We start from the raw sequence: 288,358 nt of genomic DNA, 5'->3' as shown, positions 1-288,358 counted from the left end.
TCTACGAGTATTGAATATATACATATTGCTTAATGAGATCCCTACCATTGCCATTCGTCTTTACAGTCAGTCAATCCTACTATGTTTTAGGCAGGAGGTGAGCAATCAATCAATCAATCAATCAATGTTTATTTATATAGCCCGAAATCACAAGTGTCTCAAAGGGCTGCACAAGCCACAACGACATCCTCGGTACAGAGCCCACATATAACCAATAGCCTGCACATGTCACCATAGGTAATACGGACCTTCTAAAGAAATATTTAATTCAAGATGGGGAAAGCATGACATCTCCACAAGCCATCTGTACCACAGCTATCAAACACCCAGCCTGAAAACAGCACTTATGCACTATTATAGGAGGTATGAACCTTTCTCAGGAGACAGTCATACCTATTTGAATATTAACACTAAGGGTGGAAATAAAGCCTTTCACACCACGCTGACCTCCGTTCACACATTTCGAGAGCTGCTGTTGTATTGCCTCGCCATCTGCTGCAGCCATCGACTGATCCAAGTCAGCATGTTGATTGGCATAACTAAATTTTATTCAGTTGGCATTCATCTGCTAGAGTCACTGTACTGTTAATGCGGAAAAACAACAAGTAATAAATCACCATTCAAAAGTGTGCCCACTGCCTACTACATTAAAATGAACTGATAATGAATGAATTACCTCGTCAGGTGCTGCGGCGTCATACAATGTTGAACTTTTTAAAAACACGCTTCAAACGGCCCGGTCCAAATGTGCTTGCCTCTTTGTTTGGGTTCAGGGTTACAGACGGATGAGCGTCACACTCGCACAGAAAACAAGTTTCAATATGAGGAATGGAGCACCAGATGGCAAAAAAGGCTAGGCAGTTTTTGTGGCAGTGATTTGGATAGATACAAACAAAAAGGCGAGAAAGAGTGGGCATGCAACTTGGAAAACAGGTGGGAGTGCTGTAAGCCCAGAAGAACACTTCACAACAATGACATCACACCAATGTTAAGGACTCATGAAAGTTGTTTTCCATTGTGTGTTAGTTTGCAGTGGTGGTCAAAGGTTTAAATACACTCATCATGGTACCGTTGAACTGTTCTTTTATTAAAGTACCAATGATTTTCACACACACATTAGGTGTGGTGAGATTATCCTCTGCATTTGACCATCACCCTCACCCCCTGGGAGGTGAGGGGAGCAGTGAGCAGTAGCGGTGGGCGCGCCCGGGAATCATTTTGGTGATTTAACCCCAAATTCCTACCCTTGATGCTGAGTGCCAAGCAGGGAGGTAATGGGTCCCATTTTTATAGTCTTTGGTATGACTCAGCCGGGGTTTCAACTCACGACCTACCAATCTCAGGGCGGACACTCTAACCCCTAGGCCACTGAGCAGGTATTAGAGCGAATGATTATACACTGTACATCTTCAATTGTTTATTACTTGAAATGATCTAGCCAAGTCCCATTTGCAGACCAGAGCTCAAACCAGTAGTTTACAATAATACATTTTTTGACCATTTTTCAAATGTTATGAAATACTGTACTGATGTTTTGTATTTTTATCAGCTATAAGCTATTGTCAAAGTTACATGACAATTACATTCTTGAAATATTTCTCTCTCTGTGTAGATGTTCTATTGTGGCATCCTGATCTCGAGTTTCTGGTCTATATTTGTAATCTTGCAAAAGCAAGGTACTGATGGTCAGATGTGGGGTGTTATCTTGGTATCAAAATATCAAAATATGGGCATCACAAGGAGGAGTACTGTTAAGTGCTAATTTTGATTTATATGCCGAGGTCATGGATTCCATACCCTTGTGAGTTTTGAGGTTTGGCTCCTTGTAGGAGAGCGTTGTGCGGGAGATGCTGGGAAATTGGCATTAAAACATGTGCATTCAGGAGTTTGGGGAAGGTTGGGTTTGCCTGCTGAGATGGAGGTGCGTTTTTCTGCCTCATTCTAGGGTCTCACCTGGGGGCCCGACATCCTCAACTCATATGAGTTGTGTGCATGAGACCCAGGAATCACCAATAAATAAATGTATTGGTGATTGTTGTGATATGTAGAAAGAGTAGAAAATAGGTTCTGCTTCTTCCGACTCTGTTTCGGACATGTTTGTGTAACTGGGAACATGAAATCCAGAACATGAGAACATGGGAACATGAGATCCAGTGGAACTTATATGCATGTTTGAAATAAACGCAAATACAAAAACAAATCTATAACATTTCACTTTTTGATTTAAAGAAGTCATATAGGTCCATCCATCCATTTTCTTCCGCTTATCCGAAGTCGGGTCGCGGGAGCAGCAGCCTCAGCAGAGAAGCCCAGACTTCCCTCTCCACAGCTACTTTGTCCAGCTCTTCCCTGGGGATTCTGATGCGTTCCCAGGTCAGCTGGGAGACATAGTCTCTCCACCGTGTCCTGGGTCTTCCCAGTGGTCTCCTACCGGTCGAATGCGCCCTAAACACCTCCCCAGGGAGGTGTTTGGGGGCCATTCTGATCAGATGACCGAACCACCTCATCTGGCTTCTCTCTATGTGGAGGAGCAGCGGCTTTACTTTGAGCTCCTCACGAATGACAGAGCTTCTTACCCTATCTCTAAGGGAGAACCCCGCCACCCGACGGAGGGAACTCATTTCGGCCGCTTTTCCTCGTGATATTGTCCTTTCGGTCATTACCCAGAGCTCATGACCATAGGTGAGGATAGGTAAGTAGAGCGACCGGTAAATTGAGAGCTTTGCCTTCCGGCTCAGCTCCTTCTTCACCACAACGGATCGATACATGGTCCACATCACTGCAGACGCCGCACCAATCCGCCTGTCGATCTCACGATCTACTCATCCCTCACTCGTGAACAAGACCCAGAGGTACTTGAACTCCTCCACTTGGGCCAGGATTTCCCCCCCAACCTGGTGATGGCACTACATCCTTTTCCGGGAGAGAACCATGGACTTGGACTTGGAAGGGCTGATTTTCATTCCAGTCACTTCACACTCAGCTGTGAACCGATCCGGTGAGAGCTGAAGATCCTGGCCAGATAAAGCCAGCATGACCACATCATCCGTAAAAAGCAGAGACCTAATCCTGCAGCCACCAAACCGGATCCCCTCAACGTCCTGACTGCGCCTAGGCCCTAGGAATTCTGTCTATAAAAGTTGTCATATAGATGAAATTAAAAAAATATTTTCAAATTTATTGAGACGTACCTCTACATAAAGTCACCTAAATCAACTAAAAGGTGGTACCGAATGTTTTGGAATGTCTTTTAACTAATAGCAAGATATATTAACTTCTTGTTAATCATAATCGTGATCATGATTAACAGTAGCTGGTAGTGTTTCTTTGCCAGCGAAAAAACATGATTTGTTTGACCACATTCATTGTATTGACCAATACTTGGAACAACAGCTCAGTGGCCTTATGGTTAGAGTGTCCGCCCTGAGACTGGAACATTGTGAGTTCAATACCCGGCTGAGTCATACCAAAGACTATAAGAAAATGGGACCCATTGCCTCCCTGCTTGGCACTCAGCATCAAGGGTTGGAATTGGGGGTTATATCACCAAACGATTCCACACACTGCTGCTCACTGCTCCCCTCACCTCTCAAGGGGTGAACATGGGGATGGGTGAAATGTGTCCTCTGCATTTGACTTTAACTTTAACAATGGGAAAGTCACAAGAGCAAAGAAGTCTCTTTAGAAAGTCTGCCAAAATCATCAGTATAATCACTCTATCCTGGGAAAAGCACTATTCAAATTATACCATTATGGGGACCAAATAATATATTCAAGCCAGTGATGAGTGAAAACATCAGATCAAAACTGTATGTAAGACTCAACAATCCAAGGTCTTTTGTCATTTTTTATTTATAAAGGGACAAATATTCTAATGGGCCACTTAACCAGGTGCAAACTTTTAACATGAAGCCCAATGGGTATCATGTGATGTACAATGACTAAATGTACACAGGTACAATTATTTTTTCAGAATTTTGCCCATGATTGAGAACTTTTCCAGTAAATATAGACTGCAACAAATCAGCCCAAACCCGGTCAGTGACACAGACATCCATATTAATATCCATGAAAAGAAAACAACTTTCTATAGCTGGAAAAACACACATTGAAATGATTCACTTCTTCCAGGTGTGAGAATGACTCAAATTTGCTTGTTCTTTGAGTAGAAGGGCATCCCCAGTGTGAGGGGGAGGAGAGCGGGAGATACCGTATATGGTCACCTAACACTCCAGGTACAACTGTACACAAAGTGTGTAAAAAAAGTTCACTTTCGACCCAGAATGTCACATTCAGTGTGGAGTAGCTCTAATTTGAAGGGCAAACAAGTGGCAACCACTTGAAATAATCTAAGGAGGTTTGTTGTAGCGAAATATACTGTATATGTGTTCCATATAGTGTAATAAAGCTACTCACTAAAAAATAAGAAAAAGTTCAATTATTGGGCACATCCCAAATTGACATGTGCTTGTCAGGAATGTGGGCAGACAGGATGATGCGAAACCCTTCCTCACGAGGAGAGCATGGCTGCCAGTGCGTGATGTGAGCAATTCTAAATAAGGCACACGGAAGCTGACGTTATTAAACAGTGTGACAACTTCACACCTTAACTGGCGGGACCAAGCATCCTCTTGACACCACTTATGGAGTGGGCGGCTTGTCTTCTTGAGTCATTTATTAATGAATACAACATGTGCTATTTTATTTTGCCTGTCTGCATTCACCAAAGTACCTTTTCGGCAGAAGAGATAACCTTACTAACTGGTCGGAAGTGGCCCAGTCCAACACCCAAAAAATGTTCTGCCAATGAAGGGCATTGGTGGAGATGTTCACAAATGAATCCACTTAATCTGTAGGACCTATTTGATCCCTCCCAATGCTACAACCATTAACTGTACTTGGAGCCAGATCTGCCTCCATCTTTGAACACACTTTGTGTAGGCAGGTGTCTTTCCTGCACGAGCTCATGGAACGTTCCGCAGATGGTGATGGCTCTACGTCAGAAGGCTTCCACAATTGCCCACCATATGGGTTCGATGTCCGATGATTAACACATCACATGACGTGAACTGATGCTTGTACCGTTAAAATATATTCCTACCACCGGAACACATGATCTAGTCTGGGTGTCGCCAACCTTTTTTCCACCAGGGACCGGTTTAATGAATGCATTATTTTCACGGACCGGCTTTCCACGTGTGGCAGGAAAAAAAATGAACATGAAAAATCAACTCACCATAACGCTGAAGTAGTGGGAGCCCTGGACATGTTTCTTTGGAAAGAGATGGTCCCCGGCACGTTGATATTATATACCAGTGTTTCTTAACCATAGGGCCAAGGCCCAGTGTTGGCATGCGAGCGCCCCCTAGAATGTAATATACACTGTATGTGTTTTTCAGCTGTGGTCCATATAGGCAGCAGCGGTACTCAGTTGTAATAAACATTGCCACCAATTGTGGCAGTAACGACAATATAAAACAAACAGAAGTCTGGCGTTAATGTCATAGAGAAAATTCTTAAGCGCAAAAATAATGACTCAATTTGTGAAGCTGTATTTTCATTTGCTCTTTATTTTTATTGACAATTTAGTTAAGAAACATGTGTATTATTAATTTAGTTAATTTATTTTAGCACAACATAATGCATATTGTATGTACATGCATTGTTTAATTGGTTAGTACTTATTTTTCAAATCAGCCCGACCTAATCCTAAGGTTTATTTGTTAAATTGATTATATAATCTTTGTGATTAACACATGCTTTTATATCATTTGACAAAGTAGTAAACTGTAAGTAGGTTAGATATAATTATTGTATATGATCAAAATCAAGAGTAAGATTATTAATTCAGTGTTAATATTGGAGTGGTCCCCGGGCTCTTCCGTAGTGGAGAAGTTGGGTGCCAAAGTAAAAAAGGATAAGAATCCCTGCTATATACAATGACCCAGCAGGGCACTGCAGATGGAAATTAACCTTTGGCTACAAACTGGCACACTAACATTTTAATGTGCCAGATGGACCGGTGGATGGGGGCCACTGATCTAGTCAACACACCAAAAAAATATATGCAATGTCATAATTTGAGGTAAAGCTGTAAAAGGCACACAAAGTCAAGAGATAAATAAGTATATTCAGGGGTGTAACTGTATACTTCTGGAAAAGTGGACAAGATAATGAAGAATCCACAAATAAGCACAACAAATTAAAAAAGGTATTTAATGAGGACATACTCTCTGTAAGGACATATGGCAATGAGACATGGTCTTCCACGTCAAGCCAAACTGAACTCATGGTAGTAGCACAGAGAAAGCAGAATCATGCTACTCTAAACGACAGAAGAACTAAAATCTGGATCTGACAGAAAACAGGACTCACTGATATAAATGTTGCCATCAAAACATCCAAACAATATCTAAACGGCGGACATTTATCCACTAAAATATGGAAAGGCTGCTGATGGTTTGTTTGACAGAGAAGCAGCTCGAAGGAAATACAGTAAGTCCACTTTCTAAGGTAAATGCTTTTATTACATTACCTCATAAAACTGTTGTAGTTGTTAGTAGTTCATTGTATTTTATTCATACAAAATTAAAGAATATATATATTTTAAAAGGCATGTAATACACGTAAACATATTGCTGTTTTGAGGGTGAGCGGTGCAAGATTGATTTAAACTAATTTCAAAGGGCGATGTTGAGTTGAGATACAAGTGTTTTCAGTTAAGAGCTCCATCACAGAAGCAATTAAGCTCATGAGTTGAGGTACTACTGGATAAAGAAGACTAGATATGCCAGTGCGTTGCTGCACCCATGCTAAGCGACGTGTCTACATAGCAACTGCCTTGATAGGGCCAAGTTCCCATTAAAGGCAATGCATCTATTCCATCCATCCCTTTTCTGCCACTTGTCCCTCTCTGGGTCCATGGGTGGCTAGAGCCTATCCCAGCTGCATTCGGGCGGAAGGTAGGGTATACCCTGGACAAGTCGCCACCTGATTGCAGGGCCAACACAGATAGACAACATTCACACTCAGGCCAATTTAGTGTTGCCAATCAACCTATCCCTTTGGAGGTGGGAAGAAACTAAGGCTGAAACGACGCGTCGACGTAGTCGACGTCATCGGTTACGTAAATACGTCGACGCCGTTTTTGTGCGTCGACGCGTCGCATAATGACGTCACACTACCGTCATGGCGAAGCGCAAAGCAGACGATCAAAGAAGACGATGCGAGCGGTGCGAGCGAGGGGGGAAAAGCATGCCAAAAGTGGTCAAAAGTGTGGAAGTATTTCAATAAACGGCCTAATAATGTTGTTGTATGCACACTGTGTCGAGCGGAAATGGCCTATCATAGCAGCACAACGGCTATGAACGAACATTTGAAAAGAAAACCATCAACTAGTCAATCGTCCGCGCGAGCATACGTTGTCATCATTACACAAAAACATGAATGTGTCATTTGTATCTGCTAGGGGTGTAACGGTACGTGTTTTGTATTGAACCGTTTCGGTACGGGGTTTTCGGTTCGGTACAGGGGTGTACCGAACGAGTTTCTAAGCTAAAGCTAAAGTCTTAACAAGCTGCTTTGCTCCGTCTGCCTCTGTCTCCGCACGCAGCATTGTCCCACCCACACAACCATCTGATTGGTACACACGAAGCATTATCAGCCAATCAGCAGTGCGTATTCAGAGCGCATGTAGTCAGCGCTTCAGCGTGGAGCAGATAGGTGTTTAGCAGGTGAGCATCAGGCAGCGGACTCTCCCCAAATGATAATAAACACCTCCCAGTCAACTACTAGTAACATCACTATGAGCCCGTTGACCTTCTAGAAACTTAAACTGCAGCTCAGCTCACTCGCGATCCTGGCTTGAGGTGAAGGCTAATTAGCTCTCAGTTCCAGCCACATCGACCCCTTCTGAGCGCCTATTTTCAGCTGCTGGGAATATTGTAAACAAGAAAAGAACCAAAGCATGTAGACATGCTAACCTTTCTTCATTACAACTGTTAGACACTCACTGGAATGAGTAGAATTGGTTATTGTGTACTGTGTTGGACTGGATATTTATTTTGCACATTTTAAAAGCAATACTTAATGTTTACAGTGCTCCAGAATATTTCGTTTTGCACTTTTTTGTATTGGATGTTTATCTTTATTTTTGCACATTTTAAAGCAAAATAAGCAATACTTTTACTTTTGAAATGCTTATACTATTGCAGAATATTAAGATTTGCACTGGATGTTGACTTTTATATTTGCACATTAAAAAGCAAATAAGCTACTTTTAATTTTGTTAAATGTAAAAGTTTTAAATGTTTACATTGTTACAGAATATTTAGTCATGTTGTTGTCAATGTTGACTGAGTGGCCATACTTCTTTTTTTTTGTAAATAAAAGCCATGCGTTTTGAAAAAACAGGCCTACATTTATTTTTTCATCTTCATTTTGAATAAAAAAATAATCGGTAAAAGGAAAAATAATCTATAGATTAATCGGAAAAATCTATAGATTAACCGATTAATCGAAAAAAATAATCTATAGATTAATCGATAGAAAAATAATCGTTAGCTGCAGCCTTAGAAGAAACCGGAGTACTCGGAGGGAACCCACGCAGTAGTGGGGAGAACATGCAAACTCTATATCGAACCCACAACCTTCTTATTGTGATGCACGAGCACTAACCCCCTGCTGCGCCCAATGCATGTATTTTGAAGATAAATAATTTGCTAATTTCTCAACTGATTTTCATGTGGTTTACCTTTTTTGTCAAGGTCAAAACATGTGCTAATAGTAAACTCTTTAATTAAGGTTATTGCCAGTGTCACTTGTTTCTACTGTTCGGATTTGTGTGTGACTGTATGCAACACAATGTGCAGGCATTATTTCAGTTGTGTTCTGTCTACAACTATGAAATGCCCTGGCACTTTGACCCCCCCTAGGCTCGCGTGTCTCATCTACCTTTTCATGTCATGTATTCATTCAAGGTGGTAACTCGGTTGTTGGTACACATCTGTACCATAACTTATGTTCCGTACCAAAAAATGTGGTGACAAATACATGTATTGTTAATCTACTATAATTCCAATGTCTTTTTATTACCATCATTTTTTGCATGCCAACCTTTCTCGAGAAACGGGGCAATCTTTTTTTTTTTTTTGCGTGATCCTGCAAACAGACTAACAATTACAAAGACATCTCTTAAGAAAAGCCAAAAAAGCTGGGCAGAATCAGTGTAATGCTTTCAATAATTCAGGGAAAAACAGTATGAGGTAACAATTTATCTCTTTTGCATAGCCAGAGAAGCTGGACCGAATTAGTATTGCTCTTTCAATAATTACAGGAAAATGGTATGATGTAACTATTACAATTATATTTGTTACCCATGTGTAAGTGATATTGACAGCTAAGTACCAATAAAAAACATTTAAGGATCCTTCTACCTCAAAATTTGCAACGCTACAATTTGTGTCACAATATACAGTATTTATAGTACATCATATATGTATCCCAATTTTTTACTTATTCAAATTATATATTCACTCCTATTTACTCTTTCCTTTTATTTTATTTTCCATTAACATTGCTCAGGTGCTTTTCTTAAAACCAACTTAATATAAAAAACAATTTTAATCACTGAATAAGCCATCCATCCATTGCTGCATATTGTTCATTCTTTTCTCTTTATTTAGAAAATGGTGATTCTTAAACACAGGATATGAACACAATTCAGTGTAATACCGTATAGTGTCAACATGTACAAGATTTGGTGTTTAACAAATATTAGGAATATGTGAAAAAGGATAGGATTAAAATAAGATCTGCTTTTTTTCAGTCATGTTGAATAGCAAAAATGTCAGCACAAGATGTTAATGTTACAGTATTTGTGAAGCATTTAAAAACAAAACAAAAACAAACAATACTAAGATAAGTGGAAACTGCATATTAAGAGCATTCTAATATTTAGCATTTCAAATTAAACGGTGTTGACAAATCCCCTTAGGTGTCTTGATAAATTAGTGTGAAATTAAATGTAAGTAGTGGAGCAGATTCTGCTACAAGCTAAGTACCCCATGTGCAATTAGTGAAAGAGAATGGGGATGATTGCATGAGTGTGATAAAATCTAAATCTCAGTCGTAACAACAGGAGTGACTCCATGAACGAGCATCGTCGGCCCTAAGTTTCGACTCAGCAGGTCCACCTGGTGCAAGTAGGCCTGGTAGCGGCTTGTATCCGCGGGCGGGTGTGGCAAATACAGGAAGCGCACAGCAGGCTGGGGTGCTCCTTGTAGTCGAATAAAATTGTTGACGGCGTGGATGTACTCATCAGTCAGCTGAGCGGCATTGTTGGGGTATGCTTCAGTCCAATCTCCGTTCTCATCTGCCACCTTGCCCTCCCTTTTTCGGCTCAGCCAGTGCAGCGCCACCACCTTGTCCCAGGCCACCATCTGCACCTGTGCCGATATCCTGAGCTCCTTCAGCATCTTTTGAAGCTTCGCCTCTTCATCCTGCAGACTGATGCCTTCTTCTACACAGAGGAAGAGGCGAAGCCTGGCTTGGCTCCACGCACGGGTTTCATGCAGCACACAGGCCAGCTGCAGCAGAAATAGAGAGCAGATATCCACGTAGCTGCGGCTGTCAGGTCGGAGCAGATTTAAGGGCCAAACGTCGACAAATGGCCCCGCCATGCCTTGGTGAGGGCCAGCCTTTCTTGTTGAGCCTAAAACTTCTTCCCGGTTGAACTGGCTGAAATATCGAGCCAGTGTCACATTTTTGCCCATTTTGACAGCATCTGCAATCACAGACACATACTCCTCTTCCTCCAAGTCTTTGGGTCCATCAACATCACGTATATTAGGGAATAAAGGGGACTGTTTGTTTGGGCACACTGCATCCAAGCTACTGCCAGGAGACAGAATCATTTTGCCATGGAGGTGGTCTTGAGGAGAGCAGTTGTCATAGAAACCTAAGACAAGAGTATTCGGCCTCATTCCGCCTAGGGACCATTATGGAAAATTATTTTTGTAAATTTTAAATCAAGTTAATGAAATGAACAATAAAGAGACTGTACCTACCAAAGCCTGTGATGAACAGCAGATTCTGGACTCCACGTCGAACAGTCTCGGCTAGGGTGAGGTTAACAAATGCCTTAATGTTCAGATTGTCTACTAAGGTCAACCATGAATTGTACCGGCTCTGTAAAGGATCAGACGGCAACTCATCTGTCGAACCACACAAAGTCAAATGTTTGATTAAAGCTTTTTTGTCACAATGTGTTAAAACGTGCAGGTTTGAATCCAAATATTTTAACGTGCATATGTAGAGGAGCCACCTGTGCCCTGACTAGCAGAAAGGCGTGATGTCCCGTAAACAGGGTTGGTGCAAGGCAGGCATATATGAGGGGGCAGTCAGAAATGTGAAGGGGGCATCACGTGAACACACTGCTCCACCATGCTCCAGCACTTTTTTCTGTGCTTATACAATAGTAACATTACCTACTTCATAGAATTTGGTTGTTAGCTTCAGTAGGGGCCTGATTTACTAAGATCCAAATACCACGCACTAAACAAAGTGTGCAATTTTTATAAAATAGAGTGTACTATGAGTGTTGATAAATCACATTATCAATAATTATATTTGTATATTGTATATTATATTGTATTTTCGGGTGCGCTGCCAAGTGGATGGCGGTGAAAGTGGAGGCTCCGGACGGACCAATTCGGGGCAGCAGAGGCTGACTTTCGGGACGTGGAACGTCTCTACGCTGGTGGGGAAGGAGCCTGAGCTGGTGCGAGAGGTGGAGCGCTACCGGTTGGATCTGGTGGGGCTTACCTCTACGCATAGCAAGGGCTCTGAAACCACACTCTTGGACAAGGGATGGACCTTGTTCACTTCTGGAGTTGCTCAGGGTGTGAGGGCACAGGCGGGTGTGGGGATACTCACGAGTCCCCGGCTGAGTGCCTGTACGTTGGAGTTCACCCCAGTAGACAAGAGGGTCGCCTCCCTTCGCCTTAGGGTTGGAGGGGGGAAAACTCTGACTGTTGTTTGTGCATACGCACCAAACAGGAGTTCAGAGTATTCAGCCTTCTTGGATACCTTGCATGGGGTCCTGTATGGGGCGCCGGCAGGGGATTCCATAGTCTTGCTGGGGGACTTCAACGCGCACGTGGGCAATGACAGTGATACTTGGACTGGCGTGATTGGGAGGAACGGTCTCCCTGATCTGAACCTGAGTGGTGGATTGTTATTGGACTTCTGTGCTAGTCACGGACTTGCGATAACAAACACCATGTTCAAGCATAAGGATGCTCATAGGTGTACCTGGTACCAGAGCACCCTAGGCCAAAGATCAATGATCGATTTTGTAATCGTATCAGCTGATCTGAGGCCGTATGTTTTGGACACTCGGGTGAAGAGAGGGGCTGAACTGTCAACTGATCACCATCTGGTGGTGAGTTGGGTTAGATGGCGGGGGAACATCTGGACAGACCTGGCAAACCCAAGCGTGTAGTGCGGGTGAACTGGGAACGTTTGGAGGAGTCCTCTGTCCGGAAGGACTTCAACTCCCACCTCCGGCGGGACTTCTCTGCCATCCCTGTGGAGGTTGGGGACATTGAACAGGAATGGGCAATGTTCAAAGCCTCTATTGCTAAAGCTGCAGATGCGAGCTGTGGCCAGAAGGTCTTAGGTGCCTCAAGGGGCGGTAACCCTCGAACACCCTGGTGGACAGTGGTGGTCAGGGAAGCCGTCCGACTGAAGAAGGAGTCCTACCGGGGTATGTTATCCCAGGGGACTCCGGAGGCAGTTGCAAGGTACCGACGGGCCCGAAGGGCAGCGGCCGTGGCTGTGGACGAGGCTAAGCAGAGGGTGTGGGAGCAGTTCGGGGAATCCATGGAGAAGGACTATCGGGCGGCACCAAAGCTGTTCTGGAAGACCATACGGCACCTCAGGAGGGGGAAGCAGGGAACCATCCAAGCTGTGTACGGCAAGGATGGGACTTTGCTGACTTCAAGTGAGGAAGTCGTGGGGCGTTGGAAAGAGCACTTTGAGGAACTCCTGAACCCAAATACATCAGACACACCCTCCCTGATAGGAGCAGGGCCTGAGGATGATGGGGGATCGACGTCGATCTCTCGGAGTGAAGTCACTGAGGTAGTTAGACAACTCCACAGTGGCAAAGCTCCGGGGGTTGACGAGATCCGTCCATAAATGCTGAAGGCTCTGGGTGTTGATGGGCTGTCTTGGTTGATACGCCTTTTCAACATTGCGTGGAAGTCTGGGACAGTGCCGAGGGAGTGGCAGACTGGGGTGGTGGTTCCCCTTTTCAAAAAGGGGGACCAGAGGGTGTGTGCTAATTACAGGGGTATCACACTACTCAGCCTCCCTGGGAAAGTTTACGCCAAGGTACTGGAAAGGAGGGTCCGGCCGATAGTCGAACCTCAGATTCAAGAGGAGCAATGTGGATTCCGTCCTGGTCGTGGAACAACTGACCAACTCTTTACGCTTGCGGGAATCCTGGAGAGGGCCTGGGAGTATGCCTATCCAGTCTACATGTGTTTTGTGGATTTGGAGAAGGCGTATGACCGCGTCCCTCGGGAGTTCTTGTGGGAGGTGCTGAGGGAGTACGGAGTGAGGGGAACCCTGTTGAGGGCCATCCAATCTCTGTACAACCAAAGCGAGAGTTGTGTCCGGGTGCTTGGATGTAAGTCGGATCCGTTTCCAGTGGGGGTTGGTCTCCGCCAGGGCTGCGCTCTGTCACCTATCCTGTTTGTGATTTTCATGGACAGGATTTCTAGGCGGAGTCGTGGCCATGGCGGAGAGGGTATACGTCTCGGGGGGCTAAAGGTTGCGTCACTGCTGTTTGCAGATGATGTGGTCCTGATGGCACCTTCGGTTCGTGACCTTCAGCTCTCACTGGATCGGTTCGCAGCCGAGTGTTCAGCGGCTGGAATGAGGATCAGCATCTCCAAATCTGAGGCCATGGTTCTCAGCAGGAAACCGATGGTTTGTACAGTCCGGGTAGGGGACAGGACTCTGTCCCAGGTGGAGGAGTTTAAGTATCTCGGGGTCTTGTTCACGAGTGAGGGAAAGATGGAGAAGGAAATCAGCCGGAGAATCGGAGCAGCTGGGGCAGTATTGCAGTCTCTCTGCCGCACTGTTGTGACGAAACGGGAGCTGAGCCAGAAGGCAAAGCTCTCGGTCTACCGAGCTATCTACATTCCTACTCTCACCTATGGTCATGAAGTGTGGGTAATGACCGAAAGAATAAGATCGCGGATACAAGCGGCCGAAATGAGTTTCCTCAGAAGGGTGGCTGGCATCTCCCTTAGAGATAGGGTGAGAAGTGCAGTCACCCGAGAGAGACTCGGAGTAGAGCCGCTGCTCCTTCGCTTGGAAAGGAGCCAGCTTAGGTGGTTCGGGCATCTCGTGCGGATGCCTCACGAGCGTCTCCCTAGGGAGGTCCTCGTTGCACGTCCCACTGGGAGGAGGCCCCGCGGCAGGCCAAGGACCAGATGGGGGGATTACATCTCCTCTCTGGCCTGGGAACGCTTCGGGATTCCCCAGGAGGAAGTCGCAAATGTTGCTCTGGAGAGGGAAGTCTGGGGGTCTCTGCTGGAGCTGCTGTCCCCGCGACCCGATTCCGGATAAGCGGTTGAAGATGGATGGATGGATGGATATTTGTATTTTCTCCTCCGAGTATTGTGGGCATTTTACATCTGTATATATTTTGCATTTTAATGACGACAGATGCAAAATAGATTGCATGCCTTATTCTGTTCACTTAAGAGACCCAATCCACTTTGCACACGTGTAGATCATCAGCTTGGCACGTGTTTTAGTAAACGCAAACCTTTAGTAAATCAGGACCTGTGTGCCCAACTCCAACCTGGAGAAGAGGATTGCACTTTGTCAGGCCTCTACCTTCACACCTGTACAACTTTGGTGTCCCAGCTGAAGACTAAGCTCCTGCTGGTAGCTCTTAACCACAAGTAGGTGGCAATTTATCAAAACTAAAGAAACAAAAGTAAAATAAATGAAATAAAGTATCCTTCATCCACATGTTATCAATCATCACAACATTTAACTTGATGGCCTAATTCTTAAACTGAATTTAACTTTATTAGGACGTCACACAGTCAATATTTACAAAACTGTAAAGTACAGTAGTATTATGAATACTACAAAAACATTCATCTCAAACTAGTTTATCATCAGGTCAGCTGCATCATGCCTCAAAGGCTCTGCATTCCCCACTCATTCCCTTAGACAGAAACTTTACAATGTCTAGAGCAGGGGTGGGCAATTAATTTTTACCGGGGGCCGCATGAGCAACCCGAGCACTGCTGGAGGGCCACACCGACAATATTTCAATTAAATTTTGCTCAAATTATTTTTGATATACCGTAAGATGGATAATAATAATAATAATAATATTTTCATTTAACCTAACTTATCTTTATACAAAAGCAGATGGCTTTTGATGGTTTTATTTTTAACACTTTCTTACACAACACTTCCTGATGTATATTACAATACAAAAATTTTAATTTCTGTCACTTTATCCTGCATCCTCTTTGTTGTGAACGTAGCACGCCTGTAAGGTGATTGGCGAAGAAGGAAGAAGCGTTGCTGTTGCGGAAATGAGGAGTGAGGATTGGTTTTCCTTTTGGAAAGAACGAGATAAGTTGAGCTGTGTTAGTATAGCTTGCTCAATAAAAGTTTAAAAAGAGCATCAGACTTGGTGTGCACTTCTTCTGGACGCTACGATTGATGTCAGAAGTGGGATGAAATGCCTCCCAGTTCGCCTTGCCATCAAACCTGGGAGTCTTCATTGAGAGCGGAATTCCCCCCGTGGCAAGCAGCGTGGCTGCACCTGTAAACCTGTCTCTCTCTCTCTCTCTCTCTGTCTCTCTCTCTCTGTCTCTCTCTCTCTTTGCGGCGAGCTCCTCACGTGGCACGTACCTCCCGATGACGTAGCACACAAACAGTGCAGTATGCACAAAGTTTTACTTCTGACACCAATTGTAGCGTCCAGAAGAAGTGCACACTAAGTCTGACGCTCTTTTTAAACTTTTATTGAGCAAGCTATACTAACACAGCTCAACTTATCTCGTTCCTTCCACACGCACGTCTCCTCACTCATTTAAGCAACTCAAGAAGACAACATCAACTTCAGCAGGTCGGTACACTATATTCTTTAAACAGAGCAACATGTGTACCACAAATAAGCACACGGCTTTACCTTTACTTGGCAGTCCATGTCTTGTTGAAAACACGCCATTAGTCATCAACTTTTCTCTTTTTAGCGTCTCGGGGATAACCGGGCATCACTTGTCGCTGTGCGCCTTCCCTCACAGGACATACGCACATATAACACTTTTCAAAATAAAAGCAGCACAGTTGTATTGCACGCACGACAAAGACGTTTTTTAAAATTTATTTTGTAATTTGTGATTGCAGCTGCGCGCACGAGCATACGTCCACACGGAAGTAATACAAATAACGCTTTTCAAAACAAAAGCAGCACCGTTGTATTGCACACTCGAAATAGATACTTTTTTAAATGTATTTTGTAATTTATAATTGGCCTCACGCGGGCCGGACAGGGACGTACAAAGGGCCGGATGCGGCCCGCGGGCCGCAGAATGCCCAGGTCTGGTCTAGAGTGTAGGCAGTGCGGTTATGTTTTTTTTACCTAGTTGTGTTTTACTGTACCAAGTAACAGGGAGTCAACAGTTCCTCCTGTTCTTTTAAACTAATTATTTCATTGTGTACTCTGACCTGTAAGCATGGAGATGTTCACATTGACACAAATAATTGTAGCCTACATATTCGTTTTCATCACCGTTTAAACAGGAATAGCAACTGATAGCTCTTTTCGATGAAACGGCTCGTTTCTACAGAACACCAAGCAGCAAATACACACAGCTTTAACTTACAGTCTAGATGTGCTGATTGATGGCTCGCCTGCTAAAATAGGTCAGGTTCTTCACTTTTCCCTGGGTGTTCACATATTACGATGTAGAAAGTGTTAAATCATCACCTTTTTGTTTTGGCGCCGCCGTTGAGAAATTCAACTTCCTCATTTCACAATGAAAAGCATCTGATTGGCTCACCCGGAGTAATCCCCACCCACTCTCATATTGTACACGATTAAAGAACTCTGATTGGATATATTCCAAAATTTGTCACACCCATTTACAAGACAAAATTAAATATGAATAGATTTTGTTTGACAACTTTTTGTTTAAATTTCAATTCGTCGACACTGCTTAACGGAGGTCTGAGTAGAGGGCTGTACGTGTCTGTGTGCGCGCGGACTCGCGTAGCCTGACACAGGTGATTGACAGAAAAGAGGGGAGATGACATACTAGTGTTGTAGCGTGTCCCTTTTTCAGCAGATTTTTCCACTACCGCGGATAATTTTGTTAATTTGTAATATATACATTTGTGGATACATTATAATGTACAAACCCCGTTTCCATATGAGTTGGGAAATTGTGTTAGATGTAAATATAAACGGAATACAATGATTTGCAAATAATTTTCAACCCATATTCAGTTGAATATGCTACAAAGACAACATATTTGATGTTCAAACTGATAAACTTTTTTTTTGTTGCAAATAATCATTAACTTTAGAATGTGATGCCAGCAACACGTGACAAAGAAGTTGGGAAAGGTGGCAATAAATACTGATAAAGTTGAGGAATGCTCATCAAACACTTATTTGGAACATCCTACAGGTGAACAGGCAAACTGGGAACAGGTGGGTGCCATGATTGGGTATAAAAGTAGATTATATGAAATGCTCAGTCATTCACAAACAAGGATGGGGTGAGGGTCACCACTTTGTCAACAAATGTGAGCAAATTGTTGAACAGTTTAAGAAAAACCTATCTCAACCAGTTATTGCAAGGAATTTAGGGATTTCACCATCTACGGTCCGTAATATAATCAAAGGGTTCAGAGAATGTGGAGAAATCACTGCACGTAAGCAGCTAAGCCAGTGACTTTCGATCCCTCAGGCTGTACTGCATCAACAAGCGACAGTGTGTAAAGGATATCACCACATGGCCTCAGGAACACTTCAAAAACCCACTGTCAGTAACTACAGTTGGTCGCTACATCTGTAAGTGCAAGTTAAAACTCTACTATGCAAGGCGAAAACCGTTTATCAACAACACCCAGAAACGCTGTCGGCTTCGCTGGGCCTGAGCTCATCTAAGATGGACTGATACAAAATGGAAAAGTGTTCTGTGGTCTGACGAGTCTCCATTTCAAATTGTTTTTGGAAACTGTGGACGTTGTGTCCTCCGGACCAAAGAGGAAAAGAACCATCCAGATTTTTATAGGCGCTAAGTTGAAAAGCCAGCATCTGTGATGGTAAGGGGGTTTATTAGTGCCCAAGACATGGGTAACTTACACATCTGTGAAGGCGCCATTAATGCTGAAAGGTACATACAGGTTTTGGAGCAATATATGTTGCCATCCAAGCAACGTTACCATGGACACCCCTGCTTATTTCAGCAAGACAATGCCAAGCCACGTGTTACATCAACGTGGCTTCATAGTAAAAGAGTGCGGGTACTAGACTGGCCTGCCTGTAGTCCAGACCTGTCTCCCATTGAAAATGTGTGGCGCATTATGAAGCCTAAAATACCACAACGGAGACCCCCGGACTGTTGAACAACTTAAGCTGTACAACAAGCAAGAATGGGAAATAATTCCACCTGGGAAGCTTAAAAAATGTGTCTCCTCAGTTCCCAAACGTTTACTGAGTGTTGTTAAAAGGAAAGGCCATGTAACACAGTGGTGAACATGCCCTTTCCCAACTACTTTGGCACGTGTTGCAGCCATGAAATTCTAAGTTAATTATTATTTGCAAAAAAAAAAAAAAGTTTATGAGTTTGAACATCAAATATCTTGTCTTTGTAGTGCATTCAATTGAATATGGGTTGAAAAGGATTTGCAAATCATTGTATTCCGTTTATATTTACATCTAACACAATTTCCCAACTCATATGGAAACGGGGTTTGTACCTTCTCAACTTCAAACAGTTTGTTTTGAGGGGGCAAGACATTTAAGGGGGCTCTGCCCCCTCTTGCCCCTAGTGTAAATACTTACCAAGTAATCCTAGCTTCACATGACCCAGGACGTAGAGCCCACTCTTCTTTAAGTCATTTATGAATGTTAGCAGGCCAACACAGCTGCGAGGGTTTGCCACCATTAGAAGCACCTGAGGCCTCCAGAACTTAACATGGTCCTTACGCACATCCAACATTAAGAGGTACTTGCGGACCTGAGAAAACACAAGTAGGGGGTGGAATCCTGCATAATGTTATTTCATTACGAATTGAGGTTGTGTGTGTGTGTGTGTGTGTACCTGGTGGAAGATGAGTGCTTGACTAATGTAGCCCCAGTTGCTGGTGGGGCCCAAGTAATGAATCACCATTAGGAGCAGCAGCATAAATGCTATGCTGGCGAAAGCATAAATGGCACTGATCAGGAACATCATGACCAAGCAGCCAAGAATGCCCAGCGTGCAGGTGTGCCACGTGAAACATCGAAATGAGGGTCTTAATTCGAGAAAAACAAAAGGAAAGCATGTAAATTACATTTTCTAGAGCAAAATCATAGGAGGGGATAAACTCCTTTATCCCACAATGGGTACATTACAGAATGTGGTTTAAGCGCAGATTTAAAGAGTCCACAACAAATTATTAAAAGTAGCGCTAAAATCATGAAAGTGCTACCCCTCCCTCGTTGCGCAGTCCCGAATGGGGTTTAAACCAAAAAGGTATAAAGCAAAAAAACAAGAGAGAAACATTGAAGAACACAAGAGCAGCTGCAACCAGTTGCCACAAGCGCTGTTTTTTCAAACAGCAACAAAAGTAAAATGCAATAAAAAAAAAATTAAAACATTTTTGATAATACTCTACATACTTATTGCATACATACGATTGCACCATGCATAGATAAAGGATAAAACAAAATCATTCAATATTCTTGAGTGTTCACTAGTGTTCCCAAGTTTGAATTATTGTGTGGCAATATGGGGAAAAAAATCATAAACAAATCTAATTTCACTCACTAATTATACTGCTAACAAGGGCAGTTTGGATAATATACTGTATATTGCTGGTTATAAGGCACATGGAGGAAGAGGAATGCTCATAAGCAAGGTTGCCAATATAATTGATCCTGAATTCACTTTTTCTTTTTTTTTAATGAATTTATTAATCAATTCAACAAAACAATACACAACAATACCATAACAATGCAATCCAATTCCAAAACCAAACCCGACCCAGCAACATTCAGAATAGCAATAAACAGAGCAACTGAGGACACACAAACACGACACGGAACAATCTAAAAGTAGTGAAACTAAAATGAATTCACTTTTTGTAAAAAGAGGCATTATCTATAATGCATTTATTTTTTCATTACAATGTTTCTGTCAGTTGTAACTCCAGTACCTATTTATTATTTGAATTATTTATATAATATATTTTGTTATCATATGTTACTTATTACAATACAAAGTTTCTGTAAATGTGTGCTCCTTCATTTTGTATGAGTAGGCTTTCTACAAAATGTATGAACTTTACTATTACACATTATCTGTGCCATACAAAGTTCACTTTGATTAGTGTACCCCTTATAAGAAAATAGGAACATGTTAACCTTGAGATGTGAAAAAACTATCAGTCACTGCAAAGACATGGACTATGAGTAGGCTTTAAAAAAATTCTGCTTCTTCTTACTCCTTTTCGGGCAAGTTGAACTGTGCAGGTATAAACATGTGATGTACTTCCGTGAAACTTTGAGGCATGTTCAAAATAAACCATTACAAAAAACAGCTACATTATGTCATGTGCCAGTTGAAATAATGGCTAGATTCTTTACCATACCTAAAGTTTGGCGCTGATGCCCACTCCAAAGCCAAACAAGCCAGGTTCACAGCAGCATACACCAACAAGAAGAAGATGGTCACAATGCCAGCAATGGTGTTCAATTTCCCAGCAAACAGCACCATCTAGCGGCAAACAATTAATCATTTTCTTGCATAGTTTATAAGTAGATTTATATAGCATTATTCTTAGCAGGCACACAGAAACAGTGGACAACTACTTATAACACTAAATTAAGTATGTTATATTATATATCATTACAGTTTTAAGTATTTTGTTTGGAGCTATGCTATGATGAACGAGTAGTGCAACCTTCTACCTGTACAAGCAACCAGGAGACAAGCACCGAGGCCCAGGGGTTACCACTGGGGGATGTCTTCCTTGTGAGAGCCAGGACACCACCTGCAGCATTTAATAAAAAAACAAAAAACAGTTAAACACAAAGTTGCTTTTCCTGGTTCTTAATCAGATAAACAACTGAGTCATCGGGCACTGGTGCTTAAACAAAACACACGCTGATAGGGTTTGTGTCTCTGCAGAGAAAGTCAACACTGCAGGCCATCTGTTTTGAAATGCCGCTATTCAAATGAACATGCCTCACTCAGGAAAACTAAGACAAAATTAATAAGAGTTAATTTTCTTGCACTTCTCACATATTCAGACGTTCAGATGTCTGGCTGATAAATTGCTGACTCAGCAAGGGTAGACATTGTAGCTATGAACCTAGCTGGAGGACAAAATACATAATTTAATAGTGAGCATGACCTTAGCTATTTCCATGAGTCATTTCATCCTTTCACGTTAAAGAAAACTGCCAGGAGATTAATCAACTACAGTAATATCATTAGCTGATATTTAGTATGGCGAACTAAAGCATGAAGTTGATGAACAAATACAAACAGGTTGTCTCACCAAACAGGTCATCTTTGGAGAGGGCGTACAGGATCCTGGAGGCTCCTATGAGATTACTCATGGCAGCGGACATGGCCGAGGAGTAAATACCGACTGTGACAAGAGGCGGCCAAATGTTGATGACACCCATGAAGCTGTAGTCTCTTTGAAGAAGGCGACTAAAGATAAAGGATAAAATTCCCAAGATGAAATTAATACTGGGTCTTTTTTTTGTTGTTTAGGCGCACTCCCAATATGTAAAATATTTTAAATTCAGTCTGAATGGCATTTTTTCTAATGAAGATATTTTTGGGGGAATTTAGGATTAATTTTATTTTGGTATATAGAATATCCTATTCACAAGTCAAATTCATTGTTTGCTAAAACATACTTGGCAGATAATTCTGATTCTGATATCTGGGTAGCAGTGGCAACCATCTCAGCTGTTGCCCCCTTCCAACTCCACTGGGGGGACCCAGAGGCATTCCCAGGTCTGCTTTGAGTCCCAAATGGAGAAACATGTATGGGTGGGTGGGTGATTTTGAAGTTGCATTAATGTACACAGGCACACAAAGGATGCCGGCACTTTAACAAACATGCCCTCTGAAATAACGGAGGCTTTATGAATGTGATGAATTAAAATGTCAAACACTTCTGACTCAATCTTCTTAACACTCCTGCGCTCTCCTGGGGAGGAGCTGAGTATCATTCTGAAAGGTTAAATTATCTTCAATCAGGGACATGTTTTACCTTCCAGTCATTGACACTGATGACATAACCCTCAGGCAATATCATTCCTTATAAGGACTTAGGGAATTTTGCGTCTTAATACTAAAATACAACAACGTTGTCACCACAGTGATTGTGTATATGTGTGTCTAACCGTTCACAAGAGGATGCAGCCAGCAGACCTAGCAGGTTGTATGTGATGAAAGTTGTTAAAACAGCGGCTAAGGTTCCTCTGGGGATGGAATAGCCAGGGTTTTTCAAGTCACCTGGGGACAACATAATAGGAGGCATCACTATCAAACCTCTTCTATTGACACATTGTCACACACAGACAGCTCCTCAGATCTCACTCAGGATACGGTGAATGCTCTAATTATAGCCGGGTTGTTTATTTACCTGCACTACAAAAAAGGTCTGTACCTTAATTAGAGGCAGGCTATAATTGGACATAGGCTCATATACAGTACAGGCCAAAAGTTTGGACACCTTCTCATTCAATGTGTTTTCTTTATTTTCATGACTATTTACAGTGTAGATTGTCACTGAAGGTGTAAAAACTATGAATGAACACACGTGGAGTTATGTAGTTAAAAAAAGGTAAAATAACTGAAAACATGTTTAATATTCTAGTTTCTTCAAAATAGCCACCCTTTGCCCTGATTACTGCTTTGTACCCTCTTGGCATTCTCTCGATGAGCTTCAAGGGGTAGTCACCTGAAATGGTTTTCACTTCACAGGTGTGCCTTATCAGGGTTGATTAGTGGAATTTCTTGCTTTATCAATGGGGTTGGGAACATCAGTTGTGTTGTGAAAGAGAAGGTGTGTCCAAACTTCAGGCCTGTACTCTATATAATAAGTTAATTTTTTAACTTTAGTAACGTGTATTTCTAACATAGTGGCAATCTATTTGTGGTGGCGGAGGCGTGGCTGAGGTGGTGTCAATAGGTAGTATTCACTGGACGTCACGTCCAGCTCATTAACTATGCGAAACTTGAAGTGGTGGGCTCGCGAGTGTCTGTTGTCAAAGCGTTCTAGGCGGCATTTTGCTTTTCTCAAAGAAAAATGTCCTATGCTTGCGTTGTTTCAGCATGTTGGAACCATTCAAAACGCGAAAAGGATAAAAGTTTATTTTGAGTTCTTCTATAGGGTAATCAAGCAGGGTGAAAAATGTCAAGATTTTAAGAAAAACTACGAAAAAAGTGGCACACACTCACGTCCAAGAGAGCAAATTGAGTCGAAAAACGCACAAGTTTGCAGTGATCCCTTTGTTAAAAATTGATTTGATTTCCTTTAACATTTACTACTTCCCATTTAGGTATTCTCTTGATAACATTTGTCTTTTGTCTTGTTTCAGAGTTTTTAAAAACTGATTTTTGCTACGAGTGTTTCATAAAGCACCAACTGGGGGAGTTTATATAATAAAGTAAATGTGAGCTTTTACCAAAGGCAGCAATCATAAATGAAGCTTTCAGCACTTACGATGTTGACTTCTATAGTTATATTTTGATAAAGACGGGAAAAAAACACTCTCACTCAAACGGCGCGTGCAACAAAAATGGCTGTAGACAAAGTTAAATTATAAATGCAACCTCACCCGAGCAGAAATTATGCATGATTTAACCGGGAGAGTCTTGATACCAATTTCCTTGAACCAGCCACACACAAAGAAAGCGTAGATGTCCATGTTTTTCCAAGTTTTCATATGTTTTGTCACGTACAATGATGTCTGGAGAACCAGATAGTTCGACAAGTCTGCGAACGCGACAGACAGATAATCCTTGAGATCGCTCGACAAATCTTTTTTTGATAACGTACAATAAAAGGATAGATTATATTGCATAGTTTCATGTTATAATCTTATCTGCTTTTAATGCTAAGAGCTAGGCCCCTTGCATACTCAGTTTGCACTGTTTGCTACACAGTAGCAATGTTGGTTTGGTGGCCCACCACTTTGTTTACTTCCGTTCAAAAGTCACGTGATGGAATACAATCCATGTCATATATAATTTACATAATTGGGTAAGACATGCCTTTAAAAAAAAATGTTTACATTCATTTCAGGACAAATGTGTTATTAGTTCCAACATATCTATTTTGTTACATTATATCGTTTCGCTGTATTTTTCCAAAGATGCCAAATTAACTACTACAATGTAAAAACTGTCTGCCTTTTGTACACTTTGTTTTTTTACAAATATTCTTCCCTACCTGAATGTTGGAATTTAGTTTGACAGATAAGTAAACAGTCCTTTAAATTAGAGATGAAAAAAAACTTCCAACTTGAGGTTGTTTGATATTTTTACAGTAACTCCATTGTGGAGACTAAGCACAAAAGAGAAAGAACAGAGTAAATATTTCTTTCTTTAGTTTATTTAGAACATGAACACACCAATGATACATTTGTCTAAACCGGAAAAAACCCCAATGCAACCATACAGAAAAAAGGTTGGCTCGAGACCCAACGGTTGAGCCAGTTGACAGCCTAGCATCAGCAGGCATTGTGATCGGTTTAAACTTGCACAAACGCTTAACAAATTATATTTTAACTTGTGTAGAGGACTATCTTACCAGACATGTTGGATCCTGCCATGATTCCTGTGCAACCGTTGAACATGACTGCAAACACTGTGGCAAAACTCATCATTGTCCCAGTGGTGTAGTCAACGGTGTAACTGGCTACAAGGAAACAAAAAAGAAGACTTATACAGGTGTTGTGGAGCTAGAAACTAAAAAAAAAAGTATTGTACTTTATCGTATTTTGTTTGTACAGATTTACTTAATGGAAACCTAGGCCATTCAACATCACAACAATGCAAAGACGTACACCGTAGGTTGCCATCCAAGGTATGGAGTCGGAGGCCAGTATAGTTGGCGGTGGCGTGGGTGGAGTCGTTTATAGCAGAGGTTTCTGGAAGTGTGATTATTCTGGGCCCCACGATGCAAAAACTGCTAAAGATGGATGCCAAGACTGTTGTGACGATAAGAAAGATGATAAAAGCGGCTTTGGCGTAAATATGGGCGCCTACCTGTAAAAAACAACAGTGTAGCTATAAAAAAAAAAACAGGCTCTAAAACATGATTAATAACAGCGCAAGGTATCAATAACATGTTTAGGGCTTTTTTATGGTTGCATTCATTATATGCAGTTTGACATTTTTGACATTTTTTCATGGGCCTTGGAACATCACCCCCATTGTATTTTGATTTCACTTAATTTCTATGGGAAGGGGGTGCTTTGAATAGTGTTCTTTAAGTTTACAATAAAATGACAATGAGTGACAAATCAATTGACAAGCCATTCTCACCAAGCAGACAATGAAACAAATGAAGAGCAGGATTGTGCCATAGAGCAAAGACCACCAGTATCCGGAAGGCAATACCCGATAAGAGCCTCCAACAACTGCTACACTCTCTGAAACAAACCAAAAAATGAGTTAGACACAATCGTACGTGCATCAAGACGTGACTAGAATTTGCTCGGTCCACCAACCCTCTGGGACGCCAAAAGCAGAAATGATGGCTTCAACCAGACCCAAAACATAAAGAGCACTGCCGCACACATTGGCTAAGAAGAACATGATTCCAATGCTCCCGCCAAACTCTGGACCCAGTGCTCGACTGATCATGTCTGGAGGTTCTTCTTAAGGAACCTTTTTCATGCAAACCACATTAAACACCATAGTACTGAGTAAAGCGACTCATAACAATTTGTAGTAAGGATGACCAAAGAAAGATACAGTAGGCACCTCCTGCATCTAAAGCACCATTAGTTGAGATGGCACAGACAGAAAGGACAGTCATTGTGATGATGATGTAGGCCACTAAGAACATGGCGATGGACTGATAGAGTCCTGCTTGACCCACAACAAATCCTGTAACAAGAGAGAACAAGTTTGGCTGTTAAATTGATTTATTTTGGCGCAATATAAAACAAAATCCTGTAGAATTAACATGTTTTTCTGAAACATTCATTGATTATACTAATCTTTTTATATAAAAAGTCCTGGATGTAGCCTACAAAAGTATCAGTCGCTTAAAAATGACTATGTACCCAAATGTAATCCAAAAAACCCCTCTTTCTACCTTTAAAAACACAATACATGGATACAAAGTACAAAGAACCATGATGAACATTCTGAATTTATTCCATCCATCCATTCATTTTCTAGATAATCTTATTTATCTCACCATGTGAAATATAACTTAATTCAGTAATTATTATTTATTTATTTTTAATGTTATTAGTTATGGAGTATATTGAGAATAAATTGAGAACAGAAATTGAACAAAAGTTTTTGCAACTGCTATGTAAAGGAAAAGGGGTAGGATTAAATAAGCTCTGCTTCTTCCTACTCCTTTTCGAACATGTTGAACAGAGAAACTGGAAATTGTGATGTATCATGTTGTATGCATGCATGTTCCAAATAAACACAAACTCAATCATTACTCTTGCCCACAAAACATGCCACATGGTTACTATTTTGGGAAAAACTGTTCTATTTAAGCTAGGGGTATCAAACGTATGGCCCGAGGGCCGGATCAGGCCCGCAACAGGTTTTATCCGGCCCGCGGGATGAGTTTGCTAAGTATAAAAATTAACATGAAAATTTTGAATGGAAGAAACAGCTGTTCTAAATGTGTCCACTGGATATCGCAACAGCAATTCTTTGTATATTTGTAGATGATGCTACATATGTACAAAATAAACCACATGATGTACATCAGTTGAGGAAAATGGTCAAACTACATAAACAACATCCTGTAATTTGATTTTGATATATTTTTTTATCTTGATAGACACCAATGAGTTGGCTGATGAACATTATCACTTAATTTATTCAGAAAATATAAATAACGACAAATAAATGATTAACCGCAACATGTAAGTGTAAAAAAACAACAACTAACATTATGATTTGTGCTTGTTCTATTTTTAAACAAAGAACAATCTGAAATTGTCTTCATTTTTAAGTTATTCACCAGTCCCGCCCACTTGGGAGTAGATTTTTCTCCATGTGGCCCCCGACCTAAAATGAGTTTGACACACCTGATTTAAACAGATAAACCCCTAAAAAAAATTACATCACTCAAAAGCCTATTTGAAATACAACCGATTTTATTTTTGTTGTATTTTCACATTTTAAACATAGTCGTAGTAATGCTTGTCCCTTCCAGAGGACAACAATACATTACTGGGTCTCAGGAAGAAATACATTTGTAAACTAAGTAACACATTTTTCACGTGGCATAAATGAACAATAAATAATGAGGGTGGCATGATTGTAAAATGGATAACATATTTAGACAACTTTTGGGGTTAAATCACCAAAAATGATTCCCGGGCGCGGCCACCGCTGCTGCCCACTGCTCCCCTCACCTCCCAGGGGGTGTTTAAGGGTGATGGGTCAAATGCAGAGAATAATTTCGCCACACCTAGTGTGTGTGTGACAATTTTGGTACTTTAACTATAACTTAAGTTAAGACAATAATTAACCATATGGATGAGTCCCCTGACCATCTTGCTACCATTAGTCCCCTGGCCATGTGGTTACCATTAGTCCCCTGACCATCTTGCTACCATGAGTCCCCTGACCATCTTGCTACCATGAGTCCCCTGACCATCTTGCTACCATGAGTCCCCTGACCATCTTGCTACCATGAGTCCCCTGACCATCTTGCTACCATGAGTCCCCTGGCCATGTGGTTAGCATCTACCATTTGTTTGCCAATGAATGATGAACCGGTAGAAGACACATGTTCCTCTTACTTACCAATTCGCAGGAACACGACAACGCTAAACATAGACAGCAAAGTTGGAATAACAACCCCGAGAAGTACACCAAGTTTTCGGGTGGTTTTGATGATGGCGGTGGGGGTAGACCGAGGAACGTGGTGCTCCCCGGCCCACTTGGCTTTCCTGTTTGCGGCTACATTATTCACCTCCGGGCTGGTGGTGAGTCGGTAGTTTAGAAGTGGAGCCTTTTCAGACATTGGTCGAATAATTTCCTGTCCTGTCCCAAAGTTACTAAAAAACAGAGTGAATGCTAATCGAGCTGCTCTGGTGGGACTGTTAAGTTTCTCATTTGCATTTAGCTAATTGATCTCACCTCGAGAGGTGGGCGCATCGATCCAATTGTCGATGTCGTCGACACCAGGGCAGTATTGGCATTGGATCGATACTATTGGGATAATAGCGATATTTTTCAGTTATTTGGTATGACTTGTTTTACAAATGTGTTTTTTGTTTCGGTGTTAAAAAATCTAAATATAATTATTATTTCCTTTTTTTCCTGTATTGTTTAAAAAATGCTCTTGAGCTACAAAAATGTTTTCGGTTATTAAAAATTCAAAATAATGATGTCAAAGCATAGGGATATGACACCACCTTATGGAATGTTTACAATAAAAACACACAAATAAAATGACAGTCAATATTTCAGAATAATTTAAATACCACATCTTAACTTATAACTGCTTCCAGCGATTGTTTCTTTGATTAAAAAACAGTTAAAAAATGAACTATATTAACGAGCAGGGACGTGCACATGATTATAGAGGGGCAGGGGCTCAAAGTCAGAAAAGGGCAGGAATTGTTTTTTTGGTCCTTTACACAATATGGAAATGAATGTCAAATTAAATTTGATAATAGGAAGCTAACTACTTAGATGTGTGTCCTTTGTAGGTAAAAGTGATTGCCATTTCTTTTGTGTCAACAAATGATGGTCATAATGAGTTAATTCACATTATCATAGGCTTGGAAGACATGAAAAGCAACAAAACACTGGTTTATTATTAGGCTATTTATTGTTAAAGATAAGCACGTTAATATTGAACATTGAACAGTGCAACATGAACTTTGAAAAAAAATACAAAAATAAATACCCAAATGGAAAAAACTTCAATGTGAAAATCTGTCCTTCTTCCCTTAACTTGATGAAAACTCCATCAAGTTGTAACTTATGGTCTTTCTCACTTAATGCTCAGACTAAACAACTGAAACGCAATACAGGGCCAAAAATATGGACCAGGGGCCAGTAGAGGGCTGTATCCTTTCTTTTTTTGGCATTGTGCTGCAGGCATAATCAACATGAATCAAGTTTAAACACAGATGGTAATATTCCTAACAGATAACCTACATCTTATATCCCCAGAATGCTGAAATTATTATTATTAATAATAATAATAATAATAATAATAATAATTATTATTATTATTATTGTTATTATTATCATTATTATTATTATTATTTTGTCAACCCACACAGTAATAGCAAAGTCACAATAAACTTTATATCTAAAACTTTACTGTGAGAAAAATGTGATCCGCCGTAAACACAGTGCATTATATTTTGAAAATTAACCCGGTGTTTTATTTTGTATTTTGTACACTATTCCTGACCCGCACGATCCGCTCTACTCTGTGCGGAATTGATGTGCCGTGCTCAATTGATGCGCTGTGCTCCGACGTCCGGCAAAAACAGAAGCTGACACATTGAATAATAGAATAATACAGCGTTTTTCTGAAATATTACCCATATTAGATGCTGAATAAGTGGACGGCGACTAGACCATAACTCACAGGTTCAAGTTGCTCCACCGTCACGTCTCAGGGGCTCTCTCTCCTCTCACTTACTCACTCACTCACTCACTCACTCGCCCTCTCTCTCTCTCTCTGGCGAAAGCGGCAGGCTCAAACAACCCGGTATTACAAGAAAACGTGGAGTTTTTGTACCGCTGTTTTTTTTTGTTTTTTGTTTTTTACATCCCTGACAGGAATTTTATTAATGTTGTTTAAAGAAGAAAAAAAAACCCAAAAAACACACACACAGGCAGAGGGCGCTTTTTAAGACGAGGCAAAAAAGGTCAGGGGCTCAAGCACCCATAGGGCCCTATGTGTGCACGTGCCTGTTAACGAGCCTGTCTTTTCAACGGCTCTTTGAAAGGTACGGCTCCCTCCAAAGAGCCATAAATCCCATCTTTAGTCTTTAAAGTCTTTCAGAGGGATTTTTCTATACTCAGAGGAATATTGATGCGTTCCATTTACCTTGAAAGTTGGAACTGTAGCCCAAACATTGAAAGCTTAGCCATTAAAACAGGTTAAATACTAATACTAAAACACTATCAGCAAACAACGTTCCAGTTACGAGGTCGGAAATCAAGATGGCCACATTATTATGCTAGATCCACTCAACGTCCATTGCACCGGTCGCCCAAAGGGAGGTCCCCACATCTGCGGTCCCCTCCAAGGTTTCTCATTGTCATCCCATTGGGTTGAGTTTTTTCTTGCCCTGATGTGGGATCTGAGCCGAGGATGTTGTTGTGGCTTGTGCAGCCCTTTGAGACACTCGTGATTTATAGGGCTATATAAGTCAACTTTGAATGAATTGAGTTGAATCTACGAAAGCTATTCTTGCGCTTGCCTTGTCTGAATATAAACAACTTATGGGAAAATATGCACTCTTTGTACAACTTTCAAACACGGCAGTGGAAGAGGATACAAAGACGCTATTGCTAGTGATGTAGAACGTATAAACCACATGAAAACATTTAATTTACAATACAGTAACGTTACCATATTAAAACGTCCATTCATCATGATTTAGTGAAAAACATTTTTGGAACTCGGAAATTCCGACTTCCCAGTACAAACGGGAGGAGATCGAGGTATTTTTAAGATTAAAGATTAAAGTACCAATGATTGTCACACACACACTAGATGTGGTGAAATTTGTCCTCTGCATTTGACCCATCCCCTTGGGGAGCAGTGGGCAGCAGCGGCGCCGCGCCAGGGAATCATTTTGGTGATTTAACCCCCAACTCCAACCCTTGATGCTGAGTGCCAAGCAGGGAGGAAACGGGTCCCATTTTTATACGGTGCGATCAAGGACTGCTGAACAGAGTAGGACAACACAACGCTTGCCAGAAATAACAATTACTACTAATAATAGATTTTATTTGTTACGCACTTTTAATTTAAATACATCTCAAAGGGCTACAGTACAAACCAATATTTAAAACAATAATAGCTTAGCCATTAAACAGATAAAATACTAAGACTGAAACACTATCAGTCAAGCAAAAGAAACACAAAACATCCAAAATTGTGTGTTTTCCAACAGTGTGTCTATTCATTTTAGTCATTCAGAGAAAAATACTTGACATTTCAGTGTGTGTATAAGTACTTTGAGCACATTCAAGAATACGGCGATAATAATAACTGTGATTATTTTGGTGACATTAATATTTTCCTATTGCTACATCCCTAATGCTGTATTGTTATGTTGTTTACAAACTTAAGAAATGCATTTTTGGACGTAGCTGTCTGCTACAAACAAAATAGGTGCTTTATTGATGATTGATGTTGATATTTTCAAATGTCCATGTGTATTTGATTTTTAAAAAACCCAAAATGCATAAGAAAATATTTCAAATCCTGCACTTACATTATATAACAGTAAACTTTTCAAAAATAAATGAGAAGTACAAACAGAATACTGTACAGAAACTGCCCATAGTTTTTCTAATGCACCGTGTACAAATTTAAAAAAGGTTGTATTTGATTAAACGGTCTGAAATATCAGTGCTGGTGTAAAATGAATAAATCGTGCATGGAAACAATGGTCTGGCCAACCAAGTGGGCTTTTCAGCTGTGTAACAACAATAAGGATTTATTAAGACATATTATCCTTCCGAGGCGCAAAATGAAAATTGCAGTAAAAAATTGTTTTAAAAGCTTAGGTAAAAACAATGTCACAATATTTTTTTCGTGAAACTTTTTTTTTCACGCAACATCTTTTGCAGTGTATTATGAGTCTAATACCAGTGGAAAACCTCTTCCATCTTTTCTACTATTGTGAGGAAAAAGTTATACGTACTGTATACTGTATATTAGGGATGTCAAACAAATGTTAACAATAGATTTTACATCAATTTCTGTACACAAAAGTTCATATTTTAGCAGTAACTTAGTTGTCATAAGTATTTTGTACTCAAATAAGTTATCAGTAATGACACAGCAGCCAAAAGGGGGGCTCCCTTAGAGATAGGGTGACTGTGAGAAGCGCTGTGATTCTGGAGGAGTCAAGGGTAAGTGAAGTGAAGTAAATTATATTTTAAATAGCGCTTTTCTTAAGTGACTCAAAGCGCTTTACATAGTGAAAAGCTGCTGCTTCTCCGAGCCAGATGAGGTGGTTGAGGCATCTGATCAGGATACCCCGCGGATGCCTCAGTGGGGAGGTACTTACCGTATTTTTCGGACTATAAGGCGCACTTAAAATCCTTTCATTTTCTCAAAACTCGAGAGTGCGCCTTATAACCCGGTGCGCCTAATGTACGGAATAATTTTGGTTGTGCTTACCGACCTCGAAGGTACATGGTGAAATGATAAGTGTGACCAGTAGATTGCAGTCACACATAAGAGATACGTGTAGACTGCAATATGACTCAAGTAAACAACACCAAATTGTACTGTATTCAAACTGTGGTACTTCTATCCATCTAGTACAGGCCAAATATTTGAGTCATTATTTAAGTACTGTGCTTATTTTCCTATATTCAAACACAGTGTTACTGTACAAACTGTGAGTAATGTTACAGTATTTAAAATATTAAATATACTTGTTAAATAAAACCTCTGCCTTGTTTTAATGAATACTTAGGACTACTACGCTTCTGTATTTTAATGTTGGTGGATCCGGTGGTCCTTGGAGAGCCAGGTGTTTTCTGAGGTGGTACTTGCGGAAAAAAGTTTGAGAACCACTGTACCGCGGACTATAAGGCGCACTTAAAATCCTTTCATTTTCTCAAAACTCGACAGTGCGCCTTATAACCCGGTGCGCCTAATGTACGGAATAATTTTGGTTGAGCTTACCGACCTTTAAGCTATTTTATTTGGTACATAGTGAAATGATAAGTGTGACCAGTAGATGCCAGTCACACATAAGGGATATGTGTGGACTGCAATATGACTCAAGTAAACAACACCAAAATGTTATATATTCCATTGAAAATATAGAACATTACACACAGCGCTCAAAAATCTCTCAAAATGTTTTAGTACGACTTTGGTAAGCTATGAAGCCGCACCGCTTGATGGATTGTACTGTGCTTTAACATACGAGTATTATTATGGTGTGTGTATAAGGTAAGACATATTATCTGGTGTTTTGTTTCACAATATTATGCAAAAGCGACTTTTCTTACCTTCTGGTACCTGCTGATCTGTATTTCGGGATCTGCATAAATCCTGAAAGTTTGCGTGCGTCCGCCTTTGTAGTCTGTGCCAACACCTTAGTCGATAAGCTTCTTCTTTTTCTCTATCTTCTTGTTATGGGACATTCATCTTCCCCTGTTGCCATTTTTAATATAAAGTAGTGTAAAGTTTTTACTTATCTGTCAGTAAACTCGCCATGAAAGCGCTAAAACATACCGGTGTAGTGAGTTACATTATTCACCCAAGGAACTTTAGTTATTAGAGAGTTCCGGTTGGATGGTTTTTCACGCAACGTATTTCCGGCGTTGTTGTTGCACTAGCGAGACACGGATGAGGAGATGCTGCTCCGTTATCGATTGAAGTAAAGTCTGAATGTCATTAAAACAGTTAGCTCCATGACACTTCTTCCACTCCCGTCCTTCCACACTACACCGCTACAACAAAGATGACGGGGAGAAGACGCTGTCGAAGGTGAGCCACGTAAATAAGACCGCTCACAAAACTGTGCATCCTGAAGCGACTTTTAGAAAGCGGCTCGAAGATGGTCTGTAAAACATAATCTATGCAGCATTTTGACCAAAGAACCACCATTTCATGTTATTTAGACCACAAGGAAGTGTTTTCAATTAAAAATAAAAATAAAAATATGACCCCTTTAATGCGCCCCATAATCCGGTGCGCCTTTTGTATGAAAATAGACCTGACTAGACCCGCTCATCGGCAGTGCACTTTATAATCCGGTGCGCCCTATGCGGTATATAGAAGTATTATAGAGGCCCTGGGGAAGACCATGGGTCTCACAGTCACCATATCTCCAAGGAGGCCCCACCCGCTGTGTCATTACTGATAACCTATTTGAGTACAAAATGCTTCTGACGACTAAGTTACTGCTAAAATATGAACTTTTATTTCCAGAAAGTGATGGAAAGTCTATTGGTCTTACGCGCACACACATCTTTCACAGTAGAAGTGTCGCAAAAGTACATGTAAATAGACAGCTTATCGATAGTTCTTGCTTTACACAATACTGATTACATTTATTTTACACAACACAGATTAAAATACAGACAGACAGATTTGTTTTGCACCCACAGTCAAATCATAATACGGACACAAATTAAAACACAGACACGCAGGAGGGAACTCTAAGCCAGGACATGGAGACTTTAGTGGCTTACCTCCATAACTGGAGATTGAAGCTCAGCGAATCCAAGACGGTGACACAAGCTTTCCACCTATACAATCGGGAAGCGGATCGTGAGATCAGGTTCGAGGTGCGGAAGCCGGATGGGGCTTCCCTTACCCTATGCCGGCCTCGTCCTACACCTGAAGACCCTCGTCCTGACCCTAAATACCTTGGGGTCACCCTGGACAGGTCGCTCACTTTCCGTAAACACCTCTTGGCAACACGCAAGAAACTCAACACCCGCGTCTCACTGCTGAGACGGTTGGTCGGGTCCGGTTGGGGTGCCGGGGCAAGAACTCTGCGAACAGCAGCACTTGCCCTGGTCTACTCAACTGCTGAGTACTGCGCACCTGTCTGGGCGCGCAGTGCTCACTCTAAACAACTTGATGTCCCGATCAACGAAGCCTTGCGTGTTATCACTGGATGCCTGCGCCCCACCCCTGTGGAGCTACTGCCCATCTTAGCAGGCATCCAACCCGCTGAGCTTCGTCGCCAAGGTGCTGTAGCAACTCTGGCGGGCCGGGCAAACATGGATGAGAACCACCTGCTCCATGAAAGGCTCACACTCTCCTCAGAGCCAACGCCCCGCCTCCCCTCCAGAGACCCACTGGTACCAGCCGCCCTGAAGCTCCTGCAGCAATGCAGTGACAACAACATCAGGGCGGCTCACTGGGCGAATCACAAATGGAGCACGGACCTGGAGCATACCATCTCCTCCAGACTCCGTGACTTCATACCTGACACCGGCTCAATACCAGGCCTCTCACTACCACGAGTGGCCTGGGTGAGGCTTAACCGCCTCCGAACTGGTGTCGGTCGCTTTCGCTCAAACATGTTCCAGTGGGGCTTAGCACCTAACGCGACGTGTGAGTGTGGCGCGGAGGAGCAGACTGCCGACCACGTGATCCTGCGTTGCCCGATTTATCGTGCTCCTAATGGTTTGCGTGGCCTGGCGGACCTGGATGACTGCTCGGTGACCTGGCTCACTTCTGTGTGTCCTGACATATGAACGGGAGGGCCCCCCGGGCCTGGGGTGGTAAAAGGCATAGACCCTCGGCCTCAGGTCCGGGTGCCGGAAAACAGCTGCCCATACGATGAAGAAGAAGACAGACACGCAGATCTCATAACACACAAAGATTGAGATCCCGACACACAAATGAAAACACAGACACGTGAAATGGATTACAGACGCAGAGCTTGAGATACACATTTGCACATCACTTTGCTACAACAATTCTTATATACAACTGGCTCTATAGAAGACTTTTATTAAAAAAACAAAAACAATAATGGAACAGTCGAACAAAAAGTGATTTGCAGGAACAGTTTCAGTTACACCAAAAGTGTTAAGTACCACGCCAATGCTGTGTGCCATGGTGCACTCTACAAACGCGTGGCCTTGCCACAGAATCAATGCGATGACATCTTTGCAGGTGCAGTCAAAAAGAGTTTTCGCTCCACTACCTGTGTATTAAAATGAAACTATATAAAAATACGAAAATACAGGCAGGCTGGGAAGCACAGCGGCCCCTCGTAGAAACTCGCCAAAGGAATGTGCAAAGTATGTGTAAAGTAAGAAAAAACTTATGAGGAAGCAAAAGGTAGAGTCTAAACAATCCAGAAAGGCAACGAGGTCCGTAACACACAGCTCAGCTCATCTTAAACAGTGTTGATTATTAATTCCACACATCTGCACCACCAATGCAAAGCTGCTGCCAATGGCCAAACCAGAAGATGGAAAATACAAAATAAGAGTGTGACAGGAAATAATACACAACAATGAAAAACAAGGCTATAAATCCATGAGTGGTATGTTTCATTTAGAGCATTTAATATGCATACAATACAGTGTTACAATTGTGTCCTGTCATCTATTTTCTGTTAGTATGATACAGTGAAAATAGGCATATTTCACACCTAACCATGATTAATTAAGTTGAAAACTGATAAATCTGATGAAATTGTTATACAACCCCAATATATATATGCAGTATACTGTATAACAAAAATAAGTTATTTACAATGTATAGCAGCTATAACTCAACTTACCTACATTTCTTTACAGCTATATTAACATTGGGCATGAAAAAAATAACATCAACAATCGTTTGCAGTAACATGACTGATACTGCAAGAAGCAGGTTGCTCTGGTGTACTGTATAGTATACTGTATAGTTTTGATGGATGCATTCACAGTGGGCATGGAGCCTAAAGGCTGTACAGAAGCAAATGTATTTGTCCATAGGCTTATTAATCAAGTCAAATTATGTATTTTATCAAAACCCCACATGTCCATTAAATGCGACATCAATCATTGCAAAACTAAACCTAATAAGACTACATTTTTTAAGAATTCTGTTGATTGGGTGAAATGGATTGTTGATTCATCGCATCTTGCAGCAATTGATGCAGAATGGAGTGCACTACTTGTCTGCAACCAGCAGAGGCGCTGTTGCTTTACGGTCTAAAGAAGTAAAGTACTGTAGAAGTTGAGCTCGATCCACACTATCGCAACTCCTTCGGGCAGCATTTTTCCGCCCAACATATTGAAACAGGACAGAACATTCAAAAAGCGATTTTTCAAATCCCATTTAAAACAGCATTGCCCCGCTGCTGGATCAATTGTTACTAATGTGGGATTTGAGGCGAGGATGTCGTTGTGGCTTGTGCAGCCCTTTGAGACACTTGTTGTTAAGGGCACTATAAATAAACTTTGATTGATTGATTGATTGAACATAACTAACATAGAGTGGTGTTTCCTGAAGATGTTCATCTTGTCATTGAGGGGTGCATCTGCTTTCCAGGCTAATCATCAACCGCTCCAGTTTGCCTGTGATCAGGCGGTTGTAGTTCAGCAGGACTGTGTTTAAACTGAGGGTGCTTCCAGGAACACAAGACAAGTCTGCGCTCTCCACTGACCCCTGTTGGTCCTAAGGGAAAACAGAATAGCCATCTTCATGTCATCACAATGCATTTACACCTTTATGAAAAGGGAACGATAAACAGATACCAAGGCTAGGGACACAACGATTGCCCGGTTCTACAAACCCCAAAACCAGTGAAGTTGGCACATTGTGTAAATCGTAAATAAAAACAGAATACATGGATTTGCAAATCCTTTTCAACCTATATTCAATTAAATAGACTGCAAAGACAAGATACTTAACGTTCAAACTTTGTTATTTTTTGCAAATATGCAGCTGAGATAGGCTCCAGCACCCCCCGCGACCCCAAAAGGGACAAGCGGTAGAAAATGGATGGATGCATGGATTAGCTCATATTGAATTTGATGCCTGCAACATGTTTCAAAAAAGCTGGCACAAGTGGCAAAAAAGACAGATAAAGTTGAGGAATGCTCATCTAACACTGATTTGGAAAATCCCACAGGTGAACAGGCTAATTGGGAACAGGTGGGTGCCATGGTTGGGTATAAACGGCGTGGCGAAGTTGGGAGAGTGGCCGTGCCAGCAATCTGAGGGTTGCTGGTTCAATCCCCACCTTCTACCATCCTAGTCACGTCCGTTGTGTCCTTGAGCAAGACACTTCACCCTTGCTCCTGATGGGACTGGTTAGCGCCATGCATGGCAGCTCCCGCCATCAGTGTGTGAATGTGTGAATGTGTGTGCGTGAATGGGTGAATGTGGAAAATAGTGTCAAAGCGCTTTGAGTTCCTTAAAAAAAAAAAAAAGGGTAGAAAAGTGCTAAACAAGTACGACCCATTTACCATTTACCATAAAAGCAGTTTCCATGAAATGCTCGGTCATTCACAAAAAGGACTGGGCGAGGGTCACCACTTTGTGGACAAATGCGTGAGCAAATTGTCGAACAGTTTAAGAACAACATTTCTCAACGAGCTATTGCAAGGAATTTTGGGGTTTCACCATCTAAGGTCTGTAATAGCATCAAAAGGTTAAGAGATTCTGGAGAAATCACTGCACGTAACATTGAATGCCTGTGACCTTGGATCCCTCAGGCGGTACTGCATCAAAAAGCAACATTAGTGTGTAAAGGATATCACCACATGGGCTCAGGAACACTTCAGAAAACCATTGTCAGTAACTACAGTTCATCGCTACATCTGTAAGTGCAAGTTAAAACTCTACAATGCAAAGCGAAAGCCATTTATCAACAACACCCAGAAACGTTAAATATCTTGTCTTTGCAGTCTATTCAATTGAATATAAGTTCAAAAGGATTTGCAAATCATTGTATTCTGTTTTTATTAACAAACTACACAACGTGCCAACTTCACTGGTTTTGGGTTTGTACCAATTAACTGTGATTAAAAGCATCACAGTTCAGTCCTCCTCACTCACTATAAACGGACATTATGCTGGTACGTTATTTTCGGCACAACCAGCATGGAAGGAAAACAAAGTTTTAACACACTTATATGCACCTATCAGGAGACCAGCTAGAATGCTACATTAGCTGAAAAATGGCAGCAGGACTAAGCAGAAAACATTTTCCACCCAAAAAAAAGCTAAAGTCAGCAATGTGGGAACATTTATGGTGCTTTAAAAATGTCTAGGAAGTCATTGAAAACTATATCTAATACTAATATTAATACTTCCATTATGGTGCAGCATTTGCGTGATCACCACCAAACTTTACACCCAAGTCATAATAACCAGTGTTAGGAAAATTACTTAAAACATTACAGTTAGTCGTTACTTTCCCCAAAAAGTAAGTGAATTACTTACGGAATTTAATAGATGTAATCCATTACTTGGGAAAGTAATTAATGCATTACTTAATTTTTTTAAACTTTCACATATATTGTGTATGCAGTTGACATGTTTCATGAGAGAAGAGTGTCTGAGTGTGTGCTTTTAAAAGGCGGGGCCTGTCGCCAAGACAATCGTGACATCAGCAAGGGCTCGCTTATTGGCTGTTTTAGCTCAGCATTGTTAGTCCGCGGACTGGAAGGAGATTGTTAAAGGCAGCGCCTGTGGATTGTTTTCACTGATAGTTAATGTAGCGATTGAACGTGCGTCACTCACTACGTTTCCATGCACTAAATTAGTCTCATTTCTCAAATACTTCGTTTTTTTATATTTTCACATGTACGTGTAAAGTTCAAGTGTCCATGCACTTTCTCTAATGCAACTATTGCTCATACCAGTGGCGTGCCGTCACTAGAGGCAGGGGAGGCACGGCCTCACCTGCCATCATGGAAAGAAAAAAAAAGTAAAAAGAAAAAAAAAAAAATTAAATTGTTATATGTATCCAGTGATTATACTAAAGTTATTTTTCCATTTAACTTCACCAGTTTTAGATTATTTTTATTTTTATTTTCACATTTTCCGTTCAAATACTGAGAAGAGACTGTGCGGTGATCAGCAGCCAGTTGAGGCATGTCACTGCGTTGTGCCTCAACATGGATTGTGCGCAATGACTCGGCTAACTGCTAGCCTGCTGTGCAGTGAGACCGTGTTGCTATATGAATTATATTATACATTTCCATAGTTTAGTTAGCTGAGGTATATAATGTACAGTGTATTTTGTCAACAACTGTATGTGTGTAACGTATTTTTAGTGCTGAGCATTCATAAAACTCTGCTGCGAAGACACTCTGTGTGAGGCTCGTCTCATAACCCCGCCTCCTGGTGCCAAGCACCTCCGCCGCAGAATGCACCGCCCGACGGGAGCGCCGCGGCCACACCAACCAAATCCCACACCCAAACCCTCCACGTGCAAGACCGAATCCACCCAAAAAAAGTCACTTAACAAGAAGCCAAAAAGTGCAAAAACAACAATGCTCGCGCTGCAGGAGCCGCGAACGACCGCAGGGACACAACATTAGGTACACCTGCACTGCAGGTTCATATGTTTGTAAATCTGACTGTGATGATGCAGTCGTGCCTCACCAGACATTAACCTCACCGCACGCCACTGGCTCATACGCCATGTGCCTCCTGTACACTGGGTCAGAAGTATTGGAGTATTGGTGATTTTTCTGCTAGCCCGGTATGGCTGAAGCGCAACACATCCAGCTTCCTGCTAAATTGCAACTTGTGAATGCATACTCACTTTGGAATTACAACTGAGTATCCAATCACAGTTTCGTTAACATCAGGCTACTTAGATAGGCAACTGTCGACAACTTGTGATCTGATTCTATCGCAACAGTTTATCAACTGTATGTGTTCTCAAATTCATCTGCTAACGGTCCTGGTGAGTATCTAATCACAGAAAATGTCATGTTCAACGTATGGCCAGCTAGAAGGCCTAACTGACAACAATTCGTGATCTGATTGGCTATCGCAAGTATCTATCAACTGTATGTGCCCGTTTTCTTACAGTGGACGGACACCCACATTGTTGATTCTGAAGGCCCCAGGCAGATTTCGTACAGCATGGCAAAATAAGCTAGCTGAATTCTGATTGGATAAAAACTCTGACCTAAAAGCAACAGCTCTGGAAGGAGCATAATATGACATGAAGAGAATATGAATACTTTTAGATATTTAGGGAAAGTAAATTAAATACTTTTATCTTTAATTATGATCATGATTTCTGGTTATGTTAGGCTAGCAGAGGAGGCTGTTATATGGTGCGGTGCATTATAAAGATGACAAGAGTCCTGTTGTGTCTCAGTACCGTGTATTCAGGCTGCATGCAGGAAGTACAACGGAGGTAAACACAAGTGACGCAGGGATATGTTATAGGTGAGGTCACCGTGGCTGCCACAGGGTGGCGCAGTATGTCAATACAATCACCCTGTAACATCTCCCTTCCTTTAGTAAAGTATCCACACTGGAACAATGCTGCCTGTAAATCAACTGTAGACCCTCAACATACTAGTAACACCAGATTCAACCTCAGATAGCAATACCTGGTTCAACATCCAATATCAGATATCAAATATATAGCAATAGAACGTAACACTACATAGTAGCAGGATAAGAACACACCTGTCATCAAATCACCATCAATCAGAACATCACTTTTTTTTTGGATTGTTACAACACTCACTTCCTTTTTTTTTATTTTTTATTTTTATTTTCCAACAAAATTCACAGCCCATGTGTGTTTGAAAGTGCAAACAGTCCATGCATGTTTTATTCGAGTGTATGTCAGTGTGTGTGTGTGTGTATGTGTGTGTATGTGTGTATGTGTGTGTGTGTGTGTGTGTGTGTGTGTGTTTGCGTGTGTGCGCGGCACAGTCCATGTGTGACCTAGAGGTCAAGTCTGTCAGGAGGCTTAATCAGCCTCCCACTCCGGGAGAAAGTCCGGCCCTGTAGCACACGGCGCGGTGTGTCTCTGGCCTGCGGAGAAGACGGCGGTGACCTTGGGGCTGGTGAAGACCTTGGAGACCCCCCAGCACCGCCAACACTGTCTCTGTTGCCACCTCCACTCGCAGGCTGGGGTCAATTCTGGTCGAGCCAGCGGTTGGGCAGGGGTTGCCTCGGCCGGTCGAAGATCAATTCTGTTGCGTCGATATGTGGTCCCCTCTACGTCGACCAGATAGGACCGGAGTCCCAACTGCTGCAGGCACACCCCTCTCCTCCATCTGCCCGTCCTGTCTCCCGGGAGCGGCTTCATTCTGACGGGCTGGCCGACGTTCAGCTCCGGCAGATCCCTCGCCGATTTGTCATACACTAACTTCGCCGCCTGATGCTTCCCCCTCAGCTTGTCGGAAACCCCTGTGATGACCTGAGGTGCAAGGAGCTGGTCGGCCACCGGAAGAAGTGTTTTTAGCTTTCGTGACATGAGTCGCTGTGCTGGGCTGCAATTTATGCCCTCAGTGGGTGTTTCGCCAATGCAGAAATGCCTTCCAGGGGTCCTCTTTGGCACGGTCCGCCTTTTTGCACAAGCCTTTCACAATCTTTACTGCTGACTCTGCTTTGCCGTTAGCTTTTGGGTGCCGCGGTGAGGACATGACATGTTCGAAGCCCCACTCCCTTGCAAATGCCCGGAATTCACTACACGCAAACTGGCTTCCCCCATCTGAAATGGCTCTGTCCGGGACGCCATAACGTGCAAACTGTGCCTTGATTCGTCGGATTGTGGTGTCGGCCGACAAGTCAGGGAGCAGGTCGATCTCCCAGAAGTCAGAGTAGTGGTCCACCACGAGCAAGAAGTTCTGTGCTGCGTAGCTGTACAAGTCCATGCTTACCAGCTGCCATGGACGTGTAGGGAGCGGGTGTGACATCATGGTCTCTTTTTGTTGTTCGTGCGCATACTCGTTACACACAGAGCACTGCTGTACATAGTCTTTGACTTCCCCTTGCATGCCGGGCCAGTACAATGTATCGCGGGCATGTCTGTAGCATGCTTCACCACCCACATGATTGTAGTGGATCCTCGTCAGCATTTCCGGACGTATGGCTTTTGGAATGATGACGCGCTGGCTCCTGAAAAGCACGCCATCCTGTGCGCTTATTTCATCTCTGATGGCCCAGTAGTCCCTGATGAGTACGGGGGCCTCCTCTTTGTGTTCTGGCCATCCCTGCAGTACGACTGCCTTGAGCGTTTGGAGACACACATCCTCCTCTGTGTGTGCTCGAATCTGTGCCAAGCGTTGGCTACTGACATTGAGGTAGTCTGCCTGCTGAATGGCCGCTGCGTCACACTGCTCCTGTTGCATGCTGCAGACCATTTCTCGTCGGTACAGTGTGTCTGTTTTCCGTGGCGGGGTGGTGGCTCTACTAAGCGTGTCACTTATGTACATTTCAGGGCCTGGCTTGTACACCACCGTAAGGCAGTAATTCTGAAGTGTCAGGAGCATGCTCTGTAGGCGCTTGGGCGCGCTGAGGAGGGGCTTACTGAAGATGGACACTAAAGGGCGGTGGTCGGTCTCTGCTGTCACATCACCCCGTCCATATAGGTAGTAGTGGAAGCGTTGACAGGCGAACACGATGCTCAGGCACTCCTTTTCTATCTGTGCGTAGTTTTGTTCCGTCTGGGTCAGGGCGCGGGAGGAAAAAGTGACAGGCTGCCCTTCCTGTAGCAGACAGCAGCCCAGGCCTGTCTGACTGGAGTCGCTCTGTATGGTGACTGGCTTGATGGCGTCATAATAACGTAGGACCGGTACTGTTGTGACCAGTGTCTTCATTTCCTTCATGGCAGCATCATGTTTTGGCAGCCAGTGCCACGTCACGTCTTTGTCTAGCAGCCTCCTCAATGGTTCACATACCTCTGACAGGCGGGGCATAAATCTGGAAAGATAGTTCACAAAGCCAACACACCGCTGGACCCCTTTAGCGTCTGTGGGGTTCGGCATGTCCAGAACCGCCCTGACCTTGTCAGGGTCAGCCTTGAGGCCCTCGGCAGACAGTATGTGGCCGTGGAAACGGACCTCCTTCACTCGGAACTGCAACTTTTTCAGGCTCAGCCTGAGCTTAACTTCTCTAATCTGTCCATTAGGGAAATTAGGTTTGTGTCGTGGTCGCGGTTGGCCTCATCGTCCGTATCCCCGCAGCCAACTATGAGGATATCATCGGCTATGGGCTCAATCCCAGTTAATCCAGCTAGGAGCTCATGTTGCTTTCTCTGGTACAGTTCCGGAGCCACTGACACACCAAAAGGGAGCTTCAGCCACCGTTTTCTGCCCCATGGTGTCCAGAACGTTGTCATCAGGCTACTCTCCTCATCCAGTCGGCACTGCAGGAATGCATCACGCGCATCCACCAGCGTGAATATACGCGCCTTTGGCAGCTTGTACAACACGTCATCTAAAGTGGGCATGAGGTAGTGGGACCGTTTCAGGGCTCGGTTGAGTGGCTTTGGGTCAATGCATAGTCTCAATTTATCCGTTTTTTTCACTATGACCAGATTGCTGATCCAGTCTGTGGGCTGTGTGACTGTGGTTAAATGTCCATCCTTTTCGTATTGATCGAGCTGTGCTTTAACAGCTGCCTTGAGGGCCACTGGAACATTCCTGGGGGCACACTGCACAGGCGCCACACTGCTGTCCAGCTCAAAGTGAACATCACCAGGCAGGGACTCAACTGGGCTGGTGAACACGTCGTGGTATGTGTTGATGAGACGCTCTTTGGTCAGGTCTCCCATCCTGCAGTGTTCCACTTTATTTAGCTCCTCAGGAATGGTGAATCGTATCAGACCCAGTCTCTCACATGTCTCCCCTGAAAGCAAGGGCCTCTGGCCTGTACGCACAACCTCAAAGTCCAGCTTGTGTGTTCTGCCCCTAATGACACACTGTGTGCTGTACAACCCCAGCGAGTTCATCCACTCACTGCTGTACAGCTTCAATCTGGTGAGACTCTTCTGAAGAGGCGTTCTGGGCACCAGTCTCATCGTGTCCTTCATGCTAATCACATTGCAGGTGGCTCCAGAGTCGAGCTGGCACCTCTGGACCCCCTGTTGCAGTGGCAGATTGACAAACCACTTCTTCCCTTGCGTGTTCACAGCTCCCACGCTCTCTGCTGTGTACACATCTCTCTCATCTCCATCAATGTCCTCCTGTTCCCCTGTCGACGGGTGATCCACAGTGTTCAACTGGCGTGCGTGCTGACCCCTCTTCATGCATACTTTGGCAAAATGGTTGGCAGTGCCACAAGAGCGGCAGGATTTACCAAATGCAGGGCACTGGTCTCGCCCACGTTTGTGCCTTGTGCCACAGTACTTGCATTCCACTGTGTCTCTCATGCCCTGGAGCTGTGGACTGATGTTGGTGGGCTCAGATGGCCTACCGGCAGACCTGCGTCCATATCTTTGTCCCCCCTGCGTGGCATTGATGCTCTCTCCAGGCCCAGAGTTGCCCAGTGACATAGTCTTTAATTTATTGTCCATGACCTCGGCTGCACGGCAGATCATGATTGCCTGATCCAATTTGAGATCATTTTCTCTTAGCAAACGACGTCTGGCGCCCTCATCAGCAATGCCAAGGACCAGCTTGTCCTTTATGAGTTCATCTTTTGTAGCTCCGTATTCACAAGAGGCAGCCTTTTCTCTCAGCCTTGTAACAAAAGCATCTATGAGTTCTCCTTCCTCTTGCTTTAAGTTTCCAAAAACGTACCTCTCGAATGTGACGTTCTTCGCGGGGGTAAAGTATCCCTCCAGTGCCTCCAGAATAGCACCGGCATCTTTCTGTTGGTCGGCAGTGAGTCCCAGGTTGTATTTGTAAACATGGAGGCAGTCGTTCCCCATTAGCCGTCTCAGCGCCGCTGCTTGGACGGGCTTCTCCTTCTCGTTGAGTCCGGTCGCCAGCAGATAATCCTCAAACTCTGCTCGGAAGTTTTTCCAGTTGTCGTGAGTGTCCCCAGCCATCTTCATGGGCTCCGGAGGCGGGATGTTGGAAGCCATTATACCAACGCGGTGCTAAAGCTAACAGGCTAACTGAAACTGCTAAAACTCACCAAAACAAATAAACGCACACTGTCTCAGCAACGGACAGAATGTGGGGCATAATCGGGTCCTGCTCGGACTTCCATGTTATATGGTGCGGTGCATTATAAAGATGACAAGAGTCCTGTTGTATCTCAGTACCGTGTATTCAGGCTGCATGCAGGAAGTACAACGGAGGTAAACACACGTAACGCAGGGATATGTTATAGGTGAGGTCACCGTGGCTGCCACAGGGTGGCGCAGTATGTCAATACAATCACCCTGTAACAGAGGCCTTGTTGGCCCTGACGGCCCACCACTGATTATTCCGGTATTATTTATTTACTGTTCTTTTTGACAGTAATAACACATCAAAATGTCTAAGGAATGTCTATGTGATTTTATAATTTTTGTGTGAAATTAATCAATGCATACTCATCATGATAATTGTGAAACCGTGATTTGTACTCGGAGTATATAATCGTACGGTAAAAATCTATAGAGGTTGTAACCCCAATCAAGACTGCACACTACAGTGCAGAGTAGTACAGTACATCGCTTTTAAGAGGTCTAATGTGGAAAATATGCGCTCCTATCTTCGCCTTGTCCTGAGGAAGGAAGCATTGTGGGGGGATTGGGGGGTGAACACACAACATTCCCATCATCACACTCAGAACACTAATCATTCAGATAGCCTGGATTTTACGAGAAACGCGGATATCCCAACACCTTATGACGCTGATATTGTCAGAGGAAAACACATTAACAGGTCTTCCCTCACTCACTGTTTTCTCTAATTCAACACGCTGATTAATTGTTTGTTGACATGTGTTCTTTGTGAGTTTAAAGTACAGTAGAGCATTAGGATTACCTTAGCGAATCAATATTTTTTATACTTTTGAAAAATTAATAGAGTTTAGGTCTGTACAATCTCAAACTTGCTGTTTGTGCCCCCCATTGTTTGATGTCTCATTGACAGCCTCTTACACTCAGTTGAAGATGTGTGAGGATGAGGAGGTAACTGTTGATGTTGTGCTCCAACCTCTGCAAAAGCACCAAGCCGCATTCAGCCTGGCCGAGGGGCCTCGCCAGTGTCACAGTCTCCACAAGAAGCCTCAAGGATGCAGCGATGTCTTCTCTCCTCTCCTGGTGCTGCGGTACAGGAGATATAAAACAATATTCAATTTGGTTGCTGGAAGGATTATTGATTTCAAATGAAACATTTTGGACTTGTGGGTGCACTAACATACTGATTTTCTTTCCCAAGATGCTACGTGGAGCTCGGTGCAGGGGAGATGAACTGGCGTGGACAGTGGGGTAGAACTGTTGCAGTTATTCTGTCGGGATGGAGTTTTAATGGTATGAATACGGTAGAAAGTGCGAAATAAACATGTCAATGATTGTAGAATAACAAAGTGATTACGAGCAGGATACATGAGAAGGAATTTATTAAAATAAATAAAAAGCTGACTGCTCAAAAGAAAACTACAAAACCCAAAACCCGTGAAGTTTGCACGTTCTGTAATTCGTAAATAAAAACAGAATACAATGATTTGCAAATTATTTTCAACTCATATTTAATTGAATATACTGCAAAGACAAGATACTTGATGTTCAAACTGAGAAACTAAATTTTTTTGGCAAATAATCAATAACTTAGAATTTAACGTTGCAAAAAAGTTGGCACAGGGGCATTTTTACCACTGTGTTTCATATGTTGCTCCAATTCTTGTATGTACCTTCCAGCATTAATAGTGCCTTCACATATGTGAAGTTACCCATGCCTTAGGCACTATTACACCCCAATACCATCACAGATGCTAGCTTTTGAACTTTGCGCCTATAACAGTCCGGATGGTTCTTTTCCTCCTTGGTCCGGAGGACACAAGGTCCAAAGTTTTCAAAAACAAGTTCAAATGTGGACTCATAAGACCACAGAACACTTTTCCACTTTGCATCAGTCCATCTTAGATGAGCTAGGGCCTGGCGTTTCTGGGTGTTGTTGATAAATGGCTTTCGCTTTGCATAACTTGCACTTACAGATGTAGCGACGAACTGTAGTTATTGACAGTTTTTTTTTTAAGTGTGCCTGAGTTTTGATTGATTGTGACTTTTATTAGTAGATTGCACAGAACAGTACATATTCCGTACAATTGACCACAAAATGGTAACACCCGAATAAGTTTTTCAACTTGTTTAAGTCGGGGTCCACGTTAATCAATTCATGGTAAAGCATGGTAAATTCATGGTGAGCCCATGTGGTGGTATCTTTTACGCACTGATGTCGGTTTTTGATACAGTACAGCTGAGGGATCAAAGGTCACGGGCATTCAATGTTGTTTTTCGGCCTTGCAGTGATTTCTCCAGATTCTCTGAATCTTTTGATGATATTACGGACCGTAGATGGTGAAATCCCTAAAAATTTCTTGCAATATCTCATTGAGAAATGTTGTTCTTAAACTGTTGGACAATTTGCTCACGCATTTGTTCACAAAGTGGTGACCCTCGCCCCATCCTTGTTTGTGAATGACTGAGCATTTAATGGTAGCTGCTTTTATACACAATCATGGCACCCACCTGTTCCCAATTAGCCTGTTCACCTGTTGGATGCTCCAAATAAGTGTTTGATGAGCATTCCTCAACTTTCTCAGTCTTTTTTGCCACTTGTGCCAGCTTTTTTGAAACATGTTGCAGGCATCAAATTCCAAATGAGCTAATATTGGCAAAAAATAACAAAGTTTACCAGTTGGAACGTTAAGTATCTTGTCTATGCAGTCTATTCAATTGAATATAAGTTAAAAAGGATTTGCAAATCATTGCATTCTGTTTTTGCCAACTTCACTGATTTTGAGTTTTTTACAATTCTAAAAAATATTTAGCTTGGAAGGAAACTTTCATGATGCTTTGTTTTTCATACTTTATATATTAGTCGACTAAATTTACTGTCATTTTAGTTGACTGTTGTGAAGTTCCGTCATTTCGATTACTAAAGCTTGACTATAACTAAAATACCTTTTTGTCAAAAGACTGACTATAACTAAATTAAAAACTTTCGTCAAAATGAACACTGAGAGTGTTAACATGTTTCATCACAGCGAGTCCTCGAAAATACGTTGTGCTTACTCGGGGTGCAACAATACGCCAGCTAAATCCTCACCATTGCAGCTTGCATCTCTGCCACAATATTCATTGCCCTTCTGGCCGATCTGCTGCACACAAAGTCAATGGGCTTGGTCTCCGCATCCCGCACTTCAGAGACTAACATACATAGCAGCAGGAGCCCTGGATGAACACATGAATACATTGAAGTCGAGTCACTGCAAGCCTCATGGCACATTTAGCCCACAAAGTAACAAACTACTCACTGCTTAAAGCCATGCCCTGCTTTGCCACGCTCGATAAGTCCACATTTGTTCCATTAAAGAGGCAAGCCAGGTGAAAAATGCCCCGTGTCCGTGGTGAGATCTTCCACAGAGGAGCTGTGTTTCCTTTTTGTCTTCTCCCCTCTTGATTTCCAGCCTTGTTATTCAGCAGGGGGACGAGCTATCTAGCCAGAGAGCAGGCTGCGCTCCAACTTTCCGGCATAGCGAAAACATTATAGACCAAAAATGGCATGTCATTGATACGGTGCTTAGTTTTTGCCACCCACTGACTGTGGACATTCGTGGCACTGGTTCCGTCGCCTACGGAAAGGTTAATGATTTATGATTGTGAAAGACTCCATTTGCACAGCAGACATCAAATTGTCACTCCTGGAGGCCGTTTACCTTTTGTCAAAGTGGCCACAAGAGGTAGCAGTTCAGGTTCATATATGTAGTAGCACATTGGCAAAATTTAGGAATACAGTCTGTGACCAAAAAGTCTCAGGTTCAATTTCCTTAGTCCGGGGGTCGGCAATGTTAGCGCCCTCGTGGTTCCCTGGAGCTTTTTCAAAAATGTATGAAAATGGAAAAAGATGAGGAAAATAATATATATGTTATCTGTAGGAGGACAAACATGACACACTGATGACAATATTTGGCGTGTGCCATTTTGTCCTGATTTTGGAAGTCCTTGAATGCACCGTAGTTTGTTTACATGTACAACTTTCCTTTATGCTGTCACAGAAAGACATGTTTTATGTCACGCCTTCTTTGTCTCTATTTGTCCAACAAAGGTTTTATGCTGTGTGTGAATCCACACAGGTGAGCTTTGTTGATGTTATTGACGTGTAGAGTGCTAATCGGACATATTTGGTCACTGCATAACTGCAAGCTAATCGATGCTAACATCAATCAATCAATCAATGTTTATTTATATAGCCCTACATCACAAGGGTCTCAAAGGGCTGCACAAGCCACAACGACATCCGCGGTACAGAGCCCACATAAGGGCAAGGAAAAACTCACCCCAGTGGTAAACATGCTATTTATGCTAGCTGTATGTACATAATGCATCATTATGCCTAGTATTTTAGGTATATTTGAGGTCATTTTATTTGTAGTTTCCGTTTCCTTCAACTTGAATGCACAGATCTTTACCTTTGGCCATTCTATGCCAGTAATGTCCAGGAGTTATCACACCCTCTGAAAAGCCTCCGTTTTAGTAATGTTTTCCAATGTTGTAAAATGTGTAGAATAAATATTACATTTCAACATTTCTGTCAACGAAGATTTGCATCAGCCTGCGACACATAGTAATTTTAACAGTAGTCTAATAAAGCTAATATAGACACATCACGTGTTGTCTTCATTATAACACTTATATAAGGCTTTAAATATTTTGCGCCTCCAGACAGATTTTTTAAATTTATTTTTGGTCCAATATGGCTCTTTCAACATTTTGGGTTGCCGACCCTTGCCTTAGTCGAGTGTTCATAGCTGCACACAGATGAAATGTACCTTCTTGCATAAGGGTGCCCTGTGTTTGTATTGAGTCACTTTGGCTTTCTTTATCCTCCTCCCAAAACATGTACTGTAAAATGAAACTTCTAAGGTGAACCCACCCATGCAAAGGTCAACAGAGGACGCTGGTTCTTAGAAGGATAAGCTGACCACAAGTACTATTTGTTTATATACACTGTAAAAAAAAAAATCCTATTTTTATGGTTAATTTACTCTAAATTTCTACTGTAATTTTTCTATTTTTTTTAAAAATAGTTTATAAAACTGTAGAATTGAAGACATTATCTGTAAATAAACAATCCGCCTGTTATTTCAAATAATATGCCAGTAATGACAAACTATGTATATTTCTATTTTTTTTTACAGAAAAATACCAAATTAATTATACATAGCATTTTCTGTTTTCTTAAATTACTTTAAAATTCATGTAAAATTACAGTAATTATCTTTCATTAAATATGTAGCTTGTTATATAAAAGTCTATGTCCATACTAACAATCTAACACAGGGGTGTCAAACTCAAATACAGAGTGGGCCAAAATTTAAAACTAAATAAAGCCACGGACCAAGGTTGAACAAATTAACCTTTAACGTACTCTACGAGCTATCGTCACGTTCCGCTTTTCATCCATTCTAACATCGTTCAGGCCCAGTCACAAGATATGTGCGGCTTCTGACATAGTGAATTTGCAAACAGCTAAAATTATACACAAAGCAAACTATAACCTGCTACCCAAGAATATACAACAATTCTTCTCAAAAAAAGAGGAGAATATAATCTTAAAGAAAAATGTAATTTAAAACATTTGTATGCACGTACAACACTTAATACCTTCAGTATATCTGTATGTGTAATTAAATTATGGAATGGATTAAGCAAAGCAATCAAACAATGTACTAATATGATCCACTTCAAGAAACTCTTCAAACTTAAAGTGTTTACAAAGTACAAATAAGAAGAACCACGATAAACATTCTGAATGTATTTCATCCATCCATTATTTCATTCTCAAAATAATCTTACTTATCTCATCATATGAAATATAACTTACTTCACCAATTATTATTTATTTATTCATTTTTATTGTGTAGGCAGCACGGTGGGAGAGGGGTTAGTGCATCTGCCTCACAATACGAAGGTCCTGAGTAGTCGTGAGTTCAATCCCGGCCTCGGGATCTTTCTGTGTGGAGTTTGCATGTTCTCCCCGTGACTGCGTGGGTTCCCTCCGGGTACTCCGGCTTCCTCCCACCTCCAAAAACATGCACCTGGGGATAGGCTGATTGGCAACACTAAATTGGCCCTAGTGTGTGAATGTGAGTGTGAATGTTGTCTGTCTATCTGTGTTGGCCCTGCGATGAGGTGGCGACTTGTCCAGGGTGTACCTCGCCTTCCGCCCGATTGTAGCTCAGATAGGCTCCAGCGCCCCCCGCGACCCCGTAGGGAATAAGCGGTAGAAAATGGATGGATGGATTTTTATTGTGATTACTTATGGAGTATATTGTGAATAAATTGAGAACAGGAAGTGAACAAAAGTTTTAGCAACTGTTATGTAAAAGAAAAGGGGTAGGATTAAATAAGCTCTGCTTCTGGAATGTATGTGTCAATAAAATACCTTATATTTTCTTTCTTTGCTTTCTTATTTTCTTACTAAAGGTATTAGGTTTTTTTTCTCTAGTTTGACAGGTAAAAAAATAGTGTCCAATATTGCAACAAATATTATATTATCTAACTTTGTTGGTCAAAATCCGAATAAATACTTAAATATCTGCTTAACTTATGATTTCAAAGCAAGTTATCCATCAACTTGTACACTGTAAAAATTACCAATAGATTTTACTGTAAAATGTATGTAGTTTTTTACAGCATGTTTATAAGTTGAAAAAAAAAACGACCAATGTTTGTTTTTTTGCAGTAAAATTCTGTCGACTGAGCTGTCATTTTTTTTTACTGTAAAATCCACAGTTGATGATTTTATGGTACCACATTTTATTAAGGTAAAAAACTGGCAGATAAGTTGCCAAAACAGTGGTACTGTATTTCTATTTACAATAATATGTTGTAAAAATAATAATAATACAAAAAGCACCATATATTTTACAGTAAGAGTCTGGCAACTTTTTTTGTGTGTAAAAAACAGTGGTAAAATCCGCCAATTTGTTTTACTCTTTACGTAAGATTTTTTAAAAAATATATTTAAATTCATAGGCAAATTCATTAATTATTTTAGTGTTACAAGCAGCCCTCTAATGGCAGCCATGACTGCGGTGTGGCCCTCAATGAAAACAAGTTTGACACCCCTGGTCTAGTTGGACAGGTCAAAGTTTAATTGGAGAAAATGCAGTCCTTTATGAATTATTTAATGTTTCTCTGCGGCCCGGTAGCAAATGCGTCACGGACCGGTACCGGTCCCCGGACCTGTGGTTGGGGACCAATTATGTATATTACTGTAATAACTCCTATAATTGTTGTGTTTGCTGTTGTTGTTTTTGTCTCTCTGTCTTATCCCCCTCTTGTCCCCACAATTTCCCCCTCTGTCTTCCTTTTTTTCTCTTTCTATCACCTCCTGCTCCGGCCCGGCTGCACCAAATGATAATATAAATCCATTTAATAAAGTCAAATACAAATAAGGCAGCAAGAGAAGTATCCTACACTTCTCTTTTGTAAAGTAAATCTGAACAGACGATATAGGCATCTACATCAACTATATGATTTGCCTGAGAAGCTGGACAGGACATAAAAAATAAAAAAAAATAAAAAAAAATAAAAAAATCCTATAACACCCAAAAGCGCAGATTTCAACCATTGAAATACTTTGTATAGTTCAGGGGTCGGCAACCCGCGGCTCCGGAGCCGCATGCGGCTCCTTGACCACTCTGATGCGGCTCAGCTACATACATGCCGATCCCCCCGATTTTCCCAGGAGATTTATGGATGTCAGTGTCTCTCATAAATTACTCCCAGGGAAAAAATAATCCTATTTACACTCTAATTACTAAATAAAGGGCGTGCCCTAATTGCACTGCAGTAATTGTCCTCTATAGCATTTACATACAGCGTGCCAGTCCAGCCACATGTTGCATGTTGTTATTACTTGCACACACAGGAGACAGCAAAGCATACTTACTCATCAGCCACACAGCTTACACTGACGGTAGCCGTATCAAACAACTTTAACATTGTTACGTTACAAATATGCGCCACACTGTGAACCCACACCAAAAAAGAATGAAAAACACATTTCTGGAGAACATCCCACCGTAACACAACATAAACACAACACAACCATTACCCAGAATCCCATGCAGCCCTAACTCTTCCGGTCTACATTATACATCCCCGCTACCACCAAATCCCCCCACACATCAACCCCCCCCCCCCCCCCCTCTCCGTGCGTTGGTTGAGCGGAAGAGTTAGGGCTGCATGGGATTCTGGGTATTGGTACCGTCAGTGTAAGATGTGTGGCTGCTGAGTTAGTACGCCTTGCTGTCACTTACGTGAGCAAGCCGAAATTGCATTCTACGTGTGGTCGAGCAGGTACACTGTTAGGGCAGACTGTAGACGGCGCCAAATGCAGTGTCATCACACTCTGATATTCGGGAGTCTCCCGGGAAAAGTGAGAGGGTTGGCAAGTATGACACTATCAAGCGCCATTCATTCAAAACTCGCGGGCTGCACTAACATCAAATTTCCACATTAAAGTGCGTGTGTCGGAGACCCCTGGTTAACATAGCACAAAGCATTTAAGCTTTGTATGCAGTGTTTTTCATTTTAAATTTAAAATTTTTTTTTTGTGGCTCCCATCACTTTCTTTCATTTGTGAAACTTGCCAAAATGGCTCTTTGAGTGGTAAAGGTTGCCGACCCCTGGTATAGTTCAAGACTTACGTTCATTTAAAAACAGCACTGCACATAATAATGGCGGCGACAGTTTTGATTTTAAAGGTCTAAAAAATTATGTAGAATGTCCGGCGGACCGGAATGAAAATCATAATGGGCCACATGTGGCCCGAGGGTCGTATTTTGCCTAGTTCTGATTTACAGATACAGAATGTGATAGTCAGGTTGATGAGGTATAACAGCTGTCAAAATGTTGAGGCAGGAGTCAAGTTAGGGAGAATGCACCATCCATCTTCACATGTTTGTTTAGACGCTGACGGAGCTCTCTGCGCCCGCAAAGCTGTTTGTGGAGGTCATTATTTAGACGCATAACGCCTAAATATAGACCTTATATATGTGCATGCATGCATGCGTAGAGGAGGTGGAGGAGAGGGGAGACGGAGGAATGAATTGAGCATTCGCACACTTTCCCTCCCCCTTATTTCTGCAGACAATGCAGAAATTAAGACGAATGCTCACCGCAGCTCCCCAGATAATGACCGAGGCGACGGCGTGTCTCTCCGCATGGAGAGCGCTGCAGGACGCGGCACCGGCGCTACCCGCATTGCATCACGGACACGACTCCCGGCGCCCCGCTGTCCTCCTCCCACACCAGGCGGCGTTATAGGGAGACTTTATTTCAGGTCCAGTGTGGCACGAAGACGTTAAATCCGCTAATTACAACTTTGAGCGCAGCTGAATGGATCGCGCTTCTGCAAGAGGCCGGTCCGTGGCATCCGCCGATACCTCCCACGCGTGTTGTTTGAAGCCGGACCACGTTGGGGCTTAAAGAGGGCGCCGCAACCTGTGGCTGTGCGCGCCCTTGGCGCAACTTGTTCCATCCCGAGAGGAGAGATGGAGCCGCGCAGCTGACGACTTGGGATCCGCAGCGCTGGGGAGGCGAGGAAAGAAGTCATCCCAGTGGAAACGTGAGTACGCTGCGTCGTCATAGGATGGCTTGTTTGCTCCCCTTCAACTCTTTGTCCACATTTTTGCTCAAGGGCAAATGCTAGAAGGTGTGATTGCGGTACTGTATTGGCTTTATTGGGTTGGATGTCTTACATTGGATAACTTGCAATCATAACACGCGCAGGTGGTTGTATACTTTGCACGACATCCATCACATCCATCCATTTTTTTACAGCTGATCCCTACAATGACCAGGAATTCTTTAAAGTATGCACTTTTTTTTAGATGTATTCCTTATATGGGAGAAAAAAGGGCTCAAAATGTAAATAATGTCATTAAACACTCCATTCTGTAAGAGGTCACCTTCATATAGTGTTGTCCCGATACCAATATTTTGGTACGGGTAACGGTACACAAAATGTATTTCGATACTTTTCGGTAATGTGCAGCACTTTGTAAACTGTTTGTTTGCCAATAGTGCTATGTTACGGAGCTCCTAAAGGTTTTTTTTCCTATGTCAGTGAACCGGACGTAAAACAGACCCAGCGATGGTGAACCGGAAGTGAAACAGACCAAGCGAAGGAGGAGCCTACCCATCATCCGTGGGAGAAGTTTATTGATTTCTCTTTTAGTATTGGCCTACATATAAAAACATCAAATCGTATTATGGTCCCACAACAGAGCACAGATGATGGGTAGGCTCCCGCATGCTCCCGCTCCTCCATTGCTGTGTTTGTTTCACTTCCGGTTCACTGACATAGGAAAAAAACCTTTTGTGAGATCTCGCAAAAAGTATTGCGAGATCTCGCAAAAGTATTACGAGATCTCGCAAAAGTATTGCGAGATCCCGCAAAGTATTGCGAGATCTCGCAAAACATCCATGTCCCTTTAGGGCAGTGGTTCTTTATTGATTTCTCTTTTAGTATTGGCCTACATATAAAGACATCAAATCGTATTATGGTCCCACAACAGAGCACAGATGATGGGTAGGCTCCCGCATGCTCCCGCTCCTCCATTGCTGTGTTTGTTTCACTTCCGGTTCACTGACATAGGAAAAAAACCTTTTGTGAGATCTCGCAAAAAGTGTTGCGAGATCCCGCAAAGTATTGCGAGATCTATCGGCGTATTACGGATACGGCAACAGCAGAAGTCACACTGATTTGCAGGTGTGTAATTTGTTGTGAGTTTATGCACTGTGTTGGTTTTGTTCTTTGAAATATAAGATAGTATTCTTCCATCTGCTCCTTTCTGATCATGGAAATGTATAAGAAACAAAAAAACAATAAAAGTGTCAACTGTATATGGCTTGTATATATGCATTTTCATGAAAGGAATAAAAAGAAATAGTGAAAATGATGAAGGTGATGTTCATGCACGGTTCATTTTGTGCACCAGTAAAAAAACATGGTAACACTTTAGTATGGGAAACATATTCACCATTAATGAGTTGCTTATTAAAGTGCAAATCAGTAACATATTGGCTCTTAACTAGTCATTATTAAGTACTTATTAATGCCTTATTCGACATGGCCTTATTATAAGCCTAACCCTCTAACCCTGGCCCTAACCCTCTAACCCTAACCCTAACCCTAACCAAATAACTCTAAATTAAGTCTTTGTTACTTAGAATATGATCCCCATACTAAAGTGTTACCAAAAACATATAACTTTGTCTTGAATTTGAAAAAAACCCACAATTTTATTTTTTACTAAAGAAGAATTCGGTGAATGCGCATATGAAACTGGTGGGGTTCTGTACCTCCAACAAGGTTAAGAACCACTGCTTTAGGGGCTTCGTAAATAAAGTGAATTTTTGTTGTGTAATATATACGCATCACTCTGTCAATACTGCTCCATGTGGTGGGAAAGTGTATTACAACTGAGTACCGCTGTGACCGAAACAGATATTTTTTTTGCTTAAGGAACACTGTTCTATATAAAAGCGCTCTAATGTAGTGTTGTCACGATACCAATATTTTGGTACCGGTACCAAAATGTATTTCGATACTTTTCGGTACTTTTCGATACTTTTCTAAATAAAGAGGACCACAAAAAATAGCATTATTGGCTTTATTTTAACAAAACAATCTCATGGTCCATTAAACATATGTTTCTTATTGCAAGATTGTCCTTAAATAAAATAGTAAACATACTCAACTTGTCTTTTAGTAGTAAGTACGCAAAAGAAAGTCTCCTAATTTAGTCTGCTGAGGTATGCAGTAACATATTGTGTCATTTATCATTCTATTATTTTGTCAATCTTTTTAAGGACAAGTGGTAGAAAATGAATTATTAATCTACTTGTTCATTTACTGCTAATATCTGCTTACTTTCTCTTTTAACAAGATCTATCTACACTTCTGTTAAAATGTAATTATCACTTATTCTTCTGTTGTTTGGATGCTTTACATTAGTTTTGGATGATACCACAAATTTAGGTATCAATCCGATACCAATGTCAGGAAGTGTTGTTGACGAACCCCAAGATGCAGAGATGGCAGGCTTAATGCAGGAAAACATGATTTTAATGTCCAAAGAAAATGCAGGAAAACAGGAACCAGGAACCAGGCAAACCGAAAACAGCAAACAGGGAACAAAATAGGAGGAACAGCTAGCAGGTAACAATACTCCAGCACTGACTGGAGGGCGAGGCAGGTATAAATAGTAGCCCGATTGGCAATTGCCACCAGGTGTGCCAAACTGCCAATCAGGGACAGGTGAGGGAAACAAATCCTCAGGGAGAGATGCAGGAAAAGGAACCAAAATAGGAGCGATGACAGGAAATAAAACACAAACACAGAGGAAAAACTAAAACATAACCAAACTGTCAGTGACAAGCCTGACAACCAAGTAGTTGCAGGATCATACATTGGTCATATTCAAAGTCCTCATGTGTCCAAGGACGTATTTACTAAGTTTATAAACAAAATGTAAACTTTATAAAAAACAAAGAAGAGGTTGTGATGCCAAAAAATATTGATGTAATCATAGTAGTATCGACTATATATGCTCTTGTACTTGGTATCATTACAGTGGATGTCAGGTGTAGATCCACCAATCGCGTTTGTTTACATTATGGTGTGTAGTGAAGCATGTTTAGCTATTCCTCGTCCTGCAGGGATGATACATGTAAGAAACGTACTTTATTTGTCACAATGGAGGCGAGGCTTAGTGATTTAGAAGTAGCTAAAACACTGCCGACTGCAGATGGACGCTAGCTGCTAGCTAGCTAGCCATATCTTAAAGCACCTCTTCCAGAGGGCATTTCAGTGTTATAACTTCACCTTTATCGTTAGTTTTTAAGCCAAAATGCGTCCGTTCTCCCTTTTCTGTCTACACACTGTGTCTATTTGTAAGTACTCCGTGATTGTGCGCAACCGAACATGCTCCTCTGCTCGTAAACCAGCAATGACACAACGTGACGACAACGAGAGGCGCGGGGGTGGGGGACCGGTACTTTTTAGAGGCGGTATAGTGCCGAATATGATTCATTAGTATCGCAGTACTATACTAATACCGGTACACCGTACAACCCTACCTTTATATCATTTTAACATGTGGGTATTGTCCTTACTTATAATAGAAAACTATTGTTTTTCATAAGTAGACATGGCAAAGTGTCATGCTCAGACTATACCTGCATGAGCACATATGGATGGTACATTTGTTCAGAACCCTGTGGAGATGTTTAGATGTGGGTCAGTGTGCTGGCGCTCCAGGCTGCAGAGCACCCAGTTCCTTTTGCTGTCGGGGCCACAGTTTGTGGCTAACGAGAAATCACTCCTTGCAAAGAGATGACGTTAAGGCCGACCATGGATAAATAATAGATCACATTTACATTGTGACTCGTGATTTGTGGTCCCAGAGGACACGCTTCGTTCGTTCTGGATGGTACCATACCTTTTGAACTCTTAATCTGTCAGCTTGGCATGTGCTGTGTGAAAAGTTCATGCTGTGAAGGCCCGGAAGCAGGTAAATTGTTTAATGTGATGCCATCTTTTTTTTTTTAGCTTGTGTTCTATAGTGTCCCGCTACTCTATGTTAATGTATATCATTATTCAAATATAGTCCTCAGAATGTGTCCATTATCATTACGTTGCTTTGGGGGATGTTCCCATTAACATTTTTTGCCCAACACAGGGCATGAAGGACCTCTGAAGTACAGATAGTATTTTTTGTGTGCAATGCATTGAACAAAGTGTAAAAAAAAGACCACTATAGTCTTAGTACTGTACTATATTTGTTCATCCTATAATCACATGGTTGTCGTACGTCAGCACCGGAAGTAGTAAAATCAGCTTTCCACCTGGCGGGTTTTTCCTGTGTGATAAAAGAGGGGGTAAACGGGGAAGTCGCCCTGTTTTATCATGTCTTATTGTCTTTGCACAGGTCAATGTTTACTTTTGTATTTACAATAAATCAACAAAAAATCCCAGTGGCGGGCAGTGCGTTTCCCACCTAGGCCTTCAGTGATGTCCTGTGTCCAATGATTACATCTCAAAATACAATAATTTATGTCACCACATGACCATTGCTGGAGAAATACTATACAGAAACACATTTACACACTACTTGGCATTGATCACCACCAAAAGTGTACAAAAACGGGTTATTTTCTGGCGCATTTAAAAATCAACAAACCCGCATCAGCAATTAAAACATATCTTATGTGGTACTGTCAAAATTAAAATGGCAAAAAACATATGAAACGTGAAAAAGTAAAGAAGTAAAATATCTGAATTCACAATTTGTAGAACCCATTCGAGCCTCCGTGGTTGGCCGACATCGTCTCACAAGATGTAGTTTCTGTTTAAATATCCTTCTTGAAAATGGCCTTGCAAACAGACAGTGTGTGTGTGGAGAGGCGGGGCCGGCGAGCGAGCAGCGAGGCAGGGAACGCCGGAGCCTGGCCCAAGATGGCGGCGAGGAGGCGTGGCCGGCAAGCGAGCAGCAAAGCAGGGAACGCCGGAGCCTGGCCCAAGATGGCGGCGAGGAGGCGTGGCCGGCAATCGAGCAGCAAAGCAGGGCACGCTAGAGCCTGGCCCAAGATGGCGGCGTGGAGGCGTGGACGGCAGCTAGCGGCGAGGCGGGGCGCGCCGGCAGCGACGCCACAATCGTGCCCAGGTGCGCGATCCGCACACCTGGGCACGATCATCCAATCTCCTCTCGCGGAAGAAAAGGGGCGCAGCAGAGAGAGACGAGGGGGAGACTGGAAGGAGCAAAAGGGAAGCTGACACGGAGCGAGAGAGGAAAAGAGCCAGAGACTGACTGAAAAGCAAGGGAAGAGTGGGTGAGCAGGACTTTCTGAAAGAGAAAGGACTTTGTGAGTGAGAAAGGAATTTGTGTGTGAAGGAAGGAGAATTACTTCCGGAAGGAGGAAAGACATTTGTGACAAATAAAAGAGTGTAAACCTGAAAAAGCCGTCTGGCATTCAGTCTGTCGGTCCTGAGAGAACCCCACGGCACCAGACGTGCCACAGTGTGTTGTCTTGTCTAATCATAAAAGATGCAGACGAGGCTGAGTTCTTAAAGTTTACTCCACAGCGTGCTCATCAAAAACATCGCTGTAGGGGCTATATTCGCATCATGTGATGTTATACTGACACCTAGTGACAGGTCAGTGTACACTACTATCCTTACAAGCTGTTTATTCCTCTTCTAAAAAAACAACACCATAGATTCAACTGATAGTCGACTACAGGCAAAATCTAAAGTATCAGATTCGACTATGAAAATCCTTAGTCGAAGACAGCCGTAGATATTTTTGTCATTTAAAGTATTTAAAAAATATTATTTTCCGCTTTTTTTTTGCTGTATTCATTTATATAATAAATTGAGCTGTGTGGGCTAACTTTGGACACCCTTGTTATAGGGGATGTTTGTGGTGCTTGTGAGCAAGGTACTCTTGTAAAATGTCCCTCGAGTGTGTGTTTGGCAAGCTTAAGTATTTATGTCATAAAGTCTGCTCAGTCTAGTACCCACAGTGAACCTATATTTATTATTTTTCTTGTTGTCAATTGATGTCTTAGGTAATAGTATAGGACTCACCCAATGATTCATTGACCCATAAAAACCATTAAGATTCACTGCAAATTGCTCTGCTCAGGATGCTAACAACTGAGCTGGGACAGATGAATGTTGATACCCGTAGCCAAAGGTGCAATGTTTCCCATACATTTGGGGAGAGTTGGCTTTGAGCTCACAGTAGTTGTTTATGGACTTTGCTTTGTGCACTGAGAACAGAAAAGGGCCTGTCCCAAACTGTTAAGTAACATTCAGCAGAGACTAAGGTGCCTTGCCAAACCCCAAGTAGAAAATCAATGGACTAATTGATTGAGAGGTGTACTTCTTTACATAAATTTTGTATTTCCCAGAGGCTTCCTTTTCTGTGACTTCTTTTGATTGCCACTTTCTTGGTTTGTTACCAAAGTCCGACGTGTGAATGGAGAGGATGTGTTACATTATTAATTTAAAATTGGCGGCAAGACTGATTAAAAATGCAGATGAGCAGAACAATAAAGTTGCTGCAACCCATGCCTGCCATTCTTCACTCTGGCAACCCTCTTCAAATCCCTCCTTAAAAGCCACTGATTGCCTTTTTGGCTTCAAAAATAATATTTGACTATTATTCAACAGCTGCTGTTTATTCTTTTGTTAGGCTCGCATCAATTTGAGAGTGTTTACAAATGGATTCAACACTGCTTTAGTCATGAGGCCTCAGATGATTCATCAGGAGGAGTACTTTGCTAGTGAAAACAGTCGTACGCCGTTCGACAGTATGAGATAGATGAATTTTGATGAATGTGCAGGGCTTCTAAAAGGCAGCCAAAATCTTATCCTCCATTGCATCAGTTGTGATATTTCGCATGTGAAACTGTCATACACTATATTGCCAAAGTTTAAACATGTGGAATGTCCTGTTTTAATACATGTTTTTCTGTCAAAATGGTAACAATGAAAACATTTTTATTTTTTATTTTTTATTTTTATTAAATCAACATAAAAACACAAAATACAGTTACAGTTTGTGCACCAACCCAAATACCCTCCCTCCTCCCTCCCTCCACCCCCATTTACACTCATTCTCACTCATTCACACTCATTCACACAAAAGGGTTGTTTCCTTCTGTTATTAGTATTCTGGTTCGTACAATATATATCAATACAGTCTGCAAGGTATACAGTCCGTGAAGTACACAGACAATGAAAACATTTCGTAAGAACGATGAAGTATGCACATTATTTCCAGGCTTGCTCTTGCGTTTGACACATATGGTCTAGAGCAGTGGTCCCCAACCACCGGTACCGGTCCGCGGACCGATTGGTACCGGGCCGCACAAGAAATAATTTTTATTAAATCAACATAAAAAACACAATATATACATTATATATCAATATAGATCAATACAGTCTGCAGGGATACAGTCCGTAAGCACACATGATTGTATTTCTTTATGAAAGAAAAAAAAAAAAAGAAAAAAAAAAAAAATTCCCCCCGGTCCGTGGGACTAATTTTCAAGCGTTGACCGGTCCGCAGCTACAAAAAGGTTGGGGACCACTGGTCTAGAACAGCGGTCGGCAACCCAACATGTAGAAAGAGCCATATTGGACCAAAAATACAAAAAACAAATCTGTCTGGAGCTGCAAAAAGTTAAAAGCCTTATGTAAGTGTTATAATAAAGGCAACACAGTGTCTTAGAGGGTTGGATAACTCCTCGAAATTACTGGCTTAAAACTGCCAAAGGTATAGATGTGTGTGCCCAAGTTAAAGGAAAAGACAGGTTGTCTTCTTCTAATGTATTTATTACAATCTTTGCAAGCTGGGTAACGTTTGCTGTGGTCTGGAACAACATGGCACAATCAAAAATGCAGCCAATATTACATACAGATAATATGTCATGAGACATTCAAGTATAAATTGAATACACAGAGAACATAAGTAAAGGAAATTAAATGAACTCAAATGTACCTACAAACGAGGCATAATGATGCAATATGTACACACAGCTAGCCTGAATAGCATGTTAGCATGGATTATTGGCACTCCACGCAAGTTAATAACATCAACAAAGCTCACCATTGTGCATATATGCACAGCATAAAACGTTTGGTGGACAAAATGAGACAAAGAAGGAGTGGCATAAAACATGTCTTCTGTGGCAGAGACGGAGAAAGTTGTACATGTAAACCAAACCAGACTGCCAAAATTAGTAGGACAAAATGGCGCTGGCCAAATACTGTCATCAGTGAAGCATAAACACAAACATATTAAACGGTTAGCTTTCTAACAATTAGAAAGGTTTGTGTCATGTTTGTCCTCCTACAGAAGCATTAAAACAACAAATATATTTTCCCCCCATCTTTTTCCATTTTTGAAAAAGCTCCAGGGAGCCACTAGTGCGGTGCTAAAGAGCCGCATGCGGCTCGAGAGCTGACCCCTGGTCTAGAGGTTTATACAGAAAAGCCATTCAGAGCTTTTCTTCCTGTCACTCACACACACCATTGAGCGAGATGCACCCCGGAAACAGAGACCCACTGGGGAAAATAAGGTTGTTAGCAAAGTAGCAAACAACTACTGATGATGAGACTCCCGATAGTTAGTATTGCCGGTCATTTAATGATTTTTTAAAAACATTTTAAACACTTCCTAGTGGTCTACATAACATGTAAATTTTGCATGGATTATGTTTTACAGACCGTTTTCAAGCTGCTTTCTGACCGTCTCTTTAGGATCTGCCGTTTTGTGGGTCTTATTTACGTGGCTCCACTTCAACAGTAGTTTTTACCGCTTCCATATAAGTTTGAACTATATGCTAAAATGTTTTAGAAATGGCAAGAACGCAGGACTTATGTGCATGTACAAGCCAGTCTGCTCCACAAGAGGATGACATACCCCAATTTACTCTTATATAAACACAGTGCTGTCTAAGCAACTAGGATATTCACTTGTCTGCTCTCTTAGGACAGTGATCACTCTATAGTCAGAGGAATACGATACGGAGGTAGGACTGAAGCAATAAGAAATAAGAAATAACCAATAATAATAGTACATTTTATTGAATACGCACTTTTCTTTTAAATACATCTTTAAGTGCTACCATCGGGGAACATGCTTTATCAATCAAAGTTTATTTACATAGCCCCATATTATCAGTATTATGCAAAAGCTCTGCCCTATAAAACATGCTCATAGTAGCATAAATCATTACTTCCTCATTTTGATTAAAAAAAACAATCTGCACAAATGTTTTTGATTAATATTTGTTTTGTAGGTTAAGGCAGTGGTCCCCAACCACCGGGCCGTGGACCGATTGGTACCGGGCCGTACAAGAAATTAAAAAATTTTTATTTTTATTTTTTTAATGTATTAAATCAACATAAAAAACACAATATATACATAATATATCAATATAGATCAATACAGTCTGCAGGGATACAATCCGTAAGCACACATGATTGTATTTCTTTATGACAAAAAAATAAATACATTTAAAAAAAATACCATAAATGCTTCACTTGAAATCTTTTTTGTTATAGACTAAAAAACAATGTTAATAATGTTATTCCTTGTTCTAAGTTGATCTAAATTAGTTAATGTATTCTTTAAGTTTAATAAGGATACATTGTATATACAGTAGGTAAGGTTGTATTTTTGCCTCATACTTCACTTTAAGCGTGAGTGAAGAACGCATGAAGAATGCCCCCCCGACCTGATAAATCCAAAAGAGAAAGAGATGCATACTTGCCAACCCTCCCGTTTTTAGCGGGAGAATCCCGATATTCAGCGCCTCTCCCGACAACCTCCCGACAACCTCCCGACAGAGATTTTCTCCCGACAAACTCCCGGTATTCAGCCGGAGCTGGAGGCCACGCCCCCCCCCCCCAAAAAAAGTCTGCCGCAGCTGCGATTGGACCTGACCAGCCTCCGGGTACAAGTACTGGAGTACCAATTGCTTGCCAGGGAAGATCTTCCCCAGGAAGCAAGGACTGACCGGTTTTGGGCCATGCTAGGGAGAGATGGAAGATTCCACACTCTCGTGCATTTGATGAAAGCACTTTTGTGTGTGCCACACAGCAATGCATCATCAGAGAGGGTGTTCAGCATGGTTAGAAAAATAGTGACAGAGAATAGAAAGAGGATGGACAATTCAACCCTTAACAAAGCATTGTACTTTCAAGTACAACAATGAGTAGATGAGTGTTGTGTGTGTGTGTGTGTGTAAATAAATTAACACTAAAATTCAAGTATTTCTTATATATATAATAAAATAAATATATATGTATATATATATATATATATATATGTAACGGTGTAGAAACAGACGTTCATTATGCTTGATTAAATTATGAATGAAGTGTTGCAACAGCGCCTGTTGCTGGCGAGAAGTGGTATGTACTTTACCTGCGGGAAGTGCTCAGAACTGTGACGCCTTCCAATTGATAATCCCGTGACCCAAGTGGACTCACAGTCTCACAATTTGCACTGTTTTGCAGGACACTGTAATATATATATATATATATATATATATATATATATATATATATATATATATATATATATATATATATATATATATATATATATATATATATATATATATATATATATGAAATACTTGAGTTGGTGAATTCTAGCTGTAAATATACTCTCCTCTTAACCACGCCCCCGCCCCAACCACGCCCCCCACCCCCGACCAAGCCCCCCCCACCCCCCCACACCTCCCGATATTGGAGGTCTCAAGGTTGGCAAGTATGTTACAGTATCCTCTGCTCACAGATGCTAGTTCCACTCCTTAATGCTTCAGTCACACGCAGGATTCTCACAGGAATGAAGCAGAAATACAATCTTACCTACTGTATGTATACTATGCGATAAATACAAATTTCATGGATAAATGGTACTATTTATAGCTCTTCTTCTTCCTCTGGGGGTATGGTGTTATACAAAACCCAAAACCAGTGAAGTTGCCACGTTGTGTAAATCGTAAATAAAAACAGAAAACAATGATTTGCAAATCCTTTTCAACCTATGTTCAATTGAATAGACTGCAAAGACAAGATACTTAATGTTCAAACTTTGTTACTTTTTCAAATATCATCTCATTTGGAATTTGATGCCTGCAACTTGTTTCAAAAAAGCTGGCACAAGTGGCAAAAAAAACTGAGAAAGTTGAGGAATGCTCATCAAACACTTATTTGGAACATCCCACAAGTGAACAGGCTAATTGGGAACAGGTGGGTGCCATGATTGGGTATAAAAGCAGCTTCCATGAAATTCTCAGTCATTCACAAACAAGGATGGGGCAAGGGTCACCACTGTGTGAACTAACACGTGAGCAAATTGTCCAACAATTTAAGAACAACATTTCTCAACGAGCTATTGCAAGGAATTTAGGGATTTCACCATCTATGGTCCGTAATATCATCAAAAGGTTCAGAGACTCTGGAGAAATCACTGCACGTAAACGATGATACTACGGACCTTCGATCCCTCAGGCGGTACTGCATCAAAAAGCGACATCAGTGTGTAGAGGATATCACCACAGGGGGTCAGGAACACTTGAGAAAACTACTGTCAGTAACTACAGTTTGTCGCTACATCTGTAAGTGCAAGTTAAAACTCTACTATGCAAAGCGAAAGCCATTTATCAACAACACCCAGAAACGCCGCCCACTTCCCTGGGCCTGAGCTCATCTAAAATGGACTGATGCAAAGTGGAAAAGTGTTCTGTGGTCTGACGAGTCCACATTTCAAATTGTTTTTGGAAACTGTGGACGTCGTGGCCTCCGGAACAAAGAGGAAAAGAACCATCCGGATTGTTATAGGCCCAAAGTTCAAAAGCCAGCATCTGTGATGGTATGGGGGTGTATTAGTGCCCAAGACATGGGTACCTTACACATCTGTGAAGGCACCATTATGTTATTCATGTGACCTCGGGAAAGATGCTTATTTTGCCATGCCAGAACATGTTGAAGTGTATGTAGCACTTGGCTTCACTGTAACCACGGTGGAAGAGGAGGAAAGACCGGTGTGTTGTTTCCTTTATTGTTAATAAACATTACTATGAGATGCAGAGGTATAGTTATAGCAATTTTATAGACAAATTATACTATTTGTAGTCATAGTGGAGAGTGGAAGGGGGGGGCGCAAAGTATTTTCTTCTTCCTAGGGGGGGTCGTAACAGAAAATAATCGAGAAGCACTGCTTTATACAGCCTCATGTGTATTTTTGGAAAAATAGTTGAAACGTTCTGCTTGCCATAAGCTGTTTTTTTTTCGAATAAATGCACATCATCAACATTGAAATGGTATTTTTAACCTGTGTGCATTAATATAAAAAAAAATAACTGCTGCGACAACCATGCATAAACTATGTCCTTGCACTTGAAGTTCCGGCCACTCCGCGCGGTCCGAATATTATTATTGTTATACTCATTAAAAGATTAATAAAAGCAACAGAATTGTGAGAAAGAATGGTTAAAAACATGGGTAAACAGGCCAAAGGTTTGGACACACCTTCTCATTCAATGTGTTTTCTTTATTTTCATGACTATTTACAATCATTGTAGATTGTCACTGAAGGCGTCAAAACTATGAATGAACACATGTGGAGTTATGTACTTAACAGAAAAAGGTGAAATAACTGAAAACATGTTTTATATTCTAGTTTCTTCAAAATAGCCACCCTTTGCTCGGATTACTGCTTTGCACACTCTTGGCATTCTCTCAATGAGCTTCAAGAGGTAGTCACCTGACATTTTTTTTCAAATGAAATGGTTGATTAGTGGAATTTCTTGCTTTATCAATGGGGTTGGGACCATCAGTTGTGTGGTGAATGAAAAGGTGTGTCCAAACCTTTGGCCTGTACTGTATATGCGGGTGTTTGGATAGTTACAATCCATCCAGTTATTTCAAGGCGGCTCTAATATGATCAATGTTTGGATTTTTTTCCTCCAATTCATAGGAAATTATATCTGTAAAAATCCAGTTTAGGCCAACTAAGTAAACCCACACTGGTGAACAGTAAGCCCTACAAATCGCCACTCGTGCAGCACAGCACTGTGGATGAGTGTCAGGGGTGGAGGGAGGCGGTGTTAGGCAGTGGGAGCTGCAGGACCTGCAGGAGTCTGCAGCCTCACACACGGGCTGCGGCGGGCTTGGCGTCTCCTGGCGTCATGATCCGCGGAAAGGAGCCTCTCTGACGTAACGCTGTGCACGTACCATGGCAACCGACAGCGTGCGTCCTCCAACGGGCATTCATTAATTAACTCCTCACTATCAGGAGGGACTCGGGTGTGTTGGTCCTAATGAGGACACCGCGGCCATGGTGAAGGACAAGACCGAGAACCGGACGCTTCAATACCAGCAAACTTTGGTGAGTTTGACGATGAGGTCATTGATGGTGTTTTCAGTCGAGCGCAGCTTTTTTGTCTGTCAGCTTGTTGATCTTTAAGTGTGTGCTGCTTTTGAATCAAACACAGCGCAGATGTTCTGACCTGTTGGTTCGATTCCCTGCCATTACCAATTCACCTTGAGCCACAGGTGTTGCATCCCTGTGCCACTCTACCGACGTGATTAATTCCTGTTGATTAGAATGCCAGCCTACCATGTCAAATGAGTTTTCAGGTCTTAAATAAAAAGCAGTTGGAGTAGGCTGATTACTTTGCCTAATGACCATTAATTGAAATCGCTCTGAAGAGCAGAGCCATTAAAGGTTACACAGTAATGTCTTTCTAACATCCTTTGTCTTGTGTGGGCCTTGGACCTCGTCCCCTCTATTCCTCTACCATCCTGCCGACCAGACCGACTCCCTTTTTAACCAAAAGAGGAGTGTTTGTGAATATGAATTGCCTCATGCACCAGTTTCCCCCACTCGTGTAATAGCAGGACTGACAGCCATGCCCCGGAGCACCGCACGGGGGGATAGAACCTATATCCAGGCACAGGCCGACTGTCAATCAATAGTGGATTCTATTCAATCTGATTTGTGACAGCACTTGCCTTTTTTTCCTCCATTTGCTCCTATTTTTGTGTGTGCATGCACTCGTGCTTTAAATTGCAGACGTGTTTGGCCAGTTAAGGTGCTCCTTCTGCTTTTATTGGTGCCAAGATCGATAGCGTGCAAATCAATAAGAATGTAACATGTGGATTGGAACATGCTGTCTGTGCCATCCGCCTTCCTCCTCTGTCCCCAACACTCCAATCAAGGACCGTATCATTCGCTCCCAGCATCCAAGTCTATTAAGCATGTGTTTGTATGTGGAAGCTATTGTCCTGGGTTCCAGCAAGCTGTCTTGACGAATCTTTAGATCTTTAGAGCGCGTCATTCATCCATTAAAATATTTGCTACAAGAAGCATTTATAAATCTCGTAATAATCGAACACTGAACACAAAATGGCAGACTAGGGTTGTACGGTATACCGGTACTAGTATAGTATAGTACTAATGAATTAGAAACGGTACTATACTCTGTTTGAAAAGTATTGTTTGCCAAATTTTTTATTTTTACCGGCATGACGGCGCGTCGTCACGTCGTGACATTGCTGGTTTTACGAGCAGAGGAGCATGTTCGGCAGCGCACAATCACGGAGTACTTACAAGCAGACACAGTGTGTAGACAGAAAAGGGAGAACAGACGCATTTTGGCTTAAAAACTAATGATAAAGGTGAAGCTATAACACTGAAACGCCCTCAGGAAGAGGTGCTTTAAGACATGGTTAGCTAGCTAGCGACTAATGTCCATCCGCAATCGTCAGTTTAGCTACTTCTAAATCACTAATCCTCGTCTCCTTGGCGACAAATAAAATAAGTTTCTCACAAGTATCATCCCTGCAGGACGAGGAATAGCTAAACATGCTTCACTACACACTATAGCTCACCGGCGTCACAATGTAAACAAACGCCATAGGTGGATCTACACCTGACATCCACTGTAATGATACCAAGTACAAGAGCGTATCTAGTTCATACTAGTATGATTACATCTATACTTTTTATCGTCACAAAATCTTTTTTCTTGTTAAAAAAAAATCATATCATATTATAAGCTCAGGAAAATACGGGCCTGGATACATGAGAACTTAAATTATGACCAATGTATGATCCTGTAACTACTTGGTATTGCATCATTACCCAAATTTGTGGTATCATCCAAAACTAATGTAAAGTATCCAAAGAACAGAAGAATAAGTGATTATTACATTTTAACAGAAGTGTAGATAGAACATGTTAAAACGCAAAATAAGCAGATATTAACAGTAAATGAACAAGTAGATTAATAATCAATTTTTACAGCTTGTCCTTTATAATTTTGACAAAATCATAGAATGAAAAATGACACAATATGTTACTGCATACGTCAGCAGACTCATTAGGAGCCTTTGTTTGTTTACTTACTAATAAAAGACAAGTTGTCTAGTATGTTCACTATTTTGTTTAAGGAAAAACTTGTTCTTAGAATTGCAATAAGAAACATATGTTTAAAGATTTTTTGTTAAAATAAAGCCAATAATGCAATTTTTGTGAGATCCCCTTCATTTAGAAAAGTATCGAAATACATTTTGGTACTAAAATATTGGTATCGAGACAACCCTATAGCAGACCGGGACTGAGCTAAACATTTTCACATGTAAAATGACCAAAGTGACTAATGAAAAATAATCCCGGTTTGAGTTCTGGTTCTGGTTGATAACATGGGAAAGTAGCCCAGCGACAAAATAAGACACTTCCAGGTTCGCTAGCTAAATGCTAACGTTGCCAGCTTGCGGAACCTCACTCAATTCTCTTGGCATGACTGTGTTGAAACACAAGTACAGCATTCAACCATCTTTTATCCCCATCTCTTCTGCTGACATGTTATTGTTACGAGCATAAGGAACCTTGCTCCATTCACTTTTCACTAATCTATGTTTGAACAAAAAAATCAATCAACTACTACAAATATGCCTGTCCCAGTTGCTGGTACACTAACTCGACCTCACCCCATTCACTTTTAACGAGTCTATATTAAAAGAAAAAAAATCTATGAAATACTACTAAGGATTTTTAGTCTCATTCCATGTGTTGATAGTACGCTAAAACTTCTAACATAAGGAACCGTGCTCCATTTACTTTCCACAAGTCTATGTTTAAACAAGACAGCAATCAACTAATCAATTTTTATGCCCATTTCTTGTTCAACACTCCACTCTCTATGAATCTGTGTTGGAACAAGAAATAAATCAACTACTAACGATGATTTGTATTCCCATCCCTTGAGTTGACACATAAACCTGACAACCTAATGGAACCTCATTCCATTCATGTTCTACAATGTTTAAACAGGAAATCAATCAACTCCTAATACGGATTTGAAGCCTAGCCCTTGTGTTGACAAGTTAACTCTACTAGCATAAGGAACCTTACTCCATTTACTTTCCAGGAGCCTATGTTAAAAAAGAACAGCATCTACAAAACCCAAAACCAGTGAAGTTGGCACGTTGTGTAATTTGTAAATGAAAACAGAATACAATGATTTGCAAAACCCTTTTCAACTTATATTCAATTGAATAGACTGCAAAGACAAGATATTTAATGTTCGAACTGAGAAGGTTGATTACGTATAGGTTGATAGGTTATAGGTTATAGGTTGATTGGCAACACTAAATTGGCCCTAGTGTGTGAATGTGAGTGTGAATGTTGTTTGTCTATCTGTGTTGGCCCTGTGATGAGGTGGCGACTTGTCCAGGGTGTACCCCGCCTACCGCCTGAATGCAGCTGAGATAGGCCCCTGCGACCCCCCGCGACCCAAAAAGGGACAAGCGGTAGAAAATGGATGGATGGATGGAACTGAGAAAATCGTAATTTTTTTTTGCAAATAATCATTAACTTAGAATTTAAGGGCAGCAACAAGTTGCAAAAAAGTTGGCACAGGGGCATTTTTACCACTGTGTTACATGGCCTTTCCTTTTAACAACACTCAGTAAACGTTTGGAAAACTGAGGAGACCAATTTTTGAAGATTTTCAGGTGGAATTCTTTCCTATTCTTGCTTGATGTACAGCTTAAGTTGTTCAACGGTCCGGGGTCTCCGTTGTGGTATTTTAGGCTTCATATTGCGCCACACATTTTCAATGGGAGACAGGTCTGGACTACAGGCAGGCCAGTCTAGTACCCGCACTCTTTTACTATGAAGACACGCTGTTGTAACACGTGGCTTGGCATTCTCTTGCTGAAAAAAGCAGGGGCGTCCATGATAACGTTGCTTGGATGGCAACATATGTTGCTCCAAAACTTTTATGTACCTTTCAGCATTAATGGCGCCTTCACAGATGTGTAAGTTACCCATGCCTTGGGCACTAATACACTCCCATACCATCACAGATGCTGGCTTTTGAACTTTGCGCCTACAACAATCCGGATGGTTCTTTTCCTCTTTGGTCCTGAGGACACGACGTCCACAGTTTCCAAAAACAATTTGAAATGTGGACTCGTCAGACCACAGAACACTTTTACACTTTTACACTTTGCATCAGTCCATCTTAGATGAGCTCGGGCCCAGCGAAGCCGACGGCGTTTCTGGGTGTTTTTGATAAATGGCTTTAGCTTTGCATAGTAGAGTTTTAACTTGCACTTACAGATGTACCGACAAACTGTAGTTACTGACAATGGTTTTCTGAAGTGTTTCTGAGCCCATGTGGTGATATCCTTTACACACTGATGTCGCTTTTTGATGCAGTACCGCCTGAGGGATCGAAGGTCCGTAATATCATCACTTACGTGCAGTGATTTCTCCAGATTCTCTGAACCTTTTGATGATATTACGGACCATAGATGATGAAATAGCTTGTTGAGAAATGTTGTTCTTAAACTGTTTGAAAATTTGCTCACACATTTTTTCACAAAGTGGTGACCCTCGCCCCATCCTTGTTTGTGAATGACTGAGCATTTCATTGAAGCTGCTTTTATACCCAAAAGTGGCACCCACCTGTTACAAATGAGCCTGTTCACCTGTGGGATGTTCCAGATAAGTGTTTGATGAGCATTCTTCAACTTTCTCAGTCTTTTTTGCCACTTGTGCCAGCTTTTTTGAAACATGCTGCAGGCATCAAATTCCAAACGAGCTAATATTTGCTAAAAATAACAACGTTTTCCAGTTCGAACGTTAAGTATCTTGTCTTTGCAGTCTATTCAATTGAATATAAGTTGAAAAGGATTTGCAAATCATTGTATTCTGTTTTTATTTACAATTTACACTATGTGCCAACTTCACTGGTTTTGGGGTTTGTAATAGATTTTAGTACCCAACCAGTCTGCTAAAGCATTAACTCTACCAGCATCTGGAACCTCGCCCCATTCACTTCTCATTAAAGGCCTACTGAAAGCCACTACTACCGACCACGCAGTCTGATAGTTTGTATATCAATGATGAAATCTTAACATTGCAACACATGCCAATACGGCCGGGTTAACTTATAAAGTGCAATTTTAAATTTCCCGCTAAACTTCCGGTTCGAAACGCCTCTGAGGGTTGACGTATGCGCGTGACGTCAATCATTGAAACGGAAGTATTCGGACACCATTGAAGTCAATACGAAATAGCTCTGTTTTCATCTCATTATTCCACAGTATTCTGGACATCTGTGTTGGTGAATCTGTTGCAATTTGTTCATTGCATTATGGAGAAAGAAGCTGAGCAAGCAAAGAAGAAAGTTGTCGGTGCGAAGTGTCTATTTTGCGAGGGAAGTCAGCAACAACACGTACACAGCCGGCGCTTCTTTGTTTACATTCCCGAAAGATGCAGTCAAGATGGAAGAACTCGGACAACAGAGACTCTTACCAGGAGGACTTTGATTTGGATACACAGTTGCGATAACGTGAGTACACAGCTGCGCTTCCAAACATTTGATCGCTTGCTATAACTAGCTCGAGCTAGTAGCTAGGAGCTAGGAGCTAGGAGCTAGCATTAGGATTAATTTGTGGCATATTAAATATAAGCCTGGTTGTGTTGTGGCTAATAGAGTATATATATGTCTTGTGTTTATTTACTGTTGTAGTCATTCCCAGCTGAATATCAGGTCCCACCCGCGCGCTTCCAAACATTTGATTGCTTGCCAGTACGTGCGTGTCATGTACGTAACTTTGATTAAATATATAAGCTTTATGAACCTTGGGTTAGGTGAACGATTGTTTGGGCTGAGTGAGTGTGTGTGTTGTGCAGGTGTTTGAATTGTATTGGCGGGTTATATATACAGGATCCCGTCCATATTACCCGCTCGAGCTATAACTAGCTCGAACTAGTAGCTAGGAGCTAGCATAACAAACACCTAGGTGTTTTTATGCGGGATTAATTTGTGGCATATTAAATATAAGCCTGGTTGTGTTGTGGCTAATAGAGTATATATATGTCTTGTGTTTATTTACTGTTGTAGTCATTTCCAGCTGAATATCAGGTCACCCCCGGCTCTCACAGCATCTTCCACTCCCCACTAGTCCTTCACTTGCACTTTCCTCATTTAAAAATATTTCATGCTCGCTCAAATTAATGGGGAAATCGTTGCTTTCTCGGTCCGAATCTCTCTCACTTCATGCGGCCATCATTGTAAACAATAGGGAACTTTGCGTATATGTTCAATTGACTACGTCACGCTACTTCCGGTAGGGGCAAGCCTTTTTTTATCAGATACCAAAAGTTGCGATCTTTATCGTCGTTGTTCTATACTAAATCCTTTCAGCAAAAATATGGCAATATCGCGAAATGATCAAGTATGACACATAGAATAGATCTGCTATCCCCGTTTAAATAAAAAAATTTCATTTCAGTAGGCCTTTAATCTGTGTCTAAGATGTATACCATGTTGCAGTATAATATTATTGCATACACTTTCCTTTGGCATTAGCATAGAAGTGCGATTGAATTATTGTTTTAGTTTTCTCCTGCAGCCTGCTTAGGCTTGGATGCTGCCAATTAGTGGGCCACATTGCTTAAAGTCAAAACAACCTTGTTAATGTGAGCGCTAGATCGATTAACGCCCTTGTGATTGATTAGAATCTTAACTATTTCAAAATCAATACATTGATGTGTACACCCCCATCCCCATTCATCAAATGCCCTCCCATGGGCAAAACCAAGCATCTGTGTTTTTCTCTGGGAAAACGGGACGGAATGTACGGACAGAGAACACATTTAAATCTGATAAGCGGGAGCCGGCGGCTGCACGTTTCTTGCCGGTCTAAAATTGGATTCCTGTGTTGACAAAGCCTCCTCCGACTTTTTACTTGTTTGCCATCAAGATTCAGAGCACTTCAGAGAGGGATGGAACACTGTCAGTGCAACAGGACAGATACAGGAAAAAGAAATGCATTATGATCATTTATCCGGGAGATAAAGGCACCTAAATGGCATCTCCTCGAGTGCGGCTATTGTAAAACAGCAGGCCTCCTTTTCCTCCAGTACTGTATTTAGGAATGTCTTTTTATAGACGCAACATCTGTTGGACAGGAGGGTTTTTAGCAAATGCAGCTAGTCAATTATAGCAAAGTTTTTCAACCTTTTTTGAGCCAAGGCACATTTTTTTCATTAAAAAAATACGGAGGCACACCACCAGCAAAAAAGGTTAAAAAATGAAACTCAACACTAGGTTGCCGTGCCTTATTTTGAGTTTTTTGTTGTTTCCTGTGTGTAGTGCTTGAGTTCCTGTCTTGCGCTGTTATTTTGGTGATCCTTGCTGTTTTGTTGGTGTTCTCCTGTAGCAGAAACTCTTCCTTTGAGTGCTGTTGTAAGCACCTGCTTTGTGTTCGCAATCAAGACTATTTAAGTTGTGCGTACGCTATCCTTCTTTGCGGGGACATTGTTGATTGTCATGTATGGATGTACTTTGTGGACGCCGTTTCTGCTCCACACGCTGTAAGTTTTTGCTGTCGTCCAGCATTCTGTTTTTGTTGACTTTGTAGCCAGTTCAGTTTTACTTTTGTTTTGCATAGCCATCCCTATGCTTCAGTGCCTTTTGTTCATTTTTGGTTTAAGCGTTACGTACCTTTTTACCTGCACGCTGTCTCCCGCTGGGCTCTGCATATTGGGATCACGACAAACCATCCTCGACGTGTTCCGACTTCTACAAACCTGTTGCCACCTTCTGATATGGAGTATTACATGGTTACCCTGCCAAGCTCTACACAGCACAGGCACTAGACAACGGCATATTATAATTGTTGATTTGCAAAAAATAATTTTTGGACCAATTAGGTGAAGTTGCATAATTTCCCACGGCACACCAGACAATATGTCACGCTGCACAGTGGTTGAAAAACACTGAATTATAGCACTAATTTGTGCAGTGATAAACACAGAGCCATCTAAATTTCTATGTTACATATTGTAGCGTCCCGGAAGAGTTAGTGTTGCAAAGGATTCTGGGTATCTGTTCATTTGAGCAGGAAAACGCTGAACACCAGCCCGGCATCTTTGTTTTCTACCTGTCAACTGTCAGTTTAGTAATGTTCATTTATTTATGTTTTTCATATGTACGCACACATAAACACACATACAGTATGAGATGAGATCAATGAGATAAGGTAAGAACAGAATAGAAACTGCTGTGGAACTAGTTACAATGCAATATGCCATGGAAATACAATGTTAACACTTTAGTACAAATAAGTACAGTTGCACTTGTTTTTGCAAATGTGTTTATTCTGTAAAGGAATTAGTTAAATGTTTAAAATTGTTTAAACTATTAAAATGACTGTTTAATAGTGCTATTATGAATTGCACTGTCAGTACTATTTTTTTTCCTGCTATTTCAAATGCACTTGTTTTAATAAATACAGCGGTTTAAAAGCATACACAATCTGTGTAAAAATATTAGTCTGTGGTTAAAAGGACTTGAAAGGACTCGAAACTCAAAATGCAGGACTTGTGACTTGACTTGAGACTTTCCAGTCTTGACTTTGGACTTGACTCGGGACTTGCCTGTCTTGACTCGGGACTTGACTCGAGACTTGAGGGCAAAGACTTGAGACTTACTTGTGACTTGCAAAGCAATGACTTGGTCCCACCTCTGGCCTAGGGCCACGCTTCATCTTGGTGAGAAAACAGTTGCCCTCCAGGGTAATGATGAGCCAGGCGCCTGCAGAGTGACAGCCCCCACAGAGCCATCCCCGGCTACGGCCTTCATGGTGGACCAGGAGAAGTCTCAACCTAACCCTTCTACTAATAGACTGCCTACTATAGAGACCCAGCAGGCTATTGCAGAACTGTTAGAGCGAAGCAGTCAAGGCCTGGATACCACCCAGCAGGAGCGACTGAAAAGCTTACTGAATGCCTTCCAAGACATTTTTGCAGCGAAAGATGAAGACTGCATGCACACCAGTCTCGTACTCCACGACATTGACACAGGAGACGCACGACCAATCCGGCTACACCCACGCCGTCTGCCCCTTGCCAAACGAGTGGCTGCCCAGGAGAAAATCGAGGAGATGCGCCAGGCGGGCGTCATCGAGCCCTCCAGCAGTCCATGGGCAGCACCCGCAGTTCTGGTCAAGAAGAAGGACGGCTCGTGGCGGTTCTGCGTCGACTACAGACGGCTCAACGATGTAACCCGCAAGGACTCCTACCCGTTGCCGCGCATAGATGATGCGCTGGACTACATCACTGGCTCCTCCTGGTTCAGCTCCCTGGATCTCCGAAGTGGCTATTGGCAGGTGGGGTTGGCCGCCGAAGCTCGACCAAAGACAGCGTTCACAATAGGTCAAGGACTCTGGCAGTTCAAGGTGATGCCGTTCGGGCTTTGCAACGCACCTGCCACGTTTGAACGGTTGATGGAGAGAGTGCTGGCATCCATCCCCCGTGATCGCTGTATGGTGTACCTGGATGACCTCCTGGTGCATGCTGCAGGATTTAAAGGGGCTCTACAGAACCTCCAGCATGTGTTCCAGGCCATTCGTCAGGCTGGGCTGCGATTGAACCCCAAAAACTGCCATTTGCTCCGGCGTGAAGTTTCCTTCCTGGGGCATGTCGTCAGTGGGCAAGGTGTTGCTACTGATCCAGCCAAAGTTGCCACTGTCCGTGACTGGCCGGCGCCAAGAGATGTTAAAGAGTTGCGGAGTTTCCTGGGACTGGCATCCTATTACCGGATATTTATCAAGGACTTTGCAACGATTGCTGGCCCCTTGCACCAGCTCACACACAAGGGACAGTTATTTGAATGGACTGACAGCTGCAATGAGGCTATAGCACAGCTGCGAGAGGCCTTGGTCCGAGCCCCAGTGTTGGCCTACCCAGACCCCAGCCGACCTTTCGTGGTCGATACAGATGCCAGTGATGTCGGTGTGGGGGTTGTGCTGTCACAGGAAGGGAATCACGGCGAGCTGGTCGTGGCCTTTTACAGTCGGGGGCTGAGCAAGCCAGAGCGGAACTACTGCGTCACCCGTCGGGAATTGTTGGCCATTGTCCTGGGCCTTCGTCATTTCCAACCCTACCTTTATGGTCAACGGTTTGTGTTGCGGACAGATCACGCCTCCCTCACCTGGTTGCTGAACTTCAAGGAACCCAAGGGGCAGCTGGCCAGGTGGGTCAAGATCTTGCAGGAATATGACTTCACGATTTCTCATCGACCAGGCCGCCTGCACGGCAACGCTGATGCACTGTCCAGACGGCCCTGTGAGGAGGCGTGTCGTTTCTGCCAGCGGGCGGAAGAGCGGTGCATGCCAGACCCATCAGTAGCTGCAGTCAGGCAACATGACATCACAGTCGACCTGGACAGCTTCACCCCCCAACAATTTATCGACCATCAAAGACAAGACCCAGTGCTTGAGAGAGCTCGCAGCTGGGTGGGGGCACAACAGCGGCCGGAATGGACCACAGTGGTGCACTTGGATACTGAGACCAAAGCACTGTACTCCCAGTGGGACAGCCTCCTGTTGTCTCGCGACCTGCTGTATCGTCGCTGGGAAGCTCCGACAGGACAACATGCTGCCCTCCAACTCGTGGTGCCCCGTGTGCTGCGGCCTCAGGTCCTCGAAGTGATGCATGGCTTCCCAGGGACTGGCCATTTTGGAGTGACCAAGACCTTGCTCCGACTGAGGCAGCGTTTTTACTGGCCGGGCTGTCGCCGTGACGTGGAGATGCACGTCCACCGCTGTGATGCATGCACAGCAAAGAAAGGCCCCACACGCCGCTCCCATGCTCCCCTACAGCAGTTCCAGGTGGGGGCCCCCATGGAACGAGTGGGTGTGGACATTCTAGGCCCATTTCCGGTCACTGATAGCGGAAACCGTTACATCTTGGTGGCCATGGATTACTTCACGAAGTGGCCAGAACCGTATGCGGTACCCGACCAGAGCGCTGCAACAACGGCAGAGAGATTGGTTTCGGAGATGTTCTGCCGATTCGGAGCTCCAGAGGAGTTGCACAGCGACCAGGGACGGAACTTCGAGTCCCAGGTATTCCAGGAGGTGTGCCGTCGCCTGGGTGTGAAAAAGACTCGCACCACGCCGCTGCATCCTCAGAGCGACGGGTTGGTGGAGCGTTTTAATAGAACCTTGGCCACACAACTTGCCATTCTCACCGACAAGCGGCAGAGAGACTGGGATTTACACCTCCCACTCATTCTTTGGGCCTACAGGACAGCGGTGCAGGAGTCAACACGCTGCACCCCTGCATCATTGATGTTTGGTCACGAACTACGCACGCCTGTTGATTTGGTTTTTGGCCCAGCCCCAGAACCAGAAGTGAGAGGAGCGCCGGGCCTGGACTACTACTACAACCTTGTGGAGCGGCAGCGGGAGGCCCACGATTTTGCCCGCACCAGCCTGACGGAGGCTGGGGCCCAACAGAAGCGGGCATATGACCTCCGCAGTCGAGGCCAGGACTTTGAACCAGGCGCGCATGTCTGGGTCTACAACCCGGTGAGAAAGAAAGGACTCTCCCCAAAGCTCACTAGCCACTGGGGGGGACCCTGCAAGGTCCTCCAGAAGTTGTCCGACGTGGTCTATCGGATACGACTGGCACCTCGGAACCGGCTGGTGGTGCTGCACCGAGACCGCTTGGCCCCATACCAGCCATTGGACCAGAGCCGGGGGCACTTGGAGTCAAGCACCCTGCCAGAGAGGGAGATACCCCCAGGGAGCAACGAGGATGCTGAGGTAATACCCCCTTCCGACCTACCTGCAGACAGTGGTAGCAGTCAGCCGCCATTAGAGGGGCGTCGACGACGCCGGTTGCCTCAGCACTTGCGGGACTTTGTGATGAACGCATGGGCTGTTGGGGACAACGAACCCAGCTAGGTGGGGGCTGCGTAGCGTCCCGGAAGAGTTAGTGTTGCAAAGGATTCTGGGTATCTGTTCTGTTGTGTTTATGTTGTGTTGCGGTGTGGATGTTCTCCCGAAATGTGTTTGTCTACTTGTTTGGTGTGTGTTCACAGTGTGGTGCATGTTTGTGACTGTGTTAATGTTGTTTTTATACGGCCACCCTGACTGTGACATGTGTGGCTGTTGACTAAGTATGCTGTGCTTTCACTTGTGCGCGTGTGTTTAAAATTGGCTTGATCATTAAAAGTTGAACCGATCGTTCATTGGGTCAGCATTTCTTGACATCTTCAAGCAAAGACATTTGTCAAACCCGTTCAACGCTACAATATGAAAATTTTTTTTTAAAAAAATGGCTATTTATAAAACCATTGCCCGGCTCCATTGTGGTGGTTTGAGGTTCTGTGCGGGACAGATCTTGTCTGTGAGTGACAGCGGCGAGGCCACCAAGGTTTTCTTCGTGGGTCACTGCGGCTTCTGCAGCCGCTGTCAGGTGAGGTGCATGCTGGGACTGCAGGCAGCAGGATTCCACGTGGGATGGGACAGGTGGGCAGAGATTGTGACTTGGTGTCAAAGCGTTGCTGCCTTACATCTGCGAACTTGGCGTGGGAAGCCTGGATATGTCCTATTTTGTTACATTTCTGACAGAAGTGTGTGGGAACGTTTGCGCTCGTTGCTGTTGCTTGTGGACTTGAGCCCGTGTGACCAGCCACAACATTAGGTACACAATGTTAAGAGACCCAATACAACTGTGATAATGCTCAGGTTTGACACTCTTAAGGTAACAATATGTTTATGATTGTAACGGCACGGCATCATTACCGAGTTGAGTAGGGTTCTTCTATATTACTTAGTATTAGAAATGTCTCAGTGTTTGTGCCAGGCAGTTTTGATCCAAATGTACTCCCCTGCAGGAAGGCCATTTTAGATCATTTTGCACTAGCAACTACAAAACCCAAAACCAGTGAATTTGGCACCTTGTGTAAATGGTAAATAAAAGCAGAATACAATGATTTGCAAATCCCTTTCAACCTATATTCAATTGAATAGACTGCAAAGACAAGATACTTAATGTTCAAACTGATAAACTTTGTTATTTTTTGCAAATATTAGCTCATTTGGAATTTAATGCCTGCAACATGTTTCAAAAAAAGCTGGCACAAGTGGCAAAAAAGACTGAGAAAGTTGAGGAATGCTCATCAAACACTTACTTGGAACAGACTAATTGGGAACAGGTGGGTGCCATTAATGGGTATAAAAGTAGCTTCCATGAAATGCTCAGTCATTCACAAACAAGGATGGAGCGAGGGTCATCACTTTGTGAACAAATGAATGAGCAAATTGTTTGAGAACAACATTTCTTAACCAGCTATTGCAAGGAATTTAGGAATTTCACCGTCAACGATCCGTAATATCATCATAACGTTCAGAGAATCTAGAGATGTCACTGCACGTAAGCGATGATATTACAGACCTTCGATCCCTCAAGCGGTACTGCATCAAAAAGCGACATCAGCGAGTAAAGGATATCACCACATGGGCTCAGGAACACTTCAGAAAACCACTGTCAATAACTAAAGTTGGGCACTACATCTGTAAGTGCAAGAAAAAACTCTACTATGCAAAGCGAAAGCCATTTATCAACAACACCCAGAAACGCAGCCGACTTCGCTGGGCCCGAGCTCAATTACACAACGTGCCAACTTCACAGGTTTTGTAATTGAATCTCAATGTTAATTGATTCCTAAGGATCCCATATCAAATTATTTGTCAACATTTAATTAGGCACCTTAGGTGGCTATATCTAAAAGAACAATGTAACATTAAAGGGGAATTGCACTCTTTTGGAGTTTTGCCAATCAATCACAATCCTTATCTGAGACAGGAACACATATCTTTCTTTTTTCTGTGCGCACTAAATCAGGAAAAATTGCTAAAAATGCAGGTAATGTGGATGTATCTATTTTGTCTTTAAAGCCCTCGAAAATGGCTCCAACAATGCTCTATTTACATGCCGTGACCTGCATATTAACCAAACTATAGCGACATTGTTATTACAAGAGATAACAAAGAGGTATCGATCCAATACCAAGTAGTTACAGGATCATACATTGGTCATATTCAAAGTCCTCATGTGTCCAGGGACGTATTTCCTGAGTTTATAAACACAATATACATTTTTTAAAAAGGAAAAAAGATTTTGTGACGATAAAAGATATCGATGTAATCATAATACTATTGACTAGATACGCTATTGTACTTGGTATCATTACAGTGGCTGTCAGGTGTAGATCCACCCATGGCATTTGTTTACATTGTTACGCCGGTGAGCTACGGTGTGTAGTGAAGCATGTTTAGCTATTCCTCGTCCTGCAGGGATGATACTTGTAAGAAACTCACTTTATTTGTCGCCAAGGAGACGAGGATTAGTGATTTAGAAGTAGCTAAACTGCCGATTGCGGATGGACATTAGTCGCTAGCTAGCTAGCCATGTCTTAAAGCACCTCTTCCTGAGGGCGTTTTCAGTGTTATAGCTTCACCTTTATCGTTAGGTTTTAAGCCAAAATGCGTCCGTTCTCCCTTTTCTGTCTGCACACTGTGTCTGCTCGTAAGTACTCCGTGATTGTGCGCTGCCGGACGTGCTCCTCTGCTCGTAAAACCAGCAATGTCATGACGTGATGACGTGCCGTCAAGCCTGGTAAACCGGTACTTTTCAAACAGAGCATAGTACCGCGATACTATACTAGTACCGGTATACCGTACAGCCCTACGAGATTGCGATTCAGAAAAGGTGTTACAGATGATAAATGTGTGCTGCTGGTTCATCACATCGCACACAGGTGATAACATGAGTGTGAAGAAAATAATCTTCTCCGTGGTAAAAGCCCCGTATGCATGCAAAATCCTCATTTAAATAAGGCGGTCTGCACCACTTTTCAATTGCACACTCATTGTTAGTAGATCACACGCAACACGCCAATACGACGTTTTATTTTTTGCACACGCTGTCTAGTGCGTGGTATTCGGATCTTAGTAAATCAGGCCCGAAGTCTGCCATGATTAGTGATAGTTGTTTTTGTTGACGATCGTTGTAATGCGCTCTGATAAATAAATGCGCCCAGGAAAGGAGTTTTGCTACTGCTTAAAATGATCAAAATACTACAAAATATTACACGTTATCAAGAATGTGCCTGTTACTACATCACATACATACTTACAGCATGTATATACACGTTGTTGTAGGTTTTTTCGAGGGATTTATAGGCGGAGTAGATCTTGTCCCCATTACCTGTATTGTTAGCCACCTTTTGCTGGCAGTTTTTTACTATTTAGAATGCACAGAAAAGAGTAAGACATGTGTTCTTATTTCACATAAGGATGGTGGATAGTAGGCGACATTCCAGAAAAGTGCAGTTCCCCTTCAAGGAACAGGACAGGAGGACACAGTAACATTAGCAATGTGAGCTACAATGCTAATATTAAATTATTTTTTTTACCATCAATATTATGCTACAGTAGGTATTTGTTGAGAAAAAAACTAAATGATCAAACCTACAGCTCTCTGACTGTTGCTGACTGACAGATCATTCAGATTGTATTTTATGGTTATGGTTGTGATTTGTTTTACACGTGCAGGAACAACACACAGTTATCTTTGCGCAATTCAGCATATCTGAAAAGGAGTAGGAAGAAGCAAAGCTTATATTTAATGGTGAGATAGGATAGACGTTTATTTATTCCCCAGTGGTGAAATTATGTGGTTGCCGTGCAGATTTTTACAGATAGTAGCAAAAGTAAAACATAATTAAAAACTAAAAATGAGTAATAACGAGGGATGTCCGATAATATCGGACTGCCGATATTATCGGCTGATAAATGCTTTAAAATGTAATATGGGAAATTATCGGTATCGGTTTAAAAATGATTGGTATCGGTTTCAAAAAGTAAAATTTATGACTTTTTAAAACGCCCACAACAAACAAGAACGACAAACACATTTCGGGAGAACATTCGCACCGTAACACAACATAAACACAACAGAACAAATACCCAGAACCCCTTGCAGCACTAACTCTTCCGGGACGCCACAATATACACCCCCCGCTGCCCCCTACACCCAGCCCCCCAACTCAACCCTGCCCACCTCAACCTCCTCATGCTCTCTCGGGGAGAGCATGTCCCAAATTCCAAGCTGCTGTTTTGAGGCATGTTAAAAAAAATAATGCACTTTGTGACTTCAATAATAAATATGGCAGTGCCATGTTGGCATTTTTTTCCATAACTTGAGTTGATTTATTTTGGTAAACCTTGTTACATTGTTTAATGCATCCAGCGGGGCATCACAACAAAATTAGGCATAATAATGTGTTAATTCCACGACTGTATATATCGGTATCGGTTGATATCGGAATCGGTAATTAAGAGTTGGACAATATCGGAATATGGGATATCGGCAAAAAAGCCATTATCGGACATCTCTAGTAATAACTAATAAGTATTGTGCAATGTATAGACAAGTATACATTGCGCTAGGCTTGTATGGTATACCGGTACTAGTATAGTAACGCGATACTAATTAATCATATTCGGTACTCAAATGTCCCCCGCCACCTTATTTATTTTTAATGGGCATGACGGTGCGTCAATGTCATGTCGTGACATTGCTGGTTTTACGAGCAGAGGAGCATGTTCGGCAGCGCACAATCACAGAGTACTTACAAGCAGACACAGTGTGTAGACAGAAAAGGGAGAATGGACGCATTTTGGCTTAAAAACTGACGATTAAGGTGAAGCTATAACACTGAAATGCCCTCAGGAAGAGGTGCTTTAGGACATGGCTAGCTAGCTAGCGGCTAACATCCAGCCGCACTCGGCAGTGTTTTAGCTTCTTCTAAATCACTAATCCTCACCTCCATTGTGACAAATAAAGTAAGTTTCTTACAAGTATCATCCCTGCAGGACGAGGAATAGCTGAACATGCTTCACTACACACCATAGGAGGATACAATAGCTCACCGGCGTCACAATGTAAACAAATGCCATGGGTGGATCTACACCTGACATCCACTTTAATGATACCAAGTACAGGAGCGTATCTAGTCGATACCACAGTGATTACAATGTTATATTTTAGCATCACAAAATCTTTAAATTTTTTTATTTTTATTTATATTATGTTTACAAACTCAGGAAATACGTCTATGGACACATGAGGACTTAAATTATGACCAATGTATGATCCTGTAACTACTTGGTATTGGTCGATACCCAAATTTGTGGTCTCATCCAAAACTAATGTAAAGCATCCAAACAACAGAAGAATAAGTGATTATTACATTTTAACAGAAGTGTAGATAGAACATGTTAAAAGAGAAAATAAGCAGATATTAACAGTAAATGAACCAGTAGATTAATAATTCATTTTCTACCACTTGTCCTTAATAATTTTGACAAAATAATAGAATGGAAAATGCCACAATATGTTAATGAATACGTCAGCAGCTAAATTTGGAGCCTTTGTTTGTTTACTTACTAATAAAAGAAAAGTTCTGTCGTATGTTCACTGTTTTATTCAAGTACATAATTGCAATAAGAAACATATGTTTAATGTACCGTAAGATTTTTAGTTAAAATAAAGACAATAATGCCATTTTTTGTGGTCCCCTTTATTTAGAAAAGTATCAAAAAGTATCGAAATAAGTTTTGGTATCAGGACAACCCTACATTGTGCTCTTCTCCATGTCTATTACTACTTTAGGGTGTGTAGCGAAGCCTGCTTTTTACCCAAATGTGTCTGCTGTCAAGCATTAAAACGTTCATTGTGCCCTTTTAATTATTGAGCATGTATCCTTCCATTTGATTCAGCAGGTGTACCTAATGAAGTGTCTGGTCTGTACTTACACCAGGGCGCGAGCGAGCATATGTTTTCACCTTCGTATACATGCGGCGGTTCGGTGAGTCTCGCTCGGAGCAGATGTTTGAAGCGAAGTGCTCCGTGTCCTCCTGACAGCAGGAAGCTGGGGATATTGGCAGCTGCAGAGATCAAAGTTATGATACAGCAAACACACGCGCACGACACTGCAGCACCGCTGTAACGCCGCGGTCCACAGGTTGGAGTCGTTTTAAATCTATGCATGTATGTGCATAAATTTACAATGTAGACAGTTCAGTACAGCCTGATCTTCTCAGTATGGCTAAGGCTGATGAATATTTAAAGCCACCCTGCTGCAACATCTTTATGTAAAATACAGTGGTGCAGTGGGACACAAAATCCCACATAACAGTCCACTATCTACCCTGGACCACCAGAAATGATCCACGCTGGGGAAAAAATACTGAATGTGGAGTTTTGAGAATGGACAGAATTGCCAATGTGCAAATCCCTGTCCACAAAAAATGGACTCACCAGTGTGAGATCTGCTGCTTTTGTTTTGTTTGTGGCAAAATGTCCCCAAGCAGTCGGGCGGCTAAACACAAGCATGCTTTTTGCTGTTTACTTCCGTCATTTAAAGGATTAGTGCAGTGGTGTCAAACTCATTTTAGCTCAAGGGCCGCATGAAGGAAAATCTGTGCCGGACTGGTAAAATCATGGCATAATAACTTAAAAATAAAGACAACTTCAGATTATTTTCTTTGTCTTACTTTGGCCAAAAATAGAACAAGTACATTCTGAAAATGTACATACTACAAATTATCCTCTTGTCAAAACACTTGACGTAAGTTGAAAACTCTGAGGGTAAAAAGCAGGCTTTGCTACACCCCCTAAAGTAGTAATACACATGGAGACAACTGCAATGTAGGGTTGTCCCGATACCAATATTGTGGTACTGGTACCAAAATGTATTTCAATACTTTTCTACTTTTGTTTCAGTGTTTTTACAAAGCCATTAAACTTTAAGCACTTCCTATTTAGCATTCTAACGTTGGGAGTTTATGAACATTTTTTGGAAAAGCAACCGATTGTTTCCACAAACCGCCGCATTGGCGAAATCCGCATACTGCCACAACACATTCATTTATCATCATTCAAATATTGCAATTATAATTAAACATGGTGCCAGTTATCCAAACGACACCATAGCTTTGTGATGTGGCTTTAGTGAACAGAGCCTGCCGGGACCCAAGACTTTGTTTTAATTCTTCCACCTTCTGTAGCCTTTGTTCCGTGTTCATATTCTTGTCTTTGTGTTTCTTAGACGTTTCATAGTGCCTTCTTAGATTGCAACCCTTGATGCTGAGTGCCAAGCAGGGAGGTAATGGGCAGAGGTGTGGACTCGAGTCACATGACTTGGACTCGAGTCATACTCGAGTCATGAATTTGATGACTTTGGACTCGACTTGACAAAATGTAAAGAGACTTGTAACTCGACTTGGACTTTAACATCAATGACTTGCGACTTCACTTGGACTTGAGCCTTTTGACTTGACATGACTTGCTACTTTCCCCAAAACCCAAAGATTAAAAAGTTATTTGGGAGCGCGCCGGTCCGTATTTTTCCTTTTCTTCGTCTGTGTCTATCAGCGTGTTGTTCCTGTCAGCTGGTGTGCTCTCAGTACAACAGCTAATCAAATTAGATCTACGCTGTTTTCATCCCACAGCTCTCATCCAATCAAATTGCAGGACAACCAATGAAGAAGAATTGTCAAACAATGCGGCAGTGAGAAACAATTATGCCAAAGTTAATTTCGTTCGGGTATTAAAACTACGACTCGGTCAACAAAAAACGAATAGCCCTATGCAAATCATGCAGTTCGAATATTATAGACGGAGACGTAACAACTTCCAACTTCGTTCGACATTTGAAGATGCACAAAGAAGGGTAAGTTTTGAATGTAAGCTAACGTTTATTGGCTAAGTAACGTGACTTTTATTTGCTGTGTAGTTAAATCAGTGAGGCTGTAAACTCACTGCTAACGTTATAACCATAGACATCTTATAAGGGTACGCAGCATGGAGCGCTACTGCCTACAGGCGCAGACGAGACGCGGGGCCGCCATCTTGGAGTGGTGATCCGCTCCACTAGTGCAATTCATTTGGCAGGAGCAATGAACTGTCAGCGCATTTAATTCATCTTACCTCACTGAATACCACTGATTTTCACATGCTTTTTTGTCATACGTGTAGCTATGATAAAGGACACATGTTTTGGCGTGTTTTATTATTCATAGTTTGCTTAACAGTAATATAATATTCTTATACGCTATAAGTGACCAGACGTCCGAGATCAAAACTGGGAATATAATCCCAGAGAAAGGGGAAAAAAACGGTCAGCGATTTTTAAATTGAAGAAACAATATGATTAGGTTATATATACATGCGTATATCCTACATAAACAATGTATGAATACATTAGATATCTATATATCTTATAGACTGTATCTCTTTTGCTGCAGCAGCAGAGAGTTTATTCTGTCTTGACACTTTGTATTGATATTTTGTATTACATTCTTCCCTTAAATGATCATGTTTACAGTCATTGTTTTATATGTATTTTTTATGTACACTACCGTTCAAAAGTTTGGGGTCACCCAAACAATTTTATGGAATAGCCTTCATTTCTAAGAACAAATATAGACTGTCGAGTTTCAGATGAAAGTTCTCTTTTTCTGGCCATTTTGAGCGTTTAATTGACCCCACAAATGTGATGCTCCAGAAACTCAATCTGCTCAAAGGAAGGTCAGTTTTGTAGCTTCTGTAACGAGCTAAACTGTTTTCAGATGTGTGAACATGATTGCACAAGGGTTTTCTAATCATCAATTAGCCTTCTGAGCCAATGAGCAAACACATTGTACCATTAGAACACTGGAGTGATAGTTTCTGGAAATGGGCCTCTATACACCTATGTAGATATTGCACCAAAAACCAGACATTTGCAGCTAGAATAGTCATTTACCACATTAGCAATGTATAGAGTGTATTTCTTTAAAGTTAAGACTAGTTTAAAGTTATCTTCATTGAAAAGTACAGTGCTTTTCCTTCAAAAATAAGGACATTTCAATGTGACCCCAAACTTTTGAACGGTAGTGTATGTCGCTTTGGATAAAAGCGTCTGCCAAATACTTCAACATAAACATATATATAAACACCTGGAAGTCTTTATATCAGCTAAAACCACCAATCTGTTTCACTGGATTCAGAATAAAACCAAATTCTGTCTTACCCAACAATGTTAGTATTTGAATATTGTTACTTGAAGACTTATTCCTGGTTACAATTATACTGTTAAGAAAGTATTGTCTTATATTTTGCCTAAAATGAGAATGCATCATAATCAGTGGTGGCTGGTGAATTTTGTTTTAGGTGGCGCTGAAAGTTTGTAAACCAAACCCCTTTAAGGGGGTCATCCTCCCCCAGAAGATTTCTTTGTGATTTTCACATACAAATATTAAAGATCTTTGCTCCTTCTCAACTCTGTGGTAATATTATTTTCATAAAATACAACCAGTAGTACATTAATGTTAAATCTTTCTTGTGAAAAGTAATCACCCGATTCCTATTTTCAACAGTCCGCTCATTTGAGTAGGAAAACGCTGAACACCGTCTTTGTTTTCTACCTGTCAACTGTCAGTTTAGGCTGCTCGCCGGCTCCTCATCACCACTTCAAGATGGCGGCCAAATTGCTCGTGTCACAGCAGCCAATGCTGCGTCTACTTATAAGATGTCTATGGTTATAACGTCATTGCAAACACGGCAATATGTTGCGTCCACTGCAGTTCGCTACCTTATTCATACTTTTTGTCAAGTGATTTTTTTTAAGCAGGGCTGCATGAGGTACCTACACATAACGTTACGTTAGTCAATGTATCATACACAGTAACGTTACGTTAGTCAATGTATCACACACAGTAACGTAACGTTAGACGGCGATCAGCAGCACCGCATATTTTAGCCACCTACAAAAACATAAACATAGTCAAATAAAGGTCAGTAAAATGTATACTATCTTAAGAATATGTGTACATATTGCATAGGGCCCTGACATCTAAAAAGTACAACTCTGTTCATTGTTTTGTTCATGTTTTTGTTATGTTTTTCATGTGTACGCACACATCAACACACATACAGTATGAGATGAGATCAATGAGATAAGGTAAGAACAGGATAGAAACTGATGTGGGACTAGTTACAATGCAATATGCCATGGAAATACAATGTTAACACTTTTGTACAAATAACTACAGTTGCACTTGTTTTTCAAATGTGTTTATTCTGTAAAGGAATGAGTTAAATGTTTAAAATAACTGGTTAATAGTGCTATTATGAAGTGCAATGTCAGCACTATTTTTTTCCCTGCAATTTCAAATGCACTTGTTTTAATAAATAAATACAGCGTTTTAAAGCATACACAATCTGTGTAAATATATTAGTCTGTGGTTAAAAGGACTTGCAAGGACTCGAAATTCAAAATGCAGGACTTGGGACTTGACTTGAGACTTTCCAGTCTTGACTTTGGACTTGACTCGGGACTTGCCTGTCTTGACTCGGGACTTGACTCGAGACTTGAGGGCAAAGACTTGAGACTTACTTGTGACTTGCAAAGCAATGACTTGGTCCCACTTCTGGTAATGGGTCCCCGTTTTATTGTCTTTGGTATGACTCGGCCGGGGTTTGAACTCACGATCTCAAAGTCACTGAGCAGGGGCTTAAAGCATGAAAATGATTCCCGAGCGCAGCCACCGCTGCTGCTCACTGCTCCCCTCACCTTCCAGGGGGTGGAACAAGGGGATGGGTCAAATGCAGAGGTTAATTTCACCACACCTAGTGGTACTTTAACTTTAACTTTATATTCTTTCTCTACAGCCACACTTTCTCCACACAGAAGACACACCGGTTTGCCTTTTACCTCCGTGAACATGTACTCTGCCTCCCACCTGGCATGAAACCCCCTGTTCTCATCGTCCACCTTCCTTTTAGCCATTATTGGGGAGCTGAAAGTTGACATCTGCCCTGAATGCTGATGAATAATGAAGCCGAGGCCCACTTGCGGTGCTGTAGTGAGTGTGCGGGCTACTGTTGCATTGTGGGGAATGGAGTATTGGTGTGTGCAAAACAGCAGCAGGCGGCTGTGGTCTGCGGGCCGGTTCGAATACTAATCAAATATCATCCCGGGGGCCATAGATAATTTATTCTATGGCCAGACCCGGCCCGCGGGCCTTGACTTTGACACCTAGAGATTATTGGCTTAAAGTGTTTTGCGCCATTTCTCATTGTGTTGTTCAATTGTGACAATAGAGAACTTTTACAGTGTGTTCGTGTGGTGACAGTGTTCCAGACCCGTGTCCTTTCTATCTTCAAGGTAAAAAGTGCTCTCGCCTCACATTCCCTCCCAGTCAGCACTCTTATCCCCTCTCCCCACATCGAAGATGGCTCGGGTCCATTTCAGGTGCTGTCACTGCCAAATTGAACCGTTACCTGCTGCAGAATGACACAGCCTGCAGAAGGGGAAAGGAAGAAAATCTCAATTAATTTAACAGGCGAATACAGATGATTGCGCTTTGTGGGAGTTTCACTCGAAAATCAGGATAAAAACTCATACAGCAGGGGTGTCAAACTCATTTTAGCTCAGGGGCTGCATGGAGGAAAATCTGTGCAAACGCGGGCCGGACTATTCAAATCATGGCATTAAAACTAAAAAATAAAGACAACTTCAGATTGTTTTCTTTGTCTTACTTCGGCCAAAAATAGAACAAACACATTCTGAAAATATTACAATAAAAATATAGAAAAAAATACTGGCAGCGGTAAAGTGAAGTGAATTATATTTCTATAGCGCTTTTCTCTAGTGACTCAAAGCGCTTTTACATAGTGAAACCCAATATCTAAGTTACATTTAAACCAGTGTGGGTGGCACTGGGAGCAGGTGGGTAAAGTGTTTTTGCCCAAGGACACAACGGCAGTGACTAGGATGGCGGAAGCGGGGATCGAACCTGGAACCCTCAAGTTGCTGGCACGGCCACTCTACCAACCGAGCTATACCGCCCCATTGTGAGGCATACTAACTAACCCCTGTGCCACCGTGATGCCCTATATGCCAAATAATATATTGTGATACATATTGATATTGCAAGAGGCTGTAATATATTTCACAATATAACTTTTAGGCCACATGGGTCATCCCTAGTTTGGAGAAGATCTATTGCAGCATTAATGGACTCGATCAGCACTAACAGACCTCGTTCAGTAAATGCTCAAAAATGACCTCCAGCAGTTTCAAAAACTCAAAACGAAAAAACTGAGTTTTATCCAAACTAACTTTCTGTAGGTGTTTGTGTATGTCGGAAGAAAGTGAATGAATGTTCATAACTGAATACATGCATAAAAATGTGTTGTCTTTTGTATTTTTTTTTTTTTAAATGAATTAAGTAACGTTAATAACAACCTTTTTCCAAAACACGATATAGAATGTGAGATATAACAGGATAATGCATACATTTATCATTTGTTTTCAAAATGCTTACAAAAAAGTGGCACCCCAAAAATGAACTGTGGGACCTCATTTTTATGACTTGATGGGGTCCCTGGGATCCCATTTTGAAAATTCCTAGCGCCAACACTGATAGAGTAGTGGTGCGTGCAAAACAGCAGCAGGCGGCTGTGGCCTGCGGGCCGGACTAATACTAATCAAATATCATAGATATTTCATTTGCGGGCCGGATCTGGCCCGCGGGCCTTGACTTTGACACATACAGCATATTTTCTCACATAAAATGAAGAACATTGAATTTCAGGGTAGAACTGTCACCATCAAACAGTCTTTAGACACTTTACACCAGTGATATTGAACTTAATTGTTTTGTGGGTCTAGGACTGGGGACTGGACTTCTCCCTTCACTAATAGTCACTTTTTTATATTCCTGAGAGTCAGGGTGGTCTACGGTAGACATTTTGGTCTATTTGCTTCCGTCAGTTACAGGAGCATTCTGCTGTTTTTAAGGACCTTCTACAAAAAAGTTTCACTATGACACCACTGTTGTGTTTTTAGGAATCTGCTTAAAAGATGTGAGTCTCTTCCAAGTTATTGAAACAGAGAGGACCTAAAATGGTAGCTTGAGGATCATTACAGTACTAGTATAACTAAAGACGTGGAACAAATGACTATATGGTTATGCAGGTTATGATATTAGTTTATTTCAAACATGCGTGCAGTTACAATACGATACATCCCATATTTCCAGTTTCTCATTAAAGCATGTCTGAAAAGGAGCACGAAAGAAACAGATCTTATTGAATCCCTTAGCAAAGTCTAACACATTTTGTTGGTACTCAATCTGTAACACAAACTGTGGATGGATAAATGTATATATAAATAAATGAGCGAATAAGTAAAAAAAAAAATAAATAAAAATAAAAGTATAAGGGAAGTAGTGAGTAAGTTGTGATTTACATGATAAAATGAATAAGATTATCTCATTTTTCAATCAAATTCAGGATGTTTATCAGAGTTCTACTTCCTTGTACTGATTAAACATGTTTAGTTTCAACTCTTTCTTAAAGAGGAATTGCACTTTTTTTTAGGATTTTTTGCCAATCGTTCACAATCATTATGAAAGACTTGACACTGGGTGGATATTTTTTTTAATGCATTCTAAATATTAAATAAAGGTAAAAAAAATGTCTGCTTACAGCGGATGTCCTATATTCCGTCCATAAAATCTGATAAAGAATCAATCAAAACGCGCCAACAATACTTAATTTACATTTTGTGACTTGATTATTTACCAAGTATTAGTGATATTGTTTTTATAAGTGGTAACGCAGACAAACTATAGCGGCGACGTTATCACTTCCGTGTTTGCCTATGTTTACGTCATCGAGTGGTCTGCTGCTTCCTTGCTGCCCTGCTCCCTATAAGTTTATTGTATATCATAAAACATGCATCTCACTTGGAAAGTAGATGGCTGAGAATATAAGTCTGACGCGTTTAAAAAATGTTATGACACGATTACCGATAAAATGATAAACGGCAGTAAAATTTCTGATGGTTAGTGTTACCGTTTTTAAATTGTAATGATAAAACCCTGGTTGATTACCGCGTTTTGAAAAACTCATATATATGTGATACTGTTAATATCCTGTAACGGCAGCTAGCGCGCCAATCACTAGCTACAACATGGATACAAGACAATGGCTTTCACTCTTACTTTTTTTTTAAATACAGAAAGAGTTTTACATTGTTTTGTTCCATCATCAGGTTTTATCCAAAAACTAGATTTTTCAAAATATCTCAGTTCCTTATAGATTATAATTGCTTTCTCTTTTTACTAATCTGTTTTAAATGTTGTTTGGTAAATTATTTCAATGTGCTTTATACATGATTTTAGAATATTGTATTCGAGTTTAACTTTTTGGATATCATGTTTCTGGGTTCACTGTATGCTGTTCCACTAACTACTCTTACTGTTAGTTTCTGTCGGTCTTGAACCTCAAGAGGCAGAGATGGCAGGCGTAGCGCAGGTAAACATGACTTTGATGTCAAAAGGAAACCGTACAACTGGGAAGTACACATGCATGGAACAGAACGCAATGATCAAGCCCTGTGTGCAGGGCAGGCTGGTTTATAAAGAAGTCTGATTGGCAACCTGGAACAGGTATGCTCAGATTGCCACACCTGTTCCACAACCTGGAACAGGTGTGCTCAGATTGCCAATCAGGGACAGGTGTGGGAGACAGCGCTGGGGCCAAAGTAATGAGGCAAACAGGAAGTACCACTGAAAATAAGAGCAGTGGAAAGGAAAAAATACCAAAAACTGTGAGGAAAATAAACAACGTCCAAACGTGACACTTACAACTCTCTTCTGTTGATAGAAGATTGGATTTAAATATGTTTTACAGGCACTACTCCACACTTCAGTACAGTATGTCAGATGAATGTCAGAAACAATCAGTAAATTATACAAAATATACACTGCTTTTTGATTGAGCAATTTTTTCACCTTGTGTAATATAGCTATTGTTTTAGATATTCTAACCTTTGTAACAATGTCTTTTGTTTTTAGGATCTCATCTCCTTCGATATACAGTACACGCCAAAAGTTTGGACCCACCTTCTCATTCAATGCGTTTTGTTTATTTTCATTATTTTATTTACATTGTAGATTGTCACTGAAGGCATCAAAACTATGAATGAACACATGGGGAGTTACGTACTTAACAAAAAAGGTGAAATAACTGAAAACAGGTTTGATATTCCATTTTCTTCAAAATAGCCACCCTTTGCTCTGATTACTGCTTTGCACACTCTTGACATTCTCTCGATGAGCTTCAAGCACACCTGTGAAGTGACAACCATTTCAGATGACTACCTCTTGAAGTTCATCGAGAAAATGCCAAGAGTGTGCAAAGCAGTAATCAGAGCAAAGGGTGGCAATTTTGAAGAAATTAGAATATAAAACATGTTTTCAGTTATTTCACTTTTTTTGTTAAGTAAATAACTCCACATGTGTTCATTCATAGTTTTGATGCCTTCAGTGACAATCTACAATGTCATGAAAATAAAGAAAACACATTGAATGAGAAGGTGTGTCCAAACTTTTGGCCTGTACTGTATATAGTTATCAATTTATTTATATTATTGAAGTATTTAAAGACTAGTCTGTCCAACTTAAATGTCACACATTTCCATAAAAATATAAAACCATTGTTTTTTAATGCAAATTTGTACTGTATATTTTCAATTTTTTTAAATGCTAGTATCGATTTAAATGGAAAAAATACATTTAAATCGATTTAAACGCAAACAATACTAAAGCCGCAGCTGTTAATCAACTGTTAATCCATTAAACCTAAAGCTTTGGTTTATATTCTGTTGCCTTGATTGATTGTTTAATGAGTATAGATAATAAAAATGTATCAAATCCAGACCACATAGAGTGCCCAGAACTTTAAATACATGAACATAGTTCTGCATTAGAGCGCACATGACAGCGGTGGTGTGTGGGTGCAGTGATATGTGTGGTGGCGAAATATAAAAAAATAAATACATCTTATTAATGTACACAAGCAGAATTATTTTTGTTTATTTCAACTAGGGTTGTACACCGGTACTAGTATAGTGACGCGATACTAATGAATCTATAGTAATGTAATGGTACTATACTGCCTCTAAAAAGTACCGGCCCCTGCCCTCCTTTTTTTTTTACGGGCATGACAGCGAGTCGTCGTCATGTCGTGACATTGCTGGTTTTACGAGCAGAGGAGCATATTCGGCAGCGCACAATCACGGAGTACTTACAAGCAGACACTGTGTGTAGACAGAAAAAGGTGAACGGACGAATTTTGGCCTAAAAACTAATGATAACTAGTGGTTATCCACTGTAATGCTACCAAATCGGTAGGTTGTGAGTTCAAACCCCGGCCGAGTCATACCAAAGACTATAAAAATGGGACCCATTACCTCCCTGCTTGGCACTCAGCATCAAGGGTTGGAATTGGGGGTTAAATCACCAAAAATGATTCCCGGGCGCGGCACCGCTGCTGCCCACTGCTCCCCTCACCTCCCAGGGGGTGAACAAGGGGATGGGTCAAATGCAGAGGACAAATTTCACCACACCTAGTGTGTGTGTGACAATCATTGGTACTTTAACATTTAACTTTAATAAAGGTGAAGTTAAAACACTGAAACGCCCTCAGAAAGAGGTGCTTTACGACTGCAGTGTTTTAGCTACTTCTAAATCACTAATCCTCGCCTCTATGGCGACAAATAAAGTGAGTTTCTTACAAGTATCATCCCTGCAGGACGTGGAATAGCTAAACATGCTTCACTACACACCGTAGCTCACCGGTGTCACAATGTAAACAAACGCCATGGGTGGATCTACACCTGACATCCACTGTAATGCTACCAAATACAGGAGTGTATTTAGTTGATATTACTATGATTACATCGATATTTTTTTAGTATCACAAAATCTCTTTTCGTTTTTTAAAAATGTATATTATGTTTATGAACTCTGTAAATACGTCCCTGGACACATGAGGACTTAAATTATGACCAATGTTTGATCCTGTAACTACTTGGTATCGCATCGATACCTAAATGTGTGTTATCATCCAAAACTAATGTAAAGTTTCATTCAACAGAAGAATAAGTGATTATTAAATTTGAACAGAAGTGTAGATAGAACATGTTGAAACGAAAAATAAGCAGATATTAACAGTAAATTAACAAGTAGATTAATAATTCATTTCCACTGCTTGTCTCTCATAATTTTGACAAAATAATAGAATGAGAAATGACACAATATGTTACTGCATATGTCAGAGCCTTTGTTTGCTTACTTACTACTAAAAGAAATGTTGGCTCGTATGTTCACTATTTTATTTAAGGACAAAATTGCAATAAGAAACATATGTTTATTGTACTATAAGTTTTTTTGTTAAAATAAAGCCAAAAATGCAATTTTTGGTGGTCCTCTTTATCTAGAAAAGTATAGAAAAGTATCGGTACCGGTACCAAAATATTGGTATCGTGAAACCGCTATTTTCAACTATTGTCCCTAAAATATGCATTGTGGCTATAAAGTGTGCTCTATCTGATTAATCGTTTATTCAAGGAAACTAATCGTTCCATTACTCGATTACTATTATAATTGAAAGCTGCAGCCCTAAACGGTACTTATAATTGATTAAATCTTAATTATTGTCGTTTCGCTGTCCTCCTACTTAGTTTTCAAAGTGTGTGGCAGGCCAACAGATCAGGAGAGGCACCGCAGCTGAGAGAAACGTAAGAAAAGACCGATATTTTTTACTACCTATAGCAAGTGAAGTAAAGTATATTTATATAGCGCTTTTTCTCTAGAGCAGGAGTGTCAAAGTCAAGGCCCGCGGGTCGGACTTCTGAATTATCAATGGCCCCCAGGATAATAATTGATTAGTATTAGAAGCGGCCCGCCTGCTGCTGTTTTGCACGCACCAATACTCCATCAGTGTTGGTGCTAGGAATTTTCAAAATGGGATCCCAGGGACCCCATCAAGTCATAAAAATGGGGTACCACAGTACATTTTTGGGGTCTCACTTTTTTGTAAGCGTTTTGAAAACAAATGATAAATGTATGCATTATCCTGTTATATCTCACATTTTATATTGTGTTTTGGAAAAAGGTTGTCATGAACGTTAATTCCATCCATCCATCCATTTTCTACCGCTTATTCCCTCCGGGGTCGCGGGGGGCGCTGGAGCCTATCTCAGCTACAATCGGGCGGAAGGCGGGGTACACCTTGGACAAGTCGCCATCTCATCGCAGGGCCAACACAGATAGACAGACAACATTCACACTCACACACTAGGGCCAATTTAGTGTTGCCAATCAACCTATCCCCAGGTGCATGTCTTTGGAAGTGGGAGGAAGCCGGAGTACCCGGAGGGAACCCACGCAGTCACGGGGAGAACATGCAAAAACTCCACACAGAAAGATCCCGAGCCCGGGATTGAACCCAAGACTACTCAGACCTTCGTATTGTGAGGCAGACGCACTAACCCCTCTTCCACCGTGATGCCCTAAACGTTAATTCATTAAAAAAATAATACAAAATAATACATTTTTATGCATATGTAAATTTATTCAGTTATAAACATTCATTGACTTTCTTCTTTCCTTCATGGATCTAAACTTTACCACTGCCGGTATTTTTTTCTATATTTTTATTGTAATATTTTCAGAATGTGTTTGATCTACTTTTGGCCATAGTAAGACAAAGAAAACAATCTGAAGTTGTCTTTATGTTTTAGTTTTAATGCCATGATTTTAATAGTCCGGCCCGCGTGTGCACAGATTTTCCTCCATGCGGCCCCGGAGCTAAAATGAGTTTGACACCCCCGCTCTAGAGACTCAAAGCGCGTGTATACTGTGAAACCCATCGTCAACATATTTTTCACTGGCACTGGGAGCAGGGTGAGTAAAGTGTCTTACCCAAGGACACAACAGCAGTGACTCGGATGGCAAGAGGCTGCAATCGAACATGGAACCCCTCCAGGTACTGGCACAGCTCTGAGGCTGACTCTGCCACACTTTGGAAATTTTACAAGCAAAATGTAAGACACTCACTTGTCGTGGACATGGAGTCTCAGCTGGTTAAGCACCTTTAGGGGCCAACAATTTTTGGTCCGAATTTCACAATTCTTTACTTTGATATTACGTTTTTTTTTTCTTTTTTCAAGATGGCGCCGCTATAGTGGCTGCTGTTGGCAGGAGCTCTGTGCTCTTGTGTCATCCTTTTGTGTTCCTGATGTTTCCCTCTTGTTTTCATGTGAGTTTTGTTTTTTTTTGCCTTTTGGTTCGGGACCCTTTGGGACTGTGTGACAAGGGGTGGCACTTTCGTGACTTGTGCGGTGCTTTTTTGTGAACTTCTGGATCTGCCTCCCTTGAACTTTTTGGCCATGGAGACCAGCTGCTGGGTCTCTGCCACACCATAGTCCGTTTGGAGAGACTGGAGGAGATGCGCATGAAGAGACAGGGCTGTGGAGCTGGCGCTGAGCGCCGGGACGGACAAGCTTCACAGTGTCTTGGCTGAATGAGCAGGTATCAAACACCTCTGTCTCCTTAGACGCATCCTCGCTCATCCATGCGGACTGGACACTGGCCGAGAGTTTGTGGGCGGCCGAGGCTCTCCTGGTTGCTTTGTTGGGTCTGCTCCTGTCTCTGGCCATGCTCCCCCCACCCCAGCAGATGATGGCGTGGAACACCGCAGAGGCCACCACAGTGTATATGTTGTTGTTTTTACTTTTGTAGCTGTATGTAGAAATGGCTGGTTGCATCAGCTCTGCTTTTTTAATGTCTTTAATGTCCTTTGTGTTCTTTGATGTTTCCCTCTTATATTCTCTGCAGAGACTTCTAGTCTCTGCAGAGAGTGCTAAGGACGGCGGAAAAGATCATCAGGACTCCTCTTCCTACTATCCAGGAAATCGCAAAAAGCCGCTGCCTGACCAAGGCTCAGAAAATCTGCAGAGACTCCTCCCACCCCCACCAAGGACTGTTTTCACTGCTGCACTCTAGAAAGAGGTTCCGCAGCCTCCGTAGCAGAACCTCCAGGTTCTGTAACAGCTTCTTCCCTCAGGCCATAAGACTATTGAACGCATCATAATAATCCCCTCGCTGGAATATAAAGACAATATAACATACATCCATAAACATGGATGCATATGTAAAAGTGCAATATATTTATCTGTACAGTAATCTATTTATTCATATCTGCACCTTATTGCTTTTTTATCCTGCACTACAACGAGCCAATGCATCGAAATTTCGTTCTTATCTGTACTGTAAAGTTCAAATTTGAATGACAATAAAAGGAAGTCTAGTCTAGTCTAGTCTTACACACATGCTTATGTGTGCTATGGCTAGGAGTTTTTTCTTTCCTTGGCCTCAGTCTCGACCCTCTCTCCAGGGGCCCAGGCTTAGACTGAATATTTTTCTTTCTCACCCCCCCGCCCCCAGCGTTTACCTGTTTCTCACCTTTTTTGTACGGGAAGTTGGATCCTGTGCTGATCTTGAACGGGATTGTGTTGAAAATCTGAATCTCCCCTCGGGTATTAATAAATAACTTCTGATTTTGATTCTGATTCTGACACTTAATCAAGTGTTGTATTACAGTAGATGTTGTATAAGTGCACCTATATAACTGCTGTTCTACAGAAAATATGCAAATGTCAGTGTTGTCTGGTTTTGTGTGCACTCAGCTGCGGCTTCAGGCGTGGAGGTGTCTAGGAGTAACGGCCACTTTTCAACCTGTTGCAAACGTTAGCGGCGCCTTGAGAGCAAAACAAGCAGCTCTGCCCCTTTCAGTCTTGTTCTGACAGCTAATCATTCTCCCGGCCTGATCCCTCAGCTTCCACATCACTCTCCCAGCCCTGCTTTCTCTACCCCCTCGTGCTAACAAGATTGTGCGCTGGTGTGCTTTCTTCTTTGTGTCACGTCGGTCTGCTCGACAACAGTGATGTTTTCCATCCTTCGCCCTCCCTCCCATCGGCCGTGACACATGGGTAACTAATCTCGGAGTAGCTACCTGGAATAAAAGCAAATGTTCAATTTTCATTCTCATCCCTGGAATTTAAAGGGCCCAAATATTCTCTTATTTCCTTACACTGACACCGTGATGGACAGCGGGTCTGTCGTGATGAAGAGGTTCTGTAAGGCCTGGTCATTAGAATGTCAAACATTTGTCCTTGCCGCTCTCCTCACAGCGAATACATTACACTGCAGCGCCTCGGGAATTGCTGAATAATGAAGAACCTTAATCTCATCTGTTGTGTGATGCTTACTCATGGTCAGGATTCAAAATGTTCCAGAGAGAGAGAGAGAGAGAGAGAGAGAGAGAGAGAGAGAGAGAGAGAGGCGGCGGTAAAAATGGAGAGGCCAGTTCACTGTAGAAAAGTTGTCTTTTTGCTTTGTTTTTAGTGTTCTCTGGTAGGGTTAGGGTTGTACGGTACACCAGTGCTAGTATAGTAGCGCGATACTAATGAATCATATTCGGTACTATACCGCCTCTAAAAAGTACTGGGTTTTTTTTAACGGGCATGACGCTGCGTCATCCTCACGTCGTGACGTGGCTGGTTTTACGAGCAGAGGAGCATGTTCGGCAGCGCACAATCCCGGAGTACTTACAAGTAGAGATGTCCGTTAATATCGGGCTGCCGATATTATCGGCCAATAAATGCTTTAAAATGTAATATCGGAAGTTATCGGTATCGGTTTCAAAAAGTCAAATTTATGACTTTTTAAAACGCCGCTGTGTACACGGATGTAGGGAGAAGTACAGAGCGCCAATAAACCTTAGAGGCACTGCCTTTGCATGCCGGCCCAATCACATAACATACGGCACGCACGCGCACACGCGCACGCGCACGCACGCACGCGCACGCACGCACACACGCACGCACACACACACACACACACACACACACACACACACACACGAGCGAATGCAAGCATACTTAATCATAGCCATACAGGTCACACTGAGGGTGTCCGTATAAACAACTTTAACACTGTTACAAATATGCGCCACACTGTGAACCCACACCAAACAAGAATGACAAACATATTTTGGGAGAACATCCACACTGTAACACAACATAAACACAACAGAACAAATACCCAGAACCCCTTGCAGCACTAACTCTTCCAGGACACTACAATATACACCCCCGCTAACCCCCCACCTCAACCCCGCCCCCACCCCACCCCAAACCCCGCCCACCTCAACCTCCTCATGCTCTCTCAGCGAGAGCATGTCCCAAATTCCAAGCTGCTGTTTTGAGGCAGGTTAAAAAAAATAATGCACTTGAGTTGATTTATTTTGGAAAACCTTGTTACATTGTTTAATGCATCCAGCGGGGCATCACAACAAAATAAGGCATAATAATGTGTTAATTCCACGACTGTATATATCGGTATCGGTTGATATCGGAATCGGTAATTAAGAGTTGGACAGTATCGGAATATCGGATATCGCCAAAAAAGCCATTATCGGACATCTCTACTTACAAGCAGACACAGTGTGGAGACAGAAAAGGGACGCATTTTGGCTTAAAAACTAACGATAAAGGTGAAGCTATAACACTGAGGAAGAGGTGCTTTAAAGACATGGCTGGCTAGCTAGTGGCTAACGTCCAGCCGCAGTCTGCAGTGTTTTAGCTACTTCTAAATCACTAATCCTCGCCTCCATGGCGACAAATAAAGTACGTTTCTTACAAGTATCATCCCTGCAGGACGAGGAATAGCTAAACATGCTTCACTACACACCGTAGCTCACAATGTAAACAAACGCCCTGGGTGGATCTACACCTGACAACCACTGTAATGATACCAAGTACGAGGGTATGTAGTCGATACTACTATGAGTACATAAATATTTTTTTAGCATCACATTTTTTATTTTTTTTAAAAATTTATATTATGTTTATAAACTCAGGAAATATGTCCCTGGACACATGAGGACTTAAATTATGACCCAAGTATAATCATGTAACTACTTGGTATCGGATCGATACCCAAATTTGTGGTATCATCCAAAACTAATGTAAAGTATCCAAACAACAGAAGAATAAGTGTTTAAACGTCGATGTGCTCGAGTGTCTAATTGTCTCAACACACAATGCACACTTACACGTTTGGAGCTAAAATTAAAAAAATATATATACAACTTTATTGGCATTATTAAGCATTAAGCATCTGTCATGTTTCCTTCTTCCGCAGTAAGAAAAGTGTAGGAGAGTCTGCAGATCGGTAGGTTGTGAGTTCAAACCCCGGCCGAATCATACCAAAGACTATAAAAATGGGACCCATTACCTCCCTGCTTGGCACTCAGCATCAAGGGTTGGAATTGGGGGTTAAATCATCAAAAATGATTCCCGGGCGTGGCCACCACTGCTGCCCACTTCTCCCCTCACCTCCCAAGGGGTGATCAAGGGTGATGGGTCAAATGCAGAGAATAATTTCACCACACCTAGCGTGTGTGTGACAATCATTGGTACTTGAACTTTAACTTAACTGAGAGGCAGAGATGTGGGCGAGGCTTTGCAGCTGAGAAACGCCGGATTGGTGGAATATTGACATCCTATTAATATGAATCTTTACACTTGGCGAGAGATTTAGCGCTCACATTTAGATTTAGATTTAGATTTTTGATTTAGGTTTAGATTTAACTTTTAGGTTTAGATTCAACATTTATCGCTCACATTTAGATTTTTGATTTAGGTTTAGATTTAACTTTTAGATTTAGATTTAACATTTAGCACTCACATTTAGATTTAGATTTAAGATATTAGGTTTAGAATTAAGTTTAGATTTAACATATGGATATAACGGCTTGTCACACCATGCCGTGCCTTATTTTGAGTTTCTTGGTGAATTTCTGGGTGTAGTTTTAGTTCCTGTTCCTGTTTATTCACTTCCTGTTTTCCCCTTTCCTGCAGCAGCTTTACACCTGCCTTCGAGCACTTTTCCCCTCACCTGTTTTCTGTTTTTAATTAGCACTATTTAAGTTGAGCTTGCGACACCATTGGTTTGTCGGGACATTATTCTCTATTTACTGGTGATTATAGACGATCCTTTCGATGCTGAACTTTGGTACGCACGTACTTTGTGGACGCCGTCTGCTCCACATTGTAAGTGTTTTGCTGGGTTCCAGCATTTTGTTTTGTTTTCTTCATAGTCTGTCCGGGCAGAGCACTTCCCTGTTGCTCTCGCTTTTTGTTTGTGGAATCGATAAATACCCCTTTTTTACTGCACTCTGCCTCCTTGTTCGTCTGCATTTTTAAAATCACTACAAATTCCGTCTTTTTCCATGTCGCACCGTTTGACAATAGATTTATAATTGTGTGAATGCTCCAAAGCATTCACACTTTTGGTTTTCTACACCAAAATTCATCTATTTATTATTATTATTATTATTCAGCAGATTTTGGCGCGCTCTACCGTCCACATTTTTCATCCGATTGAAACCGTTCCAACTTCAAACTGTTCAGCCTATTCGGGAATTGCAGGCTTTCTCTTGACAAATTCAAAACATTTCCAGATTTCCCAGAATTCCAGGTTTTCCGGGACATTTCTCCCATTCAAAATAAATTGGACATTTTTCAAACTTCCGCCAATTCCACATTTTTTTACCGATTCAAACCATTCCACCTTCAACATATTCCACTTATCTTGGACATTCAAACTATAATTTTTCCAAGTTCTAAAACATTTTTCAAACCCTTTTTTCACTCTTTTTTCTGTCGACTACTCCTTCCATATTTTTCAACCCACTTCAACCTTTCCACCAAATCATTCCTGTTAATCAGGACAAAAAACAAAGTTGTTTTCTGAACTGGAAAAATTCCCGGTTTTCCTAAAATTCCAGGAATTCCTTAATACCATTTCTCAATTAAAAATGTTACTACTTCAACATTTTTTGACCGATTTGAAAAATTCCATCACCAACCATTCATTCAAAACATTCAAATGTTTAAGCATTTTCAAAAAAATTCCCACTTTTCCTGAAATTCCTAAATTTCCATGAAATTCTCATTGAAAAGAATGGGACATTTTTCAAAGTTCTACAATTTCCCCATTTTTTATCCGATTCAAATTGTTCCAACTTCAAAATATTCAGCCTGTTCAGGAATGTTGTGCTCCTTTTCAACAATTATCTAAAAAAATCCCGGATTTCCAAGAATTCCCAGTTTTTAGGGACATTTTCCCCATTCAAAATGAATTCCCACATTTTTTAACCGATTCAAACCCTTACACCATCAACATACTAAATTCATCCTGTAAATTAAACAACCATTTTTCCACACTCAACAAATTACCAGGAATTCCTGTATTTTTCTAACCTTATTTCCAACCTTTTTCAGTGTGATGACTCCTTTCCCATTTTTCAACCCATTTCAACCGTTGCACTGTCAAAACATTCCTCTTAGTCAGGACAAAAAAACAAGTTGGTTTAAGAACTTAAAAAATTCCCTGTTTTCCCTAAATTCCGTAATACCATTTCTCAATTTGAAAAAACTTTACTACTTCAACATTTCTTGACCAGATTAAACAATTCCAACACTAACCAATTCAGCTCATTCAAGACATTCATGCCAATAATCATTTTCAAAAATAAATCCGGCTTTTTCCAAAATTCCCACATTTCTAGGAAGTTCCCATTGAATAGAATGGGACATTTTTCCAAGTTGCACAATTCCCACATTTTTCAACCTATTCAAACCATTTCAACATCAACACATTCCACTCATCCTAGAGATTCAAACGAACACTTTTCCAAGTTCCAAACCAAATTCCAGTTTTCCTGGAAATTCAAACTCCTCAACATTCAAACCATTCTTACATTCATTCTACCAGCATTTCAGTTCAACTTCAGCATTGGAGCATCCACATGCAATTCCTGAAGGAATTGCCTCATCTAGTTACATATAGATTTATATTTAAGATTTAGGTTTCAATTTAACATTTCGATATAATATTTAAAGTCAACATTTATTTTAAATGTGATGAAAATTAGTTCAATCTGAGAAATCTATGTGCTAGAAAAGTGTTTACATTTGGCACCCTATGTCGGCCCCAGACTATATCTCCCTGCTGTATAGTCACAAAGCATCCAACAGCAACCAGATGGGAGGCGCGGGAGCTAAACTAGTACTGAGGGTTCAGTGTGGGAGTTAAACTGACTAATGTTGATTCTGAAGTTGGTCATGTGGGAGGTGGAGCGGTTTGAGATCACAGCTCTGGTAACCCACCTGCTGCGCTTGTAGGGCGCCGTCGACCAGATGGCCAGGTAGTCCTGAAAGAACCACTAACAGGCCCCAATTAAACACTTTGTGTGGACGTCTGGTGCTGCAAGTTGTCATTATCACATCTTTAGACGACACAAACCAATAAGAGCCAATAGAGGAGCAGCATCAGAATGCACAGCAGTAGGACATAATAACTAATGACAATGTAGGCCGGGCAGCGGGACACAATAAAAAACTCCAACGGACTATAAAAAAGAGAGCAGTAAAACAGCCAATAAAATACACAGCTACCATTTACCACTGTTAAAGTCCCCAATTAATTTTTATTTCCAGTTTAAACTCAAGGACAGTATCCCTAATGTTGTAATTTCCAAACAATTATCCCCATGGGAAATACTGTATGTAGCAGGCTTAAACTGTATAAATAAAATACAACTTTTGAGGAAAAAAAATACAGACAGTGTTTTAAGGAAGACATTTTAACTGTCAGAGTATCAAGAGAAGTACCGTATTTTCCAGACCATAGGGCGCACCGGATTATAAGGCGCACTGCCTATGAGTGGGTCTAGTCAGGTTTTTTTTCATACAAAAGGCGCACCGGATTATAGGGCGCATTAAAGGGGTCATATTGTTATTATTTTTTTCTAAATGTTAAACACCTTCTTGTGGTCTACATAACATGTGATGGTGGATCTTTGGTCAAAATGTTGCATAGATTATGTTTTACAGATCATCTTCAAGCCGCTTTCTGACAGTCGCTTCAGGATGCGCCGTTTTGTGGGCGGTCTTATTTACGTGGCTCACCTTCGACAGTGTCTTCTCCCCATCATCTTTGTTGTAGCGGTGTAGCCTGCAAGGACTGGAGTGGAAGAAGTGTCAAAAGATGGAGCTAACTGTTTTATTGACATTCAGACTTTACTTAAATCAATAACGGAACAGCATCTCCTCATCCGTGGCTCACTAGTATACCAATAATAACGCCGGAAATGTGTCCCATGAAAAAACAACCGACCGGAACTCTCTAATAACTAAAGTTCCTTGGGTGAATAAGGTAAACTCACTACACCGGTATGTTTTAGCGCTTTCATGGAGATTTTACTGACAGATATAAGTAAGAACTTTACACTACTTTATATTAGAAATGGCAACAGCGGAGGATGAATGTCCCATAACAAAAAGATAGAGAAAAAGAAGAAGCTTATCGACTACGGTGTTGCCACGGACTACAAAGGCGGACTTGCGCAAATTTTCAGGGCTTATGCAGATCCCAAATACAGATCAGCTGGTACCAGAAGGTAAGAAAAGTTGATTTTGCATAACATTGTGAAACAAAATGCCAGATAATATTTATTACCTTATACACACACCATAATAATACTTGTACGTTAAAGCACAGTACAATCCATCAAGTGGTGCGGCTTCATAGCTTACCAAAGTGGTACTAAAACATTTTGATGGATTTTTGAGCGCCGTGTGTAATGTTCTATATTTTCAATGGAACATATAACATTTTGGTGTTGTTTACTTGAGTCATATTGCAGTCTACACATATCCCTTATGTGTGACTGCCATCTACTGGTCACACTTATCATTTCACCATGTACCAAATAAAATAGCTTAGAGTTCAGTAAGCACAACCAAAATTATTCCGTACATTAGGCGCACCGGGTTATAAGGCGCACTGTCGAGTTTTGAGAAAATGAAAGGATTTTAAGTGCGCTTTATAGTCCGCGGTACAGTGGTTCTCAAACTTTGTTCGCCAAGTCCCACCTCAGAAAATACCTGGCTCTCCAAGGACCACTGGATCCAGCAACATTAAAATACAGAAGCGTAGTAGGCCTAAGTATGAATAAAAACAAGGCAGAGGTTTTATTTAACAAGTATATTTAATATTTTAGATACTGTAACATTACTCACAGTTTGAACAGTACCACTGTGTTTGAATATAGGAAAATAAGCACAGTACTTAAATAATGACTCAAATATTTGGCGTATACTAGATGGAGCCCGGGTACCACTAGTGGTGCACGTACCACAGTTTGAGCATTACTGTATTAGAAAATAAAGTTAAACTACCAACCCTTTGAAGAGAGAACAAGAAGGTATTTGATGAGTATTGTACTCTACTATTGGTAACAGTTGGAACAATAATATCATAATTTTCGGGCTAAACAGCCCACCTAATTTTTGGATACATTTTATTTTTTACACAGATTGGCATGTGAAGCTCGTTTCTTGTCTGGGGTCGCAGTCGCAAATAACTGGCATTCATTTTTACACCAACACCCTTTCCTCACATAACCCTAATCTACATGTAAAACACTTCCTTGTGGTCTCGTTCAGTTTTTGTTTTTTTTACCAAGGGGCCCAACTTTTCCACTACAGAGGATCCCGGGCCCACTGAAATATTAACACCAAATTTAGTAATTTTACTCTTGATTGTAATCATATTCAATAATTATATCTAACCTACTTAGAGTTTAACAGGATACATTTTGTCAAAGATAATTATTCATTTAACGCATAAACCTTAGGCTTAAAAATAAAGTACTGACCAAAATGTGCTGCATTAGAAGGGACCCAAAAATAACTGGGAAAAATACATTTACATACAATTACGTTGTGCTAGAATAAATAACAACATTGTTAATGAATATGTCTCTGAACTAAACGGTCAATAAAAATTAAAGTGCACCTGAAAATATAGCTTCACCAATTGAGTTATAATTTTTGCGTTTAAAAAACTTCTCCATGACTTTGGCTCCAGACTTCTTCTGTTTGTTTGATATTTTCATTACAGATAACAGGCTAATATGTGTTGGATATGCTTTAGTGTGCATTTTGTATAAATTATGCTCCACAGTAACATTTACAACCCGATTTTTGAGTATGCCTGCAAGATGCTTGACTCTGGAGGCGTTACCAGATTGCAAATGCCCCCACCTTCTCCAAAAGTATCATCAACATATATTTAGAAAATGTACACAGTTTAAATACATATATATATTTATTAGACACAACTGTCACAAGGGCATGACATACACAATTCTAATAAAATAGCCTTATATATATATATATATATATATATATATATATATATATATATATATATATATATATATATATATATATATATATATATATATATATATATATATATATACCTACAGTTTAAATACATACATATACTGTATATATATATACATACACCTTTTTTACTAGGGCTGTCAAGTGATTACATTTTTAGATTAATCACACTCTAATTCTGTGATTAATCATAAATATTTACAAAGTTATTATTTGCTTGCATGAATACAATTTTCTTTAAAAAACAACAACTAATATTTCGATACAAATGTAATTTTGTAGTCAGAATGTCATACGGGAACCCTATCTAAATGTTTTACTCATTGGCGTTGTTAGGCCTATTTTAGGGGGGCTCAAGCCCCCCTAAAATGTTCTTAAGCCCCCCTAAATAATTTGGTGTTAAAAAAATAATTTTTGTTTTTTTTTGTTTTTTTTTACAAATACATGCCGACATATTCATTATAAAGTGGCCCGAATATGAGTTTAAATAAACAATCATATAACCTGTCATTATTCACTCAGTTTCCCCTCACTTCATAGCGTAAGGTAGAGAGCCTCTTTAGTGCGTCGGTATCCAATCCATTCCACTTGTTCATATAGAAAATGCCCACATCACTCAAAATCCAGTCCGCATTTTCTCTGCGACCTTGCTTGCGGTCCTGCAGGTGTACGAAGCACATTAGCACACAGCACTGCAGAACAAGAACCTTGTGTCTGCAATTGTAAATAATTTAGTTTTTAAGTTTTGTGTTTCTTGTAGAATCTATATAAAGTAATATACATTAGCCTATTGTTAAAATAATGCAAAAAAACATCATTAAATATATTTGTTTTATTATATTGTTACATTAATAGCTGTTGTATTATTATATGATGGCTTGTTAAACATTTCATAGGATTTTCAGAGGGAGGAAAAACCAAGACATTTAATATAAAATGTAAAATGAATAAATATATAAAAAGAAAAAGAAAAAAAATGGTTAAAAGCCATCGTCCCGGGGAGCATTTAATTTCGTCCCGAGCATTTTTTTTACCGTCCCCGGGATGACGAGACTACGTTAATCTCAAGTCCTAGAAGTTACATTTTATTGTTTGCATTATTTGTTTCAGCATTGCACTTTGAAGATGGTCCCTCAGCTCTTTGACAGCTTTGGCTCTTTTTCAGATCAGCAAACGGACTCAAAGTCTTTCTTATTTACAGTATATCTAAACGTTTCTCATTTCTATTCAGACTTCCATATATATTTAATTTCCTTAACGGTTTGCCATAATAAAAATATATAAATATATTATATACAAGCCAAATTATCCCAATCCAGATATTACTTTAATTCAAGTAATTAAGTAACATTTCCAGGGCTTGAATTTACAACCATTTTAGTCACATATGTGCCCAAAATGTAATCTGTGCAACTTCAAAATATTTGGGAACAAACAATTATTGTATTGTGAGCGAAAGTCATGGCATTAGCCTCTATGTTGTGAATTAATAACATAGAGGCTAATGCCATGACTTTCATTGTGTTTCAGTGTATCTTGAAGGATCATGCAAGTAATTGTTTCTTGTTGATGCTGTAAACAAAATGTCACTGTGCAAACACATGTTTGTTGTTGTACTGAACACAGATTGAAAATAAACCGAATGAAATAATAATAATAACAATTAATAATTTCTAAGTCTTTGTTAGCCGTTTGTGAAGTTTTGTGCTCGTGCGCTACGTTCGCTCGCATCCTGTGCATCTCCTGGGGGCTAAGCCCCCCCTGTCCTTAAAAGCTAGTGACGCCCCTGGTTTTACTGAACTGGAAGTCATTGATTTGCTCAAAACTTGGTGACAATAAGTGTAGTAAGAATTAAGTGCACTTTTTTTTAAATTGTCTTAAATAGAAATATTTTCTGCTTAACTTAATAAAAATAAACATATTTATTTAACAGGTGTGCAGCTTTTTGATAGAGAGCAGGTCTCCAATGAGCTTTCATCACTTATAAAAACTACTGTGACAAAAAGAGAGGGAAGATATTTGTTGTTTATTAATGTGACTGGCAACATTTCAGTTGTGCTTTATAAATGAAGGATATGTTCAGTCAGTGAGATTATTGTCTTTATGCTATATTGTCTATTTTACCATTAGATAAAAGCATCACAAACACTCATAGCTCATTAAAATGACACGCCACTAATAGTTTTGAGCCACATACTTCTCTTCTCCGACTGAAGCTTTGCTGCACACCCTTGGCACTCTCTCGATGAGCTTCAAGAGCTTCACCTGAAATGGTTTTCATTTCACAGGTGTGCTCGAAGCTCATCGAGAGAATGCCAAGAGTGTGCAAAGCAGTTATCAGAGCAAAGGGTGGCTTTCTTGAAGAAACTAGAATATAAAACATGTTACATAACTAAGTGCATAACTCCACGTGTTCATTCATAGTTTTAATGCCTTCAGTGACAATCCCCAATGTAAACAGTCATGAAAATAAAGAACACACATTGAAATGAGAAGGTGTGTCCAAACTTTTGGCCTGTACTGTATATATATATACTCCCCCTATGGCTGACAGCTTGACCTAATGTGAAGCCCTTTGAAGCACTTGTGATTAAGGGCTACACAAATGAATATTGATCGATTAATGATTTAACGTCTAAATAAGTGCTTCCACGTCACAATGTAGCCAGACTGCAAGACCTCGCCGACAGAGGCATCTAAAAAAGTGTGCAAGCTCAAGCCAAAATGCACGAACCTTAAAGGCCTACTGAAACCCACTACTAGCGACCACGCAGTCTGATAGTTTATATATCATTGATGAAATCTTAACATTGCAACACATGCCAATACGGCCGGGTTAACTTATAAAGTGCAATTTTAAATTTCCCGGGAAAAATCCGGCTGAAAACGTCTCGGTATGATGACGTTTGCGCGTGACGTCACGGATTGAACGGAAGTATTGGGACACCATTGTGTCCCAATACAAACAGCGTCTGTTTTCATCGAAAAATTCCACAGTATTCTGGACATCTGTGTTGGTGAATCTTTTGCAATTTGTTTAATGAACAATGGAGACTGCAAAGAAGAAAGCTGTAGGTGAGATCGGTGTATTAGCGGCAGGCTACAGCAACACAACCAGGAGGACTTTGAGTTGGATAGCAGACGCGCTATCCGACGCTAGCCGCCGACCGCACCGATGATCGGGTGAAGTCCTCTGTCGAGCTGTCGATCGCTGGAACGCAGGTGAGCACGGGTGGTGATGAGCAGATGAGGGCTGGCGTAGGTGGAGAGCTTAAGTTTTTAGCATAGCTCTGTCGAGGTCCCGTAGCTAAGTTAGCTTCAATGGCGTCGTTAGCAACAGCATTGCTAGGCTTCGCCAGGCTGGACAGCATTAACCGTGTGGTTACAGGTCCAGGTTTTGGTTCGGTGTCTCCTGATAGTAGAAGTAATAGTAGTATTGTTGATCTTCTGTCTATCCTTCCAGTCAGGGGCATGTTTCTTCTGTTTCTATCCGCAGTTAAGCACGATGCTATCACGTTAGCTCCGAAGCTAAAGTGCTTCACCGATGTATTGTCGTGGAGATAAAAGTCACTGTGAATGTCCATTTCGCGTTCTCGACTCTCATTTTCAAGAGGATATAGTATCCGAGGTGGTTTAAAATACAAATCCGTGATCCACAATAGAAAAAGGAGAAAGTGTGGAATCCAATGAGCCCTTGTATCTAAGTTACGGTCAGAGCGAAAAAAGATACATCCTGGCGTCCTGCACTGCACTCTAATCCTTCACTCTCACTTTCCTCATCCACAAATCTTTCATCCTCGCTCAAATTAATGGGGTAATCGTCGCTTTCTCGGTCCGAATCGCTCTCGCTGCTGGTGTAAACAATGTGCAGATGTTAGGAGCTCTTCAACCTGTGACGTCACGCTACTTCCGGTACAGGCAAGGCTTTTTTTTTATCAGCGACCAAAAGTTGCGAACTTTATCGTCGATGTTCTCTACTAAATCCTTTCAGCAAAAATATGGCATTATCGCGAAATGATCAAGTATGACACATAGAATGGATCTGCTATCCCCGTTTAAATAAGAAAATTTAATTTCAGTAGGCCTTTAAGATTTGACCCTTTGGCATTGTTTAATACCCATATCCAATTTAACAACAATAATGCATTCAGAAAAGACGAAATTCCAATTGATACTTTTAAAAATTGCTTTGAAAACATTGTTGCCGTCATAAATGAGTTTTAAATACTTCCCTTTAAAATGCACTGCATGTGCTTCTGGCTTCTTCTGCCTGTTGGAGCTTGTTAAACACCCAACTGACGCATAACTGCCACCAAGTGGTTGGAAGTATATTTCAAGTATATTGACCCTTTACTGTCCTGGAAGAAGCTGCATAATTGCTTCTAGGGTTATCATCCCTCTTTTCCTGATTGGCATTCTCAAGATTTACTGATGTCTCCAGTTCTGTTTTAGCTTTGTGACCTTGGATTCTTCCTATTAAATCAACTGAAAATGACATTGTGCTACGGTTATTTACCACTATAATTAGGACACTCGCTCATCAACAATCTATCATAACATGGTGTGGTTTTCGCCCTCAAAATGATAACTTTGTCATTTGCAATGCCTTATTAACTTTAATCAAACCTGTAGCTCAGTGGTGAAACCACTCCTCTGCGATATGCCGTTTGTCAACGTAGCAGACGATTAGTGGTTGTTTGCTGGCACCCTCTCGCTCTTTGAGAACGCTGCTGATTGTCAGTATATATATCACTGATGTACAGCAAAAAGTCAAAATAAAGAATTGCGGCAGGTTGGAGGTTAACGTGGAGGGAGATGAGCACGCTGGCAGCATGGGGCTCTTTGCTCGTCCATCAGGAGCCCAATATAGCCGCCGTGCTTGCACCCCCCACTCCTGTTCATATGAGCAGAACAAGCAAGTCTGGAGGAATCGTGATGCCCATTTCAATGAAAGTAGGGGGCGGAGGAGTTGCAAAAGGGGGTGTGCAGAGCAGTGAGGGGGAATGATGCAAGTAGAAGCATATACTGTAGAAAACTGCAAGGGCAAGAAAAAGTCTTGCAGTGAGATGGAGGAAACATGATGCTCATCTTTAAGCAGACCTTTTGGCTTGCTGGATGGCAACATTCCAATTGATTCAGATATACAACTTGAGCATTTTGAATTCCAATGCAGTGCTCATTCTGGATCATACAGCTCCAAGTTAGCAAGTGTTCGTTTTAACCAGAGGTCAGTTCTAACAGTGCATTGTATGCATTGCAAAAACAGACACATTTAGCTTTTGAAGGACCATGAGTGTATTACAAAACCCAAAACCAGTGAAGTTGGAACGTTGTGTAATTCGTGAATAAAAACAGAATACAATGATTTGCAAATCCTTTTCAACTTATTTTCAATTTAATGGACTGCAAAGACAAGATATTTACTGTTCCAACTGAGAAACTTGTTTTTTTTTTGCAAATAATCATTAACTTTGAATTTAATGCCAGCAACACATTGCAAAAAAGTGTCTGTGGACAACAGTATTTCTTTTCCCCTAATCTTACTCTATTTGATCCACGTTTATGGTTTTATTTTAGGAGCAAAACGAGAATTAAAGGGTTGCAACCAATATTCGCACGAGTGCTACTTCATTTTTTCTCGTTGCACGACCTATTTTTAGTCGCAAATGCGAGTAAGTTGTTCGCAATGTACAGCCCTGACACACAGTGTGCAACCATTCCTCTAAGTCACAGGTGTTAAACTCAAGGCCCGGGGGCCGTATCTGGCCCGCCACATCATTTTATATGGCCCGCCAACATGTTGAGGCTAATAACTACACAAATGGAGTGTCACTGACTACTTTTACATCATGTAATAAAGAAAATAGTAAATATTTGATGCTATTTACCTTTGTTTCACACGTGTACTGTCTTATTTTTTTCCACATTTATCCAACAAAGTCAGAGTAGTAAGCAGCTGAGATCGCCGCTTTAAGTCCGGCTTTATACTCCTCCGTAAATATGTTTAAAAGAGATTGCCACTTCTCGTATCGAAATGAAGTTTATAAAACTAATAAACAAACTGCATATAGTTTAAAGGCTACAGCTGAGTAAAAACACTGATAGTTCCACTGATTAGCGTTCAACACAAATGCCCCACAAAAGTTTGTGCATTTTGAAAGCGCCTTTTATTCTTCTCTCTCTGCTGTCAAGTTTGTTGTAACAAAAATACACAAGAAACAAGAAATAGTCGCCGCAAATATTCCAATGGCGGTCGTGGGTTTGAAATAAGCTTTAGGAAAGCCCAATATTGCAATCAGCGTTCGATAGCACAGCCCGCCACCGAAAAGGTTCCTGGTCAGTTAGAAAAGTCCCACCTGGATAGGAGGAACTCCGAAAGATTCAGAAATAACTAAATCTACATGGGTAAGTTTTAGGTGGAAACTCAAGGGAAACTTTACCCGGGGAAGTTCCTGAAAAAGTTCCTGCGATGGAAAAGGGCCTATAAACAGCAACCCTGAGATTAATAAAAATTTTGACAGCACAAGTTTAAAATAACTTCATAGTAGTGTTATTCAACTGGTGGTGCCAGCAATCTGAGGGTTACTGGTTCAATCCCCACCTTCTACCATCCTAGTCACGTCCGTTGTGTCCTTGGGCAAGACACTTCACCCTTGCTCCTGATGGGTCCTGGTTAGCGCCTTGCATGGCAGCCCCCGCCATCAGTGTGTGAATGTGTGTGTGAATGGGTGAATGTGGAAATACTGTCAAAGCGCTTTGGGCTCCTTAAAAAGGGGTAGAAAAGCGCTATACAAGTACAACCATTTACCATTTGGTGGCCCAGAGGCCAAATCCATCCCAGGAATGAGACCATACCAGCTCCCAGTTAAAAAAATTGGAGACAAAAATTGTAAAAAAAATCCCCAAAACACTAGAATGCTGTTACATAGAGGAACTTAAACCACTGAATACATTGCATTGATATTTTAAGTTTGCTAGCAAACATAGCACCAGGGTCCAAACTTGTGACAGGCATTCTTTAAGGGACCCCTTGTGTACTGTGATTTACATTCAATGTCGCTGTAGCTCATTTACTTCTTATGAAGTCAGTCGTGCTTAGTCTCCGATACCAAAATGTATTTCGATACTTTTCGTTACTTTAATACTTTTTTAAATAAAGGGGACCACAAAAAATTGCATTGGCTTTATTTGAACAAAAAATCTCACGGTATATTCAACATGTTTCTAATTGCAATTTTGTCCTTAAATAAAATAGTGAACATACAAGACAACTTGTCTTTTATTAGTAAGCAAACTAATTTAGTCTGCTGACATATGCAGTAACAGTCATTTACCATTCTATTATGTCAAAATTAAGGACAAGTGGTAGAAAATGATTAATCCACTTGTTCATTTACTCTTAATATCAGTTTACTTTCTCTAACAAGTTCTATCTACACTTCTGTTCAAATGTAATCACTTCTGTTTGGATGCTTTACATTAGTTTTGGATATCAATCCAATACAAAGTAGTTACAGGATCATATATTGGTCATATTCAAAGTCCTCATGTCCAGGGACATATTTCCTGAGTTTATAAAGAAATAAAAACAAAATGTAATGCTAAAATATATTGTAATCATAGTATTGACTAGATACACTCCTGTACTTGGTATCATTACAGTGGATATTAGGTGTAGATCCACCCATGGAATTTGTTTACATTGTGACAGTGAGCTACGGTGTGTAGTGAAGCATGTTTAGCTATTCCTCATCCTGCAGGGATACTTGTAACTTACTGTGGCCATGGAGAGGATGAGTGATTTAGAAATAGCTACAACACTGCAGGCCACGGATGGACTTTAGCCACTAGCTAGCCATGTCTTAAAGCACCTCTTCCTGAGGGCGATTGTGTGCTGCCGAACATGCTCGTAAACCAGCAATGCCACGATGGGGGACCAGTACTTTGAGGCAGTATAGTACTGAATATTAACAATTAGTATCATATAACCTTAGTATCCAGTGTTCAAGGTTCCGTTTCAGGTAATCTTTCAGGGTTTTCAGTTAGGGTGGAGAACTACAAGAATCTCATTTTAGCATCAGATCCTTTAACACTTGTGCTGTCAGATCTTTGACTAGCTTTTTTGTACCAGAAGGTCCTTAAGCAGCAGGGCACCCATGTAATGTTGACAGACCAAAATCAAAATGTCTACTGCAGAGGTGACTGGTTCCCAGGAATATAAAAGTGAGAGAAGTTATTAGCTTTCTGGAAATTAACTCTTAAAACTATTGTTGGATATCCCTGCTGTACATAAGCATAGACTTAAAGAACCATCCAATTTCTGGCCACAAATTAGTTCCGTTAGTGCTTTCGCACACAAGGCGGTCACCTTCAAATTAGAAACGTCACACTGCAACAGAGTACTTTTCAGCAAGCCTTTATTAAAAGTCATGACCAGCTTGCAGTAATAAGTCATCTTTTCCAAGACCTCGGCGGAGTCAGAATCACCTCATGGCTTGATACCAAAGACCCCTGGCTCTGAGACTTCACTACAGCCAGAGAACGACCTGTGTGACGATGGGACATAATGCTCAACTTGGAGACAACGAAACATTTTGAGGCCATCTTTCACATCAATGTTACTCACGTTGTCTATGGCATGGTTGCTCACAGGAGTGTGTGCTGCTTTCATAGCACACGGCTATGGAACAGTGGATGAAGACCTGGGGAGGTCACAGAATTAAGATCTACTGCAACACTAGGTTTTATTTAAGCACATTGTGAGAAAGGAAATCTGTCAACTATGCATCTAATGTCATTGTTCTTGGTAATACAAAGATTAAGGTTGCATTACCCTATCTTTCTGAGGGCTGAAGGTGTTTTGATCCACAAAGGAGAACATCTTGAAGATGAAACGTTTGTAATGGCTCGGGTAGTGAAGGCCGGAGGATCCATGCACAGGCACCAAAGTGGTCTGGTAACGGTCATCATGGTAGGGACAACTGCACAGACAAAATGCATCCTTAAATGAAAAGAACAATCAGGGAAAAATGATCCAAGTGGAAAATACACATACCCATTTACTAGGATATCCCACTGGGGCAGGCTCTGAGGATTAGGGGTTGTTGTGGCCCAGCAGTGCTCCAGGTTCAAGATTATGTTGGGATCTGCCTTCTCGAGAATGCGCACCTCAACATACACTGGGTCCCTCAGCACTTTGGTGACTGGGTAGTCTGTTGCGGTGTAGAAGGAGCTGTACGCTGCCTCTTCTGGAAGAAGAGTGGAACTTAGATGCGGTGATGAAACAACTTTTAAAAGACAGTGGTACTCACCCTCCACACAGCCCTTTGAGAGACACACTCCATTGCCCAGTCTGAGCTCCACTCTGAGGGCTCCGGCAGCAGCGACCGACCCAGGTGGGGGAATAGAGTTTACTTCCATGATCAGAGCCTCCACGGCGGTGCCTAAGTATCTACACTGGAAGAGCAACCTGTTGGCAGGAAGAACAGGCCAGTTGATCGTATGCTATATTCTAGAACAGTGGTCCCCAACCTTTTTGCACCACAGACCGGTTTAATGTAAGCATTACTTTCAGGGACCAGCTTGCCACTTGTGCCAGATAAATACAGCAAAAAGTGCATGAAAAATACAACTCACTAACACTGAATTAGTGGGAGCCCTTTGTTTCTTTACAATGAGATGCAGATGGAAATCAGCCTTTGGCTACAATCTGTCATATTTATATTTTCATCATGTCAAAGTTATAAAAAATATAACCAATGGAAAATTCCTATGAGGAGTTTTACTGTACATCTATAAACAAGCTTATTGTAGTGTCTCGTGGGACAGGGGAAAGTAAAGTCAGAGAGAATGCAGTACTTTATAAACCTAATTTTCTGTGGTCCGGTAGCAAATTTGTCACAGACCGGTGGTTGGGGACCACAGTTCTAGAAAACCTATCAAGTGCAGTGGAGTGATTAGTTACCACCTGTTCCACATAGCTCTGATGACTTCAGAAAATTCAAGGAGACTGATTTTAATCTTTATAACATTTCTAAATATGTATTGATATGCTTTGGCACAAAATCTTGAAGTCATCACTGATATTTCCTCCCCTCCCTAAAGTTGGCCCACCATAAGACGGATTGACAAAACACTTCCCACAAAGCAGTGTACTTTACAAAACACCAGCTTCACTTTTAGAGGACTGATTGGTTGAAAAACATGGCTGCCATCATTGCAAGGAAGGGGCATAGGCAAGATTTAGCAACAATTATTCATAAGTCCTTGAGCATTTGTCAGATTCTAAAACTGAGGATATTTTAAAGCATTTAAAACCCAACAAATTGACCATACCTCTGATGCTAGACATTAGCCATCTTAATTCTAACCATTCACTGCAATGTTCATTTACTCACTCAAAATGGCTGTCCCTGGTGATGGAGCCTCTGGGGCCAATTCCCACATCATACGAGGACGACATGTGGTTCTCATAAACGACATAACCATCTTCCTCCTGCTGGGAAACATTGCAAAAAGACACTCTAATATGATCGGTTATATTTCAAGCTAAACCATGACATAAAGCTAAACTCCCCACCTACCTTGACCGTAGTGCCACACAGGGTCATGGCAAACTGAAAGATGGCGAAAGCGGAGCTGACGTCAACCGCACTGCACGAGGGGTCGTCGGTTTCCAGCAGGCTGACGGAACTCACATCCACAGGGGGCAAAGTGGACTCCCGAGCCACCACCACCACAAACTGTCCGTCTTTAGTACACTGCACGGTCACTGGCAAGAAATAAAAAAAGTTAAGATTTGTCTGGTAGGTTACAAAAATGCCAAGACTTTACCCGCTTTGCTGTAGTAGCACTGCCTTCCATCATGGCAGCAGTTGATCTCTGCACACTGTTGGTTGGTGATCCCTGAGTTGCCGCACAGGATCCTCTCACCCTGCTCCACTTGGCATCTGTCAAAATGACCCTCAGGTGGATGGGAGACTTTTGTCGGTTGCTGAGGCAGCCGTGCAAGAGAGTCGTATTTAGTCAGCGCTCCGGTATACTGACGCTGAGCCACAGCAACATCACCGGCTAACACAACAGCAATCACCACCAACACGCCAAAAGAACAGCCAGAAAGCGCCATAATGGTGCATGCAACCACTCCAGACTTTGGCTACAAGGGCTTAGTCCTCAGACACAGGCTTTTATACATAATTGATGGCTGCCAAGTTGGCTGGGAGCTCCGCCTCTCATCGTTAGGAGTCAATCAGACGGCAGCCCTGTGGAGTTGTTCGTCTGGGGGTTGACAGGTGCACAATTTTTTTTTTTTTTTTTTTTTTTTAAGTCATTCTGTGACTACTGATTCAAAGATGAGGTTTTTCCAGACCATTTTTGAGTGTGTTTGAATGTCATTGTTTTGTGTATTTTCTTGTGCCACCAGGATTTTTTTGTAATTCTTTCAAGGATTTTACACAGAAAATTAATATAAAATATTGTTTAAATATAAATAGGCATGTCAACATTTTGATTTGACCCTGCATTTTCCAGAAATGTTTAAAGTTCAACTTTAGCATCTAAGGAATCTTTGTCAAATGTTATTTAATTTTAACCTAATTTAATGCTCTCATGCCAAAAAAATAATAGCAATTTGCATTTGATCCACATTGTGCATTTTGGAGCAACTAAGATTTAACCCTGTTGTTTGCTACATTTGCACATTTTTATGAGATATAAGAATGGTTCAATAAACTACAAGTATGTTTAACTCTGTGTGATATTAGGTCCATCTTAAAATAACAATAACTTTACAGTCTAGGTTTGAGTTCAATTTTTAAGGTAAACTAAAGTACTTAAAAACAGAAAATGATACCCTGGACTCTAGGGTTCTATCAGGAAAAACTCACACTTAGGGGCCTAAAAAAGTCCCCACAGAAAAAGTGCTATAAAAATCATGTAAATGTAATTGTATTTCCATTTTAGAATATTTATATTTTTGTGACATTTTGGACATAAATATACCCAATTTTTAACGTTAAAAATACAAACTATGAATTAGAAAGTGCAGATTGGAAATCTTAGGGAGAATTTTTGAAGTTTTGTATATGTCAATAAATTACTAAAACCTATTTGCAAATTTTAGGGTTGCATGATTAATCGATTAAATAGATCAATCTGATTAGAACAATGTATATTCTGTTGCTTTATTTAATCATTTATTGAGTGTAACTGATAAAACATTCTAAAATTTGGACCGCATGGAAAGCCCAGAACTTTAAAAACACGGACATAGTTTCTGCACAACCACTGCAATAGAGTGCAGCAGATAACTTTTTTTTAAAAATATTTAATTGTTACTAAAGCTTACATGTCAAAAGTGCAATTTCAATGTTGAAGGCATGCATTTATTAAACAAAAATAATTAAGTAAAACAGAAAAATCGCTAATTATTTAAACAATTTTTTTTTACCGAAATGTACATTCAAGCTATAACATGTGTTTTATCAAATTAAAATTAATCAAACAAATCCTGAATAATTGATAGCTGCAACCTTCGCTAATATAAAGTATTTTATTTAAATGCAATAATACAGGTGTGTCCAAAGTGTGGCCCGGGGACCATTTGAGTTTTGTTGGCCCGCCACATATTGTCTAAATAAAGTCAAACACAAAAACAACAGTAAAAAATGTAAGACAAAAGAGAAAAAAGACATTATGTGCTGTAGTGAGAAAAAGCTGAAATGGTGATACTAATACGTTTTTAAGTTAATATGTTTTTTCTTTAAATATACAGTATATAATGTCTCTTTTTTTAGTATTTTGTTTACATAATACAAAAATATCGAAATTCCCTCCACATGCTTTCATTTTTTGGTAGAAAAAGTCAGACTCCTTCAGTAATGCAACAAAAAATACAAGAGAGTGTAGTGCCACTCGTGGTTATATATGTCATTTCATGAAGAAAATCCCATGATGGTTAAAAAGTAATTATTATTTTAGTAAATAATATGTTTGCCAGACATTTTTTTCCTGTGTATTAATAAAGGTGTCAAACCTCTCTCACACATCCAGATGTATGGGCGCTACACCCAGGAGCTGGGTGTTTACGCCAAGGAGGAAGCTGCTCGCCTACGGGATGGTGGCGTACGGAATGGCGGAGGATTGCGGCGGAACACCAGCGTCCGGAGTCGCACTGTGGACTTGCAGGAGTACGGGAAAGACCCGTGTGCAAAGTGCCAGTGTGAGTCATCTTAAAAATATTTTGTTATTTTCGGTCAGATGCTTGATTTTAGGGTCAGGAGTCATAGGTATTGGCATGCAGCCATTGGCAGTTATAATGTTAACGTGTGGGCCCTGAGCCGTTCCTTGTTTATCATGGTAATTGGTTCCGTATATGACCACGATAAATTAATTTCCAGAATCATTAATTATAAATCAAAAACATGTTCATATCTGCAGCATAAAAATCTTTATATCTTTACATCCCTTTTAACATAATGAAAGCCTTCAAGACATTAAGTAACACCCTTTAGTCAACTGTCCACTTCTTTAAATCCAACAAAGTAATGCTGCCTGAGACTTAGCCAATTAGTGTCCCTGATACTGAGCAGTGTGCTCTGATTGGTTTAAATGATAAATGGGTTATACTTGTATAGCGCTTTTCTACCTTCAAGGTACTCAAAGCGCTTTGACAGTATTTCCACATTCACCCATTCACACACACATTCACACACTGATGGAGGGAGCTGCCATGCAAGGCGCTACCAGCACCCATCAGGAGCAAGGGTGAAGTGTCTTGCCCAAGGACACAACGGACGTGACTAGGATGGTAGAAGGTGGGGATTGAACCCCAGTAACCAGCAACCCTCCAATTGCTGGCACGGCCACTCTACCAACTTCGCCACGCCGCCCCGGTTTGGTCTTCTCTTGTGGCCTATACTACTGTAGTATTAATATTTTTTGTTCATTTAGCCATGTTTTGCTTGAAAATGCTTACCGTATTTTTCGGACTATAAGGCGCACTTAAAATCCTTTCAATTTATCAAAAATCGACAGTGCGCCTTATAACCCAGAGCGCCTAATGTACGGAATTATTCTGGTTGTGCTTACCGACCTCGGAGCAATTTCATTTGGTACATGGTGTAATGATAAGTGTGACCAGTAGATGGTAGTCACACATAGGAGATTCGTTCAGACTGCAATATGATTGCAGTCACACATCAGAGATACATGTGGACTGCAATATGATGGCAGTCACACATAAGAGATATGTGTAAACTGCAATATGATGGCAGTCACACATAAGAGATACGTGTAGACTGCAATATGATGGCAGTCACACATAAGAGATATGTGTAGACTGCAATATGACGCCAGTAAACAACTTTAAATGTCCCATTGAAAATAAAGAACATTACACACGGCACTCAAACATCTGTCACAATGTTTTAGTATGGATTGTCGGCCCATTACGGCTACCGTAGTCAGAGATACAAGTATTACTATGGTGTGTGTATAAGGACCGCAAAATGGCACCCATCAGAAGACATATTATCTGGCGTTTTGTTCCACAATATTATCAAAGACATGCACCTGGGGATAGGTTGATTGGCAACACTAAATTGGCCCTAGTGTGTGAATGTGAGTGTGAATGTTGTCTGTCTATCTGTGTTGGCCCTGCGATGAGGTGGCGACTTGTCCAGGGTGTACACCGCCTTCCGCCTGAATGCAACTGAGATAGGCTCCAGCACCCCCTGCAACCCTGAAAGGGACAAGCGGTAGAAAATGGATGTATGGATGGATGCAAAACCAACTTTACTTACCCTCTGGTACCTGCTGATGTGTATTTGAGATCTGCATAAGCCCTGAAAATTTCCGGTGCACCTTTGGTATGAAAAAAGACCTGAATAGACCCGCTCATCGGGCGATCCAGAAAATACGGTAATTTAGGCCAAAACGTATATAGAATGTGCTAATAGGTGATTATTTGAAGCGTGATGTGGCGAGGGACGACTGTATATCAAAGATTCTTAACTAGTGAGTCGCAGCTCTTTGATTGTCATGTAACAACGCTCATGCTAACCGCTAGTGAAAGTAAGCAGCAAGAGCCGTAAGAGCTGTGCTGGACAATGAGTCTACAGCCCGTGGCTTTTAGAACATTGGCTAGCATTGCTCGTAATTAGTGGGCACTTAATTGGGGTCGCTGGTTCGAGCCTGGCACATGTAGGGCTGCACTGCAAAGGAGTGGTTAGAGTGTCCGCCCTGAGATCGGTAGGTTGGAGTTCAAATCCCAGCCGAGTCATACCAAAGACTATAAAAATGGGACCCATAACCTCCCTGCTTGGCACTCAGCAACAAAGGGTTGGAGTTGGGGGTTAAATCACCAAAATGATTCCCGGGCGCGGCGCCGCTGCTGCCCACTGCTCCCCAAGGGGATGGGACAAATGCAGAGGACAAATTTCACCACATCTAGTGTGTGTGTGACAATCATTGGTACTTTAATCTTAATCTTAATAACCATTGTCACACTAGCGTGCAGTGGTGTGCCGTCAGGGCCAGCAAGGCCTTCTCTGCTGGCCTAGCATAACCAGAAATAATGATCATAATTAAAGATAAAAGTAATTTTTAATTTACTTTCCCCTAAATATCTAAAAGTATTCATATTCTCTTCATGTCATATTATGCCCCTTCCAGTGCTGTAGTTTTTAGGTTATAGAGTTTTTGTTCTTACTTATGTTGCCATGCTGTACCAAATCTGCCCGGGGCCTTCAGAATCAACAATGCGGGCGTCTATGCACTGTAAGTGAACGGACACATACAGTTGATAGATAATTGCAATAGCCAATCAGATCATGAGTTGTTGTCAGTAAGGCCTTCTAGCTGGCCTAAGGTTGAACGTGACATTTACGCGTCCTGTGATTGGATACTCACCGGGACCGTTAGCGGATGAATTTGAGAACACATAGAGTTGAGAGACAGTTGCAAAAGCCAATCAGATCACAAGTTGTTGACAGTAGCCTATCTAGGCAGCCTGATATTAACGAGACTGTGATTGGATACTCACTTGTCATTCCAAAGTGAGTGTCCAATCACAAGTTGGAATTTAGCAGGAAGTGTTGACCCTCAAAGAAGGAGAACAAAACGTTGATTAGGTGGCAGATATATATTTGCAAGGCCATTTTCAAGAAGGATATTTAAAGAGACTACATCTTGTGAGACGATCTCGACGATGAAATGGGGAAATGCCCGCCATTTCCACTCGAACCAACCGACTACGAGGGGTACCACTGACTTATACGGCGTTGAATGGGAGCTACAAATTGTGAGTTCAAATATTTTATTTCTTTATATTTTCACATTTAATATGTTTTTTTGCAATTTTAATTTTGACACTACCACATAAGATATGTTTTAATTGCTAATGCGGGTTTATTGATTTTTAAATGCGCCAGAAAATAACCCGTTTTGTACACTGTTGGTGGTGATTCAATGGCCAGTAGTGTGAAAATGTGTTTCTGTATAGTATTTCTCCAGCAATGGTCATGTGATGACATAAATGATGGTATTTTGAGAGGTAATCATTGAAGGCCTAGGTGGGAAACACACGGCCCGCCACTGCTAGCGCGTACATGTGATTTTCTTGTAAATTAGCACCGAGCTAGCGTATTTATTTAAATGCATTTTGGTGACAAATAATTGTGTATATTCTGTAAGTTATAATTGATTTCTGTGACACTTTTTGTTCAAATCATTTCTGAGTTATCGTTCCTGCAGTGTTTATGACGCTTGCTTTATGCCGGCACCGGCGACGAAATGTGGATTTCAGAAGTGTGTGATAATGATGATATAGAAATTATTTTATTTTTCACTGCAAAATAACAAAATGAACAATCAAGGCCGTTTTCGAGGCTTTGACTTGTCTCCATTCAATAGTGTTACATTATTTTTGGACATTTAAAAGTGCAGGTAACAAAAACTGCCTGGCACCCTGTTATTTTGCACCACGTCAATTTCAAGCTGCTCTATCTTTTCATTAATGATTAGATATTTAAAAAATGTTGGCTATTTTATTACCTGACACCTTCTATGTTAGCTACTTGCCTTTGTTTTTAATGTCTATTTTCTATTTTCTGCTGGATTTACTCTCTATTTTATGCTGCAGCTGTCACATATACTGTAATATTGTACATGGTAATTGTTATATATTGTACATATGATATAGACCTAATATAATATAATATATCAGCATATATAATATACTTTACATATATTATGTAAATATTACGTATATATGTTATATTTTATATTGCTATATTTAGTCTATTTATACCTGCATTGTCCTTTCCATCCTTACACTTTCCATCATTGTAACTGAGCTACTGTGTGGAACAATTTATCTTGTGGATCATTAAAGTTTGTCTACATCTAAGTTTAAGTCTAAGTCTATTTTGGGGGCTGCTTGTCTTAAATTTGAGACGTTTTTAACGACCGACTGCGAAAAAATGCTTGTCAAAGATCGTTTATATATGACATATATATGACACATATATATATATATATATATATATATATATATATATATATATATATATATATATATATATATATATATATATATATATATATTTTTTTTTTACACTGTTGCTCGCCTCTGCTCTACTAAAGTAGAGCAGAGGCGAGCTACCTGAGAGAGAGATGTGACCATGATTAGATGCGACTGATCTGAGCAATGACCTCCAGCCAAGCAGCCTGTCTCAGTTGTCCGACAAGAACAGACCCTTCTTCTGGCTGGTCCATTGTCTCCTCGTGTGCGTGTGTGTGTGTGTGTGTGTGTGTGTGTGTGTGTTGTGTGTATGCCATGGATATTTGCTCTACTGAACGTGATCCATTGCAGGTGTTGTGTTGTTTGTGCAGCGACCTCATCTGTCAGAATATTTTGTGCATTGTTTTATGATCAGACAAGAAAGTGGCACCACTTCAGCCTTCATACTTAGTGACGATAATATCTGTGAATTCACCAGATTAGCTGGGTCAGGTCATTCCCTTAATCAAACAAGCACTTTTATGGAAATATGCGCATAGACAATATGGACTCGTGACACAGACCTTAATCAAAGTTGTCGTTAACTAGGGTTGGGTTAGATCCCTTCATTTTGACTTAAAGGACCCATCCATCCATCCATCCATCCATTTTCTACCACTTATCCCTTTCGGGGTTGTGGGGGGTCCTGGAGCAAAGGACCCATCGCATCCAAATGACCGACATTTCAGTGACAAGTTGTCTTTATGTACAAAACCCAAAACCAGTGAAGTTGGCACGTTGTGTAAATCGCATTGGCGTTGTTAGGCCTATGCGTTCTTAAGCCCCCCTAAATAATTTTGTGTTAAAAAAATAAAAATAAAAATAACCTTTTTTTTTTTTTTTTTTTTTTTTTTTTTTTTTTTTTTTACAAATACATGCCGACATATTCATTATAAAGTGGCCCGAATATGAGTTTAAATAAATGCCCACATCATCCTTTCTTGCGGTCATGCAGGTGTATGAAGCACATTAGCACACAGCACTGCAGAACAAGAACCTTGTGTATGAAATTGTAAATCATTTAGTTTTTAAGTTTTGTGTTTCTTGTAGAATCTATATAAAGTAATATACATTAGCCTATTGTTAAAATAATGAAAAAAACATCATTAAATATATTTGTTTTATTATATTGTTACATTAATAGCTGTTTTTTTATTATAGGATGGCTTGTTAAACATTTCATAGGATTTTCAGAGGGTTGAAAAACCAAGACATTTAATATAAAATGTAAAATGAATAAATACATAAAAAGAAAAAAAATGGTTAAAAGCCATCGTCCCGGGGAGCATTTAATTTCATCCCGTGCATTTTTTTTACCGTCCCCGGGACGACGAGACTACGTTAATCTCAAGCCCTGGAAGTTACATTTTATTGTTTGCATTATTTGTTTCAGCATTGCACTTTGAAGATGGTCCCTCAGCTCTTTGACAGTTTTGGCTCTTTTTCAGATCAGCAGACGGATTCTAAGTCTTTCTTATTTAGAGTATATATAAACATTTCTCATTTCTATTCAGACTTCCATATATATTTAATTTCCTTAACGGTTTGCCATAATATATGTATATAAATATACTATATACAAGCCAAATTATCCCGATCCAGATATTACTTTAATTCAAGTAATTAAGTAATATTTCCAGGGCTTGAATTTACAACCATTTTAGTCACATATGTGTCCAAAATGTAATCTGTGCAACTTCAAAATATTTGGGAACAAACAATTATTGTATTGTGAGCGAAAGTCGTGGCATTAGCCTCTATGTTGTGAATGAATAACATAGAGGCTAATGCCATGACTTTCATTGTGTTTCAGTGTATCTTGAAGGATCGTGCAAGTAATTGTTTCTTGTTGATGCTGTAAACAAAATGCCACTGTGCAAACCCATGTTTGTCATTGTACTGAACACCGATTGAAAATAAACCGACTGAAATAATAATAATAACAATGATTAATTTCTAAGTCTTTGTTAGCCGTTTGTGAAGTTTTGTGCTCGTGCGCTACGTTCGCTCGCATCCTGTGCATTTCCTGGGGGCTAAGCCCCCCCTGTCCTTAAAAGCTAGTGACGCCCCTGGTAAATCGTAAATAAAAACAGAATACAATGACTTGGAAATCCTTTTCAACTTATATTCAATTGAATACACTGCAAAGACAAGATATTTAATGTTCGAACTGGGAAACAATTATTTTTTTTTTAAATAATCATTAACTTAGAATTTAATGGCAGCAACACATTGCAAAAAAGTTGGCACAGGGGCATTTTTACCACTGTGTTACATTGCCTTTCCTTATAACAACACTCAGTAAACGTTTGGGAACTGAGGAGACCAATTTTTGAAGCTTTTCAGGTGGAATTATTTCCCATTCTTGCTTGATGTACAGCTTAAATTGTTCGACAGTCTGGGGTCTCTGTTGTCGTATTTTACGCTTCATAATGCGCCACACATTTTCAATATGAAATAAGGACCTGATGTTGCCATCTTTATTGATGAAAAGTTGTCCTATCTAGTGCAACAAGTTAAAAAAATAAGGATTATCAGATGAATTACGATATAATGTATCATCCTTTCTGTCGGCATGCACTTTAAACTTGTCTGGGTTGATAAATAGGGGTGTCCCGATTTCAGCAAAAAACAAGTATCGAATCATATCGGCTTGCACCTAAAATGTAATGTCATGTTATATAAATGTAAATATCAGCAGTGTCGGAGAGTGTTTACTTGTGCAAAGCTGGACAACCAGTTGACATCTAAATGTCACACATTTAGATGGTTGTTTTTTTTCTTGTACTTTAGTGAAGTCATTTTCAAAAGAAAAACATGGTAGGTCATAGGCTACCAGGACCTAGCAGCTACACAACAGCTACGCACAAAGTAACACACAAGCTAGACATGAATTGAACAATTGTACAGTCTGAAACACCACATTTGTCAATATAAACGAGTATAAGAAATTGTTGTTGCATATTATCAATCAATGTTTATTTATATAGCCCTAAATTACAAGTGTCTCAAAGGGCTGCACAAGCCACAACGACATCCTCGGTACAGAGCCCACATAATATTACTTACACATACAAAGTCTCCAGGGCAAAAGGGTATCTATCCAGTACCAAACGTGTCCGCATCATTTAACTTACTGCGTCATGACTCATAAACTTAATTTAGGAATTCATTAATGGTGTTTAGGTGTTGCTTAAAAAACAAATTACTACTCCACTTCAATTTAATGACAAAATAAGTCTGTCATAAGGTTAGTGTTTTTCATGCCTGCTGTTGTTCTCTGAGCAATTTATTTTGATCAAGCTTTATTTTAACATTCCACAATACAAAATAATACAAATATGTACTATTATTCATATAAAATGTTGTCGTTGTTTACTTGAGTCATATTGCAGTCTACATGTATCTCTTGTATGTGACTGCCATCATGTTGCAGTCTACTCTTATGTTTGACTGCCATCTACTGTTCGCACTTATCATTTCACCATGTACCAAATAAAATAGCTTTGAAGTCGATGAGCAAAACCAAAATTATGCCATACATTAGGCGCACTGGGTTATAAGGCGCACTGTCGAGTTTTGAGGAAGAAAAAAAATATTTGAAGTGCGCCTTATAGTCCGGAAAATACAGCAAATACATACTAAAGTTAAATAACGGAAATAAGAAAGGATAAAAATGTGTATTTTATTAGTCCCTAATTTAATACATTATGGGGTATAAACCCTGGGCCGGGCAGCACGGTGGAGCAGGGGTTAGTACGTGTACCTCACAATACAAAGGTCCTGGGTTCGATCCTGGCCTCTGGATCTTTCTTTGTGGAGTCTGCATGTTCTCCCCGTGACTACGTGGGTTCTCTCTGGGTACACCGGCCTCCTTCCACCTCCAAAGACATGCACCTGATTGGAAACACCAAATTGGCCCAAGTGTGTGAATGTGAGGGTGAATGTTGTCTGTCTATCTGTGTTGGCCCTGTGGTGAGGTGGCAACTGGTCCAGGGTGTACGCAGCCTTCCGCCCATGTGCAGCTGGGATAGGCTCCAGTACCCCTGCAACCCCATAAGGGACAAGCAGTAGGAAATAGATGGATGTAAACCACGGGCCAATAAAAATACATATTGAGCACAGAAATGGCCCCCAGACCACTCTTTGGACACTCACGCTGTAGTTGAAGCGTTCCTATCAATAATGACATGCTTCTCCACAGGTGTACTTTCCCATAAGTGACAGCTTGATCCGTCTGTTTGCCCTTGTGTCCAGTGATCTGATTCAAGCAGGATGGATAGATTACGCCGCAGGTGAACGCGTCTCTAAATCAAAGCCTCGCCACAACCCGTTTGTTTTTATGTGCTCCATTTAAAACCATCACCAGCTTGGCCAAAAACTGATTTGTGGTCTGGACACGTTGTATTTTTAGACTCCTGCTTCAGGAGGCTTGAGGGCACCTCAGCTGTTGCGTCTGTTGTTAGGTAAGACGAGCAAAATTTCACTGTGGAAGTTTGTGTTTCCCTCCAGTGTGTGTGTGGGAACGACATCTTTGTGGAGGCTGGACTACTGTTCGTTTGTGCACTTTGATGAGTAACCAGAGCTGCAGCTTTTGGGACGAGGGCAGCCCACGCGTACGACTCTGCACTCTTTGTGTGGTGCTAAAACCATGCACCAGCTCCTTTTTGTCTTGAAACGTCCTGCGGTAAATTGTTCTCATATTGCACACATCTCCCATCTTCCAGTGGAGTGTGAGGTAAAAACACAATCTACCAGAAGGAACTTGTACATGTACCCACTGAGTGTGTCTGCACGTTCAGTGTGTGCAACCTGCCATGCAGCAGGTGGCCTGACTGTAGGGTAGCGTGGCTTCTCATGCGATGAGTTGTGTCCCACATCCCTGGGGGGAGGCGAGCTGCCTCCCATCGTGACCCGAATCCCTCTCTGCCGCTGTCCTAGTCCCCATTCAGGCTCTTTCAGTCTGTCAACTGATGTCATGTGACACAAACAAGCTAGAATGCCATTAAAGCACAGACCAACTTGAGTTTACTTATTTGTTTGTTAGTTAGCAGGCTATTGTTAGGTTCATGGACACCATGGACAGTTCTTTTGACGCCATAGTGACCTAGCCATCAAAGTTCTATGTAATGCAGCCCTGGGAAAATATTTTAACTCGGGAGCCAAATTTAGAGGAAAAAATGTGTCTGGGGGCCGGTATATCTAATTTTTAGGAACACTAATACAAAACCTCACAATATTGTCCATTGAATGCTAAAAACGTTATGACAGAAATGGAATTTTACAGATTTTTACTGAATGAGACACCCAGAATGTACATGAAAATAAAGAATGTGGGATTTACAATATTAACTATGAACGATAAAACACTGAATATTGACAACATATGAACGTCACACCCCCTATCGATCAGCACATTTTACAATCAAGCGAAACGCAACGAAAATGCAACAGACACAGCGAAATATAAACGCAAAGGGTAAAAAAAACCACCTACAATCTGATATACAGTCGTGGTCAAAAGTTTACATACACTTGTAAAGAACATAATGTCATGGCTGTTTTGAGTTTCCAATCATTTTTACAACTCTTGTTTTTTTGTGATAGAGTGATTGGAGCACATACTTGTTGGTCACGAAAAACATTCCTGAAGTTTGGTTCTTGTATTAATTTATAATAGGTCTACTGAAAATGTGACCAAATCTGCTGGGTCAAAAGTATACATACAGCAATGTTAATATTTGGTTACATGTCCCTTGGCAAGTTCCACTGCGATAAGGCGCTTTTGGTAACCATCCACAAGCTTCTGGCAAGCTTCTGGTTGAATTTTTGACCACTCCTCTTGACAAAATTGGTGTAGTTCAGCTAAATTTGTTGGTTTTTTGACATGGACTTGTTTCTTCAGCATTGTCCACACGTTTAAGTCAGGACTTTGGAAAGGCCATTCTAAAACCTTAATTCTAGCCTGATTTAGCCATTCCTTTACCACTTTTGACGTGTGTTTAGGGTCATTGTCTTGTTGGTGTCAGGCTTGTCCCTGACAGTTTGGTCAAGTCAGTTTAGTTTTTTCTCTGTGTTTGTTTTATTTCCTGTCAGCACTCTTATTTTGGTTCAGTTTCCTGTTTGTCTCTCTGAGTGCTTTCCCCTCAGCTGTGGCTGATTGGCACCGGGCCACACCTGGTGCCAATCAGCCAGCTACTATTTAAACCTGCTTTGTCCTCCACTCGGGGCTGGATTATTGTCGTACCTACCTGTCGTATCGATGTCAGTGTAGCTGTATGCGGTAGTGGTAAGCTGTATTCTGTAGCTGCTTGTAGCTTACTGTTTTTTTGTTCCTATAGTCCCTGTTTTCTGGATCCCTGTTTCCTGTTACCAGTTTGTCCCCCTGGGTTCCTGGTTTGTGTTTTTTGCTTTATATTGAACATTAAATCATGTTTTCCCGCTCAATGTCTGTCGCCATTTCTGCATCTTGGGGTTCGTCAACAACACACACTGACAGTTGGAACACACAACTGCGCCCAAGATTGATTATTTTAGGTTGTCCTGAAGAATTTGGAGGTAATCCTCCTTTTTCATTGTCCCATTTACTCTCTGTAAAGCACCAGTCCCATTGGCAGCAAAACCGTCCCACAGCATAATACTTGAGTTGAGTTGAGTTTGAGTTTATTTCGAACATGCAAGCATACAGCATGATACATCACAATTTCCAGTTTCTCTTTTCAACATGTTCGAAAAGGAGTAGGAAGAAGCAGAGCTTATTTAATCCTACCCCTTTTCTTTTACATAACAGTTGCTAAACTTTTTTGTTCACTTCCTGTTCTCAATTTATTCACAATGTACTCCATAAGTAATCACAATAAAAATAAATAGATAAATAATAATTGGTGAAGTAAGTTACATTTCATATGATGAGATACGTAAGATTATTTTGAGAGTGAAAGAATGGATGAATTAAATAAATTCAGAATATTTATCATGGTTCTTCTTCTTCGTACTTTGTAAACACTTTAAGTTTGAAGAGTTTCTTGAAGTGGATCATATTAGTACATTGTTTGATTGCTTTGCTTAATCCATTCCATAATTTAATTCCACATACAGATATACTGAAGGTCTTAAGTGTTGTACGTGCGTACAAATGTTTTAAATTAAATTTTTCTCTAAGATTATATTTCTCCTCTTTTTTTGAGAAGAATTGTTGTATATTCTTGGGTAGCAGGCTATAGTTTGCTTTGTGCATAATTTTAGCTGTTTGCAAATTCACTATGTCGTGGAATTTCAGTATCTTTGATTCAATAAATAAAGGATTTGTATGTTCTCTATATCCAACATTATGTATTATTCTAAATTATCTTTTTTGTAACACCGTTAATGAATGAAGTGTACTTTTGTAGTTATTTCCCCATATTTCTACACAGTAGCTCAGATATGGTAACACTAGTGAGCAGTAGAGAATATGAAGTGATTTTTGGTCTAGAACATGTTTTGCTTTATTCATTATTGACGTGTTTCTTGCTACTTTATGTTGTATATTTTTTACGTGAGATTTCCAGTTCAATTTATCATCAATCATTATACCTAGAAATTTGGTTTCATTTACTCTTTCAATTTCTTTTCCGTCTATTTGTATTTGTGTTTGACTTTCTCTTCTACTGTTACCAAATAGCATTATTTTCGTTTTACTGAGATTCAACGATAGTCTGTTTTTGTCAAACCATCTTTTTAGTTTGTTAATTTCTTCTGTTATTATTTGTATTAACTTCTGTGTGTTCTCTCCTGAACAAAACGCTGTTGTATCATCCGCAAATAGTACTAACTTTAAATATTTTGTAACTTTACAAATGTCATTTATATAGAGATTGAATAATTTAGGTCCTAGTATTGATCCCTGAGGTACACCACAGGATATATTTAGCGTTGTAGACGTGTGTTCGCCTAGCTTCACGTATTGTTTCCTGTTCGTTAGATAACTTCTTATCCAGTTTAAGACTAACCCTCTGATGCCATATCGTTCTAGTTTTTTGATTAAAATATTGTGATTAATAGTGTCAAATGCTTTAGTTAGATCCATGAACACTGCTGCTGCACATTTTTTACTATCTATTGCATTGGTAATTTCTTCTGTAATTTCAATTAAAGCCATTGAAATTGAAACATTAGCTCTGTATCCATATTGGTTCTCTTCGAGTATTCTATTTTTATTTATAAAACTCTCTAATCTGTTATTGAACAGTTTTTCAATGATTTTAAAAAATTGTGAAAGTAAAGAAACAGGTCTATAATTGGTAAATTGATGTTTGTCTCCAGTCTTATAAATTGGTGCAACTTTAGCTATTTTCATTTTGTTTGGAAATTTACCTGTTTGAAATGATAGGTTACTAATATACATTAATGGTCCTGAGATCTCTTCTATAACCTTTTTTATCGTTTCCATATCAATTCCATTACAATCAGTTGAAGTCTTAGATTTACATTTTTTCACGATTGTAACTATTTCCTCCTGTGTCACATTACTGAGGAACATGGAGTTGGGATTTCGCTCTATGGTATCATTATAGTCCTCGATTGAAACTGGGTCTGGAATCCTTTCTTCCAATTTTGGTCCAATATTTACAAAATAATTATTGAAGCTTTCAACTACTTCCTTTATGTTGTCATTTTTTTTTATTTCCGTCTAAGAAGTATTGGGGGTAGTCCCTCTTTGTGCCATTTTTGATAATGCTATTAAGGATGCCCCATGTTGCTCTCATGTTATTTTTGTTCCTATCCAATAATTCACTGTAATGTGGAGTTAGTAAACAACGAGACAGGAGACGTGAGCGTAGTCGAGGAAGTTTACTAGCTCCAACCTAGCATGTCATACATTCGACAACAACAACGACCTCTGAACCGGAAGCGGAAGAACCTAACTCCCCCTCCGCTTCTTCTCTTAAAGCTACAGTGTCCTCTTAGGTGAATGTCTCTCATTATATGGTTTGGGTCACCACAGTAATATTATTTTCTACATGATCGTATTATGTCTGTTAACTTGTTTTTATACTTTTTGTACTTAATTTCTGCCTCTGTAGTTTTTTGTGCTATAAGTTTCCTATATAGTGTATTCTTCTTCTTACAAGTATTTTTTAATCCTTTTGTCATCCAGGGTTGATTATTCTTTCTCTGCTTGTTACTGAGTTGTATCCATGGACAATGTTTGTCATAAAGTATTATGAACTTGTATAAGAAATGTTCATATGCTTCATCAACCTCTTTTTCATTGTACACATTGTCCCAATCTTGCTTTTGTAGCTCAATTTTGAAGGCAATCATCCTCTTCTCTGTGCACAGTCTTCGAAATGTCCTTTTGTCTTCCATGTTCTTCTTGTAGTTTCCATCATATATTGTAAAAACTGGCAGATGATCACTAACGTCGGTTATAAGTAGACCACTTGTAGTGTTATTATCAAAATCATTGGTAAAAATATTATCAATAAGCGAGGCACAGTGTGCTGTGATTCTGCTTGGCTTTGTGATTTTAGGATATAGACTGATGCTGTACATTGTATCAATGAAGTCATCAATAGACTTTTGCTTGTTGGGGTTCAATAAGTCAATATTAAAGTCACCACATAAGAACATTATTCTTTGACCATTGTCCATGTAAGTTGCTTTGATCCATTCTTCAAATGTTTCTATACTTGACTTAGGTGATCTATATATACAACTAATGAAAATGTTTTTGCTTTTTTCCTGACATATTTCAATGGTTATACATTCTAAGATATTATCTATAGCAAATGGCATGTTTTTTACCACTTTGTAGTTCAGGTTCTTCATCACGTACACAGCTACTCCTCCTCCATTTTTGTTGGTTCTGTTGATGTAGTTAAGTTCATACCCTTCCAGATCAAAATCTATTCCTTTTTTATCATCAATCCATGTTTCTGTGACAGCAATTACTTTGAAGGGTTCGTTGATGTGTTCCAAAAAGTTCTTAATGTTGTTGTAATTTGCATACAAGCTTCTGCTATTAAAATGAATAATTGACAATTTGTTATCACATTCAATGTTGCTATTATATTGATCATCTGTATAATAAAAACAATTATTACTGGTGTGGGAGAAAACATTTGTATCTGGATCTATATCATTTTCCAAATCCTGGTTTTTGTGATCTTTGTTGCAGAAATTTTTTAGTTTCCATATTTTCTTGTTCAACAATCTTTGATGTTGTTTCAATAATCTCTATAAGTGTAGGTGGATGCAATCCTGAATGTAGGTCCTCTTGTTTAGTCGTCCCTTGGAACATAGTAGTGTCCATGCTGGGTGTTTGTTTTCTGTCAGAGTCCATTATCATCGTTGTTGTGGAAGCTGTTTCAACTTTAAAAATTGTCCAGGTCCTTGATGTCATGGACAACAATAACTCTTGCTTCTGGACCTCCATTCAGCTTGATGTAGATTTTACAGTTGGCGCTCCAAGTTCCCTGGATTTTTCCCTCCTTTCTCAAGTCGCGTACTTTCTTGGCGATTCCAGCATTACGTTTTGTGAGATGCTCATTCATGTACACATTTGTTCCCTTCAGCTTCTTTCCCTGTCTCAGCAGTGCCATTTTAGATTTTCTGTTTACGAGTTTCACAAGCACGACTGGAGTGGCGTTGTTGTTTCTTCCGTTCAGTGGGATGCATGTTTCGATGGTATTAATGTCAATTTCAATTTCCTTTGATTGCAGAAAGTTGACCACTTGCTGTTCTGCTGAGACCATATCCATTTCATCAGGTTCACCTTCATTATTCACAGCTTTCGCATAGGATCTTGGTTTAATTCGGTGCCCTGTCATGATGATATCATTCATTCGTTTGTCCTGATCCATTTCATCTATGATATTCCTCAGCATGTTGTTGTCTTCTTGAAGGATCTTCATTTGTTTGCCCATTTCAGTGGCTTCATTATTTCTTCTGTTGTTCTGAGATTGCAGATTTTCTATATTTTGCTGCAGACTTTTCACATCTTGTTGGTGTTCTGCTGTTACTTTTCTCAGATATTCTTTCATTTCTTTCATTTCATCTTTCATTTCTTTCATTTCTTCTTTCATTTCTTTCATTTCTTCTTTCATTTCTTCTTTCATTTCTTTCATTTCTTCTTTCATTTCGTTAAGTTTTTGTAGTATCGCTTCTTGATTCCCATCATGTCCTGTGTCCAACCTCAAATCTTGTTCCCAGTTGTGTTCTGTGTCAGCTGACCCCGAACGTTTCGGGATTTCAATCTTTCCTTTACCTTTTCGCATCGCGGCAGTCGCTGACGTCAGAGCCTCTTGTATCTTAACGGCAGTTGCTTCTTTGGCGACTTGCGGCACTTTAACTTGTTTTTTCCAACAATTTCGTATCTTGCGCCGTTCAGAGATCAATTTGAGGTTTCAGCCTGTCAACTTATATCACTCTGCGACGTCGGGATCACTTTAAAATAGCTGTAAACTCGCCGTAGCTTTTGGTTGCTAGGCAACCGCTTTGAACTGCGGCAAGGCGCCTTTGGCTTGAGGCTAACGGCTCTTCCACTCGCCTTATTTCAGCGTATCAGTGCCTCTCTACTGTCCAAAATCAGATCGAAGATGCCAGGTGACTCTCCTGTGGCTGTGATCGCAAATCAGTGGTCAAAATCTTCAGATTTAACAAAAAACTCCGGTAGCAGAAGCGGAGCCTTTTTCTTTTGCGTCCTTTCTCATTGACAGGAAGTACCATGGTTGACGGTAGGCTTGGTGTTCCTCACCTTTTCTCCTCCAAACATATTGCTGGGTATTTTGGCCAAACAGCTCAATTTTTGTTTCATCTGACCACAGAACTTAACTCCAGAAGGTCATATCTTTGTCCATGTGATGTCAGATTGTATCTGATATATCACTAAGCTTTAGAACTTTGTTGTAAAAATCTCCTTCCGCGTCTGTCCCTGACACCCGCATTTCAGGCTGGCCGCTCTGGAAACACTCTGTGGAAACGCTCCTCACCCACACTGCTTGGTGCCTCGTCTGAGCTGCTGTGACTTAGATTACCATAGTAACTAATTAGATTACCATAGTAACTAGTATATCATGCAAAAGCGCAGATTCCAATCATTGAAGTACTTTGTATAGTTCAAGACTTACGGTCATTTGAAAACATCACTGCACATCATAATAGCACCTACAGTTTACATCTTAAAGATCTAAAAAAAAATATTTGGGAATGTCCGGCGGGCCACATTGAAAAGCTTGCGCCCCATGAGCCTTAATTTGCCCAGGTCTGATGTAACGGATACCAGCTCGTGTGGTTGCGGGATTGTACGTTAATACAGTGGTCTCAAACTCATTTTAGTCTATTCCCCAAGTGTGCCAGATTGATAAAATCATGGCATGATAACTTAAAAAGAAAGACCACTTCAGATTGTTTTCTTTGTTTAAAAATATACCAATAACATTCTGCTAATGTACAAATCATAATGTTTATTTTTACACTTGTTACACTTGTTTATTTTTACGTGGCTCACCTTTTACACAGTTATTAGTAATCTATGTTTATTTATTGTTATTTATACTTGCTGAATAAATTATGTGATAATGTGCATCAGTTAGATTGTGTTTCAAAATGCTCCTATTTATGTTAATTTTTAATCTATCAGAAGACTAAATGAATGATAATATCAGAATCAAATTAGAAGGTGTTATTAATGTACAAAACCCAAAACCAGTGAAGTTGGCACTTTGTGTAAATCGTAAATAAAAACAGAATACAATGATTTTTCAAATCCTTTTCAACTTATATTCAATTGAATAGACTGCAAAGACAAGATATTTAATGTTGGAACTGAGAAACTAATTTTTTTTTGTCCAAATAATCATTAAGTTAGAATTTAATGGCAGCAACACATTGCACACAAGTTGGCACAGGGGCATTTTTACCACTGTGTTACATGGCCTTTCCTTTTAACAACACTCAGTAAACGTTTGGGAACTGAGGAGACCAATTTTTTAAGCTTTTCAAGTGGAATTCTTTCCCATTCTTGCTTGATGTACAGCTTAAGTTGTTCAACAGTCCGAGGTCTCCGTTGTGGTATTTTATGCTTAATAATGAGCCACACATTTTCAATGGGAGACAGGCTGGACTACAGACAGGCCAGTCTAGTACCCGCACTCTTTTAGTACAAAGCCACTCTGTTGTAACATGTGCAGAATTGGCTTTACATTGTTTTGCTGAAATAAGCAGGGCCGTCTATATATTGTAAATCATTGTATTCTGTTTTTATTTACGATTTACACAAGCTGCCAACTTCACTGGTTTAGGGTTTTGTACTTTACTAATTTCTTCAACTGATGTAGTAGCATCATGTTGTTTATTCGGTACATACTGTATGTAGCATCATCTACAACAAAACTTGTAAACTTGGACTCATTTCATTAATCACCTATGAAGTTAGAAGGGGATACAAATGATTTCAGCATGTTGATGTGCGCCCAGAAAATGTGTCCCCAGTCATAAGTACAAGACAAAATGTACATATTATCCAAAACATTTATTTGGTTAGAAATGTTACTTACTTTAACAATAAAGGCATGAACGTAACAATCCACATTACTATCACTAGTAAGCAGCACAACTACGTGTTGTTCAAACATGGCACAGTCATGCGCTCTCTCCTGCAGGGGATACAAATAATTGCTATTGCGACATCCGGTGGATACATTTAGAATAGCAGTTCCTTCCATTAAAAAAATTCAGCTAATTTTTTGACACTTTGCAAACTCATGTCGCAGGCTGGAAAAAAAACTGTGTGTGGGGCTGATCCGGCCCGTTTGGCTTAACTTTCCATTAGTCAGGACGTGTGGTCGCCAGTTTGTCTGCAACTTTATCCAGATTTGCACCACAATAGGATCCTTTCTGTAGTTACTATAAGTGGCCCAAGCCTTAACCCTAAAAAAACATGAATCAAATACGAGAAACGTTACCTCAATAGTTAAATGGAGCAGGAATGCTCTAATTAACGCCCGGTTATTTAATGAAGGTCTCCTGTAGTCACCAGGTGTGTAGTCTTCAGAACTAAATACCCACTGGGGCTCTAACAGTAGAAAAAACAAAACCATTGCATTAGCACAGGGGTCACCAACCTTTTTGAAACCAAGGGCTACTTCTTGGGTACTGATTACTGCGAAGGGCTACCAGTTAGATACACACTTAAATAAATTGCCAGAAGTAGCCAACTTGCTCAATTTACCTTTAACTATGTTATTATTAATAATTAATGATATTTATCTTTGTGGAAACACTGATCATCTTAATGATTTCTCACAATAAATATACATTGAAACAGATAAATATCAATATGCAACACTTTATTTTTATATTTTCTCTAAGTGCACATTTTTCAAATTGAACATTTTCAAATGATCACTTCTAAGACAGTCTTGTGAAATCACAATATCCCATTTTAACTAGCTAGCCACTAACATTTTTTAACAAATCATGAATTACTTTGCACCATGTTTGTACAAATAATAACTCATGTAAAATACAAAAGTAAACTCTCAAATTTTTAAATCATGTCACACTTTGAACTGCACACCAAATCTGTTATCTGTTTCTTTGTCAGTTAGTGGGAAGCCTGGCATTGCATGCTGTTAACTAGTGTGTTGTACTCTGGTGTGTAACTTGACACTGCAACTCTGAGTGAGTCTTGCAGATGTGCATCAGTGAGGCGTGTTCTGTGTTTGTTCTTGATGAAGTTCATGTCAGAAAAGGCTGATTCACAAAGATAAGATTTTTCCTCATTGTTTGCGGAACCTTCTTAATCTTTTGGACATATTTTCACAGCAATCTGGCCTTAAGCTTAATTATGATAAATGTAAAATGTTAAGGATCGGAAATCTAAAGGGAACGTCCTTTCGAATGGAATGCAAAGTGCCTGTTTTGTGGACAGATGGACCAGTTAACATACTTGGTGTTGTTGTCCCAGAAAATCTGGAAGATCTAGGCTCAGTAAATTATGATAATCGACTAAGAAACTGGACAAAATTATGCAATTATGGAAAGGGAAATCCCTAACCTTGTATGGTAAAATGTCTATTGCCAACTCGTTAATTATTCCTCAATTTATTTATTTGTTTTTGTCATTACCAGCTCCATCACAAAACTTTTTTAAGATTTATGAGCGGAGGGTCTTCGATTTTGTCTGGAACGGCAAACCAGAAAAGATTAAAAGAAAGGTTTTGTACAAAGAGTATGAATATGGGGGCCTGAAACTTCTCAACCTTGAAGCTATGTGTCTGTCTTTAAAAGCATCAATTGTTCCAAAGATGTATTTAAACATTGAGTGGTACACAAATGTCCTGTTGGACAAAAAACATGTACTGTATCAAAAGAAATTGTATCCTTTTTTACAAGTGATCCCCTCCCAGAGAGTCTGCTGGGAAACATGGCGGGGTTCATAAAGGAAACAATCCACTCATAGTGGTGTTTTCAATTTTATGTGCCAGAAAAAAGAGACAATATTTTGCAGCAGTTAATATGGATGAACTCTAATATTGTAATAGATGGAAAGCCTTTCTTTTGGAAAAATATGTTTGAAAGAGGAATCATTTTTGTCAATGATATTATCAATGAGAATGGTAAAATTATGAAGTATGATGAATTTAGAGCTATGTATGGTGATGCTTGCTCAAGCTTTTCATTTTATCAACTAACTGGAGTAATTGGGAAAAGATGGAAACAAATAATTAATTATGGAACTACTAAATTATTAGTTTGTAAACCTCTAATAAGAAATTCTAGTTGGCAAAAAGGAACTAAAATAAATAGAAAAATATATAATTTTTATTTAATAAAGAAATATTTGAAGGCTGCCTCATACAACACAAATGGAAAATGGGAGGACTTTTTTGACTGCCCGTTGCCATGGGATGCCATATTCAAACTAATCTATAAAACCACTATCGATGTGCAAAATCGTTATTTTCAAATTAAAATTATTTATAACTTCTTACCCACAGGGAAAATGTTAAAATTATGGAACATGACAGAGTCAGATGATTGCAGATTTTGTTGTCAGGAGCCTGAATCCACCCTACATTTGTTTTGGTATTGTCATATTGTGTCTTTGTTTTGGGTGGAAGTTGAAAAAATGTGTTTAAGGATTGGTTTGTTTATGAAGCTTAATGTGGTTTCTGTTATTTTAGGAGAGTTCATTGACAATCATGATTTAGTCAATGTAATTATAGTACTCGGTAAAATGTTTATTTTTAAGGCCAAAAACAGATATTCACTTAGTATTACTTTCTTTAAAACATTTATTCAGTATTTTCTAACTTTAGAAAGTTACATGGTTGAAAACGATGATGCCAAAAAACATTTAAAAAAAAGATGAGAAGTCCTCAAAGGCTTATTTTGAAAGTATAATTATGTTTATAGATTATATGATATCTGTTGTTGTGTTCCCTAATTTGAGTGACCTGGGCATAATCTGGACTGTACATAAATGCTTATTTTGAAAATGTAATTGTGTTTATAAATTATATGCAATCTGTTGTGTTCCCTAATTTTTTTCTGTGTACATGAATGAAGGTGTGTGTTGCTGAGTCCGACTTGGACATTATCTGGACTGGGCCTGGTTTAAAAAAAACCTTTAAACAAATCTAATTTCATTGACAACCTGGTCTGTTGAAGATAAGGCCCTTTTTTAAAATAAATAAAAAACATTTTCTTGGATAAAAAAGAAAGTAAAACAATATAAAAATAATTACATAAAAAATAGTAATTAAGGAAAATGTTAGTGGACCAGCAGCCTATACAATCATGTGTGCTTCAGGGACTGTGTCCCTTGCAGATGTGTTGTCTATGTTGTGGGAACCAGAATATTGGTAGCAGAAAGAAATAACCCCTTTTGTGTGAGTGGGTGTGGATGAGTGTGCATGGGGAGGTTGTTTGGGTTGATGCACTGATTGAAAGTGTATCTTGTGTTTTTTCTATGTAGATTTAATTTTTTTTTTTTTTAAATTTTTTTTTTTTTTTTTTTTTTTTTTAGAACAGGCCCGCGGGCGACTCATCTGGTCCTTATGGGCGACCTGGTGCCCGCGGGCACCGCGTTGGTGACCCCTGCATTAGCATCTGTGGCTGTAGGCAACCTCCTGGTGTAGTGTTTTATTAACTCCACAAAATGGCATATGGGGTCCACACTATACTAGTTACACTACAACATTGGTTCTGTCGCTGTGTAGTGTAGGGACGTACCGATCAGAGATTTACGCTGCTAATTCCGATAACGGTCATCCATGAGTGAGATCGGCCGATACCAATACTGATACCGATCACATGTTTTAAGTGTACATTTTTCAATGTTTTTATTGCAAGCGCTATTGCCAGTTTAACAATATCAACACAATACTTAAATGAGTTCCTCATTCTGGATGTTTGAGCAAAACAAAGTCAATAGCACACAATAACTGGTTCCAGCTACACTTCTTAAACTTTACAAAGCACTTACTCCCTGATGTTGTCTTAAGCTAGTTTAGTGGTTAGCTTAGCTATTAGGATGCCTGCTCTTGGGTTGGTCTCAATGTGTAACATGTTTAGTCTTGTCCTCCATTGATAATGTTACATTATAATAGTACTTAAGATACTAAGAAATGCATTTTATTTGCACACATTGGATGAGATTTTTATTATCCTAGTGGAGCGGCTCCACACTGTGTATGGAGACACAAAATTGTTAGCGGGGAAAATAAAACCAAATTCAGTGTCAGCCAGAGTGGATCAGCGTATGTGATCGGCATTAAAAGGCATTAATCTGCAATGACGAGCACATCCTTTTTAACGGAAATCGTCCGATACTGATTAATGGCCGATCAATCATCACATGCCTTGTGTAGTGATATACTTGAATGGCCATTGGCAGCTTCATTTTCTTTTCCACTTTCTCATACTCCAAAACGTCAAGTTTTTGAACATTTTGGAAATGTTTCCAATCATCGCCTCCTTTGCAAACCAATTAATGACATCAAACCATGTTTATTAGTAGCTATAGCACTGACACTATTATTATGGGCCTGCTGCAATGCTAGCAAGCAGCCCATATTATTATTGCTCATACTTCAAACTTTATTATTATCCATGTTCCGCACGTTTCTATTACGTCTACAAGACGAACCGGCCAACGAAACCCCACATATGTAATACCGTCTGAAAGGTCTCGTTCGCGCCAATGGGGGAAATTTAAATTGGGAAAATTCCGAGTTACCATGGGGAGGCTATTCACGAATAAACAAAAAAAATGGTACACACCTTTATAATGCCGGATATTTCCTGCAGAACGCTCCAAAAAGACAAGATTACCTCCTCTTGTAGCTCAGCCATTCTTTCACACACTTGTCTACTTTAACCCTGGTTAAAAAATATTTTACGTCCAGTGTTTGGTTTTGGCTGAATGGCCGTCGGAAGGAGGCGAGCGCCATCGGCCTCCCTCCATTAAAGCGGATGGCCTTCACTCTAATTTACTAGAGCAGTGGTTCTTAAATGGGGGTACGCATACCCCTGGGGGTACTTGAAGGTATGCCAAGGGGTACGTGAGATTTTTTTTTAATATTCTAAAAATAGCAACAATTCAAAAATCCTTTATAAAAATATTTATTGAATAATACTTCAACAAAATATGAATGTAGTTCATAAACTGAACATCAAATCAAGTAGGCTATTCCATTCATTACCATAAAGCCAGAGTTTCCCCCATGCCATGATGGTTTGACCCTCACTAAAATGTCTGTCAAAAAGAACTGTGAAAAGAAATGCAACAATGCAATATTCAATGTTGACACCTAGATTTTTTGTGGACATGTCCCATAAATATTGGCGTTAAAGATTTATTTTTTTGTGAAGAAATGTTTAGACTTAAGTTCATGAATCCAGAGGGATCTCTATTACAATCCCCAAAGAGGGCACTTTAAGTTGATGATTACTTCTATGTGTAGAAATATTTATTTATAATTGAATCACTTGTTAATTTTTCAACAAGTTTTTAGTTATTTTTATCTTTTTTTACAAATAGTTCAAGAAAGACCACTACAAATGAGCAATATTTTGCACTGTTATACAATTTAATAAATCAGAAACTGATGACATAGTGCTGTATTTCACTTCTTTATCTCTTTTTTTCAACCAAAAATGCTTTGCTCTGATTAGGGGGTACTTCAATTAAAAAAATGTTCACAGGGGGTACATCACTGAAAAAAGGTTGAGAACCACTGTACTAGAGCATGGAAGCCCTGAAAATGCGCTTTTCGTTTGGTGAACAACCTGTCCTCACGGACACATCTTTTATGCCACTGTCATGTGTTTCGGTGAAAACGTTGACACGCATGTCCTCGCTCAGAAAATGTCACTTTTATGGAGGTCATGTGTCCCTTTTGGCTTCAGGTGGCCCTCAAAGCCAAGAAAGTCAGCTAAATCTCTCATTGACTCAAGTGTGACATGTCATTTTTATTCCAAACATTTCTCTTCTCTCCATTATAACTTTAATTTTTTTCCCCCCCCTGAAATATGGATCTAGCAAATGTGTTAGTAGCACATTTGCAGCCTCTCAGAGGACTTGCCCGTCTACGAATGAAGTGAATTCCGGGCTTTGGCAGTGTCCGCAGACAAGAGAGACAAAATGAGTCCAGCGATGCTTCTTTTAGCTGACCTAGCTTTCAGTCTCATGGCGTAACGCAACGGTCGAAATACCGCTATGACCATGCGTCGTCATTTTTCAACATTCACCATGTAATCGCTTCTTTTATAGTGTTGTCACTCATTCAAAGGGCACTTCTACCTGGTAAGTACGCTATTAGAATGCATAGAAATGCTGTGCTCCTCTCACATGCTCCCTTGTTGACATCAATATGGTGAGGTCTTTGCACATTTCATTATTCCACAGACGAGGATTTACAAAAGCAAATTAACACAGGATGTATAAAGCCTCTATACAAACATCCCACATAATGAGGTTATTTTCTACATCTCGCCACTGATTACAATTTGGATCTTTGAGGTGCTTTTTCTTCTTTGCCTTGCTTCTTCTTCAAATGTTTCTCGTTTCCATTCGCATGGAAATGCCACATGGATAGCAAAATCGGTCCCCAGCTAGAGATAAAAAAGGACATCATTATATGGATTGTCACTGGGGTGGTATACGCAAAGGTACTGCTTTATTACCCTTGACACGTTTACAGCTTGTTGACACATGCATGTACATTTTAGGTCCTGGAAACTCAAAAGTGAATACACGCCTACATTTTTAAAACAATTTTTTATTATATATTGTCATTGAACAAAATTATATACATACCTGTGTATATATATATGCATATATATATATATATGTATTTATACACTCCAAGGGTGTGAATATCGACATAAATTCCCTTTGATTGTCCATGTCGTCTGGTTTTCCTCTGGTCAACTGCTCTTGCATAGGATCAAGGATTGATGCCTCGCCCTGCAGTGATTATGTCATTTTGTTGTGTAAACTGATCCAATTCCTTTGGGATGTTTTCCAAAACACAGATATTCCCCAGATTGGTGATATCTTGTTGTCTGGCATTGAGCTGTTCTCCTTCCTGAACTTATTCAAATCAGTGTTATTTAATTGCAACAGTCGGCACAATGCATCTATCTCCATTTTAATGTTGTCCACAACACTGCTGTTGTTCCAATGCTTGTTGTCTTGCTGTTTGGCATCCAACTGTTGGCGCAATGTTGCATTCTCCTCTTTCAAATCCTCTATCTCCTGTTTTAAAGCTGTGATATCTTCACTGAAAATCTTAATTTCTTCTCTGAATATCATTACAATATTATTTTCTCTCTCTGATAATCTGTTCTTGGAGATTTGCAACATCTTTTTATATTGATGTGTAGTTCTGGTCTTGTCATCCTCGTCCGGACAGAAGGGTGACACGGCAGTGCGGCTAGATCAAAAGGGACGTCGGAGACGCTTACCTGAACAAAAAGTTGCTTTATTACAAGCGAGCGTCATTATACAGGACTGCAGTACCTGGAGGAGGTTAAGTCAAGAAAATGGGGCACTCCTAACTTGAAGAAGCCAAACCATCAGTTGTATATTCCTCCTTCCTGTCTCTGTGTGTGTGTGCTAAGTCAGGAGAGCACATCCTGACCATAAAAGGAGATGTCCGTGTGTAAGTGTCTGGAAAACAACTGATTTAAGTCATAACTTAAATGTTGGCGTTGAGCTAGACAGGCAGTCTCTTCTCAAGGATAGGGCAATCACTTTTGCATTCCGAAGTCTCAATTAGGGCCTCTTTCCTACGAGAAGTGATCCAATCAACCTGCGAATGTCAAACTAAGGGGCCTTATCTTATTATGTGCTCAAACTGAAATACCACTATTTACTTATACTTGGTGGTTTGCTTTCTCCAAGATGAATATGAACATTCACCATATGCAAAACATAATATGAGTTAATTAATTCACTTCAGTACACCATTGATAATCTGTTCCTGGAGATTGTTGACATGGCTTTGTACCTCGTTTACATTGTTTTGTAGAGTTCCTCTTAACGCTTTTAAGTCCGGTTCCACATCTGGCAACACTGTGTTGGTCCGTCGACAACTTCTTGTTGTGCTCATGGTTGCTCGGCAGTGAAGTGAAGCCGTTGGTGTCGTTAGCATTGGCGGCAAACGGCGGCTCAAAGGTTGTTGTTTTTTTCGTAACTTGCACCGGCCAGTCTGTGTCAGCCTTACTTGGAGTCACTTGTGTGGCCAGAGATGCTTCAAATATGCCCAACTCTTTTGGTTTTGTTGTTTAGCTTTGGGTTGCTAGGCAACAACTTCGAGCTAGCATTTAGCTAGTAAGCCAGGGCTAACTTCTTGTTTGCGTTCTCTCTCTGAAACAGGAGTGTAACATTCACCAGCTATTGGAACTTAATGACGACTACTCTAAATTTCAATTCCTATATTATTGTTTCTTTTGAAGATATAATCAAATGGTTGGAGCTAGTGTATGTAAAATGTTGATGATGATTTTTCTCGTTTTTCTTCCTCGATGCGGTCGTCCTTCCAGTGTGTGCATCTCGCTGCCAGAAGTTCCTGATCTCGCGGGTGGGAGAGGACTGGATCTTCCTCATCCTGCTGGGGCTGCTCATGGCGCTGGTCAGCTGGGTCATGGACTACGCCATCGCCTTCTGCCAAGAAGGTAAGAAGAGAGGCAGAGAGTTGCGAGAGCATTCATTTAAATACAGGCGTCCCTCGCCATATCGCGCTTCAAACATTTCAATATTTTTGGGAGATATTTTTAGAGCATATCCTACAATTTTTAGGTCCTAAATTAAGCATTTTCAAGTATAAGAACTGCCAAATGAACTCAAAAATATAAATACTGAAAAATATAAATATCATGGCCACTGATTGGCTCAGCCTCAGACAGCATTACTATATAGCACAAGTGTCAAACTCAAGGCCCGGGGGCCAGATCTGGCCCGCCACGTCATTGTGTTGGGAAAGCCTGGGAAAAGTGTGTGTTAATAAAATACTTCATTTTTTTTTTACTAAATACAAACAATGATTTTGATTTTGACAGGAAAAAAATCAATCAATCATTCAATAAATCAAAGTTTATTTGTATAGCTCTTAATCCATACTTGCCAACCTTGAGACCTCCAATATCGGGAGGTGGGGGGTAGGGGGTGGGGGGGGGCTTGGTCGGGGGTGGGGGGGGGGGCGTGGTTATTTACAGCTAGAATTCACCAACTCGAGTATTTCATATATATTTCATATATATATATATATATATATATATATATATATATATATATATATATATATATATATATATATATATATACACATATATATATATGTATATATATATATATGTATATATATATATATATATATATATATATATATATATGTATATATATATATATATATATATATATATATGTATATATATATATATATATATATATATATATATATATATATATATATATATATATATATATATATATATATATATATATATATATATATATATATATAAATAAATAAATGATAAATGGGTTATACTTGAATAGCGCTTTTCTACCTTCAAGGTACTCAAATCGCTTTGACAGTATTTCCACATTTACCCATTCACACACACATTCACACACTGATGGCAGGAGCTGCCATGCAAGGCACTAACCAGCAGCCATCAGAGGCAAAGGGTGAAGTGTCTTGCCCAAGGACACAACGGACGTGACTAGGAAGGTAGAAGGTGGGGATTGAACCCCAGTAACCAGCAACACTCCAATTGCTGGCACAGCCACTCTACTAACTTCGCCACGCCGTCCCCATATATATATATATATATATATATATATATATATATATATATATATATATATATATATATATATATATATATATATATATATATATATATATATATATATATATATATATATATATATATATATATATATATATATATATATATATATATATATATATATATATATATATATATATATATATATATATATATATATATATATGTATGAAATACTTGACTTTCAGTGAATTCTCGCTATATATATATATATATATATATATATATATATATATATATATATATATATATACATATATATATATATATATATATATATATATATATATATATATATATATATATATATATATATATATATATATATATTTATTTTATTTACATAGAAAAAAAAATAATACTTGAATTTCAGTGTCCCGGTGGCTATCCATTAGATGGCAGTATTGTCCTGTTTAACTTCTCCGTTCATGATGAGTATATCATTTCGGCCACCGTGTTCAATGGAGAAGTCTGTTCTACAAAATTTACAGGTAACATACACCTTCCCCTTCGAACTGTCCTGGATGAACTGAAATTCTTGTTTCCATTCGTTTTGGAACTTGCAAGCGTATTTCTTCATCTTGCTCGTCGACGGCGTCGCCATGTCTGTAATTTCCTCGTTCTTCTGCTTCGTCTCCTTGTGTCCAGTTGTGCACTCTACTCTCTAAAAGCCCTAGATGTTATGACGTCATTGGGCAGGCAAGCTGTTTATATTGTGGGAAAGCGGACGTGAGAACAGGCTGTCCCCACTCAGTGTCAGGTCCGCATTGAGCTGGAGGGGGCGTGGCCTCCAGCTCCGGCTGAATACCGGGAGTTTGTCGGGAGAAAATCTCTGCCGGGAGGTTGTCGGGAGAGGCGCTGAATACCGGGATTCTCCCGCTAAAAACGGGAGGGTTGGCAAGTATGTCTTAATCACTAGTTTCTCAAAGGGCTGCACAAGCCACAACAACATCCTCAGATCCCACATCAGGGCAAGAAAAAACTCAACCCAATGGGTTAAAATGAGAAACCTTGCGTATCTTTTAAACGTTATTATCTAATCATGCCAAATATTACATTATTATATAGTGTATTACAAAAATATGTTAATAAAATAACATTAGTTTGTACATGAAAAAATCTAATCAAGTGCATAGGCAATGGTGTAATAATATGAGGCAATTACTGGTACACATTTATATCAATGCTGTCAAATGATATACATATGTTTTTAAATCAGATCCATTACAATTTTGATTAATCACAGGTTATGGCCCGCATGCATAATTTTAATTAATTTGAAAAAACAGCCCTCTGAAGGCAGCCATTACTGCGATGTGGCCCTCAATGAAAACAAGTTTGACACCCATGCTATATAGGATAAAAGGAGTGTAAAGGTAACTAAATGTTGTTATTTCATGTCTAGAGGGCTCTCATGATGTTAAAAACTGCATTTAGAAGGTCGTAAACAGGGTTTTATTGCTCTAGCTATGAAAATATTTGATTTATAAAGAATTATTCTTGTTTCTAGGGAATGTATTTATGGCGGTCACGTCTGGAACCAATTAATAGCGATAAACGAGGGATGACTATTCTTGCAAATTATACAAAACCCCAAAACCAGTGAAGTTGGCACGTTGTGTAAATCGTAAATAAAAACAAAATACAATGATTTGCAAATCCTTTTCAACTTATATTCAATTGAATAGACTGCAAAGACAAGATACTTAATGTTCGAACTGGAAAATGTTATTTTTTGCTAATATTAGCTCATTTAGAATTTGATGCCTGCAACATGTTTCAAAAAAGCTGGCACAAGTGGCAAAAAAGACTGAGAAAGTTGAAGAATGCTCATCAAACACTTATTTGGAACATCTCACAGGTGAACAGGCTAATTGGGAACAGGTGGGTGCCATGATTGGGTATAAAAGCAGCTTCCATGAAATGCTCAGTCATTCACAAACAAGGATGGGGTGAGGGTCACCACTTTGTGAACAAATGGGTGAGCAAATTGTCGAACAGTTTAAGAACAACATTTCTCAACCAGCTGTTGCAAGGAATTTAGGGATTTCACCAACTATGGTCCGTAATATCATCAAAATGTTTAGAAGATCTGGAGAAATCACTGCACGTAAGCGATGATATACAGACCTGTAGCGATCCTTCTGGCGGTACTGCATCAAAAAGCGACATCAGTGTGTAAAGGATATCACCACGTGGGCTCAGGAACACTTCAGAAAACCACTGTCAGTAACTGCAGTTTGTCGCTACATCTGTAAGTGCAAGTTAAAACTCTACTATGCAAAGCGAAACCCATTTATCAACAACACCCAGAAACGCTGCCGGCTTCGCTGGGCCCGAGCTCATCTAAGATGGACTGATGCAAAGTGGAAAAGTGTTCTGTGTTCTGACAAGTCCACATTTCAAATTGTTTTTGGAAACTGTGGACGTTGTGTCCTCCGGACCAAAGAGGAAAAGAACCATCCGGACTGTTATAGGCGCAAAATTCAAAAGCCAGCATCTGTGATGGTATGGGGGTGTATTAGTGCTCAAGGCATGGGTAACTTACACATCTGTGAAGGCACCATTAATGCTGAAAAATACATACAGGTTTTGGAGCAACATATGTAGCCATCCAAGCAACGTTATCATGGACGCCCCTGCTTATTTCAGCCAGACAATGCCAAGCCACATGTTACAACAGCATGGCTTCATAGTAAAAGAGTGCGGGTACTAGACTGGCCTGCCTGTTGTACAGACCTGTCTCCCACTGAAAATGTGTGGCGCATTATGAAGTGTAAAATACAACGACGGAGACACCGGACTGTTGAACAACTTAAGCTGTACATCAAGCAAGAATGGGAAAGAATTCCACCTGAAAAGCTTCAGCAATTGGTCTCCTCAGTTCCCAAATGTTCACTGAGTGTTGTTGAAAGGAAAGGCCATGTAACACAGTGGTAAAAATGCCCCTGTGCCAACTTTTTTGCAACGTGTTAATGATTATCTGTAAAAAAAAAATGTGTTTCTCAGTTCGATATCTTGTCTTTGCAGTGTATTCAAATGAACATAAATTGAAAAGGATTTGCAAATCATTGTATTCTGTTTTTATTTAGGAATTACACAAGGTGCCAACTTCACTGGTTGTGGGTTTTGTATTTAAATATTGGCATAATGTATTGCATTTGGTTCTGTTTTAGTATGGACTTTTTTGGAGTTGGAGCAGGGAGAAATGATGCTCCTGTCTAATAATGAATAATATTATAGCAAAATTAAAAAACTTTAAGCAGTGACAGAAACTTGCATTTGGGGAATAAATGTTGTGTTATGTATTACACGAACATGAATAATTGATTAAACTGAAAATGAATGAGGAATAATTCAGTAATTTTAGATATATTGCCACAAGCCATGAACAGAAAGTTTAGAACTTCCTGTGTTGGGTTCAAGTTCCTGCACTTCTTAGAACTCTTCATGCCTTTTCCATACACAAGTGGTTCCACAATGACTATAAAAAGGAGGCGGGTTGCTAATGACACTGTTATGTGCGGTGTGTGCAGCACAGAAGTGGATGTATGGCGGCCTGGACAGTAACATGTTCCTGCAGTACATCGCTTGGGTCACCTATCCTGTGGTGCTCATCACATTCTCTGCAGGATTCACACAGATACTGGCTCCTCAGGCCGTGGGTAAGACACACACACGTTTATTTGCTAAACACATGTTCTGTATCCCTAATTCTCACTCACTTTTCTGTGTTTGACTACTATAATTGGCTGTGTAATGCTCCATAAGGCCTCCAAGGATGTATGTCTCTTTTATGGTCACGCCCGCAGGAAATCCATAAACTATTGCTCTGATGAGACATGCATACAGAAACCACATGAATATCAATCAGCCATCCCACCTCCTTTTTGTTTTTCATTTGTTCCTCTCATCTCCTCACTGCGTAATTGCTTTCTTTCAACCCCTCTTTCCCTGGCGCTCCATCATGGCAACGCACCTGACCTCTTCTCGTCCTCAGGCTCGGGCATTCCGGAGATGAAGACAATTCTGAGGGGAGTCGTCCTCAAGGAGTATTTGACTTTTAAGACGTTTGTGGCCAAAGTCATCGGCCTGACCTGCGCCCTGGGCAGCGGGATGCCTCTGGGGAAGGAGGTAGAGGAGCTTTTCTTCTTCTGTCATCTCCTTTATTGTTTAAGAATGAGTGACACTCGCCTGCCATGATGATGCAATGTGACTTTCTGCTTGAGTCCTCAATGTCACATTGCTCACAGGAGCTACTTTTTGGTGTTTGAAGTCTATTCAATCGAATAGAGTGGTAGCTCGGTTTTCAGTGCTATTGGTGACTTCTTCCCGAAAGTGAAAACCAGTGGTCAACCAAGCAAAGATTGCTGTTGTAAGAGGCCTAGATCTTCCTGCAAAAAACAGACACAAGCAAAAAAGGTAGGTAGGTAGGTAGGTCTTTATTGTCATTGCACAAGTAAAACGAAACTTTGTTTTCACAAACCCGTTCAAGATTAGACAAACAAACAGTGTACAGGGTTACAGAACAGGAACGTTGATGGGTCACCACAAGCCACCCCGTAAAAGATGGAAAAAAAGTAAACGCTGGGGGAGGATGAGTAAAAAGGGGCCCAGTCTGGAGTGGGGAAAAAAACTCCTTAACAAAGCACATATACATACACTACCATTCAAAAGTTTGGGGTCACATTGAAATGTCCTTATTTTTGAAGGAAAAGCACTGTACTTTTCAATGAAGATAACTTTAAACTAGTCTTAACTTTAAAGAAATACACTCTATACATTGCTAATGTGGTAAATGACTATTCTAGCTGCAAATGTCTGGTTTTTGGTGCAATGTCTACATAGGTGTATAGAGGCCCATTTCCAGAAACTATCACTCCAGTGTTCTAATGGTACAATGTGTTTGCTCATTGGCTCAGAAGGCTAATTGATGATTAGAAAACCCTCATGCAATCATGTTCACACATCTGAAAACAGTTTAGCTTGTTACAGAAGCTACAAAACTGACCTTCTTTTGAGCAGATTGAGTTTCTAGAGCATCACATTTGTGTAGGGTCAATTAAACGCTCAAAATGGCCAGAAATAGAGAACTTTCATCTGAAACTTGACAGTCTATAATTGTTTGGGTGACCCCAAACTTTTGAACGGTAGTGTATTACAATATACAACTCGAGACTTGCAACAGAGGGGAGGGAGTTGGGGCTACGGTGGAAGGCTGCAGCTCTTCAGGCGCTGCCCTGCCATCCATCACCCTTGAGGGATTCGCGTCAAGGGCGTTGGATGAGGGTGGGGTATGTGTGTGTGGGGTATATCTTTTGTGCATGCATGTGTGTGTGTAAGCCTGCCGCGTGTCTCTGTTCCGCAGCCTTGGTGATGTTGCAGCCACCAGTCAGTCCAAAGTCAACAACAACAGGTGTGTGCTCATGAGAGACAAGAAGGGAGTTTGTTGTGTCTTCGCCACACTGTCCTTCGGGAGAGTCTCAAAGCCAGGGAAACAATCCAAGTTAGAATGTTTTGTATGCGAGTGAAAAAAAACATTTGCTTTTCACTCTAAATTGTCTATGACTGGTCCTCAAATTCCTCCTTCGGTGCAGACAGTCCGATGTTATCCAAATCACAAAGTGTCCACAGTTCTTCCCGCATTCTCCAATAATTTGTGGCAGCTTTGAAGACTGCCAGCAACTTCCAATTTGTCGACAAACCAGAGCAATGCTTATTCCAATCAGCAGATGTCCTGTTGTCATAATTCCGAATAGGTGGATATCTTCACGTCCTCGACTGAAGGGTCGCCAGGCACATAGCACTCCTTCTCCCAAGAGTCGTGTGTCCAGCAACAACCGCTCCGTCAAGACAAGCAGGTTCCCCCAAACCCAAGATCTTGTCAATTTCGTTGAGGCCAGTTAATTAGTTCCAATGTTTCAATTTGGAGAGCAGTACAAAAAGAGGCAACAAGAAAGTTAAGACAAGACAAGACAAAGAAGCAAGCAGGAGATTTACAAAGCCTTCATTGTAGGAACTTTTCGATATATGTGCCATGTTGGTGTACGAACCTTGTCTCTGTGTTTCAGTCACCCATTATGTGCCTGCAGGGCAGCCATTGTATGCGGGCTGATTGCTCCTTCAGTCAGCACAGTGCTGCTGTTTGCTACTTTGTTTGCTTTCTAAGTGGTTTTTTTAGCCTTTTTACAACATGTTTTTAGTTTGGCTAGCTCAATATAAGTCCAAAAAAAAAGCAATTTTCAAGCGATGTGTGGTCTGAAACAGTCAGGAAATTATCCACAGTGGATTTTACTTTTTATTTCTAAAAATTGTAGTGACCTGGCTGTTAGAGTTAAGGAGTTTTGTGATTTTGAACTGTGAAAGCACCACAGTGCTAGTGACAGTGTGTGTGCGTGTCAGCGGGGCAGCTACTAATGAGGACAGTTTAGCTTAGGGGTTGGCAGCCTTCAGCAGACAAAGAGCCATTTAAGCCCATTTCCCACCTTAGGGACCAAACTCTGTTTGATCCCTAAGGTGACGATAACACCACTTATCATTACACCTATGCCGAAGCATTCATTGAATCATCAAATACTAGACAGAAAATGACTCAGTAAGTTTTTTTGCTCTGAAAAGTTTTCCGCAAAAGTTCCAATACTGCTGTTTTTCAGTCATCTCCAGCTGGGTATTTTCCCGCAAATGCTGTGAGTCTGTTCTGGAAATGTCTGTCAACATTTGATTTTTTGTTGTTTGCTATTTTCTCCACACATATTATGTAAACAGGTGAACCAACCTCGTCAACAGTGAAAACAAATGAATCTGTCCGTGAAGAATCAAATTTTTTATTTTCGTCAGAATTTGGTATCTTTTTTTATCTCAATCAATCAATCAATGTTTATTTATATAGCCCTAAATCACAAGTGTCTCAAAGGGCTGTACAAGCCACAATGACATCCTCGGTACAGAGCCCACATACGGGCAAGGAAAACTCACCCCAGTGGGACGTCAATGTGAATGACTATGGGAAACCTTGGAGAGGACCGCATATGTGGGTAACCCCCCCCCCCCACCCCCCCTCTAGGGGAGACCGAAAGCAATGGATGTCGAGTGGGTCTGACATAATATTGTGAAAGTCCAACATATCAGCGAAAGTCCAGTCCATAGTGGGCCAGCAGTAACCATCCCGAGTGGAGACGGGTCAGCAGCGTAGAGATGTCCCCATCTGATGGACAGGCTAGCGGTCCACCCCGGGTTGGGAGCAGAGTAGAAAAGAAAAGAAAAGAAACGGCAGATCAACTGGTCTAAAAAGGGAGTCTATTTAAAGGCTAGAGTATACAAATGAGTTTTAAGATGAGACTTAAATGCTTCTACTGAGGTAGCATCTCCAACTTTTACCGGGAGGGCATTCCATAGTATTGGAGCCCGAATAGAAAACGCTCTATAGCCCGCAGACTTTTTTTGGGCTCTGGGAATCACTAATAAGCCGGAGTTTTTTGAACGCAGATTTCTTGCCGGGACATATGGTACAATACAACCGTGTAGTATTTTATACGTAAGTAGTAAAACCTTAAAGTCGCATCTTAGGTGCAGAGGAAGCCAGTGCAAGTGAGCCAGTATAGGCGTAATATGATCAAACATTCTTGTTTTTGTCAAAAGTCTAGCAGCCGCATTTTGTACCATCTGTAATCTTTTAATGCTAGACATAGGGAGGCCCGAAAACAAAACGTTACAGTAATCGAGACGAGATGTAACGAACGCATGGATAATGATCTCAGCATCGCTTGTGGACAAAATGGAACGAATTTTAGCGATATTACGGAGATGAAAGAAGGCCGTTTTAGTAACACTCTTAATGTGTGACTCAAACGAGAGAGTTGGGTCGAAGATAATACCCAGATCCTTTACCGAGTCGCCTTGTGTAATTGTTTGGTTGTCAAATGTTAAGGTGGTATTATTAAATAGATGTCGGTGTTGAGCAGGACCGATGATCAGCATTTCCGTTTTCTTAGCGTTGAGTTGCAAAAAGTTAGCGGACATCCATTGTTTAATTTCATTAAGACACGCCTCCAGCTGACTACAATCCGGCGTGTTGGTCAGCTTTAGGGGCATGTAGAGTTGGGTGTCAGCAGCATAACAGTGAAAGCTAACACTGTATTTGCGTATGATGTCACCTAGCGGCAGCATGTAAATACTAAAGAGTGCAGGGCCAAGAACCGAACCCTGGGGAACTCCGCACGTTACCTTAACATAGTCCGAGGTCACATTGTTATGGGAGACACACTGCATCCTGTCAGTAAGATAAGAGTTAAACCAAGACAAGGCTAAGTCTGTCATCCCAATACGCGTTTTGATACGCTCTAATAAAATATTATGATCAACAGTATCGAAAGCGGCGCTAAGATCAAGAAGCAGCAACATAGATGAAGCATCAGAATCCATCGTTAGCAATAGATCATTAGTCATTTTTGCGAGGGCTGTCTCCGTAGAGTGATTTGCCCTGAAACCGGATTGAAAAGGTTCACAGAGATTGTTAGACCCTAAGTGTTCATTTAGCTGCTGTGCTACAATTTTTTAGAGGATTTTCGAGACAAACGGAAGGTGGGACACCGGCCGATAGTTTACCATGAGGTCAGGATCGAGGTTAGGTCTTTTGAGTAGAGGAAGAATAACCGCTTTTTTGAATGCTAGGGGAACAGTGCCAGAGGAAAGTGATAAGTTTATAATATTTAACACTGATGGACCTAATAATACAAAAAGCTCCTTGATAAGTTTCCCAGGAATTGGGTCAAGTAAACATGTTGTTTGTTTTGTCCCATTTACACATTTTGACAATTCCTCCAATGTTATTTCATCAAAGAGAGAGAAACTATTTTGGAGGGCGGTATCCGTCGTATATACAGTCATATTTGTGTTAATAGAACCCAGTTGTAGCTGAGATGCATTGTCTTTAATCTCTTTTCTAATGACTTCAATTTTCTTATTAAAGAAATTCATAAAGTCATCTGCTGAGTGGGTGGAGCTACTGGGAGGAGTCCCTTGTTGGGTTAGCGATGCTACTGTACTAAACAGAAATTTAGGATCATTTTTGTTGAGGTGGATGAGATTTGAGTAATATTTAGCTTTAGCTGAGGTAAGCATGCGTTTATAAGTTATTAAACTATCACACCATGCTTGATGGAAAACCTCAAGTTTAGTCGCACGCCATTTGCGTTCCAGCTTTCTACATGATCATTTCTGGGCTTTAGTTTCTTCTGTAAACCATGGGGTACGCCTTTTAGGGGCCCTTTTTAGCTTTAGCGGTGCTACACTATCAATGGTGTCGCGCAGGGCGTCATTAAAGTTGTTAGTGAGGTTATCAATAGAGCCCACATAATTTGGGAATGGTGCCATTACCGAAGGCAGTAGGTCAGTAAGAGTCGTCGTTGTGGCAGCATTAATGTTGCGGCTGCTATAGTAGTTATTATTATTATTATTAGTTTGTTGACAATGAGTCAGAACTTCGAATTTTATAAGGTAATGATCGGACATTACTTTAGTGTACGGGAGTATCGTAACTTTAGAGGTGGTGACACCCCTGACAAGCACTAGATGTATCGTATTACCGTTGCGATGCGTGGGTTCATTTATTATTTGTGTAAGACCACAGCTATCAATTATAGTCTGGAGCGCCACGCATGGAGGGTCCGATGGGGTATTCATATGGATATTAAAGTCCCCCATTATGATTATATTGTCGGCGTGCGTCACTAGATCAGCAACAAACTCTGAGAATTCACTGATGAAGTCCGAATAGGGCCCAGGGGGGCGGTAGATAACAGCCAGGTGGAGAGGCAGCGGTCTGACAAACCTCAAAGTGAGCACCTCAAACGAGTTATATTTATTATTTAGGTTAGGTGTAAGATTATAGTTTTCATTGTATATTAGTGCGACACCCCCTCCCCTTTTAAGAGGTCGGGCAACATGCGTATTGGTATAGTTAGGAGTAGATGCCTCATTTAGCGCAAAAAAATCGTCTGGTTTGAGCCAGGTCTCGGCGAGACCAACGACGTCAAGTTTGTTGTCTCTAATGACTTCATTAACTAATAACGTTTTGGAAGATAATGATCTTATGTTTAAAAAGCCCATATTATAGGTAGTGGGCTGTTTTGAGGATTGTTTGTTGAAATTATCCGAAGTAGCAATATTAATAATGTTGCGTTTATTATGCGTAGTGCACTTTAAATAGTTTCGACCATATCTAGGAATTGATACAACGGGGATATTCAGATTGTTTGCTTGATGTTGCGATAAACTGAACGCATCATAGTTAGCTACCTCAGTACAATGTATGTCTGCCTCTGACACGGTCACAAAAGAAAAAACATTATGTGAGTTGTGTTTTATTCTAAGAGAATTGCTATGTGTGTAGGGATTATCCAGCCTGACGCCGGCTAGTTCTAGTTTAAATGGCTTCTTTGGTTAGCTTTTCTCTTTGTTGTTAGCCCCGCTCGGCATCCCTGCTTCTGCTTCCGCTCGCACCGCTTACGTCGTCTCCATTGGCGGTCACCGCTAGCACTTGACTCCGCTGCTACAAAGGCCGCTCGATGTAGCCCGCGAAGTATTCCCATGCTAGCGAGGAGGTCCACCGTACATGCATCTTTCAGTCTATAACGACCCGATCCATCCACATCCAGAATTGTCTGTCGGTCGTATGTGATCACAGAGTGTTCACGCTTTGAGCCAGCCATGAAATTGACAGAAATGACGGGTGTTTTTTGCCAAATCGCTCTACACTCCCAAGAGCGTTAGCATAGCCGCAGCATAGCCATGCGCCGCCATCTCCCCATTGTTAGCTTACTCAGGTTGACTGCTAAAAACAATAAATACAATTGCTTGGCAGCAAGAGATGACGCATAGGGGGTGTGACGTACATTACGATCGACAAAATATAAAAATATGTGTGATTTTTATATTACAAAAAAAACGAACTCTGAAAAATAACAACAGTTACATTAGAATAAACTGACTAAATAAAATCAAATATAATTAGATAGCCCATTATATATTGACATTTTGTTTCAAAGTCAAAGGGAGCCAGGGCGGAGGCATGAAAGAGCCGCATGCAACTCCAGAGCCGCGGGTTGCAGACCCCTAGTTTAGCTAGTTGCTGTTGTTTTTACTTGGTTATTGAAGCAAAAGTTGATCCATCACCCACATGTTATGTTTATTTAATGCGCAGTACTGGGCTGCATGGCTCGCTTGGTAGCTCAGCCGTGTCAGCAACTCGAGGGTTCCGGGTTCAATCCCGGCTTCCGCCATACTAGTCACTGCCGTTTTGTCCTTGGGCAAGGCAGTTCACCCATCTGCTCCCACTGCCACCTACACTGGTTTAAAATGTAACTTAAAAAGAAGTAGATAATGGGTTTCACTATTTGAAGCGCTTTGAGTCACTAGAGAAAAAAATTATATATATATATATCAGTGAAGTGCGGTGAGGTTCATGGCTGGTGAGGCACTGACTTCGTCACAGTCAGATTTACAAACATATGAACCCTAAAGAGTATCTTATTCACCATTTGATTGGCAGCAGTTACAGGTTATGTTTAAAAGCTCATACCAGCATTATTCCCTGCTTGGGACTCAGCATCAAGGATTGGAATTGGGGGTTAAATCACCAAAAATTATTCCCGGGCGCGGCGCCGCTGCTGCCCACTGCTCCCCTCACCTCCCAGGGGGTGTTTAAGGTCAAATGCAGAGGACAAATTTCATTACACCTAGTGTGTGACAATCATTGGTACTTTAACTTAAATTCAACTTTACACATACAAACTGTAGCACACAAAAAAGCACATTTAATAAAAAAAACGTTATTATGGTCTTACCTTTACTTATAAATGAAGTCCATGCGCCGCTGTTGTGCTGGATAATGCACCCCCGCCGTAGAATGTTCGTGTTGGAGGAGTTGTGAATGACTGAAATATGAAATCCGTGCTGCAGTCTGCAGGTGTACCTAATGTTGTGGCCCTGCAGTCATTCACAACTCCTACAACACGAACATTATTGTTTTTGCACTTTTTGGCTTCTTATTAAATAACTTTTTTAAATAGATTCAATCTTGCACGTGGAAAGTTTAAGTGTGGGCTTTAGTTGATATAACACTCCCGTCAGGGGGTGCATTCTACAGCGGGGGTGCATTTTCTACCACCAGGAGGCGGGATTACTGCGAGCCTCAGCCAGTGCGTCTTCGCAGCAGTTTTATGATTGCTCAGCACAAAAAATACGTTACACCCATACAGTTGTTGACAAAATACATTGTACATTATATACCTCAGCTAACTAAACTATGGAAATGTATAATATAATTCATATAGCAATACGGTCTCACTGCACAGCAGGCCAGCAGTTAGCTGAGTCCGCAATCCATGTTGAGGCACAACGCAGTGACGTGCCTCAAGCCTGATCACTCTTCTGCTGTCTTCTTGGACAAATGTCCTTAAATACCTTTTACACGAAGACAGTAACTCTTTGTTGCTCTAGCCTTGGGGCCGCTCAGTCAACCTATTTACTGTGATCGGTTTGAGTCGGATGACTTTCGACCCCTATCCTCTACTCCTACTTGTGAGGGCTTCCTACCAGATGTTGCTAATGTCTTTCCACTTCCTCCTAAAACCTGAACCTGCATTCCTGTAGGATTACAATTTCCTGGGGGGATGAGCCACCACGGTCTGGAGCGCTTGTGATGGACATGTGCACTTTTGGCCTTAGTAGAATAATCCTCTGAAGGATTCTGTGACCAAATACAAACAGATGCTAGCTTACGATCATATAAGAAAATGGTACATGATATAATTCACCATAGTTTCTTATGGAGAAATTTGCTTCAACTTTTCGATCAGTTCGAGAACCAATGAAGTTCGTAAATTAAGGTTCCACCGTGACCAACAACAATAACACAATGTTAGGGTTTAACCTGTGTTAACGCAATCGTTCAGTCCGCTAACGCCCAACTTGTGTCCACTGTGCTCCTCAGGGACCTTTCGTCCATGTCGCCAGCCTGTGTGCCGCCCTGCTGAGCAAATTCACGGCAGCTCTTTTTGGCGGAATCTGCATGGTGAGAATCAACCTGATGTCGATTCAAAATTCTTTGGCATGTATTTGACTTGGTGTGGGAGTAAAAGGGCAAACGCGGAGGTTTCAGATTTTAACTGAGTGAATGTATTACTACACTTTACAATCATCAGGTGTCGGAGTCAAGCCAGACTTTCCAGGCCCGAACCGATAACTTAATGGTTTGACGCAGTGTCCTCAGTATGTGTGGTCCTGAAGCGCCTCAAGTGCAAGGCCTTGATGTTGGCTTTCTGGACACACTCTCCCCTCCACGCCTTGGAATTTACAAGTTGTGCTTCTTCTCGCCTTCTTTCGCCGCCCACAGGGAGGAAGACAGAGGACAGCAATGTGTTGGAGGAGAAAATCGCTACTTTCAGCTCAGTTAGAGTAAAATAGTCCAGGGGTGGACTTTGACCCCTCCGCCATTAAACCTAATCAGTCCGAGGAGATGTTCATTCAGAGCCCGACTGAGACTGTTTGCCGAAGCTCATTTTGCTAATGTGCAGGGAGAGAAAAAGGTAAATTCTGCACACCTCCACTACTCACACATATTTCTTGTCTTCTTGTCCCCGCCACTATTACTGCTAAAGGAAGAGCACTTTGAGGGAAACAAGGTACGACGCGGCCGATTCCATCAACATGAATAATCCATGCCGCCCGTATCCGGGAATGATTGATGGACGCCTCTCCATTTGTCTGCACCGTGTTTGATTGTGTTCAGTGAGGCGCCGCCGCCAGTCATCGATCTGTGTTGCCCATCATTCCGCGCAAACATGTCCTTTTGTGATTTCAACATATCTCGCTGCTCATTTGGAACATCCCTCAAAAGATACAGCAGCAGCTTTTCAGTGCAGAATGTGTGGCCCCTGTTCAGGATTGTAGAATGCGTAATCCAGTTATCGTATCTGCTCAATTAACCACAGCGTGTGGTCGACACCAGCAAATGTCGAATTAGCCTGCGGGTCAAAAGCATTGGTAGCTAATGCTCAAATGTACAAACCCCAAAACCAATGAAGTTAGCACATTGTGTAAATCGTAAATAAAAACAGAATGCAATGATTTGCAAATCCTTTTCAACCTATATTCAATTGAATAGACTGCAAAGACAAGATACTTAATGTTCAAACGGGAAAACTTGGTTACATTTTGCAAATATTACCTCATTTGGAATTTGATGCCTGCAACATGTTTAAAAAAAGCTAGCACAAGTGGCAAAAAAGACTGAGAAAGTTGAGGAATGCTCATCAAACACTTATTTGGAACATCCCACAGGTGAACAGGCTAATTGGGAACAGGTGGGTGCCATGATTGGGTATAAAAGCAGCTTCCATGAAATGCTCAGTCATTCACAAACAAGGATGAGGCGAGGGTCACCACTTTGTGAACAAATGCGTGAGCAAATTTTCCAACAGTTTAAGAACAACATTTCTCAACGAGCTATTGCAAGGAATTTAGGGATTTCACAATCTAAGGTCTGTAATATCTTTAAAGGGTTCAGAGAATTTGGAGAAATCACTGCACGTAACATTGAATGCCCGTGGCCTTGGATCCCTCAGGCGGTACTGCATCAAAAACTGACATCAGTGTGTAAAGGATATCCCCACATGTGCTCAGGAACACTTCAGAAAACCACTGTCAGTAACTACAGTTCGTCGCTACATCTGTAAGTGCAAGTTAAAACTCTACTATGCCAAGCTTTGCTGGGCCCGAACTCATCTAAGATGGACTGATGCTAAGTGGAAAAGTGTTCTTTGGTCTGATGAGTCCACATTTCAAATTGTTTTTGGAAACTGTGGACGTTGTGTCCTCCGGAACAGAGAGGAAAAGAACCATCCGGATTGTTATAGCCTCAAAGTTCAAAAGCCAGCATCTGTGATGGTATGGGGGTGTATTAGTGCCCAAGGCATGGGTAACTTACACATCTGTGAAGGCACCATTAATGCTGAAAGGTACACACAGGTTTTGGAGCATCATATGTTGCCACCCAAGCAACGTTATAATGGACGCCCCTGCTTATTTCAGCAAGACAATGCCAAGCCACGTTTTACAACAGTGTGGATTCATAGTAAAAGACTGTGGGTGCTAGACTGGCCTGCCTGTAGTCCAAACCTCTATCCCATTGAAAATGTGTGGTGCATTATGAAGCGTAAAATATGACAATTCCACCTGAAAAGCTTCAAAAATTGGTCTCCTTAGTTCCTATACGTTAACTGAGTGTTGTTAAAAGGAAAGGCAATGTAACACAGTGGTAAAAATGCCCCTGTGCCAACTTTTTTGCAAAGTGTTGCTGCCATTAAATTCTAAGTTTAAGGCCTACTGAAATGAAATGTTTTTATTTAAACGGGGATAGCAGATCCATTCTATGTGTCATACTTGATCATTTCGCGATATTGCCATATTTTTGCTGAAAGGATTTAGTATAGAACAACGACGATAAAGTTCGCAACTTTTGGTCGCTGATAAAAAAAAGCCTTGCCTATACCGGAAGTAGCGTGACGTCACAGGAGGAAGGATTCCTCACAATTCCCCGTTGTTTACAATGGAGCGAGAGAGATTCGGACCGAGAAAGCGACGATTACCCCATTATTTTGAGCGAGGATGAAAGATTCATGGATGAGGAACGTTAGAGTGAAGGACTAGAGAGGCAGTGCAGGGTGTATCTTTTTTCGCTCTGACCATAACTTAGGTACAAGGTCTCATTGGATTCCACACACTCTCTTTTTTTCTATTGTGGATCACGGATTTGTATTTTAAACCACTTCGGATACTATATCCTCTTGAAAATGAGAGTCGAGAACGCGAAATGGACATTCACAGTGACTTTTATCTCCACGACAATACATCGTTGACGCACTTTAGCTACGGAGCTAACGTGATAGCAACAGGCTCAAATGCAGATAGAAACCAAATTTAAAAAAACCCTGACTGGAAGGATAGACAGAAGATCAACAATACTATTAAACCATGAACATGTAAATACACGGTTAATAATTTCCAGCTTGGCGAAGCTTAACAATTGAAGCTGACTAACTTAGCTACGGAGCTAACGTGATAGCATCAGGCTCAAATGCAGATAGAAACGAAATTTTAAAAAACCCTGACTGGAAGGATAGTGTAGTGGATTGTCCGAAGCTTAAGCAGGCAACAAAAGTAGTTTAGTACAACACATTTATTTACCCATTATCAGAAGTGCAGGTTGAATTGAGTTGGCCGTGCAGACAGACCACATGTACTCCGGAGCAAACAAGACACACACAAGCCAAAATCTCCCTCAAGTTCCGGTCTTCTGCCATTTTTTATATGTCTCTTGTGCGTCACTGTTTTTTATCTCGTGCGTCACTGTTTTTATCTCGTGCGTCATGATTGTTTTGTTTTGGTTTGCCTGTTTCAAAACAACCTCGTATCTCTTAGTCATATTTGGAAAATCTAAACATTCTGTAGACAGGTTGGCATAACTCCATATTCACCTTTGTCCCACAACTGGTCCATTCAATGGCACAAAATAGAAGAGAATTGAAAATGAGCAGACATTCTTAATAGACAAGAAATATAGGTCAAAAGGTCAGAAATTCTACGACATACCCTCCTTCCAGGGTCCTAAAACCCTGGACCAAAACAATTTCTGATGTAGACCACTAAGTTAAATCTCTACCACAGATAGAGGCAAAAACCTCAATGTTTTTATACGAGGCAAAAATTCCGTCTATGACCCTCCTTCAGAGCGATCGCTGTTACCAGCCTGCAGTAAAACCATCTCACAGAACACACTTAGTGGCCTACCCTTTGATTTAGTAAAGGAATAACAAATACTTTGATCATGAACATCATTGAACATAAATAGATGAATGTATATAGACTTATGACTGTAAGACATTCGCAAAAATATTTTTTCCGGCATTTGCAATGAATGTAGTTACCAATATTGTTAATTACCAATTGATTTTGAACACACAACTGAATTTCGTATGAGTCCATGTTCGATTAGTGCTCGTATAGATGGCTCGGTGGTGCCTCAGGCTGGTGGCCTGCTGACACCTCGTTGGGCTTTTGGCTGCCTTGGTGAAGAAAGAGATCCACTCAACCAGTCTGTTTCTGTCTCTTCTTGGGGTGTGGTTCAGTCCATTGGGCAGACTGTGCAATGGCATGTGCGCGCTGGCCGCTTTGGGGAAAACTCAGGTAGAGTTGGAGCTGTGGGGGCTTTGGGGAAGGCTGGGGCAGAGTATGGGGCGTGGGGCTTTGGTCCAGGCCCTCGGCTTGCTTCGGCACTCCCGACACTTCTTTCCACAGCTGCTGGAGTCCCGACGGACACATTGGCTGGCAACCTTAGTCGTTCTCGTCATCGCTGGCAAGGTGTTGTCTCTCCTCTCGGTTCCTTCCAGTCAGGTATCGGGTGTTGGTCCTGGATTGGCTTTGACCGTGCCCCTTTCATCGAGTGCAAGGGAATCTGGAGTGGCTGCTTTCATCCTCAAATCTGCACAGAGGAACTGGCACACAAATTCTACATCTTGCAAACATACCATTTTGGTCTCATGGTCTTTCCGCCTTCCTAGGAAGCTGCTGGTCCTGGGACTGAGGATGATAGCCTGTTTTCTTAAAATATGTGCCGTTGTTTGACCTAATCTTTTTTGGGGAAACCATGTTGGGATATTAGATCATTCACAAAACATTTAATTACTGAATTGGCACCCTCCTTTGAGGTTGGGGTTGCTTTCGCCAACCACTGCAATTGTCAATCTAAATCATTACGTTCCCTTATTGATCATATCGATTAAATAAAACCTCAGCACGCTCAAACTTGACCCAATCCAAACTCACCTCCCCCCTCTGTCCCTCTCACAGGGACAGTGTTAGTCGTAGTAATAGTAATAGTAATAGTAATAGTAATAGTAGTAGTAGTATTAGTAGTTTCAGAAACATCCAAGAAAAAGAAAGGCAGCTGATAGTCAAGTGCAGCAAGAACAGAGGCGGAGGACAGGTCATGTTTGAGGTCACTGTTCGCTTTTGTAATAGTACTTTGATATTTTACAACACCTAGTGAATTATTGTGGCCTCAATAATTCACTAAATAGTTGTATTTAATTTAGTCTATCTATGATGGGACAATGCACAGAAATATTAAGTTCAGAAACAGATATGTTCTGTACCAGATTATATCTAAATAGCTACTTTCCAAATTGCAGTCCCTGGCTACCTAAATTAAAGGGATCCAAAAATCAAGCAATACAATTATGACACTAATAAATCATAATAAATATATACATTCATAATAATCAATAATTAATCAAAAAATAATCATACTGTAGCATGTAATCAAATTTAGGAAAGTCATAAAATGCCCCTTCATGGACACATTCTTAATATACAATACAACCACACCTTATTTACATCATCACACAAAGACAATACATGCTCTTGTTCACATCTGTCATCATTCGTAAAAACAACCAAGATTTTAACAGCCATACCTCACAATTTACAACAAAAATGCTCTCATGGATAAATATAATACTCATTAAATTGATGTGTCTACATAATGCCCCTCTCAGTGACCGTGTGAGCAGCCTTGATTGCTCCAAAGCCACTTTTTAACTTCAAATTTTCTATTCCTTTTGTTATAACGTGGAGAAGGCTAATTGGTCTGTACATGTTCTGGTCTTCTTTATTTCCTGCTTTATGGATTTAATTATAGTAGCAGTTTCTCGACGTGGTAGGGAAAGTGTTTTCCGTTATTGATTTATTCATCAATTGTTGTTATACGAGCAATAATACAATCCTTATATGTTTTTAGGAAGATAGTGTCCAACACGTATATATATATCTCTAGATCGTGAGTCTGATAATGCAGCGAAGATTTTGTTTAACTTTGTTTCATTTGTTAATTCTAAAATTAGTCCATCCTGAATGAATGACAATTGTTTGCACTGATTTTGAGGGACATTTTATTCAGGGTTTGTACAGACTGGATGAAATGTTCATTAAAATTATTACTTATGTCCTGACTGTCTGCAATAGTAGCGCCATTTAATATCAATTAAATTTGATTTATATTTAATGTTATAGGGTTGTTTGTACATGGTTTTCCATAACTGTCTAATGTTCCCTTTTGCAGCTTTGATTATTTCTAAGTGAAAGTCAGCCTTAGACTTCCGCATAAACATTGTAACTTTGTTCCTCAATACTTTTAAAATCATACGATCTGTATTTAGACCTGTTATAATTCCTCTTATGAGAGCTGAGTCCCGATGTCTTATTAGAATTGAAATTGTTTTATTAATCCAATGGTATTTTTATTTTAGCACTCTTCTTTCTGGTTTTGTATTAGTGTATTTACAGATGATCTCTTTGATTGTTGTCATCCAATTGTAATTCTAGTAGGGCTGCTTATCCTTTGTATCATTGTAGAAGCCGTTTATAATATCCTTAAGTTTCTTTCTACGCGTCTTATTTAACCAGTCCAGATTAACGTCCCCCATGACGTTACTTCTTTCACACTATGCTGTTTGAGGATGTCTGAAAATGAATCAAGAAAAATGTCTTTAGCTGTGGTCGGTCAGTATACTACAATTACCTTGAAATACATTTCTAAGGAAAATTAAATTAAATTAAATTTTAACATACTCAACTTGATCTACTTTTAATGTTTTCCCTTTCATAAATCATAATTCCTCCCCCCTTTGTCACTCGATCTGTCTTTTCTGTAATCTTGTCCCCCGGGACATTAATTAGAACGAAAGGTGTTGTGGGTTTTAACCATGTCTCTGATAGACAAGGTAATCCTGATTAGAGTCTGACAGTAACTGCTGTATTTGTTCAGTATGTTTCCTGTGGTAGAAAGTTTAATAATGCGGACACGTTTGTTACTGAATACTTTCTACAGACTTCTGTCTCTCTGCGACTTTGTGTATGTAATAAGCAACTATAAATATTTGATATGCTTAAATTTGTTATTTTAGCTCAGCTGTTGTGTAGCTGCTAGCTCCTTGTAGCCTACAGCAGGAATGTCCAAATTGCAACCAATAGCTATGTTTTTAACAGACAACCGAAATAATTGAAAATGTGGTATTTGCGTATCGGTCCAATCAGCGGCAGCTACGCCCTGTTTTATCATTTGACCTAAATTTTTGGTTTCGTAGGCAGGACAGAGAGCAAAGGAACAATGTGGGTCATTAGTTGTCCATCTTATACCATGTTAATTGTTGAAAGGATAGTTCACATGAGCGGCCATACCTTGAGTCCCACCATATATAAGAGTCAAAAGGCTCTTATTATGAGTCGTCTAATTGGTGATCATACACTTTGGCGGTTTGGGTGGCAGGGCACAAGGACGCACCTCAGTCAGCCAGTGCTAGGACAGATGGAGCAGTCCCCGTCCTCTATTCGTTCCTGGGAGGCGTCCCCAGTAGTTGTCAGCTGATGTCGTGCTGTCAGGCAACATCAGGAAGTTCCTTCTGTGCGGTATTGAATTGTCAGGGTACAGTTCGTAAGCAGGTCATTACAAGGTGTGTGCAGGTTGACCACAAAGGAATGCTTCAAAGATTGTGTTGAACATTGTCCGTTGACACTTATGTCCAGCAGGGGTCTGTTTGTATCCTGCTGTTCGTCCTGCTGTGGGCGTCCTCTGTCACACCTGTATTTTTTTGTGAGCATGTTCTGGCTACACTTTGGAGCTTGTCTTGTTCAGAGAAGTTGGCAGTCCCCCGGCTGCACATCCTTTCCACCCTCGCTTGACCTAGGACAACGGCGGTTACCACCCAAGTCCGTCTGTATGGTTTTACGTTTTGTTGAGGGTTTTTTTGGGGTTTTTTTCTCCAGAATTTGGAACTCAAAACATGTACACCCATCGTTTTCATATCCTCTCGGTTAGTTCAATTTTGCATATCACGTTTTAAAATCACAGTCTTAACTATCCCATTAAATGTTAATCAATAACCCTAATTCAAAGATTATACGTACTACTTCATGTGTATTTAAGTACCCTTTTAATGCACTTAAAGATTATCTATAAGTTAATTTAAACTATCATTTGTCTATCAGTAGGCGCGAGCAAGCTGTACGTCATGCTACAGGCAGAATGTTTTTTATTCTCGTTTTTCCATCTTCTCTTTCACACTAGTCACAACATGCACACACACACATTGTTTTGTGCCAGCTGTCCTGATATCGCAGCACAAACACCTCACAAGGCCACCTCCCAGATGTATGGTGGAATGCAATGTCTAATTAAAAATATAAATTACTCCAAACTAAAAATGTCAGACTACACTTTAAAGTTACCCGACTTAAACTTACTTTTATTAAATTGATTTCCAAACTAACCACCACCACAGCAGACATCTTCCTCAATCCTATCCCAATACTCCCATAAATTAAAAGTGTTTCACAACAGTGGTTAAGTAGTTATTTTAAGTAACAGATCTCAATATGTAGAAATTTAATAAGACTAAATCACAGCCAGAAAGAGTCACTTGTGGGGTTCCACAAGCCTTGTTATTGGGACCTAAGCTATTTATACTTAATCTAAGTGATCTTTGTTCAGTATCTAATAAATTAAATGTATTACGTTTGCAGATAATACAAATGTATATTGTTCAGGAGAAGACTTGAAGAAATCGTTGAGGAAATCGAGGTCGCGTTGATTCACCTAAAAATTATTTAATATTAATAAGTAATCATTGAATGATAACAAAACTAAATTTGTGGTGTTTAGTGGTGCAAAGTCAAATTGTGAAACAAAAATTAAAGTTGAATCAAGTGGAAATTGACAGAGTATATGAACTACATTCTTGACGATAATAATTGATCATTAATATGTTGGAAGCCGCATATTGAACATATTAAAGAAAAATATCCAAATCCATTGCTATTCGGTATAAAGTAAAACACATGCTGAATAAGAAATGTCTGCATATGTTATGTCATTCATTTATTTTTCCATATGTAATATTGTTTTGAAGTTTGGGGAAATGTTTATAGAAGAAATATAGACCCAATATTTAAACTTAAAAGGCTCATTTCAATAATACACAAAGCATTATTATTATGATCCTACCAATCCATTTTTTATAAGTTATATTGTGTTAAATGTTCAGATAATTTAATTTTAAGACAATGGCAATTATGTTTCCGAGTAAAGAACAACAGCCTTCCAGTTTGTATTCTTAGCTTATTTACATTATGAGGACAAAACTATCATTTACGGGGGATATTGATTTTTGAAATAGGTCAAGTAAAATAAAAATAAAAATACAAATGTAATTCAGTTCTAGGAGTTCAATGATGGACCATCCTCAGTGATGAGCTGAACACATGTAGTTTTTTGTTATGGTTTAAGAGACCCTTGAAAAGTAAAGTTTTTTGAACATTATAAAATATTGTAACAAATACTTTCATCTTTTAACGTTGATGTTCCAGGTAATTTAATGTCCAGTGAATGTATAGGATAGGTCAATATAAGCTTTGGCTTCCGCCTATTCCTTTTTCGGTCATTTTTTTTCTTTTCTTTTCTTTCTGTGTGTAAATGTGTATGATTGTTAATATGTCTAATCTGTACTGTTAAACTGCTCACACAAATTGGTTGATGGTTGATTAAATGACCAAAATAAACTTATTTCATTTATTCATTCATTATCTATCGCACTCATAGTTTTATTCCATTTTGCATGTAATTATTCCTATTGATTTCTTCCCATTTCACTCAAACAAATAAACAAACTTGCAGCTAACCACAATCAACAGCATACCATTTACGAATACCTTCATTTGTCACTTTCTCATCTTTTCTTCACTTTCGTTTTCCTTTACAAACAACATCCTGTATCCATCTCTTCCTTACACTTCACACAATGTTTCTATTTTCTGTTCTCCTAGAAACCATTCACGTAACTTAAGGTTATAAACATCCTTTTCCCATATTTTCTCAAACCATCCTCTTCACCCTCAATCTTCCTTCACCTGCTCTCTCTTCCTCTCTCTCTCACTCTCTCTCCTTCTCTCACAAAAAAAACACAATAATCCAAAATAATCAGTCTTATAAAATAATTTTAGCTTTAGATATGATTTAGGGCAGTGGTTTTCAACCTTTTTTTCCAGTAAAATAAAGAAATAAAATACAGCATAATGTCATCAATTTCTGATTTATTAAATTGTATAACAGTGCACCATATTGCTCATTTGTTGTGGTCTTACTTGACTTATTTGGACAACAACAAAAAAATATAAGAATAACTAAAACGTTTTAAAAATTAAACAAGTGATTAAATTATAATAAAGATTTCTATACCTATAATCTATCATCAACCTTCTTTGGATATTGTAATAGAGATCCATCTGGGCTTGTGAACTTAATTATAAATATTTATTTTGTTGAAGTATTATTCTTCTATAATTATATTTATAAAGGATTTTGAATTGTCGCTATTTTAAAATATTTAAAATCTCAGGTACCCCCCTTTTTGTCCGGGCGGAAACACCATACCCTCCTTCGAGAACTACTGGTTTAGACTATAAAGAATCCTTTGTCCCACACATCATTAGAATGTACAACTCCTCTTTGGGGGGGCTAGGATGACAGGGAATGCAAAACAATAACAGTGCAATATTTTGTTATATCATGGTCGTTAATGCCTAGTTTCTCTTATTTTACTGTTCTATTTTTATTCTCATTGTGATATTTTTCTATTTTGTTTCCATTTATACCCTTATTAGTTACTGTTTACTTTTTACTTCTTCTTCCTGAGGGAACTCTCCTGAAGGAATCAATAACGTGTTATCTGTCTATCTATCTATCTATTACTAAACCGAGCACAATTCATGACGTCATGCTCATCTTGCAGACAGTTATTTCCATTTAGTTTTATTCTCAACATGTAATTCTACATGCACCAATGCCACATAGAAATTTGCTTTCTTTGTTATTTATTTACATTATTATTTCTGGTTTACTTGCTGTCTGTTTACTTAAGTTCTCATATTTTGGTCTGTCTTCCTTCTGATTAGAATTTGTTTAACGCTTCTCTACGTTTTGTTTTGACTATGGCGCTGAGTGTTGGCGATTCTTATCTGTACTTCCTCAGACTCTATGATTCACAGATGTTTTTAGATGTTTTAGAATATAAATTAAAATTTACTTCATCGTGATTATTCTTGAAATAATAAAAATTTCAATATAATTAAATAATCAATTTACCTTTATTAAATTAAATTTTATTTAATGTGTTTGCTATATCATTATTAATTCAAAGCTACAATGTGTTCCAACCTATGATATGCGTGTGTGTGTGTGTTTGTCTCCACTTCCACACAGGAACTGGATGGATCAGATAAGCAACAAGGCTGTTCAATACAGTATATTACACACATAATTAATGACTAATGAATTTAACAATGCTTCAATGTCCCAGTCCAAATGTATGTATTGATATTTAAATGTTTATTTATTCATATACAGTATATTTTATTTTTCCTATTATCAAAACCAACCTGTCAGCCTTCTCTTCAGATTGAGTACAGCTGTCCACTATATATATATATATATATATATATATATATATATATATATATATATATATATATATATATATATATATAGTTTTTTATTTATTTATTTATTTATTCTTTAAACCTAGCTCAATGCTAAACTAATCCAATGCTATGCTAACTCAATGCTAACCTAGCTCAATGCTAACCTAGCTCAATGCTAACCTAGCTCAATGCTAACCTAGCTGTGTCACACCTCTTCGAACCACGTTTCGTGCAGCTGTCACTCACACAACCTCGTCACAATGACACACTCTTATCTCAAAATGTCTCCCAGCTGAGACTCCTTTTTTTTTATATGCGTCACACACGCACTCACACACAGAGAATTTACCAGAGAGCGAGAGCCTTTTTTCCGTATTTATAGTTTCAATGCCTTCTTACAACTACCGTATTTCCTTGAATAGCCGCAGGGGCGTTAATTAATTTAAAACCTCCTGTCACACCTGCGTTTACCGGAAACCGGCGGGATGGCCGTGCATGCGGTAATTATTTTAAAACCTCTTCTCACTCCGGCGTTTACCAAAAGGAATCCATAAAATTTAGGCGTGCGCTTTGAGTGTGATGTAAGCATACCATCATGAAAAGCACATTTAATTAAAAAAACGTTATTATGGTCTTACCTGTACTTATAAATGGAGTCCATTTGCAGCTCCTTCTGACCAAAAGCATCGATAACTTGTTTATAGAAGTCTTCCTTATTTTCTTTCTTCAGTTTTAAAAGTCTCTGTTTCGATGGAGATATTCCTTTAATTATTACATCCTGCTTCGATTGAAAGTCCAGTTTAGAAAACTGTTTTATTTTAGATACCGGTATGTAATCCTTGTTAAAAGAAAAAAATATATCTTGCTGCGTGTGTTCACTTCTTCTGCAGTACCGGAAGTCGCAAGAAGGATCACTAGCGCGGCAGCGCCCTCTACCACCAGGAGGCGGGAGTCATTTAATGACTTATACAGTATTTCACACACGCAGCTACGGTATATTAATAAAACATAGCTGCTTACTGTTCTCTTTAGCATACTGTACCGGTATGCAATAGCTTGGACCTTAAATCCTACTGAAAAGCTCTTTATCTTTTTTCCTTTGTGCGATTGTAAACTACTGAAAGCAGCTTCCTTTTTTTTTTTTTTTTTAAAGTTTTATTTATACATTTCAACATTTCAACAATCAAATAAGTACAAAAGTAGTACAAAACAGTACAAAAAGAATACAAAGCAGCGCCAGGGGGTTATAAATTCAAAGTAACTAAAATAGAATGCAAAAAAACATATATATAATATAAACAAAGTGCAAAGCCATAGGCTCACTCAATCTGAAAGCAGCTCCCTCCATTTTGAAAATGAGGACAGATGCGTCACTCGTGACGTAACGAATTTGACCCGGTGGAAGTTCTAGCCATATGTTAAATATTTTGCGAAACGAGTTAGACCCGGCGAAAATTATAGACATGCGATAATAAAATTAATATTTTGCGAAACGAATTTGATCCAGCTTCAATAATAAACCGGCGATAAGGCCAAGCATGCGTTAATTATTTTGAAAAACGAGTTTGACCCGGCAGTAATTCTAGACGTGCGAATACTATATTCCCTGCGCCAATTCAAGGAAATACGGTATAATATCGCACAGTCACAATCACCAGCACAGTTAAAAACAAATTCAAATGACTGGAATTCGCTCGCAGCGCCAAAGAGGGGGAGTACTGGGCTTCCCTGCTTAGGCTGCTGCCTCCGCGATCCAACCTCTTGATAAGCGGAAGAACATAATTATATGGATGGATCATTCACTCATATGTTTTCTGTACATAACTTTGTCTATTTTCTCATTTTGGACAATTTCCCAACTTTTACAGATAGCGGGGCTGTGAGAAAAAGCGTGAAGGGAGGGAGGGGGGGGGGGAATTAAACCAGATAAGAAACCAGGTGCTACACAAAAGTTATTAAATTACCCATATATCTAAATGTACCAACATAAACTGACTCACTCAATACACACACATTTCAGCATTCATCATTATACACACACATTTATAAATTACAATACCACCCCATGTCCGGACAAATATAAACAACTAATGCACGCATGCTTTTGTGGAATCGGCCGTCTCATATCACAAAAACCAGGTTTCATCATTGCTCATACAACGGCGATTAACCCGTTTCATTGGAGCAGCACCTGCGTTATCCTTCCTGACCAACACGGATAACCGGCCTAAGGCGCTGTAGAATCACTAGGAGTCACCCAACAATCCTACAGTGCATTGTGTCTGGTCAGTCCATATAGTTTCACCAAGGCTTTACCATATGGAGCCCTTAACTCTATCCATCTATACTGCAGCAAATTTCCAAATTCGTGACAACTTGGCTCAGTTGATCTCCTTTACCGGAGTCACTGAACGATCACCTTATATCAGGCTTTTTACCCGGCTGCAGTTTCCACATAGACCGATACGTAGGACCTTCATAGACGCATTAATTTGTGTGGGCCAAATGTCACACCAGTTAGCAAACCTTGCCTTAAATTTCGCTGTGTCCAACTCCGACTAACCTAATGTACTTGCAGAAAAAAGCATCCTCTGCCAACAATGACAGAGGATGAAGAGTTTAAAAGAAATTTTTCGTCTCACATCGTCTATGCTTCAAAAACACTCCAAACCACCAAAATTCTATTAACAATCCCCTTATAGCTAAAAACAAGAAATCACAAGTTTTCAACAAACACACAGACAAATGATCACATATAAAACAACTCAATCCAACCATAATTTACCCCATTCCAGGTTGTTTTTGGAGAACCTGACTAAACCTATCTTTTATCAAAAACAGATTCAGCAATTAGTCTTATCGATCCGGCTCTCTCCAGGCAGTAAATGTTTACACTTTAACGCAAACTGCTTACCTTGTGATGCGCGCGTGCAACACACTGTCTGCCTGACAGAGAGAGCGGGAGCGGCTGTCGACCTGTAGCTTCTGGGCCATCCTGTTCGTGACGCCAATTTGTGGAGTGGATTGTCCGAAGCTTAAGCAGGCAACAAAAGTAGTTTAGTACAACACATTTATTTACCCATTATCAGAAGTGCAGGTTGAATTGAGTTGGCCGTGCAGACAGACCACATGTACTCCGGAGCAAATAAGACACACACAAGCCAAAATCTCCCTCGAGTTCCGGTCTTCTGCCATTTTTTATATGTCTCTTGTGCGTCACTGTTTTTTATCTCGTGCGTCACTGTTTTTATCTCGTGCGTCATGATTGTTTTGTTTTGGTTTGCCTGTTTCAAAACAACCTCGTATCTCTTAGTCATATTTGGAAAATCTAAACATTCTGTAGACAGGTTGGCATAACTCCATATTCACCTTTGTCCCACAACTGGTCCATTCAATGGCACAAAATAGAAGAGAATTGAAAATGAGCAGACATTCTTAATAGACAAGAAATATAGGTCAAAAGGTCAGAAATTTTACGACAATAGACAGAAGATCAACAATACTATTAAACCATGAACATGTAAATACACGGTTAATAATTTCCAGCTTGGCGAAGCTTAACAATTGAAGCTAACTACCGAGCGGCGGCGGCGGCGGGCGTTGTAGCTTTCGACGACACCCCGGCCGCCATCAGAGTCGGCAAGAAACATATATTTCCCCAAAGTTACGTACGTGACATGTACATAGCGACACGCAGGTACGGGCAAGCGATCAAATGTTTGGAAGCCAAAGCTGTACTCACGGTAGTGCGTCTGCTATCCAGCTCAAACACAACACAACCTCCTGATTGTGTTGCTGTAGTCCGCTGCTGATACACCGATCGCACCTACAACTTTCTTATTTGCAGTCTCCATTGTCCATTAAACAAATTGCAAAAGATTCACCAACACAGATGTCCAGAATACTGTGGAATTGTTCGATGAAAACAGCAGTTTGTATGGTGACACATTGGATACGAATACGACGTCACGCGCATACGTCATCATACATAGATGTTTCCAACCGGAAGTTTAGCGGGAAATTTAAAATTGCACTTTATAAGTTAACCCGGCCGTATTGGCATGTGTTGCAATGTTAAGATTTCATCATTGATATATAAACTTGCAGACTGCGTGGTCGGTAGTAGTGGGTTTCAGTAGGCCTTTAATGATTATTTGCACAAAAAAAATAAGTTTCTCAGTTCGAACATTAAGTATCTTGTCTTTGCAGTATATTCAATTGAATATAAGTTGAAATGGATTTGCAAATCATTGTATTCTGTTTTTATTTACGAATTACGCAACGTGCCAACTTCAATGGTTTGGGGTTTTGTAGTTTTTTTAATGGCAGTAGCTATATTTTAAATATCATACTCTGCATGCGCTTTAAAATGTTGCCACTCAAACTCATGCTTGTTACACTTGCCCCATCAGCGGTATTAATGCTGACTGAGCAGTTTGTTCTTGAGCGTTCTTGTGACATTGGTTCTGTTGCTGCTGCATTGTGTAATACCCTCGTGTCAACCATTGTCCTCTGCAGTGGACATTTGTTTTTAGGCTTTTTCCTTTGTCAGAGTTCCACATTTGGGGGGAAAAATAATTTTGTCGTGCAAAACATCAAATGTCCTCTAGAGTGGACGCTGGCTCTCAGGAGGATATACATGCTAATAAGTGATCATAGTTCTTTTGCACTGGACATTTGTTTTCAGTCGTTTTCCTTTGTCAGAGTTACACATTTCGGAGAAAAAAAATAACCCTGTCATGCAAAACACAAATGTCCAATGCAGTGGACGCTGGCTCTCATAAGGGTATATATGGATAAATACTTTATATACATACATACACGGTACATCTGACGAAAGAAAAAACCCAAAAAACAAATGTCCACTGCAGAGGACGCTAGTATATATATATCATATATCATCCACTGCTGTGGACATTTGTGTTTTGCACAACATGGTTATTTTCTCTCCAAAAGTGTGCAAATCTGACGAAAGAAAAAAACAAAAAAACAAATGTCCACTGCAGAGGACGCTAGTCATTCATTAACACACATACACACACACAAAAAAACATATACACACACATATATATATATATATATATATATATATATATATATATATATATATATATATATATATATATATATATATATATATATATATATATATATATATATATATATATATATATATATATATATATATATATATATACATATATATATATATATATATATATATATATATATATATATATATACATATACATATATATATATATATATATATATATATATATACATATATATATATATATATATATATATATATATACATATATATATATATATATATATATATATATATATATATATATATATACATATACATATACATATATATATATATATATATATATATATATATATATATATATATATATATATATATATATATATATATATGTATATATATATATATATATATATATATATATATATATATATATATATATATATGTATATGTATATGTATATGTATATATATATATATATATATATATATATATATATATATATATATATATATATATATATATATATATATATATATATATATATATATATATATATATATATATATATGTGTGTGTATATGTTTTTTTTGTGTGTGTGTATGTGTGTTAATGAATGACTAGCGTCCTCTGCAGTGGACATTTGTTTTTTGGGTTTTTTCTTTCGTCAGATTTGCACATTTTTGGAGAGAAAATAACCATGTTGTGCAAAACACAAATGTCCACAGCAGTGGATGCTCGGCCTCAAAAGAATATACAGTATACATGTTAAAGGGGAACTGCATTTTTTCTAGAATTTTGCCTATTGTTCACAATCATTATGAGAGACAAGAAGACAAAAGTTGTTGTTGTTTTTGCAGTCCAGCTGGTGGCTAGCATTGCAGCAATCAATTCTACCTCCGAATTACTTAAAAATGCATTGAAAAAATGGTCACCAATACTTCATTTACGTTCCTTAACCTGTATAATAACCAAACTGTGGCAACATTGTTGTTACAAGAGCAAACACTGAGGAACAATTTTTCTAGCGTAGTAACACATCAGCGTGCTATGGTAGCTAGCACGAAACGCGTTTGAGTTTGTACTGCACAACACAATGCGATAGGACACCAGTACTGACTGAAAAACATGGACAATCCTATTATAGTATCTGTAAAGTGTTAGCCCACATTTCATGTTTTTTCTTAGCCATTTGCTACATCTTTCAAGTGTTTTTATCATCTTTAGAATTAAAAAAAAAAAAAAAGTCATAATGATTGTGAACGATACGCAAAATTCCCCAAAAAGTGCAGTTCCCCTTTAATAAATGACTAGTGTATTCTGCAGTGGACATTTGTTTTTGTTCTTTTTCTTTTGTCAGAGTTACACATTTTTGGGGAAAAAAATAAACCTAAATAAAACACAAATGTCCACTGCAGTGAACATTGGCACTCAATAATAATAATAATAATAATGAATTGCATTTGTTACGCACTTTACATTTGTTAAAATCTCAAAGTGCTACAAAGTATTAAAAATAAAAATAGAAAGTAAGAATATATAATAAAAAATTAAAATAGAAATGAATCATGACACACACTAGATAAAACAGAAACATAGATAAAGTAGAAATAAGAGCCTGAAAGCACTGGATAAAAAAACAGATAAGCAAGCAGTGCATTTAAAAAAAAAAAAGGCAGAGAAATTAGATAAAAGCTGTGCTAAAAAGGTGGGGTTTTAGTCCCTTCTTAAAATGGTCGACCGACTGTGGTGCTCTAAGATGGTCGGGGAGAGCGTTCCAAAGTTCGGGAGCGGTCGAGCAGAAAGCCCGGCGGCCCATTGATTGTAGCTTTGTCCTGATGGGTTTGAGGAGGTTAGTGTTTGAGGAGCGGAGGCTGCGGGTAGGGGGTTGAGGGGAAACTAGGTCCTTGAGGTAGGAGGGGGCGTTGCCGTAGATGCATTGGTGAGAAGGGTATACATCAGGTCTGGGCAATTAGACAAATTTAGAGAAAAAAATGTGTCTGGGGCCCGTTATATCTACTTTTAGGAACACTAATACAAAACCTCACAATGATGTCTGAATGCTAAAACGTTATGACAGACCGCCTTAAAAAACAGAATGGAATTTTTAAATATTTTTACTAAATGAGACACCCAGAATGTACATGAAAATAAAGAATGTGGGATTTACAATATTAGCTATGAACGATAAAACACTGAATATTGACAACATATGAACGTCACAACCCTCTCTCGATCGACATATTTTACAATCAAGCAAAACACAACAAAAATGCAACAGAATATGAACGCGAAGGGTAAAAAAAAACCTACAATCAGATATACTGCACATCATAATGGCGGCTATAGTTTCGATCTTAATGATCTAAAAAAATTATTTGGGAATGTACGGCTGGCCTTAATTTGCCCAGATCTGGTATACATGTTAGTAAATGACCATGTGGTCAAAGAGTGCTACTGTATGTCTTCCTGTCCACGTTCTCATGTATTCTAAACCTATGAAAAGTTAAATGTTCTATATAATGCGTTTTCAAATAAATGTGCATTTTCCGGTGAACGCCCTGTCCTCGTTGCAGTTTATAAATAAATAAGATCGTTTATCTACGGTATACTTTACGGGGGGTTTTTTTAATTTTTTTTTACATCTTTACATATTACTCTAATTGGACAGAACGAGTTGAGGAACACCGAAATGCTGTCGGCTGCCTGCGCGGTGGGTGTGGGCTGCTGCTTTGCTGCCCCCATTGGAGGTAAGATGACACAACCGTGAAGAAGTTTCTTAACCTACACACGGAGGTTTGTGTGTGCTCAAGGAGTGTTGTTCAGCATCGAGGTCACGTCCACCTTTTTCGCTGTGAGGAACTACTGGAGGGGCTTCTTCGCTGCTACCTTCAGTGCCTTCATCTTTCGAGTGCTGGCTGTGTGGAACCAGGAGGAAGGTATGTGGTGACTACATTTTTTATTTAGAGTGATGTTGGAAACTTTTTTTCTCAAGACTTTTCCACTGAAGTCCACGATACATAAACATTGACAAATGCGGGGGTGGACGTCAGTATACTTCTTCCTTTTTCAAGCGTATATTGAAATATTGCGGACTAAGTAAATAAATGTATTGTAAAAGAAAAAAAAAACAGGGAGGCAGCAGGTGTTCCTAATGTGATTGTTCAATTTGAAAATTAGCTGTCTAAAATTTCTGCCGGGAGTGTTTTTTTTGGGTTTTTTTTCCATAAATAGAATTGTTTTTGAGTTTTTGATTGCAACGTTGTTAGAATAGGATATAAATATAAAGTATTTTCCTCTTTCCCTTAAGAACTATTTCAGGCCCATTGACTCCCATTGTAAATGCTGACTGCATTCCTGGTATATTACTAAGCTTTTACCATGAAAACTGAATGAATTTCACTTTATTTTTTTAAATATATATATACATAATCAAGAAAATATTGTTTTGGTGTCATTGCGCCCAAAAACCACCAGATGGCGCCAGAAAACCATGAGGCTAATTCTCAGAGCTTTGATGAGCGTAAATAGGTTGAACTGCCATTGAACTGCTGAAATGTAATGAAAATTATTTTGGGCAGTTTTACTGTATATAACGTGGCAGAAAAGACTTATGTGAACTCAATAAACTCAACCAAGCCCTGCCTGCTTTCTCATTTTAGCTCAGTATCACTATAAAAAATAAAAATTTTGTCCACTTGCCTACTGTATCAAAATCAACGAATAATGAATTATTTACCTATTCAAGGCTACAACCTTAGATATTCCACTCTGCAACTTATTCTTTTAAGAAATATTGCATATTTAGCATTTTCCCAATATAACAAAACAGGCCATAAAAACATTTAAAAAATAAAGATAACTTTATATCAACAGATAGCTCTAAAGTTGTTACAAGATTTCAAGCCTTGAAAGTGAAAAAAATATATACATTTATTGCTGATTTATGACACTTTTATGAGCTGTTCCTTTTTGTATCCTAAGAGTAAGTGCGTATAGTCATATTTAAGCTTGAATTTTGTCCATCATTCACAATCCCTAGGTGCGAGAAGAACACACATTCTACACACATTAAATAATTCTAAATACTGTAAAACTGCTAGTACGAGGTGGCTAACAATACGTAATGGGATTCATCTATTCCGCCTATAAAACCTTCTAAAAAAAAAACATCCAATAAACGCTAACAACGCTCTACTAAGTACATTGACCAAGCTATAACGACATTATTATTGTAAGAGCTTACACTGAGAACTACTTTTCTGTGACACATCTCCTTGATCACGCTGCTCCTTCGACCACCTGAGACGGGGTCTGCAACCCTAGTGGCTCCCTGGAGTTTTTTCTAAAATGTATGAAAATAGAAAAATATGAGGGGAAAAATATGTTTTTATTTTAATAGGGTTTCTGTAGGAGGACAACATGACACAAACCTCCCTAATTGTTAGATATCCCACTGTTTATATTAAACATGATTCTCTGGTGAGAGAATTTGGCTAGCGTCGTTTTATCCTACTAATTTTGGCGGTCCTTGAACTCACCGTAGTTTGTTTACATGTATAACTTTCTTCGGCGATGGCAGAGAAAGACATATTTTATGCCACTCATTCTTTATCTAATTTTGTCCACCAAAAGTTGCTGTGTGTGAATGCACAAAAGTGAGCTTTGTTGATGTTATTGACTTGTGTAGAGTGCTAATCAAGCATATTTGGTCAGTGCATGACTGCAAGCTAATCGAGGCTAACATGCTATTTATAAACAATGATAAATGGGTTATACTTGTATAGCGCTTTTCTACCTTCAAGGTACTCAAAGCGCTTTGACAGTATTTCCACATCCACCCATTCACACACACATTCACACACTGATGGCGGGAGCTGCCATGCAAGGCGCTAACCAGCAGCCATCAGGAGCAAGGGTGAAGTGTCTTGCCCAAGGACACAACGGACGTGACTAGGATGGTAGAAGGTGGGGATTGAACCCCAGTAACCAGCAACTCTCCGATTGCTGGCACGGCCACTCTACCAACTTCGCCACGCCGCCCCATTTAGGCTAGCTTTATGTACATATTGCATCATTATGCCTCACTTGTAGGTATATTTGAGCTCATTTAATTTACTATGTCCTCAGTGTATTTTATTTATATCTGCATTTCTCATGACACATTATCTGTATGTAATATTGGCTGCATTTCTGATAGTGGTTTGTTTGCCGTTACAGACCGCAGCAAACGTAACCCAGCTTGCATAGATTGTTATAAATCCATTCAAAGAAGACAGCCTGTCGTTTCCTTTAACTTGGACACACACATATATACCTTTGGCCATTCTAAGCCAGTCATTTCCAGGAGTTATGTCACCCTCTGAGAAGCCTGCGTTTTACTAATGTTTTCCAATGTTGTAAAAATGGGTAGAATAAATATTACATTTCAACATTTCTGTCAATGAAGATTTGTGTCAGCCTGCGACACATAGTCATTTTGATAGTAGGCTAATACAGCTAATATAGACACTTACAGTCGTGGTCAAAAAATTACATACACTTGTGCAGGACATAATGTCATGGCTGTCTTGAGTTTCCAATAATTTCTACAACTCTTACTTTTTTGTGATAGAGTGATTGGAGCACATACTTGTTGGTCACAAAAAACATTCAAGAAGTTTGGTTCTTTTATGAATTTATTATGGGTCTACTGAAATATTGACCAAATCTGCTGGGTCAAAAGTATACATACAGCAATTTTAATATTTGGTTACATGTCCCTTGGCAAGTTTCACTGCAATAAGGCGCTTTTGGTAGCCATCCACAAGCTTCTGGCAAGCTTCTGGTTGAATTTTTGACCACTCCTCTTGACAAAATTGGTGCAGTTCATAAATTGGTTGGTTTTCTGATATGGATTTGTTTCTTCAGCATTGTCCACACATTTAAAAAAAACTTAATTCTAGCCTGATTTAGCCATTCCTTTACCACGTTTGGGGTCATTGTCCTGTTGGAACACCCCAACAGCGCCCAGCACCCAACCTCCAGGCTGATGATTTTAGATTGTCCTGAAGAATTTGGAGGTAATCCTCTTTTTTATTGTCCCATTTACTCCCTGTAAAGCACCAGTTCCATTGTCAGCAAAACAGGCCCAAAGCATAATACTACCACCATCATACTTGACGGTAGGAATGGTGTTCCTGGGATCAGGAACCTTTTCTCCTCCAAACATACTGACATCACATGGACAAAGATAAAACCTTCTGGAGTAAAGTTTTGTGGTCAGATGAAACCAAAATTGAGCTGTGTGGCCACAATACATAGCAATACACTACCGTTCAAAAGTTTGGGGTCACATTGAAATGTCCTTATTTTTGAAGGAAAAGCACTGTACTTTTCAATGAAGATAACTTTAAACTAGTCTTAACTTTAAAGAAATACACTCTATACATTGCTAATGTGGTAAATGACTATTCTAGCTGCAAATGTCTGGTTTTTGGTGCAATATCTACATAGGTGTATAGAGGCCCATTTCCAGCAACTATCACTCCAGTGTTCTAATGGTACAATGTGTTTGCTCATTGGCTCAGAAGGCTAATTGATGATTAGAAAACCCTTGTGCAATCATGTTCACACATCTGAAAACAGTTTAGCTCGTTACAGAAGCTACAAAACTGACCTTCCTTTGAGCAGATTGAGTTTCTGGAGCATCACATTTGTGGGGTCAATTAAACGCTCAAAATGGCCAGAAAAAGAGAACTTTCATCTGAAACTCGACAGTCTATTCTTGTTCTTAGAAATGAAGGCTATTCCACAAAATTGTTTGGGTGACCCCAAACTTTTGAACGGTAGTGTATATTTGAAAGAGAAAAGGTGAGGCCTTTAATCCCAGGAACACCATGTCTACCGTCAAGCATGGTGGTGGTAGTATTATGCTCTGGGCCTGTTTTGCTGCCAATGGAACTGGTGCTTTACAGAGAGTAAATGGGACAATAAAAAAGGAGGATTACCTCCAAATTCTTCAGGACAACCTATATTTGTCAACCCGGAGGTTGGGTCTTAGGCGCAGTTGGGTGTTCCACCAGGACAATGACCCCAAACACACGTCAAAAGTGGTAAAGGAATGGCTAAATCAGGCTAGAATTAAGGTTTTAGAATGGCCTTTCCAAAGTCCTGACTTAAACGTGTGGACAATGCTGAAGAAACAAGTCCATGTCAGAAAACCAACAAATGTAGCTGAACTGCACCAATTTTGTCAAGAGGAGTGGTCAAAAATTAAATCAGAAGCTTGCCAGAAGCTTGTGGATGGCTACCAAAAGCACCTTATTGCAGTGAAACTTGCCAAGGGATATGTAACCAAATATTAACATTGCTGTATGTATACTTTTGACCCAGCAGATTAGGTCACATTTTCAGTAGACCCATAATAAATTCATAAAAGAACCAAACTTCATGAATGTTTTTTGTGACCAACAAGTATGTGCTCCAATCACTCTATCACAAAAAAATGAGAGTTGTATAAATTATTGGAAACTCAAGACAGCCATGACATTATGTTCTTTACAAGTGTATGTAAACTTTTGACCAGGATTGTATATCATGTGTTGACTTCATTATATCACTGAAAGGCTTTTAATTTTTTGCGGCTGCAGACAGATTTTTTTTTGTATTTTTGGTCCAATATGGCTCTTTCAACATTTTGGGTTGCCGACCCCTGACCTAATAAAAGTGAATGCCAGGTTAGAAATCATGTATTTCACCTCAATAGTAGAAAGTTGTCAACTTTCACACACAGGATGTCCAGTGGGCTACACTGTGGTAATCCACACCCATGCGTTTCAACTTGGATTTGATTTTGTGCATAATGGAGTTGTGACTGCTGAGCCGCTTTTTCTTTCCCCTTTAGAGACCATCACTGCTCTTTTCAAGACCCGCTTCCGTCTGGACTTCCCCTTCGACCTTCAGGAGCTGCCGGCATTCGCCATCCTTGGGTGAGTGCGTGTCTTTGGGTTGACGCCAGCTTAAACTCCATCCTAAAGGACGCCTCAGCCTTTTTCAAGCTCCATTATTCACATTCCTGTCGGGTGCGCGCCTTGGTTTGTATTTGATGATCAAGGCATGAAATTAACTTTTTACCCTGCTGATTGTATACAGCAAGACTTTGTAACAGAAAGGCAACCAATATACACAAACATGGGTCATAAAGAAGGAGAAGGCTCTTGTGTCATTGCCGCTGCTTTTTGCAGGATTGCCTGCGGTTTTGGCGGCGCCCTCTTTGTGTACTTGAATCGTCTCATTGTGGAGTGCATGAGGAAGCAGAAGACCATTAACAAGCTCTTGTTGAGGAAGTAAGTATCTCACACTTTACACACAATTGACAGTCAACCTGCTGTTCACTTGCAGCACCAAGAGGTCTACACTGAGGGAGCAAGAAACCCACTGATTTGAAAGGATGTCGGACGTTTTTGATGATAATAACACAAACAAAAGGTCACATTTGGCTGAATTTGTCACCTATTTTATTCAATTCCCTTATATGGATAAAAGTCTTCAGACACACCAATTATTAATATTTGATCCACCAAGCAATGTTCCTCAGCCTCCATCCATCCATCCTCTTTCGCTTATCCGAGGTCAGGACACAGAGGCTGTAGCCTAAGTAAAGAAGCCCAGATTTACCTCTTCCCAACTACTTTCTGCAGCTCCTCCCGGGGGATCCCGAGGCATTCCCAGGCCATCGGGGAGATATAGTCTCCCCAACGGGTTGTAGGTGTTTCCCGTGGCCTCGTACCGGTCAGACGTGCCCTAAACATTTTCCCATGGAGGCGTCTGGGGGGCATCCTGACCAGATGCCCAAACCAGCTCATCTGGCTTCTCTTGATGTGGAGGAGCAGCAGCTTTACTTTGAGCTCCTCTCGAATGACAGAGCTTCTCACCCTATCTCTAAGGGAGAGCCTGACGGCGGAAAATTAATTTTGTCCACTTACACCCATGATCTTGTCCTTTCGATCACAACCCAAAGCTCACGACCATAGGTGAGGATAGGAACATAGATCGATTGGTAAATTGAGAGCTTTGCCTTCTGACTCAGCTCCTTCCTCACCACGACGAATCGATACAGTGTCCGCATCACTGTGGACGCCGCACCGATCTGCCTGTCAATCTCACAATCCACTCTTCCCTCACTTGTGAACAAGACCCCAGGTACTTAAACTCTTCCACTTGGAGCAAGGTCTCCTCCCCAACCCGGAGATGATTTCTGGGGTTGAGGTTGCTGAGCTCCTCGATGGCAGGTCGCCCAAAGTTCCTTAAGGCTCTGGATGCTGTTAGGCTGTCTTGGTTGACAGGACTCTGCAACATTGCGTGGACATCCGGGGCGCTGCCTCTGAATTGGCAGATCGGGTTGGTGGTTCCTCTCTTTAAGAAGGAGAACTAGAGGGTGTGTTCCCACTATCGTGGGATCACACTCCTCAGCCTTCCAGGTAAGGTCTATTCAGGTGTACTGGAGAGGAGACTCCAGTACACATGTCTTACCCTCGGATCCAAGAGTAGTAGTGTTGTTTTTGTCCTGTGGACCAGCTATATACTCTCAGCAGGATCCTCAAGGGTGAAACCAGTCTACATGTGCTTTGTGGACTTTGAGAAGGCATTCAACCGTGCCCCTCGGACGGTCCTGCAGGGAGTGCTCAGTGAGTATGGGGTATCGGACCGCCTCATTGTGGCAGTCCGTTCCCTGTATAATCAGTCTCAGAGCTTGGTCCGCTTTGCCGGCAGTAAGTCGGATCCGTTTCAAGTGACGGTTGGACTCCACCCAGGGCTGCCCTTTGTCACCGTTTCTGTTTCCAACTTTTATGGATAGAATTTCTAGACACATTCAGGGCGTTGAAGGGATCCAGTTTGGTAGCTGCAGGATTAGGTCTCTGCTTTTTGCAGATGATGTGGTCCTGCTGGCTTCATCTGGCCATGATCTTTAGATCTCACTTAATCAGCTGATTGTGAAGTGACTGTGATGATAATCAGCGTCTCCAAGTCCGAGTCCATGGTTCTTTCCCTTAAAAGTGTGAGGCTATCAACGTTACCCAAATTTTCAATCCTAACAACATATTTTGGATAATTCTACGGTTTCAACTTTTTTGTTTGTAGAAACAGAAAAGGCTCGGACCCAATGTAAGGTCTGTGAAAGAACTCAATCACACATGCTTGGGGGTGAACACTCACTGATATCTGACTCATTCCTGCAATTGCCATTTGACCTAATACCGAATTAAGAAAAATAATTGTATATTTGTTATATTGTTATTATGTTATTGTTATATTAGAAAGTTGTGTTGCTGATTTACAGACAAAGTGTCACGATCTGTTAGGCCAGGCCATTCTTTGTTTAGTTTTTGGGTGTTTTTTTCTGTGTTTTTTGGTTCACTTCCTTTCTTGTGCTCTTATTTTGTTCCCACTTTCTGTTCTGTTTGTGTTGTCACTTCACACTGCTGCTTGACGCTGTCTTCATCACCCGAGGGTGATTAGTAATGATGTTTTTCACCTACTGCTAATCATCACCTGGGCACTATTTATACCAGTCACATGTCTTTGTGGGTGTGGGATCATTGCGTTTGGATGTGTGGAGTCACTAGCACGGTCAGTAGGCACTTGAGTCTTGCTTCGACAACTCATAAACCGCCAAAGCTCCATTGAAAATGTGGACTTTTGTCATGGACAGTTCGTAATCTATTTAGAGAATAAGAAAATGCCACTAGAATCAAAGAATGACGGCAAACTTAATCCAAACCGGTTACCGCTCTGTCATGATTATCAAATAGCTAGCATGTGTAGCAAAGTGGTTCGTGCCAATCCCTTTTATGTCAAATGACGTGGGTTCGATTCTCTGCAACGCAGTTCCCTAACTTGTTTAATGAATTAACACAATTCTGTATTTATTCTTTTTAACCAGCCACCAGAAATCAACAGCTGGATGAGGTTTTGTCAAGATAAATAGAAGAATTGCTTAAAACAAAACAAACAAAAAAAAAAGAACTAAATCTCTGTTCTGTCCATCGTTGTCCAAGTTACATTACAATGTCATCTTCCTCTTTATACTATTTCCTCAAGGTGGCAGGAAAACATTATTCAACCTGCCCTATAGTATGATTCTACTATCTTGGCAAAATACAAAAACACAATATTTGTATATATGTATATATTTTTTTATTATTATACTTTGTTAATTTAACTAGCAAAACCGTTTGGTCAAACTTTTATTCAATCAATCAATCAATGTTTATTTATATAGCCGTAAATCACAAGTGTCTCAAAGGGCTGTACAAGCCACAACGACATCCTCGGTACAGAGCCCACATTATTGTGATTCATTGTCATTTCCAAGAGCTATAACATAGGCAACAAATCAATGCGTCACACAGGAGAGGTTTTGTCCATGTTACATTATTTTGTCATCGTTCTCTTTATGCCATTTCCTCAAGGTTTTTTCCTTGACAAAACCTCTCCATCCTCTTGTTATTGATCTATGTTGGCTGGTTAAACAAGAATAAATACAGAATGCACTACTTTATTATTATTTGGACTTTCGAATGCAGGGTTTTTCCGGAAATATTCAGTCAAATTCAAAATGAGTTTGAGTTTTCATTGTTAAACGACCATTTCACATTCAGGGTTTACATTTTTATGGTCACAACCAAACACGTTTGTTTTCTTCTGCCACTCACACACGACATGGCTCGAAAATAGGGCAGCACGGTGGAACAGGAGTTAATATGTGTGCCTCACAATACGAAGGTCCTGGGTTCAAGCCTTCTGTGTGGATCTTTCTGTGTGGAGTTTGCCCTAGTGTGTGAATGTGAGTGTGAATGTAGTCTGTCTATCTGTGTTGGCCCTGCGATGAGGTGGCGACTTGTCCAGGGTGTACCCTGCCTTCCGCCCTAATGCAGCTGAGATAGGCTCCAGCACCCCCCGTGACCTCATAAGGGACAAACGGTAGAAAATGAATGGATGGAAGTTAACAAACAGAGGAGGACTTATAACTCTAATTGTATTATAATGGTGATCAATAAAGCAGAGCAGATTATTTTTTATTGCAATCTACAAGTTTGTATTACATTGATATTAAAAACTTCATGTCTTGTTAATGTCTTGTATTGTTAATATACTTTTTTTGAAAACCAAAACCAAACGCTGTCTTATACTCAGGAATTGTGTTGTTAATTTAAAGATAATGTGATCAATGAAGCAAATGCATCAAATAAACACATCTGTATTAATAATATTGAATACATTTTGTCTTTAAAAAAAATTAAAAAATCCCCCAAATCCCTTGGGAGGAGAGAGACTTATATTGAGGACCGTCCTATATTAAGGTCAATGCAGGGTTTTCCCCGAACATCTTCAGTTGAAATCAAAATTGCATGACCTATGAGTATGAGTTTGAGTTATCATTGATATGCGGTGTTTAGATTTTTACGGATGCATACCAACAGGTGGCGCCAAACGACTTCTCCCCAAGCAAGTTTTTCTTCCTGTCACTCAAACACACACAAATAGCTTGTAAATAGGGGCTAGACATTTTAAGTTGATCAAGTTAGTCAACAATGGAGGAGGACTTATGATCTGAGAGAGATACTCATATCAAAACTACAATCATTGTCTTTAACTCCATCACTACAAGTGAAAAATCTGGGCGCCGTTTTCGACTCTTTTTTTTTTTTTTCTTCTACCACATATAAAAAATATAACAAAAATAGGTTTTTATCATTTTAAGAATATAGCCAGAGTTTGGCCAATTCTCTCTTAGGGCAACACGGAGACGCTAATGCATGCTTTTATTACAAGTTGTATAGATTATTGTAACACCCTGCTTTCTGGTCTTCCTAAAAAGGTTATTATTACACCTTTGCAATTACTCCAAAATTCAGCAGCACGTGTCCTGACGAAGACCAGAAGGCGGACTCACATTACACCAGTTTTAAAATCTCTGCATTGGCTCCCCGTGTGTTTCAAGATCAATTTTAAGGTCCTTCTTATGGTTTATAAATGTTTTTATGGTATTGGGCCTTCTTAGCTTTCAGATTTTCTTTTACCCTATGAACCTTCCCGGGTCCTGAGATCCTCCGGCACTCATCTCCTAATTATTCCAAAAGTCAGGATACAAATTCACGGGATGGCATCTTTCCACCATTATGGCCCCCGTCTTCCGGAAAACCTCAGGGCTGCGGAGAACGTTCATGTTTTTAAGAGCATGCTTAAGACACACCTTTTTGATTTGGCTTTTACCTGATATTGATTATTATATTGAAGTCATTTGTATTTTACTTTTTATCTTATTAGTTATGCAAGATTTTATTTAGTTCTAATTATTTATTATTTACTGTATATTAATTTAATTTTTTTATTAATCTTCATATATCTTACTTGTATTTTATTCTTTAGCTCTACTCATGGTTTTTACTATTTTACAGGTTTTATTATTTTTATTTTTCCAACGTTCCTCAGAGGGCGCCATCTGCCTCAGGGGTTATCGGCCTAGCTTGTGGGGGCGCTTTTGTGTCAGCGTCCTGGTGGCCATGGTCTGATGACCTCCTGGTGCAGATGGCTCCTGTGATAGTTATTACTCACATGTGTCCTCTGTACTCAGCCATGCAATCTTTTATCCATATAGTTGCAGATGTGTGTGTGTGTGTGTGTGTGTGTGTGTGTGTGTGTGTGTGTGTGTGTGTGTGTGTGTGTGTGTGTGTGTGTGTGTGTGTGTGTGTGTGTGTGTGTGTGTGTGTGTGTGTGTGCGTGTGTGTGTTTTGTGGTATCTGTGTCCGTGCATACGTATGTGATAATGGGGGATATGGGTCACCGGGGTATTGTTGTTAACTTTGTAAAGCACTTTGTGTTGCATTTCTTTTATGTATGAAAAGCGCTTTATAAATAAAGTTTGATTGATTGATTGATGATCCAAATTTTTGTCACGGTCTTGCATGGAGACATTTAGCAAGACCCCAGGATACAGAGAAAGGTAGAGCAACATTTTTATTAGGAAAAAGGCAGGCAAAATAAAGCAAGTAGCAAAAAAATCTACCAGCTTGTACAAACAACATAACCCCTCCTGAATGGCAATTGTAGGACAGGTGACGAGAACAGCGGTAAAGTAATCACCTAACATGCCCACGAAAGGAGAGGAATTAAGAAAATAAGAGCGCACACAGGAAACAAAACAAAGAAAAATAATGAACTAAGTCCAAAATTATCATGAGGGATCATGACGAATATTGATATAATGGTGATAAATTAAGCAGAACAGAAATGTATTGCAAGTACACCAATTTTTATTCCACTGGATTTATTTGTTTTGGTCCCATATATAAATGTTTTTTATAAAAAGGGGTTAATATGACACTTTTGTCTATAAAGTAGCTTTTGGTCTAGTCTTCAACATTTTGCTGAAGTTCAAAGTCAACATTTGAGTCGTTTTTAGTGAAATATGTTAAATTGACCTTGTTGCTTTGGTGCCCCCAAATGTGTGCTTAAAATTGGCCTGGCGTCCTCTGTTGCCACATTAATTGGGTCACTCCCGCACATCACAGGAGATATTTCTGGCGGCGACTCCCTCACCACCTGGACTTCAAAGTAAATCTATCTTTGTGACAAGTGCACCCATTAATGACCCCACAGCCCCTCTCTCCCTGTCAGGCGCCTGGTGTACCCGGCGCTCGTCACCCTGCTGATCTCCACCCTCACGTTCCCCCCGGGCTTCGGGCAGTTCATGGCGGGTCAGGTGAGGAAAAAGGACCACCGATAAATGAATAATGAGGTTTTTTTTAAAGGAAGAAAAACGTCATTTCTTCTACTTGGCGACCTCAGCTGACGCAGCACGAGTCTCTGGTGGCGCTGTTTGACAACCGCACGTGGTGCCGTCAGGGCGTGGCCGAGGAGTTCGACTATGTCAGCCACCACCACCACGGTTGGAAGCACCCCCAGGTCAACGTCTTCATCACGCTCATCCTCTTTATCGTCATGAAGGTGCGCCGCCCTCGTCAATTAACATACACAAGCATATGGTGACCAAATACGCTCAATGTGACTCCTCCTCTCAGTTCTGGATGTCAGCCGTGGCCACCACCATGCCCGTTCCATGCGGGGCCTTCATGCCGGTTTTCCTCATTGGTGAGGAGCTTCCTGCATGAAATGGCAACTTGTTCCTTGGATAACATCATAAAAAGCATATTTTTATTGAACCTGGCCAGGTGCTGCATTTGGCAGGCTTGTTGGAGAGGTCATGGCTACCATGTTTCCTGACGGTATACATGCTGACGGCAGCGTGTATCCCATAGTTCCCGGCGGTTACGCAGTCGTGGGTGAGTCATTCTCTTGTTTCCATTTATTTGATTCAGAGTGTCTTCATGTTCTATCTAATTGGGCCTTATAAGCAATTTTCCTTCCTTCACCTGCTGCCACCGTGACATTTTTATCACCTCATGGCAGTTTATGGGATGTGACTGATTAAAATTGATCCCACTTAGGTGCAACATCAAATTTCGGGATCACCTGTAATAGAAAATCTGTTTTAGATCAAATCGCAGCTGTCGGTCTAAGGCAGGGGTGTCAAACGTACGGCCCGCGAACAGGTTTTATCCGGACCGCGGAATGGATTTGCTAAGTATAAAAACAAGCCGAAATTTTGGAATGAAAGAAACCGCTGTTCTAAATGTGTCCACTAGATGTCGCAATAGCAATTCTTTGTATCTTTGTAGATTATGCTACATATGTAAAAAAAAAACAAAAAAAACACATGATGTTAGTGCTCCAGTCGAGGAAAATGGGCAAACGACATAAATAACCTCCTGTAATTTGATTTTGATATTATTTTTTTGTCTTGATAGATTGAAAATTAACTGACTGATGAACATTATCACATAATTTATTCAGAAAGTTTAAATAACGACAAATAAAGATAGAATACTACATGATGTTAGTGCTCCAGTCGAGGAAAATGGGCAAACGACATAAATAACATCCTGTAATTTGATTTTGATATTATTTTTTTGTCTTGATAGATTGAAAATTAACTGACTGATGAACATTATCACATAATTTATTCAGAAAGTTTAAATAACGACAAATAAAGATAGAATACTATTTACAGCCACATGTAAGTGTAAAAAAAAAAAAACAACATGATGATTTGTACATTTTCAGAATGTGCTTGTTCTATTTTTAAGTAAAGAAAACAATCTGAAGTTGTCTTTATTTTGAATTTATCGTGCCGGGATTTTACCAGATTTTACTTGGGAGTAGATTTTTCTCCATGTGGCCCCCGATCTAAAATGAGTTTGACACCCCTGGTCTAAGGAAATTAAGCCACAAATAGTCCTCCGCTATTAGTGATTTTTGAAATGTTCTTTGTTTAGAAATCTAATAAATTATGATTTTGTCCTAAAAATATATATTTTTTAGAAAAAACGGTCTTAAAACTAGGACTCGTCTTATATCCAGGTTAATACGGTATTTAGTAATTAATCTTATTAATGCTTATACTATTAATAATTGCAATAATAATGTGTGATATTTTGAGGATTTGTCTTATAACTTCAGAGGCTACTCAAATCTGAATGGTACATTAAAATTGCTGATTATCAGAACGCCCACAGTACTGGGAGGAGGCGATGCAAATTGTCTGGACTCCGGGATGCAGAGACGGCAGGAAAGTGCATGAACAAGCCTTCTTTATTAGGGAAAATACTTATGTGCAGCTGGGAAGTGCATAAAGAACAAATAGGCGCATGAAGCGCAAAGCAAACGATCCAGCCCCCTCCAGATCGCAGCAGCAGAGAAGCATCCTGATTGGCAAACAGACACAGGTGTGTCCTGATTGCCAACCCTCAGACCAAAGGAATAAAGGACAAATCGGAAGTGGAACTGAAAATAAAAGTGCTGTACAGGAAATATTATAAAATACAAGAAACTTATAACAACTGTCGTGAAATATTGACACAAATGTGGCACATTTAGCGCCCGCATTGTGATTTAGCAAATCTAAAACTGCTGTTGTATACTGTATTCATTAGGCAAGTGTGAAGGGTACGTGCAAATGGCTGTACTGCAGTCATTGTGCTAAGGGGCAATCAGTGTCCATCTGTGTGCGCGTCAACATATGTGGACTGTTGGAAAAAGAAACACAGACATATTGTCAATCCAGCAATGCCATTTTTCAGCTGCTGGTTGAGTTACAGGCAGACACCAAAATGAATCAATATATCTCTTATACACTGCATTTTCTTGTGTCTGGATGATCCCAGCACACTATCACAGTGCTAAAAAGTAGGTTCTGTTGTTTAGGTAAAGGTTTCTTAACCATAGGGCCTATTGATGAGCCGCCAAAAAATATCTGTTTCTTAGCTGTGGTCTGTATGGGCCGTGGCAGTACTCAGTTGTAATACACTTTTCCACCACTTGGCACTAATGACAATCTCAAACAAACAGAAGAAGGGACAAGCGGTAGGAAATGGATGGATGGATGATTAATTTTAGTACAGCTTAATTGCATGTTAGTTTATATTTCATAGTTTTTATGATTGCCTACTTTTGTAGTATATTTGATTAGCACTTATTTTTGTAATCAGCCTGACCTAAACCTTAAAATAATCTGTGTGATTAACGCATGGTGTCCTATAATTTGACAAGGTTTATCCAGTTAAATTGTACATAGGTTAGATATAATTATTGCATATGATTAAAATCAAGAGTAATATTATTAATTCAGTGTCGATTTTTAAGTGGTTGCTCTGTAGGGGAAAAATTGGGCCGTGAGATTAAAAAGGTTTAGTAGCTCTGGTCTAGATCGCACCACAGGAGTGTTTCTATATTGCCCAGAAAATGTGGCGTAGATTATAGTTGTGTGCTGCATGTTCCTCAACATAGCAAAACACCCTGCTTTGGACCATGATGCCATGGAAGTGCAGTAAGTGAGTGTCTCCATGGTGAAAGCCGGTAGTACACGCAAAATAGTCATTTAAGTAGGCCAGCACTTTTTATCAATTGTATACCAGACATTAGTAGATCCCCTGCAACATGCCCAATAATAGTACACACACATTTATAGTTTAACACTTGTTATTTGGGATCTTAGTACAATAGGATACCAAAATAGTCAAGCTAATTTAGTTTTAAAAATAATTGTTACAAAAAGGTGTCTTGGAAAAAGAGTGTTTGTCTTATATTCAGGTCAATACAGTATTTAGTACTTCATGCTGGGTCATCACATTTATAAAATTGTGGGATGAATGAGTGTAAGTTACCTTTACACTGCAGGCCACAGTGGCCCAAATCGGATTGTTTCTAAATCTGATTTTTTCCAGCTGCAAGTAAAATGTGATCTTTATCAGACTCCAGTGTAAACGCGCACAGGCGCCAATGTGGCCCCAATGTGTGTAAAGTGAAAACAAATGAAGTTGATCAAATCCCGTAAATGGACAAGGAAGTCACTCCTACTACAAAATAAAAATAGAAGTCGCCACCATCGATAGGTTCGCCATACCTTGAACTTTTTTTTTTTTTACGTGAAAATGAATTAAATTAATATAATGTATGAATGGATATTCTTATTTTTCAACTACATGTATATATTCATGTATTATGTTGTATATTTGCTGGTTGTGCGATGGGGTGATGAGCCAAGAAGACGCCAATGAGGAATCGTCGAACAAAAAGCTTTATTTGTTTCAGCGAGCCTCAGACTGGAACCTGCATCTTCCAGGAGAAAAACTATGGACCTAATCACTTTTCTGCTGTCTTCTCGGACCACTGTCCTTAAATACCTTTTACCCGAAGACCCCCACTCTCCATAACTCTAGCCTTGGAGCCGGTCAGTCTGGACAAAACCCAGTTTGTTGCTTGGACAGTCAGCCTATTTCCTTTGATCGGTTTGAGTCGAGTGACCTCCAACCTCTGATCTCTGCTCCTACCGGTGGGGGCTTCCTACCAGATGTCGTTATTGTGTTTACACTTCCTCCTAAAATTCAACTGCTGCTGTCCCTTAAGTTCCTCAGTGTCCTGGGAGTGAGAACGCTCACTCTCTGGAGAGTTTGTGATGGACATGTGCACTTTTGACCTTAGTAGAATAATCCTCTAAAGGATTATGTGACCAAATACAAATACATGCTATTTCACAATCATATAAGAAAATGGTACATGGTATAATTTACCACAATTACATATAGCCTATTATTCGCGCACTATTGACTAGTAATGCACCGAAAATTCTTCTGTCGAAAAAATACTTTGCTAAACCGAAACCGGATGTTGTGATGAAATAGCCATTTCCGATGGCTAATTATGTAGCATACCGGTTGCATTCAGGTCGCATTTCCATTTAGACTGAAGTCACATTTGAAAAGATGTGATTCCAATCGGATTCGGACTACTTCCTGATATGGCCTGAATCTGATGCCAAAAGATCAGATTTGAAGCACTTTGGAGCGTTTAGACTGGCAAAAGAAATCCGATCTTTCATTTGATGGCAAAAAAATCAGATTTAGTGAGTAGTGTAGGGGTCTCATTATAAAGTGGTCCGCAGCGACCTATCAAATTAAATCTATGCCCGCTATTACTCCATAATGATGAATACAATATTAATTTAGTGACGACAGAACAAATTTCCCTCCTTCTTTCCGCAGGTGCGGCGGCGCTGTCCGGGGCTGTCACCCACACCGTGTCCACAGCGGTCATTGTCTTCGAGCTGACCGGTCAGATCTCGCACATCCTGCCTGTGATGATCGCGGTGATCCTGGCCAACGCCGTGGCCCAGTCGCTCCAGCCGTCGCTGTACGACTCCATCATCCGCATCAAGAAGCTGCCCTATCTTCCAGAGCTGGGCATGGGGCATCACGAGTGAGTCGCGGCCGTTTTGTCCAATTATCCTATCCTTCACTTAACCTCGCTCTTTCTCTCTCTCTTTTGCCCTTTCGCAGGAAGTATAATATCCGCGTGGAGGACATCATGGTGCGGGATGTGCGCTACATCACGCTGACCTCTTCCTACCGGGAGCTGCAGGAGATGCTGCTGACTGGTCAGCTTAAGACGCTCGCACTTGTTGAATCCAGAGGTAAATTAAAGAAAAATGATAGAATGGTGGGACAATAGATTCTTATTAGTTTTTCTTATTCTGTTTACTTGGCTACCTGGGTGCTGTCTCGTGCAGCAGTAAAGGACAGGGACAGCTGGCAGGGACAGAGTAAGATAAAAGCTGACCTCAGCTATGGAAATTGCAGAATAGAAACATTACACAAGTGCTGATGGTGTGAAACGATCCCTCATTTATAACCATTGAGGCCCTTTAAAAATGAAGTTACACTTTTTACCACAAGGTACCAAAACGACCTCTCTCCCAAAAGTGTAAAAAAAGTGCAACATGTCAACAAAAATTCACAATACAATGAAAACAAATAAGTATTGTATTTACATGTATTTTCAATTGCTTTGTAAAGTATTGTAGAGGCTGGGAGTTGGTGGGGGTTGCTCTATTTTCTTTTATCAGATTGATTAACATTTTGTGTGATTTTTGTAAATATCATTAATAAAATCACTTTCATCGCATAAAATCTTTGCAACGTTGGATGTAATCTTTGATATAAACATTTCAATTAGGATAGGATAGGACTTTATTGTCATTGCACAAGTACAAAGAAACTATGTTTTCAGCACAAACCCGTTCAAGATTAGACAAACAAACAGTGTACAGGGTTACAGAACAGGAACGCTGATGGGTCACCACGAGGCGCCCCGTAAAAGATGGGAAAAAGGTAAAACGCTGGGAAAGAAGATGAGTAAATAAATACAATCTAGACTGGGCTCCTAAGGGGGCCTAGTCTGGAGTGGGAAAAAACCTCCATACCATGCACACATAAACATGTTACATATAATCACGACAACTCGCAACAGAGGGGGGGAGAGTTGGGGCCCTGGAGGTCGACTGCTGCTATGAAGCGCTGCCAGCCGTCCATCACCCCGAAGGGGAATCAAGGGGTGGTGAAGGCGTGGGGTGGGGGAAAGGGGGTATGTGTGTATATGCCCATTGTCTTGGGTGTGTTGATGTAGTGTCCATAGGCCTGGGCCCGAGGAGGGAGGGAGGTCAAAAGCGTCCATCATTGAGGAGTCCTCGGCGGATGTTTTCAGAACAGCCTGCTCCTGTTGTTGCAGCGTTAAGGCCATTCGAGGGAGTCAAATCGTAGATTAGGATTTTTTTTTTTCCGCGAGCAGACATTACAATGGTTTGTCTGTTCTATTCGTCCATGCTGGCTCTCATATCCAATTTTTCCCTTTCAACCAGCTTTTCCATGATGTGATCCATCTTGCAATTCAGTTCAGAAATCGCCCCAGTCTGTGATCCCACAGCCCGGCCCAAGCCTTCCATTGCGACGAACAGCCTGTGGGCTCCTTGAGTGGCTGCCATTGTCTTACGAATTTGACGATACACCAGAGCAATGCCCAGCCCAATCAGCAGGTGCCCCGTGATCACAATTCCAAATAGGTAGATGTCTTCCATGTCCTCGATGGAAAGGACTGAGAGGCACATTATTCTCCATTCATCCCAGGAATCTCTCACGTACCCCGCAGCAATGGTTCCATCAGGGCAGCCAGGCTCCCCGGAACCTCTTTTCCTCGTCGAAAAGATTTTGTCAATTGAGTTGAGAGTCCAGCTGATCATTTCCATGTCTGATGTTTAGATTTGGAGGACAGCGCAAAGAAAGGGGCTTCAAAAAAGTGTAGACAAGACAAAACAAAGAGAGCAAGCAGGGAGAAGAAGGGAGCGGGAAAAAAATGTGACCGCCCTCACCAGAGGCAAGACAGAAAGTGTATTGAAAAGTATTTTAAATTATTATTATCATTTGATCCTAAAAAGACAACTTATATTATTAAGAATGGTGTCCAATGATGAGGTATGAAATGTAATATTTGAAATTAGGGTACTACAGCCTTAAAGGAGCCATATGAAGGAATCTCCTGTCAAGTCATCATTAAATGTCCATGATATGTCAAAAGGCATTAATAAATCATGTTCTTTTCGAATACCTCTAACTGATAACGGTAAATCAGCCGGGATATGCTCATTTCAAAATTAGATTTACAGCCCCAAAATCTTGTAATTGTTTTCATTTCGATGCCCCGCCCTCCACCGTCTGACCAATTAGAAAGTCCATGAGTGTGTCACATCCAAGTTGTCAGTTACGCACCGCCATGTTTGTCTAGCTACTGTCACTGGTAAAGTTACTAAACATGTCGACCTTAGTAAATCTAAAAGGCGTCGTTACGATTCTCAACTTATTCATGACAAAGGAACAAAACGAGGATTGAAGGCGGAGAAGATTTTTGGACACCAAACTTGCTAATTTCCTCTTTGATAGGTAAGTCAGGCATTTACGTTTTCTTATTACTTGTAATAAATGGAAATGGACATTTCGTATGTAAACTATATTGTCCAAAACTGTCTTTGACGTTTAAAACAGTAGCCTTTAGACATACCTTGATAAAATGTCTCCTCTTTAGTTTTGGGCGTACATTAGGCTGCTAAGCATGCTCTACTTATTTTCACCAGTATAACCATTGCTAGCGTTGGTTGTAGTTCGTTTTAGTCTTTGTTTTATAATAGTACTGACAATAACCATATGATTGTCATTTGTTGTGATATTGTACGCAGGCATGACGTACTTCTTCCTCAAAATAGCCTAATTTCTGTGTAATATGTGTTCGTTAGATATTTGTTATTGACAAAACGCTTGTCTATTCAGCTATTATGGTCCCAGCACCAAGAGGCGGTGGAAGTTTGAAGTTCCTTGGAGTAGTCTAAACGATCGAGCTGGATTCGGCTGCGTATCTGGCAACCTCAGTCAGTGAGAGGGGGAGGGGACTACAGAATTTTGACCGTGATTGCAATTCCATTTCTGTCCAGATTCCTACATATGGCTCCTTTAACCAGGCCAATAACTAAAACTTTTAAAACATTATTATTTTTGGAGCTTTACTGAAAAAAATGTATTATAATTGGAGTCATGAGCATCAAATCGGTCCCGAAGGTAAGTAGTGTAGGAATATATTATATAGATCTTGTATTAAGTATATTTATAATCAAATGAGCTGGAGTTTGGTTTCCTTAGGGCAGGGGTGTCTAAAGTCAAGATTTTTATTTGCCCTCGACATGTTCTGAAATTTTAAATGAGTTCATTATTAATAAGGTTAAGATACAACTATTTGCTTTGTCACCTATAACACAAAAGCTAAGATAAATAAATAAATAAATCCATATAGCTTAGCATATACTGATGCGCATTGAATTTGTTTTAGTAGGGCCACACCTGGCCAAATTAGGGCCGGAAGCAGAATTTTAACAAAAAAAAATTTACTTTTTTATTTATGTGAAACTATTTTTTATACTTTTTTAAATCAAACTTGAATTTGATGTTTTGAACTAAAACTAATTAATCGGAGATAATTTGTTCAATGACTTATTATTTTAGTGCAAAATTACACATTTAACAAAATTAAAACATACATTTTAATTATTAAAAGTTTGACCAGGATCCAAACCCGGGACAGCTGTTTACAAGCCGAGCACTAACAGTGCATGCCACAGATGACATTAAAAATGTTGTTAGAAATTTGCCATTATGCTTTTATCAGTAACGGAGCAGGAAGGGGCTGGAAAAATATTTTCGGTTAAAATTTCATATGAAGCGGTCTGTCATTCCATCCATCCATCCATTTTCTACCGCTTGTCCCTTTTGGGGTCGCAGGGGGTGCTGGAGCCTGTCTCAGCTGCATTCGGGCGGAAGGCAGGGTACACCCTGGGCAAGTCGCCACCTCATCGCAGGGCCAACACAGATAGACAGACAACATTCACACTCACATTCACAAGCTAGGGCCAATTTAGTGTTGCCAATCAACCTATCCCCAGGTGCATGTCTTTGGAGGTTGGAGGAAGCCGGAGTACCCGGAGGGAACCCACGCAGTCACGGGGAGAACATGCAAACTCCACACAGAAATATCCCGAGCCCGGGATTGAACTCAGGACTACTCAGGACCTTCGTATTGTGAGGCACATGCACTATCAATCAATCAATCAATGTTTATTTATATAGCCCTAAATCACAAGTGTCTCAAAGGGCTGCACAAGCCACAACAACATCCTCGGTACAGAGCCCACATAAGGGCAAGGAAAAACTCACCCCAGTGGGACGTCGATGTGAATGACTATGAGAAACCTTGGAGAGGACCGCATATGTGGGTAACCCCCCCCCCCAGGGGAGACCGAAAGCAATGGATGTCGAGTGGGTCTGACATAGTATTGTGAAAGTCCAGTCCATAGTGGATCCAACATATCAGCGAAAGTCCAGTCCATAGTGGGGCCAGTAGGAAACCGTCCCGAGCGGAGACGGGTCAGCAGCTAACCCACTGTCCCACCGTGCTGCCCGGTCTGTCATTCATTATTTGTAATTTTACATGCGTTTCTTCACAAAAACGGGGCCTCCTGTGTATATGAAGCGTGGTTTTAGCTTCTGTAATGTACAAAAATGAACCCCCTGCCCTAGTGTTATTGTCACATACTTTCTTCCTGCTCCAGACTCCATGATCCTGCTGGGCTCCATTGAGAAGCTGCAGCTGCAGTCTCTGCTCTCGCTCCAGCTGGCCCGCCAGCGCCGCCTGGAATACCTGCACCAACTGGCCCTGGACAGCGACGCCAACGAACACCTGCCCAGCCTGACCAGCGACAGCACTCCCACTTCTCCCTGCAGCCGTGCCGCCACCAACGCTCATCAAGGGGTCCGCTTCCTGGTGAGCACCCAACAGGTGTGAGGTGACCCCCGGGGGGGAGGGGGTGGTGTAGCCCGGCTGGGGGTGGGAACGGTAGTACTAGAGCGAGACCCGGCATGTGTGACGCATGGTAAAGGCACAGGTGGAGGGTATGGAACACGGCGGTGGTAAGTGCTTTGATCGATTGAACATCCTTTTTATTGACATTAACACTCTTGTCTTGTGTGTCTCTCGTCTGTGCCCTCACCTGTGCTGTCTCCTTGGTTTTTGCTTCGCACGTGCTCCTTTATTTCCTTTCTTTCTTATATATGCATGTGCATGCTTGTGTCTGTGGCTCCCTTTTGTTAATGTGTTGTCCATCCAGATCTCCACCGAGGAGTCTTCCTCCTTCAGCCCAGCAGTGGTCTCCAACAGCCAGCAGCTGCCTCTCAAATCGGCTCTGAAAAGCGTGTCCGCAATCAGCAACGCTGACACGCCAAACAGTACGTCACCGCTGCCGACGCAGCAACAATGAATCATTCAAGAGGTGATTAATGCTTTTCTCCTCCCCGAGGCTCCCAGACGCTCTCCTGCGCCGAGCAAGACAATGAGCTGCTGGAGGTGAGAGCGAGCGCGGGAGAGGTCAAGGGTCAAGTGAGTGTGCGGGGCATGGAAGGGCGGGGGTCAGGCGCCTCAACATGCAAGTCGTATTGGGCTTGAAAGTGTGACGTACTGTTGTGAAGGCGATGCATTGTGGGTCTTTCTGGCCTCTGACTACAGTAGTTTCCAGAACATAGGGCGCACCGGAATATAAGGCGCACTGCCGATGAGTGGGTCTAGTCAGGTCTTTTTTCATACAAAAGGCGCACCGGATTATAAGGCGCATTAAAGTTAAAGTTAAAGTGCCAATGATTGTCACACACACACACTAGGTGCGGGGAAATTATCCTCTGCATTTGACCCATCCCCACAGGGGAGCAGTGAGCAGCAGCAGTGGCCGCGCCCAGGAATCATTTGGTGATTTAACCCCCAATTCCAACCCTTGATGCTGAGTGTCAAGCAGGGAGATAATGGCTCCCATTTTAAATGTTTTTGGTATGACTCGGTCGGGGTTTGAACTCACGACCTACCAATCTCAGGGCGGACACTCTAACCACAAGGCCACTGAGAAGAAGTTAAAGGGATCATATTATGATTTTTTTCTAAATGTAAAACACTATCTTGTGGTCTACATACAATTTGATGGTGGTTCTTTGGTCAAAATGTTGCATAGATTATGTCTTACAGACCATCTTCAAGTCTCTTTCTGACAGTCGCTTCAGGATGCGCCGTTTTGTGGGCGGTCTTATTTACGTGGCTCACCTTCGACAGCGTCTTCTCCCCGCCATCTTTGTTGTAGCGGTGTAGCGTGCAAGGACGGGAGTGGAAAAAGTGTCAAAAGATGGAGCTAACTGTTTTAATGACATCCAGACTTTACTGAAATCAACAACGGAGCAGCATCTCCTCATCCGTGGCTCAATAATGCAACAACAACGCCGGAAATGTGTCCCGTGAAAAACCGTCCGACCGGAACTCTCTAATAACTAAAGTTCCGTGGGTGAATTATGTAAACTCACTACGCTGGTAGTTTTTAGCGCTTCCAAAGCAAGATATAAGTTAGAACTTTACGCTACTTTATAATTAGAAATGGCAACAGCGGAAGATGAATGTCTCATAACAAGAAGATAGAGAAAAAGAAGAAGCTTATCGACTACGGCATCGACATGGACTACAGTGGCGCAAATTTTCAGGACATATGCAGATCTCAAATACAGATCAGCAGGTAGCAGAAGGTAAGAAAAGTTGGTTTTGCATAATATTGTGAAACAAAACGCCAGATAATATGTCTGCTAATGGGTGCCATTTTGCGGTCCTTATACACACACCATAGTAATACTTGTATCTCTGACTACAGTAGCCGTAATAGGCCGACAATCCATCAGGCGGTGCGGCCTTCAAAGTCATACTAAAACATTTTGACAGATTTTTGAGTGCCGTGTGTAATGTTCTATATTTTCAATGGTACATTTAAAGTTTTGGTGTTGTTTACTGGAATCATATCGCAGTCTACAGTATCTCTTATGTATTACTGCCATCTACTGGTCACACTTATCATTACACCATGTACCAAATAAAATTGCTTCGAGGTCGGTAAGCACAATCAGAATTATTCCGTACATTAGGCGCACCGGGCTAGAAGGCACACTGTCGATTTTTGAGAAAATTAAAGGATTTTAAAGGCCTACTGAAACCCACTACTACCGACCACGCAGTCTGATGGTTTATATATCAATGATGAAATCTTAACATTGCAACACATGCCAATACGGCCGGGTTAGATTAGTAAAGTGCAATTTTAAATTTCCCGCGAAATATCCTGCTGAAAACTTTTCGGTATGATGACGTCTGCGTGTGACGTCACGGATTGTAGCGGACATTTTGGGACAGCATTGTGGCCAGCTATTAAGTCGTCTGTTTTCATCGCAAAATTCCACAGTATTCCGGACATCTGTGTTGGTGAATCTTTTGCAATTTGTTTAATGAACAATGAAGACAGCAAAGAAGAAAGCTGTAGGTGGGAAGCGGTGTATTAGCGGCCGGCTGCAGCAACACAAACACGTAGCGGCTATGTCGTAGCCGCTACGTGTTTCATTGTTTACATTCCCAAAATATGACAGTCAAGCTTTACCATTGGCCTGTGGAGAACTGGGACAACATAGACTCTTACCAGGAGGACTTTGAGTTGGATACACATTGGCCTGTGGAGAACTGGGACAACAGAGACTCTTACCAGGAGGACTTTGAGTTGGATACGCGCTACCGTGAGTATGCAGCTGCATCTTCCAAACATTTGATCGCTTGCCCGTACGTGCGTGCCGCTATGTGCATCTCACGTACGTAACTTTGGGGAAATATATGTGCTGTATGAACTTTGCGGAGGTGAACGGTACTTTGGGCTGTGGGATTGAGTGTGTTGTGCGGGTGTTTGATTTGTATTGGTGGGTTATATGGACGGGAGGGAAAGGTGTTTGTTATGCGGGATTAATTTGTGGCATATTAGATATAAGCCTGGTTGTATTGTGGCTTATAGAGTATATATATGTCTTGTGTTTATTTACTGTTTTAGTCATTACCAGCTGAATATCAGGTCCCACCCGCCTCTCACAGCATCTTCCCTATCTGAATCGCTTCCACTGCCCTCTAGTCCTTCACTCCCACTTTCCTCATCCACGAATCTTTCATCCTCGCTCAAATGAATGGGGTAATTGTCGCTTTCTCTGTCCGAATCTCTCTCGCTGTTGATGGCCATGATTGTAAACAATGTGCAGATGTGAGGAGCTCCACAACCTGTGACGTCACGCTACTTCCGGTACAGGCAAGGCTTTTTTATCAGCGACCAAAAGTTGCAAACTTTATCGTCGATGTTCTCTACTAAATCCTTTCAGCAAAAATATGGCAATATCGCGAAATTATCAAGTATGACACATAGAATGGACCTGCTATCCCCGTTTAAATAAGAAAATCTAATTTCAGTAGGCCTTTAAGTGCGCCTTATAGTCCGAAAAATACGGTAGCTTTTTTTTACCCGCTGAATGCAAGACTCCGCGCTAAAGTTTTGTTAGTTTTTAGTTTGTCAGAACGTGGCGCAAACGTGCAGCCTCACTAACTGCCACAATCGTTGTCATGAACGCTTCAGAAAAAAAAAATATTTGGTGAGATTTTTCTCATTTCCAGTGTGAAAGCAAAGCCAAGGAAACCCGGGTTAGTGGGCTGATAGAGACACGGGAAAGCAGCCGTGAGGTGATTAAACATGACTTTTAACGCCATACATGTTGGTGTGTTCACTGCTTTTTTCAGACTGGTAAGTAGTATTTAGTAGGCTGTTAGCATTAGCCAAGCTAGCTGCAAGTGACAAAAAACTGACAGTATTTAGGGAAAACTCATGTTGTCTGTTTATTTTTACTCATGGGTAAGCGTAAACATGAATGAGTATTATTTTCGGAGAAGTCGCGGAGTGATCCAAGTATTTAAAAGTAATAACGGGCTTGTTTTTTTTAAGGGAAACCTGCTTATGAAATGAGACTCTATCTCGGACACATAGGGGAGGAAAGCAACAGATTACAATAAGCCTTAAAAGACTTTGCGTCCTGAAATTCTGCAGTGGTAGAAAAACTGACTCCTTTGATGAGATATATAAAAGTTTGGCTCTGACAATGGTGACAGCTTACTCAAATCTCTAGTCCATTGTACGTGCTCACATGGTTCAATTTGACCAATTTTACTTATTTATTCAAGGCAGCGAGCCTTAGGAGTAAGGTACAGTTTTCATCCCACGGTCCATTGATTTTAATATTTTTTACGATCCGTTTTAATCCAGTTTGTTGCTCTCTCACACATTAACGTGGGTACAGTACAGCCATGTAAACTAAAGCTTTGGCTGACAAAAATGGCTACCCCGGCCCCACAATGCATAGTGAAATCACATGTCCTTTCAAGCCCTCTGTAACTCTTTTGCGCCGTGTACTAGTTCCATGCAATCCAATAATAATACAATAATAATGCAGTAATGTAATATAATAATGTATGCAGTAAGTCCTACTGGGAACATTTGCCTTTTTTTTAGAATTAAAAAATACATTGGAAAAAAATATAATAATAATTAAGAAAAAAAAAATGTTTTCTTAATTATCACACACTGATGGCGGGAGCTGCCATGCAAGGCGCTAACCAGCTGCCATCAGAGGCAAAGGGTGAAGTGTCTTGCCCAAGGACACAACGGACGTGACTAGGAAGGTAGAAGGTGGGAATTGAACCCCAGTAACCAGCAACACTCCAATTGCTGGCACAGCCACTCTACCAACTACGCCACTTTTTGAAATAACAAAAAACTTGAGAAAATATATATATATATATATATATATATATATATATATATATATATATATATATATATATATATATATATATATATATATATATATATATATATATATCCATCCATCCATCCATTTTCTACCGCTTATGCCCTTCGGGGTCGCGGGGGGCGCTGGAGCCTATCTCAGCTACAATCGGGCGGAAGGCGGGGTACACCCTGGACAAGTCGCCACCTCATCGCAGTATATATATATATATATATATATATATATATATATATATATATATATATATATATATATATATATATATATATATATATATATATATATATATATATATATATGTGCGTGTATGTATATACAGGCCTTGAATTTTAACTTTTTAAGGTCAAGGCAAGTGGTGTCTTAAAGGAGGGCTCATATTTTAGGGCACAAAGGCAAGTTAGAAGGGCACCAAGGCAAACATTATTTTCTTTCGAGGCAGGGGCTCCAAAGCATGCATGCATGTGTATATATATATATATATATATATATATATATATATATATATATATATATATATATATATATATATATATATATATATATATATATATATATATATATATATATATATATATATATATTGGGTTTTTTTTTCATTATTAATATAAACTTGCCAGCTTTTTGTCATTTCATGATGCCTTTATCTATATTTTTACATTTTGATAGAGGGAGGTATATTTTTGTTATGTACATGTAGATGCTGTATCGGGACAGATCCATGAAGAGTTTGAGCAACAATATGTCGTATAGGAATTAACTACACCCTGTAACACATTAACAACGTGCTATGTCACATGAATGTTTTTTGAAGTAATACCTTTGTGACGTGAAAAATACACAAGTAATGTATAAAAACCTTGTGTTTACTTTTTGATATTAAAATCTAATAAACAATCTTTGTTCTTCTCTTGGTTCAGTACAACAGTTTGGCCAACAAAAATAAAGAGGAGTGACACCTCTCACATCGAATACACAATCTTCACAGCGTTTGTTCAGTTCGATGAGATGACAAAACATTTGAGCTAGTATTGATGTTATTTGAACACTGATACAGTTTGCAGTTAAATAAAGGAAGAGTGAACATCCCAGTAAACAAAATAAAGACTTTATAAACAAGTTGTGACAACGTTCTCGACACATCGCCTGCTGCAATACATCAAATAGGTTTCTCCTTCGCTGTATACTTTTAGTGTGAGGACAAGAGCGTCTGTCTCCAATATTGTCCACACCTGTCTCCATCTAAACACAGCAATGCGCTCTTAAACGCACGTCGGGAAGCGAGAGAAAATTACATTAAACCAAGCGCTTGGCTCCGTTTACTCCGAGGGGAAATCTCCTGTGCAAAGTCTGTGTAGTTAGTCCACCATGATTATCAAGCCAAACGACACTCGTGAGCATGTGCCTGACTTCGTGTTGCCTAAAATGCATGAATAATTGACGGGTTTTCGGTAATTAATTACCGTTACATCCACTGATGTTGGTCAATTTTTTAGGGCTTACGGCAAATGACAAGGGCGGTCGCGGCTTTTGCCGCAGTTGCCGTGGTTAAATTCGAGCCCTGTATATATGTGTATATGTATAGGTATATGCGTATATGTATAGGTAAATGTATATATTTGTGTATATATGTGTAGGTATATGTATATATTTGTGTATAAATATATGTACGTATGTATATATATTTATACACAAATATATACATGTTGCGGCGATCTGCCTGGAGGTGCGGCTGAAGGTGTGTGTGTGACAGCGGCTGTGCTGCTGCATGCGCGTCACAGCAGAAGCGCTGCATGCGTGTCACAGCAGAAGCGCTGCATGCGCGTCACAGCAGAAGCGCTGCATGCGCGTCACAGCAGAAGCGCTGCTCCGCGGCGCGCCTCACCAGGTGCGCTCTCCAGCAGGTGAGCGCAATCAGACTGATGAGCAGCGCAGACAGGACAAAGCAAACAAATGCACCCGTTTCATTCAGTGTGCAGGACGGAGCTGAGAGCAGCAGAGACAGAGACGATCACTAAAACCACAAAAGCACTTCACAAACGCATGGGAAAAAGGACTCAAACCAAACGGACTACCGGTGAGCTCACCTCTTTCCACTGGACTGTTTAATCATGATCCGACTGTTGAAGTTTATGCGCTGTGATTGATGGCAGAGCTCAACTTCAGAAGAATGTTTATTTAGATAATTGAACTGTTAAATAAGGTACAATTGGTGCTTATTTTGTTTCTTTTCTTTATCTTATTCACCACAAATATTTGTTTTACTTGTAGAGACAAGAAATGGGCAATTAGGGCGCTTAAAGCCTTGTAAATGTAATTTGAAGTATATTAATATAGAGAGTGGATTTTGCTTTATTAAAAGGCAAAGTAAAACATTTAATTCATGTATAAAAATAGTATTTCTGTTAAAAGTGTTTATGTTAAAAACTACAGTAATATTGGTTTAAAATGCTTGATTTCATATGAATTAATAGAGAAGTGTCAAGTTAAACTTGTTGTAGAAATTCATGTCTAAAGTCTGTATAAAATAATTTAGGCTAAAACTTAAGGTAAAACACGTTGCTTTAAAAGTAGATGGTTCTAACATGTGAACTATATTTCTGTTTATTTAATGCCTAATTTACCTTATTAATCTAAGTTAATTAAGTTAAGTGAAATGCTGGTTAATGTGTATTAATTAATGTTAAAAATGTACTTACCTTTATAAAATACCTGAGTTAATGTACTTACTTTGTTTGTTGCAAAATGCTGTATTTTATTTAAAAGCTTTTATTCTTGTGTGTTTAAAGGTTTTTCACCTTCCAAGATTCCAGTTAATAAACTGAAATACGAGTGAAATCCTGAGCCTCATCGAGTCCTTCCTTTTCAAGTGTGGGAAGCCATGTCGTTATAAATACACCTGACAGTGAAAAACCGTCTGTGACCAGCAAAAGACTCCACTTGCGGCCACCACCGAGAGGGAGGACACTCCACCTGGGGCCTGGAGGACAAAGACTGCTGTCTGTCAGCCAAAGAGAGCAAGATGGCTGATCCAAAGCCAACAGATGAACTGAAAGTGGAGAGGGCCACAGCTAAGAGACAGTTCTCCCGCCTTGCCAACAACATTACGAGAACCTACATAGAGATGTCTAAGGAGGAGTTACAGGAGAACTTCAAGAAGCTGATGCTAGAGAGCTCTCGTGTCTTCGAGGCAAACGAAGAAGTGGAAGCCGCTTACATGGCAGACGCTGAGGAGCTGAGCGACCCCCAGAAAGCCGACATAGCAAAGACGGAGAAAGAATGTGAGCAGAAGACGAAAGAAGTCAAACTCCTAATCCGAGAGACGCTCTGGACCACATATGGAGAAAAGGAACTTTCCCTGGCTCTACAAGTTGCAGAGGCCGAATTCAGGAACGTCTCCTTCCAGCCAGACACAACTCTGGAGGCTTGTGAGTTCATGCTGACCCACCTACAGAAGTTGGTGGACAAGGCAAAGGAAGCGCACCAGAACTGGAACCACTGGGCTCCGCTTGCCGAGAAAAAGGACTTTGATTACCGTTTAAGAGAGCTCGAGGTGGTCCTTCCCAAGCTGGTGTCACAGAAGGCCCCCCTCATCCAAGCAGCAAGTATAAAGAAAGACGCTGGACCCCAGCCCATCTCAGCCCGCAGCTCAGCTCCAGTGGCAGCGATAAAGCTAAAGGCCACAGCCTTACCAAAGTTTGCCGGCAACCAGCGAAACTACTACAGATGGAGGAAGGAATGGGAGGCTCTGCAGAAGCAAGGTGAACCAACCGGATCTTCAGAGGTTAAGAAATTCCAACTACTGGATAGCCTTGATGAAAAGGTGGCCAGGGAACTACGTCTGTCAACGTACAGCTCAGCAGATGAGATCTTCAGAGTCCTGGAAAACCGGTTTGGGAACCAAGCCAGCATTGCTCTTGAGATCATAGAAGAGCTACAAGCAAGACCATCAGCCAGGAGCGGCCATCCAAGGAAAATCGTAGAGCTCATCCAAACTGTGGAAAAGGCCCTTTATGATCTAAACGAACTGGATAATGCAGACGCCTTAAAGAACCCACTGGTGATTAGATCCATCGAGAGCAAACTCCCAGAAACTCTGAAGAAAGACTGGCTCACCTATGCTGCTGACAGAGGAAACACTGTTAACCCCCAGAACCGCTTCGACAAGCTCATCACATTCCTAAAGTCCCAAGAATCTATATATGAGCAACTAGATCAACTGAGCAACGTCTTTGAACCCGCCAAGGAGCAGACTAAGCTCATCAAGTATGCCAGAACAAAGTCAGCCAAGTCCAGCAGTGAAACAGCAGGCTGCATCATTTGTGGTGACCCAAAGCACAGAAGAAGACTCTATTTCTGCAGAAGGTTTAGGATCAACCTAAAGCCATCGGAGAAGAGGGATGCAGCACAACAGCTCGGTGCCTGCAAGAGATGTCTCGAGGTCCACAGCAGCGACCCCTGCAGAAACACCACGTATCTGTGCGGGAACCCAGAGTGCAAAGACCAACACCATTACCTTCTCTGTCCAGTTGCCAGACCCCAGTCCCAAAGAACACCTAAATCCAGTCCAGTGAGAGCTGAGGGGAAAAGATACACCGAAGCTCAAAAAGACTTCCTATCCAGGCTTACCCCTGAGCTGGCGCAGCAGTGTCGAGACACCTTCTGCAACGTCACATCCAGAGCATACAACACCACAGCAGTTGAAAGAGGTCTTCTAGAGGAAAATGGCTTGCATGAGTATCCAGTGATCCTGATGCTCTTTGATGTCACTGCCAACGATGGACAGAGAATTGGGACCCTCATCGACCTGGCATCAGACACGAACTATATAACACATAGAGCTGCCAGCAAGTTGAACCTGAGAGGTGAAGATGTGACACTGGTGGTTTACGGCGTTGGAGGGATGAAGGTGTCTGTTGCAACTAAGCGCTACCTCCTCAAGATTCGGGTCAACACTCCGAGAGGGACCCTCAGGTCACATCAACTAATCTGCTATGGCCTTGATAAGATTGCAGAGTTTCACAGACATGTTCCAGCTATTAAGCTACAGAAAATCTTCCCAGATGTTCCCCTAAGAGACCTTGCTAGACCCAAAGAGGTGCAACTCCTGATCAGCCACAAGGAAGGCCAGCTAGTACCCCAGAAGGTTCGTTCTGTTGGCAACCTTGTGCTCTGGGACGGCCCCCTCGGCAAGACGATCGGAGGCACACACCCGGACCTCTTTGAAGAAGTCACCTTAATGGCCCACACATCAAAGACACACTTCGCAAGATCCATGAGAACTGCAGCAGTCAAATACAGTGAACTCATCTGTAGAGATCCAATCTCCTGCCAGTCTCCCGACAAGCCCCACACCCAGTCCAATACAGCCACTAGCAGCAGAGACTTTCTGAAGTGGTGGAAGTGGGAAAGTATTGGAGCTGCTTGTGAGCCAAGATGTGGAGGATGTCGCTGTGGGAATTGCCAACCCGGGGGAAAAGAAATGACACTGGCTGAAGAAAGAGAGATGGAGATAGTGAAGAACGGGTTGATGTATGTGAATGGAGACCATCACAGCCCTGATCCCCACTGGCATGCCAAGTATCCCTGGACAGAAGATCCAGCATCTCTACCCAACAACAGGAGAGCGGTTGAAGCCACATTCCTCAGGACAGAGAAGCAGCTGGCAAAGGAACCGGAGTTGAAGACAGCCTACATGTCACAAGTCCATGAAATGCTTCATCGCAAAGCTGCAGTGAAGCTATCCAAAGAGGTTCTGCAGAGTTGGACTGGGCCAGTGTGGTACATAAGTCACCTGATTGCACCAAATCCACATTCAGTCTCCACCCCAGTGAGGCTAGTATGGAACAGCAGCCAGAAGTACAGAGGCCTGAGTTTGAACGACATACTAATCAAAGGTCCTGACGTCCTGAACCCAATCAGAGCTGTCCTACTGAGGTTCCGAGCTGGTGTCTTTGCTGCCCTCGGTGACATCCGCAAGATGTACAACTCTGTCTGGTTGGAAGAGAGAGAGGTCCACCTGCACAGGTTCCTGTGGCGTGACACTGAAAAGGCTGAAATAGAAGACTTCGCCATAACAAGGGTCAACATGGGAGACAAACCTGCTGGTTGCATAGCCCAAGTCGCCATGAGAGAGACCGCCAACTTGCCTTCATTCAAACACTTCAAAGAAGAGAAACGTGTGATAGAGGAAGATGCATATGTGGATGATATCCTGACCTCTCACAACAACCTCCAGCACCTCAAACTCCTCACATCCAACATCGAACAGATCCTTAAAGCTGGAGGATTCATCATGAAGCCCTGGGTCTACTCCGATCAAAGTGGGAGGAAAGGGCCGAGAGGTGAGAAGATGGAGTCAAAGACCATGATCCTGCCAAACCAGCTCACTGAAGAGGATAACAAAGCCCTCGGCCTTGGTTACACCATTGAGGATGACACACTACATGTCATGGTTGCAGTGAACTTCTCCAAGAAGAAGAGGAAAATGCGCCTTGGTCAGGACTTACTGAGAGATGAAGTAAGAAGACAAACCCCAGATCCATTCACCAGAAGAGAACTGTTGAGCCAAGTCTCTGGTCTCTATGATCCACTCGGCCTCGTGGCTCCTGCAAAGCAGAAGGGAGCCATCCTCATCCGAAGAGCTTTTCAAGAAGCAAAAGTCATGTACTGCATAGAAGACACCTGGGATGCCGCCTTGTCCAAAGGACTCAGAGAAGATGCCATAAAGCTCCTAGAAGACTATGCAGAGCTGAGCCAACTCAGATTCACCAGACCCCTGACACCACCAAATCCACGTGCAAAACCAAGTGGCATCACCTTCTCTGATGGCAGTGAGCACGCATATGGCGCTGTGCTGTACCTACGCTGGAGCTGCAGCCATGGTGTTGTTGTGAGGCTAGTTGAATCTAAGGCCAAGCTGACCCCTCTCGACCACAAGGGTGACCCTGTGAAGGCGGAGATGTGTGGAGCAGTCTTTGCCGCCCGGTTGAAGAACTACTTCCAGAGACACTGCCGAATCGATGTTGTGAAGTGGTACCATCTCGTCGACAGTCAGACCGTCCTAGGCGCAATCCAGCGGGAGAGTTATGGTTACCAGACCTTCTTTGCCAACCGAGTCGGCGAGATCCAAAGCAGCACAAATGTCCAAGACTGGTGGTGGATTCCAGGGCCCGAGAACATTGCAGATATCATAACCAGAGGGGCCAGTCCAAATGACTTAACTGAGGAATCCGAGTGGCAGTCAGGTCCAAAGTTCCTTCGACTTCCTGAAAGTGAGTGGCCGAAGAAATCAGCCAAAGACGTCGCCGCACAAGCAAGAGACAATATCACAAAAATACAGAAGAAAACATTTGTCGCCGTACTCACCCGAAGTCAACAGAAAGCACAGGACCCAAAAAGAGTCCAAGAAACAGAGTCCAGATTCAGAAGACCACCTGCAGCAGCAGCAGTCCAAAAGCTACTGGACGAAAGGCGCTTCAGCAATCTAAGACGGCTGGTCGGGACAATAGTATGGACTTGGAGAGCAGTAAAGAAATTCCTGTGCCCCGGCGATAAAGAAAAGTGGGAGGCAGTACCTTCATCTGGTGTCATCACTGTGAACGAAAGAGAAGATGTGTTCAGAGACCTATGCTTGGCAGCACAGGAGGGCGTACACTTTCCAAACACAACAACAGACAGACTGGTTGTTTACAAGGACCAAACAAGCGGACTCCTGATGTGTGGTGGCAGGATCCAGACCTTCAGAGAAGACCACAGAGCTGTTCCCCTGCTACCGTTCCAGGCCTGGATCTCCACCCTCCTAGCCCGGGAAGCACACAGTGAGGGACATGAAGGAGTGGCAGGAACTACACTGCGGATGCGAAAGAAAGCATGGGTCATCAAAGGAAGAATTATTGCCCAAAAAGTTGTTGACAAGTGTGTCGTGTGCAAGAAAGCAAAAGCAAAGACCTGCCAGCAAATAATGGGAAACTTGCCTGAGGAGAGATCGAATCCGGCTGCACCATTTCAATTCACATCTGTCGACCTGTTCGGACCGTACCAAGTGAAGGATGATGTCAAGAGGAGGGTGAGCATGAAAGTATGGGGCGTGCTCTTCTGCTGCATGTCCAGCCGAGCCATCCATGTCGAACTGGCAAACACGCTAACAACGGAGAGCTTTCTACTTGCTTACCAGAGGTTCACTTCTGTCCGAGGCCATCCTCAGAAGATCTGGTCCGATCCAGGTACGAACTTTATTGGAGCAAAACCTGTCCTTGAAGAGATGTACAGTTACCTGAGACGACAAAACAAAGGATCACTAGAAGAATATGCTGCCAGGAATGGGACCGACTGGATGTGGAGAATCCTTCCAGCCGATTCACCTCACCGAAACGGTGCCGCCGAAGCTGCTGTCAAGATCACCAAAAGAGCTCTACAAAGCCTTGGTAGAGGAGAAGGCCTTGCCTTCAGTGAATTCCTGACTGTACTCAAGCTGGCCGCCAACCTTGCCAACGAAAGGCCTATCGACGCTAGAGTCCAGTGCCGTGAGGACGGCATCCAATACATCACTCCAAACACCCTGTTGCTTGGTCGAGCCACACAAAGTGGAGATTTCAAAACATTCGACTACACAACTTACCCCTTCAAAAGGCTGCAAGAGATTCAAATGCAAGTCAGCTACTTTTGGAAGTCCTGGAGCCAACTCGCAGGTCCAAACCTGTTCATCCGCAGTAAATGGCATACTGCTGAAAGAAATGCTGCCATTGGAGACATAGTGTGGCTCTGCGACCAAAATGCACTGAGGGGTCAGTTCAAGCTAGCAAGAGTTGTCAGTGTGAACGCAGATCCCAAAGGCATTGTCCGAGATGTCCACGTGAAAGTCTCTCCAAGTGGGTGCGTTCAGGTGAAGACTCCAAACCCTGTCGTTAAAGAGTCCAGGTCTAAGGAGAAGGACTTCCAGGGCACCATACTGCATCGAGACGTCCGACGCCTTGTCGTCCTCATCCCGGCGGAGGATCAGGTCAGGGGAGACCAGCTCGCCTGAGAGGTGCGATCTTTCCAGGTTACACTGCAAAGATCGAGTGGGAGGTGTTGCGGCGATCTGCCTGGAGGTGCGGCTGAAGGTGTGTGTGTGACAGCGGCTGTGCTGCTGCATGCGCGTCACAGCAGAAGCGCTGCATGCGTGTCACAGCAGAAGCGCTGCATGCGCGTCACAGCAGAAGCGCTGCATGCGCGTCACAGCAGAAGCGCTGCTCCGCGGCGCGCCTCACCAGGTGCGCTCTCCAGCAGGTGAGCGCAATCAGACTGATGAGCAGCGCAGACAGGACAAAGCAAACAAATGCACCCGTTTCATTCAGTGTGCAGGACGGAGCTGAGAGCAGCAGAGACAGAGACGATCACTAAAACCACAAAAGCACTTCACAAACGCATGGGAAAAAGGACTCAAACCAAACGGACTACCGGTGAGCTCACCTCTTTCCACTGGACTGTTTAATCATGATCCGACTGTTGAAGTTTATGCGCTGTGATTGATGGCAGAGCTCAACTTCAGAAGAATGTTTATTTAGATAATTGAACTGTTAAATAAGGTACAATTGGTGCTTATTTTGTTTCTTTTCTTTATCTTATTCACCACAAATATTTGTTTTACTTGTAGAGACAAGAAATGGGCAATTAGGGCGCTTAAAGCCTTGTAAATGTAATTTGAAGTATATTAATATAGAGAGTGGATTTTGCTTTATTAAAAGGCAAAGTAAAACATTTAATTCATGTATAAAAATAGTATTTCTGTTAAAAGTGTTTATGTTAAAAACTACAGTAATATTGGTTTAAAATGCTTGATTTCATATGAATTAATAGAGAAGTGTCAAGTTAAACTTGTTGTAGAAATTCATGTCTAAAGTCTGTATAAAATAATTTAGGCTAAAACTTAAGGTAAAACACGTTGCTTTAAAAGTAGATGGTTCTAACATGTGAACTATATTTCTGTTTATTTAATGCCTAATTTACCTTATTAATCTAAGTTAATTAAGTTAAGTGAAATGCTGGTTAATGTGTATTAATTAATGTTAAAAATGTACTTACCTTTATAAAATACCTGAGTTAATGTACTTACTTTGTTTGTTGCAAAATGCTGTATTTTATTTAAAAGCTTTTATTCTTGTGTGTTTAAAGGTTTTTCACCTTCCAAGATTCCAGTTAATAAACTGAAATACGAGTGAAATCCTGAGCCTCATCGAGTCCTTCCTTTTCAAGTGTGGGAAGCCATGTCGTTATAAATACACCTGACAATACATATACCTACACATATACCGGTTTATTTTCAAAGTTGGACACTTTTGTATCCTGTAAGTGTCTCACGCTGTCATGCAGAGTGCTTTAAGGGACATGGAAGCTACTTAGAAATGTTTCGGACTTAACAAATGCAAAATATACACTTCTTCTTCCATAAGCCCCTCGTGTGTCATGCAGCGTTGCATTAGCATTGATCCTTGAGCCTCATTAAAACAACCTGTCAGCAGCGCTCCACTCACCTGAGGGGAACTTTCTCCAAGCCTGCAAGCGTCCACTGTCACTAACGTTGTCTTCTTGTTGTGTTGACGTTTCCCCCCCCCCCCCCCCCCCCCTTGTCCCTCCTGGGTGGATAGAGCCCAGCTGCCCCCTCTGCGAGAAGGAAGCCCAAACGAGTGAGGATCTCCATGGCGGTAAGATTGTCTGTCGGGCGCCTAGAGACAGTTGCCTGGTAACCGTTGCCTTGCGACAGTGCAAAATATGATTCCATGTGTGTCAAACACATGTGCTTAACCTTTTTGCCGTTTCATCGTGTGTTTATTTCAAGGTGGATGCTGGTTTAAAGCCAAATGTTTCTCTCAAATGAAACTTAAATGTTCAAGGAGACTTGGAGGGTCTTGGCTGATATATATGAGCTCCAATTTGCATATCACAGCCATGACATCACGCAGCAAAGTGCATCCTGTGGTGTGATTGTGAAAGGATGACAATGTGTGAGTCGATGCAGAGAGACACATCTTCACACGTCGCAGCCTCGCCGCTAATGTCTTTTTAAAAATGGGTCTTTACACCTCAGCCACACAACAATGACATCAAATAGTTCATGGAAGTTAGTAGGGGGGGAAAATACTTGGCAAAAATGCCATAGTGTGTAAAATTAAGTGGCAGGGATGTTTAGAACAACACACTTAGTGTAATTGAACTATTTACATTGTAGATTGTCACTGAAGGCATCAAAACTATGACACCTGTGAAGTGAAAACCCTTTCAGGTGACTACCTCTTGAAGCTCATCGAGAGAATGCCAAGAGTGTGCAAAGCAGTAATCAGAGCAAAGGGTGGCTATTTGAATATAAAATATTTTTTCAGTTATTTCACTTTTTTTTGTTAAGTACATAACTCCACATGTGTTCATTCATAGTTTTGATGCCTTCAGTGACAATCTACAATGTAAATAGTCATGAAAATAAAGAAAACGCATTGAATGAGATGGTGCGTCCAAACTTTTGGCCTGTACTGTACATACAATTAGTAATAAAACTTATTTTAATGTATCGTTTTATGTTTTGCTGTGTCAGATTACAAACTATAAAGTTCCCATTGACTACCCTTATAACTACATTTTTTAACCGTACAGTCATTGCACAATATCATCATGCATTGTCTGATTTTAGCGTTTCATTTGATATAAACAGAGGACTTTGTCATATTTGCAGTTTGGAATGAGATTAAACAATTTTGGTCAAGTTTTTCTCACAGGACTTTGGTTGCGTCCAGTAACGACGTAATAATGTAACAGTCAATGACAGCCATGACACTTTCGAAAAGCAATGAAAGACAAAACAAATGTTTAGGACTGTGCATGTGTGTCGTGTGCATGTGTGCTGCACCTACAAATAATTGTGTGTGTGTGTGTGTGTGTGTGTGTGTGTGTGTGTGTGTGTGTGTGTGTGTGTGTGTGTGTGTGTGTGTGTGTGTGTGTGTGTGTGTGTGTGTGTGTGTGTGTGTGTGTGTGTGTGTGTGTGTGTGTGTGTGTGTGTGTGTGTGTGTGTGTGTGTGTGTGTGTAATTGGGGTGAATCATTCCTTCCAGCAACCTTTACAGAACATTTTGTGGCGTGTGCATCTGACAAAAACACTTGTTTGCTTGGTCCGAAAAACACAGTTTGCAGCTCGCAAAATCATAGCCAAAAATAAAGAAAACAATTTAGCTCCAAGGACAAAAAAATGTCAGCGATATACAGTACAGGCCAAAAGTTTGGACACACCTTCTCATTCAGTGTGTTTTCTTTATTTTCATGACTATTTACATTGTAGATTGTCACTGAAGGCATCAAAACTATGAATGAACACATGTGGAGTTATGTACTTAACAAAGAAAGGTGAAATAACTGAAAACATGTTTATATTCTAGTTCAGTTCATGTATATATATATATATATGTATATGCCGAGCGCGATGATGTCACATTATCGATGGGAAAATGCATTTTTAGACAATAGGATTTGCCTGAGCGGCTAGGAGACACTGAGAGTAACAAACGGTATAAAATGGATTAGAAAGGACAGATTTTTTTTTAAAGTTATAAAATATATATATACAGGTATATATTTATTTATTTTATTTTATTTTTATTTTATTTATTTTTTAAACTTAAGACTTCCCATGGGCTGGATTGGGCCGTAGTTTGGAGACCCCTGTTCTAGCTTCTTCCAAATAGCCACTCTTTGCTCTGATTACCGCTTTGCACACTCTTGGCATACTCTCGATGAGCTTCAAGCACACCTCCATCCATCTTCTTCCGCTTATCCGAGGTCGGGTCACGGGGGCAGCAGCCTAAGCAGGGAAGCCCAGACTTCCCTCTCCCCAGCCACTATGTCCAGCTCTTCCCGGGGGATCCCGATGCGTTCCCTGTGAAATGAAAACCATTTCAGGTGACCACCTCTTGAAGCTCATCGAGAGAATGCCAAGTGTGTTCAAAGCAGTAATCAGAGCAAAGAGTGGCCATTTTGAAGAAACTACAATATATAATATTTTTTCAGTTATTTCACCTTTTTTTTGTTAAGTACATAACTCCACATGTGTTCATTCATAGTTTTGATGCCTTCAGTGACTATCTACAATGTAAATAGTCATGAAAATAAAGAAAACACATTGAATGAAGTGTCCAAACTTTTGGCCTGTACTGTACTCTGAGGGTAAAGACAAAAAATGTCCAATCCAAATACTTGTAAATACAAATTGGACAGCAGAAAAGCAGTGATGTCATCTCTATACTGTGGTCAGCCACCAGGGGGCGTGTTTGCCTGGTATTTGATTGCCATGCTATGCTGCGATGCATCACCCAGCATTATGGGCCGCATTCCTCTGTTGTTTTGGCGTTTCTGCTCGAGCACTTTATTGTGGAATTATTTGGCTAAATGAATGTTGTCTCTTCAGGACTCGACTGAAGTAGAAGATGGGATGACGCCGACCGAGGTGAGGGTCAAAAGCAGACCCGGGTCGTGGCCCTTGGCTCATGTCTTCTGTTGTCGCAGATCGCCGAGTGGGAGGAGCAGCAGCTGGACGAGCCGGTGGATTTTAAGAACTGCAAGATCGACCCAGCGCCCTTCCAGCTGGTGGAGCAAACGTCCCTGCATAAGGTGCCCAGGAGTGTTCGGGGGGGGGGGGGGTTTGTACCACTTTGACGCTATCTGCCATTGTCCCGCAGACTCACACCATCTTTTCCCTGCTGGGCCTGGACCACGCCTATGTGACCAGCATGGGCCGCCTGGTGGGCGTCGTCTCCCTCAAAGAGGTCAGTGACCCCTCTCGGCCTCGTTGTCTGTGTCATGTGATCACCGATGCCAGCCCCCCCCCCCCTCCCCAGTTGCGTAAGGCCATCGAAGGCTCCGTGACGGTGACCGGCGTGAAAGTGCGCCCCCCGTTGGCCAGTTTCCGTGACAGCGGCAACACCACCAGCGTCTCTGAGGTGACGGAACTCCACAAGCTGTGTATCCGCCACAGGGGGCTCTCGCTGCCGCAGGGACTCAAGCCTCCTGACGTGGAGGACCAGCCGGACGTGGCGTCGGACTCGAGCGGTCTGCAGTTTGAAGGCACGCCGCACACGTTGTCGCAGCTGGCGCTCCAGGAAAGTCCCTCCTTCACGGAGGAGCTGTCAGAATTCACGTTCGACTGCAGCCCCTCCCACACCGAGGAGTCCGAGCTGATCTGTGACTGTGACCCCGCTGACCCCGACCAAGCGGAGCAAGAAAGTGGGAGTCCACCTCTGAGCAGGAACCAATCAGAACAGGAGGAAGCAGCAAAGGACCAATCAGAGGGATGAATGTTCTTGACGTTGCCTTGTCGAAGCACCACTCTTATCTTTCATTGTCTACCCAAATCCATCCATTTTCTACCGCTTGTCCCTCTCGGGGGGTGCTGGAGCCTATACCAGCAGGAAGGCAGGGTACACCCTGGACAAGTTGCCACCTCATCCCAGGGCCAACACAGGTAGACAACATTCACACACTAGGGCCAATCAGCCTATCGCCAGCTGAGTGTTGATCATGAGCATGTGTGTGCACTCCAGGCCAAAAGGGGGCGGTGTTTTATCACAGTGAGGTTTACTCACCGCACATTGGATTGTATAGTGACACTTTGAGTCGCGCAATCCAAAACACAAATATCACAAATGTTTAAATTATAGCACCAAAATCAGGATAATTGGACAAAAATGATTCTCGTTATCAACAATGATGTGGAGTGCATGAGAAAGTAGGAGCCACAGGGTCGTAAACCCTGTGATGCATGAATTATGATAACCAGCTTCAGCATCCCCCCAAGTGTTTTTATCACTCTCCAAGCATGAATGTTCTAAGACATATTTTTTTGTATTAAATGTCCACTAGGGTGGATTTGTAAACACTATTTACAAGGGCATACATCAATGAATGGCAGTAGGGTAGGGCCAGGACAAAAAGTCCTCAAGGAGAACCTTCGAGTAGATTCAGGACTTTTTTGGTACATTGTTGCTCTTTTTTGGCCTTAACTTCGGTTGTGTTGCTCCGAATGGAATTATTTTTTTCTAAGAGAGTGGTGCAAATCATTTAACGTGGCCCGCCACGTTATTAAAGTGGCCCGCCATGTCATTCAATGTGGTCTGCCACATCATTTAATGTAGTTGGCCACATCAAATAATGTGGCCCTAAAAAAAACAAGTTTGACACCCCAGATGTATAGAACATTTGGATATATATTTATTTCTACTTTTTTGCACAAATCTCTTAGCTTCAGTCCTAAATCAAACTAGCAAACATGTCATGTTTTTTGTTTTATTTTAACCCCTTGAATGCCCATTTGATCAATTTTTATTTTTTTTTAAATGCATAAAATGAGTGAATGTTAAAGAATGAGATACTGATGTAAAGATAAGGCCATACATATAAGATTAGTAATAAAACACATTATGGTGTATTTTTATCTTTTGTGTAGGGCCAGATTCCAAACATTATGCAGTGTACTATCATGGGGGGAAAAAGTCTCCATTGACTACCATTATAACTACAATTTTAACTCTTTAGTTATACGCAATATAATTATGCATTTCCTAATTATAAGATTACATTTTATACATATATATATATATATATATATATATATATATATATATATATATATATATATATATATATATATATATATATATATATATATATATATATGTATGTATGTATGTATGTGTATATTTATATATATATATATATATATATATATATATATATATATATATATATATATATATATATATATATATATATATATATATATATATATATATATATATATATATATATATATATATATATGTCTTAATTAGATTATCCAAAAAAATAGTGCTCGATACCGTGGTAGAGCGTAATATGTGTGTGTGGGAAAAAATCACAAGACTATTTCATCTCTACAGGCCTGTTTCATGAGGGTTTCCTCAATCATCAGGAGATTTTAATGCTTCCATTAAAATCTCCTGATGATTGAGGAAACCCTCATGAAACAGGCCTGTAGAGATGAAATAGTCTTGTGATTTTTTCCCACACACATATATATATATATATATATATATATGTATATGTATATATATATATATATATATATATATATATATATATATATATATATATATATATATATATATATATATATATATATATATATATATATATACTACCGTTCAAAAGTTTGGGGTCACATTGAAATGTCCTTATTTTTGAAGGAAAAGCACTGTACTTTTCAATGAAAATAACTTTAAACTAGTCTTAACTTTAAAGAAATACACTCTATACATTGCTAATGTGGTAAATGACTATTCTAGCTGCAAATGTCTGGTTTTTGGTGCAATATCTACATAGGTGTATAGAGGCCCATTTCCAGCAACTATCACTCCAGTGTTCTAATGGTAAAATGTGTTTGCTCATTGGCTCAGAAGGCTAATTGATGATTAGAAAACCCTTGTGCAATCATGTTCACACATCTGAAAACAGTTTAGCTCGTTACAGAAGCTATAAAACTGACCTTCCTTTGAGCAGATTGAGTTTCTGGAGCATCACATTTGTGGGGTCAATTAAACGCTCAAAATGGCCAGAAAAAGAGAACTTTCATCTGAAACTCGACAGTCTATTCTTGTTCTTAGAAATGAAGGCTATTCCACAAAATTGTTTGGGTGACCCCAAACTTTTGAACGGTAGTGTGTATATATATATATATATATATATATATATATATATATATATATATATATATATATATATATATATATATATATATATATATATATATATATATATATATATATATATATATATATATATATATATATATATATATATATATATATATATATATATATATATATATATCAGTGGCGTGCGGTGAGGTTAATGTCTGGTGAGGCACTGCATCATCACAGTCAGATTTACAAACATATGAACCCTAAATAGTATCTTATTCACCATGTGATTGGCAGCAGTTAACGGGTTATGTTTAAAAGCTCATACCAGCATTCTTTACACAACTGTAGCACACAAAAAAGCACATTTAATAAAAAAAACATTATTATGGTCTTACCTTTCTTGCTGGACAGCCTTTGCGTGTGTACCACGCCGTTTGAAAAGAACGGGTCTTCTGTCCCGAAGTCAAAAGCAAACCTTTTAGCTCCGGCGTTGGTATACCTTTAATTATTACCTCCTGCTTCGATTGAAAGTCCAGTTTAGAAAACTGTTTTATTTTACATATGTAATCCTCCATGTTTTTAATAAAAGTCCAGGCTAGAGGAAATAAACAATCGCTTGCAAACTTTTTTTTTTTTTTCTTGTTTTTTTTTTCTTCTGCGGCCGAGGAATGATCTCTGGGATCACTACCGCCCTCTACCACCAGGAGGCCGGATTACTGCGAGCCTCAGACAGTACGTTTTTTGCAGCAGTTTTATGAATGCCCAGCACAAGAAATACGTTACACACATACAGTTTTTGACAAAATACACTGTACATTATATACCTCAGCTAACTAAACTATGTCATAGTTTAGTTAGCTGATATAATTCATATAGCAATACAGTCTCACTGCACAGCAGCTCAGCAGTTAGCCGAGTCATTGTGCACAATCCATGTTGAGGCACAAATCAGCAGTGTTGGGACTAACGCGTTACTAAGTAATGCGTTACTGTAACGCCGTTAGTTTCGGCGGTAACTAGTAATCTAACACGTTATTTTTTTATATATAGTAACTCAGTTACCGTTACTGCATGATGCGTTACTGCTTTATTTTACGTTATTTTTATGTAGTATCGGCTAGAAACTGAAGATCTGAGTGTGTTTTATTGGAGCGCTCCGGTGGAAAAGAAGAGGCGTGGTTTCCCCCACCCACAGAAAGCACGCCTCCCCGCAGGGGAGACGTTCCTCCAGAGTCGTACTTCGGGTCTAACAACCTTCACTTTACCCGGAAAAGGGTCTTTACAGCTGAGGGTGAATGACGAGCCCAGCGGTTTGTTGCAACTTTGTGACTTTATTGCACACAGCCATCCAGCAAGCTAGAGCACCTACACGCACTCACTGTCGCCGCTCCCTCACCTCTCTCGCCCACTCACTCACTGACGTCACTCACCTCTCATGCTGTCATATCTTAAAGGGCCACACACACGCACACACATAAACGCTACTATCATAACAACTAACAAGACATCATGGCGAAGCCAGAAGTCGAGTTTTTTAACATGGAGACATTCTCAATACTTTTCTTTTGTCGAGCACAAAGAAAATAACATTTTAGTTAAATGTAAGTTGTGTCTTGGATCAAAGATCCTATCTACTTAGAGTTAAAGTTAAAGTGCCATTATGTTGCAGCTATTTAAAATAGTTTTGTCAATTTTTTCTGGCCTAAAATAAATTGGCCCTTTGAAACATATCTTTGTCTTTGTGTGTTGTATGTAGACCACATTGCTTTCTGAGTTCAGTGATGCAAATGCATGTCAAGTTGATCAACAGATGGTATTATTCTCCAGCGCAATAACAGTACTGAAATGAAGGCTAAAAGGGCATTAATGGGAGCCTTAAAAAAAGGGGGGGAAAAAGAAGTAACTAAATAGTTACTCTCCACAGTAACGCATTACTTTTTGGTGTAAGTAACTGAGTTAGTAACTGAGTTACTTTTGAAATAAAGTAACTAGTAATTGTAACTAGTTACTGGTTTTCAGTAACTAACCCAACACTGCAAATCAGTGACGTGCCTCATCTGGCTGCTGATCACCGCACCGTCTCTTCTCAGTATTTGAACGGCAAATGTGAAAATAAAAATAAAAATAATCTAAAACTGGTGAAGTTAAATGGAAAATAACTTTAGTATAATCACTGGATACATATAACAATTTAATTATTATTTTTTTCTTTTTACATTTTTTTTCTTTCCATGACGGCAGGTGAGGCCCCGCCTCCCCTGCCTCTAGTGACGGCATGCCACTGATATATATATATATATATATATATATATATATATATATATATATATATATATATATATATATATATATATATATATATATATATATATATATATATATATTTTTTTTTTTTTTTTTTTTTTTTTTTTTTTTTTTTTAAATTAAATATATATATCTATATATATATATTAAATATAGGTATATATATATGTATATTTTTATATATATCGAATATATATATATATATATATTGATATATATATATATATTTATATATATATATATATATATATATATATATATATATATATATATATATATATATATATATATATATATATATATATATATATATATATATATATATATATATATATAAAATGTAATCCTGAAATTACAAAATGCATGATATATATATATATATATATATATAGGTGGTGGTGGTCGGAGGGGCCGTTGGAATTAAATTTGTCATTTAATTTTCCAATTATTCACTTTAATTATCTGTCAGACCCAGAAGAGCTAATTGGTCAATGCCCACAATGATTAATTATTCATGTTCCTATTCCCACCCATCCCAGCCTAGGAAATACGATGGTACACTTACCAACTTTAGCCTCGGCACACAGGAGGAGCTAACCCCCGAGGTTATCCGAGGTTATCCTTGACTTTTGGACTATAGACTATTTATTATTATTATTACCCATACTTGCCTTTTTAACTATAAGTTAATTAACCCACTACCACTTAGCTTTACTCTGTGTGGGGGAGGTGAAACACCTCCACATTGTCCGGCGTCCCCACTCCTGCATACTTTGGCTTGGAGAGCCGATTGACTTGACTGTGATGGTACCCAGGACCCTTTGATTGGGAGCTCGCTGTTTAACCATTCAGCTATTGTTGGTCTTCTTGAGGCAAGATTCCAGGCCCCAATGACATATTTATTTTAGAAGCTGTCTCAGAAAATTATGATATAAAACAGTAACTCCCCCAGCTGGAGCTTTCCTAGTCACTGCTCGACCATGACTTGGATTTGAACCTAGTACCCTTTGATTTTTTAGCTAGCTGCTATAACCACTCGGCTATCCTTTGTCTGCCAATTAGGGTTAGTTTTCGGGCCCCAATGACAAAACCTGTCCTAGTAAACTAGGATATAAAACAGCAACTCTTCCAGTTGGAGCTTTCCTAGTCACTGCACAACATGACGTGGATTTGAAACTAATACCCCTTGAGTGAGAGCTAGCTGCCTTAACCACTCAGCTATCATTGGTCTGATGGAGAGTAGATTTCGGGCCCCAATGACATATTTAATTGAGAAACTGTCTCAGTAAACTATGATACAAAAAAGTAACTCCTCCAGCCGGAGTTTACCCAGTCACTGCTCGGCCATGACTGGGATTTGAAACCAGTCCTCTTTGATTGGAAGCTAGCTGCTTTAACCACTCAGCTACTCTTGGTTGGCTGAAATACAGATTTTTGTGCCCCAAATACATATTTAAATGAGAACCTGTCTCGAGTGACTACAAATGGACGTGTAAAAAAACACTGACTCTTGTGGCTGGAGCCTTGTAACCTGACCGGGATTCGTACCCAGTACCCCTTGACTCACAGTTACCAGTGTTAACCACTCTGCTACATATATATACTGTACACATTGTATATGTATATATACATATAGAAAAATTAACATTTATACTGTTCATATAAGGGCTGTCAAGTGATTAATTTGTTTTAATCAGATTAATCACACTCTAGATCTGTGATTAATCCTGATTAATCACAGATTATTTTTCTAGCATGTTTTTAATTTATTATATACAGTATATATATATATATATATATATATATATATATATATATATATATATATATATATATATATATATATATATATATATATATATATATATATATATATATATATATATATATATATATATATATATATATATATATATATATATATTAGGGGTGTGGGAAAAAATCGATTCGTATTCGAATCGTGAGTCTCAAGTTGTGCGATTCAGAATCGATTTTCCTTTTTAAAAAATCTATTTATTTTTTTGGTATTTTTTTTGTATTTTTTTTGTATTTTTTATCAATCAATCCAACAAAACAATACACAGCAATACAATAACAATGCAATCCAATTCCAAAACCAAACCCGACCCAGCAACACTCAGAACTGCAATAAACAGAGCAATTGAGAGGAGACACAAACACGACACAGAACAAACCAAAAGTAGTGAAACAAAAATGAATATTATCAACAACAGTATCAATATTAGTTACAACTTCAACATAGCAGCGATTAAAAATCCCTCACTGACATTATCATTAGACAAAACAAAATGAACAATAGTGTCACAGTGGCTTACACTTGCATCGCATCTCATAAGCTTGACAACACACTGTGTCCAATATTTTCACAAAGATAAAATAAGTCATATTTTTGGTTCATTTAATAATTAAAACAAATTTACATTATTGCAATCAGTTGATAAAACATTGTCCTTTACAATTATAAAAGCTTTTTACAAAAATCTACTACTCTGCTTGCATGTCAGCAGACTGGGGTAGATCCTGCTGAAATCCTATGTATTGAATGAATAGAGAATCGTTTTGAATCGGGAAAAAAAATCGTTTTTGAATCGAGAATCGTGTTGAATTGAAAAAAAATCTATTTATAATCGAATCGTGACCCCAAGAATCGATATTGAATCGAATCGTGGGACACCCAAAGATTCACAGCCCTAATATATACGTATATATATATATATATATATATATATATATATATATATATATATATATATATATATATATATATATATATATATATATATATATATATATATATATATATATATATATATATATATATATATATACATACATATATATATATGTATATACAGTATATATATATATATATATATTCGATGGGACAATTTTGCCATGATGCTTTAGAAAAGCAATGACAAGCTAAACAAATGATTAGGACCGCGAACAAAGTTTCTTCTTTTATGTTATTTGTAGCGGGCAAAACAATTGCTATTAAATAAAGTAATCCCCAGAGGGTTAAGAGAGTGTAAAACAGTTTAGGTTTCACATTTAAAATTTGTTTTATGACTAATCTTATGTTCATTCAGGCCGGATCATTACCCCAGTACCCCAGCCCTTCAACATTTACTGTATGGATAATTTTATGCACATTTTTTTAACATAAAACAGCTGATATTAATAGGTCAAATGTGCATTTAAAGGGTTAAAATGTTTTTGTTTTTTTAAACTTGACATGTTTGCCATTTTTGTTTCAGACTAAAGTTTATTAAGAGAGCTGAGCAAAAAAGTAGTCAAATGTAAATCCCAATTTTCTGTATACACTATCAACTCCCTGAGGGATTTTTCATCCTGACGTTTCTCAATTGGGATAAACATATTTACAAGTGTATCTTCTATATATGCAAAAATAGAAATAAAACATTAACATTACACATGAAAAAGACATTTTGGGGAAAACAATGATTCCAATTGGAGTAACACAGCCAAATATATGGCCAGAAATACAGCAAAAAATGACAAAAAAGTTATCAATAAACTATTTGTTGACATATCTTATTTATTTGTATTTTGATGATCCAACTTTACTAAACATTGAGCCTCCTGACTTCCAAAATAATCAATGTAAACATGATAAGACTAATATACAGAAAATGTTGCTACATTCCACTAATAAACTAAATTCTAATAACGTAAATTAATTGATTTGCACACAAAGTTACTAAAGATGAAGTGTTTTTAAAAACAGCCAAGTTTTTATACTAAGTATATATATATATATATATATATATATATATATATATATATATATATATATATATATATATATATATATATATATATATATATATATATATATATATATGTGCGTCGATATGTATATACGTGTATGTGCATGTGTATATATGTACATATAGTACATATATAAATACAGTATAGAGATATAAACATATATACATATATTATTAATGTGTATATATGTATATATATATGTTTATATATATATATATATTTACAGTATATATGATGTCCATTTTAGTGGCACGTCACAAAATCAATACTGAGACATTTTAAGTATATTACCCCTTAGTTGTTGCTTGATGCCCACATGTTTAAATGATGTTTAAATGATTTACAATCGAAGGAATGGACAGATTTCTGCATGTTGATCAGCCACTTAATTGGTTGTTGCACGTGAAACAGCTGACCAACACGTGGCAGTGTATGGCGAGACACATCCACTGTAGTGACAGATGCGCAACTTTGACATTAAGACTCCAATGTGGTCATTAGGGGTGTCCCGATCCAATATTGATATTGGGTACCAATACTAGAGAAGAAAAAAAACATTGTCTTGTCAGTCAAGTCAAAAGGTAACCATGGTAGGCTATAGGCTACTCTGAGCTAGCAGCTACACGGCAGCTAAGCACACAATAGCACACAAGCTAGACAAGCTTAATAAGTGTCCTTATTTAAACAAGAGTGCAGTGAATACAAACAAGTATGAAATAATTCTAGCTACCTATTACTTCCAGATACAAAGTCTATTGAAACGTATCCAGTAACAAACATGCCCGCATCATTTAATTTACAGCACCATAAGCTTAACATAATGATGTATTGCGGCCATGAGGTGTTGCCAAAATACCAATTACCCCTCCACCTCAACCTAAAAACAGCATAAGTCCTTTCCAGATGGTTAATGAATAATGGCTCAGTGTTTTTCATTGTTCTCTGTTGAACTAATTTCATTAGATCAAAGTTTTTCAACACTGTATTAATGCCAACTGTAAATTCACAGCAAATTACTGTACCTGCAGAGCTGTGATTTTATGGTTAATTTCGATAAAGTTACAACTGAAAGCAGTAACTTCACAAATGTAATTGTTTTGTTAAATACGAATCATCAGTCAATTAAATGTTTATCCGTACAGCCCTTGATCACAAGTGCCTCAAAGGGCTTTACAAAGTCACGATGACATCCTCCTGATCTAAATCCACATCCAGGCAAGGAAAAACTCAAAAGACCCCAGATGGGGAAAAAGAGGAAACCTTGAGGTGGGACCGCACTTACATCGGTTGCAAGGGATGTCGAGTGGGAATCATTATTGAATTGTTAAATTAATAGATAATGTGGGAGTCCAGTCCATAGTCATAGGGGACTTCTCACGGTTAATCAGCATACCGCCACCTCCTGTACAAGAGTGTGTAACGTTGTGTACGGAACCCTCTAAAACAGACCTGGGCAGATTAAGGCCCGTTAAGCTTTTTAATCTGGCCCGCCGGACATTCCCAAATCATTTTTTTAGATCTTTAAGATGGAAACTGTAGCTGCCGTTATGATGTGGAGTGATGTTTTCAAATGACCGTAAGTCTTGAACTATACAAAGTACTTCAATGGTTGGAATCTCAGACGAGGCACCAAGCAGTGTGGGTGGGGAGCGTTTCCACAGAGTGTTTCCAGAGCGGTCAGCCTGAAATGCGGTTGTCAGGGACAGACGCGGAAGGAGATTTTTACAACAAAGTTCTAAAGCTGAGTGATATATCAGATAGTAGGCAGGTTTCTTTACCCTCCGCGTTCATATTTCGCTGTGTTTGTTGTATTTTTGTTGCGTTTCGCTTGATTGTAAAATATCTCGATCGAGATCGTGTGTGACGTTCATATGTTGTCAATATTCAGTGTTTTATCGTTCATAGTTAATATTGTAAATCCCACATTCTTTATTTTCACGTACAGTCTGGGTGTCTCATTCGGTACAAAAAAATAAATTCCATTCCGTTTTTTAAGGCGGTCTGTCATAACGTTTTAAGCATTCAATCAGACCTTATTGTGAGGTTTTGTATTAGTGTTCCTAAAAATAGATATACCGGCCCCCAGACACATTTTTTTCTCTAAATTTGGCCCCCTGAGTCAAAATAATTGCCCAGGCCTGCTCTAAGAGACCAGTACGTGTGAATTTACAGTAATTTGCTGTGATATTGCAGTACACTATGCTTACATTAAATCACTGTGAAATAACAGTACATTGCTGTGAAATGTAAAGGTATCGTAATTTTTTACAGTCATTTGTTGTAATGTTACAGTACATTTTGATCAAAAATACTGGTAAACGCCGTAAAATTCTGTTACATGTTTACAGTGTAACATGCCATACTGCAAAATAAGACAAGTAAATATGATCGGTGCAGATATCGTATTGTAATACATACTGTATCTGTATGTATCGGAAATGCAAGAGTTGTGTCGGGAGTCGGGACACCCCTGGTTGGAATAGATAAGAAAAGTTTGAGAGTTCTACTGAAAGCTCTCAACTCTTCATACGTTAAATTCTGACATATTATGGAGTTGATGAAAAAAAAAAAACTTGCCCACAAAAAGTTCTACAGCATCAGGTTATTTTTTTTGTTCCTTTCCACGAGAGACTTCAATTGAATAGAGGTGTCAATGAATGTTTGTTTTTTTCTAACAAGTTTTAGTCCGGTCACACTTGTGCATGATGTTGACATTTAACAGATGGTTATGAAGCGGTGCATGTTGCAAAAGTGTCTCCTGCAGACATATTTAAAGGGAAATCACCAGCCGTAGTATTTAAATATCTACTGTACCTTCTGTGTTTATTGTTAACATGTGCAACATTGTGTAAATAATGAGAGAGGAGAAGGCACGGAACTATTAACTACCTATTCCCTACAATGTGCTCATGTATGAGAGGTTCTATATATTAATATATATATTTATATTTATATTTATAACCTGGTGTTGGCTTACTCATCACCTGATATGCAATAAATCCACAAGTAATCTCGCAGTAAAGCAGCAACGCTGCATTGTTGGCAGTTTTATGTGACAGTCACTCTTATTTTTAATACCAAAATGTTATGTTTGTCTATATTGTCCCCCACACGTATTATCCCTGACAATAAAGGCAGCTTCCAAAGGGCCAGTAAGTGTGAAGCACATTGTAAATAGCCAGATTTTACTTTGCTGCACGAGTAGCCTTTTTTCTAGGGGCTCCTTCAAAAAGGGCAAAAATGTTTCACACTGTATAAAACTGCCTGTTGAACTACCAGCGTAATGGAGGGGTTGGAGTTGACAGCACACACAAAAACACACACGTGTAGATACAGTATCTACGGCACAATTTGTCACATTATATGACTATATATATATATATATATATATATATATATATATATATATATATATATATATATATATATATATATATATATATATATATATATATATATATATATATATATATATATATAACTGAAAAGCACAGTGGACAAAACAAAAGTGTTGTAGAGTTTTCCTTTTTTGAACATATGTGTGTGTGTGTGTGTGTGTGTTCTTGTATTTCTACACTTCTTGAGACATCAACAAGGAAAAGTGACGTCCATATGAGGACCGGTGAACAAGTTAGGACCGAAATCATGATCCCAATACGGAAAACCATTGCGTCTAACAGAGAATGTCTCTTTTGCGCCCCTGGTGCAAATCTATCAAAATTAGGGTGGTCCGAAAAAGGAGGGATTTTTTAAAATTGACTGTGTTTCGGTTTTAAAAGTGCTCGCCCTCTGGTCAACATATGAAATAACAAGTGTGTGTAAAAATTTGAGGTGCTCCCCCTCTGGTCAACATATGCAATAACAAGTGTGTGTAAAAATTTGAAGTGCTCCCCCTCTGTCCAATATATGAAATAACAAGTGTTTGTAAAAAATTGAAGTGCTCCTCCTCTGGTCAATATATGAAATAACAAGTGTGTGTGAAAATTTGAAGTGCTCCTCCTCTGGCCAGTATATGTAACAGCAAGTGTGTATAAGAAATTGAAATGCGCCCCCTCTGGCCAAAGTTAATTAAAAAAATAAATATGTACATAGAGACATCCTGTAATAACTTGAAGTAAATAATGAACATTAAAAACCAATTACAAACAAAAAATTTCAACATTTACTAAAAGCTTACCTTTTTTATATTTGCATAGTATGTATATATTATTCATGTTGTAAATACAAATCTTTATATCTGGAAAGGGTGGTCCTATAGAGGTAGGCATTTTTCGGAAGTCTCAAGAAGGTAACAAATACAAGAATGTGTTTTTGTGTTGCTTCGTGTTCAAACTTTAGAGCCACATTCTGTTCTCTTGCATATTCTGTTTGTATTTGTTTGCATATAGAATGTGACACATGGAGTGTGTAGTGTGTGAGCTGGTCTGCAGCGTATCTAGTTCAGCAATAAGTCTGTAGTTGTACCCTTTATATGGACACTCACCTGTACGTGCTTTGTACATATGGAACGACATGCAATGTAAATAGAGCCCACGAGGACGCCTTCAACAGCCATTGTTATTTTTCAGAGAACTTAAGAACATGTTTTTGTACATGAGTCACTGATTTTAGGTTGAAATAAAAGCACCTTGGGAAAAAAATGAGTGATAAAAATGAGTGATTTTTTGTGGTAAATTATGTAAGCATTATATCATTTTTAATTAGTCAATGTTACATTATGTTTTGTTATCTTATCTTATTTTTATTTTTTTTAAATATATTTGTATTATGTATGTTTTATGTATTATATTAATTTTCATGTTTAATATTTTTTGCTTTATTTGGAATACTTTACTTTATATTTTATTCATTGTTAGGTTAGATTTTTTTTTTGGTATTACCTGTAATTATTAATTGTGTTTTATGAATTAGGTTTAAATTTTAGGGGGCATTTGTAATTATACATTTGAATTTATTTCATTGTTCAGGTTGATATATTTTGTTTTAATTGTATTTATTGCAATTTTATGTTTATTTTTAATGATTTTTAATACAATACACCTATGGTCATGAGCTTTGGGTTATGACCGAAAGGACAAGATCACGGGTACAAGCGGCCGAAATGAGGTCTCTCCCTTAGAGATAGGGTGAGAAGCTCTGTCATCCGGGAGGAGCTCAAAGTAAAGCCACTCCTCCTCCACATCGAGAGGAGCCAGATGAGGTGGTTCGGGCATCTGGTCAGGATGCCACCCGAATGCCTCCCTAGGGAGGTGTTTAGGGCACGTCCGACCGGTAGGAGGCCACGGGGAAGACCCAGGACACGTTGGGAAGACTATGTCTCCCGGCTGGCCTGGGAACGCCTCGGGATCCCCCGGGAAGAGCTGGACGAAGTGGCTGGGGAGAGGGAAGTCTGGGCTTCCCTGCTTAGGCTGCTGCCCCCGCGACCCGACCTCGAATAAGTGGAAGAAGATGGATGGATGGATGGATGCATTTTTAATATATTATTTTTAATTAATCTGCATTACTTTACCGCTTGTTAATTTTCTTGTTTTATTTATTTTGTTCTTTTTCAGGTTTGTATTTTTTGTTTTATTTTTTAATTTCATTTTGATTCACTGAACTGTTTTTATATTTTGTTTTATTTGTAATTTGTTTTATATTTGATTAACAGTTAAGTTTCATATTTTTGTTTTACCTGTATTTATTGAATTAATTGTATTCATTGTTTAAAAAAAATGTTGAGGGGGTATTTGTAATTATTCATTTTTATTTCATTTATTGTTAAGTTATAAAGTGCTCAATACCGGAATATAGAGCGGAATATATGTTAGGTCAGGAAAAAACACAGAGGCTATTTCATTCCTACAAGCCTGTTTCGCAGGTTTTTCTGCTCTAAAATCCCCTGAAGAGCAGGAAAACCTGTGAAACAGGCTTGTAGGAATGAAATATGGCCTCTGTGTTTTTCCCTGACCAAACGTATGTGTGTATATATATATATATATATATATATATATATATATATATATATATATATATATATATATATATATAAATTTGGATTAGGAATTTTATTCATTTAGTGTTAAGTGTTATAATATTTTAGTCAATCATTTTTAATTAGTTTAATTGTATTATTTTATTTATTTTGTATTGTTAAAGTTTGTATTTTGTTGTATTGTTGATTATTGCTTTTTATTTTATTCACTGATAAGTTTTATTTTAGATTTCATTAATTGTTAGGTTGCATATGTTTTGTTTCACCTGTAATTGTTTATTTAAATTTTATTAATTTTTAGGTTGCACATTTATGGTTTTATTTGTAATTAATTAGTTGGGTTTTTTACACTTTATAGTGAAATGATTTTAATTGAATGTATTAAACATTGATAATGTAGTGGTTCACATAACTGTGTAGAAAGGAGCACAAGAATTCCAAGAAAATGTCCTAATTAAGGAATAAAGGCCAGAGTGAGAGAACCAAGATTTTCTTCTGCATTTTGAGATTCAGTTGAAGAATTCTAAGAAAAGTGAAAGTGTTTGCCATAGTTAGCGTGTACTTGGGCTCAGTGAAGAGTGACATGTCAAATGACCAGTGTTTTATTCTGAGTGACAACCAAATATTCATGACAGTTTTTTTCTTCCAAATATGTGATACTAATCGTCCCAAGAAGGAAATCATTGTTTACAGTATTTCCCACAAGTAAGTACACCCCTCACAATTCTAAATATTCCATATTTATTACAGCGTATCTTTTAAAGGGACAGTACCACAGCAGGGAAACATGGTTATACTTTAGAGTAGTCAGTGTACAGCTTGTGAAGGGGTTTAGGTCGGCGATGACACGTCACAACTATTGTCGTTTAAATAGCTGGTAACACAAGTTAGTAGCTAGACAATTGTGGTAGCATCATGATGTGGGGCTGCGCGAGTGCTGCGGTTCATTGAATGAATCCCAACACGTCGATGTGTGTTTGGGCTCCTTTGCATCACGTAATACATGTTGATATTCATATTTCCCCTCAATGAAAAGCAGCACTCGTGCGCGACACAGCTGCCTTGCTACACACTTGGAATGAGTCATTTTCAGTGGACGGTAAATCTAAAGTTTGATTGGTTGACTGTTGAGTTGATCTTTGAGAAAATGTGGGGCAAAAAACGTGAGGGGTGACTTGCGAGACATTCAGTATCGACACATGGGCATGACCCCCCAGGAAACAACACTACAAAACATCCATAGAAAAAAATGACGCCATAGCAACACTTGACAAAAAGAAAATGTACAAAACTCAGTCAGCTTTACAATCCGCCTGGACACAGTCTCCCGTAGAGGTGGGGGGGGGGGGGCACACGGAACAGATGATGTCATATCCACAATCAAAGACATGAACATGGACAACACATCACATCAAATATTCTTTATCTTCCTTTTTCTCCTCATCTTCGCCCTCCTCGTCAAAGGACGCCACCCCAGACGAGGCCCGGTCGGACAAGAAGCCTCTGGAGTGCCACGCCCGCACCTCCTGGAACACGTCCTCGTCCTCCTCCTCTTCCTCTCCCGGAGACTCCGAGTGGGACGTGGAGTAGCAGGAGTCGAAGCGGCTGCTCCGCCCCCGAGGCCTCCACTCAGGCTTGTGGTGGACAAACACCTCGCCGTGCTCCTTCACGGGGGTCTCAGGACAGTCCCCCCCGAGACCGGTGCGTTCGCTCTGCAGGGGAGAGGGGACGTCGCTTCGGGACCCGGCGCCGGGGCTCTCCGGGGGCGGAGTCTCGCTGGTGTCAGCGCGGCACGGCGCTCCGGAAGTAGGCTGGGATGCGCCGGCGACTGAGGGAGGAGCAGAGAGTCAGAACACCTGCGTGGAATGACGGACAGATGAACGGAGGGGAGCATCGTCGGATACCTGACGTGCTCGGACTGGGGATAGTCCCCGGTTTGGCGTGGGTGTCTTCGTCGTTGGAGTCGTCCTCCTCGTCGTCATCCACGGAAGCCCAGGCTCGGAGCTTAGCCTCGGCGATGGCGAACTGCTCGGCCACTCCTTCACAAATGAAGAAAGAAGATTTTGTAACGATAAAAAATATAGGCGTAATCATAGTAGTCTCGACTGGATACGCTCCTGTACTTGGTATCATTACAGTTAAAGTTAAAGTACCAATGATTGTCACACACACACTAGGTGTGGCAAAATTATTCTCTGCATTTGACCCATCACCCTTGATCACCCCCTGGGAGGTGAGGGGAGCAGTGAGCAGCAGCGGTGGCCGTGCCCGGGAATCATTTTTGGTGATTTAACCCCCAATTCCAACCCTTGATGCTGAGTGCCAAGCAGGGAGTTAATGGGTCCCATTTTTATAGTCTTTGGTATGACTCAGCCAGGGTTTGAACTCACAACCTACCGATCTCAGGGCGGACACTCTAACCACAAGGCCACTGAGTAGGTATTACAGTGGATGTCAGGTGTCATGGTATTTGTTTACATTCAGGCGTGCTAGCTTTTGTTAGCAGTAACGCCGGTGAGCTATTGTATCCTCCTACGGTGTGTAGTGAAGCATGTTTAGCTATTCCTCGTCCTGCAGGGATGATACTTGTAAGAAACTCACTTTATTTGTCGCCATGGAGGCGAGGATTAGCGATTTAGAAGTAGCTAAAACACTGCCGACTGCGGGTGGATGTTAGCCGCTAGCTAGCTAGCTAGCCATGTCTTAAAGCACCTCTTCCTGAGGGCGTTTCAGTGTTATAACTTCACCTTTATCGTCAGTTTTTAGGCCAAAATGCGTCCATTCTCCCTTTTCTGTCTACACACTGTGTCTGCTTGTATGTACTCCGTGATTGTGCGCTGCCGAACATGCTCCTCTGCTCGTAAAACCAGCAATGTGCATGACGTGATGGCGGGGGAACCGGTACTTTTCAAACAGAGTATAGTACCGTTTTTGATTCATTAGTACCGCGATACTATACTAGTACCGGTATACCGTACAACCCCATGTCCAATCAACTGAATTTACTACAGGGGGACTCCAATTAAGCTGTAGGAACATCTCAAGGATGATCAGTCGATCTCACATTACAAGGCTGTGTATACTTATGTACATGTGATTTCCTTTTTTTTTTTTTTTTAATACATTTGCTAAAAGTTTTATAAAAAAAAATTTTTTTCCCCATTGTCATGATGGGGTATTGTGTGTAGAATTTTATGGAGAAAATTTAATTTATTCAATTGCGTGATTAGGCTGTAACATAATAAAACATGTGGAAAAAGTTAAAGTTAAAGTTAAAGTGCCAATGATTGTCACACACACACACTAGGTGTGGCAAATGTATTCTCTGCATTTGACCCATCACCATTGATCACCCCCTGGAAGGTGAGGGGAGCAGTGGGCAGCAGGGATGGCCGCGCCTGGGAATCATTTTGGTGATTTAACCCCCAATTCCAACCCTTGATGCTGAGTGCCAAGCAGGGAGTGATGGGTCCCATTTTTATAGTCTTTGGTATGACTCGGCTATTGAGAACTTGACAATAGGGGTGTGGGGAAAAAAATTCATTCACACAATTCACGCGGTTCTTATTTATTCAGGTTCTGACTTGTTTCATCATTTTCCGAAAATTGATAGAAATGAAAAAAATTGCAAAAAATTTCTCAGAATTTTTAAAAATCAATCGTGATAAAATTTGCTTTTATTTTTAAGAATAGATTTTCAAAGCTATTTTTTTTCAGGCATGGGAAGATTCACATCCCTACTTGATCATTATTTTTTAGCTTCATACTAGCAATTTTCCGAACGGGGTTTTATGCTGCCCATTACGATCATCCATGAGTGAGATTGGCCGATACCAATACCGATCACATGTATTACCTGAAAAATGTTTTTTGTTGTTGTTGTTGTTGTTTATTTATCAATCAGTCCAACAAAATAATACACAATAATACATTAATAATACAATTCTAAAACCAAACCCGGCCCAGAAACATTCAGAATAGCCTGTAAAAAATGTTATTGTGCTATTAACAATGTAACGATATCAACACCATTTTAAACTAGTTCCTTGTTCTCTTTATTACATACACAAACAACGTTTTCGCTCAAAGTGTCTAAGGATGTATTCCCTGAGTTTGTAAACATTAACAAAAACGACAACAAAATTATTGAGAAAAAATAGATATCTAATTACCTTTTTGTATCGATCATACTCTGGTATCAACACCACCAATTTACAGATGGATCCGCCCTCTTACGTGTCGTGTACAAACTGTGACACTGCTGACACACCAACAATTAGTTGTTGTTATCCTTTCTCTAACTCTTCATAATCTATGTTTTAATTTCCTGTTAATATCTGCTTGCTTTCTTCTGTAACGTGGTTCCATCTACACTTCTTCGTCTTTATCAAGCACTTACTCCTTTGTGCTGTTTAAAGATAGCTTAGCGGTTAGCTTAGGTATTAGGATGCCTTTAACATGTTTAGCCTCGTCCTCCAGTGATACTTGATAATTATGGGCCTGCTGCAATGCAAGCAGCCCATATTATCATTACCGTATTTTTCGGAGTTCCAGTCGCTCTGGAGTATAAGTCGCACCGGCCGAAAATGCATAATAAAGAAGGAAAAAAACATATATAAGTCGCACCGGAGAGTAAGTCGCATTTTTGGGGGAAATGTATTTGATAAAACCCAACACCAAGAATAGGCATTTGAAAGGCAATTTAAAATAAATAAAGAATAGTGAACAACAGGCTGAATAAGTGTACGTTATACGACGCATAAATAACCAACTGAGAACGTGCCTGGTATGTTAACGTAACATATTATGGTAAGAGTCATTCAAATAACTATAACATATAGAACATGCTATATGTTTACCAAACAATCTGTCACTCCTAATCGCTAAATCCCATGAATTCTTATACGTCTAGTCTCTTACGTGAATGAGCTAAATAATATTATTTGATATTTTACGGTAATGTGTTTATAATTTCACACATAAGTCGCTCCTGAGTATAAGTCCCATCCCCGGCCAAACTATGAAAAACACTGCGACTTATAGTCCGAAAAATACGGTACTCATACTTCAACTTGTATTATTGTTATAGTTCCGGCCAACGAACCCCCATTTATGATATACCGTCGGAAAGGTCTCGTTCGCGCCGATGGGGGTACGCTAACATTAAAGTGCAAATTTTTTTGCTAACTTTACGTTTTTTTCTCTAGTTACACAGCCATACACCTTACAGTGATATAAGTTAAAAAACAAAAAAAGTTAAAGTACCACTGATAGTCACACACACACAGGTGTGCCTTTAACTTGGTATGTTAAAGGCACACCTTGGCATGCTAACCGTTAGCATGCTGGCATGCTAACATTAAAGTGCTAGCTTTTTGAGCTAATTTTGCAACCGTTTAACCCACAGTCATTTAACTTTGTATGTGACAGCTCTTAACTGCTAGGATGCTAACGTTAGCAGTCGGTGGGAGCTGCAGAGTGAAAAGGTGCCGGACCGCTCTGGGTCAGTCTGCGTTCTCAGTGAAGGCCTCGCATCTGTGGAACTCTTTGCCACTGGAGTTAAAGTCACGGTCGGACATGAAACTTTTCTCCACAAAACTGAAAAAGTGGCTTAAGGACAATCAGAAGTGTGAGCACTAGAAATGGGTGTGGTATGGACAAATGGGGCCAATGATTTTTTATGTATTTTTTTATTTTGTACTTGTCTTAATCTTTTTGAATGTGCTGTACACTTTTCTCAACTTTTTTTAAAAGCCTACCAAGGGACAATGGTTGCAAATTAGCCTGTGGCTAGAAGTCTTATGTACTTTGACATTGGTTAGGTTACCTATGGATAGCAATGTTTAAATGTACTGTCCCTGTCAAATAAATTAATTAATTAATAAAATAACATTAAAGGGCTAACTTTTACATGTTTTTCTCTAATTCCCCAGCCATACACCTAAGTGTCATATAACTTGGTATGTGACAAAAGCTTACTGTTAGCATGCTAACTTTTTTAGCTAGTTTTGCAAACGTTTACACCAGAGTCATATAACCTGGTATGTGACATTTGTTAACTCTTAGCATGCAAACAATAGCATTCTTACAAGCTAACTTAAGCATGCTAAGTTTTTCATCTAATTTTACACTTTTTTTCTCTATTTTCGCAGCCATACACCTTTGAGTCATATACCTTGGAATATGAAACGTGCTAACTGTTGTCTTGCTAACGTTTGCACACATGCTAAATGTTACAATTTTATTGTAAGCATGCTAACGTTTTAGGCTAGCTGTGTAGCTCATTTTTTACAGTTACACCTAAAAAAAAAAAAAGCTCTCGGATTCGGATAGTCGGCACCATCTGCAAAGTACGGCGGCTTCTGGCAACCCCCAGCCAGAGGTCCATGGCACAGATAGCAGGCCCATCAACATTTTGTAGTTATATTTAAGATACTAAGAAATTCAGTTTATATACCGTAATGGAGGTGACTATTAAATAGAACCGTTCCAACATGAGTACAAGAGTGTGGACGCAAATAATGAAAATCTCCCCCACTATTTGAGAAACAGTGACCCAAGAACCAGTCCACAAACACATGGCACAACACAATCAGCCCAGGGTCAGCATCCCATTTGCATCTAAAAAATCAGGAATATTCTTCTGAGGACAACAATGTTCAAATAAATGAGTCATATTTTCAATGAAAGAAAAGGACAAACAACATATTTATTATGTGAATGCTGAAATTCATCTATTTATTCTTCTTCTTCTCCAAATTTTGGCGCGCTCCACCTTCCACATTTTTCATCCGATTCAAACCGTTCCAACTTCAAACTGTTCAGCCTATTCGGGAATCGCGGGCTTTCCCTTAAAAAATTCAAAAAATTCCAAGATTTCCCAGAATTCCAGGTTTTCCGAGACATTTTTCCCATTCAAAATAAATTGGCCATTTTCCAAACTTCCACCATTTCCAAATTTTTCAACCGATTCAAAAGCATTCCACCTTCAACATATTCCACTCATCCTGGAAATTCAAACTATCATTTTTCCAAGTTCCAAAAAATTCCAGGAATTCCCAGAATTCCTGTTTTTTCAAACCCTTTTTTGACCCTTTTCGATTACTCCTTCCACATTTTTCAACCCTCTTCAAACGTTCCACTGTCCAAACATCCCTCTTAATCAGGACAAAAAAACAAGGTTGTTTTTTTAAATCGAAAAATTCCCGGTTTTCCCGAAATTCCAGGAATTCCGTAATACAATCTCAATTAAAAATGTTACTACTTCAACATTTCTCGACCGATATGAAAAATTCCAACAGCAACCATTTAGAATATTAATTTTTCTAGCATTTTCAAAAAAATTCCCGCTTTTCCCGAAATTCCCAAATTTCCATGAGTTTCCCATTTAAATGAATGGGACATTTCTTTAAGTTCCAAAACTCCCACATTTTTTATCCGATTCAAACCGTTCCAACTTCAAAACATTCAACCTGTTCAGGAATGTTCAACAGTTATAAAAAAATCCCCTGATTTCCTAGAATTTCCAGTCTTTAGGGACATTTTCCTCATTCAAAATGAATTATCCATTTTTCAAACTTCCACAATTCCCACATTTTTCAACCGATTCAAACCATTCCACCTTCAATACATTCAATTCATCCTGGAAATTCGAACATTGAACAAATTTCCAGGAATTCCTATTATTTTCAAACCTTATTTCCATCTTTTTTTTATCGCGATGACTCCTTTCACATTTTTCAACCCATTTCAAAAGTTCCGCTGTCAAAACATTCTTCTTAGTCAGGATAAAAAAAACAAGTTTGTTTAAGAACTTGAAAATTTCCCGGTTTTCCCGAAATTCCGTAATACCATTTTTTCAATTAAAAAACTGTTACTACTTCAACATTTCTTGACCGATTTAAACAATTCCAACACCAATCAATTCAGCTCATTCAGGACATTCATGCTCCTAATCATTTTCAAAAAAATAGTTTTTCCCAAAATTCCCAAATTTCCAGAAAGTCCCAATGGAAATGAATGGGACATTTTTCCAAGTTGCACAATTCCCACAATTTTCAACCTATTCAAACCATTCCAACATCAACGCATTCCACTCATCCTGGACATTCAAACTAACACTCTCCCAAATTCCAAACCAAATTCCGTTTTTCCTGGAAATTCAAACTCTTTAACATTCAAACCATTCCAACATTCAAACCATTCTTGCATTCATACTACATTCTGTCAGCATTTCAGTTCGACTTCAGCATCGGAGCATTCACACGCAATTCCTTCAGGAATTGCCTCATCTAGTTGTGTATGTTGTCTCAGTATGGATGGACAGGATGGCATAAGTCCTTTTATTGATGAGGCTTTTCTCGCTCCTTCATGTTGTCTGCTGTGATCAAACTAACCGTCTAACGTCAGCGTCGAGGATGAGTCACAGCGAAACAACAAGAGGAAGGCGGCCAATCAAGTGGTTCCACCATCTGCTATAGAACACGACCAGGCGCCATCTCCCAGGAGACGGTAGAGGACTTTTAGGAGGATTAGGTGGCTTGACAGAAGGCAGCAGGGTGCCAGATGATGCAGGAGCTAAACCGGGCTAAGTAAGCTAAGGAAGCACGTGCACACACACAATCATAGTATTGCAGTTAATGTAGTTTTACGCAGTAATTCTCCGCCAAAATCACTCATGTAGAAATATACATGATCATGCTGGAAACATGAAAAACTATGCAAATAATGTATGCTCAAAAGCACCATACTGACACTTAAAAAAAGTATATATATATATATATATATATATATATATATATATATATATATATATATATATATATATATATATATATATATATATATATATATATATATATATATATATATATATATATATATATATATATATATATATTTATGTATATATACATATATATATTATACATATATTTATGTATGTATTTTTTAGTTAGCAACATTTATTATTTGTAAATGTAGTAATGACATTAACAGGTCATATATTTGTATAATTATTAACAATTACTTATTTTTGTATTAATATTATTAGAAGTCATAGTATTAATAATAGTAGTTAATTAGTAGTAGCATTTTATTAATTTAATTATTTCTTCTATTACAATGTAGTTTATTTATTCAAATGACTTTTTAAAAATTGTAATATGTTTTTTTAGGAATATTTAATCATTGTTATTTTTAATTACAAACAAAAAATATAGGAATATTTCCAATGGATTCAGATTGTTTTTGAAATGTACTCTACCGTTCAAAAGTTTGGGGTCACATTGAAATGTCCTTATTTTTGAAGGAAAAGCAATGTACTTTTCAATGAAGATAACTTTAAACTAGTCTTAACTTTAAAGAAATACACTCTATACATTGCTAATGTGGTAAATGACTATTCTAGCTGCAAATGTCTGGTTTTTGGTGCAATATCTACATAGGTGTATAGAGGCCCATTTCCAGCAACTATCACTCCAGTGTTCTAATGCTACAATGTGTTTGCTCATTGACTCAGAAGGCTAATTGATAATTAAAAAACCCTTGTGCAATCATGTTCACACATCTGAAAACAGTTTAGCTCGTTACAGAAGCTACAAAACTGACCTTCCTTTGAGCAGATTGAGTTTCTGGAGCATCACATTTGTGGGGTCAATTAAACGCTCAAAATGGCCAGAAAAAGAGAACTTTCCTCTGAAACTTGACAGTCTATTCTTGTTCTTAGAAATGAAGGCTATTCCACAAAATTGTTTGGGTGACCCCAAACTTTTGAACGGTAGTGTATTTTAAACGATTTATAAAAAACTAGATGGACAAATTTTATCCAAATGAAAAAATTATTATAGTAATAACAAACTATATATAATTATGCAACTAAACAAAATATTGACATTAATGTATTACATTTGAACAATTTATTTACATTTTCTATAAACTAAATGTATTTTGATGATAGAAAATGTAATTAAATATTTAAAATAAATACATTAATAATACTAATATCAACAGTTAATATTATTATGCTTATCATATTTGTTTATTATAAATAATTTGACTTAATTATACAATTAAACAGAATGTTGATTGAGAATATTTATTAGTGGAATGACACATCTATTTGATTAAATGCATTTGAATAAATAAATTAATAATTAATTTTCATTTTATTTTCATTTATTTATTTATTTCAGGCAATGACAAAGACGTACAAGTTGACAAAACATAATAATATAAATTAATATAGTGCATTATTGTCCAGTTTTGCCTGAAAGGGAGTGGGAAGAAGATAACTTATTTAATCCCACCCCCAGTAATGATAATAGTAATACCAATACGTATTATTATATAAATATATTAAGCATTAATATCAATTTTACATAAGTATGCAATCAAACAGAATGTAAATTGAGAACATTTAATTACTGTATCACATTATTATTAGTTATTATAATTAATGTGGTGTGATGGTAATAAAATATGTAAATACATGCATTTGAATAAATATAAATAACAATGACAATAGTAATAATTAACAATAATGATTAGGGGAAAAAACTAAAAACAAAGAAACACATTTAATTAATATCATAATACTGAATAAGTATGTTATTGTAATTGGAGTAGAATTTGTGGCACAGTCCTCACACAATAAAGTAACATTTTTGACATTATTAGTTCAGCAACAACAACAACAACAACAACAAGGCATAAAGTGTACCTGCAGCGAAGCGCGCCTCCTTCTCCCCTTCAGTCAGATGGCAGTAAGAGTTAAAGTGTGCGGCCTGAGGAGGCTCCACAGGTTTGGGCCAACCTTTCCACTCGATGAGGTGGGCTACCCGGCCCTGGGCCAGGGAGGTGGGCTTGGTCACATGGTCCCTGACAGCCTGAGAGATGCCTGCGTAAACACACACAGGAGACAAGAAATCCCTCCGCTGAAGTCAGACGGAGATAAAGGTGACATCGCTTCCAACCTTTACCGTTCAGAGACGACCTGGCCAGCGCTGCAAACTCGTGGATGCCAACACTTTTCCGCGAGTCTGCCGGAGATTTTCCCGACTTCGGAATCATTTCCTCAAATTTCACCTGCAAGATCGGATAATTTGGAGTGAGTGCATTGAAGGCTGCAAAAGAATACCGACGTTTTACCTCCTCCTCCTCCTCCTGCCTTCCCTCTCTACTCCTGGACCTGCTCCTCATGGCCGACACCAGCAGCGTCTCAGCAACACTAACAGCTCGCTGTTTAACAGCAGCGTGCAGGGAGGAAGGCGGACGGCCATGCCCTACATTTGCAGCACAGATGCTGGAGCCGTGTTAAGCCAGCGAAAAATGGGCCCCAAAGGCCAGAGTTGAGGGAGGTGAGGCTCAACGTCGGCTCCATGTCTCCATGACAAACATATGGCGTGTGACTAAGCAGCTCAGGCCTACCCCAAAGCTGCTAAGCCCTATTAAAAGTGATAGTGCCCCCGAAAGCAACACACTAAGAAGTTCCATGGTTATCTGTGCAACACCTGTGGACCACTAAGCTCCCAATACCCATGGTGACCTTTGACAGAACACGAGTACTAAACTCTTGGAAAGCTACCGGTTCTCCACGTTAGGAAATAATGGAATAACAATTAGTCTATTCCAGTCAAGATGTCAGGACGAGACGCCTTGAGGCCATATTTGTGTTAAAAATAGGATTCAAAAGCATATAAAATGTTATAATGCAAACCTACATTTTTTACATTTTTGGTACGTGTCAGTTAGATAATGTTATCGAAAATCGCATGACTTTAGTTATTTAGCATTTTTACCACTATGTTACATGGCCTTTCCTTTGAACAACACTCAGTAAACGTTTGGGAACTGAGGAGACCAATTTTTGAAGCTTTTCAGGTGGAATTCTTTCCCATTCTTGCTTGATGTACAGCTTAAGTTGTTCAACAGTCCGGGGTCTCCATTGTCGTATTTTAGGCTTCATAATGCACCACACATTTTCAATGGGAGACAGGTCTGGATTACAGGCAGGCCAGTCTAGTACCCGCACTCTTTTACTATTAAGCCACGCCGTTGTAACACGTGCAGAATGTGGCTTGGCATTGTGTTGCTGAAATAAGCAGGGGCGTCCATGAAAAAGACGTTGCTTGGATGGCAACATATGTTGCTCCAAAACCTGTATGTACCTTTCAGCATTAATGGTGCCTTCACAAATGTGTAAGTTACCCATGCCTTGGGCACTAATACACCCCCATACCATCACAGATGCTGGCTTTTCAACTTTGCGCCTATAACAGTCTGATGGTTCTTTTCCTCTTCGGTCTGGAGGACACGACGTCCGCAGTTTACAAAAACAATTTGAAATGTGGACTCGTCAGACCACAGAACACTTTTCCACTTTGCATCAGTCCATCTTAGATGAGCTCGGACCCAGCGAAGCCGGCGGCGTTTCTGGGTGTTGTTGATAAATGGCTTTCGCTTTGCATAGTACAGTATTAATTTGCATTAACAGATGTAGCGACGAACTGTAGATACTGACAGTGGTCTTCTGAAGTGGTCCTGAGCCCATGTGGTGATATCCTTTACACACTGATGCAGCTTTTTGATGCAGTACCGCCTGAGGAATCAAAGGTCATAGGCATTCAATGTTGGTTTTCAGCCTTGCCGCTTACGTGCAGTAATTTCTCCAGATTCTCGGAACCTTTTGATGATATTACGGACCGTAGATGGTGAAATTCCTAAATTCCTTGCAATAGCTCGTTGAGAAATGTTGTTCTTAAACTGTTTGACAATTTGCTCACTCATTTGTTGACAAAGTGGGGACCCTCACCCCATCCTTGTTTGTGAATGACTGAGCATTTCATGGAACCTGTTTTTATACCCAATCATGGCATCCACCTGTTCCCAATTAGCCTGTTCACCTGTGGTATGTTCCAAATAAGTGTTTGATTAGCATTCCTCAACTTTCTCAGTCTTTTTTGCCACTTGTGCCAGCTTTTTTTTTGCAGGCATCAAATTCCAAATGAGCTAATATTTGCAACTTTTCTCATTTCGAACGTTAAATATATTGTCTTTGCAGTCTATTCAATTGAATATAAGTTGAAAAGGATTTGCAAATCATTGTATTCTGTTTTTAATTTACCATTTACACAATGTGCCAACTTCACTGGTTTTGGGCTTTGTATTAAAGAAATTGCCTTATTTACATAATTTTCACCGTACACATTGTGCCAATGTTGTTCTCTCCGGTCATTCTTAAAGGCAATCATGTTTTCCTCTGAGCGTAGTCTTTGAAATTTATTTTTGTCGTCAATGTTCCTCTTTTTGTAGTTTCCTTCATGGATTGTGAAAACTGGCAGATGATGATAATAATAATAATAATGGATTAGATTTCACTGATGTCAGTTATTAACAATCCGCTCGTAGTTTTATCATCAAAGTCACTGGTAAATATATCATGGATGAGCGTAGCTCCGTGTCCTGTGATTCTGCTTGGCCTTGTGGTTAGGGGATATTAATTCAAGCTGTACGTAGTGTCTGTGAAGTCATCAGTGGTCTTTTGCTTATTAGGGTTCAAGAGGTCAATGTTGAAGTCACCACAAATGAAAATGAATCATTTTGATTGATGTCAGTAAAAGTTGCCTTAATCCAGTCCTAAAACCTTTCAATACTTGACTGAGGTGCTCTTTATACACAAGTGATCAATATATTTGTCCTTTATTCATGACATATTTCGATAGTTATACAATCTAAAAAGTGTATAAATAGCAAATGACATGTTTTTTAGCACCTTGTAGTGCAAGTCCTTCTTCGCGTATGCTGCAACTCCACCTCCATTCTATTACTGTGATTTACTTCATATCATTACAGTTCAAAATCTGTTCTTTTCTCGTCATCGATCGCTTCAAAGTGTTCGTGGAATTTTTCCCAAAAATGTTTCATGTACCGTATTTTTCGGACTATAAGGCGCACTTAAAATTTTTAAAAAATTACAGTGCGCCTTATAAACCGGTGCGCTTAATGTACGGAATAATTCCAGTTGTGCTTACCAACCTCAAAGCTATTTTATTTTGTACATGGTGTAATGATAAGTGTGACCAGTAGATGGCAGTCACACATAAGAGATACGTGTAGACTGCAAGATGAGGCCAGTAAACAACACCAAAACGTTAAATGTTCCATTGAAAATATAGAACATTACACACGGCCCTCAAAAATCTGTCAAAATGTTTTAGTACGACTTTGGTAGGCTATGAAGCCGCACCGCCTGATGGATTGTGGAAGCATTATTTACGGCTACCATAGACAGACGAATTGTGCTTCAACATACAAGTATTACTATGGTGTGTGTATAACAGGGGTGTCCAAAGTGCGGCCTGGGGGCCATTTGCGGCCCGCAGCTAATTGTTTACCGGCCCGCCACACATTCTGGAAATACTATTGTAAAAATAAAAAAGTGGAATGAGGTGAAATCTAACGAGAAAAAGTTGCAATGTTGACACAAAAGCTGCCATGCAGGCTGTTTTTTTTTCTTTTGTCTTTCTTTATTTTTATTTTTTGCCATTGCTCAAAAAAAAAATAATGACAAAAAATCCATGTTATAATGAATTATTTTCAGGGCTCCAATTACTTCAAATATTTCACTTTAAAATGTTATATGTGGTAGATATTGCATATATGGTGTAGTAGCCATATAAAAACATTTATATGTTTTCTTTGACAAAAGCGCATAAAACAAACAAAATAATAGTTCCAGCATAAAATCGACAGATATATCTGAAGTTGATCTCGTAACTTAAGTGTTGAAAGTAAAAGAAAAACCTAATAAAAATGTATCACTTTATGAGTGGGGCACCTTTTGGATCCCGAAAATATTTAGTGATTTTTTATTTATCTTTTCACTGTGATTACTCAAAAATATGAAAGAATTAAAATCAATGGTGTCCTGCATTATTGATCTTTTAGGGCTCTAATTACTAATTACTGCATATTTCAGTTTTACTATATAAAAACAGAAATTTGTATTACTTTATATCAACTTGAAGTTGATATAGAGATTTACTGTAAGCGTTAAATAATTAAAAAATAATAATAATCTGACTTTTTTTAAAACATTTTAAAGACTGAGACCCTTTATGGTCCCCGGGACCCCTAAATGTAAAATGAATAAAAAAATTCATAAATTTTGTTATGGTTTGAAAATGAAAAATATCAAAATGGCCCCCACATGCTTTAATTTTTCCGTGTGCAGCCCTCAGTGGAAAACGTTTGGACACCCCTGGTGTATAAGGATCACAAAATGGCACCTATTAGCAGACATATTATCTGGCGTTTTGTCTTGGAATATTATGCAAAAGCAACTTTTCTTACCTTAAGGTACCTACTGATCTGTATGTGGGATCTGCATAAGTCCTGAAAATTTGCACGCGTCCGCCTTTGTAGTCCGTGCCAACACCATAGTTGATAAGCTTCTTCTTTTTCACTATCTTCTTGTTATGGGACATTCATCCTCCACTGTTGCCATGTCTAATATAAAGTAGTGTAAAGTTCTTACTTATATCTGTCAGTAAACTCGCCATGCAAGCGCTAAAACATACCGGTGTAGTGAGTTTACATTATTTCACCCAAGGAACTTTAGTTATTAGAGAGTTCCGGTCGGACGGTTTTTCACGGGACACATTTCCGGCGTTGATGTTACACTAGTGAGCCACGGATGAGAAGATGCTGCTCCGTTATTGATTGAAGTAAAGTCTGAATGTCATTAAAACAGTTAGCTCCATCTTTTGACACTTCTTCCACACCCGTCCTTGCACGCTACACCGCTACAACAAAGGTGACGGGGAGAAGACGCTGTCGAAGGTGAGCCACGTGAATAAGACCGCCCACAAAACGGCGCATCCTGAAGCGACTGTCAGAAAGCTACTTGAAGATGATCTGTAAAACATAATCTATGAAACATTTTGACCAAAGAACCACCATCACATGTTATGTAGACCACAAGGAATTGTTTTACATTTAGAAAAAAATAAGAATATGACCCCTTCAATGCGCCTTATAATCCGGTGCGCCTTTTGTATGAAAGTAGACCTGAATAGACCCGCTCATCCGCAGTGCGCCTTTTAATCCGGTGCGCCCTATGGTCCGAAAAATATGGTAGTTATAGTTTGCATATAAGCGTCTGCAATTAAGATGGATAATTGACAGTTTTGTATAAAATAAACAATTATTGCTACTGTAGGGAAAAAAGTTAGTCATTCTCCACTTCCTGCCACATACTCGCATGGCTGTGGTAGTTGTGACCCCAAATGCCGGAGACAGGAGGATGACGCGCAGGTAAAGGTCTTGTAATTATCGTAAGCACAAGGAATTGCAGTGGGGAAGTGCATGAAAGCATAAAACTAGCATACAGCAAAACAAGTCAGCAACGTGGAAACAATCCTCCAGCCCTGACTGGAGGGCGAGGCAGGCATAAATAGCAGCCAGTTAATTTGCAACCATGACCAGGTGTGGCCAGGCTGCCAAACAGGGAAAGAAAAGAGCGCTCAGGGAGACATGCAGGAAAGTGAACCAAAATAAGAGCGCTAAACAGGAAATAAGCATGAACTAAGGAAACAACCGAACATGTGACGCTTGACACTTCCACTCTTTTATGGTCAACATTATCTTACATGTTATTGTGCGTGTGCCTGATACTATATTACATGTACAGTACAGGCCAAAAGTTTGGACACACCTTCTCATTCACAACACAACGGATGGTCCCAACCCCATTGATAAAGCAAGAAATTCCACTAATCAACCCTGATAATAAGGCACACCTGTGAAGTGAAAACCATTGCAGGTGACTACCTCTTGAAGCTCATCGAGAAAATGCCAAGAGTGTGCAAAGCCGTAATCAGAGCAAAGGGTGGCTATTTTGAAGAAACTAGAATATAAAACATGTTTTAAGTTATTTCACCTTTTTTGTTAATTACATAACTCCACATGTGTTCATTCATAGTTTTGATGCCTTCAGTGACAATTTACAATGTAAATACTCATGAAAATAAAGAAAACACATGGAATGAGGAGGTGTGTCCAAACTTTTGGCCTGTACTGTATACCCACAGCATGTCTAATGAAACCTTGATGGAGGTTTTTTGGATGCTTTTTAGAGCACCTGATAGGCAGAATAGAGCCACTACCATTGGCTCTATTGTTGGCTGACTTTTGCTAATGTTTCTTTATGAGTTAGAATGCATAAAAAAAAAGAAAAACATGTGTGCTTGTCTCATATAGGGATTGTGCAACGATAGGCAACATTCCCCTTTAACAATAGATTACTGCCTGACTGGGGCAATAGACATGTGAGGTTCGCGAATGAATCGAGTCTTTTGAAAGACTCTTCGGAGTGAACTATGAGAGCCATTCCTTTGGGAGCCATTTTTCATGCACATACACTCGACTAGCAGCTGTACTCGAGAATGACTCAGAATCAAAGGAAAAGTAGCAGACATTTAAAAAAAATAGTTACAGTAAATAGATATTTATGTTTTTTATTGACTTTTTCTGCTCATTCAATCAATCAATCAATCAATCAATGTTTATTTATATAGCCCTAAATCACAAGTGTCTCAAAGGGCTGTACAAGCCACAACGACATCCTCGGTACAGAGCCCACATACGGGCAAGGAAAACTCACCCCAGTGGGACGTCAATGTGAATGACTATGAGAAACCTTGGAGAGGACCGCATATGTGGGTAACCCCCCCCCCCCCCCCCCCTCTAGGGGAGACCGAAAGCAATTGCTCTGTTTTGTAAAGTAGTTCAAGTATGTTCAAGGGTAGTACTGTACAATGTTAGATTCACATTTTTATTATCTTTTTTTTTTTAAATTAAAATGTATTTATACTGTTGAGGAATGTATATACATTTTATATTTGCTTATTTGTGTGTTTTTTCTGTACTGTACAAAGTTTATTAGGTGATGTCACAAGCATAGGGATATGGCACCTTAAGGGACGTTAAGAAGGAAAAAATAAATAAAATAAAAACATAGCCAATATTTCAGAATAATTGCCACCAATAGAGTAATTTTGGTGTACATTTAAATTATTCTGATCCACATCTTGTGTTATAACTGCTACCAATGAGTGTTTCCTTGATACAAAAAAAAAAGAGTTACAAAAAAAGAACTATAGTAATGAGCCAGTGTTTTGAACGGCTCCTCAAGATCCGACTCCCTTCAAAGAGCCATAAATCCACCTAGCACAAATAAATACTACAAGTAAATGAGACTCAGAAGTGTAAGAATCCAAGATATGACCACAAGATCACAACAACATATAATTTCATCAAGGTGTCCGGCTCTAACATTCCAAACTAGAAAACAATAAAACATTTATTTTATTCGTGCTGATATCGTATTGGATCGTATCGGCCAGTAGTCATGGCTACAATATCCGTATAGTATGAGAAGTAAAAAAAAACGACGTCCACAATGTAACATGAACAAATTTGCAAAAATTTAGCAAATTGTCCTAAAATGGAAAATATTAACATTTCAATAAAAGAAAAGTAAATATACTTTTGGAACATTTTCTACCTGTGACTTAGCTATTAAATCTTCTCATATTATTATTATTTCTATTGATTGGTCAAAGAAATGGTGATGTATGAACTTTTTCTCAAAAATTGGTACTGTCTTCAGATTTAAAAAAAAATATTAAGATGACTTGCTATTAGGTTTTAATGATATTTTTTATGGTTATTATTGCAATTATTTTTTCCGAGTGAAAGTAACATCATTTTAAGCAAATCATTTCCAAAAAAGCGTACACAAACTGTATGGTCTTTAAATGAAAATATTTAAAATATTAGTAACGGAAAACGTATATCTTTATCAAAGTATTAATTATACTATATTCAATTATATTAAATAGTATTTTATCAATCTTGTATAAAAAAAATCTGTATATATAGCACAGGTGTCAAACTCAAGGCCCGGGGGCCAGATCTGACCCACCACATTATGTTCTATGCGGAAACAAAGTACTTTATTTTTCTATCTGTCTCCATTTTGACAGATGTTGCATATTTGTTCATTGAATTTTTTGTTCAAATACAAATACATACTTAATTATTTGTTTGAATTGTGATTTTAAAGCAAGTATCCATCAAATTGTACACTGTAAAAATAACAATAAATTTGACTATAAAAACTGGCAGCTCAGTCAATTATACCGTAAAAAAAAACAGTGGGTCGTTTTTTTTCCTTTACAGTAATATACTGTAGAAATAAAAAAAATTACAGTAAAATTCTGGGATGCCATTTTTTTTATTATGTATGTAAAAAGTATAATCAAATGCACGGGCAATTGTGTAATAATATCATGAGGTAAATCATTTTACATTTATTTTCATATATTATGAAATATAACCATAACGAGTTTTAATCCCCTGCTGTGTAGTTTATAATATTAAATTGAATTATTGTTGTTTTCATTTTATAATATACAATAAACAATTAATCATAAAATATGAACTATAATAAACAATTAGATTATTGATAAAATAATACAATAAACAACATCATAATGATAACATTTTATTTGACCATGAATTATTGTTGATGTTTATTATATTGTGTGAATAATTTCTTAAATATAATATGAGGATGAAATATATAATTGAACATAATTGATAAATGGGTGCCACTGCATGACTTAAAACAAACATACAAAATAAATTACATTACGTATTGTATTACATATTATGTAATTATATTGATTATAAAAAATAACAATGAAATCATCAAACTCATTTTCATTGAAGGCCACATTGCAGTAATGGTTGCTTTCAGAGAGTGTAATTTTCTTAAATTAATTTACATTTTTAGATGCGGGTAATAACCTGTGATTAATCATGATTAATCGAAATGCATATGCATTTGATTATTCGATTTTTTTTATGTATAACTTGCTTTAAAATCATAAATAAAGGTGACAAGCAGATATTTAGCGATTTGTTTTTATCTCACAAAAATAGTTTTGCAATACAGTATATAATAATATAATTGGCATGATCAGGTAATATTAAAGTTTAAAATATGCATTTTTTTCTGTCAAAATTGAAAAAACTAATGCATTTAGTTAAAAAAATTAAATAAAATAAAAATGATTTTATTGAAACCCTTTTTTCCAGGCTTTCGCGGGCCACATAGAATGATGTGGCGGGCCAGAACTGGTCCCCGGGCCTTGAGTTTGACACCTGTGATCTAAAGTAATCATGATCAATAATAACGTTATTCGTTAAGCACACCTATATTGACATTTTTTACAGGTAAATGTAGAGCCCACTTTGTTACATAGATATCTCAAAAGTGAGCATTCGTGTCATTCTAAAGCAGGGGTGTCAAACTCATTTTAGATCGGGGGCCACATGGAGAAAAATCTACTCCCAAGTAGGCCGGACTGGTAAAATCACGGCACGATAACTTAAAAATAAAGACAACTTCAGATTGTTTTCTTTGTTTAAAAATAGAACAAGCACATTCTGAAATTGTACAAATCATAATGTTGTCGGGGTTTTTTTTTACACTTACATGTTGCGGTTAGTATTATTCTATCTTTATTTGTCGTTATTTATATTTTCTGAAAAATTATGTGATGATGTTCATCAGTCCACTCATTGGTTTTCATTTTCAATCTATTAAGATAAAAAAAAAAGTATATCAAAATTAAATTACATTATGTTGTTTGGTCCGTGTACCTTCCGTTCATTCTATTTCCAATTCTGAAACGCAACTCAAAAAACAAAGATAAGGCCGTTTTTCGACTTTTATTATATATGGTAGTCTTGAAAACAAACAAAAAATGGTTCATTTTCATTCAAATATTGCCATGAAATTTGATTTGGTGCTGTTTTCCTTTTATGAATTTTTATTTTTCCAGATAAACACAAAATTCCAATTCATGGTAATCCCAAATGCAAAAATGCGTGTGTGATGACAAATTAAATCGGAAGCAGTATTTTAGCTTTTCCTTCGTGTTTAGTGTGTTTTTAGCACAACGGTAACACCTTTGTTCAGCAGGAGTCCTATGGTCGTTTGAAAAAAGTGTCAATAAATAGTTGCCTAACTTTTGTTTCAGAAATGAAAATAGAAAAAAATGGCCCAAAATGTGCTTTTCGCATTAGAGAATTGGAAATAGAATGAACCTAAGGTACATGGACCTGTGCCTTCTATTTCCAATTCGGAAACGCAAAACAAAAAATGAAATTAGGGTGTTTTTTTTATTTTTTTACTATAAATGGCAGATTTAAAAACAAACAAAAAAGGGTTGATTTTCATTAAAATATTGCCATAAACTTTTATTTTGTCCTGTTTTCCTTTTATGGATTTGTATTTTTCCAGATAAACACAAAAATCCAATTCATGTTTATCTAAAATGCAAAAATGTGTGGTTATCTGTGTGATGACAAATTGAACCGGAAGCAGTATTTTACCTTTTCCTTTGCGTTTAGCATGTTTTTAGCATAACGCTAACACAAGCGGTAGAAAATGGATGGATGGATGGTAACGCCTTTGTTCAGCAAGAGTCCTATTGTCGTTTTAAAACAAAGTGTCATTAAATAGTTGTCCAACTTTTGTTTCAGAAATGAAAATAGAAAAAATGGCCCGAAATTAGTTTTTTGATTTGCATTTAAGAATTGGAAATAGAATGAACGGAAGGTACCCCGACCTAAAATACTGCTTCCGGTTCAATTTGTCATCACAAAGACAAACACACATTTTTGCATTTTAGATAAACATGAATTGGATTTTTGTGTTTATCTGGAAAAATACAAATCCATAAAAGGAAAACAGGACAAAATAAAAGTTTATGGCAATATTTTAATGAAAATCAACCCTTTTTTGTTTGTTTTTAAATCTGCCATTTATAGTAAAAAAATCAAAAAAACACCCTAATTTCATTTTTTGTTTTGCGTTTCAGAATTGGAAATAGAAGGCACAGGTCCATATACCTTCCGTTCATTCTATTTCCAATTCTCTAATGCGAAAAACACATTTTGGGCCATTTTTTTCTATTTTCATTTCTGAAACAAAAGTTAGGCAACTATTTATTGACACTTTTTTCAAACGACCACACATTTTGGATGAACATATCTTCGATTTTTGTGTTTATTTGGAAAAATAAAAATCCATAAAAGGGAAACAGCACAAAATCCAATTTCATGGCAATATTTTAATGAAAATCAACCCTTTTTTGTTTGTTTAAAAATCTGCCATATATAATAAAAATCAAAAAACGGCCCTCATTTTGTTTTTTGATGTGCGTTTCAGAATTGGAAATAGAATGAACACGGACCTTGTTTATGTAGTTTGATCATTTTCCTCGACTGATGTACTAACATCATGTGGTTTATTTTGTACATATGTAGCATCATCTACAAACATACAAAGAATTGCTATTGCGACATCCAGTGGACACATTTAGAACAGCAGTTTCTTTCATTCAAAAATTTCAGATTAATTTTTATACTTAGCAAACTCATCCTGCCGGCCGGATAAAACCTGTTCGCGGGCCTGATCCGGCTCTCAAGCCGTACGTTTGACACCCCTGCTCTAAAGGCATCTCAGTCGTTACACTGTGCAGGTGTGCCTAATAAAGTGTCCTTAGGGTGCATGTGTTCCAATAAAAACGAGCGCGTTTGAATGTGTCGATTCTCTGAGGGCTGGTGTTTGAGGGAGGGTGAGTTGTGCGTTGTCGTCCCACAGGTGGAGACGGTGACGGTGGAGGACCAACAAGTGGGCTCTCCAGCCTCCTAGTCAAGCCGAGCTCAAGCAGCTTGTGTGGGCGTGAAGGGAGGCAGCCGCAGGGGCCCGACGGTGTGGTGGAAATGGTGCGTTCACGTACCGCCAGGCTCAGTCAGCCCTTGACGAAGACTGCCAGTTATCTCGCAACAACAAGCAATGCAGGGGATGGAGATGCTGTAGGTTTTCCCCGCATGGCAACCCCCCTTGATCCGCACCGCCCGTCCTCCCAAAGCACCACCATCATCACCACCACCATCATCATCATCGACGTCATGAGGGAGCACCTACCTGTAAGTCATAATGCGCACGACAGACAGATTGCAACGATAGGGCGCCGTTTCTCCTCCCGCTGCGTTGGCCCGCGGTGGAGCTCCGGTGTCACGCCGTCCCTGGGAGCATCTTCGCTCCGCCGACTATACGGCGTCGGATCTCCGCCAGAGAGGAGGAGGAGTAGGAGGAGGAGGAGGAGACACCATGGATTGCTTGGCTGCCCAAATGTCTCCCGATATGGTGAGCGTCATCAAGGCAGGGAAAAGGGGGGGTGACGAGAGGAAAAGGCGGGGTCACCCCCCCTCAAATCCTGCTCTTCTTTACATGCATATACACTATATCAGTGTTTTTCAACCTTTTTTGAGCTAAGGCACACCACCAGCAGACAACATTAAAAAATGAAACTCAGCAGCCGATATTGACAATAAAAAGTTGTTCTCGCAATTGTTGGATATGAATTCGAACCATAACCAAGCATGCATCACTATAGCCCTTGTCTTAAAGCACTGTCACGACCTGTCACATCACGCCGTGACTTTTTTGGAGTTTTTTTTCGCTGTTTTCCTGTGTGTAGTGTTTTAGTTCTTGTCTTGCGCTCCTATTTTAAGACAATGGCAGCCATTCAAGGAGCCCAAAGGCTGTTCGTCGCAATGGAAGGTTTGGGCCGGGCTGTGCAAGATGGATCACATCATGGAGAAGCTTGCTGAAAAGGAAAATGGAATTGAATATGAGAGCAGCCAGCATGGACGAATAGAACAGACAAGTCATTGTATTGTCTGCTCGCGGAAAACAAACATCCTAATCTACGATTTGACTCCCTCGAATGGCCTTGACGCCGTGAACAACAGGAGCAGGCTATTCTGAAAACACCCCCGAGGACACCTCAATGATGGACGCTTTTGACCTCCCTCCCTCCTCAACGACACCTGGAGTAGAACTTTTGCTTGCGTGCAGATCGGCCTCAGTCTATACATTACATCATCACACCCAAGACATTGGGCACATACACACACACACCCTCCCCCACCCCACGCCTTCACCACCGCTTGTTTCCCCTCGGGGTGATGGTCGGCTGGCAGCGCTTCATAGCAGCAGTCGCCCTCCAGGGTCCCAACTCCCCGCCGCTCTGTTGCGAGTTGTCGTGATTAAATGTAACGTGTTTATGTGTGCATTGCATGGAGGTTTTTTCCCACTCCAGACTAGGCCCCCTTAGGAGCCCAGTCTAGATTGTATTTTTTTTACTCATCTTCTTCCCGTTAAACCTTTTTCTTATCTTTTACGGGGCGCCTTTGGCGACCCATCAGCGTTCCTGTTCTGTAATCCTGTACACTGTTTGTTTGTCTAATCTTAAACGGGTTTGTGCTGAAAACATAGTTTCGTTGTACTTGTGCAATGACGATAAAGTCCTATCCTATCCTATTTTGTTGTTGATTGTACGGATGTACTTTGTGGATGCCGTCTGCTAACCTGACTCTCGCCAGATCTTTGTAGTTCGCTGAGCTCCACACAAGTGTCTGGGACTTCTCAATAGGAGATGTATTTCAGAAGGCGGGGCCTTGTAAAAAAAAAAAAGATATTGTATGTGATTGGATAAACCACTTGTCTGTTATCTTGAATGACGTGCTACTTCGAAATCAACCCGTGACGCTGATGAGAGCGACGCTGGGAAATCCAAACCCGGTCGGAAGAAGAGCCAAAACATCCTTGCCACCAATAAATGTCTTCAAAACCGTTCTCTGTTCATCTTTTAAAGAATTAATATTCGATAGATTCGACAATACAGTTGTAATAGCAGAATCAATGTCAGCACAAGACGCAGCCCTCGTGCCGCCATTGTTGTTTGAATCAAAGTCGCTTCGGCGCTACGTCACATCTATGAAATCCCACCCGGCGATCCTGATGGGTTCATTATTTTTTGCTATCTTGGAGGAGTTTGCAATGCCCTCGAGCCCAGATCCTTGTGTGGAGCTCTGCGAACTACAAGTATCTGGTGAGAGTCTGCTGCTCCACACGCTGTAAGTCTTTGCTGTCGTCCAGCATTTTGTTTTTGTTTACTTTGCAGCCAGTTCCGTTTTAGCTTTGTTTTGCATAGCCATCCCTAAGCTTCAATGCCTTTTCTTCACGGCACTTGACTTTTGTTTATTTTTGATTTAAGCATTAGATACTTTTTTACCTGGACGCTGCCTCCCGCTGTCGTCTGCATATTGTGATCGCGACAAACCATGTTCCCGACATCTACAAAGCAATTAGCTACCTGCTGCCACCTACTGATATGGAAGAGTATTACACGGTTACTTTGCCGATCTCTAGACAGCACAGACACTAATTACTGGTTTGCAAAAAATATTTTACCCCAATTAGGTGAAATTACATAATCTCCCACGGCACACCAGACTGTATCTCATGGCACAATAGTGTGCCGCGGCACAGTGGTTGAAAAACACTGCACTATATTGCCAAAGGTATTTAGCCACCTATCCAAATGATCAGAAACAGGTGTCCTGATCACTTGGCCCGGCCACAGGTGTATAAAATCAAGCACTTAGGCATGGAGACGGTTTCTACAAACATTTGTGAAAGAATGGGCCGCTCTCAGGAGCTCAGTGATTTCCAGCGTGGAACTGTCATAGGATGCCACCTGTGCAACAAATCCAGTCGGGAAATTTCCTCGCTCCTAAATATTCCAAAGTCAACTGTCGGCTTTATTATAAGAAAATGGAAGCGTTTGGGAACAACAGCAACTCAGCCACAAAGTGGTAGGAGTGTGAAATTTGGTGGAGGAGGAATTATAGTGTGGGGTTGTTTGTCAGGAGTTCGGCTTGGCCCCTTAGTTCCAGTGAAAGGAACTTTGAATGCTCCAGGATACCAAAACATTTTGGACAATTCCATGCCCCCCATCTTGTGGGAACAGTTTGGAGCGGGCCCCTTCCTCTTCCAACATGACTGTGCACCAGTGCACAAAGCAAGGTCCATAAAGAGATGAATGACAGTCTGGTGTGGATGAACTTGACTGGCCTGAACCCGATAGAACAGTGGTCCCCAACCACCGGGCAGTAGCCCGTTACCAGCCCGTGGATCGATTGGTGCCGCACAAGACATTTAAAAAAAAAAAAAAAAAAAAAAATGTTTTTATTTAATCCACATAAAAAACACAAGACACACTTACAATTAGTGCACCAACCCAAAAAACCTCCCTACCCCATTTACACTCATTCACACAAAAGGGTTGTTTCTTTCTGTTAATATTTCTGGTTCCTACATTATATATCAATATAGATCAATACAGTCTGCAGGGACAAGCACACATGATTGTATTTTTTATGACAAAAAACATACACCCATCCCCCACCCCCGGCCGTACGTTTGACACCCCTGCCCTAAAGGAATTAATCAGCATAGCACATGGCACAAGTGCTGATTGGTTGTCTGTGCATCTTCAAAAACGAACTTCCAGTCTTCCTGAAAACATATTTGACTTGAAATTTCTCACACCACAAAAAAACAAGTTTATACCTCAATTTCTGTTTACATTTTTATTAATAATTAAATAAAAAAACTGTTTTGTCATTGTGGGAAGAATTGTGAGGGAAGTTTTTTTTCCCCATTTTGGAATAAGGCTGTAATATTTTTACTTTTCACCACATTCTTTCAGCAACTTAACATAATAGACATGACACAATATTTGAAAAAAAGTATTTTATTTGATCCTCGAGCCATTTGTGTCATAAAAGCCAAAATGTGTTATTTTAGGGGCAATAAAGTGACTTTTTAAACTCATTCTCATGAAACGGACATAAATTGTATATATGGAAATATATTTTAAAATGTTCCAACTACCTACCTAACCTTAGATATAACTTTTTAAAATCTAAAATATACATGTTAAAAAAAAACAACTAAATCATTGTGAGTGTTAATGCCATTTTCACAGAATATGCAGGGGTTTTTTTTTGAGCAAAGAGTTTGTAAAAAAAAAAAATATATATATAAAAAGTTAAAGTCCCAAGTTGCATCTTCTCATAAAAGTCAAATGTAATGTATATTTTTATGACCTTTTTGTGATACAAAATAACTTAATGCACTCAATATGCAGCAGTGAAAGATTACGCGACTCCCACAAAAAGTACAGTTCTGGTCAATCATGTTGAGAAATTCAATCATCATTCAGTTGTGTTAGCAACAAAACGTTTTTAAAGGCAATGGCATCCTTTCAAATCATGCACAAAAAAAAATCAGCTCCTCAATGCAACTTAATAAGTCCTTTATTTGCAATGTTCCTCGTCTTTCCAGTTTCCGATGCAAAAGAAGCCATAATTTCTTAAATAAAGAAAGCAAAAAAATATATTTACAAAATTCCAATAAAACTGATAAAGGATTATCTAAAGCACCTCTCTGCATTCGGACAACTGCATTATCTCAAAAATGACCAAAAAAAAAAAAAGGAAAAGTTTTAATTATTATATATTTACAGAATGCTCCAGGAAGGAGTTCCCACTCGACGTAGAAAAAGTTTTCCGGATATTTTCTGTTTTTAACTTTTTATATAATTCATCAAGTGAATTTTCTGCAGACTTCAAGTTTTATGGCGATTGAGTCGTTAAGAGTCCTCCGCAGCGGAGGTAAGATTGATGAAGAGTCAGTCGGTGTGCTTCACCACGGGGGATGAAGAGGGTTGAAAGGAAGCATCAAGATCACACCACCCTAGCAATCAAGGTAAAAAGGTCAGTCCAGAAGGCGAGACTAGAAACTCCATTCTATTAAGGATGTCATCTTGGTTAATGTTCCTCTTGTCCGCCGTGATTTTCTCGTCATGATTAGAAACGTCCACGCTTGAGTTACACTGGCAACTCTCAGCAACATGGACTCATCTCAAAGATTAGGCAGATTAATGCGCAACCATAAAAAAAAAAAAAAAACATCCCGTAGGGCTGCGGCCTGGAGGAAAATCATTTCAGTGATGTGGGAATCCTGCTGAATAACTTTTCAAGTTTATTACATGAGGACACTTGCTGTGGAAACAGTAAGGAGGTGAGAGAGGGAAGGGAGGAGAGAATTGATTGTTTTCTGAGTCCATCCCTCGAAGAAACAAAACAAAGATAATTATCCTCATTGAGGATTGATTTGAGTCTGCCACTAAGGCAACATTGTCCTTGATTCGTCACACCCCGGTCGCCTGGCCAACAGGGGGCAGCAGAGTCCAAGCTCTGGACTTTTCAGTCCTCTTCAGACTCGCTCTCTGCGCTGCGAAGAAAATTTAAGAAGAACATGACGGACTTCAAGGCCACACCTTTGCCCGATTGCTCCGCGACGTCTTTGCACGATTCCCACTTGAAAAAGGAATCGTCTTTGATGACGTCATTCTTGTACAGCTCTTTGAAGAACATGCCCAGCAGGTCTGCAGGGGGGGGGGACAGGAGGAGGTCCATGTGGACCCGATATTACTCAAATAGCATTGGACCAAAGACAAGAGGAAAGTAAGGTTTCACGATACAGATGATATAAAGTTGGCCAACGACAAAGCTTTCAATACTATTGTTTAGGGCTCAACGATTATGGCAAAAATAATAAACCAAAATTCATATTAAATCACGATTGCGCATTAATTTGAAAACGAGTATTTACTGTACCATCAAAATTTAAATATACTTTTAAAAACGGATATACAGTACAGGCCAAAAGTTTGGACACACCTTCTCATTTCAATGTTTTTCCTTTTTTTTATGACTATTTACATTGTAGATTGTCACTGAAGGCATCAAAACTATGACACTTGAAGCTCATCAAGAGAATGCCAGGAGCGTGCAAAGCAGTAATCAGAGCAAAGGGTGGCTATTTTGAAGAAACTAGCATATAAAACCTATTTTCAGTTATTCCACCTTTTTTTGTTAAGTACACAACTCTACATGTGTTCATAGTTTTGATGCCTTCAGTGACAATCTACAATGTATAGTCATGAAAATAAAGAAAACGCATTGAATGAGAAGGTGTGTCCAAACTTTTGGCCTGTACTGTATATTAGTAACAAATAAACCACAACAAGTAAAATATATAGTAATAACAGTAAGTTTAAATAATACATAAAAACAATAAAATTCATTTTTTATGTTGTAATTGTTAATTTTAAATGGTAATTTTTCTCACAATGACAACATTGAACTTACATTTATGTTCATTTCCCTAATATTCTGCATTTAACATTTAACTGGATTTAGTTTTATTGGCCAATTATGTGACTCTATCCGCAGTTACGTGAACGCAAAAATCACATGCCTTACTTTTTTTGTTGTTGAGTCTAGTGATCATTGATTAGGCATACGTAGTGATGTGTCAAACAAAAAGCTGCAACCATGGTGAGATACCAAACTTCTAGTAAACACTTGTTTTTTTACTCATTTGCTCGTCATTCGTTTTACCGGAATTCCGGAATTTGCATTCACGTTGCGCGGCCCATTAATGTTGTTTTTATTATAATATTTTCATGATTGTGAGAAGTCATAATCGAAATCAAAATGTGATTATTTGTTCAGCCCTACTATCGTAACATCATGATCATAAAACAAACGCGTCCTCAACGCACTCTAGCATTCATGCTCGCAGCTAATGTCCCTCCTCAGTGCAAAGCCACTTGTGAGTCAGTAATACTCACATCCATGGCGGCAAATAAACTATGTTTCTTACATGTATTATTACCACTGGAGGAGGAGAAATAGCAAAATATGCTGCACTCCACATCGTAGGAGGATGTGCTAACTGCAAGATAAAGCTCTTGAATGAAACAAAGGTGGCCGCATCAATAAAAATATGATAAGCAACAATACCAAGTACAGAATCCGTATATGGTCGATACTACAGCGATTAGATCAATAATTTTTATTAGCACAAAATCTTTTGTCGTTTTTATTATTGTCCACAACCTCAAGAAATAAGTACCTGAACACAATAAGGAGGGCTTCATGGGGCAAAACCAAAGGATTTAAATCAAAGCCAGTAAGAGAAAATTATTGAAATATTTAATTGATATTGTTACTCTGCCATCCTGTGTTTTTGTCTAAATATAATTGCGACATCAAAAAATCTTGAACATTTTACGTATCGATATTGGTATGATCAATACTGCCCCTGTAACTACTTGGTATTGGATCAATACCTAAATTTGTATTATCACCCAAAAAAATTCTGTAAATTCCGGACTATAAACCGCTACTTTTTTCCTAGGCTTTGAATCCTGCGACTCACAAAAGGTTGCAGCTAATATATGGATATTTTTTGCCGATGGTCATAATACAAATAGTTTTAAAAGAAACAAAAACAAGGCAAATAAACTGAAAAGGTGTGTTAATGTTTGTGATACGGCGCCCTACTTTGGACGAGTTCGCTCACTGTAGGTGCTGCTGTGCTGCATTGCATTTCTGTTAAGACTGAGCCTTCAACCGGAAATAAAAGTCGTCTTTCGTCTTCTAGCCATCCATAGCATTTCAAGTTGTGTTGATTTATCATCTTGTTACATTGTTTTTGTTTAATAGTAGTTCTACAATGTGCCGCAGGCCAATGAATGCCCCTTGGCCACACTTTGAAGACCCCACCTCTTGGTCAGGATTGAGCATGTGACGTCAACTCTGATCAGCCACAACTTCCTATATGACTCTCTTTTTAGCTTCCTTTGTCACGAACAATGAGTAAAGAGTGTTATTGCAGCTGGAACTAACTGATGTTATTTTGTTGTTAAAGTTCATCTCAGTTCCTACGAGAAGGCACCCTTACACCCTGTAAAAGAGTCATACACTCAGGAAATAATTTATAAGTCGACCAATCGCAGCGTTTTACAGTACAGAAGTTTTAAACATTTTTTGGAGGTGCGCGTCACGCTATACTAGAGTTTGCAGTGAGAGAAGTGAATTAAGCGATTTATGTGTCAAAATGCACATATGAACAAAATCCAAAAAAAGGAACTATTGTTTATCCTTGATATTTTTTTTTCCATAGATCATCAATGTCTATTACTTCTATTGGTGCTCATAAAATAGAGGACACTCACTTGCAGGCTGCTCCAGGTCCACCGTTAGAGCCTGCAGCGCATAAAGCGCCTGCAGCTCTTTGTCCTCATCACATAGGTAGTCCTGCAAGAGCTTGGCTCTGAAGTTGAGCTGCTGTATGTCCAACTTGTACTGGTCACCTGAAAAAAGGGGCGGCCATTGAACACATGCTTCCAAACGTAATCATTTGATTATGAGGGCGAGTTGTCTTTACCTGTGATGGCTGACTGGCACACGGCGGTCATGAGTGCACGCACAAACAGGTTGGTGGCTCTCTGCTGCTCATCAAGGTTGGCCTGAAAACAAACGGAGGAAAAGTTGGGAGGGAAATATAAAGTGGACATCTATGGCCATGGCCACACGAACACGGTTATTTTTAAAAAACGTATTTGCGTTTTGGCCAATGGTAGGTTTGTGTCATTAAATTGGGAGCGTTTGAAAAACTCTGGCTTCAGCATTTGTGTGTAGATGGATAAAACAGAGCGATTTTGGTTTGTGCCTTATGAAATTTACAACATTCTCTCATGTTTTTAAACTACAGGTGTCAAAATTAACGCTTTATTACGGAGTATTCCATCAATTATTAATTAGACTACAAATTAATATGCAATTTCAGCGCAGTCCGTCCATCCATCCATTTTCTACTGCTTGTCCCTCTCGGGGTCGCACGGGTGGGGCCGGACATACAAACAGGACCTTCATATTGTGAGGCATACGCACTAACCCGTTTCCCCGTGCTGCCCAATTTAAGCGCAGTATGACTTATATTTACTAAAACGTCTCTAAAAAACATCCCGGCCAGTTTGTTTTCAATGTGTGTTTTTGTTTGTGTCAACATAGCATAAAGTCGCACCTCTAACCAGTCTTTGATGCGCTGGTCGCTGGCCTTCTCGCGAAGGAGGCGATCCAGCTCTTGCCGGATCTCCTCCCAACTCAGCAACATCTTAGTGCTGTCTTTGGACTTTTCCTCCTCGCCTGTTGTAAACTCCACTTTCTAAAATAGTTTAAAAAAAATAGCATACATGATTTAAAAATCAAAAGAGAATTAATGTCACATGATGGTTTGAACTCCACATTTAGTGCTTTGAAAATTCCACTGAAATGTAATAACAAAATACCAACCAAAAATAAACAATACAAAAGCAAAATAATCATCTCCTTAGCACTTTAGTTCATGTTTGGTTATTTAATCCTTGAGGAGACACAAACCTGCTCAGTGACAAACTTGTTGACGTCTTCATTCTTGGACAGGAAGTCACTCCAATTAAGCCCTGCCGCTTTCCACATGGTGCCAACCTTACTACGTGTCTAGTTTGAAAGAGGGAACAATCAAGTGAAGTCGGGGAAAACAACATATGTTCTGGAAGCTGCTATGTGAGAACATACCATTCCCTTGCAGTGAAGGTGGAGGATGTGCACGAGCAGGACGCCGGCCATACCGAGAGGCACAAGAGGCTTGGAGATCTCCCTGAAGGAGCAATTAAGTAAAAATTAAGCTTTGCACTTGCTCTGTTTGTAGCGTTACAATACATTAGCGCAGTAACTATCGTATTTTCCGCACTATAAGGCGCACCGGATTATAAGGCGCACCTTCAATGAATGGCATATTTCAAAACTTTGTTCATATATAAGGCGCACCGGATTATAAGGCGCACCTATGCATCCATTAGATGGAGCTGCGCTAAAGGGAATGTCAACAAAACAATCAGATAGGTCAGTCAAACTTTATTAATAGATTGCAAACCAGCGTTCTGACAACTCTGTTCACTCCCAAAATAAATAAACAGCTGATTTACCCGTAAAATCAAACGTCAACGCAATCACAAAATAGTAACACTCAAAATAGTGCAGAGCAATAATAATAATAATAATAATAATACCTGGGATTTATATAGCGCTTTTCTAAGTACCCAAAGTCGCTTTACATGTAGAACCCATCATTCAATCACACCTGGTGGTGGTAAGCTACTTTCATAGCCACAGCTGCCCTGGGGTAGACTGACGGAAGCGTGGCTGCAATTTGCACCAACAGCCCCTCCGACCACCACCTATCATTCAATTCACCGGTGTGAGTGGCACCGGGAGCAAAGGGTGAAGTGTCCCACCCAAGGACACAACGGCAGCGATTTTTGGATGGTAAGAGGCGGGGAGCGAACCTGAAACCCTCAGGTTTCTGGCACGGTTGCTCTACCCACTACGCCATGCCGCCCCAATAAGAATATCAATAACTCAACATTGCTCACAACACAACACAACAACACAACACACAAAATATACATGTAAAGCTCACTTGCTCCATGTTGATGATGTGCTCTGGCCGGATCTTTTTTTCAGTAATCTTGTTTTTGCAATATGTGCGGAAAGTAGCCAGCTTTTCTTGGAAGTCTTTTGGCAGTTGCTGTGAAACAGTAGTTTGTGTGCGGATGGAGAGATTACATCTTTTCATAAACTGAAAGCACCAAGAAGCACCGCCTTTAAAATCCTCCATGTTAAGTTCGCTTGCCTTCATTCGAATAGTGATGGTACTGACACTTTTACTTGTTGCTCTCTGTTCAACAACCCACTGTTCGAGTTTGTCCTCCAACTGTAGCCATCTCGCTTTGTTCCTTCGGAAACTGTTTTGTATTCTTTACTTGGCGCAGGTCATCTTGTTGCTTCCTCCACTTACAATTGATTCATTTATGTTACATATTCTTGCTGCTGCTCTCTTCCCGTGTTCTACTGCGTGACTGATTGCCTTGAGTTTGAACTCTGCGTCGTAAGCGTGTCTCTTAATAGGAGCCATTTTGGGGTCTTTACATAAACACACAAATGGAAATGAAACATCATATCCCAGCATGCACCGCACGCTTCTTCTACGGGGGCGGGTGCTTACCTTGGCGGTTGTTTACCGTAGAAGAAGAAGCGCTTCTTCTTCTACGGGGAAAAAAAAGTTGGCGGCTGTTTACCGTAGTTGCGAGACCTAAACTTTATGAAAATGAATATTAATATTAATCCATATATAAGGCGCACCGGAATATAAGGCGCACTGTCAGCTTTTGAGAACATTTGTGGTTTTTAGGTGCGTCTTTTGGGCGGAAAATACGGTAGTTGGATTTCATAATCAGTAAAGGCTTGTGCAGTCAAGTTAACTACATTTGCCTTACAGTGTTGGTGAGCATAGTCCATTATGTGTCTATAATGAAACAAAAATCACAAATGAGCAGTTCTTAGCACACCTGAAGAGCTGCCCCATCGGGATGCCGCCCTCAAGGAGCATTGGATTGATGAGTTCAGCCAGGTACAGCCAGATGTGAGGTATATCTATGGCCATTTCTTCGGCATCCTCCAGGATCTCTAAAAGCCTGTGACAGCGAAAACACAAATCAGTCTCTCCGAGGGACATAAAAAGAACAAGAATGTGTGATAAAGAACGTTTCTGGGTTTTACCCTTGGAAATACTGCACAACAGGTAACGTGCCCGCCTTAATTAGTCTGTGCAACAAAGTGCCCAAGTGTTCACGTGCGCTGGTGGTGCGCTCAAGTGTGAACTCCACGCCCTTCCGCACAAACACGAAAAGCAGGGCGGTGCTGTTGAGCTCTTCCACACACAGGAGCGCATCCTACAAAGAGGGGGGGGGGGTGCAAAGTAGAGTTGTAGGCCTACTTGAGCTGCAACTAAAAATGTTTTTAAAGAATGACGTTGTGTCACGTTTTACTTTCAAATCATTGTTGTGGAGGTACTCTTCGATGATGGCGGTGGACTTCTTCTCCACCTCCTCTTCTGTCAAGGTGGATTTAGGGAGAGTAGTAGCTGCGGGGGCACTCTCATGCTTCACTGCAGGATGTAAAATAGTATAACTCAGACTAAACACTTTGGATACCAGCCACATATACAGACAGTAAAGTACAATTAGGAATACAAATACAAATACAACATATATATATATATATATATATATATATATATATATATATATATATATATATATATATATATATATATATATATATATATATATATATATATATATATATATATATATATATATATATATATATATATATATATATATATATATATATATATATATATATACTACCGTTCAAAAGTTTGGGGTCACACTGAAATGTCCTTATTTTTGAAGGAAAAGCAATGTACTTTTCAATGAAGATAACTTTAAACTAGTCTTAACTTTAAAGAAATACACTCTATACATTGCTAATGTGGTAAATGACTATTCTAGCTGCAAATGTCTGGTTTTTGGTGCATTATCTACATAGGTGTATAGAGGCCCATTTCCAGCAACTATCACTCCAGTGTTCTAATGGTACAATGTGTTTGCTCATTGGCTCAGAAGGCTAATTGATGATTAGAAAACCCTTGTGCAATCATGTTCACACATCTGAAAACAGTTTAGCTCGTTATAGAAGCTACAAAACTGACCTTCCTTTGAGCAGATTGTGTTTCTGGAGCATCACATTTGTGGGGTCAATTAAACGCTCAAAATGGCCAGAAAAAGAGAATTTTCATCTGAAACTCGACAGTCTATTCTGGTTCTTAGAAATTAAGGCTATTCCACAAAATTTTGAACGGTAGTGTATATATATATATCAGTGACGTGCAGTCACTGGAGGCAGGTGCCTCACGTGCCATCATGGGAAGAAAAAAAATGTAAAAAGAAAAAAAAAAAATTAAATTGTTATATGTATCCATACTATAAAGTTATTTTCCATTTAACTTCACCAGTTTTAGATAATTTTTATTCAAAATCGCTGAATTTTCACATTTGCCGTTCAAATACTGAGAAGAGACTTGCTGTGATCAGCAGCCAGTTGAGGCACGTCACTGAGTTGTGCCTCAACATGGATTGCCGACTCGGCTAACTGCTGGCCTGCTGTGCAGTGAGACCGTATTGCTATATGAACTATATTATACATTTCCATAGTTTAGTTAGCTGAGGTATATAATGTACAGTGTATTTTGTCAACAACTGTATGTGTGTAATGTACTTCTTGCAAGTGCAAAAACAATAATGTTCGTGTTGGAGGAGTTGTGAATGACTGCAGGGCCACAACATTAGGTACACCTGCAGACTGCAGCACGGATTTCATATTTCAGTCAACTCCTCCAACCCGAACATTATTGTTTTTGCACTTTTTGGCTTCTTATTAAATAACTTTTTTAAATACATTCAATCTTGCACGTGGAAAGTTTAAGTGTGAGCTTTAGTTGATATAACACTCCGTCAGGGGGTGCATTCTACGGAGGGGGTGCATTAATCCAGCACAACAGCGGCGCATGGACTTCATTTATAAGTAAAGGTAAGACCATAATAACGTTTTTTTTATTAAATGTGCTTTTTTGTGTGCTACAGTTTGTATGTGTAAAGTTAAAAGTTAAGTTAAAGTACCAATGATTGTCACACACACACTAGGTGTGGTGAAATTTGTCCTCTGCATTTGACCCATCCCCTTGATCACACCCTGGGAGGTGAGGGGAGCAATGCGCAGCAGCGGGCGCCGCGCCCGGGAATAATTTTTGGTGATTTAACCCCCAATTCCAACCCTTGATGCTGAGTGCCAAGCAGGGAAGAATGCTGGTATGAGCTTTTAAACATAACCCGTTAACTGCTGCCAATCAAATGGTGAATAAAATACTCTTTAGAGTTCACCGCACGTCACTGATATACACACACACACACACACACACACACACACACACACACACACACACACACACACACACACACACACACACACACACACACACACACACACACACACACACACACACACACACACACACACACACACACACACACACACACACACACACACACACACACACACACACACACACACTAACAGGGTGCAAATTAGTTCACTTTTTGCATCATTCTCAGCACCAAAGGTGCATTTGGTCTATAGCGGAATGAACCGTTTTGTCAGTCATCCACTCTTTGTCTCTGTGGGTGGAGGCAGGGCCGCTAGCATACAGACACTGAAAAGTTCAGCCTCATAAAATAAATAAGATAATATTTTACAAATAATCCATATCACCCAAAAATATAATCACTTGTTCCTTATTTTTGACAAATCTTTAACGTTTTATCAAAATGCTCCTCGTGCAGTCAAATATGGCCATTTTACTGCTTTAACTCCATCAAATGTAATTACAATTCCAAGTTAGTACCTGGTAGGTCTTTGCTTGGGCGTCTGTCCCGGCTTCCCCGGTCCCGGCTTCCCCGGTCCCGGCTTCCCCGATCCCGGCTTCCCCGGTCCCGGCTGGCCCGATCCCGGCTTCCCCGGTCCCTGCTGGCCCGGTCCCGGCTTCCCCGGTCCCTGCTGGCCCGGTCCCGGCTTCCCCGGTCCCTGCTGGCCCGGTCCCGGCTTCCCCGGTCCCTGCTGGCCCGGTCCCGGCTTCCCCGGTCCCTGCTGGCCTGGTCCCTGCTGCCCCGGTCCCTACTGCCCCGGTCCCTGCTGCCCCGGTCCCTGCTGCCCCGGTCCCTGCTGCCCCGGTCCCTGCTGCCCGTCATGCTGGCCACACGGCGCACAGATTCGTTGGTGGCCCGGCTGTCACTGCCCCTTCCACCGCGCTCCTCCGTTTCTTTGCTGAAGCTCCTCTTGGTAACTTGGCTACGGTTGCTTCTGTCGTCACGATCAAAACGCTCAAAGCGATCCCTGTCACGGTCCGCTTTGTCTCTCTCGCCACCTCGCTCACGGCTGGAGCTCGACCTGACAGTTGGGGGACAAAAAGGACCATGTTTGTTATGTTTCTTCAAATTTAAGAACGGTGATATCAGTGACTTTAATTTTTGGATACAAAGGATGACGACAATATTTGCTGACCTCTGATGATCTCTTCGATCCGAGTCTGATGACAAGGAGCTGGGCTGCTGCAAGGCAAAGTAGCGGTTGACAGTGCTGGTAGCTGGGCGGCCAGAGTCTAATCATGAGGAGAGGGACTAATTAAGAATCCCTATAGTTAAAATGACTAATTTCCTTTTTGAAAGCAGTGTTTTACCCTGGTCTCCAATTGGCTTGGCTCCTGTTCCCCCGCTGCTGCCTTTGCCCCAGCTGCCCCACGTGCTTTTCCCCAGTGGCGCTAGTCGCTGATTGTTGATCTCTGTAGGGTCAGCCTACAGGGAAAAAAAGAAAGCACAGTTGGTTATCAGGTGGACGAAATAAAAATGTTAAAAACAGTAGTACTCAACATCAGCGTGCAATTTCACCTTTGTTATCTTGAGGCGGTGTGCGTCAATACTGCGACTTTTGTTGATGGGCACTGTGTTCCAGCCCTCATCCTGGGGTTGGCTGCCTCGACTACCTCCTGGTGTGTGAGGGCCTCGACCCCCCATGTTACCACCCAACCTGCCACCCCCTGCCTCTTTTTTTGACATGAGCTGCTGCTGGACTTTGAACTGTTCTCTGCGCTCTTCCATTTCCGCCTCCTTATGGATCTGGTCGATAGTTTTAGGACCCTGGTCTCCTCTGCGAGGCACCCAGTTACTCTGCAGCAGTTATAAAAACAGGTTTTGTTAAGATGTACTTGACAAAAGTCTCTATTTTTAAGTCTTCATGTCCATGTGCTGTTCCATAAGCTTGAACATTTACCTTTCTGAGGTCCAAAACATCTTGCAGCATGAAGCGGATTCTTGATGAAGTCTTTTTCTCTTTGATGATCTTATCCATTTGATTAAAATACTGATCCATGAGACCCTAAAATAGACAGACAACCAACAAGTCATGTAAGTAAACCAAATAAACCAGAAGTGTTATTTACAGGTCACTTGCACATTCTCACAGACCATTGATCGCAGAGACTGAGGAATAGTCCTAAAAATGTTCAGTAATACGATGTATGATTAAGGATTACCACAACATTTCCAATTTTTTAAAAGTGCCGAAGGACTTTTGATAACGGGTACATAAATTAATAAAGTTAATGTTAGTCTTTTATTAATAATGTTTATCTTTAAAATTGTGTACCGTTATTCTATTTACTTACTGTTATTTACAACAGTAATAAATAACACATTAAACTCTAAGGAATATGTGATTTTATAATTTTTTTGTTGGGAAATTAATCAATGCATTATAATCGTGAAACCATGATTATTACTTGGACTGGTGGTCACAACCTTTCAGCCTAAGATCCCTGGTCAGCCAAAAACCAAAGCAAAATCTACCCCTGCGTCAACTATGCATGTACCGGTATATATATATTTTTAAAATTTTGTTATTTTTTAAATGACAAAGCTTTGTGTTATTATTGGCTGATGTCAACCTTTTGGCTTTTTCTCATTGTGCTTGTGCTTTTTATTGTTTTCCCAATTTTTGTTGGTGTTTATTGTAATGTGCCGAGGGCCAATGACAAAGGAGTCAAGGCTGTGGCCCCTGTGCCACACTTTGGGCACCCCTGTTGTAGGAGCTAACTGTTTATGGCCACTATAGTCTGAGTACTGTAGTATATTTGCTCATCCTATGTCACATATGGGACGTAAGTTACTTTCAGTTGGTGCCGGAAGTAGTAAAATCAGCTGTTCACCTGGTGGGTTTATCCTGTGTGATACAGAGCGGATACACATGGAAGTCCTTCTTTAGCTGCCGATTTATTTTATCATATTTTACTGCCTTTGCACATGTCAATATTTACTTTTGAATTTATAAATCAACAAAATCTGTACTTTGGAGCAATGTTCACAAACCCTATTATTTGACTTGTTAGCTTCTTGTTGCAGGCGAGCGATGATGGTAGTGGTTGAGGGAAGAGTTGTTTGATGTAGGATGCTAGAAAATGTCTGATGCGGTACTTGGGGGGGGGAAGGGTGACCGCGGTGTCGAGAGCTGCGAGATAAGAGGCTGAAGAGAGGTGAGGCATGCGGCCGTGTTCAGGGGTTAAAATGCGTGCCTGTTGGCTACTCTCCGAGTGGGGGTGTCACTAATGTCATAATACTTTCTTTATTTTTTTATAAATACTTACGCAATCGGTAGGGTCCCAAAGATCGAAAGGTCGATTGCGATCAACGGGTTGGCGACTATAACCATGCCTTCAACATCTAAAATCAATGCATCCCTAATTCCTAGTAGCCTACCATGCTTACCTTTGTAAAATACTTCACTAAAATTCAAGAAAAGACCAACCTTGTGCGCTTACATTCAGATGTTTAGGGCTGCATCAAACGATTATTTATTTTCCGATTAATCTGTAGATTTATTTTATTTTTGGAACAAATTGTTCTTTAGTGTAAGGTGCAAAAATTTTTTCAAAAGAATTTCCGAAACAACAATTTTCTTGTATTTCGGAACTTTGAATGAACATTGTTTGGTTCCTGGATACAAAAGAAAGGGAGATTAGCTAATACAATCCTTGTATTGACTGTAAAGTGTATTAAGTATTTATAGTGAGAACTATTGACTATGTGATCTAAAAAGGAACCATAAAATCACCTTACTTTTTGGGAAGTAAACTAGTAATGGGATCAAATGATTTAGATTTTTGATTTTTAATCAAAATTATAATCAGCTGAAAAACGCAAAGGCATTGTAACAAAATCAACTAAATATTTAATCTGTAAAATTATTCAATTTTATTCCATACAATTGTTTAATATAAAGTCAAAGTCCTCTTATGTCCAAGGACTTATTCACTGACTTGTTTTAAACATTTGCAAAAAAGGATTTTGTAAAACAAAACAAAAAAAATATCGATCTAATCACTAGTATCACTCGTATATCTCTCGGTATCAAAAGCATTAACTTATGGATCGTTCCACCTTCTCGTTGATCGCTGGCAGTCTGGCACTCGACAGACACAGCAGCGGAGCACACACATTTTGCAGTAATATTATCCTCTCGTCAGACTTATTAATCTTTATTAATAATATTAATTTAAAACAAAGAGGAGAAATATAATCTTAAGAGAAAAATTTAATTTAAAACATTTGTATGCACGTACAACACTTAAGACCTTCAGTATATCTGTATGTGGAATTAAATTATGGAATGGATTAAGCAAAGCAATCAAACAATTTACTAATATAATCCACTTCAAGAAACTCTTCAAACTTAAAGTGTTTACAAAGTACAAATAAGAAGAACCATGATAAACATTCTGAATTTATTTCATTAATCTACCCGTTCATTTTCAAAATAATCTTACTCATTTCACCATATCAAATGTAACTTACTTCACCGAGTATTATTTCATTATTTATTTATTTTTATTGTGATTACTTATGGAGTATATTGTGAATACATAGAGAACAGGAAGTGAACAAATGTTTTAGCAACTGTTATGTAAAAGAAAAGGGGTAGGATTAAATAAACTCTGCTTCTTCCTACTCCTTTTCGAACATGTTGAAAAGAGAAACTGGAAATTGTGATGTATCATGTTGTATGCATGCATGTTTGAAATAAACTCAAACAAGTGTGGCAAATCAAGATTTTGATTAAACATGATTATTGCATGACTAAGCTGCCCACGATAAAAGGCCACTCTGAAACGTGCAGTTTTATCACACAGGACATGCCGAAGATGTCGCAAGTTTTGAGGGAGCGTGCAGTTGACATGCTGACTGCAAGAATGTCCACAAGAGCTGTTTCTTGGCGTTTGAATGTTAATTTCTCTACTATAAACCGTCTCCAAAGGCGTTTCAGAGAATTTGGCAGTACATCTAACCGGCCTCACAACTACAGCCTACTTGTAACCACACAAGCCCAGGAACTCCAAATACAGTAGGTGCACCTCTATGATTGTCTGAGACTAGACACCAAGACAGCTGCTGCAACAATTGGGTTTACATAACCAAAACATTTCTGCACAAACGGTGAGAAACTGTCTCAGGGAAGCTCATTCGCATGCTCGTCGTCCTCATTGGGGTTTTGACCTGACAGCAGTTCGCTGCCGTAACAGACTTGATTGGGCAAATGCTCACATTCGATGGCGTCTGGCACACTGGAGAGGGGTTCTTTTCATTGATGAATCCCGATTTTCACTGTTCAGGGCAGATGGTAGACAGCGTGTGTGGCGTCGTGTGACAGAGTGGTTTGCTGATGTCAACGTTGTGAATCGAGTGGCCCATGGTGGGGGTGAGGTTATGGTATAGGCAGGCGTACGTTATGGACCAAGGAACGCAAGCGCATTTTATTGATGGAATTTTGAATGCACAGAGATACCGTGACGAGATCCTGAGGCCCATTGTAGTGCCATTCACCAGAGACTATCACCTCATGTTGCAGCATGCCAATGTACGGCCCCATGTTGCAAAAATCTGTACCAAATTCCTAAAAGCTGAAAACATCCCAGTTCTTGCATGGCCAGCATACTCAATGTCACCCATTGAGCATGTTTGGGATGCTGTGGATTGGCGTATACTACAGCGTGTACCAGTTCCCGCCAATATCCAGCAACTTCGCACAGCCACTGAAGAGTGGACAATTACACAGGCCACAATCAACAACCTGATCAACTCTGTGCAAAGATGTGTTGCACTACGTGAGGCAAATGGTGGTCACGTCAGATACTGACTGATTTTCCGCGGTCAGTGAACACTTTTCCACAATGCCTACATTTTCTTAACATTTTTTGCAATGTCAGCAATAGCCAGTATTTTGAAACCTAGTGTACTTTGATTGACTGCATGTACCTTGAGAAGTGAAAACAAGTATTCTTTGACAGAATATTTTCATTCTGAGTCAGATTTCCAGTGTTTTGGTAAAGTTAGTGTTAGTGTGTGTGTTCAATTTTGAAATGAAGAGTTAGTATATATTTAACAAAATGTTTGTTAAAAATATTGATAAATACAATGAAAATTATCAATTTGGCCAATTGTGTTTAGAAGGTGTGAGTCTGTGTTAAAGGCCTACTGAAACCCACTACTACCGACCACGCAGTCTGATAGTTTATATATCAATGATGAAATCTTAACATTATAACACATGCCAATACGGCCGGGTTAACTTATAAAGTGACATTTTAAATTTGCCGCTAAACTTCCGGTTCGAAACGCCTCTGAGGATGACGTATGCGCGTGACGTAGCCCGACGAACACGGGTATGCCTTCCACATTGAAGCCGATACGAAAACGCTCTGTTTTCATTTCATAATTCCACAGTATTCTGGACATCTGTGTTCGTGAATCTGTTTCAATCATGTTCATTGCATTATGGAGAAGGAAGCCAAGCAAGCAAAGAAGAAAGTTGTCGGTGCGAAATGGACGTATTTTTCGAACATAGTCAGCCACAACAGTACACAGCCGGCGCTTCTTTGTTTACATTCCCGAAAGATGCAGTCAAGATGGAAGAACTCGGATAACAGAGACTCTAACCAGGAGGACTTTTGATTTGGATACACAGACGCCTGTAGAGAACTGGGACAACACAGACTCTTACCAGGATTACTTTGATTTGGATGACAAAGACGCAGACGTGCTACTGTGAGTATGCAGCTTTGGCTTTTTTTTGCGTATGTACGTAACTTTTTTAAAATATATAAGCTTTATGAACCTTGGGTTAGGTGAACGGTCTTTTGGGCTGAGTGATTGTGTGTGTTGATCATGTGTTTGAATTGTATTGGCGTGTTCTATGGAGCTAGGAGCTAGCAGAGGAGCTAGGAGCTAGCATAACACGTACCGTACCGTAAGTGCGCGTCACGTACGTAACTTTTTAAAAATATATAAGCTTTATGAACCTTGGGTTAGGTGAACGGTCTTTTGGGCTGAGTGATTGTGTGTGTTGATCGGGTGTTTGAATTGTATTGGCGTGTTCTATGGAGCTAGGAGCTAGCAGAGGAGCTAGGAGCTAGCATAACAAACACGCAGGTGTTATTATGCAGGATTAATTTGTGGCATATTAAATATAAGCCTGGTTGTGTTGTGGCTAATAGAGTATATATATGTCTTGTGTTTATTTACTGTTGTAGTCATTCCCAGCTGAATATCAGGTACCGTGAGTATGCAGCCTTGGCTGCTAAACATTCGATAACTTGACCGTATGTGCGCGTCACGTACGTAACTTTTTAAAAATATATAAGCTTTATGAACCTTGGGTTAGGTAAACGGTCTTTTGGGCTGAGTGATTGTGTGTGTTGATCAGGTGTTTGAATTGTATTGGCGTGTTCTATGGAGCTAGGAGCTAGCAGAGGAGCTAGGAGCTAGCATAACAAACACGCAGGTGTTTTTATGCAGGATTAATTTGTGGCATATTAAATATAAGCCTGGTTGTGTTGTGGCTAATAGAGTATATATATGTCTTGTGTTTATTTACTGTTGTAGTCATTCCCAGCTGAATATCAGGTCACCCCCGGCTCTCACAGCATCTTCCCTATCTGAATAGCTTCAACTCCCCACTAGTCCTTCACTTGCACTTTACTCATCCACAAATCTTTCATCCTCGCTCAAATTAATGGGGAAATTGTCGCTTTCTCGGTCCGAATCTCTCTCACTTCATGCGGCCATCATTGTAAACAATAGGGAACTTTGCGTATATGTTCAACTGACTACGTCACGCTACTTCCGGTAGGTGCAAGCCTTTTTTTTATCAGATACCAAAAGTTGCAATCTTTATCGTCGTTGTTCTATACTAAATCCTTTCAGCAAAAATATGGCAATATCGCGAAATGATCAAGTATGACACATAGAATAGATCTGCTATCCCCGTTTAAATAAAAAAAATTCATTTCAGTAGGCCTTTAAGAGTTTAGAAAAAGTAACTGAGGTATGCATAGTTAAGCGCTTCTTAGCAATTGAAAAATAAAAAATAAACTGTAAATGCACTGCAGGACTGCTTGTATTGGAGCACTTACATCAGAGATTTCAGATGAAAATTGATATAATCAGATACTTGTTTTTTTGCTGATATCAGACCGATATGAATATCGGATTGGGACAACACTTCTAAGTACAAACACCCATCTAAGTTAGTGCGTGTGTGTTGCTGCTTCGATACCTTGGCTTTCTCAAAGTCCAGGTCCTTGCCAATGGTGGAGAGCAGTCTGCAGAGACACTCCAAAGACTCCTCATCATGATTTTTCAGTAGTTTCACAACACAGTCGTGCATTATGGCCTCCGTCAGCATCTTCAGCTTGAAGAGTTCACCAATGAACTTGATATTGCCCAGCGAGCGGCGCCGGAACTTGTCCCTGGCGTCCACCCACTCCACACGCAGGCGTTCGCGCTCTTCTTCCTGTGAGACGGCACAAATGGGTATCAGCACAGCCATACAGTCGATACAATGGTGTGGGTAAATGCTATTATATTTTTACATCTTTGGCAGCCTCCATCTCTTTATGCTTTTTCTCCAAGAATTCATCATCATCCTTGTCCTTCTCAAACTCTTTCTGGCAGCGGTTGATAAGCAATTTGCGGAAAGTCACAATAATTCCTGGCTTGTCTGAGACGGGGACTTTTAACTGAAACAAATGTTTTTAACTGATTAACATTTAGTGGCTTTGTAGTCTGAATACAACATGAGAAAGAAGTATCAAAGAATCATATGATAAAACCCAGACTTACTCCCAAAAGGCAGTGGCACATTTTGGCGTAGGCTACAGAAAAACTGGGTTCTGAGATGGCTTTCTCAAAGATGAGGTCAATCGCACCCTTCAGCCTCTCCTCCGAGTCAATGGCCAACTCCCTCACTTGTTTCATCAGCTCCTGAAACTTCTGTGGTGTCAGTTTGTTGAGGATACTGCGCAGACGTTTCAAAATCTCTTTTGTTTCGGCTTGCTCAGGAGACTCTTCCTCTGTGGTGGTTGCTGCAGCGGTTTCCTCTTCACGGCCCCTACTGGACTTTTTTGCAGATGGCTTCCAAGCCTTCTCAGCCTTGTTGAGCTGCACGTCGTCACCAAAGGACATGCTGGTGATGATTTTACGAGGTTCTTTACGCTGACCCTGCTGGGATCGCCTAGGCCCAGGGGGCTAAAGGGAAGGAAAATATTATTTATAACATTTGCTATCTAGTTGTAGTGCATATAGAAAGTGAACACACTACTCTAGAATGTGCGCAAAGTGCAAAACAAAACTTACTGGTCCACGCAGTCCTCCAACTGATCTGCTCCCCAGGTTACCCAAATATGACGGGGTAAAATCAGGGCCAACATTCATCATTCGAACTGGGTCAGCAGGTCGCAGTGGAGTCTTGTTCACCTGAAATGGAAGAAATAAAGTCAATCAAAACAAATAAATCGAGTCAGATAATTAAAAATAAAAGCATTAGTTTTTCACAAAACATGTATGACTAAACAGCACACTAAACAGTGGTGTTGGCACTGTATTGTAATTAGGGATGTATACAGAGTACTGGTATTTTTTGGTAACGCAAAATAGGACATGAGTTGGACCTGTTAATCAGCTGGAAAACATTAAAAAAAGGTGTTGTTTTTTTAGTCACATTACCAGCTTTATTTAATACACATAAATTAATCCCAATTAAATAATTCCTCTTCACACTTGAGCGCACTCTTCCTCTAATTTAACAATGAGAAAATTACACTCAACCTCGTACCAAACAAAATAAACCTCTACTAGGGCTAGGCGATTATATGATCGTCATTGATTTGAGTTTGATCACGGTGATCAGCTGTTAGCATATATTACCTTGATCAAACATGGCGGAAACGTCTGTTACAAGATACCGCAGTAGTAAAAAGTTGGGAAGCAACGATGCTTGGTATAATCCTGCACGCGACAATCCGCCTTTATTTACTGCGATCCTGTTTGTGTCTGTGAATGTGTGTGTTTGTGTACGTGTGAATAGGTTTGTGTTCATGTGTGTGTGCGCGACCGTCACTGTCCACCGTCGCGAAAGTCAGGCTTGTCACAACGTAAATGTTTAATCAGCATTGTGCCTCTTCCCCCATTCACAAATGGAACTGCATCCCAGGTTTTATTTGTTTTGTTTTATTGTTATTTTGCTCCTAATGTCAGGAAACGTTCAACCTAACCCTGGTCAAGCTCTCCAGTGCTTGAGTACCACTAGATCTGGGCTTGGCATTATTCACTTAATGTTAGAAGTCTACTTCCCAAACTGGATCTAGTGAGGATCTGGGCTAAATCTACTGAAACTGACATACTTGTCCTGTCTGAAACCTGGCTTAAGAAATCCATCATGGATAAAAATATTGCAATTAAGGGCTATAATGTTTTTCGTTGTGACCGTCCTAGAAAAGGTGGGGGAATTGCAATGTATGTAAAACATAAACTTATTGCTGCTCATTTATTGTCTGTATCCTGCAGCAAACAATTTAAATTACTTGCATTTAAAGTGGAACTCCTTAAGCACAATTTTATCACTATTGTTGGTTGTTACAGACCCCCCTCAGCAAGCAGTGAGGCCCTACTGTCACTGAACAATCAACTTTCAACTCTGAATTTTAATTTGATTGTTCTTATTTGGGATCTTAATTGGGACTGGTCGTTATCTGTCTCTAATTGTTTTAAATCAACCTGTCACTCTCTTAATTTTACACAGCTATATGCAGCCAAACCTGTCAAAGTCATAAATGTCCAGAGAAATCTTCTCTTCAAGATATTTTTTAAGAAATTCTCCATATCAATACTCTGATATTTATATTTTTTGCAAATTGCCATCATTTGAGTGACCACTGTGTTATCTCCACTGTTAGGCAAGCTAAGCTACCAAAAGTGAGGCCACAAATAAATTTTTATCATGATTTTAAGGAATTTTTTGAGCAAGCTTTTTATCATGATTTATGGCTCTTTTTATTGATCCAGGATCACTCTTTTTAGTGATGTTGAGTTGGCTTGGAAATATTTTCGTGATGCATTTATCAATTCATAAACAAACATTCTCCCCTATGTAAATTCAGAATGAAAGGTAGAAATAATCCTTGGTTCTCTTCTGAACTGTCCAATCTGCTAAAAAAAAGGGATGATGCCTGGGCCAAGGCTAGAAATACCACATCTAACTGGATGGTGGTTATGTAGCTCAGAAATAGCTTTACTTCTTTTGTTAAGAAGTCAAAGTATGAGTTTTATTTTGCACAAACCACCACAGGCTTAAATGATACCAAAAAATTCTGGAAAGTCACAAAAACATCTTATGGAAGTGAAACCACAAATAAGCCAACCTGTATCGTGAAAGACTCATGTAGTCTAACTGATAAATCAGCGATACACACAAAAAAAATGGTGATATTAATCATGTTCGAATTATATGAAAAGATTGTGTTTATTTTTTTTGCCACATTGCCAAACCCTAACCTGCACACTACCCAAAAGTTTGTAACACAATATTTCCTCCCCAAAAGTCACAAGGCAAGGCAATGCTAAAGAGTTCAGTGTCTGTTTGAAGTAGAAGCCAGAGCTTTACTCACAGACCACGCATTCTCCTCCTAGCGCAGTGCATCTCAAATATTTTCTGTTACGCCCCCCCCTAGGAACGAGAAAATATTTTGTGCCCTACTACTCTCCACCCAGACTATGAATAGTATGATTTGTCTAAAAAAATATTATAACTACACCTCTGCATAACATTGTAAGCTTATTTACATTAAAGACTACACATCGGTCTTTCCTCATCTTTCACCGTGGTTACAGTGAAGCCAAGTGCTACATACGCTTCATCGTATTCTGGTAAGGCAAAAAAGCATGTTCCCTGAGGTCACACGCGCACCCCCCCGGAATCGCACCAAGCCCCACCATTTGATAAGGACTGTCCTAGCGTCAATCACTGTGTTTCAGTACTTCACAGGCGAATATTATTCCAGACAAAAAGGGAAAAAAGTGAAGTAATATATACCA

At 40.1% G+C, this 288,358-nt stretch overlaps 6 protein-coding genes across 16 annotated transcripts in view; 1 reads left to right on the top strand and 5 right to left on the bottom strand.

The window, feature by feature from the left end:
* Window positions 1–9,655: 9,655 nt before the first annotated feature.
* Window positions 9,656–28,644, bottom strand: LOC133630833 (solute carrier family 12 member 9-like). 2 transcript variants are annotated; one of them, XM_062022611.1, is made up of 14 exons: window positions 28,302–28,644; window positions 26,268–26,402; window positions 26,021–26,158; window positions 25,836–25,942; window positions 25,355–25,556; window positions 25,099–25,206; window positions 22,685–22,796; window positions 21,823–21,980; window positions 21,230–21,312; window positions 20,911–21,035; window positions 19,380–19,572; window positions 19,121–19,295; window positions 11,067–11,213; window positions 9,656–10,987 (listed from the first exon to the last, which is right to left on the bottom strand). In XM_062022611.1, exons 1-14 carry the CDS (start codon window positions 28,519–28,521, stop codon window positions 10,116–10,118), a joined length of 2,775 nt encoding a protein of 924 aa, XP_061878595.1. In that variant the 5' UTR covers window positions 28,522–28,644; the 3' UTR covers window positions 9,656–10,115. The 2 variants fall into 2 exon arrangements, with proteins under 2 accessions (XP_061878595.1, XP_061878596.1); XM_062022612.1 differs by having other exon boundaries at window positions 28,471–28,620.
* A 7,123-nt stretch (window positions 28,645–35,767) lies between these two features.
* thpo (thrombopoietin) lies at window positions 35,768–49,867 on the bottom strand. Its single transcript, XM_062022610.1, has 5 exons — window positions 49,585–49,867; window positions 49,377–49,501; window positions 47,470–47,556; window positions 47,207–47,371; window positions 35,768–37,857 (listed from the first exon to the last, which is right to left on the bottom strand). Exons 1-5 carry the CDS (start codon window positions 49,595–49,597, stop codon window positions 37,705–37,707), a joined length of 543 nt encoding a protein of 180 aa, XP_061878594.1. The 5' UTR covers window positions 49,598–49,867; the 3' UTR covers window positions 35,768–37,704.
* A 19,341-nt stretch (window positions 49,868–69,208) lies between these two features.
* Window positions 69,209–226,107, top strand: clcn2a (chloride channel, voltage-sensitive 2a). Its single transcript, XM_062022608.1, has 25 exons — window positions 69,209–69,261; window positions 123,530–123,698; window positions 150,081–150,212; window positions 154,928–155,056; window positions 155,392–155,525; window positions 164,383–164,463; window positions 165,050–165,073; window positions 183,708–183,786; window positions 183,850–183,975; window positions 188,922–189,006; window positions 189,262–189,363; window positions 195,680–195,782; window positions 195,869–196,027; window positions 196,102–196,171; window positions 196,252–196,362; window positions 200,680–200,893; window positions 200,974–201,107; window positions 205,620–205,846; window positions 206,175–206,292; window positions 206,364–206,410; window positions 221,376–221,432; window positions 224,176–224,214; window positions 224,274–224,378; window positions 224,447–224,533; window positions 224,606–226,107. The coding sequence occupies exons 1-25, from the start codon at window positions 69,211–69,213 to the stop codon at window positions 225,059–225,061; spliced, it is 3,039 nt and encodes a 1,012-aa protein (XP_061878592.1). The 5' UTR covers window positions 69,209–69,210; the 3' UTR covers window positions 225,062–226,107.
* Window positions 118,880–121,649, bottom strand: LOC133631331 (zona pellucida sperm-binding protein 4-like). 3 transcript variants are annotated; one of them, XM_062023511.1, is made up of 8 exons: window positions 121,313–121,649; window positions 121,063–121,250; window positions 120,877–120,977; window positions 119,791–119,948; window positions 119,535–119,727; window positions 119,313–119,460; window positions 119,106–119,181; window positions 118,880–119,025 (listed from the first exon to the last, which is right to left on the bottom strand). In XM_062023511.1, exons 1-8 carry the CDS (start codon window positions 121,602–121,604, stop codon window positions 118,931–118,933), a joined length of 1,251 nt encoding a protein of 416 aa, XP_061879495.1. In that variant the 5' UTR covers window positions 121,605–121,649; the 3' UTR covers window positions 118,880–118,930. The 3 variants fall into 3 exon arrangements, with proteins under 3 accessions (XP_061879495.1, XP_061879497.1, XP_061879494.1); XM_062023513.1 differs by having other exon boundaries at window positions 120,877–120,974; XM_062023510.1 differs by having other exon boundaries at window positions 119,535–119,948; window positions 120,877–120,974.
* A 13,927-nt stretch (window positions 226,108–240,034) lies between the features above and the next one.
* fam131aa (family with sequence similarity 131 member Aa) lies at window positions 240,035–262,820 on the bottom strand. 2 transcript variants are annotated; one of them, XM_062022598.1, is made up of 5 exons: window positions 250,683–250,869; window positions 250,514–250,619; window positions 250,255–250,431; window positions 241,439–241,573; window positions 240,035–241,362 (listed from the first exon to the last, which is right to left on the bottom strand). In XM_062022598.1, exons 1-5 carry the CDS (start codon window positions 250,731–250,733, stop codon window positions 240,941–240,943), a joined length of 891 nt encoding a protein of 296 aa, XP_061878582.1. In that variant the 5' UTR covers window positions 250,734–250,869; the 3' UTR covers window positions 240,035–240,940. The 2 variants fall into 2 exon arrangements, with proteins under 2 accessions (XP_061878582.1, XP_061878584.1); XM_062022600.1 differs by lacking the exon at window positions 250,683–250,869 and adding an exon at window positions 262,600–262,820 and having other exon boundaries at window positions 240,040–241,362.
* A 3,885-nt stretch (window positions 262,821–266,705) lies between these two features.
* eif4g1a (eukaryotic translation initiation factor 4 gamma, 1a) overlaps window positions 266,706–288,358 on the bottom strand; it is a 74,194-nt gene continuing 52,541 nt past the window's right edge. For all 7 annotated transcript variants that reach the window (XM_062022601.1, XM_062022605.1, XM_062022604.1 and 4 more), the window contains 18 exons: window positions 285,623–285,742; window positions 285,110–285,514; window positions 284,860–285,006; window positions 284,544–284,780; window positions 278,211–278,315; window positions 277,829–278,107; window positions 277,621–277,735; window positions 277,446–277,542; window positions 276,790–277,331; window positions 274,313–274,431; window positions 274,044–274,216; window positions 273,833–273,958; window positions 272,001–272,082; window positions 271,824–271,922; window positions 271,468–271,608; window positions 270,829–270,910; window positions 270,617–270,754; window positions 266,706–267,976 (listed from right to left, as the gene is read on the bottom strand). In XM_062022601.1, coding sequence (XP_061878585.1) covers window positions 267,795–267,976; window positions 270,617–270,754; window positions 270,829–270,910; window positions 271,468–271,608; window positions 271,824–271,922; window positions 272,001–272,082; window positions 273,833–273,958; window positions 274,044–274,216; window positions 274,313–274,431; window positions 276,790–277,331; window positions 277,446–277,542; window positions 277,621–277,735; window positions 277,829–278,107; window positions 278,211–278,315; window positions 284,544–284,780; window positions 284,860–285,006; window positions 285,110–285,514; window positions 285,623–285,742 — 3,189 coding nt within the window. In that variant the 3' untranslated portion in view covers window positions 266,706–267,794. The remainder of the gene's footprint in view (window positions 267,977–270,616; window positions 270,755–270,828; window positions 270,911–271,467; window positions 271,609–271,823; window positions 271,923–272,000; window positions 272,083–273,832; window positions 273,959–274,043; window positions 274,217–274,312; window positions 274,432–276,789; window positions 277,332–277,445; window positions 277,543–277,620; window positions 277,736–277,828; window positions 278,108–278,210; window positions 278,316–284,543; window positions 284,781–284,859; window positions 285,007–285,109; window positions 285,515–285,622; window positions 285,743–288,358) is intronic.

This window comes from Entelurus aequoreus, linkage group LG16 (genome assembly GCF_033978785.1).
Source record: "Entelurus aequoreus isolate RoL-2023_Sb linkage group LG16, RoL_Eaeq_v1.1, whole genome shotgun sequence".
Taxonomy (NCBI): Eukaryota; Metazoa; Chordata; class Actinopteri; order Syngnathiformes; family Syngnathidae; genus Entelurus; species Entelurus aequoreus.
Note: the sequence above shows the minus strand (reverse complement) of the source record. Positions and strands in the feature narration are given on the sequence as shown.

Coding starts and splice junctions, on each gene's coding strand:
- LOC133630833 (XM_062022611.1), bottom strand. CDS start 28,521: ATGTCTGAAAAGGCTCCACTTCTAAACTACCGACTCACCACCAGCCCG. Junction 25,207..25,354: donor CTTGGATGGCAACCTACGGT/GTACGTCTTTGC, acceptor GTTTCCTTGTAG/CCAGTTACACCGTTGACTAC. Junction 19,573..20,910: donor GCATCAGCGCCAAACTTTAG/GTATGGTAAAGA, acceptor TCTCGAATTAAG/ACCCTCATTTCGATGTTTCA.
- thpo (XM_062022610.1), bottom strand. Junction 47,557..49,376: donor CAGAGATGCAAGCTGCAATG/GTGAGGATTTAG, acceptor CCATCCCGACAG/AATAACTGCAACAGTTCTAC. Junction 37,858..47,206: donor TCACACATCTTCAACTGAGT/GTAAGAGGCTGT, acceptor GTTTTCCCTTAG/GACCAACAGGGGTCAGTGGA.
- clcn2a (XM_062022608.1), top strand. CDS start 69,211: ATGGTGAAGGACAAGACCGAGAACCGGACGCTTCAATACCAGCAAACT. Junction 150,213..154,927: donor CATCGCCTTCTGCCAAGAAG/GTAAGAAGAGAG, acceptor CGGTGTGTGCAG/CACAGAAGTGGATGTATGGC. Junction 183,787..183,849: donor CTTTGCTGCCCCCATTGGAG/GTAAGATGACAC, acceptor TGTGTGCTCAAG/GAGTGTTGTTCAGCATCGAG.
- LOC133631331 (XM_062023510.1), bottom strand. CDS start 121,604: ATGGCGCTTTCTGGCTGTTCTTTTGGCGTGTTGGTGGTGATTGCTGTT. Junction 120,975..121,062: donor TGTGTGGCACTACGGTCAAG/GTAGGTGGGGAG, acceptor GTTTCCCAGCAG/GAGGAAGATGGTTATGTCGT. Junction 119,949..120,876: donor ACCAGGGACAGCCATTTTGA/GTGAGTAAATGA, acceptor TCCTGCCAACAG/GTTGCTCTTCCAGTGTAGAT.
- fam131aa (XM_062022598.1), bottom strand. CDS start 250,733: ATGAGGAGCAGGTCCAGGAGTAGAGAGGGAAGGCAGGAGGAGGAGGAG. Junction 250,620..250,682: donor GGCAGGAGGAGGAGGAGGAG/GTAAAACGTCGG, acceptor CCGATCTTGCAG/GTGAAATTTGAGGAAATGAT. Junction 241,363..241,438: donor CCCCAGTCCGAGCACGTCAG/GTATCCGACGAT, acceptor CTCCTCCCTCAG/TCGCCGGCGCATCCCAGCCT.